The 288,358-nt window shown below is 45.0% G+C and overlaps 2 protein-coding genes across 7 annotated transcripts; one reads left to right on the top strand and one right to left on the bottom strand.

Moving 5' to 3' along the window:
- Positions 1-46,929: 46,929 nt before the first annotated feature.
- LOC146816614 (uncharacterized) lies at positions 46,930-112,803 on the top strand. Of its 6 annotated transcripts, none has more exons than XR_014962924.1 (6): positions 46,930-47,251; positions 55,914-56,050; positions 64,936-64,991; positions 71,669-71,732; positions 72,696-72,787; positions 112,628-112,803. XR_014962924.1 is itself a non-coding variant. In XM_085610493.1 (6 exons), exons 1-5 carry the CDS (start codon positions 47,187-47,189, stop codon positions 72,767-72,769), a joined length of 300 nt encoding a protein of 99 aa, XP_085466619.1. In that variant the 5' UTR covers positions 46,930-47,186; the 3' UTR covers positions 72,770-72,787; positions 112,628-112,803. The 6 variants fall into 6 exon arrangements, 4 of the variants coding, with proteins under 4 accessions (XP_085466619.1, XP_085466618.1, XP_085466617.1 ...); XR_014962923.1 differs by having other exon boundaries at positions 64,936-64,994; XM_085610493.1 differs by lacking the exon at positions 55,914-56,050 and adding an exon at positions 63,959-63,996 and having other exon boundaries at positions 64,936-64,994.
- Positions 70,448-287,235, bottom strand: LOC146816613 (cysteine-rich venom protein TEL1-like). The gene is made up of 10 exons (XM_085610488.1): positions 287,158-287,235; positions 274,514-274,575; positions 258,694-258,813; positions 251,837-251,956; positions 218,921-219,040; positions 183,771-183,861; positions 163,427-163,575; positions 105,854-105,948; positions 80,448-80,536; positions 70,448-71,203 (listed from the first exon to the last, which is right to left on the bottom strand). Exons 1-10 carry the CDS (start codon positions 287,162-287,164, stop codon positions 71,193-71,195), a joined length of 864 nt encoding a protein of 287 aa, XP_085466614.1. The 5' UTR covers positions 287,165-287,235; the 3' UTR covers positions 70,448-71,192.
- Positions 287,236-288,358: the final 1,123 nt, after the last annotated feature.

The raw sequence follows: 288,358 nt of genomic DNA, 5'->3' as shown, positions 1-288,358 counted from the left end.
GACACGCAGTCCCTCAGAAGGCCCAACAACAGCAGCAGACACTTCCAAAGAACTCTGGGGAGCTGGGGGTGAAGTCTGTTGTTCCGGAGACTTCAGCAGGAGGCAAGCTCTATTCCAAGCCCTTGAGATCTTTTTAAGCACAAGTTGAAATAAAGTCTTTGTAGTCTTTCTCCTCTCCTTCAGCAGCAAGGCAACCACTGCAGGCCAATCCCCCAGGTCAGGGACAGCACTCCTCCTTATAGCTTTCCCAGTTCCTTCTCCTCCGGCAGAGGTTCTTCTTGTCAAGCAGGATCTAATTTCTTGGGAGCAGGGTCCCAAAACCTGTACCCCTAATTCCTTTGTTCCTCTGGGGTAGAGGGGCCTTTGCCCAGTCCAAACCAGTTCCTGAGCACTTTGTTGACATGACTCTGACTTTCTATTCAGGGTTCAGGGCAGAGACATCAGCCGCTCCACAGGAGGTGGAGCCAGCATTGTGGTTGCAGAGCACAGCCCTATTCAGAGTCCAGGTGCACTCCTCCCACCCATCTGGATGTCAATCTCTCTATTCACCAACAGGCTACCTAACCCTGCCCCTCTGGGTTTCCCCATCCCTGTCACTCACACAAACCAGACAGGCAGATACACATCATAGCAGAGGCGGCCTGAAATGGTTAGGCAAGCAAATACCTACTTTCTAAAAGTGGTATTTGCAAACACAGAATATTAAAATAAACTTTACTGAAAGATGTATTTTATTATTCTGAGTTCAGGCATACTAAACTCGATTTTCTACCATGTTCCCTGAGTCTGTTAGGATCATAGGATGTAACAATTCTAACAGCCCATTCTGGCCTATGGGAACAGGTAGCCTTACAATAGTAAAAAACGAAAATGGCTGTAATTCACTATTAGGACATGCCACACACATCAGGGCTTGTCCTACCTTATGCTTACAATGCACCCTGCCCTTGGGCCCACCATAGGGGTGACTATTATGAAGTAAAGGGAAGGTTTAGGGACTGGGAAGTGGGTGCACTTGCCCAGTCAGCATGACAGTACCAGACTGCACGCAGGTTCTGCAATGGCGGACCTTAGACACATTTTACCAGGCCGCTTCTGTGGGTGGCACAACCAGTGCTGCAAGCCCACCAGCAGCATTTGTATTTACAAGCCCTGGGCACTCCTGGTGCACTTTACTGGGGTCTGACAGTAAACCAAATAAGCCAATCATGGAATCCAACCAACATATACATTTTAAATAGGGAGCAATTGCACTGTGGCACTGGTTGGCAGTGGCACAGTTCTCTGAGCAGCTAACACCAGCAAAACACATGAGGCACAGTGACAAAAAGTGGAAGGGAGACTCACGCCAAGGTGCCAGGTCTAACATTCTGACAGACATATTTTTGTCATATATGTGGGTATTGTACATGCAATCTGCAGTCCACATATTGCATTTAACGACCGTGTAGTTGTTGCAATTTCCCCATCATCTACTATGGTCTTACAGAAAATGTAAATAGACCAATTCAGTGAAACCAATTTTACCAATATCTTTTTAAGGGCAGAGCACATGAACTGTGACACTGAATAGCAGTCTGAATGCCAGCAAAAATAAGGTCCAGAAATGGAGAAAAATCGGTACCATGCTGAAAAAGCAAATTGCGGTTGACATTCCACAAAGTTGAGGCACTTTGGATCCTAATTATTAGGTTTATGGGAGAAAGCTCTAGTTTATCTCAGCAGCTTAGCACAATCAGCAAAGTCTTTATCAAAAGAAATGGTAAGTGTTACATAAACAGCATAAACTAAAAATCATTAAAAGCTTAATACAATAAAGTTCTCAAACCAATTGAGGTAGAAATAACTAACTGTTATGATTAAACGGATACAAAAATAAAGTAAATGTGATTTAAGATTCAGGTGGTATTAAAATGTGAATTTAGATGCTTTTTGAATCAATAGCAGATTTCGGAATTATTACAATTAATACAACTGTGCATTCTAATAAGCTGGCTGTGACTAAAGCATTTCACTCCGCATTGGCACTGAAACAAAGCAGTGCCCTACTCTCCCTTTGGAATGATAATAATTCTTTGAAGTCAAATTTCCACTCCTTGTAGCAAACAGTGTGCTTTTTGAAAAGCAGCTGTTTAATGCATTTTCAGATAAATAGGACTGCTCTATAGTTTGTTATTGTCACACCAAAAGTCCCCAAAGACTCCTCATGGATTCCATGGCACTGATTAAGGAGAAAAAAGCTGTTCACTACTTTTTCAGACCCACAGAAAAAAATTTGATTAATACTTGTTTTCTTCTGAGAAGATTCGTCTTTCATGGATTTGTCCACAAATTCATAGCTTGGCGGAGAGAGGCTCCGAATTGGAGGAGAGTTTCTCCTGATCAGGTCATAGACCTCCTTACAATTATGGGGTCATCACAATGTTAATGTCCTAAATCCACAGAGTATTCTTCCATTAGCCATAGAGTTCCATGCATTCAACGGACGTCAGGAGGCCCTGGACTCTAACTTATGAATGTAAAGTTACTTCTATTAACTTTTCACATTTAGGCACAAGTGTTTGCCACTGGGCAGAGATCTTCTACAGTAAAGTATACGGCAAGAATTGTAGTTTTTTTTACTAAACTTTAATGAAAATAGTACATATATTTTTATGACAATCATTATTGCAAATTAATTTGATATAGTTATGTAAATGCAAAAACAACAGTTGATGGTCAGAATGCAGAACAATGTCATACATTCACCCCAGTACAGAGATCTGGGCATAAATCCATCGTTTTTCTGCTCACCATGCCGTTCCAGTTTGAACCCAGCCACATGCAAATCAGTCTTGACCCTGTGCCTCATGGGAACAGTCCAGCCCGAACTGTAAAGCCAGGTCCTCCCTGGACTGGAAACAAGCATCCTAGGACCGGTTTTGGGGTTTCACCCCTCTTCAGCCAGGATAGCTTGATTCCAGTGGCATGGAGAGCACAAGACCCACGTCTGGGCATACCCTTCCCACTCGGGTGACAAATGCAAAAACAACAGTTGATGGCTAGAATGCAGAACAATGTCATACATTCACCCCAGTATAGAGATCTGGGCATAAATCTATAGTTTTTTTGCTCACCATGCTGTTTCAGTTTGAACCCAGCCATATGCAAATCAGTCTTGACCCTGTGCCTCATGGGAACAGTCCAGCCCGAACTGCCAAACCAGGTCCTCCCTGGACTGGAAACAAGCATCCTAGGACCGGTTTCGGGGTTTCACCCCTCTTCAGCAAGGATAGCTTGATTCTAATGGCATGGAGAGCACGGGACCCACGTCTGGGCATACCCTTCCCACTCAAGGTGACAAATGCAAAAACAACAGTTGATGGATAGAATGCAGAACAATGTCATACATTCACCCCAGTACAGAGATCTGGGCATAAATCCATCGTTTTTTTGCTCACAAGTTGGCAGGGTATGCCCAGACATGGGTCCCTTGCTCACTTTGCCACTGGATTCAAGCTAGCCTGGCTGATGACGGCTGATTAGCCAGAAACCGGTCCCAGGATGCTTGTTTCTGGTCCAGGTAAGACATGGCTTGGCAGTTCGGGCTGGACTGTTCCCATGAGGCACAGTGTGAGACTGATTTGCATATGGCCATGTCTGAACTGGGGTGGCGGAGTGAGCTAAAGAATGATGATGGATTCAACCCAGATCAGTTGACTGGGGGTGAGTGCTTGCAATGTTCAACACTCCGTCCATCATCCACTTTGGTTTTGCATAGTTATGTAAATATAGAACAAGATAAAACATGAATTAAATAAATCATTTCAGGATCTTATTCTTTAAATCCTATTCGAAAAAACTCTCAAGAAAAACGTTTATATTTATTTATTGTGTATAAAAAAACATTGAACGTATTTAAATGAATTACTTTTTTGTTTGAAAATATTAAAGTTACATTTATGTTTACATTTACAAAATGTTTTATAAAAAATATGTATTTGGTATTTATATATCTACATTGCTTAAAATGTAATTAACTTCAAATATTTTTAAAAGCTGAAATAAATTATTTAGTTTTGCATTACCCTTATTTCCAATGCAGTTGCTATTAGGCCACTGTAGAATTTATTTTCAGTGGGAGTGTGTTGCAGAATGAGCAGTTGGCCATGTGGGGTGCTGGACTTACTCTGGGTCTGAGCTGCAGTATATTTACCATAGTTTTGGTCTTTTTTGGCTGTAGTTAATATAAGAATGCAGTTTTTGATTAGCAATGGACTTACACTTTTGTGAGTGGGTGTTTGTCTCTCTCTAATTCCCTCCTTAACCCTCGCTTAACGTTTCCTTTTCGGCCCACAGCCCCTCCCATTGAATGGCCAGTATGACCTATTTTCCAGTTACTTCCTCTCTCACATTTACTACTAAAATGTAGTTGTACCTGTGGAGCTCTCAGCAGTTTGGATAGAAACCTGACATAAAACCACATGCAATCAGATACACTAATGGTTATGTTTCAGGGATACCTGTACAAGGGCAAACCTGGGGAATGTATATTGTGATACTGCATGCACGACTGGTATAGTTTATAAACCAATGTAAGCAAACCATGGCTTGACTTCAGCGGAGTCTAGGTTCACATTTAAAAACTCTTTGCGGTGCAGGTCGGTGAAACGAACAGCGCGGGCCAACCAGTAATTATCGTGTCCTGGGCAGGGCGGGACCCGCGGCCTACCGTCTGTGCTCCGAGCCCGGCCGCTGCAACCTCAGCGGCCTCCCCAGCGTTCCTCTGTGGGGCATAGACGGAGGCTAGCACACCGGGACACAAGAGCCGCCCCTCACTTATGAACTGTGAGGAAGAGTGAGTGTGACAAGTGGGGAGTGTGGTTCCCCTCGAGCTGAAGTCCTAGCAGTGATGGCCCTTTGTATGGGCGGTGCCAGACTGCATAATGACGGAGGAGGCCCAGTGAATTGCAAAGGCCCTGAGGATACTGACCTGGTCTGTGGTGAGTGAGCGGCCTCCCTGTTGCTTCCCTGCACCTGGGACAACCTCCCGCGACGGCACGTGGGCCACTGACACCCCCTGAACCTCCTGGAGGGAGTGACCAAACTTGAATGATGTAGCCAGCAATCAGAGGGTGTCACTTTCCAGTGCGTGGGTAGGCGGTGTGCACTGCCTAGCCCCCCCAGAGGACCTCCAGTCCCCCTCTGCTTCTGGATCCCTCCTGCCTTTGGGCCCCAGCTGGATTGCCCTGCGAGGAGCCCACCCGTGCTCCAGTGACGCAGCCTTAGGCCCTGGCAGGGTCTGGTTATACATTTCTGAGCCTTCTGGCATCACGTCAGCGAGCCAGTGGCCCACACAGGCTGCTTGCGAGACCGGCACGACCTTGCTTGCTTCACCAGTCATGACTCTCTGATCCGGCTCAGCCCAGCCTCCCTCAGCGGTACATCCACGCTGGTATTTGGAATCCCCCTCCAAAGGTCACCAACCAGGAGGCCTGCCCAACCTTCTGCTTACCGTCCTTCTCCCAATCCTTTGGAGACCTTGCCTCACTGCTTGCAGCCTGCCTTGGCCGGACTGACTCATCGCACAGGGTTTCGGAAGACCTCGGTGTTCTGATGGTTGCTGCACTCTCCCTCGGTGCCTCCCCACAGCCGTTTTATACCTCACTGTGGCAACATGAAACCACGGCAGTAGACAAGGCCAAGAAGGACCGATCATTCAAGGAAAGGACATGCTGCTGAAGGGCCCGACACATGCCCAACATGGGAAGGCCCCCATGAAGGACCCCAGGTAGTCGAGTGGACATGAGGGTGTGGACAGTGTGGTGACCCATGAGTTCCTTAAAGCACTTTCTGCCTCTCTCTGTGAAGGTCTTCAAACAGTTAAAAACGACCTCTCTTTGTAGCTCAGGGAGGTGCTCCGGGGCATTGACACGGTGGGGGAGAGAGTGGCTGTGTTGGAAAGAGGCTCACTATCTAGAGACGCAGAAATCGATTCCCTCCAACAAGAAATCATCCACTTCCAGGGCCAGCAGCTAGACCTACAGGCCCATGTCAAGGACCTTGAAAACAGGTCCTGGAGAAATAATATACACATCAGGCGGGCTCCTACAGGTGACAAGAGAACAGCTCTGGAAGGTTATGTGCAGAAGCTGTTTGGGATCCTCATGGGGGTAAACTCTCCTAAGAATATCAAGCTGGACAGATGTCACAGAGTCGGCCCCCCAGGGTGTTTCCCCGCTCGCCAGCAGATATCTTGGTCTGTGTCCACAACTTCACAGAAAAGGAGGCGATCCTTAGAGCAGCCTGAGCAGACCAGAAGCTCCAATTTAGTGGCCACTCCTTCCAATTTTTCCAAGACTTAGCAGGATCCACACTTTTTAAAAGAAAAGACTTCCGACCAATCACGAGCCACCTCCTCTCTCGCCGAATATCCTACTCCTGGGGCCATCGATTTCACCTTATTTACCAATTAAATGGTAAGACCCAGTATCTACGCTCCCTTTCTGAGGCTTACAGGATCCTTGAGATCACACCTCCTGATTCGCCCACCCAGGGGCCCACTTTGGCAGAGAGAGCAGTAAGCGGGAACGGCCGCAGACTGAGGTGCGGCCAAAGATCTAAGCCCTACAGACGATGGCAAAGGAGCACTCGGAGGTGCTGTGTTCCCTCACCGGGGGAGAGAAACAAGACAGGGACCCCCCCCTCTTGTGGTGTTGCACATTCCTATAAGGAGGGCTTATTAATGGGTAGGGGCGGAGGCTTGATCCCACCTTGAAAGGGGATGGCTGCCATCATTGTGGCTGCCCCACTGGACTCAGACTTACAAGTCTTGGAAAACTGTATGATCTGTTGGTTTGTTATAACTCTTTGTATTTGGTTTAGAGGTTAGGGTAATGTTTTGGGACTCTCCTCCTGACTGACTATGTTTGGGAATAGGGATGCGGGTGCGCTTACTGGTGACTTCACCCCTCCTCCTGAGCCCTGAGAAACCGTCCAGCTAGCCCTTTCGTTTGCTCTCCTACATCAGCGTAGCTCTCCTTTTCACCCATTCTATGCAGGTCACACTACTTAGTTTAAATGTAAAAGGCCTTAAAAACCCCACTAAAAGAGTAGCGATTCTCTCTCTCTTGGAGCACTCGCAGGGGGATATATGCCTGCTACAGCAAATGTACCTTTTAGCACAGGACACCCACAGAATGCACTCTCAGGAATATCCCACAGCAGTTTTGGTCGTCAGGGAGGGGTAAGAAGGGTGGGGTAGTGGTCCTTTTCTCTAGTCGTTTCCGAGAGGCAGTACTAGGTACCTGTTTTGAGATAAAGGGTTGCATACTGGCTATATGGGTGCCGCTAGGGACGCTCTACTTCACTTGCACCTCGCTTTATGCCCCCAATGAGCATCAAAAGGCCTTTTTAACTGAGGGGCTGGTGAGGGTGCTCCAGTCCCCAGATCGGGCTCTTTTAGTTGGGGGCGACCTCAACTTAGTTATGGATGGGGGAATGGAGCGCTCTGCACTGTGGACAGGACAGATAGGGGCATTTACCCTAGAGGGGCTGGCCTGGCTGGCCGACTGTGGGTTACATGATGTCTGGAGCTTGCAGCACCCAGCGGAACAGGACTACACACTCTTTTCCTCAGCCCATAGGACCTACACATGACTGGACCACTTATTAGCCTTCCCTGTGGCGTGGGAGCTTACCACAGACTCTTCCATTGAACCCCACTTCCTCTCCAACCATGCAGCTGTTACACTTACTTTCTCTGTTCCTACACGCATCCCCCAGCGACCTTCTTGGCGCTTACTGAAAACTTCCTGCACTCTCCTGATACAATGTCCTCAACCAGACAAGTGATTTCTGACTACCTAGCAGTGAATGACACCGCTGGGGTCCCGCTTTCATTAGTCTGGGAGGCCCTTAAATTAGTTGCCAGACGTGCCCTCATTGCGAAATCAGCGCATGATAACAAAATTTGAAAGGATAAAAGAGAGGAAATAGGGGAAAACAGTGTTAGAACTTTCGTTCATTCACAAACGTACAGGTGCTCCCCGAGTTTGGTGCAAATTAGAAAAGGCCCGGCTTCAACACAAATGCCTTGACCTCTATAGGGCAGGTTATGCCATGCTCCGTCTCATGCACAAATTCCATGTAGGTTTTAACAAGGGGGGTCGGATACTAGCTCACTGACTGAGCAGCACTCAGCATGCCAATACAGGCAAGGGTATTCAAACATGCTCATGCCTGATCACACATTACGCCACAGACATAGCGGCAGAGTTCCAGGCATTCAACACCAACCTATACACGAGAGATCAACTAGCGGCTCCTGACCCACTGCCCTACCTTCAGTCTGCTGCGATCACCCCACTGCCATTGCAGGAATCAGACGCACTCGATCAATCCATCAGGATCGAGGAGGTGATTGCAGCAATTGCTAGACTAAAGCCCATGAAAGCGCTGGGTCCAGATGGCTTCAGTGCGATCTTTTGTAAGACATTTTGCACTGAACTAGCTCCCTTCCTGACCCAACTTTTCAACTCTTTTGCCGAGACCGGATCACTGACCTAATATATGCTGCAAGCGTCCATCTCAGTGAGCACGAAATCTGGAAAAGACCTGGAACATTACAGTTCCTACAGCCCAATATCCCTGCTCAATGTCGACGGAAAACTGTTTGCTGGCATTCTGTCACACCGCCTCAACCCCTTGATGCCAGGTTTGATCAATCCAGATTAAGCATGGTTTAGCCCTTCTTGTCAATGCGGGGACAATACCAAGCATGGGTGTCACCTCATTGACAAAGTACATCGATCCCAGGAAGAGGCATTCTAGCTGGCAGTAGATGCGGAGAAGGCTTTTGACAGGGTGCACAGGCCCTATTTGTTTGCAACCCTTTGGGTTGGGAGGGCGGTTCTTGAACTGGATTCGTAGCATATACTGCGCACCTAGTGCAATGGTCCGGGTGAATGGGGTAAGTTCTGAAGTGTTCCGAGTGGAGCGGGGCACCAGGAAAGGCTGTCCACTTTCTTCACTTCTTTTCGCCATTTACATGGAACTCTACGCTCAGAGATGCGGGATAACTCAAAGGCTGTGGGCATTAAGTTAACATACGCACACATCCAGTCGGGCACTTCTGGAAGAAGAGAGGGAGTGGGTGGGTAAGGGGGGGTTTCTTGTTTAATTCTGAAAGGTATTTTATGTAAATTTGTTTTCATCCTCTTTAGCAAATGCTATGTCTCTACTGCATACAGCAAATCGATGGCATGAGAATTGGTATTCCCCACTGGGTACATTGAATATCCATAACGTGTTTCACCCCTAGGAGAGTCCCCTTATGAGGCCGCCCCAATATGGGTTGTAGGCGACATGCTGTGTACTTTCCCTTCACCCTGAGATCTCCTAGTTAACGCTCCAGGGACAGTTCAATACTATGCACCCGATTTCTGCAGCTCGCCCAGAAGGGGTTATAGGCATCTTGCTATGTGATATACTTGCTCTATTCTATAATAATAAAATGATTTAATCCTAAAATCTCTTTTCATGGAGACCTGTAACAGTAGATCTTTATTACACACCAGCCAGACAATTATAATCATCCAGCCAGTAAGTGATTCATCAACATGCCTAAAAAAGTCAGAGCCTCATTATAAGTAGCTCAATATCAGGTCTGATATTTTTCTTCTGGAATTACCTGGAACATCAGTAACTCTGCGAGGGGAGTCAACAGAATGGCAAGCAAGACCCTGAAGGTCCTCTAAGAAATTGAGCTTGCAGTTCCCCTTATTTCTGCACAGAGTTTCACCCAACCATTTTTCTGGATTGGAGTAGGTGAAATACCCTGGGGAAAGAGCCTTGATCTCCAGTAAATGTACTGATTTTATGAGTACAATTGTTGGACTTGCTTCTGTCTGCAGTGCCATCCCCAAATGTTTTGCCTTAATCCTCCTGTTTTCTGAACCCGGTTTGCAGGCTTTTATGGCTCTTTGAACCTTACCACTGCTAACCAGTGCTAAACTGTGTGTGCCATATCCTTTAAACATAGTGAAATTTGCTTACACCCAATTGCCACATTTAATTCACTTTTAAGTCCCTAGTCAAGTGTTAATACATGTATTCAGGGCCTGTAAATTAAATGCTACTAATGGGCTTCCTAAAGTATGCAAAAATAGATTGATTGAATGCTTGAATAAGTCTCACTCACTGGTAATTACTTTTGGCCGCATCCCAAGCCATTGTTATTTTGCACACCATGCCACCTCATTTTGGACCCAGCAATATGCAAATCGGTCTTGACCCTGCTCCAATGGGAACAGTCCAGTCCAAACTGCCATGCCTGGTCCTCCCTGAACTGGAACACAAGCAACCCAGGACCGGTCTCATAAGTGTGATGGGCTCATCTGCTAGGTATAGCTTGGTTACAGTGACACAGTGGAAATGGGACTCATGTCTCAGCATACTTGTCCCACTTAGAGTGACACACTAAGGTACACAAAAAGTGACAGATGGAATACTTGAGTTAATATAAGCGACTGGTAATTTCTTTGAGCCCTTAGGAACAAAAATAGGATGCACAGGACCACTGTGCCGTACACTCCTGGATTCTTGTATACTACAGAAGAAGGACTTGAAGGACTGCTTGAGGCCTCTCCAACGGCCTGAGAAGGAAGACTGTACCTGCACCTTTCATGCCAAGTTTCCTGAGTGACTCCAAGGGATAGTTGTCTGGCCTCCTTTTCTGAGCTACACGGGCACACTAAGCTCATGAAGCCTCTCTGCAACTGCCCAGCGGATGTGCTGCACTAGACCTGCTTGGACATGCAAGTTGACCTGCCTGAGCCCTGCTGGCCTCTGCTGGAGTGAGTTCCTGATCCCCAAGATGTGCCTCCCAGGTCCATGATCCTTGCTGTGACATCCGTTGAACTCCTCCTAGAAGAAAAAGAGAAGTCCTGAAGTTCTGGGATATTTGCAACCACAAATGGGCCTGTTTGTGTAAAAATCTTGCTTCCCGTTCTTCTGCTATGGCGAAGGAGCATCACATCCCTTGCCAGCAGCATTAAACATGAAAAATAAAACGGTAATAAACCATATTATTTTTTTTCTAGTGGCTGAGTTTTGGTGGCAGGGAGTAGTGGGGGTAGACAAGAGGGAAAGTTTTGCATTGGTATCAGTGCGCATGACGGTTTGGCTGGCTGTCTCAAGGTGGCCAAGGTGTAATGCGCACTGAAGCTGTCTCCAACCTGAGCCGCTTTACTGAGTTGCAGACAGCAGGCACAGGCTCACAATCTAACTGGGAGCGCAAATTCATGGTGTTCAGGCCAATCCTGATGCTACTTTGATGCCACCACCATCAGCATGAGAGAAGCATCAGGATTGGCCAGAGGAGCCTGTGGCTGAGGAGGAGAGGAGCTTAATTGACCGCAATGCTGCAATCGTGTAATGTGGCAGGTAAGTTGTTTTTTTTGTTTTTTTTGCATCGTCCGTCTGTCTCCCACCCTACCTCCTGCCACTATACCGAGATGCCGGCCACTACTGCGGTCTGCCAATACAACGTTCCAGTTAACACGACTCTTCATGGTACTTCGACCTCCAGTGATGTGAGATGTTCACTATACACTACAGCATTGATTACCCGTGGTGACCGCAACAACCATCCATTACACCTGACAGGATCTTCATGCTACAGCCATGGACGTTTATAACTCCCGGCCTGCTCTTCATGCTACAACAATGTACATCCACAACACTTTCCCTGATCCTCAAGGCCTCCTCCCCCGCAAACTTAAATCTTCGCACTGGACTTTAGAAGGTAACTTTATCAGTGGGACTAACCTGGTTCCTGTATTCAGCATGATCTCCAGCACAGTCTGCCTGAACTTGTGACTTCACACGGTCTCGCACGACTAGATAACCACTCGTGGCTCTTTGTCCTTGTAGGTGCTACACTTACTTTAAATGTTTAAAGCTGCATATCTCTGGTTCTACTGATTGGAGTTTTGTTGTTTTGGTGTCAAATGAATTACTAAATTCGACTCTATGGGGGTCATTACGATGGTGGTGAGACAGCCACCCACGATGGTGGTTAGACAGCCACCCACAGGCAGTAAGTCTCACCGCCATCTAGAGCACCTTCACCGCCCGCCACATTAGGATGGCAGACGCTGTGATGGTGATTGGAAACACCGAACGCCATACATCCGATGGGCTCCTTGACCCCGCAAGTGCAGAAGAGGGCCTCGCAATCCCTACAATGGTGGTGGTGCCTACCAGGCACCACTGTAGGGATTTCGATATCCCTCCCCACCAGCCTTTCCATGGCGGTTCACCCGCCATGGAAAAGCTGGCCAGAAGGGACATTGCGGGCCCATAGCGGGCCCCCTTCCCCCTGGCTCTAAGCTGTGGGCATGTTGCTGTACCATGTTGCAGTGACCCCTTTTTGTCTTGCGGCATGTGCTGCAGCCAGCAGCACATGTCTCAATACAAAAAATAGGCAATGCGTCCGCCTCTATGGCATTTGCAACTAAATTCCTACTGTGGAACTGCCGCCTTGTAGGCAGGCGGTCCCATATTGGAAACAATGGCGGATGGACTGAAGTCCATCTGCATCGTTATCAGGCCTTAAGTTTCTAAATTGGTGTGGGGAATTTTCTTGTGTTGTATTTTCAATTTATGACTGTTTAAGTGTGTAGTAATGAACTCCAGACTAGTTGAGGTATTTCATGAGGATTTATTGTGAGTTGTTAAGTAGCCTGGAATAAGCCCCACCAGGAGCAGCCAGCAGGCAGCTCAGCCCCATCATAACTGTGGCTTATCTTCAACCAGCACCCAACATTCCGTAGTGCATCACAGTGCAGAGGCATTCCACTAGAAGGGCCTGAAGTGTGTAAAGGCATACATAGGAATATACAATAGGCAGGATACAACATACCTCCTTTTCTTCCACAACAGAACAATGAACATAGAAGCATAAAAACTAAAAGAAGGAGAAAGCGTACCGATCATTACCTGCTGACACACACACTGGCCAGACAGATGTGACAGGAGGCACTGCACAGCATGAGGGGTAGAAAATACAGAAAAGAAATGAACGAAGAAAGATCAGGCACATTCCTTCTCTGTAAACACAAAGCAATGCAAATCCATAAAGTAAAACAATTAGACTTGAGGAGTAAAACTCAAACTGTAAACTTGCAAAAGATTTGAATCCATTTGAAAATAGATTTAGATAGATGTAGGAGAGTAGGGTCTGCTATCCTATGCTCACCCCAAATTTTTGCTTTTTGCTTCACTGGTTTTTGACATATTGAGGCTGTGGGCCTGCTAATCAGACCCCAGCCTGCTGTTCTCTCTACTAAATTGACACTATGCACTCTAGGTGCATAACCAATTTGAACTAGATCACCCTGTGAGCCCCCTGTACCAGTGTACACTAGGTACCCAGGGCATTGGTGTATCTAAGGCCTACCAGGGGCTGAAGCATGTATTGTGCCACCCCTGGCCTGGCCTAACAATTTGACACAACTGGCTGATCACTCAGCTGGGGTAAGTTGGTGTATCCACCTCTTACTTAGGTGTAGTATACCTATACCTAACCTTAAATGGGACACATGTTAACCTATAAGTCACTCCTATGGCAGGCCTTAACAATCCTGAAGGCAGAGTGCTGGGTTTCATGTGAGATGGTGCTCTGGCATGAGCTGAGACTGTCTGCAGTGGTCGGAACAACTTCCTTCTACCGTTTCCAGATATCGCCATACCATATACTCTTAAGTGCATTATGAACCTCGCGGTTAAATGCTATCTTTGGTTTGGCTTTATCAAAACATGTCGAGTAAGGTGTCATACGAATTGGAATACTAACCCCTCGCCAAGTCTGGCGATGGAGTTAGCATTCCACCCTTCTAGAGGGACACGACATGTACAGAACCTGAAACCCTGGTAAAATCAGACATAGCCTCAGCTCCACAAAATGGACGCTGCCACCACCGACACAAGTCTGCCCTCCTGCTGCTGGGAGTCCTTTCAGCTTGGGAGACATGGACAAAGGGTTTCCTGCCAGGGGAGGTGCGAGCACCACACCAGACAGGATTTTGTGTATTGGTCAGGTAGGGCTTGAATAGAATCAGACATGCCTGAGGCTCACAAGGAGCCTCGGTGCATATGCCAGTTCAAACCGGTCCTGGGGCACACCAGCCCCGGACCTGGGGGGAGCTGGACAAAGGATTGGGGGTGTAACCACCCCCCTTCCTGGTCCCACCCTTAGGGAGGAACCTAGCAGGTAGTCCGGCCCCTAGAATCCGCTTAAAGGTAGGAGCTGTGTCCTAAGACTTCAGACATCCTGGAATCAACTTGAAACTAAGAAGAAGACGGGAACTTCAACGTTCTGCTGCACAGCAGACTGAAGGAAATCTCCCCTATGGTCAGGGAGTGACCATCTTGCTAACGCAAGCACCAACCAGTGAATCAACGTCTGCTTTGCCGTCGCCTCCTGCCGGAGCCCGAGCCCAGAGCCTGACAAGACCTGGACCTCCAGACCTCTCACAGCCCGATCCACAGTCCCTGCAAAGAAGGAACCCGTGGAGGCACCGAGACACGTGGAGCCAGCCATCTTGAAAGACCCCCGACAAGCTGCAAGCGCAACAACAGAGGCCCCCTCCGAGTTGTGCTTTGGGTCCTGAGAAGCCCAACATCCGAGCAGCATCTGCACCAAAGGTGAGCCCTCCAGCATCTCCACGATCTGCGTGGGGCCCCTCTGCACTTTGCAACTCGACGCGCCTGCCCGGTCCCTGGCCCGTTGGCTAGTGGCCATCTTGGCAAACAATCTTGAAAACTACGATGCTGGTCTGGTTGCTCCAGACTGGCTCCTGCTCCTCTCCAAAGGAGCAGCCCCTCTGACCTTGCTGGTCAGAGCTAACAGCTTACTTCGATTCCTGCGACTCCTGCTTTTGCCAAGGCTTGTTTGCTTCCTTTGAGTCGTCGACACCGCCGACAGCGAGAGCCTGCGTGGGACAGCTCGTGAACCGACTCCTGGACGTCGTCGACCTTCAGGGACCACGTGGCTGCAGAGACAAGCTACACCTCTTCACCTGTTTGCACCCGACATCGCCTGGTACCTACCTGGTGCCACGCCGGTCACTGGCTAGTGACTTTGAACACTGTCCCCTCTGCTTACAGGTCTTCTACACTTCCGATCCACCCTTGGATCCACCGCATCTCTTCTGGACCGACCGCCTGCAGCATCTTTGTCGTCAGGCTCCATTGAACCGATAGACGAAACCCGACGCACTTTGAGCCCTATGCACCCGCTTCCTGTGGGTGAGGTAAAGCTGGCACTCCGGTGCACAAGTGTACAGTAACATCTCTAATGTCTAGGTTTTAAGTCTTGATTTCGTGGTCCAACCAGAAGACCCATTTAGCAGTAACTTTTGAACTTTTACGCACCCATTGAAAACCTTTGGGAGCCCGCGTGTAACTTTCCTCACTGCACACGCGACCCGTGGACCTCCTGGTCACTAACTGAAGTTAGCTCCTTGTAGGCCCAGCGATTCTAGAGGCCCTAGGCCTTTTCCCTTTCCTGTCCGTGGTACTTATACCACTATTTTAGTATTTGGTTCGAGCGGCCACCAGGGCCTATCCATATAAAGTGCAACTTCTGTATATTGTAATACTTTCTTGTTTAACGATTTGTGCTCCTGTGCTCATAAAGAGTCTAGGGGATACTTTGAGTAATAAATACATATATATTTTGAATATATATCTGTGTGGTGTCCTTTCATTGGTATAAAAGGGGGTTACATATGGTAAAACAGCTTGCTTCACATGCCTAAACGAGTTTAGCCTGAAAGACTGCTTAGCCTACGCTACCACTAGGGCAGCTGGTCCGAAAAGGTTGACTTACAACCACACCATAAGGGTTGCTTGGCATGGTACAAGGTGGTCACTTTAATTAGTGAACATCATATACCAGGCCAACTTCTCACATTGGTGAGCAGCGGTTGGGATTCGAGCTTGCTCTTGTTTTACCTCTGTAATCTCTTTGTTACCAATTGAAAGATCATACAGGTACCTGTAGGTACATATAAGACAAGATAAGTTATATACTTAAGTTCTACTGAACTTAGTTGTTATAGAGCAAAGGGAGTAGCACACCCTGACTACAACTACTAGATAGGTTTAGTAGGAAAACCCAAGTGTAGGTAGTTGCAACACATCCACCCACACTTAAGAGCAATGGCTGGGGCAAAAGGGGTCCAACGTACCCATCTCTGTCGAGAGTGACCCCCAGAGGGCACCATCCATCTTTGCTACCCTAAAACAAAATGAGCTCAGGCAGTTGGCTAATTCTAGGGGCCTTAAACAGCCCAAGAACCCTACCTCTGCTGAACTCAGAGAACTCTTACAAGCTGATGAAGATCAGAGAGCTCTCAAGAAAGCCTCCCAGTTAGGCCCCTCAGGGACTGGAACAGGAGGCCCTCCTTCTGAAGATGCTACTGAAGTACCCCTTTCCAATAGTCACCCCTTAGATGAGAATCAGACTACAGAGGATGAAAGTGATAAGGGTACTGATACTGATGGTAGTGAGGATGAAGGGAGAACTAGCCCAGTGCCAAGTGTTATACTTGGCCCAGCTAACTTAAGGCTATTTGGGAAAGACAATGGGGTCCCCCCATTGGATCTCCCCAGTGGACTTAACCAGGGGTCTGAGAGACAGAGGAATCACTCAGGTGACTCTAATGCCTCTCATGCCTCTAGAGGCTCTCAGGGTCATTCCAGAAGAAGGATGACCAGCCCTCAGAGGAGGGAGCATGAGGCCAGAATGCAGGAAGCTCAGCTGAGGATCAGGAAGCAGGAGCTAGAAGTAGCCCTGATGCAAGAGAAACTGAACAAGGCTAGGCAACCTAGAGAGAGTGGGTCTATACCCACTGGTGGCAGCATTGTCCCGAGGGACAAAGAGAGGGTCTTTGACAATAGGAACCTGTCCAAGGTTGTGCCCCCCTACAAAAGTGGGGATGATATCCACAAGTGGATGACTGCTCTTGAGAGAGCCTGCAAAGTGCAGCAGGTTCCTGAAGACCAGTGGGCAGCAATCTTATGGCTCTCCTTTGAAGGTAGAGGCAGAGATAGACTCCTCACTGTTAGGGAGGAGGATGTCAGAAACTACAGAGCCCTGAAGAGTGTCCTGGTTGATGGGTTAGGCTTAACCACTGAACAGTACAGGTTAATGTTCAGAGATACCCAGAAGACACAGACTCAGGACTGGTCTGAACATATTGAATGTGCCACTAAGGCTTTGGAGGGTTGGTTGCTGGGAAGTAAGGTTTCAGATTATACAGGATTGTACAATTTTTTGATGAGAGAACAGATTTTAAATAACTGTCAAAACCAGCAACTGCATCAACACTTGGTTGACTCGGATCTGACCTCTCCCCAAGAATTGGGAAAGAAGGCAGACAAGTGGGTCAGAACCAGGGATAAGCAAAATAACCAGAACCAGGGCCAAGGGGGTGATCAGAAGAAAACAGACCAAAAGGGTGATCAGAAATCCAAAGACCAGAAGTCTTCAACAGGGCCCCAAACTAGTACTAATGAGGGTGGGTCCCAACAACCTAAAGGGAAGTAGAAAGAAGGTCCAAAGAAACCCTGGTGCAAATCTTGCAAGAATACAACTCACTGGACTAGTGATTGTAAGAAGGGTGGAGCCCCCAACACTGTTGCCCCTAAGGCACCTGCTCCCAGTAGTACTGTTAGCAGTGTTGGTCCCCAGACAAAGGGTGTAGTGGGAATCACTATGGGAACTGAAGGAGATTCTGACTTAGACAGAACCCTTACACAGGCAGTCTTGATCTGTGATGGGGACATGGACTTGTCCCTGACTGTGAGCCCCAGTAACCTGGGCAAGTACAGACAGACTCCATTGATAAATACGAAAGTGGCTCAAGCCTACAGGGACACATGTGCCAGTGTCACTATGGTGACACCAGGCTTTGTGAACCCTGGACAGTACATACCAGGTGAGAATTACCTGGTGACCAATGCCAGCAATGCCACTACTTCACATAGTGTGGCTGTTGTTAACTTCTCATGGGGAGGGGTAACTGGCCTCAAAAGGGTTGTGGTTAGTGCAGGCCTCCCAGTAGAATGTTTGTTGGGCAATGACCTAGAGAGTTCTCTATGGTCAGAAGTGGAGTACAGGACACATGCAGAGATGTTAGGTATATCACCACATGTCCTTGCTGTGACCAGGTCACAGGCCAAAAAGTGCCTTACTGAACCTCAGGTCTTGGATCCTGGAACAATGGACCAAGCACCTTCCAAGAAGAAGAACAGGAGGGTTAAGGCTGTGCCTTCCCCCCTGCCTGCAAGTGATGATCAGGCTTGCCAGGAAGATGATCTCGAGACCCCTGAAGGAACTGTCCCTGAAGAGCTTGAACCTGATCAGGTTGAGTTTCTGGGGACAGGGGGACCTTCTAGGGCTGGCTTGGGGCAGGCTCAGTTATCCTGTCCATCTCTTGAACCCCTCAGACAGCTGGCTGCTGCTGAGGCTGCTGGGAGTGCTCCAGGTACCCATAAAGTGTATTGGGATGATGGGCTCCTTTATTCAGAGGCTAGAGACCCAAAACCTGGTGCAACCAGGAGGTTGGTTATACCTCTGCAATTTAGGGGCTTCCTTCTTACCTTGGCCCATGATATTCCTCTAGCAGGACACTTAGGCCAGAACAAGACTTGGGACAGGCTTGTCCCTCACTTTCACTGGCCTCACATGAATGAAGATACCAAGGAGTTTTGTCGCTCCTGTGTGACCTGCCAAGCCAGTGGCAAATCAGGTGGCACAACAAAGGCCCCCCCTAATACCACTACCGGTGGTGGGGGTTCCCTTTGAAAGAGTGGGAATAGATATAGTGGGTCCCCTGGATCCCCCCACTGCATCTGGGCACAGTGTGGAAATATGGATTTTCCTGGTCAGTTATGTCCCCTATCTTGGACCCCAACGGTTCCATGTGTATATCACAAGTACATATATGTCCCCCCCAGTTCCAGTTATGAAGACGCAAATACATGTATGCCCACCGTCAACATGTCCTCTGCCAGATCCGCCATGAATAGGCCGGATATTCCATTCTTAAATATGAAAGGCCACCGGCTTTATATGGTTCACTTATGCCATTTTTCAGTCCAGGCAAGTAGGCCCTGATTCTGTCATCAAACTCTTCTTGCCTTCTGCCTCTAAAAACTCCAGCCCGAGCCTGCATCTGTGACCATGAACTTTGTCTCATTCTCTGCGCGGCTCACGAAGCCTGACATCAGCTTACTCTCTGCCAAGAACTGTATTTCACCTTCGAATTATCTGCTTCCCCCTCAGCCGATGCATTCCTGCCTAGTAGTTTAAGTAAACATTCCTCCAGTTACCAAGCAAAAAGGCCCATCTTCTCTGTCCTCATGCAAGTAATTCATAGCCCTGTTACCATGGAATATTCCTACCCCCTCGCATTCAGTGTAGACACTTAGACGCTTGTACACGCACAGTCAGTATAGAATAGATTCTGTCCGAGAGTCCTTCTTTTATGGATAACATAGTTCTTTAAACATAGGATGTTAGATATGATTTGGGATTAGGTTGACTTGACCTCCCAGACTTCTTGTCTCCACATATAGAGCTAAATGTCAAGTCCCCGTCACCCCCTAGTTACACGTCAATTACACGTCATACTGCTGCGCGCGCATCCATGCCAAGTATTATCTTATAGATCCACCTATACATGACATCACAACCAATCATGTTCCTTTTTACTCATTATTACACCCATTTTCGGTTACGCAAACCAAACGTCAATGTCCTTATCAATTGTTACGCCTACTATATTCACTTCATTATAATGTATGGACTATAAAAGTCACTTCTTGTCAATAAAGTATGTACTTCACTTCCTGAACCCCCGTGGTGATGGAACTTGAAGCATCCGATTATAATCGACCACCGGAATAAAGTCCATTCCGAAACTCTAATATCACGGATTCTGCCTCTCATTTTACTGAGCTATTTTATAATGTTTCTGTATCAAATTCAGTCCCGGTAAAGGAGAAATATTTACCACATGATGGCGCCCGAATAGGGACACTTTCTCATCTCACGCGCCGGCGGTGCGTTGCAGGCCCGGTCTCCTGCCACAGCTGGACGGACAATAACGCGTACCAGCAGGATTTCCTGTATCTCCCTCCGGTCAAGCGGGGGCGACTGAGACTGCGATCAACACCCAGACGAGGCGGTGAGAAGTGCGAAGTATCCCGACCAGAGCCTAGCTGAGAGAGCAAGATCCGAGGTATATAGAGACCCACCAGTCCGAAGTCAAGCCCAGTGTCCGACGAGTCGAGTCGAGTCGAGTCCGGTCCGGTTCAAGTTCAAGTTACTGAGGCCTTCCGTTTCCGAAGCTACCCGGTGAGTACCATTGCTGGGGAGGCATTTCTGACGTGCACATAGGTTGTGCCGGTCAAGACGGGTTTGGGTACACAAATCCGGTCTGCACTGTTTTAGCAGTGTATCTGTACTGTTTAGCAGTATATCAAGTATTCCGAAGTATTCCGAAGTGTCTAGTTATTGTCTAGTTATTGTCGAGAATTAAGCTTGGTGATTAGTTATGCCGACGATCATCATTGTTGTTTCAGTTAATGGTTTAATGTTAAATGTTTAAAGTGTTTAAGTATGTTCTGAATATCGTGGTATGAATGACTGTTCATTATCGTGTTTATTGTATTAAGTCTGTTCAAAATCAAGTATCAGGTCAAAATCAAGTATAAGGTCAGTTCTCAATATGCCGCTCTTTTCGAAATTAAGACAGATCACTACCAGAAAAGGGGTTCTCGAAGAAGCAGTCCCTATTCCTCCTAGGGACACTCCAGGGCACTTTATGTATCACAAACATGGCTTAGACGCTATATTATTTCTTGATTTATGGGTAGACTATACCAAGGGATTACCAGAAAGTCAGAGGTGGCCCACAGCGGGGACCTGGGATGCAGAGTGCATCATGAAAGTCGAGGAAGAGTTATGGAAAAGAAAAGTCAGACAGTCACAGAAAGACGCCGTTGAATTATGGCGTAAAGAATCACATAGACGAACAGAAAAAGCACGTAGACAGGAGGAGAAGAGTAAAGAGAATTCCAATAAAGTTCGAGAGAATCTATTAATTGAGGAAGGTATCCGAGTAAAATCAGAACAAGTAGACAGACAAAGAAATGCCCTTATGAATGGTATGTATCCCCTCCTGGCCGAAGGATTACCTAAGGCTACTCCAGAGACACCAAAAGACTTGCCAACCCCATTGTTCCCAATAAAGGTACATCCTAAGGGGCATCCTAGAACCGCAGAAGATGTTTTTCTTTCCTCATATTTAGATGACGCAGCTCCCGAGTATGCTAATTCCGCCCCACATAGACCGCATACCAGGGAGGTTCAACGCCAAGATCCAGTACCCGTATCCCTGCAGCAACAAATCGAGTCACAAGTTCCGGCAAGCACATCTGTTTCTGTATCCGCTCCTACAGCTACTTCTATGGCTGTGTCCACACCTGCAGTTGCTGTGTCACGTTCGACGAATCCTTTTACACCCGACGCCCCAGATGGGGCCGCGGGAGGAGCTGCCAATGTTTTTTCTACACCACCCAGAATAAATAAACTTACTTTTCAAGAGTCAGCGCATTCACGTACACCCAAACTCCTTAGTGCTCGTGCGCTTAAGGAACTTCTTATAGATTGTAGATATGACCCGGTGCCTGGAAAGGAGGACGAAATGACCCTAGCATCATTGCGTATCAGACGAGCCGCAGTGTATTTAGCGAAGTTACCAGGAATGACTGCGCATCTAGATAATATATATCATTTTGTCCAAACGGGGCGAGATCCAGAATGTATTTACAGAGCTATGGAATACCAGAAAGTAGAGATACAGGGGGAACTGTTACGTTTCCTCATAAACTGTGTGATCAGAAATCAAGACCGACCGGGGGTAGACCCGGAAGCAATGAAAATTCTTACAAGATGGAGCCAGAATATATCGGAAGGGAGACATGATAAACAAAACTGTATAATAGCCATGTGCCGAAAGATCCGTAAAGAAATAGAACGCCTACACGAAGAGCGATTAGAGGTAGACGAGTTCGAACAAAACGAGGAAGAAGGGTCCGGACTGCCCACAGGACAGTCAGACACCATAGCCTATGTAGGTAGAGGAAGATCTTGTAATAGGAATCAGACTAGATGTCATACTGACCCAATACGTCCGATATGTCCAGATAATAACAGGAATTTTCAAATACCTATAATTAACATAAGGTCTAACGAGCATTCGTTCCAAACCGCCGATAAACTACTCCGAGAACGAAGGGGTTATCATTTCCTCGATTCTATGGATGAACAAGATTTAGCCAGGGCAGCTGTCCATTGGGTGGACAGTCCCGGAAAATATAGTGATGATACAGTAGTACGCACATTTTTGAATCTTACCCCAGATGAACAAAGGTTAGCTGGGATTTATATGATTCAACAACTCATTATACTATATCGGAGTCAGCATTCGGACCCTGGTCCCTTGCCTGACATACTGACTGAATTACTTATGAATAAATGGAGAGGTCCAGGTACTGAATTAATTAAAGAAATTCTAGAATCAAGAAAGCAGTATATTCTTTTTGTATGTTCAGAACATGTTCCATTGTCCGTCAAGGAAAGAACTACGTATCACATAGATAGACAGAATCCCTTACGAGAAGTGCACCCAATAAAGGGTGAGGACAATCAGTTTAAACGCGTATTTGTATATACGCCCATATCGAAAATAGAATTGTTAGAAATGAAGAAAGTGGTACCCAGTCATGACAAAGACCCAGCGGGTTTTCACCGAGAAATTAAAGACATGTTACTAGGCCTGGGCGAAGCACTACGCTACGCTCGCGTAGTTTGCGAAGTTCGCGCTACTTCGCGCTACGCGAACTGCACGTAGCACAGTGCGAACACGCGTAGCGTAGTGTTGCGTAGTGCTGCGGTCATTTTTTGCTTGCTCGCGGTCCTCAACGTCAAGTTGGCGACCGCGAGCAAGCAAAATGACATCCTGGCGAGACTTTTTCCTTGTTCGCGATCGCGAGCATGGAAAATAAACCTCCCGGCGAGATTCCCAACGCGAGAAGGTCAGGTTTCTCATTGCGAGGGGTCGCGTATGCTCGCGACCGCTCGCGATGAGAAACTACCAGTTCGCGTTGAGAAAGCTGCAGCTCGAGGAAAAATCTACTCGAGCAGCAGAAAACTACAGCTCGCACTGTGCAAGATGCCATTTTCAATGATTGCACAGTGCCGGTTGCTTGTCCGCACTGTGCAATCATTGAAAACAACATCTTGCACAGTGCGAACATGTTACTTCGCAGTTCGCGAAGTGCTACGCGTAGCTCGCGTAGTGCGAACTTCACTTTGCGTAGCTTCGCGAAGTGCTACTTCGCGAACTACGCCCACCCTTACATGTTACTCATGGGAGAGTATACCTACCCCGACATTATGACAATATTAAAGGTGTTGATGCCTGCTGGCATTTATGAGAAACTCAAGGAAAAAGAGTGGGAGATAGGTGATCAAAAGATAGAATGGTCAGCATTAGAAGCAGAGGAAAGGGCCCGAGGTCCAGGTTCGGGGCTTGGGGACAAAACTAAAGCACTACCAGGTCTACTAGTACAGGTACTGCCACGTTTATTAACTACGAAAAAGGAAGATTGGGGTACAATTTCAGCCTGTAAGCAGAAGCAAGATGAAGACACTAGTGATTACTATGCCCGATTTGAAAAATGTTTTGGTATAAATAGTGGCATAAAAGCAAGTAGCGAATCATACCCACATCTGTTTGTAACAAAATTAGTAGAAAATGCTCTGCCCCCAGTAAAGAATAGAGTATTAAAATTCGAGAGTACCTGGCAAGGTAACACTCCAACACAAATGTTACAAATGTTACAGTACCACCACAATAGAATTAAAGAGGAACAAGAACATGAACACAGACGCATGAAAGACACGAAAATGAAAATGCTAGTTTCCCAGACAGTTCCAGCTGAAGGACATAAAAAGGGTATGACACATTCCGATTCAGCAGGACCTGTAAAGGGGACATGCAATTATTGTAAAAAGCCAGGCCATTACGTACACGATTGTCCAGTTTTAAAACATAATATCGCCATAGGTAAAACACAAGAAAGATCACGGCCACTAAGACAAGATCAGAATGAACAAGGAGCTATGCAGCATGCCCAGGCCATGCCAGCCGCACAACAGCCAATACAGTTTGTGCCAGCTGCACCACCGTTGCCTGCTGCTGCCACACAGACAACAACACGACAAATGTATCAGACCGCACAGTATGAATATCCCGAGTATCAGCGTTACGCATGAACAAGCCTAGAGAGGGAAGTTGACTTACCCCTTATCGAGATTCCTGTAGATCAAGAAGGACCTTATGTACATAGTAAATTATTAGGTCAAGATAGAAAATTTTTACTCGATACAGGGGCAAGTCGAACAACTATAAAACGTAGTGAAGTTCCAGGGGCACCCCTCTCAGGCTCACAGAATATTTCCCTTGGTTTTTCAGGAAAACCTATTGTTAATGAAGTGTCACAACCTCTGCCACTTACGATAGGACCTTTGACCCGAACTACAGATTTATTGCTTACTAAATCATGTCCAGAAAATCTATTAGGAATAAAAACGTTAAAAGCTCTAGGAGCTATAATATGTTGTTCTCCGGAAGGAGTAAGATTGTTTTTACGTGATTTTAAAGGTCACTATGTATCTAGAGACATGGATCCCCGACTGCAGGCCTTACCTACACGTCTATGGGCACAAGGCCCTACTGATGTTGGTTGCATGAATATTACACCATATCGAGTCACACTAAAGGCAGGAGTGGTGCTACCACGAATGCGACAATACAAGTTACCACCAGATGCTGTAGTGGCTTTACTACAAATCATTGACGAACTCATTGCCCAAGGAGTAGTTGTGGAAACAGACTCCAATATATGTAATTCACCGATAATACCGATTCTTAAACGAACAGATCCTACAGCGCCGCCAGTATATCGATTGGTTATTGATCTGCGCGAGTTAAACAAATGCATTGTGCCACAATTCCCTGTGGTCCCAGATATCTCGTCATTATTGACAGCTATTGATTCCGAAGCAACATTCTTTACTGTAATTGATCTCAAAAACGCCTTTTTCAGCGTCCCAATTGATCCGGAAAGCCAATATTTGTTCGGATTTAGTTTAAATGGACGTAGCTTTAAATTCACACGCGCACCTCAAGGATTTACAGAAAGCCCCAGCATCTATAGCCAAGCACTGAAACGAGAACTCGACAGTATCCACATGCCAGTTAACACTGCCTTGCTTCAATATGTCGATGATCTGTTGATCACCGCAAGAAGCGAACCTGAATGTGAGAAAGCATCACTGACAGTTTTACAATTTCTAGCCGAAAAAGGGCACAAGGTGTCCCCTTCTAAGCTGCAATTCTGTGTCCAGCAAGTTGTTTATCTTGGACACTCGCTGGACAAGGAGGGAAGGCAGCTTACACCCGACCGCATTCAGTTAATAACTAACATGCCAATACCCAAGACACAAAAGGAGGTGCGGGCTTTCATAGGCCTCACTTCATACTGTAGACAGTGGATCCCGCAGTATGCATTTCTAGCAAAACCACTCATTCAATTGACAACACAGGAGGCAGCCACATCGACTGTTCTCCCTTGGACTCAGGAACACACACAAGCTTTTGAAAGCCTAAAGAAAGCTTTATGTCAAGCACCCGTTTTAGCAACGCCATGTTACAAAAAACAGTTTACACTCTTTGTTACAGAACGCGAAGGTACTGCTTTGTCAGTACTCACACAGGATCAAGCAGGATCATACAAACCATGTGCTTATTTTTCTAGTACATTGGATCCCGTAGCTCAGGCTCTTCCTGCGTGCCTGAAATCAGTAGCAGCGACAGCTTTAGCAATCGGACAAAGCGATGCCATAGTGTTAGGACATCCATTGACAGTTCAAGTACCCCACGCAGTAGAGGTTCTTGTAAATAGAACGCAAACACAACACTTGACTATAGCGCGACTTACAGGATATGAACTTACATTGTTTCAGCCACATATAGAAATAAGACGCTGTAACACATTGAATCCTGCCACACTTTTGCCAGTAACCGGAACAGACCCACTAGCCCATGACTGTATTGAAGTTATTACTGTAACGACAAAACCCAGACAAGACTTGACCGATGTTCCATTGTCAGATCCAGACTTGACATTTTATGTTGATGGTTCATGCATGAGAACAAGTACAGGAGAGTTAGTAGCCGCTTATGCAGTCACAACAGATACTGAAGTCATTGAAACTAATCGTATAAATACTTTGTCAGCTCAAGCCGCAGAGCTCATCGCTCTGACACAAGCCTGTATTCAAGCCACGAATAAAAAAGTCAACATATACACTGATTCACGTTATGCATTCGGAGTTGTACATGACTTCGGCGTGCTGTGGCGAGAGAGAGGTTATTTAACTTCCCACGGTGCCCACATTCAGCACGGACCCCTCATTCACGCATTATTAGATGCAATACATCTACCCACTGAAATATCAATTATGAAATGTAAGGCCCATACGAAGGTTACTGATATCATTTCCCAAGGCAATGATCTAGCCGACAGAACAGCTAAACTGACTGCTCAAACTCAGACCCCCGACATGACAAAGACAATAGTCCCGACACCGACACATTGTATGACCGTTAAAGATCCTACTCTTGACGTAATTGACATACAGACACATGCTACACCAGACGAAATAAAGAAATGGACCGAGTTAGGAGGGATCCAAACGGACCAAGGATGGATGATGAAGGAAAGGTCTGTATGGTTCCTTCCTGATTCAATGGTCCAAGTCGTAATTAACACTATACATAGTCCGGCACATCTAGGAGAAAAAGCTATGCTAGACAGCATTCAACACATTTGGTTCAATAAACATTTACGAGCAGCAGCAAAACAAAAGGTCCGTACCTGTATGATCTGTTGCCAGTTCAACCCAGGAAAAAGTGTTCCCGTAGAACAGGGTGGATTTCATCCTCCTGATCACCCTTTTGAAGTCCTACAGATGGATTATATCCAGATGGAACGATGTCGAGGATTCAAATATGTTCTCGTAGTTGTCCGCGCTCTGTCCCGTTGGACAGAGGCGTACCCGGTTTCAGATTACACTGCCCCGACTACTGCCAAACAGTTGGTTCGAGAATTCTTCCCACGATACGGTTTACCACGTGTTGTCTACTCAGATAACGGCCAGCCGTTCTCATCCGAATTAATGAAACACGTTTCACTTCTGCTAGGATATCAGTGGAAATTCCACTGTGTCCGACATCCCGAGGCAGCAGGTCTCGTAGAAAGACATAATCAGACACTGAAAATCAGACTGTCCAAAATATGCAGAGAGAAAGGGGTCGACTGGATAGTAGCATTACCAGTTGCACTTTTTTACATGAGAATGGTAGCACACTCTAGAACAGGGCTATCCCCGTATGAGGTGATCTTCGGTAGACCACCGAATATGTGGGGGACGCCTATACCACGCAAAATAACTGATATTGACTGTAATATGCTGGCAGATTACTTGGCTTCCTTGATGTCTGCACTACAATCTTCTCGTTCACAGGTAGCTGCAGCCTTTCCCGACAACACTGAGGTGAAACCCCATGACGTTGTTCCGGGTAATCTTGTCTTTGTGAGGAATTTCGACCGAAAGACTCAGCTGGAGCCCAGGTGGAAAGCACCCAAGTTGGTCCTGTTGACCACAAGAACAGCCGTGAGGTTCGAGGGCCGCAAGGGCTGGATTCATTCAAGCCACATCAAGAAATTTCATGGACTATCTTCGGATATAGACACTGTGCCCTGCACTCCCTCACAGACTGATACAAAACTCCCTTTTGTTGAACCTAACAAATCTGAAAATTATAAACTAAAGCTTAGGCCCAACCAGTCGAGCAATTTGATTGTTTAAGTCCTCTCCAAGGTGAAGCGGTTGAATTGTCTCTGACATGTATCACTTGGACCTGAGTAGAGAAAATACCCGAAAAATGTTGAAACGACAGGCGTATTGTAAATCACTGCGTAGCCACTGCATAGTGACATTATTAATTTTGTTTTTATTGAGTCTTTTAATAATTATTACAAGTATGTTGTTGCACATATATTACCCTATTTCTAGACATGTTTATAATGTTGCTGCTGAACATTCTTTTAGTGACTTACCTCCGCATGAATTGTCTTATAGACTTGCGCTGCGCAATAACACTTTCATTAGTATGTTACATCATTCCCATCAGACTAGTAATGCCACCAATTGTTGGGTGTGTGGCCGACTCCCTCCCTATCAGAATTATGAAGGAGTCCTGCCTTTCTTTCCACATTCATTCACACATAATGGCTCCTGTGGAGCATGGTTTAGTTTAATTAATTCCATAGACTCAGACACAGCAGTTTACCAAGACCATTGGATATGGGGAAACCTGAACCTAGTTTTACTCAAAGTCTGCTACCCTGGCAAGGAGGGTCGCCCCAAAAGAACAGGAACTGATCTAGAAAATGAAGTGTATGGATTAGGTAATTTTACACCTAATCTCATGATTCTAAATGTCGTATCCGAAGTTGAGCTAGTCTTACCCACCATGTCAGTATTCCCAGCAAAAGGTGAATTGTGTGTAAGAAAGGTTGGTTCCATACATATGGGCCATAGTAAATGCACTACTATGGTAGAATTCAGTGATCAAGGAAAATCTTCATTCAGAGCTTCTCGCCACTCCTACTTTATATGTGGTCAGACTGCATATATGCGTCTACCCCTAGATTGGGATGGTACCTGCTACATTGCATTCCTTTTGCCACCTGTTTTCCTAGCTCCTCCTGATTATTACAGAAATATTCATTTAGTACACAACAGAGAACGGAGAGATCTCCCCATTGTCGATTACACTGAGACGGCATGGGACAAGTATGTCGATTTTAATAAAGGCATCTTTCCCTATATAGGTACTGTTACTAATAGTAAGTTGATACGTAGATTAACTAGAACCCTTGAAGCAGTAGTGAATGAGACTATTTCCGCCTTAGGCAATTTAACGGAAGAGCAGTCTGCTATGCGGATTGTTGTGCTTCAAAATCGTCTTGTCCTTGACGTCATCCTGGCTGATAGGGGCGGAGCTTGTAGGGTCATCGGATCAAGCTGTTGCGTATTCATACCAGAAAATTCGCCATCTGTATATAAAGCCATCACTCGCCTTCATAAGATTGTAAGCCAGATACACCAGAACCCAGGCACTTGGACTTGGTCCAGTTGGTTTTGGAATGCGGTATCAGCCTGGGGATGGAGAGTTCTATCCTTCCTAGGTATTGGCCTTCTCATACTATTCAGTTGCTGTCTATGTCTACAATGTGGACCAGCGATTTGTGGTCTGTGTGCCACATCGTGTATCCCACATCAAGATTTTCATTCAAGATCCCGGAAGAAGAAAGAAGAACAAATGATGCTATATGAACAGATCAATGGATTGATGAAGATTGATATCTCTTGAAGGGCAAGTAGGGGACAAGGAGGGAATGTGGAAATATGGATTTTCCTGGTCAGTTATGTCCCCTATCTTGGACCCCAACGGTTCCATGTGTATATCACAAGTACATATATGTCCCCCCCAGTTCCAGTTATGAAGACGCAAATACATGTATGCCCACCGTCAACATGTCCTCTGCCAGATCCGCCATGAATAGGCCGGATATTCCATTCTTAAATATGAAAGGCCACCGGCTTTATATGGTTCACTTATGCCATTTTTCAGTCCAGGCAAGTAGGCCCTGATTCTGTCATCAAACTCTTCTTGCCTTCTGCCTCTAAAAACTCCAGCCCGAGCCTGCATCTGTGACCATGAACTTTGTCTCATTCTCTGCGCGGCTCACAAAGCCTGACATCAGCTTACTCTCTGCCAAGAACTGTATTTCACCTTCGAATTATCTGCTTCCCCCTCAGCCGATGCATTCCTGCCTAGTAGTTTAAGTAAACATTCCTCCAGTTACCAAGCAAAAAGGCCCATCTTCTCTGTCCTCATGCAAGTAATTCATAGCCCTGTTACCATGGAATATTCCTACCCCCTCGCATTCAGTGTAGACACTTAGACGCTTGTACACGCACAGTCAGTATAGAATAGATTCTGTCCGAGAGTCCTTCTTTTATGGATAACATAGTTCTTTAAACATAGGATGTTAGATATGATTTGGGATTAGGTTGACTTGACCTCCCAGACTTCTTGTCTCCACATATAGAGCTAAATGTCAAGTCCCCGTCACCCCCTAGTTACACGTCAATTACACGTCATACTGCTGCGCGCGCATCCATGCCAAGTATTATCTTATAGATCCACCTATACATGACATCACAACCAATCATGTTCCTTTTTACTCATTATTACACCCATTTTCGGTTACGCAAACCAAACGTCAATGTCCTTATCAATTGTTACGCCTACTATATTCACTTCATTATAATGTATGGACTATAAAAGTCACTTCTTGTCAATAAAGTATGTACTTCACTTCCTGAACCCCCGTGGTGATGGAACTTGAAGCATCCGATTATAATCGACCACCGGAATAAAGTCCATTCCGAAACTCTAATATCACGGATTCTGCCTCTCATTTTACTGAGCTATTTTATAATGTTTCTGTATCAAATTCAGTCCCGGTAAAGGAGAAATATTTACCACAACAGATTTATACTGGTGGTAGTGGATCATGCCACCAGGTATCCAGAGGCAATTCCCCTTAGGACCACAACAGCTCCTGTTGTGGCCAGGGCCCTACTGGGAGTATTCTCCAGAGTGGGGTTTCCTAAGGAGGTAGTTTCTGACAGAGGTACCAACTTCATGTCAGGATACTTGACAGCTATGTGGAAGGAATGTGGTGTCAACTACAAGTTTACCACTCCTTATCACCCACAATGCAATGGGCGTGTTGAGAGATTCAACAAGACCCTAAAGGGTATGATCAAAGGATTACCTGAAAAGCTCAGGCGAAGATGGGACATCCTTCTACCCTGCCTTCTGTTTGCTTACAGAGAGGTCCCACAAAAAGGAGTTGGCTACAGCCCCTTTGAATTGTTGTTTAGGCACCCTGTAAGAGGCCCCCTATGTCTGGTGAGGGAAGGATGGGAGTTACCTCTCAAAAAGCCTAAGCAAGACATAGTGGACTATGTACTTGGTCTCCGCTCCAGGATGGCTGAGTACATGGAGAAGGCATCCAAAAACCTTGAGGCAAGCCAGGCCTTACAGAAAGCTTGGCATGACCAAAAGGCTGTCTTGGTTGAGTTTCAGCCAGGACAGAAGGTATGGGTGTTGGAGCCAGTGGCCCCAGCAGCACTCCAAGACAAATGGTCTGGACCCCATACAATCCTGGAAAAGAAGGGAGAGGTTACCTACTTGGTGGACCTAGGCACTCCCAGGAGTCCCCACAGGGTACTCCATGTTAACAGGTTAAAAGCATATGTTGACAGGGCAGACATGGGCTTGCTCATGGCTACAGATGAGGGACAGGAGGAAGAGAGCGACCCTCTCCCAGACCTGTTGTCTCAGAACCCTGAAGATGGTTCAGTTGAAGGAGTGACCCTTGGAAGCAACCTCACTGAGCATCAGCAGATTGAATGTAGACAAGTTCTACAATCATTTCAGCATATGTTCTCACTGATACCTAGTCAAACTGATTGGTGTACCCATGTGGTGGACACTGGTGACAGTCTTCCTGTGAAGAACAAACTTTACAGGCAACCTGACCATGTCAGGTTCTGTATAAAGGCTGAGGTACACAAACGCTGGAACTGGGTGTCATTGGGCCCTCAGAGAGCCCCTGGGCTAGCCCAGTGGTTCTGGTCCCCAAACCTCACACCAAAGATGGCAAGAGAGAGATGAGGTTCTGTGTGGATTACAGAGGACTCAATGCTGTCACTAGGACAAACGCACATCCTATTCCAAGGGCAGATGAGCTCATAGATAAACTGGCTTCTGCTAAGTTTTTGAGCATATTTGATTTGACAGCTGGCTATTGGCAAATCAGGTTGGCTGAGGAGTCTAAGGCCAAAACAGCATTTTCAACCCCAGGAGGACACTACCAATTTTTGGTGATGCCCTTTGGTCTGAAGAATGCACCTGCCACCTTCCAAAGGTTGGTGAATCAAGTCCTTACTGGGTTGGATGACTTTTGCGCAGCATATCTTGATGACATTGCTGTCTTTAGCTCCACCTGGGAGGATCACCTGATCCACCTGAAGAAGGTACTTGAGGCTCTGCAAAAGGCAGGCCTCACTATCAAGGCTACTAAGTGCCAGATAGGGCAGAGTAAGGTTGTGTACTTGGGCCACCTTGTAGGTGGAGGCCAAGTTCAACCACTGGAGAGTAAGATACAATCCATCAAGGACTGGTCTCCTCCAACCACCCAGACTCAAGTTCGAGCTTTCTTGGGCTTGACTGGGTACTACAGGAAGTTTGTTAAGAACTATGGGTCCATTGTGACTCCTCTTAATGATCTGACATCCAAAAAGATGCCCAAAAAGGTTCAGTGGACAGTAAGCTGTCAAAAGGCATTTGATGACCTGAAGAAGGCCATGTGCTCTGCACCTATCCTGAAAAGTCCTGACTACTCCAAAGAGTTTATTGTCCAAACAGATGCTTCTGAGTTGGGTGTGGGAGCTGTGCTGTCACAACTTAATGTAGATGGTCAAGACCAACCCATTGCTTTTATTAGCAGACGGTTGACCCCCAGAGAGAAGAATTGGTCAGCTATTGAGAGGGAGGCCTTTGCTGTGGTGTGGGCCCTGATGAAGCTGAGGCCATACTTGTTTGGCACTCACTTCAAGATTCAGACCGACCATAAGCCCCTCTTGTGGCTAAATCAGATGAAGGGTGAAAACCCCAAACTGCTTAGGTGGTCCATTTCCCTACAGGGGATGGACTTTACAGTGGAGCACCGGCCAGGTACAGACCATGGGAATGCAGATGGTCTCTCCAGGTACTTCCACTTAGGACATGAAGACGAGACTGGTCAAGACTAGTTTAATGTCCCTGCGTTTGGGGGGGGCTGTGTAGGAGAGTAGGGTCTGCTATCCTATGGTCACCCCAAATTTTTGCTTTTTGCTTCACTGGTTTTTGACATATTGAGGCTGTGGGCCTGCTAATCAGACCCCAGCCTGCTGTCCTCTCTACTAAATTGACACTATGCACTCTAGGTGCATAACCAATTGGAACTAGATCACCCTGTGAGCCCCCTGTACCAGTGTACACTAGGTACCCAGGGCATTGGTGTATCTAAGGCCTACCAGGGGCTGAAGCATGTATTGTGCCACCCCTGGCCTGGCCTAACAATTTGACACAACTGGCTGATCACTCAGCTGGGGTAAGTTGGTGTATCCACCTCTTACTTAGGTGTAGTATACCTATACCTAACCTTAAATGGGACACATGTTAACCTATAGGTCACTCCTATGGCAGGCCTTAACAATCCTGAAGGCAGAGAGCTGGGTTTCATGTGAGATGGTGCTCTGGCATGAGCTGAGCCTGTCTGCAGTGGTTGGAACAACTTCCTTCTACCGTTTCCAGATATCGCCATACCATATACTCTTAAGTGCATTATGAACCTCGCGGTTAAATGCTATCTTTGGTTTGGCTTTATCAAAACATGTCGAGTAAGGTGTCATACGAATTGGAATATTAACCCCTCGCCAAGTCTGGCGACGGGGTTAGCATTCCACCCTTCTAGAGGGACACGACATGTACAGAACCTGAAACCCGGGTAAAATCAGACATAGCCTCAGCTCCACAAAATGGACGCTGCCACCACCGACACAAGTCTGCCCTCCTGCTGCTGGGAGTCCTTACAGCTTGGGAGACGTGGACAAAGGGTTTCCTGCCAGGGGAGGTGCGAGCACCACCCCAGACCGGATTTTGTGTATTGGTCACGTAGGGCTTGAATAGAATCAGACATGCCTGAGGCTCACAAGGAGCCTCGGTGCATATGCCAGTTCAAACCGGTCCTGGGGCACACCAGCCCCGGACCTGGGGCGAGCTGGACAAAGGATTGGGGGTGTAACCACCCCCCTTCCTGGTCCCACCCTTAGGGAGGGACCTAGCAGGTAGTCCGGCCACTAGAATCCGCTTAAAGGTAGGAGCTGTGTCCTAAGACTTCAGACATCCTGGAATCAACTTGAAACTAAGAAGAAGACGGGAACTTCAACGTTCTGCTGCACAGAAGACTGAAGGAAATCTCCCCTATGGTCAGGGAGTGACCATCTTGCTAACGCAAGCACCAACCAGCAAATCAACGTCTGCTTTGCCGCCGCCTCCTGCCGGAGCCCGAGCCCAGAGCCTGACAAGACCTGGACCTCCAGACCTCTCACAGCCCGATCCACAGTCCCTGCAAAGAAGGAACCTGTGGAGGCACCGAGACACGTGGAGCCAGCCATCTTGAAAGACCCCCGACAAGCTGCAAGCGCAACAACAGAGGCTCCCTCCGAGTTGTGCTTTGGGTCCTGAGAAGCCCAACATCCGAGCAGCATCTGCTCTAAAGGTGAGCCCTCCAGCATCTCCACGATCTGCGTGGGGCCCCTCTGCACTTTGCAACTCGACGCGCCTGCCCGGTCCCTGGCCCGTTGGCTAGTGGCCATCTTGGCAAACAATCTTGAAAACTACGATGCTGGTCTGGTTGCTCCAGACTGGCCCCTGCTCCTCTCCAAAGGAGCAGCCCCTCTGACCTTGCTGGTCAGAGCTAACAGCTTACTTTGATTCCTGCAACTCCTGCTTTTGCCAAGGCTTGTTTGCTTCCTTTGAGTCGTCGACACCGCCGACAGTGAGAGCTTGCGTGGGACAGCTCGTGAACCGACTCCTGGACGTCGTCGACCTTTAGGGACCACGTGGCTGCAGAGAAAAGCTCCACTTCTTCACCTGTTTGCACCCGACATCGCCTGGTACCTACCTGGTGCCACGCCGGTCACTGGCTAGTGACTTTGAACACTGTCCCCTCTGCTTACAGGTCTTCTACACTTCCGATCCACCCTTGGATCCACCGCATCTCTTCTGGACCGACCGCCTGCAGCATCTTTGTCGTCAGGCTCCATTGAACCGATATAGGAAACCCGACGCACTTTGAGCCCTATGCACCCGCTTCCTGTGGGTGAGGTAAAGCTGGCACTCCGGTGCACAAGTGTAGAGTAACATCTCTAATGTCTAGGTTTTAAGTCTTGATTTCGTGGTCCAACCAGAAGACCCTTTTAGCAGTAACTTTTGAACTTTTACGCACCCATCGAAAACCTTTGGGAGCCCGCGTGTAACTTTCCTCATTGCACACGCGACCCGTGGACCTCCTGGTCACTAACTGAAGTTAGCTCCTTGTAGGCCCAGCGATTCTAGAGGACCTAGGCCTTTTCCCTTTCCTGTTCGTGGTACTTATACCACTATTTTAGTATATGGTTCGAGCGGCCACCAGGGCCTATCCATATAAAGTGCAACTTCTGTATATTGTAATACTTTCTTGTTTAACGATTTGTGCTTCTGTGCTCATAAAGAGTCTAGGGGATACTTTGAGTAATAAATACATATATATTTTGAATATATATCTGTGTGGTGTCCTTTCATTGGTATAAAAGGGGGTTACATATGGTAAAACAGCTTGCTTCACATGCCTAAACGAGTTTAGCCTGAAAAAATGCTTAGCCTACGCTACCACTAGGGCAGCTGGTCCGAAAAGGTTGACTTACAACCACACCATAAGGGTTGCTTGGCATGGTACAAGGTGGTCACTTTAATTAGTGAACATCATATACCAGGCCAACTTCTCACATTGGTGAGCAGCGGTTGGGATTTGAGCTTGCTCTTGTTTTACCTCTGTAATCTCTTCGTTACCAATTGAAAGATCATACAGGTACCTGTAGGTATATATAAAACAAGATAAGTTATATACTTACGTTCTACTGAACTTAGTTGTTGTAGAGCAAAGGGAGTAGCACACCCTGACTACAACTACTAGATAGGTTTAGTAGGAAAACCCAAGTGTAGGTAGTTGCAACACATCCACCCACACTTAAGAGCAATGGCTGGGGCAGAGGGGTCCAACGTACCCATCTCTGTCGAGAGTGACCCCCAGAGGGCACCATCCATCTTTGCTACCCTAAACCAAAATGAGCTCAGGCAGTTGGCTAATTCTAGGGGCCTTAAACAGCCCAAGAACCCTACCTCTGCTGAACTCAGAGAACTCTTACAAGCTGATGAAGATCAGAGAGCTCTCAAGAAAGCCTCCCAGTTAGGCCCCTCAGGGACTGGAACAGGAGGCCCTCCTTCTGAAGATGCTACTGAAGTACCCCTTTCCAATAGTCACCCCTTAGATGAGAATCAGACTACAGAGGATGAAAGTGATAAGGGTACTGATACTGATGGTAGTGAGGATGAAGGGAGAACTAGCCCAGTGCCAAGTGTTATACTTGGCCCAGCTAACTTAAGGCTATTTGGGAAAGACAATGGGGTCCCCCTATTGGATCTCCCCAGTGGACTTAACCAGGGGTCTGGGAGACAGAGGAATCACTCAGGTGACTCTAATGCCTCTCATGCCTCTAGAGGCTCTCAGGGTCATTCCAGAAGAAGGATGACCAGCCCTCAGAGGAGGGAGCATGAGGCCAGAATGCAGGAAGCTCAGCTGAGGATCAGGAAGCAGGAGCTAGAAGTAGCCCTGATGCAAGAGAAACTGAACAAGGCTAGGCAACCTAGAGAGAGTGGGTCTATACCCACTGGTGGCAGCATTGTCCCGAGGGACAAAGATAGGGTCTGTGACAATAGGAACCTGTCCAAGGTTGTGCCCCCCTACAAAAGTGGGGATGATATCAACAAGTGGATGACTGCTCTTGAGAGAGCCTGCAAAGTGCAGCAGGTTCCTGAAGACCAGTGGGCAGCAATCTTATGGCTCTCTTTTGAAGGTTGAGGCAGAGATAGACTCCTCACTGTTAGGGAGGAGGATGTCAGAAACTACAGAGGCCTGAAGAGTGTCCTGGTTGATGGGTTAGGCTTAACCACTGAACAGTACAGGTTAATGTTCAGAGATACCCAGAAGACACAGACTCAGGACTGGTCTGAATATATTGAATGTGCCACTAAGGCTTTGGAGGGTTGGTTGCTGGGAAGTAAGGTTTCAGATTATACAGGATTGTACAATTTGATGATGAGAGAACAGATTTTAAATAACTGTCAAAACCAGCAACTGCATCAACACTTGGTTGACTCGGATCTGACCTCTCCCCAAGAATTGGGAAAGAAGGTAGACAAGTGGGTCAGAACCAGGGTTAAGCAAAAGAACCAGAACCAGGGCCAAGGGGGTGATCAGAAGAAAACAGACCAAAAGGGTGATCAGAATTCCAAAGACCAGAAGTCTTCAACAGGGCCCCAAACTAGTACTAATGAGGGTGGGTCCCAACAACCTAAAGGGAAGAAGAAAGAAGGTCCAAAGAAACCCTGGTGCAAATCTTGCAAGAATACAACTCACTGGACTAGTGATTGTAAGAAGGGTGGAGCCCCCAACACCGTTGCCCCTAAGGCACCTGCTCCCAGTAGTACTATTAGCAGTGTTGGTCCCCAGACAAAGGGTGTAGTTGGAATCACTATGGGAACTGAAGGAGATTCTGACTTAGACAGAACCCTTACACAGGCAGTCTTGATCTGTGATGGGGACATGGACTTGTCCCTGACTGTGAGCCCCAGTAACCTGGGCAAGTACAGACAGACTCCATTGATAAATACGAAAGTGGCTCAAGCCTACAGGGACACATGTGCCAGTGTCACTATGGTGACACCAGGCTTTGTGGACCCTAGACAGTACATACCAGGTGAGAATTACCTGGTGACCAATGCCAGCAATGCCACTACTTCACATAGTGTGGCTGTTGTTAACTTCTCATGGGGAGGGGTAACTGGCCTCAAAAGGGTTGTGGTTAGTGCAGACCTCCCAGTAGAATGTTTGTTGGGCAATGACCTAGAGAGTTCTCTATGGTCAGAAGTGGAGTACAGGACACATGCAGAGATGTTAGGTATATCACCACATGTCCTTGCTGTGACCAGGTCACAGGCCAAAAAGTGCCTTACTGAACCTCAGGTCTTGGATCCTGGAACAATGGACCAAGCACCTTCCAAGAAAAAGAACAGGAGGGTTAAGGCTGTGCCTTCCCCCTGCATGCAAGTGATGATCAGGCTTCCCAGGAAGATGATCTCGAGACCCCTGAAGGAACTGTCCCTGAAGAGCTTGAACCTGATCAGGTTGAGTTTCTGGGGACAGGGGGACCTTCTATGGCTGACTTGGGGCAGGCTCAGTTATCCTGTCCATCTCTTGAACCCCTCAGACAGCTGGCTGCTGCTGAGGCTGCTGGGAATTCTCAAGGTACCCATAAAGTGTATTGGGATGATGGGCTCCTTTATTCAGAGGCTAGAGACCCAAAACCTGGTGCAACCAGAAGATTGGTTATACCTCTGCAATTTAGGGGCGTCCTTCTTACCTTGGCCCATGATATTCCTCTAGCAGGACACTTAGGCCAGAACAAGACTTGGGACAGGCTTGTCCCTCACTTTCACTGGCCTCACATGAATGAAGATACCAAGGAGTTTTGTCGCTCCTGTGTGACCTGCCAAGCCAGTGGCAAATCAGGTGGCACAACAAGGGCCCCCCTAATACCACTACCGGTGGTGGGGGTTCCCTTTGAAAGAGTGGGAATAGATATAGTGGGTCCCATGGATCCCCCCACTGCATCTGGGCACAGATTTATACTGGTGGTAGTGGATCATGCCACCAGGGATCCAGTGGCAATTCCCCTTAGGACCACAACAGCTCCTGTTGTGGCCAGGGCCCTACTGGGAGTATTCTCCAGAGTGGGGTTTCCTAAGGAGGTAGTTTCTGACAGAGGTACCAACTTCATGTCAGGATACTTGACAGCTATGTGGAAGGAATGTGGTGTCAACTACAAGTTCACCACTCCTTATCACCCACAATGCAATGGGCTTGTTGAGAGATTCAACAAGACCCTAAAGGGTATGATCAAAGGATTACCTGAAAAGCTCAGGCGAAGATGGGACATCCTTTAACCCTGCCTTCTGTTTGCTTACAGAGAGGTCCCACAAAAAGGAGCTGGCTACAGCCCCTTTGAATTGTTGTTTGGGCACCCTGTAAGAGGCCCCCTATGTCTGGTGAGGGAAGGATGGGAGTTACCTCTCAAAAAGCCTAAGCAAGACATAGTGGACTATGTACTTGGTCTCCGCTCCAGGATGGCTGAGTACATGGAGAAGGCATCCAAAAACTGTGAGGCAAGCCAGACCTTACAGAAAGCTTGGCATGACCAAAAGGCTGTCTTGGTTGAGTTTCAGCCAGGACAGAAGGTATGGGCGTTGGAGCCAGTGGCCCCAGCAGCACTCCAAGACAAATGGTCTGGACCCCATACAATCCTGGAAAAGAAGGGAGAGGTTACCTACTTGGTGGACCTAGGCAGTCCCAGTTGTCCCCACAGGGTACTCCATGTTAACAGGTTAAAAGCATATGTTGACAGGGCAGACATGGGCTTGCTCATGGCTACAGATGAGGGACAGGAGGAAGAGAGTGACCCTCTCCCAGACCTGTTGTCTCAGAACCCTGAAGATGGTTCAGTTGAAGGAGTGACCCTTAGAGGCAACCTCACTGAGCATCAGCAGATTGAATGTAGACAAGTTCTACAATCATTTCAGCATATGTTCTCACTGATACCTAGTCAAACTGATTGGTGTACCCATGTGGTGGACACTGGTGACAGTCTTCCTGTGAAGAACAAACTTTAAGGCAACCTGACCATGTCAGGGACTGTATAAAGGCTGAGGTACACAAAATGCTGGAACTAGGTGTCATTGAGCCCTTAGAGAGCCCCTGGGCTAGCCCAGTGGTTCTGGTCCCCAAACCTCACACCAAAGATGGCAAGAGAGAGATGTGGTTCTGTGTGGATTACAGAGGACTCAATGCTGTCACTAGGACAGACGCACATCTATTCCAAGGGCAGATGAGCTCATAGATAAACTGGCTTCTGCTAAGTTTTTGAGCACATTTGATTTGACAGCTGGCTATTGGCAAATCAGGTTAGCTGAGGAGTCTAAGGCTAAAACAACATTTTCAACCCCAGGAGGACACTACCAATATTTGGTGATGCCCTTTGGTCTGAACAATGCACCTGCCACCTTCCAAAGGTTGGTGAATCAAGTCCTTACTGGGTTGGATGACTTTTGCGCAGCATATCTTGATGACATTGCTGTCTTTAGCTCCACCTGGGAGGATCACCTGATCCACCTGAAGAAGGTACTTGAGGCTCTGCAAAAGGCAGGCCTCACTATCAAGGCTACTAAGTGTCAGATAGGGCAGAGTAAGGTTGTGTACTTGGGCCACCTTCTAGGTGGAGGCCAAGTTCAACCACTGGAGAGTAAGATACAATCCATTAAGGACTGGTCTCCTTCAACCACCCAGACTCAAGTTCGAGCTTTTTTGGGCTTGACTGGGTACTACAGGAAGTTTGTTAAGAACTATGGGTCCATTGTGACTCCTCTTAATGATCTGACATACAAAAAGATGCCCAAAAAGGTTCAGTGGACAGTAAGCTGTCAAAAGGCATTTGAAGACCTGAAGAAGGCCATGTGCTCTGCACCTATCCTGAAAAGTCCTGACTACTCCAAAGAGTTTATTGTCCAAACAGATGCTTCTGAGTTGGGTGTGGGAGCTATGCTGTCACAACTTAATGTAGATGGTCAAGACCAACCCATTGCTTTTATTAGCAGAAGGTTGACCCCCAGAGAGAAGAATTGGTCAGCTATTGAGAGGGAGGCCTTTGCTGTGGTGTGGGCCCTGAAGAAGCTGAGGCCATACTTGTTTGGCACTCACTTCAAGATTCAGACCGACCATAAGCCCCTCTTGTGGCTAAATCAGATGAAGGGTGAAAACCCCAAACTGCTTAGGTGGTCTATTTCCCTACAGGGGATGGACTTTACAGTGTAGCACCGGCCAGGTACAGACCATGGGAATGCAGATGGTCTCTCCAGGTACTTCCACTTAGGACATGAAGACGAGACTGGTCAAGGCTAGTTTAATGTCCCTGCATTTGGGGGGGGTTGTATAGGAGAGTAGGTTCTGCTATCCTATGGTCACCCCAAATTTTTGCTTTTTGCTTCACTGGTTTTTGACATATTGAGGCTGTGGGCCTGCTAATCAGACCCCAGCCTGCTGTTCTCTCTACTAAATTGACACTATGCACTCTAGGTGCATAACCAATTGGAACTAGATCACCCTGTAGGCCCCCTGTACCAGTGTACACTAGGTACCCAGGGCATTGGTGTATCTAAGGCCTACCAGGGGCTGAAGCATGTATTGTGCCACCCCTGGCCTGGCCTAACAATTTGACGCAACTGGCTGATCACTCAGCTGGGGTAAGTTGGTGTATCCACCTCTTACTTAGGTGTAGTATACCTATACCTAACCTTAAATGGGACACATGTTAACCTATACGTCACTCCTATGGCAGGCCTTAACAATCCTGAAGGCAGAGTGCTGGGTTTCATGTGAGATGGTGCTCTGGCATGAGCTGAGCCTGTCTGCAGTGGTCGGAACAACTTCCTTCTACCGTTTCCAGATATCGCCATACCATATACTCTTAAGTGCATTATGAACCTCGCGGTTAAATGCTATCTTTGGTTTGGCTTTATCAAAATATGTTGAGTAAGGTGTCATACGAATTGGAATACTAACCCCTCGCCAAGTCTGGCGACGGGGTTAGCATTCCACCCTTCTAGAGGGACACGACATGTACAGAACCTGAAACCCGGGTAAAATCAGACATAGCCTCAGCTCCACAAAATGGACGCTGCCACCACCGACACAAGTCTGCCCTCCTGCTGCTGGGAGTCCTTCCAGCTTGGGAGACGTGGACAAAGGGTTTCCTGCCAGGGGAGGTGCGAGCACCACCCCAGACCGGATTTTGTGTATTGGTCAGGTAGGGCTTGAATAGAATCAGACATGCCTGAGGCTCACAAGGAGCCTCGGTGCATATGCCAGTTCAAACCGGTCCTGGGGCACACCAGCCCCGGACCTGGGGCGAGCTGGACAAAGGATTGGGGGTGTAACCACCCCCCTTCCTGGTCCCACCCTTAGGGAGGGACCTAACAGGTAGTCCGGCGCCTAGAATCCGCTTAAAGGTAGGAGCTGTGTCCTAAGACTTCAGACATCCTGGAATCAACTTGAAACTAAGAAGAAGACGAGAACTTCGACATTCTGCTGCACAGAAGACTGAAGGAAATCTCCCCTATGGTCAGGGAGTGACAATTTTTCTAACGCAAGCACCAACCAGCGAATCGACATCTGCTTTGCCGCCGCCTCCTGCCGGAGCCCGAGCCCAGAGCCCAACAAGACCTAGACCTCCAGACCTCTCACAGCCCGATCCACAGTCCCTGCAAAGAAGGAACCCGTGGAGGCACCGAGGCACGTGGAGCCAGCCATCTTGAAAGACCCCCGACAAGCTGCAAGCGCAACAACAGAGGCTTCCTCCGAGTTGTGCTTTGGGTCCTGAGAAGCCCAACATCCGAGCAGCATCTGCTCCAAAGGTGAGCCCTCCAGCATCTCCACGATCTGCGTGGGGCCCCTCTGCACTTTGCAACTCGACGCGCCTGCCCGGTCCCTGGCCCGTTGGCTAGTGGCCATCTTGGCAAACAATCTTGAAAACTACGATGCTGGTCTGGTTGCTCCAGACTGGCCCCTGCTCCCATCCAAAGGAGCAGCCCCTCTGACCTTGCTGGTCAGAGCTAACAGCTTACTTTGATTCCTGCGACTCATGCTTTTGCCAAGGCTTGTTTGCTTCCTTTGAGTCGCCGACACCACCGACAGCGAGAGCCTGCGTGGGACAGCTCGTGAACTGACTCCTGGACGTCGTCGACCCTCAGGGACCACGTGGCTGCAGAGACAAGCTACACCTCTTCACCTGTTTGCACCCAACATCGCCTGGTACCTACCTGGTGCCACGCCGGTCACTGGATAGTGACTTTGAACACTGTCCCCTCTGCTTACAGGTCTTCTACACTTCCGATCCACCCTTGGATCCACCGCATCTCTTCTGGACCGACCGCCTGCAGCATCTTTGTCGTCAGGCTCCATTGAACAGATAGACGAAACCCGACGCACTTTGAGCCCCATGCACCCGCTTCCTGTGGGTGAGGTAAAGCTGGCACTCCGGTGCACAAGTGTAGAGTAACATCTCTAATGTCTAGGTTTTAAGTCTTGATTTCGTGGTCCAACCAGAAGACCCTTTTAGCAGTAACTTTTGAACTTTTACGCACCCATTGAAAACCTATGGGAGCCCGCGTGTAACTTTCCTCACTGCACACGCGACCCGTGGACCTCCTGGTCACTAACGGAAGTTAGCTCCTTGTAGGCCCAGCGATTCTAGAGGCCCTAGGCCTTTTCCCTTTCCTGTTCGTTGTACTTATACCACTATTTTAGTATATGGTTCGAGCGGCCACCAGGGCCTATCCATATAAAGTGCAACTTCTGTATATTGCAATACTTTCTTGTTTAACGATATGTGCTCCTGTGCTCATAAAGAGTCTAGGGGATACTTTGAGTAATAAATACATATATATTTTGAATATATATCTGTGTGGTGTCCTTTCATTGGTATAAAAGGGGGTTACATATGGTAAAACAGCTTGCTTCACATGCCTAAACGAGTTTAGCCTGAAAGACTGCTTAGCCTACGCTACCACTAGGGCAGCTGGTCCGAAAAGGTTGACTTACAACCACACCGTAAGGGTTGCTTGGCATGGTACAAGGTGGTCACTTTAATTAGTGAACATCATATACCAGGCCAACTTCTCACAATAGAGATGCGCAATTCCAACAGGGAAAACTGCATGCACCCATGAACAAGAGATAATTGTGTAATGCATAAATTGAAATTGAGTAATTGTTAAGTAATTGAACTTTGCAATCCTTGGTAGGCAATGCTGCATAAATTGAAATTGAGTAATTAAACTTTACAATCCTTGCTAGGCAATACTGCATAAATTGAAATTGACTAATGTTGCACAAATAGAAAATGTCAAGAAAACAGAGTAATAGAACTGTGGAAAACATGCAACTTTGAAATTGTGCACCCTGGTCAATCTCGAGCAGAGGTCACTTGTAATGTGTAACTAATCTCTAACATGTACACCATTGAGATAGATTGAAATTGCACATACGCAAACCTGCAAAAGATAGCCATTGAGAAACTGTAACACCAAAATGTGTAACAGTACTAAGCAAAATGTATATAGAGAAACAGGCATAAATACAATTTGTAATAGAATTTGATTTGAAGAGATGACCACGTATGAAAATCACCATAAATCTGACACACACTTGAAGAGAGAATGGAAATAGTCCCCATCCCCAAGATTGTACAATACGTCCAAGTAGATTCTGGAGGGATTTAAAACCATCAACTAACTGGTTCTGTCAATGGAGATGTTGCAATGCGCAAAAAATAAAAAACACCCCTAAATAAGGTAAACAGAACACTGGATACCTCGATAGTTTCGAAGTCGATTTCGAGTCAAGGTGTCCCTTTACTGGGGAGCATCCAAATAAGCACCAAGAACTACGACCAGGGGCAGACACATGAACTTGAAATAGAGTTCACAGTTCTTGGCAGCTGGCCAATGAAAACCGGAAGACACCAGGGCTGGCAGAAAAAGTACTTGGTAGTAGAAACTCACCCAAGAATAGGAGTCAAGGTCCGATGTTCCAGCGAAGAACAACTCACTGCCCAAACGTCAAGACTGTAAAGGCAAACCCTGAGGGACAATATGATCATCTCGTAGAGACTGAAAATGAAAAACCTATGCCGGGAGAGGAGATCCACACATCGCAAAGCTGCTGAGGACTTCCATTTTGCAATAAACTTTATTTAAACAACAAAACGTGGTTGGCGAGAAACAGATAGAAAACGTACATCATTTATGATGAAAGCTGACCGGTATTGCCGGATCCGCCAACCCCAAGATGGCGGCACGCTTCCTGATGCTGCACCGGGAGGCTAGCAGTGAAAGCATGCGGCACACCATTGCACAGGCCGTGGCACAAAGAGGGATGACAGGCAGGAGGTATGTGTGAGATGTGTTGCGCGAGCAGAATTTGAATTTTAAAGCGCAGCGCAACTATTTTTCCTTGTATATTGACCTCAATGTAAAAAACCCATCATAAAACGCTTGTAAATTTCCACATTATGACCCAATATTGCAGCAGGCAGGAGAGACAGCGGTTGGCTTGACAAGGTGACAAAATAAACGTGCCTTCCCAAATCCAATTTTATAACAAAGAAAATTCCGCAGATGAAGAATAACACGAGCATGCTCTCATTAACATCCTGAAAAGACACATGCGTGCTTACACATCAATCAAACGTCGAGATAGAGGCAGCACTAAAAGCAAACTCCCACCTCTTGTCTTTAAGCAGGACGGAAGCACACACCCAAAGCAGGTTAGAAGGTCAGCACTATTTCTCTTGTGCACACAGAGTAGCACACGATGATCTTGAACCCAAATGCCAACAGCCAAACAAAATATCACTGGGGCAGAAACACAGGCAGCCACAGATTACCTTTCTTGTAGAGGCACTGTATACATTATATGTGGCTCCTTAGACGTTTGTTTAGGCTCTGTAGACACTTGTTGCACCTCTGAAAGGTTTTCTTTTGTTTTTGTTGGAGAAACTGTTGAAAGTATGAGTCTACCAGGTGACAGCAGGGTGACAGCTTGACTTGAAGAGAGAAAACTGATACAATAAACTTGAAAATAGATTTGAAAACTACAAAATGTACAAATAATGCACAGATCAAAAAGTCGAGAAAATAAAGTAATTGAACTTTGCATACTGCAAAAATTAGAAATAAAATTGAACTACGTAATCCCTAAAAGGGAATATTGCACAAATTGAGAAATAGAAAAAATCGAGTATTTGAACTTTTGGGAACGTGCAATCTGGACAACCTCGAAAAGAGGTCACTTGATGTCCACAGTAATGGAACTGTGTGGAGAAAAGGTATAATTTTGTATTGAACATGAACCAGACCTACCCTGAAAAGTGAGAGAGTATACCCAAGTTCAGATAACAAAGGAGGGTACAACCCATGAAATTTTCTAAAAAATACATTTGTTTACACTGAGTAATACAAATGAGCAAATGCATATAGAGAAAATAGGACTAACACTTGTTGATATCCCTGTGTAGGGAAAACCACATAAATACATGTAATGAGATAAATGAATAATCAAACTCTTCAGAGAGTGTACCAATGGTCCACCTATGAACCCTGTCGAGTTAAATAGAAATAAAACAACTTGCTAAAACTTGAGGAAATAGAAAGATATAGTTACAACTATTTCTTCATGTCACCAATATTTTAAAAAACGTACCTTTTGAAGAAATAGCCCTAAACAGACTATTACTATAGATTTTTGTATGCAAAGACAAGAAAACTCGATCAAAAAGAATAACCAAACCCCACTGTAATAACAATGTATGAGAAAATTATTTTGTCTACATCTTCATCCGTTAGCTTTTTTCCTAAATGTGTCATTACATGGCAGAGTTCTGCTGCACCGATTTCTTCTTTATTGTCTGTGTCTTCCATTTTCCTTCACATAAATCACCGCAATCTGCGAGACAGGCGTTCAGAAACCAAACAGCACTGTTGTAAAGGGTAGAATACACAAACCCAATATCACTTGGAATAGAAGGGTAGACTCATGGACCAATGCAGGAGGAGCAGAACGTTTACCAAAAGGAAAAACAAAGTACCTGCAGTGAAACACGAGGATCTTCTGCACCGATCCGATCCGATGTCCTCGAAAGAAACGATAACTTTATTGAAACACAAAGATACCAAGTTGGTTGGCAGAGAACTTTTAAAACTAATGAAACAGCGCATCTCCAGGGAATCGGTGTACCTCCAAAGCCAAGATGGCGCCACGTTCGTGATGCTGAGCCGGGCGGCTCACAGCACGACTAGGCATGTAGACGTCCGGAAGCAGCAATGGACATCGAAGAAGAAAAGAGGTGCAAGAAACCATGGAGACATCAGAGAACTCTACGAAGCAGGTAGGACTGTGCGCGCTCTGAATGTCAGCTCGAGATAAATTTGAAAAGGCAGGCAGCGGTTCAACTGTGATTTAGAAATTAGAGGCAGAGGCGCAAATGTAAAAACATGGGAAAGTACTGAAAGAATACATCCATAACACAAGCATTAGTCCTTCCCATATTGAATAAAAGTACCGGATCACCTGGTGGGTTGATTGTCATCCTGTCGAGGGGTAACCGGGGCTTAAATATGACTAATAAACTTACCCCAGAAGTCCACAAATGAACTTCTAGAAGGCATAATGATGTGATAGGACAATGTCTTTGATGCAGCTGGGACATTGATAACCGCAATTCAGTTCGCAGTTCACTTGCCTCTACACTGTGAAAACAGCAAAACAGCTTGTGTGCTCTTCAGGATGCCTGGGTTGAAGCAGACCAATAACGTTGTAGAGACAGCAGAAACTGACCTTTTAAGAGTTGAGAGGACACTGTTGCTCACTGCAAACGCCAACTGCTTAGCTTAGTCCGAAAATAAAAGTATGTCCACTCGCCTCTAGAACTGACAGTACTTAAAACAGCTTGTGTGGGAGCGCACTTCGAATTACACTGTGTAGTGTGAGGCTAAGGCAGCAGCTGATTACTTTGCTTGTAGAGGTGCAGCAGCTTGAATGAGGCATATTTACAGAAAGTGCACATGGGAATAGAGTGCCCTGTGCATGGCACGTGTCAAAGTATTGAAAAAGGCAGTTGCACTGGCAAACGTGGCGAGTATGGCTGGGCCACATTTTAAAAAAAAAAGAAAGACTTACCACAGAGGTGTTTTAGTTGGTTGAGAGACGCCCATCACACTCGACCACTGTAAAAACAGGCTGAAGACTGGATGAAGTCTGTTAGAGTGTGTCAATAATTGGTGAAACATCGCCCTGTTGTTGAAAACAAACTCTTGCCCACGCCGCTCCAGCACTGCACTTGACCCCTGACTACACATAGTCCTGACATCCAAAGTGTAACACTGGTCACACATTCAAATTGAATTGAAGGGCAGCAGGAAATAGTAGGCAGCAGAAACTTCCCTCTTGAGACCCTGTATGAGCAGTGGGCACTAGGAGGCAGCAGGAACTGGAAAGCAGCAAGGAGGCGCAGGCAGGAAGAACTGGCCAATTTTGAATCCCCAATTTTGAATCTGGTTGAGGTTGAATATGCGCAGAACTTAACACCATACTACGCAGGGAGACACAATCAGACAACCACCAGTTACCTTCCTTGTTGAAATGCTGCTGGGTCAAAGTAGATAATTTCACTTGAAGTTGAAGATGTTGAGAAAACACTGGAGTTGATGAAATATTGAAGAAGAATCTGGCATGTGCAGGTAGGGGGCGACAGGTTTGATGGTCACTGGTGGGGCTCAGATGCCAGAGTCTTTGCTTGGAGATTGATAAGAATTGAATATCTTGCCTTCTTGAAGATTGACTTCTTGAGTTGAGCACGTAGAGGGTAAGATCAAATCGTAGCCATAAAAATGTAGTAATGAACTCCAGACTAGTTGAGGTATTTCATGAGGATTTATTGTGAGTTGTTAAGTAGCCTGGAATAAGCCCCACCAGGAGCAGCCAGTAGGCAGCTCATCTCCATCATAACTGTGGCTTATCTTCAACCAGCACCCAACATTCCGTAGTGCATCACAGTGCAGAGGCATTCCACTAGAAGGGCATGAAGTGTGTAAAGGCATACATAGGAATATACAATAGGCAGGATACAACAAAGTGCTACATACAGCTGTGGCTTTGGGCGGTGCAACCAGTCCCACCGCAACAGGCACCAAGCTAGGGGGGCGCCAGTTGCATCGCCCAAAAGCCTGGGTGGTAAGCACCTTTTTCCCTCTATTATTTCCATGATGTTGGTCATTGTGGAAATAAAAGGGGGGCAAGAATATTCACTGGATCATGAGATCGCAGATGACAATTTCATTGCAGGCCCACACACTGCAGTGCATTTATAAAGACATATGCTTATAGGAAGCTGCCCGGGAGGCACAGAACAGCTTGTTCCCATGATTCATTCGAGTATTGGCAGCAGAGCCGAGATCCCACTCCTGAAAGAGCATAAAAGGTCAGACTGACTTGCATTAGCAGTAATTAATGATTAGATTTCAAGGAGCATTGGTTTACTTAGGGTTGGCACCTGGAGGTCGAATATTTCAATGATTCCAACCCACATAAAAGTAGGGAAATCACCTAATGCCAGCATTTTTCCCCTTACTAGTGTTCACTAAGAAGAGTAAATATAAGAAGAAAAGCGTTTTGAAATGTCTTTTCCAGCCTTCAAAAGCTTTAACTGACATATAAAGTAAGCAAAAAAAGAAACGTATATTAAACATTTTTACCCACTAGTACATATAAAATTCCATTGGGACCTTTGCAGAATGGCAAAACATGAACAAATTGCTAGTATTTTTCTCTGGGAAATGTGGTGACTCTAGTGGTCATACATTTGCATGCACTTTATATCCTGTTTTATTACTTGGCTGATAGGGGTTTGTGCTTCTATTGGTGCAGCGTGTGCAGCGGGTGCAGCGGCACCAGGGCCCACTGGGCCCTGATTAATTCTGTATTATATAAATCAAATGGCCAGTGCCAGTTTTAAGCAACATAAGAGCAGCCTACAGAGATCTTTTTGTGCCCAGCTTTTTTCAGGGTATAATAACTGCATGCTAACTTTAGTTGTTAACACATTTAATGGAGTGATTTGTGATTTGTTTAGGGACAGATTTGACTCATGAAAGTGTGAAGGGTTAATGTTCCCACTAGAAAGCACAACGTGTAAAATGAACAGAACACGTTTGAATGTTGTGTAGCTAGCTCTGTGAGTTACTGAGTTTGTCATAGAGATTCTGGGGTATATTCACAAGAACGTGTGATAACTACTGCAAGAGTAGCATAACACAACTTTCTATATCGCAGCCCATTACGGGAAAATAACCCTGTGACAACCTGGGATTCACAACAAGGCGGTAGCATGCGATAGTCTGCCAAAACCGCGGACAATGTCTGCGATAAAACCACCTCGATGGAGATAAAAACACAAACCACAACACCAAAAAACCTGCGATGGGCCAAAGCGCGATGAGGAAATCAGTGATAAGAAGTGCCAGGCCAGCAACACATACCTGGCAGGTGGGAGAAATCTCCATAAAAGCAGAAAAAACACCCACACACAAACTGACCTACACCCAAACACCATGGAGGCAGCCGGAGCGGGCGCAGAGGACGAGCACAACCCCACAAGCACCCTGGACGACCAGCCTGGGACCACGGGGACAGGGAAGGGCAAGGACAAGAAGATGAGGAAGACGAAGTTCAGTCCGCAGGTGAACAGGATCGTAGTCACGGAGGTGATGGAACACCATCAACAACTCTTCGTCATCTCCAACGTGTCACTGGGCACCAAAACTGCAATATGGCATGACATCGTCGACAAGGTGAATGCCGGCAGAGAGCACAAGCGGACAATGGATGAGGTCAAGGCGATGGAATGAGATCAAGCGGAAGTCCAAGGAGAAACTCTCTGCCAACCAGAAGGCAGCAATGCAGACTGGAGGTGGGGGCTCAGCACCACAGTTGGAGCCGGATGACATGGAGCTGGTGTCGACAGTCATTAGCGTGGAGACTGTGGCCGGAGTCGGGGGACCGGACACTGCTCGACAGGACACAACACAACTGAAACAGGGTGAGTGACCACCAGGTACTGAGAGGGCGGGTGGAGATAGCCACAATAGCACACATGCACAATCAAGCAGAGCACAGTGCACACCCAGAATGATTCAGGGTCATCGCCCAGATATACAGACTGTCACAATGTACAATGCCAAGCTGTCTTAATGTCAACCTGTACCATATGTCTACACACATGTGGACACATAGTAATACACAATCTCCCCTTCACATCGCAGGGGCACCATCAACACCTCCTGCAGAGCAGTCCCCAACACTCTTCATGGGTGACGAGGAGGACAACGCCAACATCGACACCCAAACCATCCAAGACATCATTGACCTCATCCGCCACTCACCTCCAGGCTCAGGGCAGCCCAGCTACATCGATGAGACGCCACCCACCACCCAGCAGGAAGCACCCACAGCCCCAGCACCCTCCCAAGACCTCCAGGAACAACACATGGCCTTCCAACGCCGTGTGCTGGAGGGCCAGATGGAGACGGCTGAGCAGGTGCAGGTGGGCTTCGGCATCATGGCTGCCAAACTGGACGCCACCCTTGGGTGTCTATGTCCACTCCATGGTCTCCAACGAGCCTTGACTGACATCGCTGGCGTTATGACGCGGAGAGTAGAACAGCTGTCCACTCAGAGTGGCTACATCGATACCAGCCGTGAGCTGGCACACATACGGAGGCTCATGGAGGACATGGTGTGGCTAAAGGCGGAAAGGATGGCAGCCACTGCTGCACATCATCGAAATGTAGCTGGAATCTATCATTCCCTACAGACCTCCACCATGGCATTGCCGCCACAAGGCATGGCGCCGATGAATGTTGCTACCCCACACCATCCACATCGCCACCCCTTGGTGTATTAGTGCCTCCCAGTGTGGCAGGCGTATCCACTCAGGCCCCTGATGTGTCAGTGGCACACAGTGTGGCAGCCGGTTCTGCAACACCCACAGGTGGGGCAGAGCACACACCAGGGGACGAGGACGTGGATGGGACTGTGGTCAGAAGGACCAGGCACTAGCATTCATTACCACCACCTGGCCTGTCTGCTTGGTCCCGCACATGGCCTCATAACCTTCCACTGACCCACGATACACTCCGCTGTACTCACCTTGGACAGCGACATGGACTGCCACTTCCAGATGACACAGCGACCAGGCTGCGGTCTGTACCCTTCCCTTCAGCAGGACTTGGCATCCCCGGATGGACTCTGGCTGGCCCTCCACAGGCCCATAGTGTGTAGTGTGCTGGGCATTGCCCTGAACAGCTCCGGCTGCATAACTGCACTGGATGTGCAATAAACATCCATTGACGCACTGCTGTGTCATGTTCATCATCAGTCATGTATGCATGTGTGGATGAATGTAGGGACAGTGATTTCCCTTGCGTCAATGATGGTCATCCTGTGGGATGCCAGTCAGAGGGTGCTACATTGCATTTTGTGTACCAGGTCCCGTGGACACTACAACTGAGACACACGCATCACTCGCTTCCTTGTCCGGACATGGAATGAACCAAGCCCAGACCCAACGTGTCATTGTGGCAAGCCCTGCGCTGGTCCGGCATACGGCAGGCCAGACCACTCCACTTACTCTCCGAGGGGGGGCCCTCATTGCTTCCCGTCGCAGGCGAACTCGCTTGTGGTGTGCAGGTCACTGGTCTAGTTGTCAGCATGTCACAGCCACTCCCTGAGGGCAGGTTTGCACGCACAACACACCCGTCTGGCACAGGCATTACAGGCCATGTGACTCTGCCATCATAGGGGGCCGACGACGTCACATTCTCCTCTGCCCATGGTGACTGGATGACGGACGCCACGGTTCCCAATCATGAAGGGCACATGAGTTTTGTTGCAAACAGGGTTAGTGGCAACCCAGCCCTGTGTACGGCACGGGCCGGCCACCACATGGCACTGACTGGGGTTGCAAACAGTGGTGGTGCGTCCATTGTGGGCGCTGGGGCGTTGCCACACGAGCCACATCGCCCTAAACTCGTGCAAGCAAATGAAGCAATTCTCAACTTGAGAATTGCTTCATTTGTTTGCACGAATAAAATCTCAACTCCTCCAGTCTCGCGCAGCCGCTGAAAAAATGTTTATGGAACACGTGTGCCGCGCGCGGCAATCGGCAGATGAAGGGGTGGGGTTGGAGCAGCACTCAACGTGGTTTGAGTGACAGTCAGACTGACAGCGGCGCATAGTGCGCATGTTCGGGTTTGGACTGGTCATTTTATGACCAGCCCGAACATGTGCACTGTCAGCCACTTACTGTACCTTCAGTAGGAGGAGAGCAAGAAAGGGGGGACCCTAGATGCCGTCGCAGCCCCCAGGTCTCGTAGTGGGCGGGCCGTATCCATGCCCTAGCCAATCCTGGTGCTGCTAATGCAGCGTCTGGATTGGCTGAGAGTGAGACACCGGCCGCGCGCAGTCTGAAGTTGTACCAGCCCAGGAACTGGACGTAGAGGCGGTGCGGGACCGGGATCAGGTAAGTTTTTTTTTTACCTCCCCCCTACCCCGCGAATTGCGAGTCACCCTGTGATCATGTATAAGTGTTCAATACCTTCCGGTCGAGTTCGTGCTATAAAAAACGGCAAAGAGCAAAACTACAGGCTGGGCTTGCCATGCAGAGCATAATCCCCGTCATGTTGTCAGCGTGCTTTCTTTGGCATCTAAACCTAGCACCCAACCACAGCAGCTTTTATGTTTAAGTACAGCGTCATCGCCTAGTGCGCCAATGGCTCGTGCAAACAGAGACAAAGACCCGGTAGGGTAACTGAAAAACACCCTGCGACATGTAATTAAGCGGGGTCTCTCTCACAGACAGTTGAGAATTTTAAAAGCCCTACCTTGTTAATGATTCTATACATGTCAGCAGAGGCGCAACTAGAGCCAAATTTCGGGGGGGGCTGAGCAAAAATTTCGGGGGGGGCTGAACTTTAAGCAATAGGCAGAGTGGAGCTGCAGGGGCTCTTAGAAGGGGTGAAACAACAGCAAGGCCTCATTAACATGCAAATGGTCTTTTAAAGACCTGTGAAGTGCTCGGGTGCGGCTGCTTTTTTGCCCGGGAAGGTGTCTCATCCCGGGCTGCCACACACGACGGGGGGGGGCTGAAGCCCTGTGAGTCCAATGGGTGTTGCGCGCCTGCATGTCAGCACATGAATGAGGATGAAAGTCGACATTTAAAAGTGTGATTCCACCCTCCAAAGCGATTGAAGGATGAAACATTTTAGGTGGGTGATGGAGGTTTGCGAAGGGCGCGACCCTATTGAAATCGATGGAATCACGTTGCTCTTGACTCGCGCCTCTTCCGTTTCTTGACCATCAGACTATACGTGTCTATGGGTTGCACAGGTTGATTTATAGATACATCAGCCCTCCATCTGTAGCCAGCTTAAAGAAATCGATTTGGTGGGGTTGTGCTCACTGAGAAAAGGCGGGTAGCAGCGTGAATAGTCACCTGGGGGCAGCAGAGTGAAATGTGGGCATTTCAACAGGAATCTGGTTGAATCTATAAAAGACCAAGGTTGTGGTGACCTAAAGATGGTTGCTTTACATGGTAATACATATGAGAAGTCTAGCCACTTTTGAATCACAAAGCCGCTGCATGTCCTACTCCATTTAAGGTTACCCTTATCCTTAAAATAATTTTCTATTGCGTGTAAAACAGCCGAGTGCGACTGCCTATGTTACGTACAATACTGATGTCGGCTTACAAAAGTGCTTTCATGATGCACTGCAATACCCTTTTAGCGTTTTGGGGATTCTTGTTCTTCTCGCCTTCAGTCAGCCTTCCAAAGCATAAACTGCGGTGTCAATCAAAGGGGCCCTGCTGTGAGTATTTGTGAGGTTTAACCTGCACTTTGAACCCAAAGGGGCATCTGGGGGCTCCCAATGAATATATTGTAGTACTGCACCTCTCCTTGGACTGGTCTACAGAGCTTTCCTCGAAGATCTGAAAGGCTCCAAGCACTTAGAGCTGCACACTCTCCAGAATGTGCTGTCTTTCACAGTGAGCGCATGCATAGCATGTTTCATAAATGGGGTGCACACAGCTACCTACATGTGAACATGCAAAGATTGGGGCTACGCATCCCGCTCGCAAGCATGGCCCGATGACCACATTTGATGCTTTTAGTGAAGATATGGTAGCCTTTGGTGCTGACACCCCAGGTGATGGCCTGGTATAGATTTGCTCTGGCACCGGCTAAGGTTACTTGTAGTTCAGAGCTGCAGCTGAAGAACACGCGTTTAATTCTAACCAAATAACAAATCCTTGTCTGTCCTGGCGTTGCAAGCAGGCTGTGACGAGGGTCAGCGACAGCTGTGAGCCTCTGTGTGCTTTTGCAGACTACAATACAATCAATAAGGTTGCAGAATGTAGGACACGGGTTGTCAATTTCACGGTCACCTTTCCTGCTTCCTAATTGAAACAATCAGTAGGGATTAGCACCAACAGATATCGAAAAATCCACCACAGCTGGGATTTTTGCCAATCACCCCGTTTTATGCCTTCTCTGCAATTCTACTCCTGTTTCTTTTAAAGCCTGGTAAGGCTTTAAAAGAAACAGATGATGCTGCGTGACTTTAGTCAACAATGGTTGCCAGTTCACCTCTGGGCCTGGAAAAGGCCGAGCGCTAATTAGCGCGCGCCGCCATTATGGCGGTCGGACCGGTCCCCGGGCGAAAGGAAGAGGTGGGAGCACTCCCATCTCCCCATTATGCGTCCAATAGGGGCGTCTCAGAGGGGCGTGAACCGGAAGCAGTGTAGTCCTTCCGGTTCACGCGGGCATCCAGCATGGGGTCCGGCTGGTTTAGACCGGCCTGGCCCGTGCACCCCCCTCCCCCCTTTAAAAGGGGGGTGTGGGGAGCAGAACAGTATCTTGTTCTGCTCTCCCCACGGGCTCAGCACCCGGGCCACCAGCAGCCCGTAATGTATTTTCTCTTTTGTTTTCCTGTAGGTCTGTGGCGGCGTGCAAGATCGCACCTTGATCCGCTGGAGAGGTGTGGTGCCGTCTGCGGAATGGTGGAGCGGGAGAACCAGCGGCAGCTGAATCTGCAGCACCGGAGTGCAAGGAGGGGTGCTTCACACAAAAACGTTGAGTACACTCATGCTGGCGTTATTTGTGGCCGCATGACTGTGTAATCCTGGCTATGCAGAGCTGCATTCGAGTGAGACAAGCAACACTAATAAGTGTCCAGGTGATACGGTTTGACTGTGACATTTGTTCAACTTTAATTAGATTTCTGTTTAATTCGCCTTTATTCGAAGAGGATGTCGCCGGGGGACAAAGCCTGCTCCCCTTCTCCTCGCAGTCAGTCGCCCGCCTTGAAAAAATAATTAAGCGCTAAAGCGAGGTGAGGTGACGGGGCGCGTGCGGCAGCAGCTTGGCAGACCTTTTGATCACACGCGGCTGGTACAAACCAACTCTTTCAAGGCGCGCTCCGGTTCAAAAGCGGCGAGGCCCAGACGCGGGAGGAAACGCGGGCTCGGCTGGCACCGCCCTCTCAGGCCTGGTTAGCAGAGTGAGGCTTCGAGTACGGTAGGCCCCGTCTGCCGTTGCCAAGGTTCTCATGCAGCAGTGCCCACCGATGAGACACGCCAGGGGGTGGCAGTTCACACAGCAAGGCCTGCCTAGGTGCAGAGGTGAGTGGGCGAGCCTGATGGTTGCCACTGGTGCACCTCGAGGCCGTCTTGGATAGCATAGTGTGCCGCCGACTTGTATTTTGCTGTTTCGGTCATTGCATCCAGATATGAGTTATACAACAAGTTACTTACAACAAGTCAGGACTATTGATTTTGTCCATGTTGTCTAACAGCCATATTGCGGAGAGGGACGATTATGATGCCCTGCTAGCAAACATTAACATTATAGCAAATTAGCTCAGTCGCTCTTAGTCCGCTCCACTATACACCAAACTGTGCAGGACACATGCAGTAAGAAGAGTGTTTTAATAATTTATCTAGGCCTAGGTTTTTGTTCTGAAAGGTCATGCTTCCAAGAATTCCCACACACGCGCTGGCTGTATTTTACTGCTGCATGATGGTATGGTTCCAGAGACGAGTGAGCGCCAAAGGCAGAATTATTTTAGGGTGAATCTCTGTCCAGCTGTATTGTTAGTCAATCCTAGGTACAGTGGCAGCAAGGTAGCCGCACAGGTTGGTGTCAAAGTATCACAAGGTTGGGCATGGGTTTAAAGTGGTGTCAAAAAGTGCGCTTGTGCTTGTTTATGCGCAGTGGGGTTTTTAAGGTGTATAAAGAAGTGGACCACTGGCGCTCAGCCACTAATTATGACGATTCCTTGCTGCTTGACAGAGCTGGGTTAGCGATGCCATCAGACATGGCACTATGAGAGGACCTTTATTCCACAGGGCATAGGTTACATCCTTTATTTCTTGGGGTTAAACAGTTAAGTGTTGCCCGTCTAGCATTAAAGTTGGGGACAGGTTGAGAGCGTACAGTGGGGTCATGTATGACCTTTGAGGATGCCATTTCGAGCTCAAGAGCATTGGGGCGTTTTTTGGGACCACACTGAGAGGGACGAGAGGTTGTTGTATGTAGCTCTTCACAACACAGTAGTGGCAATTTCCGAGCATGGTTAATAACCGTTATTACTTCATGTATGGTGCCCAGGGGGATTATGAAAAATCACGTGGGTGGTTACTGCTTTGTGGGTGGTTACCGGTTTGGGGGTGGTTTATCGCTCGTGGGTGGTTACCACGGGGGTGTGGTTACCGCGTGGATGGTTACCGCTTTTTTGAGGTTTGCCGCATTGGTGTTTTACTGTGAGGGTGTTACCGCGTGACTGTTACCGTGTGTTAGTCTGCGTAAGGGTTACCTCTGAGGTGTTAACAAGGGGTTGTTACTGCGTGAGTTTTACCATGTGTTATCAAAGTGGCTGTTACCACATGGGTGTTACAGCGTGTGTTACCGCTGAATTGTCAAGCGTCTTTATATCGCCCAGTTACACCTACGCATGTCGGCGTTTGGCACGCAATGTTGGTCGCTTACAAGGGACCCCACAGATTCGACCGGGTGTGGGAATCCAGGGGTGGAGCCAGTATAATTTTAAACCTTCTCACGTGGGTAGATTGAGCGCAGCGGGGTGATATGAGCACCCGTTATGTATAGTGGTTTTGAAACTCCAAGAAGGTTTGACACGCAATGTTGAGAAGTTATTTATTGTTTATAAGGTTTCGCAATAGATTGGAAAGATGTTTCAAAATGTGAATGGGTGTGAAGTTACTCTTCACATCGGACAGTAAGTGTAGCACGATGTAAGCCTGATGGAACCTTGATGCGCACACCGGTAACACTTGGCATTTGTAGGAGGCGCCATGCACAGTATATCAAGCGGTGTTATAGGGGTGGGATGTTCGAGAAGGGCAGCACGCTTTCACACACATACAAGTAGGGATGACTGTCGTGGCAGCAGTGTTCTACGCACGCACCTGAGGCTGCCTTTATAGTGCATAACATGAGTACACAACTATTCCCTTTAAGAAGAGCATAGCGGAGTCATCCCATTTACCATCACGTTAGCACGCTACCTTGTGGCGAGGCAGACTATACAGCGGTTTATGAAAACACGCAAGGCTGATTGTTTGGACACCCATGTCACGCCCAATGATACAGGCCAGAGTGGGTGGTCAGTGAATCTTTTGTGTAACACTCGATGGGAGGGCTTTTGAAATGAGAAATTTATCAACAAGCACTAAGGTCAGCCTATTAACAGTCTAAACAGTGGTTGGGCAGGGGACATTCAGTGATATTGTTGGCCACCACATACACCACCTCTTTTTTAGATACTGTTGAATCTAGGCAGAACACATATCATATAAGTCAGGCGGATGTGTTTCTAATGCAGACTAAGGTTGGGCCTGGGGGCTTAAGGGGCTAATTGTCCACTCTAGGGGCCTGGGTTTGACCTCATGGTCCCAGTTTCAAATCTCGGTGGGTTCATTCAGCCTTTATCCTTCTGAGTTGATAAACTGAATACCATTGAGTTGGGTAACAATAAACATCTGTGATTCAGCGCCAAGTTGCCCTCTGGTGAACGTGAGCTCTGCAAAAAACTGTAGGGGAAGCAACTGAATTTAACAGATAATACGGTGCATAGAAGGTACTTCTCTACACCACAGTGCTCAATAACTGTATTTTAAATGTAAAACAACATCATGGGCAGAAGCAAGAGGCCTTTAGATTCAGGGGCACTACTGAGCAGTGCCGGTAGGGCATATGCTCTCTATCTGATGACAGGGATTGGTTTACCATGGGTGGCATATGGGATCTACTTAGAAAAGTGCAGAGTGTGTGCCAGGCACTCTCAGGGGATGCAGTTGGCGGTATGTTAGGCGCTCTCATTGAAAATCACATGCACTATTCCGTATGTAAGCTATGCTAAGCAGTCAGAATTGAAAGTCCGATTTCAATATTCCTCAAGTAAAGGCAACTGGTGCTATAATAGGTGCGTTTAGTTGTAATATGATTTTCAAAGTGCCTCACGTAATGCAAATGGCACTATGCTAAGCGGTCAGAATTGAAAGTCTGATTGCAATGTTCCTCAAGTACATGCAACTGGTGCCATGCTAGGTGCTCTTAATTGTAATATGATTTTCAATCTTCCTTCCCTCAATGCAAATGGCGCGATGCTAGGCGCTCCTGTTGAAAGTCACATGCAATGTTCCTTATGTAATGCAACTGAGGTAATGCAAGGCGGTCAGAATTGAAAGTCCGATGCAAATGTAAAGTTGTGAAAGCCTTGCTTCAGGTCAGCCAGCAAGGTGTATATATACGGTATATTATCCGTTATTCTTGTAGTTCCGTAAGTAAAGCCTTGTGAATGCGAACATAGCCCTGCTTGTTAAAGCATGAAGACGGTTTGGTTAGCTCGCCCTGATAACGAAATGATAGAAGCATGACTGCTTACTAAGGGCATTACATAAAGGCGTTTCAAACTGGGGTGACGTCACGTCAATATTCTACAAGTCTTTTTGATGTCAGTCTCGAGAGGCGCCTGCCTCTGTGTGGTCATTTACATGCATTATTAGTACTTATGATGTCTCTACATCCCAGACCTCACGGTTACACCTTCGAGAGTCTCATAAGCAAGCGGGTGCTGTTAGAAATATGAATATGAATTAGAAGTCTGTTCTCAAATAACATCTATGCACCCGTCTCAGGTACACGTATGCATTGGAAGCTAGTATGTCACCCTATAGCTCTGCACCTGTGTGCTGGTACACATACGCAAGACAGGCCTGCGATTTGTCACACATTACCTATGCACCCTTTGTACGCATATACTTAGGATGAGTTATGTATGGCATCAAGAAAAATCTCGGCACCCAGTTGCCTGAACGCGGAAGCATTGGGATGGCTATGTCACACGGTACCTATGCACCCTTTGTGCTGGTGCAATCAAGATTTACATGCCTGGGGTTTCGTCAACCCCTTTTTGGGCTCGTACACTTATACTATTAATGTATTGTGTCACACCGTAACTCAGCACCCTAGTGCCTGAACACTTATGCAACGGATGTCCATGCTTGTATCACGGTACCTATGCTTGGGCACATTCCGGCATTAGATGCACAGGTCGTATCATACAATACCTACGCACCCTGGGCCCGATTCACAGAACTAACTTAAGACAAAATCCTAAACTTACTACCATTTTGGTATTCACAGAAGGCACTTACTCATTTTGGTATTCACAGAAGGCACTTACTCATTTCGGTATTCACAGAAGTTAGGAGTCCTAACTTTAGGACTCCTAAATGCCTTCTGTGAATACCGAAAGTCTTACATTTAGTAGTAGTATAGTTAGGACTCCTAACTTTAGGACTCCTAAATGCCTTCTGTGAATACCGAAAGTCTTAAAATTAGGATTTTTCTCAATTTAGTAGTCCTAAATCTAAACTTAGGACTACTAAATTGAGAAAAATCCTAATTTTAAGACTTTCGGTATTCACAGAAGGCATTTAGGAGTCCTAAAGTTAGGAGTCCTAACTATACTACTACTAAACTGAGAAAAATCCTAATTTTAAGGCTTTCGGTATTCACAGAAGGCATTTAGGAGTTCTAAAGTTAGGAGTCCTAAATTTAGGACTACTAAATTGAGAAAAATCCTAATTTTAAGACTTTCGGTATTCACAGAAGGCATTTAGGAGTCCTAAAGTTAGGAGTCCTAACTATACTACTACTAAACTGAGAAAAATCCTAATTTTAGGACTTTCGGTATTCACAGAAGGCATTTAGGAGTCCTAAAGTTAGGACTCCTAACTTCTGTGAATACCGAAATGAGTAAGTGCCTTCTGTGAATACCAAAATGGTAGTAAGTTTAGGATTTTGTCTTAAGTTAGTTCTGTGAATTGGGCCCCCTGTGTTTTCCACACTTTTCACAATAGATACTATGGGGTAGCCAATGGGCCCGGCATGCAAGCCGCATCTTTTACCCAAAGGCGAGGAGCACTAAGCATCAGTGTTTTTAGGTATGGTGGATCCATGGGGGTGACATCTGTGAGGTGCCCCACACCGCAATAACGGCGAGCTGTCAGGGCCACTTCTGCTATGTGGCGATGGGTCACGCCTCACCGTCTTCCAGTTCAAGAGTCATGAGTTTCGCCATCCGCGACGCCGGGTTGGTTTCGGCTGATTTGCTGTAGCCCATCGGTTCTGTTCATATGAATTGCAATTTATCCTGTGACGCAGGGAGAAGTTTGCATCAGTGCACTCGTGCATAGTGTCATGCACAGTAGTGTAAGTTTTAGCCTGGCATTAGGGCAATACACGGACGGATGTTCTATTTTCATGTTTGCATACAGTTTCACGAGGTCATGTGGTGTAAGTTGGGAACAGGAATAGAGTTAGCCCATTGGTTCTGTTTCACGTGAATGGCAAGCTTCTTTACCCTGTGACTCAGGGAGAAGTTTGCTTCAGTGCACTGGTACATAGTATCATGCACAGTAGTGTACATTTGTAGCCTGTCAGTAGGGCAGCACACGGACGGATGCGCTAATTTTATGTTTGCTTGCAGTTTCCCGAGGCCATGGTGCATAATGTGGGAACGAGAGTATAGTTACATGGGCATGCACCTAGGGGGTAACGACCCGGCTCGCCAGGGGAGAAGGGTTGTAGTTGAGTCTCAGGGCAGGCAAGTTACAGGGCATTACCTTCCTAGTGGGCTGAGGGGGAGGACAGATAGTCGGGCAACTATGCTGTCCTGTGGCGGTAAGGTCATGATTGGTAAGCATAGTCTTCGGTCCTTAGCGGTCAGAACCATGTAACTCCAGGGGCAGTGACAGCCGGTAGGTAGGCTGTCGGGGTGCGGGGGCCGGGGGAGTCATTCTTTCCAGTGGGCCTGTGGCCACCCCTGCACGCGCATGCGCATCAAGGCGCAAGTATGCAGAATTTTTTGCAGCCCCCGTTATGGAGTTTAAAGCACAGGGCGCAGTGGGGGGCCCGGGGGAAAGTATCCGTCCGATAAGCTGTACCCCCTGCGCAAGCCAACTCCGGCGAAGTAATTTCGCGTAGTTTGCTAGTTTGCTGGGATCTGGAGGCTTCCAGTCATTGACCGTGCCGTAGGCTCTAGAGGGGACACGCAGAAAGTGAATATATGCATTGTTAGATTTACGGTAGGAGTGTCGGGTTTATTAGAAGTTAAGGATAGCCATGTGACATCATCTGTCTAACAATGTATTTGGACTTTCTGCGTAATTGTGCATAATTTTAATAAATAATGTTTTTTAATTTTGCAATAAATACGGCCGGGGGGGTTACTCTCCCCTAATCCAAAGAAATCCAAAAATTGGTGTGGTCTCAATACTTGCCTTGTAGGAGGGAGGGAGACCTCATCGGGACAAGGGCGGTGGGTACCAAAGGTAAAGAGGGGACTTGGGGGAGTACCAGGCCATATGGAAAAGGCCAAGCGCTAATTAGCGCGCGCCGCCATTATGGCGGTCGGACCGGTCCCCGGGCGAAAGGAGGAGGTGGGAGCACTCCCACCTCCCCATTATGCGTCCAATAGGGGCGTCTCAGAGGGGCGTGAACCGGAAGCACTGTAGTGCTTCCGGTTCATGCGGGCATCCAGTATGGGGGTCCGGCCGGTTTAGACCGGCCTGGCCCGTGCACCCCCCCTCCCCCTTTAAAAGGGGGGTGTGGGGAGCAGAACAGTCTCTTGTTCTGCTCTCCCCACGGGCTCAGCACCCGGGCCACCAGCGGCCCGTAATGTATTTTCCCCACCCACCATCCCCTAAGGCAGGCAATTTAATTATGTTGGTCAGGAAGGTATTTTGGTTTTGTTCTATTAAAAAATTTTCTTGCAGGTATTTCCGGAGATAGGGTTAATGCATACTTGATTGGGTACATTAATGGTGTTTATCAGCAATGTATTTGTTGGGTTCTTTTGATTTTATTGCAGGTATCACAGGAAATGGGAGTAAAGAAAATTTGATAATTTGGTAAATCGTAAATGTGATTGTCAGTAATGTATTTGTTTTGCTCGTTTACTTTTGTTGCAGGTATCTCAGGAGATAGAATTAATGTAAATTGATGATTTGGTACACTATAAATGTGTTTGGCAGTAATACATTTGCTTGGCTCTTTTCCTTTTATTACAGGTATTACAGGAGAGAGTTAAGAAAAAATATGATGTTTTGGTGAATTTATAATAATAAATGTCATTATTAGTAAGCTTGTCAAGTACAGGATTGGTTAATACAGAGTTATGTGATTGAAATATAACGTTTAAATAGATGCCAGTACATGTTATTTGATTTCACGTAATAGTCGTATTTTGCTGTGTGTGTCTCCGGTCAGGCGGTAAGGTCATGATTGGTAAGCATAGTCTTCGGTCCTTAGCGGTCAGAACCATGTAACTCCAGGGGCAGTGACAGCCGGAAATAAACCGTAAATGGATATTACAAGTTGCATGCGCAGGGCATTTCTCACTGGCAGGCTTGATCAGCTACTATAGGAAAATGACAGACATTTATTTTTTTCAGAGAGAACACGAATGGTGCTTTCGAGACAGGGAGAGAGAGTGAGTCTCAGAGTCAGCCCAGTTGGTATCTGGTAACGACATGCCATCATTAGATCTGAGAAATGCGTGTTTAGCACCGTGTGAGCCCTTCATGCTCGACGGAATGTGTTTCTGGAACATGGTAGCTTAAAGATTCGTTTGTGTGCGTGTTGTTTTGATCGTAAAAGCGGCGTGAGCGCCTCCAGCCAGCTAGCCTCGCCATCCTACTTCGTGCATCCCCTGTCAGTGTGTTTCCTGCAACTGCACCCCCTCCTCGCACCCTGTGATCCTCTGCGATCGCATCCTCCGTCCGTGAATCCTGTCTTCACCCTCCTTCTGGGTATTCTCTAATCCTGCAGCCTCCATCTGTGCATCCTCTACCAATGAATTCTTCCTCCGTGTATCCTCTATCCCTGCACCCTCCATATGTGCTTTCTCTAATCCTGCATCCTCCATCTGTGCATCCTCTCTACCAATGAATTCTCCCTCACTGTATCCTCTCTCCCTGCAACCGCCTTCTGTGCATTCTCTAACCCTGCACCCCCTCTCCGTGTATCCTCTCTCCCTGCACCCTCCTTCGTGCATTTTCTAATCCTGCATCCCCCCCCCTATGTACGCTCTCTCCCTGCACGCTCCCTCTGGTCATCTTATTGCCATCGGAGTCGCTCGCTCGCTGTGCTCGCTCGCATACGTTCCTCCATTCTGCATACGCCTCATCAGTTTCAAATTTCACCAGCCGACACCTCTCTCTCTCTCTCTCTCTCTCTCTCTCTCTCTCTCTCCTCTCTTCTCTCTCTCTCTCTGTCTGTCTCTCCCTCTCTCTTCTTCTCACTCCCTCTCTTCTTCTCTCTCGCTCTTCTTCCTTCTTCTCTTTCTCTCTCTCTCTCTCTCTCTCCTTCGCTCTCTCTGCCCTTTGATGTGCGCAGGACACACCTTCTCATCATGTTTTTTCTCTTGCAGGCTGTGACTTACGGACTGTCCCGCGGGGAGCCGCCATGTGTCTTCATTTAATTTCGGTGGTAATTTTAATAAAGGTTTATTTGTTGCTTCGAAAGTGAATGTGTGATGCTCATTTCTGTGACGACACATGCATTTCAGCTGTTGTGATTGTGCGACATCATGCAGAATATTTTGTACATGTTTTTGTGTAGCTGATGTGTCATGTCTTTGTGGGGGGGAGGGGTGCCAGGGAGGGGTGGTCTAGGGGGTGGTGTCGGTGGGTGTTGTGGCCCTCTTGTGTGTCCGGGCAGCATGATGTGTGGCTCCATGGCATCTGTTGCCCTTCCGATGTGGCCCTGGGCTGGTCTCCCTTTTGTGGTGCTGGCTGCCGTCCGCCTTAACACCAGGTCAGAGCATGTGTAGATTTCCTAGTGCTAACGCACCTTATCGCCTGTTTTGTGTTTTTATCACAGATCTGTCTGGTCATTGAGAATGTTGAGGAGTGGTGTGGTCACGGCTTTTGCCACGGGAATGCCCACTCTGCATCTCATTAGCGATAGTTGCGGGGGGCCTCGGTGGAGATGTTTTTTGCGGCTGCTATCACGGGTAAATTGGTGCTGTGGGCTGTTAACACCAGCTTGTGAATGGGGAGGTAAATTTGTCACGACTTTGGCTGTGATAAAGTGCCATTAATCCGGCGATAGCTCCTTCTGAATATGGCCCTCTATTTTTATAAGGAGGTCCTAAGTTACCAGCCTTTTACTATAGCACATTGACCTATTAACTTGCATCAAAGCGCTGCATGCAAATTGCAAGGCATGGGTTTAGAACCTTAGAGTTTTCTCCTCAATCTTTCATTATTCTAAGATTGGTAAAAAAGGGTTCTTTTGTATGACACGCGCAATCATTGTTTACGTTTCAAATCCTGAGTGTATTGGTGGATTTATTAACACTTTGTGCATGGTTTGCATCACAGAAGTGACCTGGTAGAAAGTATTATTTTGGGTTACATATACACCGCAAATCCTGAATTATGTTGGAAAGTGGCCCTAAAGTAACACAAAGTAACACTATACAACTCCTTTGTATCAGAGAGGCATACCATGAGTGGTACATGGACATTCTCATGCACCCACCAATGGATTTTGATGCAAATTAAATTCTACTTACTTTGGTAGAAAGGCATTTGCATAATAAATGATGCCTCCTCAAGGCAGAATTAAAGTTGGAAAAAGGTTTCTTTTCTCTAAACCATTCCAACTTTGTATGTGTGTTGTACAGTGCAGCACACTTGCAAAGTGGTAAAGTGGTAAACTTTGTCAAAACATAGAATTTGTGCTGGAAGGATAAACTTCCAGTATAAAACCTATGCTTGACATCATGCACACACCCTTGCACTGTGGTGCAAGAATGTGTGCATTGGCACAAGGCAACCTAAGGTACATCAGCACTGGAGGAGAGAGCAACAGCACCATATTGTTGTGGATTTTGTACTGTTGTGCTCTCTGTTTTTCACGAAATGCAGCTTAGCAACTTTGGTTACTGCGCTTTGCGAAATTTTAGTAAATTTGCCCCCTTCGTTTTTGTCTACCATTAAGATTGATACGTGACTCCTACAGCTTAGAGTCCTCATTGTCTTACATTTGCTATACATTGATTTGCACACTTGTATGACTTATTATCTCAATATAGTGTTTAGGGATGAGTAGCGCTATACAGTAAATAAATGTGAGAATGGGGCTAAGGGAAGATGAGTGGCACCATTGAAGGGTGGTAGTAAGGGAATCCATGAAGAAGGAGGTCCTGGAGTGTGGGAGTCAACAAAGATTGTTGCACTGGGCGCCACCAATGCTAAAGCTGGCCTTGGTTCCATAAATACTTTACACATGCCGCTATGCTAAGCCTAATTGATTTTGTGTCATGCTACCATAGAGTCTAGCACAGGTTAATTCAATGACTTTTGTGGTCCCCCCTGACAAGTTTTGTGGCATTTGCTTAAGGAGAGCTTACAGGCATCTTAACCAACAACCGGATATCTCACACCCATGATGTTCGGAACTACGGCTGTTGGCCCCATCACAATCAACATAGACTCATAGGGGCTGATTTACAAAGGTAAACTTACAGTTCTGTGAAAGTGTCCTACTTTTAGGTATTCACAAACTATGTGTGGAGTTTTACAACTCTGTATTCCCTATACTTATGAGTATGGAGTTCTACGCACCCAGAGACTCCTCAGTCGGGGTGGAGAAGTTCACACACCTAAGTACAGGGAGTGTGGAGCCTTAAAAACCCACACATAGTTTGTGAATACCTAAAAGACGTAAACGTACACACAAATGCATGTTTACTTTTGTAAATCAGGCCTGTAATGAGATCAAAAGACACACATCTCTGGGCATTCAGTACCAGAGACTCAGGATGTTTTAAACCCTGCCTTGGTAGCAGAAACCAGCCTCCTCAACTCCTCTAGAAGGAAACTTCTAAAAACAAACACTTTAAGCTGCCTTTCTGTTGAAGACCTAAGAACAAAAGGGCAGTGAATGATGAATACAAAATGTTGGTAGATTTTCCAGCACTTGTCTCGCTTGCGAGACACTATCGTCTACAAAAATGGTTTGAAGCCCGCCCATTGCTTACCTTTTTGTACTTCAGTGTCACTTTTCTTTGCAGCATCGTTCATTGTCTAGTGTAGCAGAAAAGTCACTTTCGATGCTTGAATTGGAGAAGGGACCCGGCACAGATTGATTAAACTCAATCCGTACCCATCCGCTGCTCCTGTTGTGATTGAGGTAACTTTTTTCCCCTCACACTCCCCACACTCACGCCGCCTGCTGCTACAACAGTATCACTTTTTTTCTTGTTTTATTGCGCTTCACCTGCTAACCTTAGGCATATATCAATGAACCCTAGTTCAGCATTCTGTAGCACCCCATCCCCAGTTTCCCCCTCCCCCCACAGGAACGTCTGATCTGCCCTTGGGTATGGTGTTTGAAAGGTTGTCAGCTCCTGTGCGGATGAAAGGTGAGAGCCATGTTTCTTTAGGCAGGTTGTGGCGTAGATCGTCTACCCCTCCGCTCTTAAGCTCCCTCTGTAGACATACTTCTTTTGCAACCGGCAGTTTTTATTCCTGAGGAGTTTGACCTGGGTACCTAAGAATAGAAACTGAAGAAATATAGGGGCATATAATCAAGCACGGCGTTAAAATTATCGCCACTTAAGCAGCAGAAAACTGCTGCTAATGCGGCGATAATGGGCTTGATAATATGCCGCAGAGAATTCCCATAGAAGCCCTCTGATGTCAACCTGGGCTGCTATGGGAATTCTCTGCAGCATATTATCAAGCCCATTATCGCCGCTTCAGCGGCAGTTTTCTGCTGCTAAAGCGGCGATAATTTAAACGCCGGGCAGATTTATGAGGTTTTGCCATAGGGAAGCGCAGCAGGCCTTCCTGCTGTGCTTCCCTATGGCAAAAGAAAAGGGCAGGGATGCACCGTATCTATAAAATGCGGCGCATTCCTGTCCTTTTCCCCTTCGCCGGCGCACAATGGGCTGCCTGCGCCAACGCAGGCACCTCTGCACCATGGTGCAAGGGTGCCTGCGTTGCGGAGATGAATATTTTTGTACAGGAAGGGAAACCTTTCTGTACAAAAATAATCACAAGAGGTTTTTCCTCCTTGTATGGGTGCTGCAGAATGCAGCACACATAGAAAAAGGAAAAACGAGGAGAAATAAAGATATTTCTCCCTGTTGCGCCTCCCTTACGCCTCCCCTGGGGAGGCGTAAGCTTTTGGCGCTGCCTCAGATTTACGATTTCTCATCAATCTGGGGCAGTGTCAAAAGGCCATGGGTGTTGCTGGGAACGCCCCCAGCAACACCCATTGCACACCCCTTTAACGCAGAACACTGCGTTAAAGGGACTGATATTTATGAGGCAGCATTAAGCCAAAAAAAGTGGCTCAGTGCTGCCTGATAAATATCACGCAGGCTTCTGCGCCACGGAACATCACAAAAAGTGACGTTCCGATGGCGCAACGGGCCTCATAAATCTGCCCCGCCGTTTCTTGATAATGTGCCCCAAAATCTCTTAGGGGCGGCGCTCATGATCCGCTCCTGGCCCCTGAACCGCAGCCGAGGGAGGTTTTCTGCTGTCGTTCCACACTATAGCTCGCCTTGCACCTGAATCTGTTTGGGTAAAATCCAATCACGGCAATTTTGCAGTGGATTTTTTTTTTTTTTTAAATCCTAGCTCGACACTGACATTTACATTTGCCTTTTTATGTTAGCCTGCCTGTGCTTGCTGAGGCATGCATGCGTACTGATGTGTGCCATGCACATGCCTGCATGTATAATGATGTGTGGTGACCATTTTTAATATACCATTCTGACAAGTCCTTTGTACCTGTAATGGTCACAGCAATCATTAAATATTATTTTTACAGATGAATACGGCCTAAAAACAAATTCGTGTGTGAAGTTTTCTTCTCATGTACTTCTATTGAGCCCCCCACACACCGTGCCGCGCTCTCTCATCGTGTCTTTCTCCCTGCCCCTCCAACATGCACTCGTCATCATATGTTTCTTCGTCACTGTGCTTTCCCATCCATGTGTTTCGCTCCCATTTGCTCTGTGTTTCTCTCTCTCTCAGTGTGCTCCCTTCAGCGCTCCGTGTTGCTCTCTTTTTCCGATTGCATCTCCTCCACACCCCTGCCATCTGTGCTGCCCCCCCTCCCCCCCAGGTTGCTTACCTCCAACCCCCACCTCCCCAGGTTGCTTCCCCTTAACCGCCCTCCAAGTTGCTTCCCCCCCACCAATGCCCTTCTTCTCATTTCCTGTTGCTTCTGACCCCCACGTCACACCACTCTTCATTTTGTAGACGCATACATGCGTAGTGTACAACCTTACAAAATAATGACACGGCCTGTACAGCATGGCAAAGAATAATTTTTTTTTTTTTTTTTTTTTTTTTTTTTGAAACCGTTTATTGCACGATGAAAAAGTTACAGGCATGGGCCTACAACCATCCGGCCGGCCGCTAGAGTAACAAAAGGCATATAACATACATACAGTGAGAGTCTCTTGGCGGAGCAGATTGGCAAATCAGGTGATATCAATAGCGTAGGCCGCATAACTCCTAGCCCACAATACGGTTTCCTTTTGTCAAACAGAACAACACAAAAAAACCACACCCGCAAGGCAACCCGCGATCCAAGTGACAGTACATGCTCCGTAAATGGGGGATCCTAACCAGCAGCAAAACTCTGAAGAGGGGAATGGGAGTATAGCAGGGACTGGGGAGCCACGTGCCCGCGGCTGAGGGAGGGGGTCGGCTAAGGAGATGGGGCTGGCGAGGCTGCCGGTAGGAGTGATGGCAAAGAATAATTGATAAAGTGAATAGGCCTCAAAGGCGCAACCTGTGGGCTGTGGCAATGCTTGTTTAACCCTGTTTCCTAAAATCCTGCAGTGGACAATTGGCAACATAGGCAATTCTTAAAATAGACTAGACCCATAAATAAATCTACACAAAAGTAAATGAAATGTTAGCATTCTGTATTTTACTCCTGTGAAAATATAATTTGTGCTATTTTTTGCATTTTTAGCATCAGTGCATAGATTTTGTTAAACGTCCCAGGCAGTAATGTAGTAATGTTGGTCATACACATTTTCAGTCAATTTACATCCCACTCATCCCCATGCTTATTAATCGTGCTTTAGTAGGCAGTCTTGCTAGGCATTCAGCATTCCCCTATCGACCATGTCAACACTAACTGCTTGAACCGAAACCTTGGCTCTGAAGATCAGCACTTTGCATGCATCTTGAAACACACACGCCTGTCTTTCCACCAAACCTTTCTAGTACATGGAAAGACAGTGCTGGAGGTGGAAATGGATAAACGTTCATTACCACAAGAACGAAAACATTTAGAATAATGCCAGACATATGCCATAGTAAGCACTACATCAAAATCTGCACAAATACAGCAAGTGTTTTTATTTAAGTGCATCTATAGAGTAAAATAAGGTCTAACATACAAGTTCTAAGTACTGGAAAACAGGACAGGCAATACAATGTAAAGACATGAATGAACAAGTTGACATACTACACGAAAACTACAACATAATACATAAATAATAATCCTGTCAATCAACACAGGGCCTTGAAAGCACTGCCCACGGCACGTGCAGGTGGCAGGGCAGACACGCATCATGTCGTCTCCTGTACAACTTCCATCCCCATTTATGAATGTGTTGCAGTTGTCGTACTTATCTTGATAAGATCATGAATTTGCTGTAACATAATAAAAACAAGTATGTATTAATGCTGCCGACATACCTACTACAGAAATCCTTAAAGGAAGTGGTAGTCCATTAGCAGTGCTGGACAGCTTTCTCTTTGGAAAGTGTGTCAGACAGACTCGAGGATACTGTGGTCGATGGCGCCTATGCCTTCATGTCCCTATATATTTCCAAGAAAGAGATACTTTTTTAAGCAGGACTGGTTCCTTTGAGGAACATGAGCTGCTTTGAAGAAAATGTTTCCCATTTGCAGTGCTTAATTTGAGCTGGTGGATTCCGGGTGCTTGGCACCGGCACTTAATTGGTTTCGGTGCTCGGCACTGCACTTATTTTTCAACACTGTATTTACGACAGTCTTCCACATTGTGGCACTGCTTTACTAATTTAGAGATGAGCAGAACAACAGTTGTTTATGAATGAAATATACATTAAACATTACTTACACCTGCCTCCCCAGACATTCCTTCAGCCTTGGGGATCTGCAATAATCGGAACTGTCGCACTTGCAGGCGAGAGAGATGGTGAGTAGTTGTTTTGGTACCTTCATTGACAGCGATGAGGGGGGTGTGGGGGATGGGTGCAACTTGCAATGGCCTCCTGGTCCGTGCCCTGGCACTTATCTTACAAATTAAGCACTGCCCATTTGGGTATGCAGACACTGGCATGGTGGTCTGCTGTTCTTTGCAGGCCACCATCACTTTGTTTCTAGCTATCAAAGGGCAACACAACCTACTGATATTCCTTAGGCAGGTCATTCTGCATTCTTGTGCAACTATTGATTTTTACATCAGTACATAGACCGCATCATAGATTTAGAGAGAAGCACTAACATGTTGGTGAGTAAGTTGCCAATTGTGGCCAGTCGCTTTTTACACCAGGCCCCATTGTTTTCATTATAAAAGTACTAATATATATAAACCCATTTTAATCATGCATGTCCCATGCACATTAATAACCAAAAAACCACATACTCGCAGTTTATAAAAATCCCAATTTTGCTATAGCACAATTTACATAGCAATAATCAATTCATGTTTAAAACTCATAGCAAACTGTGATATGGCCTTGGAATTTGTCATCAGCTCACCTGTCAATAAAATACCTTAGGCATCCTCCTTGCTCATATCCTCTGTATCTTTTAAACAAAGGCTAATAAACCCTGACATGATTCGCAAAGACTGCCATATTATAAGACTCTCTGATGACAAACCGCTGTCTGTTCTTAATTTATAACTGTAGGTGGTATCTACCAACCTTCCCTTCCCAAACAGGCATATCCTAAAACTGTCTCAGGGAACAGGCAGAAATGTTTTCACTATAAAGAAACATCTATGACTGTGTACCTAAATGTTTGTGTTTTGTAATTATATGTTCCAAATTCCAATTAGTTTTTTTTAGTTAATTTGACCGTAACATTAAAAAACGATTTCTTTTCTTATTTTATGATATTTTTCTTTGCATTTCCTGTCTTTCTTTCCTTTCAGAAAATGTAGGTAATTGGAGCAACTCCCAACACTCTACTACAGTTACCTATATCGACCTTCAAGTTGTAAAATAAATGTGCAGACAAGTGTAGGTAATATTTGGAAATATTTACAACGATCCACCTGAGTGCGCGTGCACACACCTCATTTGTACTGTATTTCTCTACACACTCTCCTAACACACTCCTGATGTTTTTGACAAGTGAAACATAACAGAAAGCATGACAATGTTTAGGTTGCATCGCCATGCATATAATGTTTTCCCTTATATCACCGACTTACCTCCGTTGTTCAACATATGGAAACAGAGTTCAACTAGCTTAAGTATAAATTAGTCCCATTTACCGATGTAAATTAGGTTTGAGTGTGTAAATACTCTTTCTATATCAGGTGACTCACTCATAAGGACAACAATTCACCAGTGATCTTGTAATCACGATTTGAAAAAAACACATACCAAGACTTATTCTATTTGCTTTAAATATAACCTAGGTATATATGCAACTCCATAATAGAGACATTCATAATTGCTTCCCTAATCTCTTGTTAATTCTATATATGTTGCAGATTTGTTTGTGTCTTCTCCTTACTTTTGTGAATTGCAGTGTTCACTTTGTGAAAGTCATGAGAAAGAGAGGGCAAAGAAGTCTGACTGATTAAGTGGGGATGCCATAAGCTTCGTCATGTATGCCTATTTCTTTGTGGCATTATCATCCATTACACAGCAGTTACTTCTTAACCCCATTTCTGGAATATACTATGGTTAACAATAGATAAGGATAAGATATACACAAACCCTGCTGCCTGGGGAAGGGTATAGAGGATTGCGATGAAGCACAGACGTACAGGTATGAAGAGAGTTATAGTTTGAATAAAATCAAATCTGCAGAGCAAAAGTCAGAAGGGGCCTGCTCCCTGCCAAAGTGGCGGGCGGGCCGGAGGAGGGAGGGTTGGGGTCTTGGAGACAAAAAATAAAAATGAAATAGAATAACTGAACGCTGCCGCCGCTCGCAACATTGCACTCTTCCACTTTTCTTCTGGGCACAGGCTCCCAGACTGCACTGCGGCCAATCATGATGCTGCATGAAAGCAGCGTCAGGATTGGCCTGAGAGCTGTCAACTTGCACTCCCAGGCAGTCTGGGAGCCTGTGTCTGCTCTCCCTAGCCCCAGCCATGCAGCTGGGGCTGGTGAGTGCTTCAGTGCGCATGACGGTTTGGCCAGCCTGAGACGGCTGGCCAAACCGTCATGCGCAATGTAACAGTGTCCACCACTCCCCCACCAGCAGTGTCATCTCCCTGGGTCCTCCCCAAAGACTCATCAGAGTCCTGGGGGTAAGTCCTGGGGGATTAAAATAAAACAATAATAAAAGGAGTTTAAAACCTGTTTTATTATTGTTTTATTTGAGGGTGGTGGCAAGGTGGTGGCACTCCTCCGCCCTAATCGAGGGGCCGCCACCGGCAAAAGTTCATTGTTTAAAAGTTGTAAGCAAGGCAATGGTGAGGTGAGTGCACGAGTTATGAATTGAAAGTGGGGTTTAATCAAATATAAGGCCAGCTGCAGAATCAAGAGCAGCTTCAAGGGCAGCAGGTTGTTATTTAAACATGCTGTGAGAATAGTGTTCCCAGAGTTAACCCCCCTGAAGAGCACCAGTCTACGGTTACAATTAATAATACTCGTCTTTATGTTCGTGGATGAATGGTTTGAACCCCTTATAGCAGATTTAGCTGGAAGAGTGCATAACTGTAAATATTGTAGGTGTACATATAGTGCTTGAGCTTAGAGTTAATAAAGGAACCTAGGGGCCATATGTATGAACGCATTTTCCCATCGAGACAGAATGGGTAAAACCCTTTGATATACAGCGATTTGCTACACAGAATGGTGGTCAGAGTGCTATCCAGGACTTTGAAAGAGCTCAAACAAGACTGAACTGGGGTGTCACACTGAGTGATTCAGTTTTTAGTGGGCTAAGTTTAACGTGATGGAGAGACATCTCGGCATGGATGTTTCAAGGGTAGCGAGAAGAAGAGAGAAGTTATAATTCCTAGCGATAAGCGCACCATCAAATCATTAGAAAGTCCTAATGTATTGGTAAATTATTCAAAAGTTGAGGTCCAAATTGTGCTCAAGTTGATTCAAGTGTATTCATACCATATACATTCCAAATTCTTATCAAGTTACCTCAGATAGCCATTAAACTAATAAATCATGCTGCCAACATGTGTTTAGTTTCAGAAAATATATGGTCTATAGGAACTTCATATGGTCTTCGTTAAAATCAGTATCCAGCATTTAGTATTCTCCTTTTAGAGGCCATGGATTGAGATCAATTATATATAAAAAAGTATTGCTCCGAAATATCTGGAGTTGCCATGCCTTAATTGGGCATTGCCCCCATATGTCACACTCAACACATGCTTTGTGTTCAGAAGAAATATGTTGAACTGAGAATAACCCTTTAAACAAACTTGCTTGTCACAAGCATATTTGTGATGGGTTATGCCAGAATGGTGTAAGAGGGATTCAAGAGATGTGTGTTAAAGGTTAAATAAAGTGTAAAACTGAGAACAGTCATTATCTTGCTTTAAAGTAACATATACATGTGTTGTTGCCAGGCTGAGCATGCTTAGAAACATATTTACATTTTCAGCAACAAGTGTGGAACTTAATTTTTGATGCATTAAAATTGAATACAAAGGAGCTAGATTCACATAAACTGTTGACATTTACCCCCATATATTTTTATTTTAAACTTACAACAATTTCCACAATTTTCAAGATTTCCTTGATTTCAATGAGTGCACATCCGAAATCTAAGCAAGCTATGGATTTCCATGCATATTCCCAAACCTTTTCCCATTAGTTTTCCACAGCACTGAAAATTCATCTTGCTCATTTGTAGATTTTACTTTTTCTATATATAGAAATCATTTTTCCAGGTGTAAATAACCCTTTTCCTATCCCCCTTTAAGAAGGGAGGTGATTGTCAATTGTCGAGTCCCAAACTGTACACTCAATGCAGTATGTCTTAGGACTAAATATAAAACACACTGGAGTCCATGCTAGTATAACTGCTGAAATTGTGAAGATTAGATGTGTGGAAACTCTGACTATAATTTATAAAGGTGGAGATAGGTCAGTACTAGAAAACTATAGACTTATCTCCTTGCTTGATAACAAAGCTAAATACTTTGCCTCACTACTCCTGCAAAATTTGGCAACCTGGGCAAAAGATGACAAGATAATACCACTAAATCAAATAGATTTCAGCCAGAGGTTAGGCACCTCCAAGAACATCTTACCGCTCTCCCTTGTCATGGTTCACAGTTGTGGAATCATACAAATCTCTATCTTTGTTTTATGGACTTAGGAGCTGCTATTGATAGCATAATATGTGAAAATCCATAGGTAAAGTAAGCTAGCTGTGAAATACCACCACTGTAATCACCACTGTAATTTAAACAGATACAAATTGTGTATACCATCACATGGATAAGGTTAAATGTCTGCAGTGGGACATGTCTCTCAAGTACAAATTGACATGTACACAGACTTGAAACAGGGATGCGTGTTGGCACCAACATTTTTTAATCTCCACCTAGTGGACTTGACTTTACAATGGGATATGTTCAGCTCACATGCCCCAAGACTGGGAACATTCCAATTGTCAAGCTTCCTTTATGCTGACAATCTGATCTTAATAACTAAAACCAAAATTCGTTTCCAAAAACTGATTGACACCCTGACATTATACACTCATGAAAACAGACTAGAAATAAATCTGGCCAAGACCAAGGCAATGGCAGAGGGTAACAGGAAACAAAATACATCAAAATGGAACATATGAGGTATTCAGACTGACACAGTGAGGGAATGTAAGTATCTAGGGGTCCTATTTGATAATTAATGTTTGTTCCCCTAACATTTATATCAGCTTGGAACTAAAGGCTTGGCATTAACGGCAACTTTTCAAAAACTATACTTATCACTGGTGAGACCATCACTTCTCCCAATGTTAAATGCTTTGTCTGTAAAACTGTTACCAACATTGACATACAGTAATGAGGCACTCTGTGGGTTGGATGCCAAGGTTTTGGACCTAATAGTAAACAAAACATGCAGATATATCTCCCTTTTCAAAAATGCATCACTGGCACAGATAAAAATGAAGTTTGGCCTCACAAAACAAGCTGCAGCCAGGCAGTGCTCATTTGTGAAAGGATGCTACAAGTTTAAAAACTCAATGGAGAAATCATTACATCAGCATTTATGGCGTGAAATAAGTAAAGCGACACCAAACTCATGTGCGAGAAGATACCTGAAACAGTCACTGGCAAATTTAAACCTTGCAGCACTCTGGGAACTTCAGTGTACCGTCCCATTTTCGAAGAAGCTTCTGAAGAAGGTGATGGCATTGCAATCCTTGCTTGAAGATGAAACCACCTTCTCAAGGTGATGTCACACTTAGATGCTAATACAGAACTATAAGGAACTGGTAACGCAACCATTCTTTGAAAGCAGGGTTCCCTATTTACTTTATAGGAAAAGGGCCCTTTCTTAAGGGCCACCCAAATGTTTGGCCTTCCTCCTATTTTTCTGACCTCCTTCTTGTTGGCTTATAACTCTGAGCACTTTACCACTGCTAACCAGTGCGAAAGTGCTTGTGCTCTCTTTAAACATAGTAGCCTTGGCTCATACCCAATTGGCATTGAAATTTATTATAAGTTCAGAGTGGACCCAGGGCGTGTAAATTAAATGCTACTAGTGGGCCTAAAGCACTGCTTGTGCCACCCACTTAATTAGCCCCCTAACCATGTCTCAGGCCTAAACCTTCCCTTTCTATACATATATAAGTCGCCCCTAAGTTAGGCCCTGTAAGACCTGCAGGGCATGGTGCAATGTATTTAAAAGGCATAACATGTACTTTTAGGTTTTACATGTCTTGGTAGTGAAACACTCCCAGTTTCAGTTTTCACTAGTGTGAGGCCTATCTCTCGCATATGAGAACATTGGGATTACCTTATTTCCTCTTTTAAGTGTATTTTCCAACTGTGCAGAGATATACTTTTCAAGTTTGGTGTCACTGGACTCACAGTTTAAAACCAAAATATATGGTGAAGTTGGATTTTAAATTACAATTTAGCAAATGCCACCTTTAGAAAGTTGGCATTTACTCACTTTAGCCATTGGTGCCTGCTGCCTGCCTCTGTTTAGTCTGGGTTGGGTGACAGCTGGGCTTTGTGTATTCCCTGCGAGGCCAAATGGTACCACCTTAGTCCTGGACCCTTGGAAGTGAGTCCTAAAGTGTTTCTACATCCAGAACTCATGCATCCGTAACCGCCGCATCTTTGCCTTTGCATGAGTCGAAATCAGCATATTATCATTGCTGCATAGAGTGGCCTCGGCGCATCACCTTTGGATCTAGCACCTCGTCTTCGGAATCGACGCTTTACCTCTTGTGGAAGCAACAGCTTCTCATCGCATTCAGATTTAGCACCTCGTACTAAGGACTAATGCATAAATGCAGTTGTGTGGCGAAAATTGATGCATCCACTGCATGGCTCGACACCGGCACATATCTCCGGCTGCACCTCACATCTTTGGTGACGGCGATGCATCCTAGAAGAAGTAGCCTTAAGGCTAGAGCGATCGACCTTGAAGTGGGGAAACCGGGTTCGAGTCTCATCAACGGCGCTCAACATCCTGTTATTCTGGGTAAATCACTTAATCTCCCCGTGCCTAAAAAAAATGAATGTGTCCTTGTGTAACAAAACTGGTGCTATGTAAAGGGCTCTGATACCCGATATCTTCGGGTCAAGTTCGCACTATATAAAACTCTAAATAATTCTTTTTTTCAAAAAGGCACTTTGGTTCAGCGGGCCCAAGTGTGTCACAGTATCAAACTTAGATGAATTAATGGTACAATACATATATTTTTCTTTTATTTTTTTTTGTGTGATGCTAAATGTGGGTTTGAATCACCATTCTTATACTTTGCTATGCTGCTGAATATATTTCTCTTTTCTTTTTTTTTTTGAGTGATGCTAAATGTGGGTTTGAGTCACCAGTCTTATGCTTTGCTATGCTGCTGCTGTGAAAATGCAGTGTGTCTTCATATTTGAATAACATCATTTACACCTACGATTTTCGTAACATGACTCTTTTTGGGACTCACACTGCATGGTAGAGGATATTCATCATGGAAATGAAAGTAATATGTTTCCATGTGCACGCCTAACTTTTAATATCAGCAGTCCGAACTGTAGGGTTTGGGTAAAAGTAGAACTGTACCTTAACTTTCTTCTTGGCTTCCTTATAGAAAAATATGATTTTTTTTTTTAAATCTCTTTTCCTCTCCGGTTACTCAAATTAAGAATGCAAATTAGATGTGAACAGTCCTTTGGAATGTTTATTAATACTGACAAATGTAACAATTTGTGGGTCATAATCACCTTCCCAATGGACACACTATACCTCTCCCCACGGTCCTCTACGTAATGGTCACCCTTGTCCCCGTGGTCATCTTACTAGTGGACACACCCTTGCTTTACGCTAGGTTACCTTCCCAATGGACATACCCTACATCTCCCTAGGTCACCTTCGCAGTGGACGCACCCTAGCTCTCTGCCAGCGCACCTTCCCAAAGGGCACACCTTAGCCCTCCAATATGTCACCTTCCCACTGGACACACCATAGCCCTTCGCTGGTAAAGTCATGTTGCAAGCCTTAACCCTTCTTCTAAGAAAACATGATGATACGTTTCCCATGGCCATGTGTGGAATATAGGGCTTCAGGCACAAAACATCCTCCTAGCTTGATTCTCTGAATTTTTTTTGCACTCCTAACTGTAACTTACAAACACATTTTTCCTGTTAAGTGGGGCAGGTACGAGAAACTGACTGCAGATAAAATCCCTAAGAATTACTGTATAATTCTATGTAGGGGAACTGACTACAGACCACATTCCTGAACCTTATTACATAAGAACCAAGGGGCATACTTATCAAAGGCAACAAGCAAGAGGACGCAGAGCAATGCAAAACCTAGAATGAGATTTACCAAGCCATGCAAGGCTGTGCAAATCTGGTGTAATGCAAGGAAGCGCAAGACTCTGTTGTGCATTCTTTTGACTCAGGGAGGTGTTCTGTGAGTGGCGCATGGGTGCTCCAAAGCATCCACCCATGATTTTTGGTACATTCCCAGATTAACCATAGATGGTAGAGAGGCATAAGGAGGAGAAATGTCTTTATTCCCCTTGCTTTTTCCTCTTTCATTGTGTGCTGCATTCTGCAGCACACACAAAAAGAGGAAAATGCCTCAGAGGGTTTTTTTGCGTGCAGAAAGGTGTTCCTTCCTGTACAAAAACAATCCCGCCTGCGGCACAGGCGCCCTTGCACCCGGGTGCATGGGTGCCTGCGTTGGCAGACACTCGTGCACCACTCACAGAGGGAAAGAACAGGAATGCATCACCTCTTGATAGATATGGCACTTTCCTGCCCTCTCCCTTTCATGAATCATGGCACAGCAAGGTGTCTTACTGCACTGTGTTGCGTAAAAACAAAAGATGAATATGGCCCTAAATATTCTATGTAGAGGAACTGACTGCAGAACGAATCCCTGAGTACTATTTTACAAGAACCACATATTCTATGTAGAGAAAAGTGCTGGTTATATTATGAAAGGAACATGGCGCTTTAGCAAAAATAAGTACAATCTTCAATCACTAAAATAAAGCTTATTTTGATACTTACTACAAAGTTTGTTGTCACATGCTTGAGGACAGTCACCACATGATTTTCCTTTCTTATATGGTGTGCCAAGCATATTTTGGGTATTTCCCCTGATAATAGAAATATAGAAGAATAAGATGATGCAATATTATTTTAAATTGGTTTCAAATGTGAAGCAGTATGTACCACATAATCTACATTTACATTAGTTGTATTGTTCACAAAGTTTATCTTGCTATATTCCACTTACACAGAGGCTGTTATTCCTGTTCACACATCGAAATCCTATGGCCCTATACTATCTATTGTACAGCCAGCAGACATTTTCAGCTTCCATGGTAACATTGGTCGAACTAAGTTATTAAAGAACTAAAGTTGTTTTATAGAGCAGAACCTGTCCTACTGATTAGGATCATTTTGAATTGTAACTGTTAAGAAATTGGGTTTCTAGTTGGCAGAGGTATGCATCCAGTCCAAACAGGAACCACAATCTTAGACAGGGTAACTCACCACATACCCTAAATGATCCTGTGCTCACCCTCTGGTAGCTTGGCTCATTGCTGTCAGGCTTAATGTAAGAGGCAATGTGTAAAGTATTTGTGCTTCACTTCAAGCAGTAACAAAGTGAAAACACCACAAAAAGACTCCACACTAGTTTGGAAAAACAGAGTATATTTCTATGAACAAATCATGGGCACAATGACAAAAATCCAATAATTAAAACCGATATTATGAATTTTTGAAGATGAAATGTAGTACTTAGAAAGTTCAACGAGGGCTATCAGTTTGCATTTTACTGGGGTAAATCCGAACGTTCAGGCTGACCGCAATGGAGTGCAGGTTGGATATAGGGACCAGCCTTGGCCCACTGAAAAAGTATGTGAATGCATCACTGACACCGTGGGGAGCTAAGGAGGTGATGCGTTGTCGTCAATCCTAACTATGGAAGAAACACGTTGGTTCCGAGCTGCACAAAGTTGAGGATGTGTCTGGAATTGCGGTGATGTGTTGAGCAGTCAGTGAAGTGATGACTTCGATCATCGTAGTTGCAGTAATGCATCGGCGTCGATGGAGGCACGCCAGTTCCAAAAGGCGCAATGGCATTGAGCTGTAGTCAAAGCGATGTGCTCAATCTTTGTAGCCACCAAGATGCTTCGGCATTGATGGAGATGCATTTCGTTTGGTCTGTGCAATGACGTTGATGCATTGATTTTTGCTGTTGCAGAATTTTATACCCACTTCCAAAGGCACAGGACTGGATTGGTGCCACTTGGCAGGGTAAGACTTACAGCAAGCAAGGTACTTTTGCAGGTTGATGAAAAGTCTTCCATGTCCCTGGGACTTAGAACAGGGTGCAAGCCAGCAAGCCCTTGGAGTCACACTGGGTTCAAGTGAGATTGGTCCAGTCCTTCCTCAGCAGGGCAGGGACTAGCAGGGCAGCACAGCAAAAAAGCAGTTCTTCCAGAGCAGCAGTCTAGCAGAGTAGCAGTCATTGGAAGCAGCAAAGAGGTCCTTCCTCCTGACAGAGTTCTTCACAGCTTCAGTATTGTACTGATTTGTATATATACCCAGTTGTGCTTTTGAAGTGGGGTTGACTTCAAAGCGGGGCATTGATGTGCACAGAGGTCCTCCGTCCCCAGCTTTGGCTCCAGACTCACTCCAGGGGGTTATGCAGCCCTTTGTGGGTGACAGGACACAACTTATTTAGGTATGTCTGCTCCTCCTTCTCATCCATCTCGCTGTGAATGGCCATTTAGTCACACCTAAGCTTTGTGTGTGGCTGTCTAGAGGAAATGACAACGTCCAGCTGTCACCCACTCCAGATGTGTATTGGAGACAGGCTGCAGGCCCACAGGGCTAAGAGCATAAAAATGCCATCTTTCTAAAAGTGACATTTTTAGAAGGATAATGATAAATTAGACATTACCAGTAAACAGGATTTATCATTACCATTTCAGTAATATGGCATGTCTACTCCTTCTCAATCAGAAATGACACCTTCTAAATTGTAATAAGGAATTCCCAATTTCAACCTATAAAATGGGTGGGGCTCACAGTGGTGACAAATAATGTTGGAAGTTTTTCACTACCAGCACATGTAAAACTTAAGGGTACATGTTCTACATTTTGATTACATAGCACCCTGCCCTATGGGATACCTAGGACCTACTTACAAATGTAATAAAAAGGGAGTTTAAGGCTTGGCAAGGGTTTGAAATACACAAGTCGACAGGACAGTGTAAACTACACACACAGAATAATACTGAACAGGATTTGCTGCTACAGAGCAGTGCGTAGCAGGAGCTACTGTGAAGTCAGGCCGACACGTGATGCATCTTAAGGGGTCAACTGGCAGATAGGTCTCAGTCTTTTGCTGGTTCTTCTGGCACTTTTGGTGATTTTTTTTAAGTCCCAAGTTTTAAGGTTAGGCAGGAGCAGCACATATAACAGCACTTCCAGGGGTCCAGGAACTGGGAGGGAGGCAACATTTGGCGGTTATGACTCACACAAACAAAGGACAAGTGCAGAGTAGAGGGACTCTGGAACTTATGTCAAATGGCTCACAGAGGAGACCAGCCAAATAGTCCTTAGAGTCACTTCTGCTGGTCCTGAGTTTAAGGAGATGATTCAGCTCTCCTTCAATCAGCAAGGCAGGCTTTGGGGAGCAAGGCAGCCCTCAAGTTGCACAGCAGTTATTTGGTAGCAGCAGGGCTGTCCTCTGGGGTAAAAGGCAGGCCTCAAGCAGCAGGGTTGTTCTCTGGGGCACAAGGAAGTCCCTCTGTAGTCTTCCACATATCCAGGAACGTACAGAAGAGTGGCTCAGAAGGACCAATATGTGTACGTGGTTCCAGCCATTGTAGTGGGATAACTTCCTCTTCTACCCAAACAATTGGTCCTAGAAAGATCTTTCCCACCCATGCCAAGACTCAAATAAGTCTGGGGTAACAAAAGACTAGTGTGAGGTTTCTTTACATATGTGCTGGAGGCAGCTGTTTGAAGTGTATGTGGAACAGGGGACAGCAGGCAGGTTGTCCCATCCTACAAACATTTAGTCCCCTTTTCTCTCACTGTTTTTAAGGAATACACAAAGTCCAACAGCAGATTCATTCATAGTCATGTGACCCAGAAAACAGGCAGAAGAGACAAATTGTTAGGACAAGGAAATGATAACTTTCTAAAATTACCAGTGTCAGAATTGTGAATTGAACTACGACTTTACAAAAAAAGAGGATATTAAATTACAGTTCATTTGAGTTTAAACATGAGATCCCTATCTGCTCAAAAGTTAACACTTATTAAATGTAATAAGGTAAATCAATGTTATCCAATGGGAGAGCTAGCCATTGGAGTAGTAAAAAACAAGTTTGGGATTTTTTAACTACCAGGACATGTAAAACCTAAGAACAAGTCCTAATTGTTACACACAATGCACCTTTCCCTGTGGTCTTTTATGGCCAGACTTAGGGGTGACTCATATGTATTAAAAAGGATGGTTTATGCCTGGTGAAAGTTTTATTTTGCCAGCTCGCATTGGCAGTTTGAAGCAATACTACAAGCTGAAATGGCAGGCCTGAAACCTGTTATGAAGAGCTACTTTAGCGGGTGACAGAATTAGTGGTCAATTTACAGGTCCTGGGTACATGTAGTACCGTACAATAGGGACATACCAGTACATTATATGTGTCAATCAGCAGTAGGCCACTTTTATTATGTTTTAGGGAGAGTGCACAAGAACGCTAGCACGGGTTAGCAGTGGTAAAGTGTATAGAGCCCAAAAGCAATCAAAAACAAATTCATAAAAAGGAGGGTCGGCAAAACAAAATGGTGCTATAACTATTGGTTCTCTCTGAGCACTTTCTGCTTTTTGTTTCCCAAGGAGGAAAGGAGGGGCTATCTTTGAAGGAGTAGCATACAGGACTGCTCCAGTTCTGCTTCCGGGGTGAAACAATAGACTCATTTGCTGTTCGGGTCTGGATCCTGCTGCTTGTGGCCTCGGAAGCATCTCAGGTGGCAGGAATGGCTGGACTGACTAGACGAGGGCTTTGCTGGTAGTGGCTCCTCTGCGCCAGACTGAGTGTTGAGCGTGCTCCAGGTGCAGTGATGGCACCTTAAAATGCAACAGGTGTCTGTGATCTGGCTGAAACAGCTGCTTCAGGACCTCAAATTGCTGTGCAGTCCCATCTAAGGCAGGACCGCACCAGCAGTGGAACTGCAGCCAAGAAAGTTGAGCCTAAACCCAGTAAAGGAGCAGACGGACTGTCTGGCATGGTGTGGAGGAAGCATATTGGTCAGCACACTCTATCACGGGGGCTACAAGAGGCAGGGTCGCAGCTGCAAATATCAATCACTGAGCTCTTTTCCATGGTCCCCACATCAGGTAACTTGCATGCCCCGCCGCAGTCAAGAAAGCAGGCGGCACCACTAGGGGGGTGGAGCTTGAGGTCACTCAAAAGAATGATGTTGCAGCTGAACACCATGGTCTTGCACCCGCCGAAGGTACATCTGGAGATCCAACTTAGCATTTAATGACTGGTCCCCAGAATATGTGGGGGACCGCAGGACACAGTATCCAGGAGGTGATGGGAACGCTGCAGGTCAATGGCAAGCAAGGAGCAATTGGGTTTTGTGTGGTTGATCAGGAGGCCATGATTGAGCTGGGTTTGTTAGGGACCTCCATCGGCCTGTGGTCCTAAATGAGAGGCCTTCGGGGGCTCAACTACAGGAGAGTACAATTATCTTCAGCGCCCCCTCAAGGTTACAAATGCTGAAGAAATCTTAGGCAGCATTCAAAATAGTAATGCATTTGATCCGAGCAGCAATAATCTGGTCAAGCACTTGGTGTATGGCACAGGACGAGATAAAAGTTTGGACTACTACTATAATGGAGGAGATAATGTTTTCCCACTCACTGAAGGTTCAGAATCCCCATGTCTTAGCCCTAGCCCCAATGACTCTGATGATTACTTTTTTTTTATCTGCCTCAGGGGCCAGCGAGAGCAGTCCTTCTGAAGAATCAAATTCCAAATTCAAGCGACTACAACGGCATGAGAAATCAAAAGAAAGGATTCACACCTCTCTAATGGGAAATGGGTCTCCGTGGGCAAAAGCATTGAAATGGGACTACTCTGCCACACAGTAGTTATATGCTGAATCTCATGGTTCTGAGGTGGCTTTACCCACAGTGGAAAAGAGCTATCTGACACCCACAGAGAAAACAGAAGAGCCCTCATTGAGGATTATTTACAGTTCTATTAAAATAGCATCAGCCAGAGACTCGCCCTGACAGTTGTAGGGCTCGGCTTGCAACTAAGACATTGGAAGATGCACTAAAGAAAGTCACCTGTATTGAGATTAGAGAAAGGATTACATAGTCGAAGAGACTGCTCTTGGGGTACTCAAGGGCCAGGTGGAATCTAAGGAGTCTCAAATCTCTGATATAATGTAGAAAAATGAGGACTTCAAGAACCATGAAAAGGTGGAATAATGTCAGCTTTGTCAGTCTGGCAGGAGGGATAGAAGGCAATAACCCTTGGGCGGTCATGTTGGATCTTGTCAAAGGTGCATTCCCTGAGCTGTCTTCATGGAATTGGGAGTTGGAGGGAAACAGCCATTACAACTCATGCATTACAATGCATGCTTTTACCTTGCATGCCGTTACAATGCAAATGGCTTGTTGCAGGGGGTATTATTATTATTATTATTATTATTATTATTATTTATAAACTTATAATGCGCAACAGCTACCCGCAGTGGGTTTCCCGGCGCCAGGGATAGACTAGAGAAGAAAAAGAGAACACAGTAGCCATGTCAACACCAAATTAAATAACAGGAAGATAATTAAAAAAGGAGAGTCTTTAATTTTTTCGGAAGTCCAGTAAGTTGGCTTCCAACTTAAGGGCAGTGGGCAAAGTGTTCCAAAATTTGGGTCCTAAATAAGAAAAGGACCGTCCACCCATTCTGACAAGTTTAAATCTTGGAACAACAAAATCGCCGTTTGCCGAAGATCTTAACAAGCGGGTGGGTTTGTACGCTTGAACAAGGCATTTTAGGTATTTAGGGGCCACACCATTTTTAATCTTAAAGAGATAACACAGGGCTTTGAATTTTATGCGACTAGCGATTCTCAACCAATGCAGGTCGCGGAGGGCCTGTGTTGCCGAGGATCTCCGTGGCAGATTACATAAAAGTCGAGCGGCTGAGTTTTGTACCACCTGGAGTTTATTTAAGGTAGAAACATCAGCGCCAAGATAGAGAACATTGCCGTAATCAAGACGAGATGTGACTAACGCTTGTACGACAGTTCTCCGAGTAGCGTGGGGAAGCATCCACAGAATTTTCTGCAGCCACCTTAAGATGGCAAAGCAGGTGGAGGCAACCTTGGAAACTTGCTGTCTCATTGATAGCTTGTCATCAATAAGAAAACCAAGATTGCGAGCCACAGAAACCGCTTGTGGAAGGGGTCCCATATTACTTGGCCAGTGCTGAGGGCCCCATAACTCTTTGTTCTTACCTAAAATAACAACCTCCGTCTTGTCGCCGTTCAACTTTAAAAAATGTGTTTGCATCCATTCGGCGACACGGGAAAGTCCATCTTTTAGAACAGAGTCACAGTTGCCTTCACTACTGGAAAGGGAGAAGACAATCTGTGTATCATCGGCATATGAAAAGATTGTCAGCCCAGCGTCCTCAGCGATGGTAGCCAGGGGTCTAACATAGATGTTGAATAGTAGGGGGCTGAGTATAGACCCCTGAGGGACGCCATATGCCGATGAACAGATAGCTGAGGAGGCCTTCGTCGAAAAGACCTGAAAAGTGCGCTCACTCAAAAAGGAGGCAATCCAGGCGAGTGCGGGGCCATCCACTCCAAGGGACCGGAGGGAATTTAAGAGAATGGTGTGGGACACGGTATCAAAGGCCGCACTCAAATCCAATAGGATGAGTGCAGATGTTTCCCCTCGGTCAATACCGTGTCGCAACTTCTCCGTAACCCCTAGGAGAGCAGTCTCAGTAGAATAGTGTGCTCGGAAACCAGATTGAGAAGGGTGTAAAAATTCCGAGCTTTCCACTATTTGATTTAACTGAGAGTTAATATGTCTTTCCAGTACCTTTGAAAGAAAAGGCAACAGAGATATGGGTCTAAAGTTGGACAAGTTCACAGTATCCGCACCGGCTTTCTTTAGGAGGGGGACAACCATTGCGTGCTTCCATTCTGGTAGCACATAGGACTCCGACAAGGACGCATTGAGAAGACTCATTAGAACCCGACGGGGTTCGAAATCTAGTAACTTTAAAACTCTTGCTGGGATCAGATCGCGAGGGGATCCAGATCTGACACTGTTCAAACAGGAAGAAAAGGAGGTATCATCAAACAGCTGCCAGTTAGTGACCTTCAGCAAAGGGGAGGATAGTTCAGGCGCACTCGGTTGCGTCTGGTGAGAGTCCGTTGCGGTCAAGGGAGAACTCATAGAGTCATATATACGCTCGACCTTGGCCACGAAAAACTCAGCGATGGCTATACATTGATCTTCCTCCAAAGCGGGAGGGGTCGGGGCAGCATCAGCTCCTGCTAGTTTTTTTACTACGGAGAAAAGAGTACATGGGCAGTTCTGGGCTTGCATCACTGTACTCACAGTGTAAGAGGCCCTTGCTTTTTTACATTGGGAATGGTACCCTTTAAGGGCTTCTTTATATTCCGCCTTAGAAGACGCAGAATAGAAATGCCTCCATTTTCTTTCAAGCACCTTGCACTTGGCTTTTAGGATTTTTAATTCTTCCGAGAACCAAGGTGCAGGAGGGTGATGTAGTCTGGTGCGCTTAGATGTTAGAGGCAATAAAACAGTTATAGCACTTGTGAGCCAGTGAGATATTGCCTTATTTAGCTCTGAAGCCGAAACATCCGTGTCAGGACAAGTTTTGGAGAGATGCTCATTGAACTCTACAATGTCCAGCCTTCCCCACTGATGAATCAGTTCATTCCCACCACAGCTGCCCATGACTGGACTTCTGAGAAGAGACAGGGAAAAATGAACCGCTGAGTGGTCAGACCACTCTAACGGACGGGCACCTCGTGAACAATCAAGGTGCAAATTTGAAATAATCGGATCCAACAGATGTCCGGCAGAATGAGTGGGTCCAGAGTTCCGAAGTAGTAAATTCAAGGCTTCAAGATCATTTAAAAAATGTGTACTAAGAGTACAATGGGGATCCTCGAGATGCAGATTGAGATCACCTAAAATAGTAAAATTTGCTGCTTTAAGAAGCAACGGGGCTATGGATTCGGCAAAGGACGATATCCAAGTACTCGCGTTGCCAGGGGGGCGGTAAACCAAAAGACCTGAAAAGGTAAATTGGGAATTAATTGCCAGTTGAAATGAAGCGGCTTCGCAACCAGGTAAGGAAAAGGTATCAAATTTGCACAACTAACGAGATTTACAGATTATCGCGATGCCTCCTCCCATTCCGGAGGATCGATCTTGTCTTACTATAGTATAAGTATTCGGAATAGCAATGGCAACATCCGGACCAGAACTGTCCTGGAGCCATGTTTCCGTACAAAATATTGCATCTGGCCTCTCATCCATAATAAAGTCATACATATGATATTTGTGTTTGGACAGAGACCTACAGTTAATGCTCCAGAAATGGAGCGGAGGACCAGCGGCTAGAATTTTAGCAGCACGTCGGTTTCCGCGAGAGCGTGTGCGAGTCAGCGCTTTACAGCGAGTCATTTTACCTGTGTGAAAATTGCAGCCAGAACATTTAAAATTATGGGTCGGTAATATGTAGGGGGTACAATTAACACGGGAAGGAGGGCGCAAATTATATAGTGCCTCACCTGTGTATGGACCGCATCCTGCCTGAGTGTGGCCAGCAGTCATGTTTGGAGCAAAATAAGTGAGTGGCCCCTGGACCCGTACTGACGCAGACGGGCGCAGACGGGCTAAACTCTGGCGTAAACTCCGGCGGAAGTCCGGCGTCCCGCAGCGCGTATCCGCTGCGCGTAGCGTGGCTGCTGTTTTATAGTGGTCTCGTGTCCTTGTGACCCTGTGCCACACCTACCCCACAACAAGCACTGAGCGTGATTCCCCGATCCAAAATGGCCGCCAAACACGAGTCGGGGCAGAGGACCCGCAAAACGCGGTGGTCAAACAAATTATGATGCGGGTAAGCTGGAATGAGTGCGAGTCTGCGAGCAGCCCTAAAAACAAGGGAGAATAAAATAAAATGCAAATAAGATAGTTAACACGGAATTTTAAAAATATTATCTCGGATAATCCGAGCGCCTTAAAAATATCATGGGTAGTTAAGCATGAAAGCGTTCTCTTATGGTTCTCTTATGGCTATAAGGGGCTGGATTTAATTCCAACACCTTCCCTACTGTTGCACACACTGGAGTTGGAATAGTGAATTATACTATTCCAACATCCAGCGCACCCCCGACAGCAAGTGGGGGTAAAAATGTGCATTGTAACAGCATGAGGGGTAAAAGCATGTGTCATACCATCATACAACCGAGTTGGAGGTGCAAAGGGTACACTAATTTTCTTTGATGCTCAAATAATAGGGCCACTCGACAGGAGAGAGTGCTGATGGACCTAGAGATGTGCTTTTGAACTTTGGGGACTATTTAATAGGGCAAGCATTTTTTGAGAAATTCCTCCCCTGATGCCTGGCACAGTTTCAATAGACAGTCTGTTTTTGTACACCCAGATTCCTGCCATATTACAGTTGAGTGTAGATGAAGGCTAAGGCAGCTCATAAAACCATATTTGTTGACCGATCTGGATTTATGAAGGACTGGTCTTTCAAGAGAGGTTTGCTTGTTGTTGATGCAGATTATATTGCCCACATGAATCCCTGGATCCCTGCATTTTTTAAATCTGAAGAGAGGGAGAGCCCCAATTGGAGTAGCATGAAATGCTTTGAAAGCTGGTGTAAGCAGTGAAACCCACAGGTTCAGCTTAAATCGTCAGAAACGACAGCATTTGCTTATTAGGGAGTTATATTGGAAGCTCAGGGTGACTGAGGCTCACCTTACGACTATGGTTTCAACCGGGGATGATCCTGAAATGGCCCAGTATCAGTTAACCTTAGTTAAGGCCAAGATTAATGAAATGACTGCAAACAGAATAGCAGTAAAGAAATATCTGAAATGAAGACAGGAATGCTATGAATACAGCGATCGAGTAGGACATCTCCTCGCAGTGCCTACTAGGCAAAAAGTGACTGCTGGGCAGGAATTATCAGGACAACAGGGTAACAGATTCCGAAGGGATCCATGACGTGTTCCAGGGGTATTATCAAAGGCTTTATTGGGCTCGGGCTAATAGAGGAGGAAAGTCATTGGCAATATCTCGACTCTATACCTCTCGACAGAATCATCCTTCAAGATTGGGGTCCTCTACAATACATCTATTACCATGGATGAAATCCAGGTGGTGCTCAAGGATCTTCCATCTGGGATGGCCAAGGGGGCTGACAAGATCCTGCTCAAATCTTTTAAGGTATTTTTTTTAAGATAATGCTTAGAGCTGGGGGACTGATTTTTGCAAGTACAGGATGGACAATTATCCCCAGACTCATAGTCTTCTGCTAATGTAGTGGATTTTTTAAAAAAGGAACATTTTTGGCAAATTCTTTGGCTATTCCTTAAATTGAAACAAAGTTCAATTGGTCATGAACAGGCATCTGATGCACATGTTGTTGATCAAGCAATATATTTAAAGGTTGACATTGGTTCAGAAGTAGATCAGATAGTGTAGTCTAATCTTGCAGTGGTTATTAGGAAGGCTAAATGTGATTTGGAGAGGCTGAATAATTTACATTTGTCAATTGTCAGTTGGTACAATGTGATTAAAATGCTATTCCTGCTAAATGTCCTGTATCTCTTTAGGGTTATCCCTCTTGGGTTCGAGCACTATTGGTACAAGATGATGGATGATATGGTGTCTAGATTTATCTTGTCATATGCTGAAACCAGAAGGGCACATAAATATTTGACACTTCCTAGGAATAGAGCAGGGTGGGCCATCCATAGCTTTAAATTATACTATTGGGCCACTGCACTATGTGCTCTCTTTTAGGAATACACAGAAAGCTATGGTCTCAGAGAGAACATCCCACCCATTTAAGAACTGTTAATAGGGTAAGATGCTGGAATCTGCTTTTTAAGTTTTACTGAACCTAGCTACTATGACAAGGTTTTTTTCATGACCCTTGTGGCAGCAATAAAGATCTGGGCAATCTCCTGGAAAAAAATGGGCCTATGCAGATTTAATTTTTATACTCCTCTACAGAGGAAACCTCTAAGGAGGAATTCTCTCCTTCAAGTAATTTTTCAAGAATCCAGTATATTAAGTTGAGAAGGGTGTAGTAATGGACTCCAGACTAGTTGAAGTATTTCATGAAGATTTATTGTAAATTGTTAAGTAGCCTGGAACAAGCCCCACCAGGAGCAGCCAGCAGGCAGCTCAGCCCCATCATAACTGTGGCTTATCTTCAACCAGCACCCAACATTCCGTAGTGCATCATAGTGCAGATGCATTCCACTAGAAGTGCATGAAGTGGGTAAAGGTATACATAGGAATATACAATAGGCAGGATGCAACAAAGGGCAGGGGCTATTGAGATTAGGAGATTTTTTCAGGGAAAGAACATATTCTCATTTGAGGAATTATGGGCTGATTTTGCTATCAATCAGAAGGAACTTGATAAATACCTACAGGTTTTTTTTTTTTTTTGTTAACAAAAAATGTGTAAGCCCAAGTGCGTTTTCCAAAGTTCCAGTGATGGAATTGTTAGTGGTCAAATTTATGGTAGGCTGTGTTCTTCCCTGTTGGATGATCTCGAGAAGCATAACAACAAATGGTAGAAGAGACTTGATTCCTCAGATCTCAGTTTTTATAAGATTCTGGAGCTTGGCTGAACCCTGCTGTGTTCGGCTGGTGACAGGCGCAGCATGACAATACAGTCTTTTACCTATATCATACTCCATCTAAAATCACTAAATTGATGGGGTACCTGCTGCCCTCAATGTTTTGTCAAGATGCAGACTTGGCTTACATGTTATGAACGAGCCCGTCCTTAGACGCACTTAGACAGAAAGGGGCATATGCATCAAGCCTTTAGGCCCACGGAATGAATGTGAAAGTATTGCTTAATTGCCAATCGCAATTTGCGATTCACAATTAAGGAATATGTAGGAATCACAATTATTATTGTGAAACCTGCATTTTGAGAGTCCTTAATAGTGATTCGCTAAAACTGGCTATTACGGACTTGCAAAACGGTTTTTTGATGCAAATGCCCCAAAGTTCCTAAATTCATTGGGAATAGTATAAATTCTGATTTTACTTGGATTCCTCATTCAATGCTTCTTGCGGTGTATGATGAGGGTGTTGCTAAACTTGACTAGCATTTCATCTTTATTGTCATGACCATGGCCATGATTCACATTTGTATTGCTTTGGTGTGGCTGGATCCCCAATCGCACACATTTCATCAATGACTTGGGCATTTGTTGCCAATGTTCAATACTGAAAATGCAAGAAAGGCAGGAAAGCTAAGCGGAAGGGTAAAAAGATATTGGCAAACTTTTGGACTGGGTTCATACTAAGACATTTGATTACCTGGTGCAATGCCGGATCATCTGGTTGGACTTTGCCTTGAAAGGCCTCCCAGGAGATTTTCCAGAGGTCGTTGAGCTTCCACTGGCCTCCAGGTTAACCGACCAGACGGCAATGATTTGTGTTGGCACAGAGATGCACAATCTGTACTTTATCTCTGTTATTGGTTTTACAGTTTTTTCAGTGTAAGGATTGAATGATCATTGTTTGCTTACCTTGCACATCAGCCTTATTTGGCTTCTCGAAGGGACTACTATGTCAGGATATTTGCGCACCATGTTTATGGTAAATGTCTGCATACTGCATCATGCTATTCATATAAGTTCTATGCAATATTTAAATTTGAATTAATTAGCATTCATTTTATGCAATATCGAACTTAGTTTGTAGTGATCAACTGGGAATACTTATGCAGAACTATGTACATTTTATTATGTGCTTGGATCATTTTACCTTTCATTATGAATTTTGGCAGGCATGCTGTTGGTATTGGCAAGTTTGGGATATAACTTTCATGAAATGACATATATATAAAACTATGCAATAAAAATATATTTTTTTGTAAAGAAAGAAAGAACAAGCATTGGCATAGCCAATAGGTCTTGCTTTTGGGACTTTATAAGTGTTTAGCCATGCAACAGTTGATGTTGTTGCACCAAGGATATTGTGATGCATAACTAAATATTATAAGGTCCCAAAAGCGAGACCTATTGGCTATGCCAATGCTTGTAGGCAGGGAGAGGTGACGGCTTTACATGTTGCCCCTGTTCAGGTAGGCACTAGGTTGTCTCTCCTCAGGGTGAAGACACCTTATGAAGCAGGGAGTGGGACAAGGATGACACGGCACCGGATGAGCTACAGTAAAGCGCCATTTGGATGATCTTAAGAAATTTAAACACATCTTACCAGGTTTCTTTTTAGGCAGCAAGGAAAATATTTGTGGATTGCAGCTTCTAAATAAAAAATAAAAAAAACAACAACATGTTTTGCCATTTGCGGGCAGATATCGAGAGCGGGCATAAATGAATACAGCCAAACACCGCGTGTATTCTCCCACACAGCAGCTCCTGCGGCCTACATGCACGAGGTTGGCTCATTAAGAATTTGCTGAGACAGCACCTCACAAGTGCTTGAAGCAGCTTAAGGGTGACACTGGCTGTTCACGTTTTGCCGCCTGCTTCTGGAAGATACTGCAGGTGTAGCAGAGAATGAGTTCAAACGTGCTTCCTGCGACATGCAACACGCCTGTCACATGTCAGAGAGCCTGAAACGACACTCATGTGATCCCATGTCTGGTGTCAGATGTTCAGCTACTTCTGCTCACTCCGCTGTGAACTTTGTTTTTTGCATTTCCCATTAGATATGAAGGAGTACATCAGAACGATTACACATATCAGAATGCCAGCTGATGCAAATTAAAAATCCGGGAGTGTGGAACAAATGTGACGCGTTTTACAATGTGGACTTTGAGAGCTCGATCGGATCCAGGGTAGGATTAAATAATTGTTTCACAGAGAGACTGAAAAATTTTAAACATAGTTATGCTACCAATATTCCCTTATTTGGCGCAAGATATCTCCCACTGTAAATAGAGAAACAGTAGAAAGATGAAAAGTAAAGGATTCAAGCATGCGATATTCGAGTTGCACACAGATGTCAGCTGCAGCTGCTCAACCCACTCTGATCCATTCACGACAGTGTCTATCCACAGGAGTAAAGGGTCAGTGAAACCCAGAGGTGGGGATGTCCGCGTGTATTACCATGAGAAATGATGCATGTGGAAAGTGCATGTCATATAACACATTCTAATACGGAAATCTGCCTCCAGCTTTTTGGCCAATTCATTTTTTCAAGCATGCTGTTCTTAAAACAATAGTTTTCTTGTTAGTGCGGTCAAGGTTTTGAAGAAGCCACAGCAACATTATGAAGGAAACGGTTGAGAAAAACACATTGGGCTTGCTTGATGGAAATAGTTTCAGCAACTAGCAACCACCAGAAAATGGAACTGTTAAGTTGTAAACAAATGAAAGAAGGGACGAAGCAACGTCTGGGAAGCCGATAGACGAACTATGAAGGGGGCCCAGATTGGGGTTATCGGTAGGGATGATGGACCAATGGAACCCTACACGGACTCAGAGCATGGATGTGGCCACACCAAGGGTACATGGGATGTGTATGATGTGCAGAGAGAAAGACATGCCGGGTTCACGCTGCTGCAGCAGAGATTGTCGTAGCCCTGTAGCTGGTGGCAGCTCCAGGGCATGCAACCGATCTTCTGATGCACAAAAAAAGCTGTTCCCATTCTTACAAAGACAATCCCCCTCCCACCCCCCAAAAAGCACCACAGCTGCTCGCGCCTAAAAATGACACTGGAAATAAGCTACGAGGGACGGTACTTTTCAGGGGACATTGCTGCACGAGCATCCCTTGAGTGCTTAGCACGTCATCGCGATTGCAGTGAAAACGAAAGTGATCGCGATGATGTGCTAAGCACGCGAGGGATGCGCGTGCAGCAATGATTGGAGAGGCGGAGCGAGGCGTGCGTGCTTGTGCACGTAACCGCAAGCTGGTGGCCGGCGGGTAGCACTTTGAAAAGCCCCTTACTAAAGTCGAGCAAGGAGCGCATGCGCTGCTCTAGGCTCAACCTAAAAAGGAGGGGTCAATGCAAAAACGTTCCAGAAAATACCACACCAAGGATCTCAGGTCTAACAGTACTTTAAAATGTTTGTATTTTTTTAAGGAAGTTTGAAGTGTCAGGCTGGTAGAGGCATTATTCCCTCACCAGTTATGCCACCATTTTGGTGAGCTAGTGTTCAGAGCGGTTAAGCAGATCTTGTCAAGGAGTATTTATTGAGGGCTGCATCCCACCCATGCTACGTGCGTATGGTCTGCCAAAGACAAACCCATGTCAATCCGTCAGAGCTCTTACCATATCCAGGTGGCAATCATGCTGCCGGTTTCCACCTCCATCTGATAACCTATCCTCTAGTCAGACCAACTCTTTGTCAATTAATCTCTACTCCCCATTCCATTCTTTAGACAATGAGGTATCCAACATTCTAAAGGAGTGTGATCTTTATGGTTATCATCATGGGAGGAGCACAGAGCTTATTTACTTATTTATTTCTAATTTTTGTATAGCGCAAATATGACCCAAGGGGTATCAGAGCGCTTTACATACGAGATGAGGTCGACAGAGGTAAATAGCTGTGGGAGAAAAAGCATAAAAATATATATCAGGAACACAATAGTATATTGGCAAGCACACTGAGATCAAGCATGCCATGTAGTGTGTTAAGCAGCAAAACAAGATGGGAGACAAGAGGAGCAAAACTTCTAGTTCAGCACAGTATTCAACAGTAAGGCTTTCACTTCTCTTTTGAAGGCAAATGTTGAGGGAATCAGTCTTGTTTCCACAGGTAGGGAGTTCCATATTCTCGGAGCAATTCCAGAGAATGTACGATTGTTGGTATTCATTTTTTAAATTTCTTCGGCTTGAGCAGAAGTGTGCTGGTGCTCCTAGAGTTACAGGAGGCTCCTGATAATTCGAGCTTATTTGCAAGGTAAAGGGGAGTGTTGTAGTGTATCACTTTATGAGTCAAACATGCAATTTTTAACTGGATCCTTGAGTCAAACGGAAGCCAGTTGAGCGAATTAGGTCTGGAGAGATGTTGTTGGTTTTCCTAGAGCCAGTGATGAGTCTAGTCGCAGCATTTAGCGATGCTCTAATGGGGGCTGAACTGAGATTCGGAAGCCCGCATAGACTAGCACTGCTGTATTCTAGTCTGGAGATGACTAGTGCTTGCACCGCAGATTTGAAGTCATTTTGGGGAAGGTAGGGCTTGAGTTTTCTTAGGATGCTCAGTTGGTAGTTAGCTCCTTTGGTAGATGCTCTGATGTGATCCTGCATGTTTAGGTTATTATCAAGCACAATTTCTAGTGATTTTGTGGAATCAATGATGTGAGGTGTGCAGTTCAGATTTGAGACAATTTTAAGATATTTCTCAACAATCGTGGCTTGCTTAGCGGGAGAAATGAGGAGGAATTCTGTTTTAAGGGTGTTTAGCTTGAGGTGGTTGGATGTTAGACAATTAAGAGTTTTGAGCAGGGTTCCGTTGAGTGACTTGATATCTTCAGGGGAGGCGATTTTCATGTACAGTAGGGTGTCGTCCGAGTACATGTGATACTGGATGTTTGAGTCTTTGAGGATTACAGTGAGTGGTTCCATGAAGAGGTTGAAGAGCGTGGGGGAGAGCGAGGATCCCTGGGGCACACCCAGCGAGCAGGGACTGGAGTTGGATAGTGACAGGGACAGAGCTGGTAACCCACTCTCCTCTGGATGACCTCCGTCACTAAGCAGACTAATGTTTCAGCGGATAAAGACTTTCTGTCAGATAAAGTATTTCAGGTCTTGGCACTGGTTCAGAAATTACAAGTAATGTGCAGTGTGGCCGTTAGATTGTCTCTGAACCTCATTCTTAAAGATTATATTCATCTGGCCCTCTTTGTACTACAATGGCTTCCTGTTCAGGAGAGGATCTTTTTCCAATCAGTATGTGTGGTGCATAAATCTGTCTAATCCACTCAGTCATGAGATGTTTCAATGGTATTATCATGGCCAGGCATAAAAACAACATGTCTCTTAGCTGTTTCCTGATCTAGTTCCATGATTTAGATCTTCGTTACAACAAACAATTGATGGACGGAATGCTGAAAATGCAGACATTCTCCCCCAGTCAAGAGATCTGGGTTAAATCCATCGTTCTTTTGCCCACTACACCACCCCAGTTTAGACATGGCCATATGCAAATCAGTCTTGACCCTGTGCCTCATGGGAACAGTCCAGCCCGAACTGCCAAGCCATGTCTTCACTGGACCGGAATCAAGCATCCTAGGACCGGTTTCTGGCTATCAGCCGTCATCAGCCAGGATAGCTTGACTCCAGTGGCGTAGTGAGCACGGGTCCCATGTCTGGGAATACCCATCCCACTTAGGGCGAAAAGCGTTACAACAAACAAATGATGGACGGAATGCAGACATTCTCCCCCAGTCAAGAGATCTGGGTTAAATCCATCGTTCTTTTGCCCACTACACCACCCCAGTTTAGACATGGCCATATGCAAATCAGTCTTGACCCTGTGCCTCATGGGAACAGTCCAGCCCGAACTGCCAAGCCATGTCTTCACTGGACCGGAATCAAGCATCCTAGGACCGGTTTCTGGCTATCAGCCGTCATCAGCCAGGATAGCTTGACTCCAGTGGCGTAGTGAGCACGGGTCCCACGTCTGGGAATACCCATCCCACTTAGGGCGAAAAGCGTTACAACAAACAATTGATGGACGGAATGCTGACAATGCAGACATTCTCCCCCAGTCAAGAGATCTGGGTTAAATCCATCGTTCTTTTGCCCACTACACCACCCCAGTTTAGACATGGCCGTATGCAAATCAGTCTTGACCCTGTGCCTCATGGGAACAGTCCGGCCCGAACTGCCAAGCCATGTCTTCACTGGACCGGCATCAAGCATCCTAGGACCGGTTTCTGGCTATCAGCCGTCATCAGCCAGGATAGCTTGACTCCAGTGGCGTAGTGAGCACGGGTCCCACGTCTGGGAATACCCATCCCACTTAGGGCGAAAAGCGTTACAACAAACAATTGATGGACGGAATGCTGACAATGCAGACATTCTCCCCCAGTCAAGAGATCTGGGTTAAATCCATCGTTCTTTTGCCCACTACACCACCCCAGTTTAGACATGGCCGTATGCAAATCAGTCTTGACCCTGTGCCTCATGGGAACAGTCCGGCCCGAACTGCCAAGCCATGTCTTCACTGGACCGGCATCAAGCATCCTAGGACCGGTTTCTGGCTATCAGCCGTCATCAGCCAGGATAGCTTGACTCCAGTGGCGTAGTGAGCACGGGTCCCACGTCTGGGAATACCCATCCCACTTAGGGCGAAAAGCGTTACAACAAACATTTGATGGACGGAATGCTGACAATGCAGACATTCTCCCCCAGTCAAGAGATCTGGGTTAAATCCATCGTTCTTTTGCCCACTACACCACCCCAGTTTAGACATGGCTATATGCAAATCAGTCTTGACCCTGTGCCTCATGGGAACAGTCCAGCCCGAACTGCCAAGCCATGTCTTCACTGGACCGGAATCAAGCATCCTAGGACCAGTTTCTGGCTATCAGCCGTCATCAGCCAGGATAGCTTGACTCCAGTGGCGTAGTGAGCACGGGTCCCACGTCTGGGAATACCCATCCCACTTAGGGCAAAAAGCGTTACAACAAACAATTGATGGACGGAATGCTGACAATGCAGACATTCTCCCCCAGTCAAGAGATCTGGGTTAAATCCATCGTTCTTTTTCCCACTATACCACCCCAGTTTAGACATGGCCATATGCAAATCAGTCTTGACCCTGTGCCTCATGGGAACAGTCCAGCCCGAACTGCCAAGCCATGTCTTCACTGGACCGGAATCAAGCATCCTAGGACCGGTTTCTGGCTATCAGCCGTCATCAGCCAGGATAGCTTGACTCCAGTGGCGTAGTGAGCACGGGTCCCACGTCTGGGAATACCCATCCCACTTAGGGCGAAAAGCGTTACAACAAACAATTGATGGACGGAATGCTGACAATGCAGACATTCTCCCCCAGTCAAGAGATCTGGGTTAAATCCATCGTTCTTTTGCCCACTACACCACCCCAGTTTAGACATGGCCATATGCAAATCAGTCTTGACCCTGTGCCTCATGGGAACAGTCCAGCCCGAACTGCCAAGCCATGTCTTCACTGGACCGGAATCAAGCATCCTAAGGTTTCCTTCTAAGTTCCTGCTTGGACAAAAACAATTTTGAGTATACTTACAGGGGCTCTGACCTCATGATTTTAAACAATTCAAGAACTTGTAATCAGATGCTGCTCCCTCTACATAATGAACCAGAGGACTGTTGTGCTGCCAGGAGAAACCACCTTTCATGTGAACTGCTTTGCTGCATTGGCCTCCTGCTTGCTGTTTGCTGGGCGGAAGAAGGGACTGCCAATCTGCCACTACATTTGGATGTGCTGGCCTGCTGCCTGTCATCATTTCCTGTGCCAACTTTACAAGGGCGGGGATTTCTCTCCTTTCCCCTGTCCTGTGGGAATCCCAGGTAAGACTCTGCTTCACCCCGTTATCAAAAGTGGGTGTTGACTGCTTCACATGTCATTTGATCTCTGGGCAAAAATTGCAACTTGGAATGCTCTGTCACTCCAGCCTGAACTCGAGGCAGGTGCTTGCGGCAGTGGAGTACTACTCTACTGTGACATGCGTGGAGAGAGATCTCTATTCCTGAGGCACTTTAGAGTGACTGCATCTGAACTCCGCCATGAGGGAAAGCTTGGTCATTGTATACCACAGTCCCAGCTTGCAAAGGCCCGGCAGCTCTTCTAAAATGCCAGTGCTGAAATCTGTAGAATGCGTGGCTGAAGGAGGGGAAGACCATAGCAGCATCTCCTGCTTCTGAAAGCCGCAACATCAGAAGGTACCTGTGGAGCATGTGGGCCTCATAGGAAATTATGAGGCAGCCTCACACTCTCATGTGGGTCTACCCCTGCCCCTTTGCAAGGAGCAATCCCTAAGGCCTGTGAGTGCCCCTTGCCTCTCACAGCTGCACCGCATGGTCGCAGGCAGCTGCCTTGTTAGTCCTGCATGCGGGGGTCCCTGCGAGATCTACCGCTGGAACCTGCGGGTTGACGGTGACTTTGTGGCCCAGTGCAGGTATTGTTTCCTGCTTCCCATTGTATTTTGCCCTCTGGGGGCTGGCTGATTTCTTCATCAGCTGCACCGCATGCTCATGGGCCACTGCACTTGGGAATTCATCACGCAGGGGACAGGATGCCAACGTGGCATACATTGGTGCCTTAACCCCACCCCCTTTCTGGATAAAACATACCGGGAGGTGCCAGTCCCATGTGTTTGTACTTCATGGGTGAGTCTTCGATGGAGACACCCGATCTAGAACTGGATACCTCTGGACAACTATAAATTACTGCATTCCCCCAAATAGGCATGTTGGTACTGCTATGCCCTATGTTTGGTGCCTAAATTACTGCAAAAGGTTAACAGGAGTGCAGGTGCAATGCACCCTATGTGTTTAGGGCAATATTGGTGATTTATGTGTTTTGGTCATTATCTATTGCGTTACCAGCACTAATATATTGACTTATGTTGTTTTGCCTTAACTTGTTTGGATAACAAGTACTATATAATGTGACTGCATTGTATGCACAGTAATTTTGTTTCCTGATGTTTGCAACATATATGTCTTTCACTTATTGCACTCATTGTGATGCTTGGCAATTGTCTATTTGACACAGTATTTGTGATTCATGTCAAGATTCATGTAAATTTTGCTCTTGTTTTATGTACAATGCAGTCTATTTTCATACAATTCTGTGTTGAGTCTCTTTTGTGGTGTATTTATTGGGTTTCTGTGTGTTGTGCAAATGCTTTAAACATTGCCTGTGATGATAAGCCTGCCTGCTCTGCGCCAAGCTACCAGAGGGTGAATACAGGTTATCTTTGGCGTGTAACTTACTTGCCCTGACTGGAGTGATGGGTTCTGCCTGGCTTAGGTGCATACAGTAGCCAAGCAGAAACCCCAGTTCTAACACAAAGGTTGGCCACATTTTTAGCCATCAGGTTCCCTAATGGGGGGACACTTTGACTTTAGTGCCTGCCCCAGAGCAACCAACTGATTTGCAATATTGCCTTATGTGATCTTTAAAAGGTTCTTTGTGAACTCGAGCTTGATTTGTTTTCTGCAGACATTTCAAATTCTGACTCACGTGAAGAAACAGTGAGGGTTCTGAAAATTTTGAGAAAGAGGGTTTTTAGAAATGGGGTTTCTGGTTGGCTAAGTTATACACCCAGTCCAGGCAGAACCCACCACTGTAGTCAGGGTAATCTGGATACACAAATGAGATAACCTGTTCTCACCCTCTGATCGCTTAGTGCATAGCAGGCAGACTTATCTAAGGAGGCAATGTGTAAAGTATTTATGCAACACACACCCACAGTAACACGAGTACACCACAAAAAGACTCCATGCAGGCTTATGAAAAATAGCCTTTGTATTATCAGTAAATAAAGACCAAATAACAAAAATCTCATAAGTACTTTCCAAGTTATACTGGGTCAAAGTATCTCATGAAATGTAAGATTTCCAATCAGTCAGTTCAATACAGTGCTAGCAGCACTTACGATCAAGTTGTGATTGATGTGTACTATTTCCTCACCATGGCGGGAAAAGCAGTACTCAACACAGCACTTTGGATATGGTTTTGAATGGGTCCTTTGGATCTGGGAAGTCCAACAAAGATGGGCCATCAGTGAGGGCATGGATCAGTGTCTGGGACCTCAGGGGCCCAACTACAGTTTTTTTCCAGCCGTATTCACGTGGGACAGGCGAGGAGTGAGGACTGTCCTTGTTTGGTGGAGGCAGTCGCAGTGGTTTTCCTCCGGATTCACAGCAGCGGTGCCCAAAGGGTGAACATTCCTTGTGCTTCTAGGCACACCACTGGTCACCAGGGCAACGCATCACAATGAAGCCACGCTGGAAGTTGCAGCGCAAGTCGAACTAACTGGAGCAGTGATTCAGGGCAAAATAAAAGCGGCCTCTTCTGCACCCAAGCAGGGTGCATGTCGATAAATACAGTAAGCAAGTGATACAGAACACTCCATTTCTTCTTAGAGCTCGGCCACCAGATCTACAGCGAAGCTGAAGTCTTTGATGATCCTGAGACTTCGATGAACAGAGTCCAGCCAACAAGCCTTTGGAGAACACTGGAAGTTAGTCACAAGGCAAAGGTAGTAGGGAGCAGGCCAGCACAGCAAGGCAGGTTGCAAACTGACAGTCCCTCTTGGTAGCACAGCAGTCCTTCTGGCAACGTTCAGGGGTAGAACCAGTGATGTCTGGTTACAAGTCAAAAAGTGTCTGATTCGATGTGGCGGGATGCCCAATATTTATACCCAAAAGTGCCCTTGATGTAGGGGGTGACTTCAAAAAACCTAAAGTGCACAGGTGCCGTTTCAGCTCAGTCATGTCTGCCAGTCTAGCTATGGGTGGTAAATCAGCCCCTTGTGTGGAGACAGGACACTACCTAATCAAGTGAAGTCTTACCTCCTGCCCTCCCTCTTGCCCAGGATGACCCATCAGTATGCAGATGAATGCAGATGCAGTTGAGCTCCCTGTATTGTGACTGTCTAGAGGGAATGCATAAAGGTATCTGTCACCCAGACCAGATGTGTATTGGAGACAGGTTGACAGGAACACAGAGCAGTAAGTGCAGACAAATATCTAATTTCTAAAAGTGGAATTTCTAAAAGAGTAAAGTGAAATTAACCCTCACCAGTAAGTAGAATGTATCAATGCCATTCCAAACATATGAAACATCAAAAAGCTACTTCTCTCTGATCATGAATTACCACTTAAAAAGGTATAAGGGAATTCTCAATACTAACCTATGAGAGGGGTAGGCCTCACAGTAGTGAAAAATGAAATGGGCTGTTTGTCACTACCAGGCAATGCAAACCACAACAGTACATGTCCTACCTTTTGCTTACATAGCACCTGGCTATTAATGCTACCTAGGTCCTACCTTATAGATGGCTTATATGTAATAAAAAAGGAGTTTCAGGCTTGGAAACTAGTTTTAAATGCCAAGTTGAAGTGACAATAAACTGCACACATAAGAACTGCAGTGGAAGGCCTGAGACAAGTTTGAAAGGCTACTTCTGTAGGTGCAGTGTTGCAGCCCACTAGTAGCATTTAACTTAGAGGCCCCGGGTATATGGTATACCACTTAACAAGGGACTTACAAGTAAATTACATATGTCAATCAGGTATACACCATTAACATGCAAGTTTATTGAAGAAAAACACACACTTTAGCATTGATTAGCAGTGGTAAAATGCTCTGAGTCCTAAGGCCAACAAAAAGATACAGCAAAACGTGGAGGTAAAAAGCAAAAAGTATAGGGGAAGACCACCCTAAGGATGCCAGGTCTAACAGGAATTCAAGAAGACGATCTAGATTGGCATCAGTCAAGGACTATGGTATGGAAGATATGGTTAAAAACTTCATGGAAGGCTGTCTACTCATCCTTACTGTGGTAATTATGTTGACTTGAGGTTGGATTACAATAGGTTTCAGTTGTGAACTGTGTCATTCAGATTGGAGATTAATGTAATTGACCAATGATTTGTCCTAGAATTGGTTTTAATGGCTTTGTATTAGTTGTTGATGGCACAAGTGAAAATATCCAGTATATACCTTATGTAAGGAGCAGCAATCATTTGAATGAAGCATAGAGTGTCCAGGTTTCCAACCACTTGTGTATCCTATTTGTCACTCTGGATTATCATGAAAAGGGTGAAATTGTACACTCTTTTTGTTCAGTGGCAGCTATTGAATGGCAGCCATTCGGTCCCTTTTCTGAGTATCTACCATTATTTTCAACCTTTCTTGGTGCCACGTGATCTTACTGACTGAAAGAAAATGCTTCAATTCCATGTTGGAATCTCTAGATTGCACATTACAAGATAATGAAGTCCCAAAGTTCACCAGAGTGAGTGCAATTTTAGTTGTAAAACAGAGTGTTTTAGCAAAATAAATATTCCAGGGATTTGAGTTTCTAAATTTCATGAAAATCCTAACCTCCAAATCTGAATCCCCAAATTTTATAATGACTCCTAGTTTCACTGACCTGCATTTGCTCTAGTTATCCAATATCCACCCAGATCACCATTAATGTTTGTAATCCATAATCAAGGTCCTAAACTCTTTGGCTATGCCTAACATGACAAAGGATGTTACCAAATTGATAATTAGAAAGTGAAAGTTGAATAAGGTAAGTGTTCTCTGCCACAAAGTGCTTATTGATAGCCAGCTAGTTTTGTCTATCATTCACTTCCAGTATGAACTGAAAACCAACCTCATTATTCATTGCCTCATTATAGTGTAATTTGCTTGTACATTAGACACCCATTAAGGGGGTTGAGCCCATCTCAATCTCCACATCTCTTGTAGCTTCTGTATTCGTCTAAATCCCTTGTCAAATCTCCTGTCTGTTCCTACTCGCAATTCCACCTCTTTAAATCACACCCCCTATATCTGTCCTGTGAAACAACTCCTCACCATATCTCCTCATGAAATTAGAACTACTGGTAACCTGTAGTTGGGATCCTGCTATATACAAACCCTATAATCAAGCATATGTGGGTATGGCTGTAGCATTTGAATTGGTACACCTACAGTACAGTACAATGCCCTTTTGACTACTGGATAGGTTTGAGCTACACAAGAAGCACATTCATGCATGTGCGGGTGTGACTGTTGCATTTGACTCGGCACAGCTACAATACAGTGATATTCTGTCTTTCAGCTAGGTTTCAGAACTACAAAGCCCACATAAATACATACAATTAACTTCAAGTTGAGCCCGGTTCTTGAATACACCCATTATTAGAATGCATGTTCCCAACCATTAGTATTTACACCATTGACAGGAAACCTTTTTGAGGGTACCCATATACATTGGAGATTGAAAACTAGCATAATGTTGATTAACTTAATGCATTTCCATGGCTACAGATGGTTTAAATGCAGGGTTGCATGAGGTTAAACATCACATGTGTTCACTTGTACTGTCATTGCATCTTTTTGTATGCACAGCTTAAGACATATTAGTATTGAAAGAACAGTTAAAAACCAATCTGACGAATACATTGTCTTCTCAGGTCATACTTACGATGAGCAGTAGTGGCAGACATAAGAATAATTTAATGATTTTTGAGAACATTCGGCAACAGCACACCCCATCTGGTGAGAATGATCCGAAACAATCTGCAAGTACAAATAGAATATCAGCACATTATATACAGTAAAATGAAAGAACAGACACATAGTTACATACATTTCAACTTAACCCCCCCACACATATCACAGACAAATTATTAACTATTATTCTAGAATGGAATTATGTAAAAGCACAGAGTGTTAAAACATATTATACAAAAACATGGATCCGAAACATAGACTGCTATTACATTGATCTTTAATTTAAATTGTATTACACAAAATGGAAGAGCCCAGGAATTCACCAGTTAAGGAATAGAGACAAAGCACACCATAACTCATGCTCCCATTCTGCTTTGCTCTTTGTGGACAGCCTTATTTTAACATGCATTTGGGTACGGGTGTAGTGACTATGGCAGGGAATGTGAAATATGATGCATTGTAAATACCATTTCTAGTGAATGTAAAGGCTTTCTTGGATTTGTGTTTATTGAACCATAACTGACCATTACTGTGTTTTTAAGTGAAATAATGGGTTTTATGATGTATCACATTCATCTGCCATGTACCTATTATGTGCTGTACAAAGTGTTTATCCAGGCCCTGAGGCTAACCAGCTTCAGGTGTGCTCAGCAGAGGTTGGTAGGGGGCAAGCCTTGCACTGGGTTTAATTTGTTAGCTGCCAAACGTTATGCAGAATTTTCAAACATCACCATGAAACTGAGAATACAAAGAAGATGTCACCTTTGAAGGACAAATGGATAGTACTTGTGAGAGGTGCTGCTCTACTGTTTAGACTGGCACTGTGGACAGGAGAGAAGCCAGTGGTCAAACCGGTATTTCCAAGGATGTGTAATAATAATAATAATAATAATCCCCATTTGTAAAGTGCGAACAATCACCCGTAAGGGTCTCTAAGTGCTGGGGGCCGGGGATCGAACCGTGATCCCTAGATTCCGGAGTCAGTCGCCCTGGCCGCGGCGCCACCCTTAATAGCCACACCCTGGGGGTCTCAACACAGAGCGAGAGGTCTCATCTTCTTGAAAGTAGGCTGAATGATGCATTCTGGGGATAGCCACACTCCACAGGAAGTAGCAAACAGGTGGAGAGAATGTGGAAGTCCATTGGCTACCAACCGCATCATGTCCTAAGGGCATTTTCTGGGCATAAAGGGGCCATCCCTGGATCCCAGAGATCATATCACGACCAACTTGTAAGAAGGACAAAAGAAGGACTGACCTGCTGCACTGAGGGATCAGCAAGAAGAGGCTGTACCGAAAAAGATTGCACCTGCTGCACATGATGGCTAGCAAAGAGACAGACTGTGCCTGTGATGTTCTGCTCAAGGGGAAGCTGTCTCCATAGCCCAGTCAAGCCAAGAGAACTCCAAGGGCCAGCTGACTGGCCTCCTATTCTCAGCACAGGTACACAACAGCAGAAGAAGCCTGCTGGGGCTGAGCCAAGCTGTTAACCCAAAGTCTTCAAGTCGCACCCACCATCACCGTACAGCACCGAGGAACCAAGACCAAAAGCACAGATTTGCACCCAAGTTTGCTAGGCCCAGGAGTGCTGCTGTAGAGGAGAGTTGCTGGAACTCTCAAAAGTGAAGTTATCTCCCCAGGAAGGATTGGCCTGTGACTGCAACAATGGATGACTGGTAGATCAGTGGCAAATGGACTTTGGCAAGACCGCAGAAGACTTCTTGGGACATCGACCCTGCAACCAGCACCCCATTCCTATCTTCGTGGACTGAAGAAGCCCAGCAGGAAGACCCCCATTGACTGCATCACATCCACAGCAGCTTTGGAGCATCCTTCATCACTTGCATCAGGACCACTCCATAGAAATCCATTGCAACTCAGATAATGTGCCTGGAACTGCTCAAGACCTGCTTCTTCTGTAAAGGTATCTGTTATTGAGGCCCTTGATGGTTCCCCTGACAAGCTCCCTCCGGGAGTTGGTCTACCCACGTACTTCTTACCAAGTGCATTGATACCTACCTAAGTTTCCTTTAAATAAGTTTCTAGGTGTACAAATTGTTGATTTTGCCAAGGCTTGTTCACAATTGAGTAAAATTGCTTTGATTTATTATTGCTTGTAAAATCTATAGCTCCAAAACCCTCAAGTGGATCTTTTTGTTCAAGTGTCTAAGTTCTTATAAAAATACAGCCTACTTTTATGAATTGCTGTCAGACTTCTTAAGTGTCACGTTGATTTCTTCTTTAATTGACTTGGTGCTGTTTAAGTGCTTAACACTTGTTCCTCCGAGTAAGCATTGCTGCTCAGTGCCACAGCTACCCAGGGTTCAGCTGAGGATTGTACAGACAAAACCCACTGGACCTAAAGAAGTTGGGCAGTGTATTACACAATAAGGGTGCAGCACCACACCATATATTACACCCCATTTCCTCACATCCACTCACTTTTTAAAAGCTCACTGCCCCTTAGTGGATCCGACCAAACTTAAACGTACCAAGAAACGGCAAAACAATTTAAGTCCCTGCCAAATATCATGTAGATTCATCAAATGACTCCAGAGGTATTAGTAAATTTAAAATAATTTTAATCTCACTGGTTTAAAAGTGTCCCCACATGGGAAATTCAGAAAACCTAAAATAACTGCACTGGGTGTTACTTGCTAACTGCCTGCCACATTTGAAGCAGATTCATCAAACCACATTAAGTTGAGCCAAACCATCAGTGGGCAGTGAACTCCCACTCCACGCAGCCTTCAGGCTTTTGTGCTTGGGAGCAGACCTTAGTCTCCAGTCAAGCCCTTCACCCATACCTCTGTGGAAGTCCATCTCAAACTGCGCATAGCCTTCAGCCATACTCAGTGAGTGTATTGGGTGCAGGGCCTGGTCTCTTACCAGGCCATTTGTCCAAACCTCCGAGGACAACCAACCCAATCTGTGCATGGCCTTTAGATGTGTACGGCAGAGGGGTGGCCATAGGGCCTGGTCTCCAAGCCCTGCGCCCTGCCTTCTGTAGGTCGTCAACATACTCAGTATACTAGATTTGTGAATTCTGAGGCCCAGGAAGGTCTTCAGGCCCCAGGAAGGAACTAAGATCCACAAATCTAACATGGGATTTGCAAATTTCATAACAAACATTTTTTTTGATAATTATTTTATTATATTTTAGATATATACGCTATCTCTACAATATCTACTGTTTAAGTCACTATTTTAAAAGACAGACCATATCTGTTTTACTCCCTCAGTTTTAAAATATATGTGCAAAGCTGTGATGCACTGCTGTTAGAATGTGCTTTATTAGTGTGTGTAGGTAGGAACCTAACACTAGTAATAAGGCTACAAACACAATATGAGATTCAGTCAAAATATTAATTAATTAATCCCTTGCTCAACTCTTGCTAGCTGGTAACGAGCAGGCAGGCTTAACTTAGGAGACTTGTGTGCAAAGCATTTAAAAACAACAATCCATTAATTAAGTAATGAACAATACACACTTGAATTCCAACACCAATTTATATAAATAGAAAACATTGGAATGATTAAAATGACACCAATATGACAAAAATCCAATGTAGAGAACCAGAAATATGAATCTTTTTAAGAATAAATACTTTCCAGTGTCTAAAAACAAAAAAACCCAATTTGGGACATCTGGTTGTACATGACCTGGACAAAGTCAAAGTTTGAGGCCGACCGAGATGGAGCGCTGGTTGGATACACTGAGCAGAAGTCCTTAGTCAAACTTTACATTTGCACTTTTCTGCTGCTTTTTCTCTCCACGTTATGCGAGGTTCCTAGTCAGGTCGGGTTTCGATTCAGCGTGAGTTCTCAGTGAAATCCTGAGCTTTTAGTGGGACAAACCTGATATATATATAATGCCAAAATATATATTTTTTTTAAATGGAAATGTTTTTTCTAAGGTTTTTAATGGCAATTATATATATATCAGGTTTGTCCCACTAAAAGCTCAGTATTTCACTGAGGACTAATGATGAACCAAGTCGCTGTCATCAACTCGAAACCCGACCTGACTAGGAGACTTTATGTTTTGGGAAAGGGTCCCTAAAACAGATGAAGGGGTCAGAGTACAGGTTCCCTGACCCCATATTTCTGTAAAAGAGTAGCAAAAGTAGGTATGTTAGGTAAGAAGGTACCAAAAAACATATTTTTTCCCACGTGCGAGATCAGAGGAGCCCTTGTGGCATTCAGCGCGGACCCCCATGTAACTCCACAACGGATCTGTGGAGCTCACCATGACTTAAAGAATATATTCTCACTCACCCATTCAGAGAGCCACTCAGACACTCAGACACCCACTCACAGACCCTAACTCAACCACTTACAATCATACACTCACTGACGGATCCACTCAGATACTGTCACACCAACCTGCACACTCACTCAGACAGTCACAAACCCACTGACAGATCCAAACTGACACTCACACACCCACTCACAGCCCCTCACAGATACTCACACACCCACTCAAAGACACACTAATGCACCCACTCACAGACCCACTCACACATTCACACACCCACTCAAAGACCCACTCACATTCACAAACGCAGTCGTAAATCTCATGCAGACCCACACATCCTTGGTGAAATTACATGGGGCCGCACTGAGCATCGCGGAGAATTCGCGGGTTCATGGGAACAACTAGCCACATTGGGCTTCTTTGCAGGAAACATGGAAAGGGTTAAAGAAATACTAACCATTTAGAAGTGGTATAACAAAAAAGAAAGATGAAAGGCAGCTTGTGATCTGTTAACTTAAGCTGCATAAGTAAGAGTTGGTGAGGGGTATCCATTTTGGCTGCTTTTCTAATGAGAAAGGAGGTGGTTTGCAGGAGTGGTAACTGGAGATTTCAGAGGAAAACAGATGTTACCAGACATAGAATTAAAACTGTGAGAACTGGTAAAGTTACGGCCTGAAGCTAAACAATGCCTCCTAAACATTTGGGAGCTCACGGACCTATCGGTAAAAGGCAAATTGAGGGCAACACTGGGGCAGGTGATTGCAAAGCGTAACATAGCGCGCCTGTGGGGGGCGAAAGCGCCCCCATTGCTTGGTGCATGGAAGAAAGACATTGACTGGTGTATGCTGCAGGACACGATAGTGTATGTTTCGAGAGGGTGTCCTGGGAAATGGGTAGTGGTCTGGTCTCCCTGGAATACGTACCGCGGTAACATCTGTGAGCCCCCCAGCTTCTCCCCCCTTGAGGAAATGTTAACCCAATAAAATGATGATATTGTCTGTCCCTGCTCTGCTGTACCATATTAAGTTGCAAGAATGTCTATGGGTCCAAGGCTGAACTACTGTAACTCCAATGACCAAAAACTGTGACGTGACCAACATGTTTATATTTGTTAATAAAAAGAATAAAAAAAAAAAAACTGTGAGAACAGCAAAGAGCTTTTTCATTTATGTGAATTAGGTTGTAGTATAGAAATGTATATTAAGAAAATGAATAGTGAGTGTTTGTAACCTGAAAGAAAATGTGTAGCTTCTAGACATTATACTAGAAGGGAAAATAGAAGGGTGCTGAGATGAAAACATTAACTAAAAATACAGTGAGCAGGAAAGGAGAAAGATGAATTGGTACACTAAATGAATATAATTTTTACTGTACCATTATAAATGAATGTGTTTAATATTAGACGTGGGTGCTTTCTAATAGTTTGTAATTTAATAGTATGTAATTTGCACATGATCATACAGTCAGGGGGGCACTTACCCAGTTACACTCCCACAAAAGCACGTATGTACCCATCACTCATACAGCCAGACAATAACTGCCACACTCACTCATACCCCCATCAAACAATTTACGCACCCATTTACTCACCTGTATGTATATGTTTGAGTACTAGTTTTCCCTTTGGGAGCACATCTGCAGAATGCAATCTGCACTACACAAAGAGTTTTAACAGGAATACTTCAGCACTCTTGAGAAGGGAGAGCCCTGATTGTAGTTGACGTTAGAATCAGGGCCCCTAAAGGTACTGGCGCTGAGAAGGGGGGAAAGCAGAAGATGACTGGGTAAAAGTCTCAGAGGAGAGACGGGATCCACCACAGAGAGAGCTACCTACTGGATTAGATGTAGGAAGTAGTGTCTTCTCCAAACCCAGCCCCTTGAGGAGCTCAAGAACAGACAGGTTGAGAGGGACATGAGGCTGTAGCTGGCAAAGCTGGCTGCATACGAGAGAAAAGCGGAGGCTGAGAGAGCGCTGGAGGAGAAAGGGTCTTGTTGGCTCATGAAGTGACTGTCAAGGAGGTGGACAGAGTCTGTTAGAGTCTAGCAAAAATGGTGGGAGCAAAACTACTGTGTCCAGTACAGAAGAAAGAGTCAACATTCTCAGACACTTAGTGCCTGACAGTAAGGAGGGGGGTTGATATAGACAGGTTATTGTAGGCATATCAAGTAGCTCTGGAGGTACATAGGATCTCTGAGAAGGATTGAGGAGCTGGCCTTTTAGAGTCATATTCCTGGTGATGGAAGGGTTTGAGGGTCATTCCGAGAGAAGGGGAAGAGGTTGAGGTATCACATCATGAAGGAGCCTCTTGTCGGTATGTATGCATTTTCCCCAGACGAGTTCAGGTTGAACATGCAGGGCAACCAGAGAGTGTGTCACCAGTCCTAGGAGGATTTTGTAGGGTACTTTTGAAATATATATATTTTTTTAATGCTGATGTTTTTTAAGAAGGATTTTAAAACAGTTTTATACTTTTTCTTTTTTTTAAAGGGAACTGAGAAGAAGGATGTGGCCTCAGACTGTGAAAAACATGAAGAAATTGATAGGGAGCTAAGAAAATAATCAAATATTTCTGCTAATAGTACTGTGCACATCCATGTAAATGGACCTGCTGCTTTATGCTTTTTCTTCCCTCTGTGTCTTTTGTAATGCTACATGAAATATACTGTTCTAAGAAAGTACTGACTCTTCTGTGTCTGTTTCAAATGTAGGTGCATCTTTTACTCATAACAGCATATGAATATGAGGAGGGTTTCCTGCTTGGTACTCTATTTGTGAAAAGAAATCAGTAATTTCTCCAAAAAGTGGATTTTATAAGTTGCAGATGAAGGAGAGCATAGTTTTAAATCTGTGCTTAAATTGCCTGCAACCATCAGACGGATGCAAACAGCAAAATTCTCCTGGTGTCTTGAATTTGATATATTTAATGTTACAGTTTATTTGTGTGAAAACGTGATGTAAGTCATCTCATGGATATTCTACACAGCTCAGAGTTAGAATCCAAGATTAGGCTTTTATGTACAATCTTTATGATTATTGGTGATTCTTTCGACAGTACTGTCAGGTCCTTTAGGCTAGTTCTGTCATGTATACCCTTATTACATACTTTGTCCCATTCACACGACAATAACGATTCTAAACAAGTGACCTTTTAACTAGTAGCTTGCTCCTGTCTCTTTGATACCAGGCTCTTGGTATTGTATCAAAATCCCTGTACCTGATGTACATAAACATGTCCCCAGGCACAGCAGAATTATTCTGTATGAAGGTCACCACTTTTTTCATCCTTAGCCAACGGCCGGCTATGCATGATCACATTTGTTTAGAAAAGAAATGGTGATTGTTTTTAAAACATTTGTGATTGTTTTAAAAGCATCCATGATTGTTTTAAAAACATATTGATTCTAGAAAAAACTCTTGAGTGACCACTTTAGTATAAAAGACCCTCACACAAATTACATGAGAATTCCTTCCAAGCTGAAACAGGGTCCTGCATTCTGAATCTTTGACAAGCAGCGGTCTGAAATCCCTTGAGGGTTGTCATCCTTGAAGCAGAGATGGGGTCCTTCGTTCTCAACCATCAGGTGAGGGGTCTGGTTTTTCCCTAGGGGGTTCTTGGCTACATACCTACATATACAACTAATTTGCTGCGCACACATTTATAGACTAGGTTCATTTAGGCAAATTACTTAGGGCGTGCATTTTAGGAATATGTAGGTGCTACTGTTTTTATCTGAACTGCTTATGTTTACTTTATTAGGCACTATGTTAGAGATCTATCTACAATTTACAATATTGATACTAGTAATCTCTTTTGTATGCTTCTGTCTCCTGATTGTCGCAGCACACATGTTTTACAAAAGGCTGATGCAGGACCAATAAATACTTATTAGAACATCCTAATCGCCATCCTGTGTATTTTCTGATAGAAAGTAAGCACAAGGGTCTGAGTGAAATGCACTGTACTGTTTTCCACGATTCCTGAGGAATCAGGGTTGTCATGTTCAGTGGATGTCAGAAACTACCTACACCACTGTAGAATGCAGGGGGATGGTAGTGACACTGTAGAGCTAGCTGGTCTAATGGCTGACATAAACTTTGGGGGTGTCCAGAGTCAGTTTGGACACCAAACCCTCAGTTTAGGTAATCAAAAACGTGCAGAGGGGTTCCTAGGAATTACACAAGGGGTACATCAATTTGGTGTATGATTATAGAACCTGAGAACAGTAAAAAATGGGAAAATGCACCCACAGGGGATATTTGGACAGTGACAAGCATATGGCATTTTGTACAGTGAATAAGTGTGTCTGTTGTATCCTGATTTAGTGCTGAACGCAAGAGGTTCATCCTTAAACACAATCTGGGGTTTGAGGGTCAGGCTATATTAGAGCATTTACCATTACCCGTAGTAGCAGAGGGTGATGAACCGTTGAATGATTTTGATCAAGCAATATCAATGTTAGAAAAACAATTTGATGTTGAGAAGAGTCTGGTAGTAGCTAGATATAAGTTTTTTACGAGGGAACAACAAGCGTCGGAAAGCATTGTGTCATATGTAGCATCGTTACGCATATTGGCTTCTGAATGTGAGTTTGAAAATTTTACGTCTCAACTCATCAGGGACCAAATTGTTGTACGTTGCAGAGATAAAAAAGTCCAACAAAAGTTTTTAACTTTAAAAAATCCTTCTCTTGAAGAAACGGTTTCTATAGTCAAGAGCTTTGAGTTATCCTAGACTTCTTTAAATGAGCTTAGATCAGACAAATCTATTATTGGTGTTGTGAATGAAGAAAAAATGCGACAGAGAAGAATAGTGGGTCTGAGAAAAATAGTAATGAGACCAAAGGAAAATTGCCTACCGTTAGACATGATAAGAAACAATTTTATGTTCAAAGGAAAGATGTTTGTCCCAAATGTGGATTTTCTTCGCACTTCCCTAATTCATGTGTTTGTCCTGCCAGGAATGCCTCTTGTAGAAACTGTGGTAAACAATGTCATTTTGCTAAAGTGTGCACCACCAGGAGGAATATTAATGTCGTGTGGGAGGAGAATGACAAAGGGGAAAGTGACACAGAAGTCGTAAGTTCTATGAGTGATTTAATGTTAATGGTCAAAGATGATTGTGAAGAGTGTGCTGATCCCATTGTTGATATTACAGTTGATGGGAAAAATGTGATTACTTGCTGATTCAGGAGCACGTATGACCATGATTACGGAAGAGTTGTTTGGATCCGTGTGGGGTGATAAGCACCTTGAACCTCCTGATAGAAGTCCTGTATCATATGAAGGAAGGAAGATTCAATTAAAGGGTTTTTTCGAAAGTACATTAGTCTTCAAAGACAGATCTATAACTGGGAAGATTTATGTGGCCATAAAAGGGTTAAACATTTTAGGGTGGTATCACCAAGGTTTATTCGGAATGACCCTCAGACCCGGAACAAAGGAACCAGTCTCCATTGTTAATGAAGTTACAGGGGATGTTGAACCCTCTTATTGGGGAAGAAAATCTCCAAAGGTTTTTTGTGACACACTAGGTTTAATTAATGGTTTTAAACACCTCATCAAAGTAAAAGAGGGAGCTATTCCAGTCAAGCATAAATGCGAAACGTACCTTTGAGTGTTAGGGAGGACTTAACGAAAGAGTTAGAGAAGATGTGTGAATCAGGTGTGATTGAGCCCATTGAGTCATCTCTTTGGTTAAGTCCATTGGTGGTCACAAGAAAAAAAAATGGGAATCTCAGAGTCTGCATTGACTTGCGCTGTCTTAATAAAAATATATGGGTAGATTCACACCCTCTACCCCGCATTGATGATATAGTAGCTAAGTTCCAAGGTTTCAAATGGTTTTCGAAGATAGACTTATCTTCGGCTTATCACCAAGTTGAACTGGACGTAGCGCCTAAACATTTGACAGCTTTTGTTTCCCCATCTGGGACATTCCAGTTAAAAAGGATGCCTTTTGGGCTAGCTTCGGCGGCCTCCGTGTTCCAGCGTATTATGGAAAAAGTCCTGGGGGGAGTTAATAACACCAGTGTTTTCCAAGATGACATACTAGTGGCAGGAGTTTGCAGATCATCTCATGACAAAAGCTTGCAAGAGGTCTTAAATAGATTACAAGAAAAAGGCATAGTGGGTAATTTGAGCAAATGCGTTTTTTGTGTGGAGTCCATCGATTATCTAGGACACTGCATATCGGGAAAGGGAATTCTTCCTAGAGTAGGTCTGATAGAGTCCATCGTCAAAGTTCCTTCTCCCGATACAAAAGAGCAGGTTTCTTCTTTCTTAGGGATGTGTGAGTTTTATTCAAAATTCATATCCAATTTTTCAGCCAGAACAGCTCATTTACGTGAACTCTTGAAGAGAGGATCAGTTTTTGCATGGGATCAAAGATGTCAGACTGATTTTGAAAATATTAAGAGTGAACTTGGTTCTTGCAAAATTTTGACTCCATTTGACTCTTCTTTAGAATCTATCGTATCGGTGGATGCTAGTCTGGATGGTCTCGGTGGTATGTTGACTCAAATGGAAGGTGATGTTGAACATACGGTTGGTTTCATTTCTCGATCATTACGTCTCAGTGAGAAAAATTATTCTGTTATCGAGAGAGAACTTCTTGCTTGTTGTTGGGCAATTGAGAGGTTTAAAAGTTTGCTCTGGGGTAGATCTTTCAAGCTTTTGACGGATCATAAACCTCTTATTCCTATTCTTAATGGTGTTGTAGTGAAAGATCACACTCCCAGGATCACTAGATAAAGTTCCAAACTTCTTCAATATAATTTCGTGGTTGAAGAGATTCCAGGAGGAAAAAACATAAGACCTGATCTACTATCTAGACTACCACTACCAGAGGTGAGGAATGAAGGTACTGGAGATGAAGATGAGGAATGTTTAATTGCAAGCATTGATGTGTGTAAAGAGGGATGTTTCAAGGAGGAAGAGTGGTTCGATGCTATGCATTCTGATTCTGTTCTCAAAGAGGTGAGAAAATGTATTATTAAAGGCTGGCCTAAGAAAATCATTTGGATAGTGAACTGCAACCGTTTTCGAAAGTGGCTGATGAATTGTCTCTACAAGGGGGGGAGATGATTTTATGTGGGGATAGATTTGTACCTCCTGCAAGTTTGAGAGATCGTATAATTATGGCCGGACATGAAGGTCATCTGGGGCAAACATGCACCAAACGTAGAATTCGGTCAATTTACTGGTGGCCTTCAATGGATCGCCATATAGAGGACAGGGTTGAGAGGTGTTTTACTTGTTGTGCTAGTGACAAAGTAATCAAGACTGTTATTCCTCCCAAAGTCAAAGCTGATTTACCATCTGATCCTTGGATGAAATTGGCATTGGATTTTATTGGACCGTTCAATGCTTTGCCCAACAAATATAAGTTTGCTTTGGTCATTGCAGATTACTACAGCAAATGGTGGGAGGTTTGTTTTATGACTGATCCCAACACAAATGAAGTTTTAAGTTTTTAGAAAGCCTTTTTGCAAGAGAAGGTTTTCCAAAGGAGTTAGTGTCAGACAGTGGTGTACAGTTTGTCTCCAAAGAAATGTCCAGTTTTTTAAGTCAATTGGGTATCGACCATAGGCGAGTGGCTCTCTATCACCCACAAGGGAATGGTTTCATTGAGCGCATGAACCGCATATTGATGGATTGTGTGCAATGGGCTATTGCCGGAAATATTGATATTAAAGGAGCTGTACAGATTATGCTCTGGGCTCATTGCACTACACCGGGCACTGAGTTTGGGAAAAGTCCTTTTGAGCTATTGAGAGGGAGAGTTGCTACGTTTAGCATGTGTCCAGCTTGGATGAGGCAGTGGGGACTATTGTCAAGTTCGTGGTCGTCATCTTCTCAGGAAAGAGTTGAGAGAGAGATGTATCCTTGTAATAGTGTTGAAGAAGAGATGCATCCTCGTGCACATAAAAATATTGATGTAAAAGAAAACACTTCATATCATTCAGGACAAAGTGTTTACAAAGAAGGATGGTCTCACAAAATCAAGGCGGGTGATTGGGTCAAAATAAAGGTTCCCCATAATGTTCTCAAAGGTCTCTCAAGATACAGTCAACCGATGTGTGTTGATTCAGTTTCACGGTATGCCGTGAGAGTAAATGGGAAGAATTGGTGGAATGTTTCCAGGATTTATAGAATACCTGATAAAGTTGTACATCAAATGGGTTTGAAATTCAATCCCACTGGTATTTCTATGGGTATGAAATTCAATCCTGCTTGTTCTGCTAAAAACTCCTCACCTGATAGTGTAGAGATTGATTTGAGTAGGAAAAGCAATGGTATATCTCAAAATAGGTCAATTCCTGTAGTGAGGAAGAGTAGTCGTAGGAGAATAATTCCCAAACGTATGGATTTATGAAATGTATTTGTTGGTGTGAGATCAATGTAATGTTGTTACCAATAGTTATCTATTGTATTCATCTTTTCTATTTTCTTTATTTAGGCCCTCTCTATCATTGTATTTCTTTTATTCAGTTGTTTTTTTCTGTTTCATTTTCTTTTGCCCATTCAATTCTGATACAAACAAATCTAAGGGTGTGAAAGGCAATGTGGTGCTACCAACAATATTACACAGTATCAGACATGTAAGAACCAATTTCACAGCGGTGCCAACAACAGTGGGAACAACACCCAAGATCCCACAGAGCTCAATACAAGATTGATAGAAATGCAAAATAGGGTTGATGCACACGCTATAAGATTAATGAATATTTCAATAAATCAGATGCAGCGTAAAGCTTCAGTTCTTCTTAGTTTATTAGCGAAATTCTTCCACTCCCCAACGCGTTTGGTCGTTTGGAGGGGATTAACCCATACGACTTCCTCAGGGCTGGAAGTAACACAAATAACAAATGTATAGAAAGATGGCGGCAAAAGACACACAAAAAATATAACACACAGTTCCTTGAAACTCAGAGCAAAAAGATAAATGGTTCAATAACAGGCAAAAGTATGAGTCACAATGAATACATAATGTTGAAACATCAGTGTGAGACATAAATCCTAAACAAAATAGTAATTATGAGAAACACAAATCAGCGGTGGTGTCAGCGAAAAAATACCTCTAAAGAAACTACTCACCAACCCGTGTGAGTCTCGTGCTGCAAATAATTATAAAAGAAATATCTGTACCTTAATTATTCGAAGAACTGCAAACCTACAATAATGCAAATAACCCAATATTAGTCGTTGCGTCACACATGAGGCACGATCAATCATGGTACTCATAAGGTCAAGTAAATACCTGTTGAGATTGGATAATAATCACACGTTCCAATACCACAACCGAGATGCAGCAAAATCATAAGGTGGCCATCCAAGTAAAAGGCCTAAGTAAAGAGCACCTGAAACAATAATATATAGAATTTTGTAACACTAAGATAACGCAAACGCACCTAATCATAGGCTACAAAAAAGTTCTTTCCGACTTACCCTAATCAATATCCACAATATTAGTAACAAAATATCCGATTGCCAGCAAATCCTTAATAAAAGTCGTCCACTCAACGTAGTAGGTGACCTAAAGATAAAGAATCTTAGATTAGCACCATTCTAATCCATTGCTGTGCAAACCTAAGAGAAAACGCTCACGCCAAACGCCATCCCGCTTACCTAAAATGCGGCTTCTGCGATCCCGAGTACAGGAACCAGGTGCTGCTGCCGGCCACTTCCGTAATCATATAACAAAAATTAGTGATAGAAAAGGTGACTCGCAGCAAAATTGAAAAAGGCGCCATGTTTGAACATGTAGTGGAATCTGAGCAAATACTTAGGGCGCCATAGTTAAATGGTCGAAAAGTAAGTAACGCTAATGGTGTGTCCGCAAAGAACAAAATAAAATTCACTAACGCGACAATAGTGCCTTATTAATCGGCTCGTCAAAAGAAATCCGGGCAGAGACTTTATGCGCTGTAGTTAAATAGTCTCTAGACCATGCGATTGGCACTCTAGCCATGCAATATTCACATAAGTGTAAATGTAACTGTGTGCCTGTGGCTTCGATCAAAAAAATATCTTGATCCCTCTATAAAAAATTATTAATCCATTAAAGTAAGGAGAGTTGGTGATTAAACATCATGCACCTTGAAAGCTTAACTTGTGCAACCAACGTCTCATAATTGTCGGCTCGCTACGCTCCTGGCATATCGATCTATGTCATGTGCTAATATTCACGACAAAATCTCACTATCACATAAGTTATGATCGTATATTGATTATTAAACATGGAAAAAATTGAATAACTAACCCATGTGTGACTCAATAGGTGTAATAGTAAATACAGAAATTTCAGAGCCGAATTTGCCAATCATTACAACTACATTGCGACTAAACTAAAACTGTAGTTTTATATTCATGAAACTCCAATGCATACCCAATCTTAGACCAAATGCATATTAAAGAAAAATAATACCCGTATGTGGTATATACAGATGACCAAAGTATCGAGTTGAACAGGGGATGATACTATTATTAATCACCCAAAAAATACTGTAATCCCTGATCATAATTAAGACCAAATTCTACAGCCTTCATACGCATGATCCATCGTGCCTCTCATCTGCGCAATTTCAACTCCCTGTTGCCACCACGTGGGTCAAGCTTCACATGCTCAATGCCATAAAATCGAAAAGATTTGATAAGGCCCTGTGCCTTGCACTCATACACATGTTGAGCTATGGGATATCTCATGTCACAGTTTTTTATAGCTCTCATATGTTCGCTCACACGATCCTTTAAGGCTCTAATGGTGCTACCTATATAAATCTTATCACACTTACAGGCAACAACATAAACCACATATTTGGTGCTGCATGTAATATTTGACATAATTCTGTAAACATGACCATCCTTGTCCTGGAAATGTAAAGTTTTGTCTTGAGCATGTCTGCACATGCCGCAATGTCCACATTTGAAAAAGCCTTTATTCAGTTTATCTAACCACGTCTCTTGTTTTTTCTCTAAGGGGTAGCTAGGACTTAGAATAGAACCAAGAGTCCTACCCCTACGGAAAGTGATTAGTGGTCTATCAGATAAGAACCCTTGAAGGGTCCTATCAGCTTTCAGAACATGCCAGTGTTTGTTCAGACTTTTACGTAAACCTGAACTCAATAAAGTGTAGTCTGTCACCATACGTATTGGCATAGTTTGTGAGCCAGTCACCACGCTTGGCTTGAGTGTAGAATGGCGTTTAATATTGAAAACCCTACGTTTGGCTGATCCAATGTCTTTGTTTGAATAACCCCTTTGGGAAAATCTTTTGCCCATATCATCAATACATTTAAAAAACTCTGCATCTTCACTGCAATTGCGGAGAGCTCTTATCATTTCCCCAAATGGTATTGCCCTAATTTGATGCCGAGGGTGTGCACTGTCAGCATGCAAAATGGAGTTGCATGACGTTGGTTTGCGATACATTTGGCTATGAATTTGACTGCCTCTGATGTACAATTCAACATCAAGAAATACAATGTGTGACATACTTGAACATGAAGTAAACTTAATATTCAAATCATTACAGGTTAAATATTCAATAAATTCAGTCCAGATCATGAGGCAGTCGTCAATGTATCGCCCCAAAAATAAAATTTAATCTTGCCATTTACTGCCTGATGCACCCCAAATTACTTTTTCTTCGAACCAGCCCATATATAGATTAGCAAATGCTGGCGAAAATTTCGAACCCATGGCCACTCCTTGGGTTTGTTTATACCACTCCTGTTTAAAAAGAAAAAAGTTGTTATCAAGGATCATTTTGGTCATAGTAAGAAGCATCTGGGTATGCTCCCATGATCTGGACTGGTACCGAATTGATGTTACAGGAATTTATTGAATATTTAAACTGTAATGATTTGAATATTAAGTTTACTTCATGTTCAAGTATGTCACACATTGTATTTCTTGATGTTGAATTGTACATCAGAGGCAGTCAAATTCATAGCAAAATGTATCGCAAACCAACGTCATGCAACTCCATTTTGCATGCTGACAGTGCACACCCTCGGCATCAAATTAGGGCAATACCATTTGGGGAAATGATAAGAGCTCACCGCAATTGCAGTGAAGATGCAGAGTTTTTTAAATGTATTGATGATATGGGCAAAAGATTTTCCCAAAGGGAAATAATTACTATTTTGTTTAGGATTTATGTCTCACACTGATGTTTCAACAATATGTATTCATTGTGACTCATAATTTTGCCTGGTATTGAACCGTTTATCTTTTTGCTCTGAGTTTCAAGGAACTGTGTGTTATATTGTTTGTGTGTCTTTTGCCGCCATCTTTCTATACATTTGTTATTTGTGTTACTTCCAGCCCTGAGGAAGTCGTATGGGTTAATCCCCTCCAAACGACGAAACGCGTTGGGGAGTGGAAGAATTTCGCTAATAAACTAAGAAGAACTGAAGCTTTTCGCTGCAACTGATTTATATAAATATTCATTTATCTTATAGCGTGTGCATCAACCCTATTTTGCATTCAATTCTGATGTTTCTGTGAGAAAGGGAGATATTGTTGTATCCTTAAGTGCTATGTCATGACATACTGAAGGTTCTGATATTTCCTTGGGAATGGAATGTACATGTTTGAACTGGAGTGTGTTATTCTGATCCATTCCCTGGAAGCTGTTTTGATGAGCGGTAATAAACATCATCTCTCTACTCTCAGGCCGTGTTGGTGGTCACTTCAGTCTCACTTAACTTTTTAAAGAAGGTGGATTATAATGACTGCAGCTGGTGGTGGTGTTCCCCAGGGTGCTGTACAGGTGGACTGTTCTGCTGAACATACATTGTCCTACATGATTTAGTTGTACCCCTGTCCTGGAATTGTTTTTAAGTGCTTACACATAGAAGTTGTCCCAATTAAATACTTTTTTGTAGTGTTCCTGGATAACTGCTTGCTGCAGGTATTGCAGTACATATATTTATCTGCAACCTTTTTTTCCTTGAAAGTATTGTAAGATTCTTCAAAACATCACTTCGATTTTTGTTTCCTGAACTACAAGTGCACAAAAGTGTACTTGTATATAGGTAAATAAATTATGTTATATTTATTTTCTTAATTTTTTGGTTTATCTTGTTTTGCAATGTGTTAATAAAATGTATTTGTAAAGGTATAAAAAATTATTTTTACTTATGTGTCACAAACACACCCTTTCAGGTACTCATACATGAACTTGCACACCTGTAGAGTCATTTACACAGGAACTGATACACCCATACATACACTCAGACAGCCACTCAAAATCCCATACAGTCAGTCACACACCCATCTACACATGCAAACAGCTACTTAGGCTCATACAACCATACAGCCATTCACACACCCACTCGCATGCTCATACAATCACTCAATTTGATGCACCACTCCTGTGTTGAATGGGTTCACCCGACCGGCTCGTGATGCGCTCCCTTGCTCACAGTCACATCTAAATAGCCAATTACCCCGGGGCTCATTCTACAGCTGAGTCACACCTCTGCCCACCGCTTAATTAGTTCCCCACACCGTACCAGTTTCCCGCACTTAGCGCGTCCTCCGAAGCAGAAGGACACGCTCTGCTCTTTGCGTCCATGTTTCCATTTGCTACCCTGTGATCGGAATATTAAGTAAGTGGCATTCACTGCCTTTTCACCTTACAAACATTATTTTTGAGGCTCCCTACCCTCCAGGTATTTCCTGACTGTTAACTCTGCCTTAATTAGATAATTGGCTCAGCGTGCCGCCGAGGGAACAGACTCTGCTGTTCAGTCCTTCAGGTATCAGGCATCTCTATCCTGTATTTTCAGGAAGAGCTTTCGTAGACGACTCTCTGTGTTTTCAAGACGCTCCATGTAGGCTCAATTATTCAAATATACATTCCTTCCCTTAGTTCTTCTTACACCCGGCTCTGCGCGCCACTGGGAGAACACCCTCAGCTGTTCACCCTCTCGTTTCTCAGGCAATCCTGCTAAACTATTAAGTAACTTCCCCACCTGCACTACTATAGTCTGCACAATTGCCACCCGTGCTTTAACCCCGCTCATTGCTCCTTTCTATTTAGCAACCTCAGGTGGACTTAAAATGTATTAATCTCTCCACCGCTCCATAATTCGTGGTGTTATTTTATTCCCCAAAATACCCGCCGGCCCTGTCCGGTTCAAGTAAGTTGTGTACTCCCCACTTCATTTTACTCCTGTGCGCAATTTTCTGCATCTTGGCTCTAGCCACTCTAACTGCTATTTAGCATTTTCTTCTTTCACACCTGGTGCCCCTTGTTTTTAACTTTCACTCTGGTGCTTATTTTATTTTCCAATTGACTTTTAGAAACCACAGACTGAAGCTCTGTAAATCTGAAGGGTTACTTAAAATTGTGTTTGCATGCTGTAAATACGTGACTTTACTATGCATAATTGCCCACTGGGAGCACCATATTCACAAACATAAGGAATGACATTGTATATAATAATAACCAGGGACCAGACTATAATATAATTATTATTCCCTCCCACCTTTTTTAGACCCAGCTTGCTCACCAATTGTATGTCCTGAAGATGATCTCGAATAGCTGAGATGAAAAAGCTGTTGACCCCCTACAACAGGAACTTCTTACATTCTGTAAACTCTTGAGGAGTCCCCATTATTGTTGTCAATGCGATGTTTTTGTTTTAAAGTCACCCTCACTTTTCACACTTGGTGTCACTTACATGTGTGAGCACCTGAATACTATTATCATTTTTCTGAAAATAAATAAGTTATAAGTTAACCTACATGTCCCTCTGTATATTACTTACCGCTTGCTAAAAATATCAATTATTGTTCCCAATCCCACGGAGTCACTTTTTGATTGGACCTTTGGGTCACACCAGAACCATTGTTTTCCTAAAACATTATACCACCCCAGGTTCGCATGTTGGGGTACCCTTGTCTTTCCTTACTACCACACATGCAGTCACTCACACACCAAGCCACACACCACTACAGCTACTCACATACCGAGTCATACACTAGTACAACTACACACATACTGAAACATCCATGAGGACCCACTGAGACACCCAGGCACTCATCGATACAACCAATGAGAGACCCAGGATCACACTGATAAAACCTCTGACAAACCCAGGGATACACTGATACAGCCACAGACATATATCGACAGACACTGATACAACTACTGATACACCCAACCACACTCTGATACAGAAACTGACACACCCAGGCACAAACCTATACAGAAAATGACACACCCAGTCACATATCGATACAGCCACTTAGATATTGAGCTAGAGACTGATATAGCCTCTCAAACACCCACACACATTATGATACAGCCAGTGGCATTTCCTACCACAAACTAATACACACACAAACACACCCAGTGAAACATTGATACATCCAATAAGACACCCATGCCCACACTGATACACACACTGATACACTCAGGCATAACCCGATGCAAAGACAAACACATCAGCAAAAGCAAACAATGACATATCCAGCCAAACACTAATGCAGCCAATAAAACATACAGGCATACACTGACACATTCACTGAAACACCTGTGCATAAACCGATGTATACTTAGACACAGCCAGGCATACAGCAATGCACACACTGACACACCTAGATACACACTGACACACCCAGGCATACTTCACTTTCTTTTCTGAGAGGTGGTGTTTCTTCCTCTTTATCCTCAACAGGTTGTGGATGCTTATCCTGGACAGAAAATGTAGTTTCAGCCATTCTGTTAAGGCAGAGCACCACTGGTTCTCAATTCTAGTTCTAAGGACTTCACTTTAGAAGTAACTGGTTTTGGACATGGTTTTCCATATGCATGGCTGGGTCCTCATATATCCAATCAAAAAACAAGGACTGGGTGTGGTTTCGAGGAAATTTTCAAAACTTGCATAATGGGTAACTTTGATGATAAACGTATGTAAGTTGGTTTATATATGCTTGCAAATATGTTCATGCTGATTTCATTAATAGAAAATGGAGGGGTGTACATATTTGAAATCATTTAAAAACTTTTCTGTGAATCCGCAGATTCAGGCTCGCAGATTCATTCCGATCATGTGATCGGGATTAGAAACTATAGAGTAGTAGTCTGTCTATGTTTACGGACCAGCGGAGGTACTGCTTGCCCAAAAAAAGTCAACATAATTAAGTGTGTTTAATTACTATAAAAAACCTCCAAAAACTTTTCATAAAGTACATATGTGATGTTTACGTTTTTAAATGTATATAAAATATATTTATTAAAAAAAAAGAATGTCAACAGTTAAAAAAAACGAAATAAAAAATCAAAATACACTGTTATACACTGAGGTGCATATTTACTAGAAAATTTTGGAGTGTGGAGATGCGCCAAATCTGGCAGAGCCAAGCTCTGACATTTTCAAAACTTTAGGAAATACGGCGCTCCCCTGTGTTTTCCCGAGCACTGGCACTAACATTTGCTGCCTATTACCAACGCAGGCACCATTACTGTTTATGTGCAGGAAGGTGTCCCTTGATGCACATAAACAATCACTTATGGCTATATGATACTTTTATGTGTGCTGCACGCAGCACACATAGAAGTAGCAAATTGTCATTATTTACTGACTGTTTATGTGCAGGAAGGGACACCTTCCTGCACCTAAACCATCATTAGTGGCTTTTTGCACTTTCTATGTGTGCTGCAGATTGCAGGACACATAGAAAAAGCAAATATGAGGAGAAATAAAAGCATTTCACCTTGTGTGTCATTGTAACACCTGCTATTGCATAACGTTAGTTTTTGACGCTGCCACAGGTTTACACATCCTTGTAAATGTGAGGCAATGTCAAAAAGCAATATGTGTTGCGGTGGAGTGCCCTGAGCAACACATATTGAATGCCCCTTTGTGGCAGAGGACTGCAGCGGAAAGAGGCATATTTACAACGGGGCGTTAAAGAAACACTAAGGGCCTCATGTAGGTAGCCAAATACCGGTCGGTAACGGCCGATTTTCGGTAAATATGCCGTTACCGACCGGTATTCAGACAAGTGAGATGTAGGAGTCCAAAAACCACTTTTCGGTAAATATGAGGCGGTAAATACCGATTCATAGTTACCGAATTCTAAAATACCGATTCATATTTACCGAATACATTATTAACGAATCGGTAAATACGAAGTGGTAAATATGAAGTGGTAAAAATTTAAAATGACATGTAGGAGCAGTCGGTAATTAAGAAATCCAGGAAAATCGGTAAATAAGAGTCGGTAATTAACACGGATGGAAAGCAGGTGGTAACCATCAACAATGCACATAAGCAATCCCAAAATGCAACTGCGTGGACAACATGGCCGCCATGTACGTCATTGCAAGGCGCCTACGTCTACAGGCAGCAGGACTGAGGGTGTGGCGACGGGAGGAACAAATCTACAGACAGCGCATCACACTATTCCAGCTGACTGATGCAGAGATACATGAGAGGTACAGGCTACACCCCGAAACCATCATGGACTTAATCAGGGACCTTCACCCACTCCTGGACCAGCCAATAAGAAGGGCGCACGCCATACCCCCACATGTGCAGGTGCTCTGCAGCCTACATCTGTTGGCATCCGGCAGTTATCAGGTGGTGATAGCTGCGGTGGGTGGGGTATCCCAGAGTTGCCTGTCACGTTTCTTCAGGAAGTTCCTGGATGCCATGATGCAGAGAATGCACCACTACATAAGCTTCCCAAACACACAGGCTGCACTGCAGAAAACAAAAACAGACTTTTATCACATGGCACAGTTCCCCCATGTCATCGGCTGTATTGATGGTACACACATCCCAATCTGTCCACCAGCTGATACAGAGCACATCTACAGGAACAGGAAGTCCACCCACTCCATCAATGTGCAGGTGATCTGTGATGCAGGGAACATCATCACAGATATTGTTGCAAAGTTTCCTGGGAGCACCCACGACTCTTACATCTTCCAGAATAGTGGGATCTACACATGACTGAGAGCCGGAGAAGTCGGAGAGGGATACCTGCTGGGTAAGTAACAGTGACGCCCCTTGAAACCTGCAAATCAGAGTGTATAGAGGCATGTAACTGATGGTTCCCTTTTACTCATCCAGGCGACAGTGCATATGCATGCCGTTCATTCATCCTCACTCCCTACCTACACCCAGCAACCCAGAGTGAGAGACGATACAACGTGGCCCACAAATCTACACGCAATGTGGTGGAGCGCACGTTTGGACTGCTGAAGAGCAGGTTCCGCTGCCTCCACAAGAGCGGAGGCGCACGCCAGTACAAACCCATCACCTGCTGCAAGATAATTGCCACTTGTGCAATGCTGCACAACCTTGCCACGAAAAAAGGTACAGATGTGGAACTAACGGGGTGCCGCCCGTGGTGAAAGACTGACCTCCTGCACGGGGAAACAGCGCTCTGAGGACTGCGAGGCCCAGCAGCCCTCCGCTTCCTGCTGCTGCTGCCTGCCTCTTCCTCCGGACCCGCCCCTGGACACCTGGACATTGATTTAAACCTCGCGGCCCCCGCTTCGCGGGTGCCGCTCGTGGTAAAAGACTGACCTCCTGCACGGGGAAACAGCGCTCTGAGAACTGCGAGGCCCAGCAGCCCTCCGCTTCCTGCTGCTGCTGCCTGCCTCTTCCTCCGGACCCGCCCCTTGACGTCACAATATTTCCCAGCACACACTGATCCGCAGCGCGGATCGCAGCGCGGGCGAAGCCCGGGACAAGGGCGGGACCGTCTTAGGCCGTCAGTGGCCGAAGGAGGCCGGGCTGGGCCCTCTCTCTTGATTCCGTCCCACGCAATAACTAAGGAAATGCCCTCGCCTATACACCGGGAAACCCCCTCTAGGGAAGGAGCCTCCAGCTCTGGGACTTTGGATAACTACTTCAAACCCAATAAAGGTGAGGCGGACATGGAGGGTTCACTAGAGAAACGCAGGGCGGACCGCAGGCGCTCCATTGAATCCATAAAAAATAGGCCCTTGATCGACATCAGCCCCTCCCCCATCACTCAAGAGGGAGGTGTGCTATCCAGCAGTCTAAACATTTCGACACTAGAGGACTTCCCTGTCCTATTATGGGAAATCCCCCCCACCCCAGGGATAGCGCTTGCACAAAACATAGAGCCAGTCCCCCCTGAGACCTCTCATTCCCCCGTTAACCTGGTAACCCAAATTCCACCTATCCAAGTGGCCAATAAGAGTAAGCCCAAAATAAACGTAGTGGTGGAGTTACATAGGCCCCCACCCGGTAAACGTGCCCGGAAATCAACGGGGGGGGCGGGGGAAACCCAAAATATCCCATCTGGACTTTGGCATGAAACTGCCAAATATTGCTCTACCGGGGAAGCACACGGAGATAGTGCCTCCTTCTAAGCTCTCAAACATCGGAATTACTGCCACCGCCAAAGAACAAGAGGGCACTACGTCAAAGCCAAATAATCCACTCTCTGCTAAGGGGAACATTGAATTCTTACTCCGCTCCCTTCTACAGCCCATCTCCGACAGCTTAAAAAAGGTCGAGATTAGGCTTACTTTACTAGAAACTTCTCTTACCACCTTGAGCACTCTAGTAAGTAAGCAGACAAAACTAGTGGAAATCCCTCCCCCGGCTGAGGAACCTTCCAAAGAAGATGCCGCAATTAATGCCACTAGAGCCCCCCCAAGAAGTATGCCATCTGCTCCCCCTCTGCAACCCCTCATGGCCACTCAAATTCAGGCACGGCACAACAACCAAAGCCCCAGACCTACTTATCATGCGGCTTTAATTCCACATAGCCCACAAATAGAGTCCTCTAGAATGCATCAAGGCCAGGTCAATGTTCCCCCACTCACGCCCGTTTGTCCAACACCCAGACCTCGGAGGCCAGACCTTCCACCTGAGGCCAACAGATTAATGGTGGTTCTAGCGGGTGCCCCTCACTTAAGATCAGGGGAAAACGAGGATTACCAGTCACTTAAGAAAAAGGTAATCAAATGGCTCAATTGGAACCGACCTTTGCCTCCCCAGTATAATAATGAAATCATCATGGTGAGAAGGGTCCCATGGCTAGGGAAGACTAGGAAAACTATAGTGGGGGACTGTATCATGGTAACTTTTAAGGATCCAGGCACGGTCCGACATATTTGCAGAGGAATGAACCGTTCCCTGGATTCCACCATACAGACCCTCCCAGTATCTTTCTTCTTTCCCCCGATTCTTAAGCGTCAGGCCCCAATATACGATGACTGGACAAGGGTGGAACATAGACGCAAGCATAAAGGCTCTGTACAACCCCTGTATTTTCAACCACCAGATACACCTTTTTGCGATTTCAATCGCTTCAACTGTCTGGATGGTTTGGATGGGGTCGACTGACTTACCGCCTGTAAGACAGCGCCAGGGGTTTGGGGTTCTCGTGGGTCCTTGGAGCATTTCACTTTGTCCTCCGGCCCAAGTTTTGGCCTATTGAATGACCCACCTACCATAGATCATGGCAGAAACGAATTCTCTCACCAAGCCACTGATGGAGTAGTTGCTGCCGAGGGGATAACTTTGGATCCCCTCCCTGTTGGCGAGGGGGAGAGGGGAGCCATGGTGCCATATGAAACTTACGCTGCCCACGCTCCAGGCTTTGCAACACGAGAGGTGCCAGGACCTACCTCTTCCAACCCTTGTGTTTTGACACCTCCCACTCCTGAACATCTGAGGATAATCTCCTGGAACATCGCGGGACTACTAAACAAATTGGAAGAGCCGACTTGGGAAAAGTATATAGAATCTGGCGACATATGCATGTTCCAGGAAACCTGGGCTAGAGAGGACCATGGACACCAAGGCTTCATATCATTCTCTATTCCAGCTAGGTGGGAAGGCAAAGGCCGCCCTTCAGGGGGCCTTGTGATATGGGTTGCTGTCCATCTGGGCTGTGTGGCATCACGGCTTCCATGTAACTCTGATGACATTCTGGTGGTCTCATTAACATGGCCAAACAAAGTAAAACTCTTGTTGGTTAACATCTATTCCAGGCCGATGGGAAAGGCAAAAGAATCACCGACTTTTAACGAGCTCTCGAACTTCTTATCTGAACTGTCGACTGATTCATACTATGTGGTGGGTGGGGATTTTAATTCTCACTTTGAGCCACTCCCCGGCCTTCAGGGAGGGTTTTTATCAGATGAAGAAGCTAGGTGGGCAGTACCAGGGGTTGATGTTCCATCTCCGAAAGCTTGGACCCCATTAGCGTTGCAAATCACTGCCCTCACCTTAAGGTATGGTCTTAGAGCGTGTAATGGGAGAGTTAAATCGGACACACCAGGCAAAAATACTTACAACCGCCGGGGAAGAGAGTCACACTTGGACTACATTCTGGTCCAACTAGCGAGGTGGTCAACTATACAGGATTTTAGGGTAATAGATAGGTTGGATAGTGACCATAATGCCCTTGAGTTAGATCTTGTTCATCCAGCACCGCAGGGCTTAGTGACCCAGGAAGAAGGGAACCACCCCACGCTCCTTATAGACAACAGTAGGAGAAGAATTAGGTGGGAGCATTTGGTCACAAAAAAGGACAAACTCCCCCTGCTTTATGCAGAGATTACCCCTATCCTGGAAATTGTTGGGGACCTAGAGAGTGTAGCAAGAAAAATAGACATAAGGAGCAAATTGTCTGATGCCCACAAGGAACTTATAAAAGTTGCGGCACCCCACTTCACATGTAAGGTACGAAAGTCAAGAGAGAGGTGCCAAGGCAAAACCCAATGGTACAATGTGGCCTGTAGACGGGCCAAAACAGAACTCCTCGGCGTAATAAAGGAGGGTAAAGGAGGGGAACGCCTTAAGCAATATAGGCAAGCCTATAAGAAACTTCTCGCCCAGGCTAAAATAGAATGGGAGGAAAACCAGTGGGAAGAACTCACCAAGGCCCTAGCAGTGCAAGATCAACGCTTGTTCTGGAGAATGGTGAACGGGGGATCAGGGAGTTTACATTCGGCAGTGGAGCCTAACATAGCTCCTGGAGTGTGGCAGGCCCACTTCCAGTCCTTATATACCGCCGAGCGTGGAGAACTTCCTGTGTCAATTGAACCAGAAAGGCAGGGCTCTCAGGTGGACCAAATAACATTGAGCGAGGTCACTGCTGCTATTTCAGGCCTGGCTTCGGGGAAGGCCCCTGGGCTGGATGGGCTACCGGGAGACCTGTACAAGCAGGAGCCCACCGTCTGGGCGCCCTACCTCGCTGCTCTTTTTAATGGTATCCTCGGTGGGATGGAAATCCCTAGTACTTGGCTGGGGGCTGAGGTGGTCCCGATTTTCAAAAAGGGATCCCCCCTCCTCCCAGCCAACTACAGACCGATCAGCCTGATAGATGTAGCGCAGAAGTTGTTCGGCAGGGTTCTCCTGAATAGGCTTCAGGAATGGATCGAGGAGGCAGGTGCCCTCAGTCCATACCAGGCAGGCTTTAGGAAAGGGGTATCGACTGTGGACCAGGTCTTCAGATTGAACCTGGTGTACTGGAAGACAGTGAGGTTCGAGGGTGGCAGTTTGTACACGATTTTCGTGGACCTACGAGCCGCCTTCGACCTCGTGCCCAGGGGAAAACTCTGGGCCATTCTGGCAGGGATGGGCGTACCACCTGACATCTTATTGACCTTGCAGAGGCTGCACCATAACAACTATGCCCAGGTGAGGTGTGGGAGGTCGGGGGAGCTAACTGACAGATTCCCCGTGGGCAGAGGGGTAAGACAGGGCTGTGTGCTGGCGCCGACCCTGTTTTGCCTCTTTGTCAACGGGGTAATCGCTCATCTGAATGCCACCGACTACACAGATGCCCCCAAACTAAATGGCAACAGTGTGCCCGCAATAATGTTTGCGGATGACACACTGTTGGTATCCAAAACTCCTATGGGCATCCAAAGGATACTTGATGCCTTTGTGGCCTTCTGTCAGGACAGAGGATTGGAAATCAATGCCACAAAAACCAAATATATGGTATTGAATCCAAGCCCCAAACAGCGCCCGAATCCCCTGCTGGGAGCAGCACGGCTGGAAAGAGTAGCCACGTTTGAATATCTCGGCGTGACACTCAACGAAAATATGACCTGGGGGACCCATCAAACCAGGGCTAACCTTAAACTAGTACAAACTACCGGGGGTATTTCCCGGATGATGACCGGTTCGACCTATCGCCCATTGGGGGCCCTAATTCAGATATATAAAGCACAGGCCAGGGGGGCGATCCTCTATGGGGCTGAACTGTGGGGCTACACTCCATGTCGGAATCTGTCATCCACGGAAAACAGATTCTTAAGACAAATTACCGCACTTCCTTCTAGTACCCCACTTCTCCCTTTGAGGCTTGATCTAGGGCTACGGCCTCTCGCCGACGAGATAAGTCTAAGACCCATTGCCTTCTGGCGCAGGCTTTGGAGCAGCGACGATCTCGCCGACTATAGGGCGGAACTGGTCGAACTATTAAAACACCCCAAGGCGCTCAGTATCCCCTGGGTCCAAAATATCCAGTCAACCTGCACAGATCTGGGGCTCCCCGAATTGTGGACTAAACCAGCAGATACAGCACCTAGAATCTCCAAGAGATTTTTGGTGAATCTGTATCATGAACACAAAAGGGTAAGGGCTTTAGCTACCCAGACAGAGGGGTCCCTTTCTGCTAAATTCCTGCAAAATAAGGATGTTTATGCACTTGAAAAAGTTTTTGATCCCATATATCCCGTACTCACTAGAAAGTTATTTCTTCAGTGGAGATACGGTACATTGCCTTTGCGCTCCTTTTCTAGCACCTGGTCGCATGCCCCTTCCACTAAGTATTGCCCCCTTTGCGCTGACAAAGAGGAAAATGACTTACATGTGATCTTTTTCTGCCCAGCATATAAGGCAGCCAGAAAGTACTGGCTGCTGCCTCTGATTAAGAACTTGGGTGGCAGGGAATATATACCTATGTACAGGATTTTAAAATGTGATGTTTCCGGCCCAATTGTTTTTGCGCTTGCCAAATTTTTTACAAATGTATGGCATACGCGTAACCGTCTTTTAAAAAATGCTGGGTAGTCTGTAGATTGCTCTATTTTTAACACTGTTAATAATGTTTGAAGTGGATTTTTAAACTATGCACTGATGTTTTATCAAATGTGACTTTTATGCATGTGTATCTTTTATGACCATACGGTCGAAATAAAGATTGGAAAACGGAAACGGAACTAACATATTTTGAGGACAACGAGGATGAGTCAGGCCAGCCAGAGGGCAGCGCAGCTAGAGTGCCAACTGCAATCGATGGGAGAGAGAGACGGGCAGAGATCACATGCAACTATTTCTGAGTAAGTGAGGGGACACAGCGAGTCGTGAGAAGTCATGACGTAGTTTAATGTGGCACCACGCCATGAACACATGAACAGGCCAATCTGGCAATATGCCATCTATACAATGAGTATGTCCAGGGTTACGTCACCCAATGGCAAGTGGATAAGCAGGGCCACATCAATGTTTGCGCATACGCGCTGCAGTGGTGGATTGCACGGCCTGTGCATCCTCACTAGAGCCAACCCCAAGCCGCCTGCTGCTCCTGCGTGCTTCTGGGACGGGGGGTGTGATGCTGCTGCTGGTGTCGATGCTCTCCGCAGCATCCCCTGCAGCAGTTGTCGACGCCTGACTTGTCAATAGCACCCCTAGTGCACTTGTCACCTGCACCATCCCCCGTGACAGGTCGCTGCAGCACTGTGTTAGGCCCTCCTGCATCGTCACAGAGCGCCGGCAAAGTAGGGAAGTCGCAGTTGCCAGACGGTTGAGTGCCCTGCTGGTAGTGTCCCTTCTCTGGCGTTCCCGGCGCCGTGCTTCGATGTCAGCATCTAATTTGCTGCACAACTGCTGGATTGACTGGGACATGTCCCGAATGCCCGCAGCCATGCCGCCAATGTTTGTGTCCATGTTGACTAAGCTTGTCCTCATCACCCGCATGTGCCTCTGGACTGACATTACTGCCTTTGATTGCAGGCGCTGTTGCTTCAACATTTGGCCCTCGAGCCCCAAGAAGACACCATGGCCGTCAGTGGGTGCTGGTGGACTCTGGACACGCGACCTGCGGCGCCCTCTTGCTCCCGTCTGTGCTGCCTGTGAGGTGTGGGGCACAGTGGGATGGCTCCCTTCCTGGGGCCCGGTGCGGTCTTCTGGGCCCATGCTGTCGTCTGACGAGGTGTCTAAGGCTCGTAGCCTGGCTGCTGGACGCCTCCTCATTCTCACACCTGCAAGCGGAGATGTGGCCGGTGAATCGAACATGAGTGGCGATGCTGGCTCTGGTGGTGGTGATGCTGGCTCTCGGTGAGGTGATGGTGGCTCTGTGTGCGGCGCGGCTGGCTGCGTAGGTGGTGCGGCTGAAAGTGGGCCTGCTCCCTGGTCTGAACTCGTGGTGGCTAGAGGTGATTTTTGTGGCCGGTGTGCCGTCTCCCCTGCAGCATGCCCTGTACTGCATGATGTCACATCTGTGGACAGAAAAACAACATTGGCTCAGTGTCCCCGAAGGGCTGCATTGCAAGCGTCACAATAAATCATTTCACATTCCAATCTGTCCTCTGTCTCCTTGTGCCTCGAGTGCGTGACATGCCTTGTTGCCCTGTGACATTTACGTCATGGTTAGTGTTGCCCTGACTACATCTCCCGGAATGCATTGCCTGTCTGCACTGACACGTGTGGACTGCAGTGTGATTCTCGTTTCACAATGGGGGATGTGGTATAGGGGTAGGGGCGGCTACATTGCTGTGCTTTCGTCTTACCTTGGTGTGTTGCGGCTCTGGCAGAGCTGTCGGCGTCCCCAAGACCCACGACGCTCTCTTGCTCGAGTGTGGCCGCCACCAGCTCCTCCAGTTCGGTGAGGGCAGGTGCCCTGTTGGTTCCACCTCCGGTCTGGCTGGCCTCCTTCTGGATGTCGCCCATCTTCCTCTTGGTCACAATCCTCAGGTCATACCAGCGCTTTTTGAGGACCTCAATTTCCCTGTGGGTCACTCCCACAGCATTGACCTGCGCCTGGATGGCCAGCCATATGTTGCGCTTTTCGGCCTCAGGCACTTGCAGGGATTGCCTCCCAAACAGCTTCTGGTGCTGCTTCACCACCTCCTCCACCAGCACCTGGAGTTCCTTGGGGCTGAATTTGAGCTTCCTCCTCCTTTCCCCTCCGTCTTTCTGTGTGCTCTGGCTGGACATGCTGTTCGTTTCCCGCTCGCACATGCAACTGCTCCCTGCCTCTCCTCTGCACTCCAAGCCTCTCCAGGGTCGGCTAATTATGTACACCTGCCTGGGTGTGGCCACTTCGGCTAATTGTGTACACCTGCCTGGGTGTGGGCAGTTCCTGGTTGGGTGGGCTGTCGTTGCACAGGATTAGCTGTTTCGTCAAGTCATGTGATGTTATTTACCGAATCCGTACGTACCGATTCGGTATTTTCCGATTCGGTAGATACCACCTCGGTATTTTCCGATTCGGTAGATACCACCTCGGTATTTTCCGAATCGGTAATTATCACCTCGGTATTTACCGATTCGGTGAATTCCGATTCGTATTTACCGAATGTTACCGAATCGGTAACTGTTACCGAATTTTTACCTACATATAACTTACCGATTCTAATTTACCGATTCGGTACGGCTCGGTATTTAAGAACCGGTAAAATTTATTTACCTACATGAGGCCCTAAGTAGCTTAGCGCCACCTTGTAAATATTAAAAATCGCACTACACCACTGGAACATCAAAAAAGTGACATTCCAGTAATGAAATGAAATGAAATGAAAGAGGCATTTATAGAGCGCATGGCTACCCTAGGGCCTCCCAGCGCTGAGAACCCGACGGCGGGGGGCAGATAAATTAAGCCTTAGGAAAAGAATGCGTCTTCAAAAGCCGTCGAAAGGGCAGGTATTCCTCCTCCAAACGGATAGAGTCTGGGAGGGTGTTCCAAGTCTTAGAAGCGACATAGGAGAAACAACAACCTCCACATCTGGTCCTGACAACTCTCGGTACCGTAGCAAGGCGCTTGTTTTCAGAGCGAAGGTGCCTTTTAGGATGGTATAGAGAAACTATCTTTTGAAGAATAGGAGGACCATTCGCGGCCATGATCTTGTGAGTGACACAGAGGGCCTTGAATTTGATCCTTTCTGAAACAGGGAGCCAGTGCAATTGTCTGATAGCCTTTTTTGCTGAGTCTAGCCGCGAAACTTGCAAGAGAATTCTTGCCGCACAGTTCTGGACCTTCTGTAATATGCATATTGTAGACTGGGGGGCTCCTAAGTATAAGGCATTAGCGTAGTCCAGACGCGACAGTATTAGTGCCTGGAGGAGTAGTCTTCTTGCATAAAATGGGAGAAGAGGCAAGATCTTTCGTGCTGACTTCAGAATCCCGAAGCAGCACCCAGCTACCTTGCTAGCCTGTGTCTTCATGTCTAATCTTGCGTCAAGCCAGACTCCTAAACTCTTGATGTGTTTTTTAGGAGTGGGCGGGTTTCCCATACAACTAGGCCATGCTAACGGCGTGTCTGGAGGCAGGGGTTTTCCCAGCAGCATAAGGTCTGTCTTAGATCCATTGAGCTGGAGACAGGACTCTTTCATCCACACAGATATCTCCTCCAGGCATCTGGAAAGATTACTTCCTAGATGTCCTGGGTTTTTAAGAGAGACAATCAACTGAGTATCGTCGGCATACATAACAATTTGTATGCCGAATGCCTCCACTATTTTAGCCAAGGGGCACATATAAATATTAAAAAGAGTGGGGCTAAGTGATGAGCCCTGAGGCACTCCACTCTTCAGAGGCACATTCCTAGAAGTCACATTCTCCTCAAAGAGCTGGAATGTGCGACCTTCCAGAAAGGAGGCTATCCATCTCAGTGCGGTACCGTTTATCCCCATCTCGTGACATCTTGTAATGAGAATTTGATGGTTGACGGTATCAAAAGCCGCACTGAGATCAAGGAGGATTAATGCAGCTGATCCTCCTGAGTCCATAATTTTCCTTGCCTCCTCTACAACGGCAATGAGGGCGGTTTCCGTGCCCTGTCGAGATCTAAAGCCAGTCTGTGTTGAGTGCAAACAGTCATGTTCCTCCAAGTAAGTGGAAAGGGTAGTATTGACATACTTCTCTGCTATTTTAGCTATTCCCGGGAGCAGGGAGATAGGGCGATAGTTGGCCATTACCTCCGGATCTGATCCAGGTTTTTTTAGCAGGGCCTTTACCATCGCTTCCTTCCATAGTGAAGGAACTTTGCCTGTTGACAGTGAGGAGTTAATAAGGGTTGCAATAACAGGGGCTACTTCTGGGGCCACCTTGTGCAATACTGTGGGGGGCGCCTGGTCTTTAGGGGAGCCTGATTTAAGTTTGTTAAGTACAGACATCACTGTATCTGAATCCAGGGGCGGAAAGGATTCCAGACTATGGTCTCGGCGATCTCTAATTTCTTGCAACGAGGCATTAAGGTCAGAAGTGGTGACTGTCAAAAAGGCTGAGTAGATCGCCTGTACCTTATCGTGGAAATATTCTGCTAACTTGTTACAGCGACCTTGTACATCCGTAGAGGTCATCGTGGTGCATGGAGGGGTAGTCAAAGATTTAAAAATTTTAAAAATTTCTTTAGGAGAGTTAGGTGCTGATAAAATCTTTGCTTCATAAAACTTAGATTGTGCTTTCCTAATCTCGGTTTTATACAATTTTAGTGCATCACGATAGACTTTCTTTTTTTCATGTGAAAAGTCTTTCCTCCACTGCCTCTCGAGATGCTTACAATTCCGTTTAAGATCTCTCAGCTCCGTAGTGAACCACGCAACTTTTTTTGGGCCCTTTTTGATATCCCTGAGTTTTATGGGGGCTAATACGTCCAGTGAATTTTTAATCCAGAGATTGAATTGTAAATTTGCCTTCTCAGGGTCAGGGTCTAGACAGGGACGATTTTCTTTGAGAATGGCAGCCCATTCTTCCACAGAAATATTAGACCAATTCCTGTTCATAATTTTGGAATGGTTTACAACTTTCCTACTCGTGGAGGCTGACCAGGAAAATGAGATAAGATAATGGTCAGTCCAGGGGAGGGGCTGTGGGTCATCTACCTGAATGAGGGTGTTGGTAAAGATCGGGTCTAACAGGTGACCATTGACGTGAGTTGGACCCGTCACTTTCTGAGAAAGGAGTAGCACTTCTAAGGCGTCAGATACTTCTTCCACATACGTGGCCGTGCGGGATTCGAGGTGTAGGTTAAGGTCTCCCAGAACAGTGAAGTTTGGCAGGGAGCTAACCAGTAGAGAAGTATTATCCACCAAGTCCCCAAGAAAAGATCCAATCGCACCTGGGGGTCAGTATATTAACATACCTGAGAAGGTGCATGTGGGTGTAAATTTAATAGAAAAAGAGCAGCTTTCACAGTCTCGGATGAGCCCGTCAGAAATCCTGCAGCTAAAGGAATCCCTATGGATAATAGCAAGCCCTCCCCCCCCTGGTAAGGGAGCGATCTTGTCTTTGGATAGTGTAACCTTGGGGGAGTGCCTGAACAACCGCTGAATTAGACCAGTCCGTCAGCCAAGTTTCGGTAAGAAACATTATATCCGGGCTGGTATCTTCTAAGAGCATTCTTATTTCAAGCGAATGTTTTGGTAGTGAGCGGCAGTTTACCAGCTTCATTTTGAAGTCCGAGATTACAGGACATTTCTTCCCTGCCTGATCCTCTGAGTTCAGGAGGAAATTGCATTGAGTGCAGTGAGTCTGGTCAAAGGGGGGGCCCAAAGAGTGTTGACATTGTTGTGTGCCACAAAATTTCCTTAACTGATCGGACGTATAGGGGTGCAGTGTTACAGCCGCGGGAGCAGGGATCATGGCCTCTGGTCTCGGTCGGGCGCGGACGGGCACAGACGGGCTTGCCTTAGGCGCGCCTTCGGCGCGCCAGCGGCGCGCCCGCTGCGCGCGTCCGCTGCGCGCGTCCGCTGCGCGCTCGCCACATCCGCCCCTTTTCAGCCAGGACGCCCAAGCTCTCTGCGGCAGCTGCACCGCTGACCTCCACCTCCCAAGATGTCCGCCGCCCCCGGAGTATAACACACAACTCCGTCCCCGACTGCACGCCACAGATGCCCCACAAGTCAAGAAAGGTAAAGTGCAATTAGAACGATAAAAGATTTAAAAAGTAAAACTTAGCAGCAATTCAATTTTAAAATGTACCTAAGTACAAATAACGCACAGCTCGAGCACGCAGCTTCCTTCTGAGCCGCCTAGGTTCTAATGCGCGCTCGCCACATCCGCACCTTTTCAGCCAGGACGCCCAAGCTCTCTGCGGCAGCTGCACCGCTGACCTCCACCTCCCAAGATGTCTGCCGCCCCCGGAGTATAACACACAACTCCGTCCCCGACTGCACGCCACAGATGCCCCACAAGTCAAGAAAGGTAAAGTGCAATTAGAACGATAAAAGATTTAAAAAGTAAAACTTAGCAGCAATTCAATTTTAAAATGTACCTAAGTACAAATAACGCACAGCTCGAGCACGCAGCTTCCTTCTGAGCCGCCTAGGTTCAGTAGCCATAGGGGCTTGTAAATATGCCCCTTAGTATTAAACTAAAAAAACAAAACATTAGAAGGACATACCAATTTAGAAATGGAATTTGAAAAACGTTTGAAATTCACAAAAAAAACTAAGGTTACAGGGATGTTATGGTTAGTAAATAGAATTTTAAAAAACCTTAGAAATTCACTGGAAAAAAACCATAAGGTTACAGGCATGTCATAGTTAGGCTCAGATTTCACACGCACAAAGCCATAGAAATTCAGAATTATAGTTACCTGTGCTAACCATAACTTATGATGCACTGCTTATGACCTAATCACATATTACATCACTCACAGCATGGCAAGGTTAGCTCAGGTTACTATAACTGCTGAATTTCTATGGTTTCGAGTGTGTAAAATCTGAGCCAAACTTTAACGTCCCTGTAACCTTTGTTTTTTTCAGTGAATATATATAAATATGGTGTTTGGAGAGTATTTTCTTTTTCTTTTTGGTATTGAAGTATTCCATCAACTCTGTGGAACTGAGGTGGCCACCTGTTTCATTTCCAGCTATACCTATTTACATGTGGGCTGGTGGGAGGAACAGGTGCACGGCAGGAATCATAGATGGGCATGGAACCAACGTATAATTGTTTGGATGAGTTTTATAGAGGATCTCTTTGTAGTGTGCAGAGGGTCCATAGAAAGTAGTGAGTTTTTCTTAAAGGCGATAACTACGACGCCTAGGCAGTGAACTCTGCTCCGCTCGTGGACTTTGCAGAGTTGTTGGCACTCCGCGTTATGTGGAAATCCCGAAGTTTCGAAAAAATCTGCTCTGTGTAGTTTTTTTTCATCGCTCGTGCTTGTCAACATCAAATTGGCAATAGAGAGCGAGGAAAATCCACCTTCTGGCAAGATTTTTCCTCATTCGGGCTCGTCAACGTCAAGTTGGATGTGCAAACGAGGAAAATCAACCTCCGGCGAGATTTCTCAATGCAAGTGGACACCTTGCATTGAGAACCTGTTAATTTCTGTTGAGTAAGCTGCCGCTCAACTAGAAAATCCATTGTTTTTTTTGCTCACCATGCCATTCCAGTTTGAACCCAGCCATATGCAAATCAGTCTTGACCCTGTGCCTCATGGGAACAGTCCAGCCTAAACTGACAAGCCAGGTCCTCCCTGGACTGGAACAAAGCATCCTAGGACCGGTTTCGGGGTTTCACCCCTCTTCAGCCAGGATAGCTTGATTCCAGTGGCATGAAGAGCACGGGACCCACATTTGGGCATACCCGTCCCACTCGGGGTGACAAATGCAAAAACAACAGTTGATGGACAGAATGCAGAACAATGTCATACATTCACCCCAGTACAAAGATCTGGACCTAAATCCATTGTTTTTTTGCTCACCTTGCCATTCCAGTTTCAACCCAGCCATATGCAAATCAGTCTTGACCCTGTGCTTCATGGGAGCAGTCCAGTCCGAACTGCCAAGCCAGGTCCTCCCTGGACTGGAAACAAGCATCCTAGGACCTGTTTTGGGGTTTCACCACTCTTCAGCCAGGATAGCTTGATTCCAGTGGCATGGAGAGCACGGGACCCACGTTGAATCTGGTGTCTGCATTGACCCTTATTTATGGTAGTTGGGCAATTGTTTTGGTGGGAATATATAAATATATATATGTATAGGTATATATATTTTTATATATTTATCAATATCTATATGTCTAAATATGTCTATATATATATATCTATATCTGTGTATATATATATTACCTACTGGCGGTCGCCAGTAGGTAGATATAGTTAGGACCTATTTTCCATAGGAAATCCGCAACAGTCTAGGTGGAATAACTTTGGTGCCGATTGACGAATCTTCGCGAAATTTTCCAAACTTTTGGCCAGCTCTGGGCTGCTCCTATCCTGAAAGTTTCACGGTGATTCGGAAAGCGGAGGCCGAGAAAAAAGGGGGGTCCCAAAACACATTTTCCCCATGCATTTTCCTATAGGACCTTTAGCCGCAGCCACAGCCCGAACTGCTGAACGGAAATACACCAAATTTGGCAAAGAGGTAGTCCTCTGTTCAGACTCCTGCCTTTTGCTTAAATGGTGTAAATCCGTTCAGTAGTTCCTGAGAAAATTAGAGTTAAAAGTACATATATATCTATGGCCTCAGAGGATCCACGCACGCTCCCGATCACAAGCTGAATTTTAATTGGCCGCCAACACTCTGAATCAGGAAGTGTTGCCAGCCATCTTGTGCCTCGGTAGAACCGAAGCACAAGAAAGCCAAAAAAACCGACGCAAAACACAAAAAGGGGGTAGGGTAGAAACACCCTGACCCCCTAGGCCTGCTCAGGGGGTCCCACAAGGACCCCGAGGCCCAAAAGTGTTTTTTTTTTAAACGGGAGGATGCGCGCTGGATGCGTGCATCCCCGATAGAAAAAAAAAATCAGCGCGGCCTCCCACGCTGAATATGCTAATGTGCCCCTGGGGGGTCAAATCCCGGGGGCATAATAATAAAATAGGTGTGGGGGGGTCCCAATCCCTCCCACACTGCCCCGGGGACCGCCACCCCCCGGGCCTCTAACATAGTATATGCAGGGGGCTCACGGCTCCCCCGCAGCCCCGGTGACCGCCACCCCCGGGGCTTCTTGAAAATGGGGGGGGGGACTCTCAGCCCCCCCAGCCCCGGGGACCACCACATCCCGGGGCAACTTGAAAATGTGTGAGAGGGGCCATGCGGCCCCCCCTCCTGGAGCCTTGTATAGGCCCTGGAGACCATTACCCCCCAGGGCTGGCTCCTGCAGTGTCCCGGGGTGCCCACCCCCGGGACACTGTAGTTTGCAATGACAGGGCAGGAGCCTCCCGGCTCCCGCCCTGTCATTGCAAACTGCTTTGCTTCATTGAAGCGAGAGCAGGGAAACCTGCTCTCACTTCAATGAAGCAAAGCAGATTGCTTTTCCACATGGGGAGCAGCATGTTAGCTGCTCCCCATGTGTAAATGCAATGCCGGCTCCCGAAGGATGCAGGGAGCTGGGGGGACCGTGTGGGTCCAACTTAGAGGGCCAGCCCCGGGGGGTGGGGACCCTGGGGCTAGTAGTGGCCTAGGAGGGGGGCCACGTGGCCCCCCTCCTAAAAAAAAAGAGAAAAAAAAAGAAACGTCCCTGGGGGATGGGGTCCCCGGGGCCATAACTGGCCACAGGAGGGGGGCAAGGCAGCCCCCCTCCAAAATAAAAATTACAAAAAAAGGGCCATGCCCTGAGGGATATGGTTCCCGGGGCAAATTATGGCCTCGGGAGGGGGGCAACGCAGCCCCCTTCCCGATTTGTATTTTTTTTAAAAACACATTGGGGCAGGCCCTGGGGGATGGTTTCCCCAGGGCCAATAAATTAGAAAAAGAAGGGGGGCTACACAGCCCCCTTCTAAAAAACAAACAAAAAAAACGGGATCGGCTCGAGCCCACGCCCCCTCCTTGCACCACTCTGCAAACGCGCACCCTGGCACGTTTGCAGTGGGGGAACTAAATCCCCTTGAATACTGAGGGCCCATGGGGACCAACTAGCCCACCAGGAACCTCCAGTATGTGCCAGGGGGCTGCGTTGCAGAGAGGTGTAATGAGGCCACGCCCCTTTTTATACCTCTCTGCAACGCAGCTCCGTGGCGCTTACTGGAGGTACCTAGTGGGCTAGTTGGCTGCCAGGGGACCTCAGGATTCAAGGGGACTTAATCCCCAACTTAAAACGCGCCACAGGGCGTGTTTGCACAGTGGTGAAGGTAGGGGGCAGGGCCTGAGGTGATATGTGTGAAAACACGCCCTGTGGCGCGTTTTTAAGTTGGGGAATTCATTCCTCTTCAATCCAGAGGTCCCCTAGGGGCCAACTAGCCTACCAGGTAGCGTTGCAGAGTATTGTAGAAAGGGGCTTGGCCTTTATACACCTCTCTGCAATGCAGCTCCCTGGCGCATACTGGAGGTACCTGGTGGGCCAGTTGGCTGCCAGGGGACCTCAGGATTCAAGGGGACTTAATTCCCAAACTTAAAACGTGCCACAGGGCGTGTTTGCACACGTCACCTCAGGCCCCGCCCCCTTCCTTCACCATTGTACAAATATTCCTCTAAAATCAGCCGAACTACGAATTCCGATTTACCCACCTGTTATCAGGAGAGAACCCAGTGCTGCATCTTTTAGCCCAGCACTGACCCTGAAAAGTAATTCTAAGCGTACTTACCAGTAACTTGTATTTCCTTCCATAGGAATCCATTGTGTGGTTTTCAACAGAAAAGTTTCTAAGTGTCCATTTTTGAAACGTACAAATATTCCTCTAAAATCAGCCGAACTACGAATTCTGATTTACTTACCTGTTATCAGGAGAGAACCCAGTGCTGCATCTTTTATACCAGCACTGACCTTATAAAGTAATTCTAAGCGTACTTACCAGTAACTTGTATTTCCTTCCATAGGAATCCATTGTGTGGTTTTCAGCAGAAAAGTTTCTGTCTATTTTCACAAATTAAAAATTTTCCTAAAAAATCGTCTGTATGACTTAAACACATTCTTTCAACTGTTTACAGGAGATTCACCAGTGCTGGATCCAGAATCCACCACTGAGTAAGAAAAAGTAACAATAACACTACTTACCTGCTAAGGTAATTTTCTGCCATAAGATAACATTGGTGATTCTATGTGAAAATATTTCTGTGTCAACTTTTAAAATACAATAATATTCCTTAAAAATCACTACTGTTACCATTTCTGCATTTCATTTGCTTCTTTCTGTGCGTTTTTTCTTCTTTCTTCACATATCCTACCTCTGTAGGCAAAGTTAGAAACTAGCATTTTAAAAACCTTTGAAATTCACTTAAAAAACCATAGGTATCAGGCACATTATAGTTAGAAATGAGCATTTAAAAAACCTTTGAAATTCACTGAAAAAACCATAGGTTTCAGGCACGTTATAGTTAGAAATTAGCAATTAAAAAACCTTAGAAATTCACTGAAAAAACCATAGGTTTTAGGGAAAGTTATAGTTAGTTGGACATTTCACTCGTACAAAACCAGAGAAATTCCCCCGTTATAGTTAGCTCAGCTAACTATAACTCGCTCCCCCGCAATGCACTGCTGATGATGTCACATAATACATCACTCATGGCATGGTCAGTGACATCACTGATGACATCACTGATGACATCTCAAATGACATCACTGATGACATCATTCATGTGATAATTTGATGCATCTTCTCACACCCTAATATAACCTTTGATACACCCACTCTAAATTACAGACTGCCATTCTCAAAAATATAGACCCTCCAACACCAATAACTACATACCCACTTACTGATTCTTAGGTTTACACACACATCCATTCACTCGCCTGTACAGTCACTCATACTTATGGTCACTCAGTACAGGACTATCATATGCACTCATACACCTATATAGACACTCACACACCACCACTCATCCATAGAGGTACTCACACACCTAGTCAGTCATGCAAATAATCACACTGCCATTTACTCACCTATATAGTTATACACACATCAGCTCACTTGCTCATACAAATACAAGCACATTCTTACGCTCTTATATAATCACTGATACAAGCTCACACTCATCCATACAGCAACTCTCACAACCACACAATCTCATTTATAGCCATTTATATACTCCAACACACATATATACTGCCTTTCACATATGTAGTTCCTCACACATGTACCACTGTGATATACATTCACTCACTAACACACCCATACACACACACACCCCCATACAGTCCATCACAGATGCACTCTTGAAATCATGCACCCAGTGAATCACCCACTCACACATCTATGCAGAGTCACACACACCCCACCCACACAAACACTCAGGCACCCATATAGATACTCAGACAACCAATCAATAACCCATATAGACACTCATGTAGCTATTCACAAACCCATGCAGCCGCTTACACACCAACAGACAGATGGATACAGACATTCACACAGTTTCGTCAGTAACCCATGCATTCAGTAAGATATGTTTAACCACTCACTTATAGAGTCAGTCACGCACCTACTAAATCATCCATTCAGACACCCACTCATTCTTCAATACGCCTTTCCCTATATATATTAAACATATTTAAACTTTACAGAAACAAACAGTCACTGGATGATGTCATCAGTGATGTCATTTGAGATGTCATGAGTGATGTCACTGACCATGTCATGAGTGATGTAATATGTGACGTCATCAGCAGTGCATTGCGGGGGCGCGAGCTATAGTTAGCTGAACTAACTATAACGGGGGAATTTCTCTGGTTTTGTACGAGTGAAATGTCCAACTAACTATAACGTTCCCTAAAACCTATGGATTTTTCAGTGAATTTCTAAGATTTTTTAAATGCTAATTACTAACTATAACATGTCTGAAACCTATGTTTTTTTCAGTGAATATATATACATATATATATATATATATACACACACACATACATATATATATTAACTACTGGCAGTTGTCAGTAGGTAGTTATAGTTAGGACCAAAATTTCCATAGGAAACGTGGTTTTTTTTGGCAATTACTTTGATGCCGTTTGTCGAATCTTCACAAAATGTTCACTAAACTTCCCCTTTTTGGTTCCGCTGTGATGTTGAAAGTTTCACTATAATCTGTCAATTGGGGGCCAAGACAAAAAGGGGGTCCCTAAACAAGTTTTCCCCATGTTATGTTTATGGGGCTTTAAACATATTTGAACACTAATAATGCACGAACCGATGAATGGAATAACACCAAATTTGGCAAAAAGCAGTTGTTGGTCCAGAAAGTGTGATTTATGTTAATTGGCATAAATCCTTTCAGTAGTTTCAGAGATATTTATGTTTCAATAATATAGATATCTGGGAGAACAACAGCCTACTCAGACCCTACTGACATTTGATTGGCTGCCAACACTTCATCCAGGAAGTATTGGCGGCCATCTTGCGACTCGGTTGAACCGAGTCCCACAAAAAAAAAAGAAAAGGGGGCAAGACAGAAATAACCTGACTCCCTAGGCCTCTTGCGGGTTCCCACTCTGACCCCCACAGAGCAAAAAAAGCACTCTAAAAAGAAAGAATTCAGCGGGATACTAGGATCCGGTTGGGATTTTTTTTTTTAAATCAAGCATGGGCTTCTGTGCTTTGTTTATTATCAACACCCAGGTAGGCCAAGTCCCTGGGGCATTGTTTTAATAAAGGAGTCGGGCACATGGGTCCCATCCTGGGGTTTATTATGCCCCAGGGTCCGCCACCTCCCTGGGGGTTCTTAACATATTAATATGGGGTAGGTCGTTTGGACTCCCAGCCATCTCCCCAGGGCTTATTTCATCTTAAATGGCAGGGCCTCTCTGACCCCCCAGCCCTAGGGACCTCCACCTCCCCGGGGCTTTATTTTAATTTGATGCAGGGGGCTGCATGGAACCTCTCACAGCCCTGGGGGCTGCTACCTCCCAGGGGATTAATGTAAAAAAATGCAAGGGGGTCGCATGCCCCCCACAGTACCAGGACCACCACCTCCCCAGGGCAAATTAGAAGATGAGAAGGGAGCCCTAGATGGCCCTGGGGACCACCACCCCCCAGTGCTGGCTCCAGTAATGTCCCAGCCAGGGTGCTCACCCCTGGGACATTTCTGTTTGCCACGGCTTCTCCCGCTAAGCCATAGCAAATGTCTCTCGGCTTCTAGTAAGCAAGAGCAGAAAATGCTCTTGCTTAATAGAAGCGCAGCTGAATTGATTTTACACACAGGGAGCTGCATGTTAGATGGTACTAACGCTGATTATAGGTCATACGGCGTTTTCTGTTTTTGCTCATAAAGCATTTCTGGTCACCATTTTGTGCCGCATACTTTCTCTAAACTTTCAATGGTGTGCAAGTCTCACTCTCAAGAAGAGAATGTGTGGGATGTTTTGAATCCCTGTTAGATTGCTTTGAGGCATCCTCAGTATCAGAATAAACAGAATATATAAACAAATTTGCAATTTCAATGCAAAACGCTGCATTGGTTGTTCTGCACAGCTCTAAGTTAAGGAGTGTGCCTTCTCTGTGGTGGTCAGCACATATACAGCGTTTACACCTCGCTTTACAAAGGTCATATAGATGGCCGATGGGTTGTTATTGGCCCCTTCTATGGCATGGGCACTTTTTATTTCTTTGTTCTTGCTGTTTCGTGCATGCCGAAACTGCCTGCCACATACACCGCACATAATTTTTAACAATGGCGTTTTTTGAATGTTTATCCGATGATGGCAACAGCTATCTGGAGTTCAGTAGCGAGTGTGTATGTATCCTATGTGGGGCTCAAGGGCTCAGCTGAGGGGCTTCCTCTCTCTGGCTGCAAACCAACTTTGATGTTTTTGAGGGCTAGTGGTGGCATGAAACAACAAAACCCTTATTTTGCGCAAAGAATTTGGCCTCTATGCTCCCGTTTGTGCTGCGATTTCTCCAAGTGCTGGCAGAAGATATGCCAGATTCCTGGCTGGGGTGTTGCACATGAATTGTTTTTGTGTATTTTTAGCTCTGGCGAGAGTGACTGCATTTTGTTTTCCAAGTATTAGTTACAGAGGTGCCAGTTACAGCACTGTTTTTCCATCTGTTACTGGCACTTCTCAGCGCTGCGAGCTATGCTATGCATGGCTAAACACTTATAAGGTCCCCAAGGCTCTTAGGAGTTCTGCAGTGTAGTACTTACAGGAGGTATCAGTAGGGCTTCTTGGCCCCCAAGGTCCCTCAGGAGTAAAGTGAACTTTAGCCCCCAACAAGTAGTGCACCAGGATGTGCATTTGCAGAGTGGTGCAGAAAAGGGGTGGGACCTGGGATGACCTCTCAGCAATCCTGCTTACTGAAGTTAACAGGAGGGGTTGTTGGCCCCCAAGGACCTTCAGCAGCCATAGGGACTTAATTCCCAACCAGTAGTGCATGAGGAGGTGTATTTTCAGAGTAGTGGAGTAAGGGGGCGGGGCCTCCAACAAGCTCTCAGCAATCCCACTGTGGGAGACTTACAGGAGGTAACAGGAAGGTTGTAGGCCCCACAAGGGCCCTCAGAGTCTAAGGGAACTTAATCCACAAAACAGTAGTGCACCAGAAGGCGTATTTGCATAGTGGTGGAGAAAGGGGGTAGGCCTTGGATCAAATCTCAGCCATTCTGCCGTGTGAGACTAACTAGAGGTAACAGGAGGGGTTGTTAGCCCCCAAAGACACTCACGAGCTAAGGAGACTTCATCCCCCAACAAGTTGTGTGCCAGGAGGCCCCTTTTCAGAGTGGTTGAGAAAAAGGGCGGGGCCTTCGGTAACTTCCCCCGGGGGCCAACCTATTTTTTGGGCCCCTGGCACCCATTCCCCTGGGGTCCGGCCATGTCTCCTGGGTGCCCTCAGGGTGCCCATTGTTCTACTGGACAGCGGGGGAGCCTGAAGGCCTCAACTGTCCCTCCAAGCTCCCTGCCTCTTGCAGGATCCAGTATTACTTTGAGACACAGGAAGCTGCTAAACATGCAGCTCCCTGTGTCTGAAAGCAATTTGTCGGCTTACCTGCTTGCTTGGCAGGTACACAGATGAATGGTTCCCTACCAGCAAGCTAGAGCATTTCTCTGCTCTTGTTTGCTGGAAGTGGAGTGTTTGATGTGGCATGGCCGGAGCGGATAAAGCTCCCACCAAACCACAGCAAACAGATATGTTTTGGGTGTGGTCACCCTGGAACAAAGCAGGAGCCAGCCCTGGGGGGTTGCAGTCTCCATGGCCATTAATGATTCCAGAAGAGGGGCCGAGCGCCCCCCTCCTTTAATTCAATAGGGCCTACCTTTGGGAGGTGGCAGTTCAAGGAGCCGAGAACAGCCCAGAAGGACGGCTGCATGGCCCCCATCCTATTTTAAAACTACATCTGGCCCAGATGAGGTGGTGGTCCCTGGAACCCAGGGGGTTCCATAAGGCCCCCATAACAAATTAATTATCCCTGGGGAGGTGGTGGCCTGATGGCACCTGGGGATCTACGAGGACCCCATTTCTTTTCTATTATCCCTGGGAAGGTGGCGGTCCCCGGGGCATCAGGGACAACCCCCTGTATCTGTAATACATTTCCAGCTGCATGCCCCAATTACTTCTTGGTAGTGGTAGCACATTAAACACACATTTTCTTTAAACCCGCATTTCGGCTCATCATTGTAGGCCGCTCTAGCATGAGCTGAGCCTGTCTGCAGCTTTCGGAACCATGTCCCTATAGCTGTTCTATGATATAGCCTACCATATACTCTTAAAGTGCCTTATAATCTTAAACGGTTATGGTAACTATGGTTTGGCTTTATCAAAACATGTTGTGTAAGGTGTCTAACACTTTGGAATAATACCCCCATCCCATTTCTGGTGATGAGGATATTATCCCTCCCTTCTAGAGGGAGAAAACATGTTGAAACCTACTTACCCGGTTAAAGTTAACCAGAGCCCCAGCATCACAAAATGGATGCAGCTGCCACAACACAAGTCTGACCTCCTGCTGCTCGGAGTGATCCCGGCACGGGAGGCTTGGACAATAGGTTTCCTGCCTTGGGAGGTGCGAGCACCACCCCAGACAGGCCTTAGTGTATTGGGGCAGGGAGGGTTGAAAGAAACTAGACACTGCCTGGGGCACACAAGGTGTCCCATGCATAGTCCAGTTCAAACCGGTGCTGGGGCACTCCAGCCCCAGTCCTGGCGCGAAACTGGACAAAGGGTCCCACCCATAAGGCGTGACCTAGGCAACACAGCCCCCCAGATTAGTATAAGTGCGGTAGCTGGGCCCCAGGAGATTAGATTATCCTGAACCTGCAACTTGAACAGAAACGCTGGACCTTCGACATTCGACGAAAGAAGAAGACTGAAGAATCTCCCTTGTGGTCAAGGAGTGGTCACCCTGTGCGAATAGGCTCCATCAAGAGACTTGCCCTTTGCTTTGCTGAAGTTCTACGAGGGACCGACTGCAGAGCCTGACCAGAGCCTTGACTTCCAGACTTCTCTGACCCTGATCCACATCCACAGCCGAGCTGAGATCCGTGGAGGAGACGTGGGACCGGCTACCTGGGAAAAGCGGCGAGTATCTTCCAGCGCAGCTTCTGAGGTACCCTCGAGGTTGTGCACCGGGGATTGAGAAGCCCCAACCCCAAGCACCATCTGCACGGTAGATCAGCCCCCCACACTCCACGAGTCCTGCGTGGGGCCCATCTGCATTTTCCTGCTTGCCGCGTCTGTCCGGTTGCTTGCCCGTTGGCTAGTAACCTTTGCGACGACACACCTTCAATTTTCCACTGCTGGTTTGGCTCCTCCAGACTGGCTCCTGCTCCTTTGTAAAAGAGAAGCACCCCAGACCTTCCTGGTCTGCACCAGAAGCAAGTCCTCCATTCTTCGTGGGTTCCGCTTGCCAAGGCTTGGTGAGTCCTAGTTCGACTTCGACGCCGCCGACAGCACGAGCCTTCGTGGGACAGCTCGCCTCCTGGTCCTGTTCGTCCTCGACGTCTCCTGGTACCCGTGGCTGCTGCGACAAGCTTCACCTCTTCACCTGCAATCTCCCGACATCGCCTGGTTCCTTCCTGGTTCCACATGGTCACTGGCTAGTGACCCAGACTCTGTCCCTTCTGCTTGCAGGTATCCTTCCTTCTTGATCCCAACCTAGGGAGCCACCGGACACTCTTCACTGACTGCCTGTCAGCATCTTTCCTTCAGGCATCCATAGGAGTCGACGACGAAACCCGATGCAAGTTCACACCTATGCACCCGCAGCCCGTGAGCTAGGTAACTTGGGTACTCCGGTGCTCATCAGGGTATTGACTATCCTAGTGTCTAGTTCTCAAGTCTCGACTTCCTAGCTACTCCAGAAGTGTCCTAAATCTTATTAATTCTAAACTGTACTATTTCTATCGATTATACGCATTACGCGTGAGTGTTTCCACTCTGCACCTGAATCCCGTGGGCCTCCCACTTCCTAACTGTTGGTAGGGTAGTGGAGCCCCAGCGATTCCCTAGGCCTAGGCCTATCCTATTTCCGTAACAGTGGTCCTTATACCACTTACTTAGTATATGGTTTGCGTGGCCCCTAGGGCCTAACTGTATTACTTACCTGTGTGACTTAATGTATGCTTAAATAAGACTGTGTTGTACTTATCTCGAATCTCATAAAGAGTGCTGAGGGTTTGACTAGAATAAATACACTTTATTTTATATATATATCTGTTGTGGTGTCCTTTCATTTGGTTTTCAAGGGATTACATATGGTATAACAGCTGGCTTCACATGCCATTCAGAGTTTAGCCTAAGACTGCTCTTGTCCATGCTACCACTAGGATAGCTGGTCTATAAGGTTGATTTTACAACCAATCACCATAAGGGTTGTTTGGACTGATACTAGGTGTACACTAGAATAGTGACATCATATATCAGGCCAACTTCTCACATTGGTGAGCAGCGGTTGGGATCTGAGCTTGCTGTTGTAATACCATTGTAATCTTGAGATACTAAATTGAAAGATCACACAGATATTGTTTAGGTACATATAACATAGATTATAAATACTTAAGTCCTACTGGACTTAGTTGTTGTAGGTTGAAGGGCCTAGCACACCCTGACTACAACTACTAGAGAGGTTTAGTAGATACAACTAGTGTAGGTAGGTGCACACACCACACCCTCACTAGATCATGTCTCTGGGAGGAGATCAAGTAGATTCTCTCTCAGGAGGGGTAGGTCTTAGAAAGATCCCCTCTAGATATGATACCCTAACTTTTCAGGAGATGAGACAATTGTGTACCTCCAGAAAGTTAAAACAGGGTGCAAACCCTACCCTCATTCAGCTAGTAGAGATCCTAGAGGAGTATGATGCTCTTAGGGCCTCCCAGGCTGGTACCCTAGGTACAGGTGAGGGTCTACCCACTACAGATGAGTCAGATGGGACTTCAGATGAGGAGGTAGACAGCCAGGTCAAAGTAGGAAGACTTAGCTAGGCTAACTTAAGCTTACATGGGAGTCTGCATGGGGCCCCCCCATTCAGACACCCAAGTGGACTTAACCAAAGAAACAGGAGAGACAGATCCCCTTCAAGGGAATCCATCCACTCCCATGTCTCTAGCATCTCTAATGCCTCTTCTCACAGGGGAATGACTTCCCCCCAAAGAAAAGAGCATGAAGCCAGAATGAGGGAAGCTAATCTAAGGATTGAGAGGGAAGAACTTGCCCTTGCCAAGGAGAAGCTTGCTCTGGCTAGAGAGCAGAAGTTAAGTGTGTTAGAAGCCACTGGTGGCAGCAATATCCCTAAGGATAGAGATAGGACCTATGATAATAGAAACCTGAGCAAGATTGTCCCTCCCTACAAGTGTGGGGATGACATCCACAAATGGATAACTGCTTTGGAGAGAGCTTGCAAAGCACAGCAGGTACCCCAAAGTCAGTGGGCAGCTATCTTGTGGCTCTCCTTCTCTGAGAAAGGTAGAGACAAGCTCCTCACAGTTAGTGATGAGGATGCTGACAATTACACTGTCCTGAAGAGTGCTCTAATTGATGGGTTTGGCCTAACCACTGAACAATACAGGTTGTTGTTCAGGGATACCCAGAAGACACAGACTCAGGACTGGACTGACTTTGTAGATTGTGCCACTAAGGCTTTGGAAGGCTGGCTATTGGGAAGTAAGGTTAAGGACTATACAGGATTGTATAATTTGATCATGAGAGAACAAATCCTTAACAACTGTCAAAACCAGCTACTGCATCAACACCTGATTGATTCTGATCTGACTTCTCCCCAAGAATTGGGAAAGAAGGCAGATAGATGGGTCAGGACTAGAGTTAAGCAGAAAAACCAGAACCAGGGCGGTGATCAGAAAAAGGCAGACCAAAAGGGTAATGATCAGAAACAAAAAGACCAGAAGTCTTCATCAGGCCCCCAAAAGGCTCAGGGGGAGGGTGGTCCCAAAAAGGATAAGAAGAAAGATGGCCAAAAGAAACCATGGTGCAACTATTGTAAGTCAAACTCACATTGGTTTAGTGAGTGCACCAAAAAGGACAAGCCCCCAGCCACCATTGCCCCTAAGGCAACTGTACCCCCTAGTTCAGCTGTAAGTGGTGGTTCCCAGCAAAAGGGTGTAGTAGGGTTAACCCTGGGAACTGAGGAGGATTCTGTCCTAGTCAGGATACCTACTCAGGCTGTTCTGATCTGTGATGGGGACACAGCTTTGTCCTCTACTATAGGCCCCAGTAACCTGGGCAAGTACAGACAGACTCCTTTTATCAACCAGAGAATGGCTCACGCCTACAGGGACACTGGGGCTAGTGTCACAATGGTGACCCCTGCCTTTGTGGACCCTGGACAGATCTTGCTAGGTGAGAATTACCTAGTGACCAACGCTAGCAATGCCACTACTTCCCATAGTGTGGCAATTGTTAACTTCTCCTGGGGAGGGGTAACTGGCCTCAAGAAAGTTGTTGTTAGTTCAGACCTTCCAGTGGAGTGTTTACTGGGCAATGATCTTGAAACTTCAGTTTGGTCTGAAGTGGAGTATAGGACCCATGCAGAAATGCTGGGGATAGATGCACATGTCCTTGCTGTGACCAGGTCACAGGCCAAAAAGTGCAACACTGAACAAGTGCTGGATCCTGGAACCATGGACCAGTCACAACCCAAGAGAAAGAGCAGAAGGGTAAAGGCTGTGCCTTCCCCCCTGCCTCAGGTAATGGATCAGCCCTCACAGGAGGATGATTCTGAGAGCCCTGAAGGAACTGTCCTAGAAGAACTTGAACCTGATCAGGTTGAGTTTCTTGGGACAGGGGGACCTTCAAGGGCAGATCTAAGGCAGGCACAATTAGACTGCCCCTCTCTTGAACCCCTCAGACAGCAGGCTGCTGCTGAGGCTGCAGGGAATGCTCAAGGTACCCATAGAGTGTATTGGGATGAAGGGCTGCTGTATTCAGAGGCTAGAGACCCCAAGCCTGGTGCATCCAGGAGGTTGGTCATACCACTGAAGTTCAGAGGCTTCCTTCTTACCTTGGCCCATGATATTCCCCTTGCAGGACACTTAGGCCAGAACAAGACTTGGGACATGCTTGTCCCTCACTTTCACTGGCCTCATATGTCAGAAGATACCAAGGAGTTTTGTCGCTCCTGTGTCACCTGCCAAGCCAGTGGCAAATCAGGTGGCACCACAAAGTCCCCCCTCATACCACTACCTTTGGTGGGGGTTCCCTTTGAGAGAGTGGGCATAGATATTGTAGGACCAATGGACCCACAAACAGCATCTGGGCACAGATTCATACTGGTGATAGTGGACCATGCCACCAGGTATCCAGAAGCTATTCCCCTAAGGACCACAACAGCTCCTGTTGTGGCAAGGGCCCTACTTGGAGTATTCTCCAGAGTGGGCTTCCCAAAGGAGGTCATTTCTGACAGAGGTGCCAACTTCATGTCAGGATATTTGACTGCAATGTGGAAGGAGTGTGGTGTGAACTACAAGTTCACCACCCCCTATCACCCACAGTGCAATGGGCTTGTGGAGAGATTCAACAAGACCCTAAAAGGGGTGATAAAAGGTTTACCAGACAAGCTTAGGCGAAGATGGGACATCCTTTTACCCTGCCTTCTGTTTGCTTACAGAGAGGTCCCACAAAAGGGGGTTGGCTACAGCCCTTTTGAGCTTTTGTTTGGGCATCCTGTACGAGGACCCCTATGTTTAGTAAGGGAAGGATGGGAGAGACCTCTCAGACAACCCAAACTTGATATAGTGGATTATGTACTTGGTCTCCGCTCCAGGATGGCAGAGTATATGAAGAAGGCTTCTAAAAACCTTGAGGCAAGCCAAGAACTCCAAAAAGCTTGGCATGACCAAAAGGCTGTGCTGACTTTGTACCAGCCAGGGCAGAAAGTGTGGGTGTTGGAGCCAGTGGCCCCAGCAGCACTCCAAGACAAATGGTCTGGACCCCACACTATTGTTGAGAAAAAGGGAGAAGTCACCTACTTGGTGGACCTTGGGACCCCCAGAAGCCCCCACAGGGTGCTTCATGTCAACAGATTGAAGGCATATGTTGACAGGGCAGACATGGGTTTACTCATGGCTACAGATGAGGGGCAGGAGGAAGAGAGTGACCCTCTCCCAGACCTGTTGACTCAGAACCCTGATGATGGCTCAGTTGATGGTGTGGTCTTTTTCTGACAGCCTCACTGATCATCAGCAACAGGACTGCAGACAAGTTCTGCAATCCTACAGACATATGTTCTCTCTGACCCCAAGTCAGACAAACTGGTGCACCCATGAGGTGGACACTGGTGACAGTCTGCCTGTGAAGAGTAAAATCTACAGGCAACCTGACCATGTCAGGGACTGCATAAAAGTTGAGGTACAAAAGATGTTGGAGCTGGGAGTCATTGAACCTCCAGAGAGCCCTTGGCTAGTCCTGTAGTTCTTGTGCCAAAACCTCACACCCAAGATGGTAAGAGAGAGATGAGGTTTTGCGTGGACTACAGAGGTCTCAATGCTGTCACTAGGACAGATGCCCACCCAATACCTAGGGATGATGAGCTCATTGACAGACTGGCAGCTGCTAAGTTTTTGAGCACATTTGACCTGACAGCAGGCTACTGGCAAATCAGACTAGCTGAGAATGCAAAGGCCAAAACTGCTTTCTCGACCCCATGAGGACATTATCAATTTGTGGTAATGCCCTTTGGTTTGAAGAATGCACCTGCCACTTTCCAAAGGTTGGTGAATCAAGTCCTTACAGGCTTGGATGACTACTGTGCAGCTTATCTTGATGATATTGCTGTCTTTAGCTCCACCTGGGAGGATCACCTGGTCCACCTGAGGAATGTTTGAGAGGCCCTGCAAAAGGCAGGCCTCACTATCAAGGCCACTAAGTGCCAGATAGGGCAGAGCAAGGTTGTGTACCTGGGCCACCTAGTTGGTGGGGGTCAGGTTCAACCACTGGAGAGCAAGATCCAGACCATAAAGGACTGGACTCCTCCAACTACCCAGACTCAGGTCAGAGCTTTCTTGGGCCTGACTGCTCTTTCACAACTTAATATAGATGGTCAAGACCAGCCCATTGCTTTTATAAGTAGAAGGCTGTCCCCTAGAGAGAAACATAGGTCAGCTATTGAGAGGGAGGCCTTTGCTGTGGTTTGGGCCCTGAAGAAGCTGAGGCCATACTTGTTTGGCACTCACTTCAAGATTCAGACAGACCATAAGCCCCTCTTGTGGCTAAATCAGATGAAGGGTGAAAATCCCAAACTTCTTAGGTGGTCTATTTCCCTACAGGGGATGGACTTCACAGTGGAACATAGACCTGGGACTGACCATGCCAATGCAGATGGACTCTCCAGATATTTCCACTTAGAACATGAAGACTCAACTGGTCAAGGTTAGTTTAATGTCCTTAAGTTTGGGGGGGGGGGGGTTGTGTAGGAGAGTAGGGTCTGCTTTCTATGTTCACCCCCACTTTTTGCTTTTGCTTTACTGGTTTTCGACTTAGATGTGGCTGTGGGCCTGCTAATCAGACCCACAGCCCTGCTGTTCTCTCTCTAAATTAATACTATGTACTTTAGGTGCATAACCCAATTGGATAGAATCACCTTATTGGCCCCTGTACAGTGTACCTTAGGTACCCAGGGCATAGGTGTACCCTAGGCCTACCAGGGGCTGCAGCATGTATTATGCCACCCCTGGCCTGGCCTTCCATTATGACACAACTGGCTGATCACTCAGCTGGGGCAAGGTTGTGTAATCACCCCTTGCTTAGGTGTAGTATTCCTATACCTACCTTATATATAGACACATGTGTACCTATCAGCCACTCCTATGGAAGGCCTTAAAAATCCTGGAGGCAGAGTGCTTGGTAACATGTGAGATAGTGATCTAGCATGAGCTGAGCCTGTCTGCAGCTTTCGGAACCATGTCCTTATAGCTGTTCTATGATATAGCCTACCATATACTCTTAAAGTGCCTTATAATCTTAAACGGTTATGGTAACTATGGTTTGGCTTTATCAAAACATGTAGTGTAAGGTATCTAACACTTTGGAATAATACCCCCATCCCATTTCTGGTGATGAGGATATTATCCCTCCCTTCGAGAGGGAGAAGACATGTTGAAACCTACTTACCCAGTTAAAGTTAACCAGAGCCTCAGCATCACAAAATGGATGCTGCTTCCATGACACAAGTCTGACCTCCTTCTGCTGGGAGTGATCCCGGAACGGGAGGCTTGGACAATAGGTTTCCTGCCTTGGGAGGTGCGAGCACCACCCCAGACAGGCCTTAGTGTATTGGGGCAGGGAGGGATGAAAGAAACTAGACACTGCCTGGGGCACACAAGGTGTCCCATGCATAGTCCAGTTCAAACCGGTGCTGGGGCACTCCAGCCCCAGTCCTGGCGCGAAACTGGACAAAGGGAAGGGGGTGTAACCACCCCCCTCCCAGGTCCCACCCATAAGGAGTGACCTAGCAGGCAACCCAGCCCCCCAGATTAGTATAAGTGCGGTAGCTGGGCCCCAGGAGATTAGATTATCCTGAACCTGCAACTTGAACAGAAACTCTGGACCTTCGACATTCGACGAAAGAAGAAGACTGAAGAATCTCCCTTGTGGCCAAGGAGTGGTCACCCTGTGCGAACAGGCACCATCAAGAGACTTGCCCTTTGCTTTGCTGAAGTTCTACGAGGGACCGACTGCAGAGCCTGACCAGAGCCTTGACTTCCAGACTTCTCTGACCCTGATCCACATCCACAGCCGAGCTGAGATCCGTGGAGGCGATGAGAGACGTGGGACCGGCTACCTGGGAAAAGTGGCGAGTATCTTCCAGCGCAGCTTCTGAGGTACCCTCGAGGTTGTGCACCGGGGATTGAGAAGCCCCAACCCCAAGCACCACCTGCACCGAAGATCAGCCCCCCACACTCCACGAGTCCTGCGTGGGGCCCTTCTGCATTTTCCTGCTTGCCACGTCTGTCCGGTTGCTTGCCCGTTGGCTAGTAACCTTTGCGACGACACACCTTCAATTTTCCACTGCTGGTTTGGCTCCTCCAGACTGGCTCCTGCTCCTCTGTAAAAGAGAAGCCCCCCAGACCTTCCTGGTCTGCACCAGAAGCAATTCCTCCATTCTTCGTGGGTTCCACTTGCCAAGGCTTGGTGAGTCCTAGTTCGACTTCGACGCCGCCGACAGCACGAGCCTTCGTGGGACAGCTCGCCTCCTGGTCCTGGTTGTCCTCGACGTCTCCTGGTACCCGTGGCTGCTGCGACAAGCTTCACCTCTTCACCTGCAATCTCCCGACATCGCCTGGTTCCTTCCTGGTTCCACATGGTCACTGGCTAGTGACCCAGACTCTGTCCCTTCTGCTTGCAGGTATCCTTCCTTCTTGATCCCGACCTTGGGATCCACCGGACACTCTTCACTGACTGCCTGTCAGCATCTTTCCTTCAGGCATCCATAGGAGTCGACGACGAAACCCGACGCAAGTTCACACCTATGCACCCGCAGCCCGTGAGCTAGGTAACTTGGGTACTCCGGTGCTCATCAGGGTATTGACTATCCTAGTGTCTAGTTCTCAAGTCTCGACTTCCTAGCTACTCCAGAAGTGTCCTAAATCTTATTAATTCTAAACTGTACTATTTCTATCGATTATACGCATTACGCATGAGTGTTTCCACACTGCACCTGAATCCTGTGGGCCTCCCACTTCCTAACTGTTGGTAGGGTAGTGTAGCCCCAGTGATTCCCTAGGCCTAGGCCTATCCTATTTCCGTAACAGTGGTCCTTATACCACTTACTTAGTATATGGTTTGCGTGGCCCCTAGGGCCTAACTGTATTACTTACCTGTGTGACTTAATGTATGCTTGAATAAGACTGTGTTGTACTTACCTCGAATCTCATAAAGAGTGCTGAGGGTTTGACTAGAATAAATACACTTTATTTTATAGATATATATCTGTTGGTGTGTCCTTTCATTTGGTATTAAAGGGATTACATATGGTATAACAGCTGGCTTCACATGCCATTCAGAGTTTAGCCTAAGACTGCTCTTGTCCATGCTTCCACTAGGATAGCTGGTCTATAAGGTTGACTTTACAACCAATCACCATAAGGGTTGTTTGGACTGATACAAGGTGTACACTAGAATTAGTGACATCATATATCAGGCCAACTTCTCACAATCATAACAGTCGAGCCGACGTCAGCAGAGTTCTCACTCCAGAAAAGGAAGAGTATGAACCTTGGGTGACTGGGTATTCATTGAAAATAGCGTCCATAAATCTTTGGAATTCAGCAAAGAAAACAGTGACATTTTCAAGATAATAGCTCCAGTCAGCAAGCAGCGGTTTGCCAAACCTGTCATTCCTGCAGTCATCATTCATTCGGGGCCTTCAGATACAGAGCGATGACAGGGATGCACACACATAAAACCAGGAGGAATTGAGTTTAATCTTTTGAATATTGAGTGCATTGTGGTAGCATTGTAAAATAAACCCTTTGCCAGCCCCAAACCTTCCCTTTTTGTACATATAAGTCACCCCAACAGCAGGCCTTGGACAACCCAGAGGGCAGGGGGCAATGCATTTAAAGGGCAGGAGATGCACTTTTATGTTTTATGTGTTCTAATGGTGAAAAACTCTCAAATTCATTTTTCACTACTGCAAGGCCTATCCCCCAATAGGATAACATTGAGATTACCTTATTACATTTTATAATTGTAATTTCCAGTTGGTATGAGATAAACCCTTCAGTTCTGGTGTCTCTGAAATCACAATTTAAAATCCAAAATTATGGTAAAATCAGTTTTAAATCGCAGTTCTGATAATTCCACTTTTAGAAAGTGGCCCGTCTCTGATCACATGGATGGGTGTAGCTGGCAGTTGGGCTTTGTGTATCCCTTCTAGACAGCCACACACAATGGCAGCTTAGGTGTGTCTCAATGCACCATCTCTTACAGTAAAGGAGGGAGGAGCTGGGCCCAGCCTCACTTACACCTGTATAGGCTGTGTCCTGTCCACACACATAGAGCTGCATACCACCCTGTAGTGAGTCTTGAACCAGGGTAGAAAGCTAGGACCTCTGTGCACTTCAAAGGCATGTCTTTGTAGTCCCCCCACTCCAAACCCAACACTGGATATATGTATTGGTCCTCAGACACCACCAAAACAGTACAATTTGGGACATATGGATACTCTGCCAGGGAGAAGGACTGATGTGCTGCCGAAGGACTGCCACTTTGCTGGACTGCTGGTTTGCGGGACTCCTGCTTTGCTGTGCTGAATTGCTGGCTTGCTGACCCCTGCCTGAGTGAGAAGGACTGGACCTGCATCACTTGACCCAAGAACCCAGAGGGACTAGCTGGCTGACCTCCTGGTTGAAAGCCTGTTATGTCCCTGAGGCTTCAGATCAGGCCGCCAGCCAGCTAGTCCTTGGTGTCGCTCTGGGTTCTGGGGTCAAGTGATGCAGGTCAAGCCTTCTCCCCCAGGCAAGGGGGCAAAAAGTCAGTACAGTAAAGCAGGTGTCAGCAAATCAGAAGTCTGGCAGAGCAGCAGTCCTTCAGCAGCACAGCAGTCCTGGACCCTGCCATCTGCAAGTCTACCCTGTCAAGGGTTGGCACCCCAGTCCTGGACCCTTGTAAGTGAGTCTAAGGTGCATGCCAGTGGAACCAAGGCAACTTCTCTGCTGAATGACGCCACCGCTAAGCTGAATGATGCATCTCCTCGGCTGAGAGGCGCATCTCTGAGAAGTCTCGACGCATCACTGTGGCTGTATGGATTGGACCCGTTCCAAAACACTTGCATCACCGCCACCTCCCACATCTTAGGACCGATGCATCGCCTTCAAAACTGCCACAATGTGACACTTTCCCCAGCCCAAGCTCCTTGCATCAGTCATCATTGCATCCTCAACGACAATGCCAAATGGTGCATCAAACCTTCACCCCTCATCTGATTTGAGGTATCACCTCTGCTGCACCAGTATTATCGACACAGAACTTCACATTGCAAGCTCCGTTGACAGTATCCTTGACGATGATGCAACAGGACCTCACACAGCTGCCTTGCTGCATCATGGAACTGACACATAGCCTCTGCTGCATGACACATCTTCAACGATAATCATGCAATTCTCTGCAAGCAGGATGTAGGGTACTTTGTTCAGCAGACCTAACCGGCTCGCTGTAGCCGGTCCAAACTCAATCATGGTCAGTCTGAACTTGTGACTTTATCCTGGTCCGGCAGAACCAGATATCCCTCAATAGTGTTATGTGCACTTTGACACTATTTTTCACTGTAAACTTTAAAATTCAATAACTCTGGTTCTACTGATTGTATTTTTGTCATTTTGGAATTGTTTATTTATGAACAGCTGCTCTGCTTTTCTAAACCTGGTGTGGGATCTTTTTGTGTGGTGTTGCACAAATACTTTACACATTGCCTGAATGTTTAGCCTGACAGCTCTGTGCCAAGCTATCAGAGGGTGAGTACAGGTTCATTTAGGATTTGCCCACCTCATACCCTGACTAGGATTATGGTTGCTGCTTCACCAGGGCTCATACCCCAGTAAACCAACAGGCCAATTTTTAACAGTGATGTTTCATCTCATTTCACCTTATGCTGTATTAGGAAACATTCTAATTAATTCAGAAAGGAAGTATTGTTATTTAAAGTATCTTGCAACAGTCAACCACCTTAGTGCAACATAGACAAAACAAAGTGCTAAAATTGAGTTCAAAAGAAAGATAACTCATACAGTTCCTAAAAATGAAGATATTTGAATACTGTATTGAAATTGAAGACCTACCTGAGCATAATGCCTTATCTCGTTGCCGTTTATCGAAGGGTTTTCAGAGCCGAATGCAAAATCATCCTTCTCACTGTCAAAAGACGCAATCACGTCCCTCCAGTCCGCAAGAAATGGGGACATAAAAAGGTTTTCTCCACATTTGAAATCTCAAAAAAAAGGAAAAAATACATTAAAATGAGTGCACTTCAGAAAATCAATCAAGGATAGCAAAAAATATATAATAATAGTAAAATTAGTGTATGGCATTTCAGAGTCTTTTTTGTCCTATCATAATCTATACTTTCTTTTCTACAGCTAAAACATATAATAGCCATAGTTTGGACAATGAGGATGATTAAAAAACACAAAACACCGCAGGGCTGAGTGTTGTAAATAGTAACACCTATCATCACACAATTTAGGACTGCTTAAATTATCAACTTCAGGAGAATGAAAAGTTTATTTGACCCTGTCAGGCACATTAAATAGCTACAAATGCAAATTTCAGGGAGTCGTTTTGGCAGCAGCTAGTGCACCCTACTTTGGCTTGTATCAAATCACACTTTGGCCCAGATCCACTGAGGTTTTGTGCCATCGCAATGCAACACAAAACAACACATTAGTATTAAATGTTCATGGCAATAGGTATTAGGTCCTTTGTCCAGCTTTGGATCATGTTCTATCAAGGGAGTAGGAATTACTGGGGCATTACTCGAGAGGAATAGGGCAAATGAGCGGATTTTTGATGCAATGCCCTACCTACGGAGACAGCCAGATCTGGCTTTGCATAAAAACTAAAGCCTTCTTGAAGCAGGCATTAACAAGAAGTAGTCTTTTCATTTCTCAAAAACATCCACTCATTGCATGTGTGCTGCAGTTTACCAACACATCCAATGCATGGGATCCATCTAAAATGTTTCCAGGCCAGGCTTCCCCAACGAGTAGTTTGTGAGCTACAGGTTGCTCTCCTGCTACCTGTAAGTAGCTCTACTGCGTGCAGCCCAGTCTACTAAATTAGAAGTTTCTGTTTAATTGAGTTGATATATGTATACCTAAATTGAAAATGTTTCTTCAAGAGAAAAGTGTTTGTGTTTTCAGACTTCATAAGCTGATGTTTAGAGAAAATTGGGTGACTTTTCAATTGAATTTCCATGTCAACCTTCGAGTTGGGTACCTATGAACATATGTTATTTCAGCATCAAGATACCTTTTAGAATGAACGGGAACTTCACAAATACAAGTTATGTTACGTTATGCTATGTTACATATAAAGCTGCAATTTGAGTGATCAATATGCAGCTTTGGGGAGACTTATTATTTCCTTGTTATCGTGTAGCTATGGCTATTATGCATGAATCCTGTACAGAATTCCAAAGTGATAAAGCCTTTTTTACAGTACTACTGGCTATGTATTTGTTTATTTATTTATTTAGTGTTTTATAGAGCGTGAACTTGACCCGTGAGGGTATCAGAGCACTTTACAGGACATACAGAGGTGTACAAACAAAGTCTACAGTGCAGAAATATACAGAACTATACATCAGGATGGCGAGGGGCAGGGGTGTAGGGAACATAGGGGAAAATGGGGATACAAATGTATGATTGCAATCATAGTTAAAGTCGGTCAAAAACAAAGGCCCTACAAATTCTCTGCAGGGAGAGTTGGTGATCTGGGGAAGAAGGGATAGTTTTAGAATCATCAGGCTTGTGGTCAGGCATGGCAGGCATTAGACGAGGAATTAACCCATGAGGAAGGTTTTGGCCTCCTTCTTTAAATTTGCTAGAGAAGGGATTCTTCTGATGGCGGGTGGGAAAGAGTTCCAGATTCTTGGTGCTGCCCCAGTGAATGCCCTATTGTAGGTTCTTTTTTTCTGAAAAAAGGCGGGTTGGAGTAAGAGGTTTCTGGCGGACCGGGAGTTCCTGCTTCCTCCAGATACCACTAGTTTCTGTGCCAGCTAAGCAGGGGAGTTTGAGTATAGAGCCTTGTGTATAATGCATGCCAGTTTCAACTGAATCCTGGCCTCTAGAGGGAGCCAGTTCAGCACTTTCATATGTGGAGAGATGTGGTTGAATTTCCTGGTGCCGGTGAGTAGTCTGGCGGCCGCGTTGAGGCAAGCTTTTATGGGTGCTAGGGAGATCTTGGGTAGACCGGTGAGGGTGGAACAACCATATTCCAGTCTGGAGATGACTAGTGCTTGAACTGCCATTTTTAAGTCAGGCGCATCGGTGAAAGGTTTCAGCTTCCATATGTAGCTCAGGTGAAATCTAGCTGCTTTAGCCATCGAGTTGATGTGGTCTTGCATGTTCAATTTACAGTCCAGGATTATGCTCAGGGATTTGGCAGAGTCCACAATGGTCGGCTGGCAGTTTAGGGCTGTGATGGCCTTGATCCACGTTTGAATCTCAGGGTTGGCTTTAGAAGGGGAGATTAGGAGAAATGTGGTTTCCTTTGCATTGAGTTTGAGTTGGTTAACGGCTAGGCATTGGACAGTCAATTTCAGGGTCTCGTTCAGGGAGAGGATCTCCTCGATCGAAGAGATATTGAAGTATATTTGGGTGCCTTCTGCGTACATATGGAAGGAAATGTTGGCGGTACGAAGAACTTCGGTGAGTGGCTTAAGTAAAGATTAAAGAGAGTGGGGGACAGGTGAGCCTTCGGGGACTCCAACCATGACCGGGGTGGGAGCTAATAGCTTGCCGTTAATGAGGAATCTCTGTGATCAATTATGGAGGAAGGACCTGAACCATTCTACAACCACACCATTAAGATCCATCCTGAGATTGAGGCGTTCGAGAAGTTTATCATGGTTGACCGTGTCGAAGGCGGAGGATAGATCTAAGAGGATTAGAAGGTAGGTTTTGCCTTGGACTAGGGATTGGGAGGCAGCAGTCAGGCAGTTGACAGGTAGCGGGTCATTAAAGTGGTTGTTTGGGGCTTAGGGTAGAGAGGATTTTGGAGATGGAGTCTTCGTCATAATATTCGAAGTCAGTCCACCAGGCTTGGTTTTTAGGTGAGGCCAGAGGGGGTTGAGCGGAGAAAGGGGGCAGGTCTGGAAGGGGTTGAGAGTAGGTGGCGGTACTGAATTTGATTCCTAAAGCAGTGGTTCTATCAGCGAAGAAAGAGGAGAATTCCTCTTACGATATTAGAGATTTGGGGGGTTCTTTTGGTGTTTTAGCCAGTTTATTAGATTGGTGTTTGACCAGTTCAAAGAGTTTACAGGGTCTATTCTTGGCGTTCCCCAATTCCGATCTGAAATATTCCTTTTTTGAATTGAGGATGTGCTTGTTGTAGGAGTTTCTCGCCTGGTGGAGAAGATTTAGATACGTAGCAGAGAGGTGTTGTCTCCAGTTTCTTTCATATTGCCGTAGGGATCTCCTCTCCATGTTAAGGGAACCAGTGAACCAGGGGTTCCTGTCTTTGACTTGTGCTCTTTTTAGCTTTACAGGGGCAAGGTTGTCCAGAATGATTGATATAGTTGACGAGTAATGCTCATTTAGGTCGTTGACCGTGGTTATGTGCGAAGGGGGGGGGGGGAGAGGTCAGATTTGCAGCAGGCCTCCAATTCCATAAGGTCATGGTTCTTAGTGTCTCTGGTCCAGCGTTTGGGAATCACCGGTTGTGGTGTCTTAGTCTTGCGGGTTCCAGGTAAAATGAAGGAGATGGAGTGATGGTCTGGCCAGTCACATGGGTCTATGGAGATGAGCTTGACTGAGGATTCCTTAGAAATGATCCAGTCAAGGATGGCCCCTTTTGAGTGAGTTGACAGAGAGCAGGCTTGAGTCAGAGCTTGGTCAGTTAGGAGGTCTTTGATAGCGTTGACGTAGTGATCTTTAGTGTCATTCCAGTGCAGGTTGAAATCACCCAGGAAAATCTCTTTGGCATTGGAGGAAATCTTAGTTGTGATGATTTCCAAAAGGAGATCGGTAAAAGAGTCATTGGAGCCTGGGGGGTGGTAAAAAATGTGCAAGTTGCAGAGATGTAGTGAGTTGCTGCAAATGGAGAGTGCGAGGTATTTGCAGGAGTCAATGGTGTCAGCCAAGAGTTCAGTGACAAGGAGGGAGGATCGGTAGATGCAGGCAATGTCTCTTCCTTTCTTGTTGGAATGTCTGTCCAGTCTGGTGATTGTAGTTGGGAGGGACAAATACGTCCAGGCAAGGGGAGGAGTATTCACTGAGCCAAGATTCTGTTAGTATAGCTAGGTCTAACTTTTTGTTCAGGATGAGGTCAGCAATATCAGCGGTATACTTGACTGCTGAATGGCAATTGATTAAGAGACCAGATAATGGGGGGCAGGGGGGTGTCAGGGGTCTGGACGGTCAGGACTACAGGCACAAGGTTGCTTTTCATCACACTTCTGTTATGAAGGGTAGGTGGCCTGTTGGGGTTGATGGTGACTGTACTGATGGGGTGACCAGTACTCGCATCTAGTGGACAAGGGATGGCTTGGGCAAAGTTGTGGTCTCAGAGGATGGCTAGGATTTTGTTTCCCGTAAGGTCTAGAGGATTAGAAGTGGTGGTGGCAGAGGTGTATGAGAGTGCGAGAGCTCGGGATTCCTCCTCTGAGAGGTGGCAAGATTGTTTGCACGGGCGAAGATGTCTCAGAGGTAGCGGGAGTGGATGCTTGGGAGGCTCGGTGATCGGTCGGGGGAGGTAAGAGGTAGCTTGGTGTACTGAGGTACATGATACAGATAATCTTGCATGGAGTGCATACTTATGTAACTTCTCTGTTGTGGTCAATATTACAACACTAATAATATTAGCAGCTCTGTATGATTTTCATTTAATATGAGTAGCTCTTATTACAGAAAAGGTTGAAGATCCCTCTTGTAGGTGTAGTAAGTTGTACTGGAATGCTATGCTACCAGTACACATAATATACAAAACAGTGCACTCCCCTCTGCACAATTGTGTGAGGCTATGGATCACACAAAATTACTCTGACATAGTTGTCTATAAGAGTGCGTTCAGGAGGGTGGGGATATGGGGCACAACGCAAGCTGTGTTTATGTAGGCTCAACCATGGTGGTTGGGGCTGGTTACCTCTGTTGTCCTGGCGTCATTGCTGACTCTCAAGCAAGTGAAGGTGAGCAGTCCAAGGTGCCTCAGAGAGGTAGTGTGTGGGATTGAGACTCAGGATCAGATTTGTCAACACTTTGTATCAGTGCAAAATCAGGCAATGTGATACAAACTGGTTGAAAGTGTTAATAAAGTATTTCCAATGCAAAACATTATTTTTACCTGGAAAGTATCTAAAAAAGAATGCAAAATATTGCAAATAGACCTTTGTGCTGCTGTGTGTTACTTTGCATCAAGGTAGCGTTGCACAAGTGGTACATGGGTGTTTTTTTTTAATCAAAGCTACATCTACTAACAATGGTAGACATGGCTTTGTACGAAAAAATTATCCCCTCATGGCAGGCGCTATCAAGGAGAAACATTTTTATTTCTCCTAACCTTTCCCACTTTGCATATATATGCTGCACTATGCAACACCATACAGTGTAGAAAAAGGGTTCCCTTCCAGTGCAAAACCTTTGCTAGACATCATGCACACACACTTTTGTAAATATGTGTGCATGGCTTTAGGCAGCCGGAAAGAACACCAACACTGGGGAAGAGAGCAGCAGCAACATATTTTAGTAGAACTTGTACTGCCCTCCTGTTAGACCTCTTGCCTCAGGATAATCTTCCCCCAAAGCTTTTGCCTTTTTTCCTCCATTTTTGCTGAAATTCATTTCTGTTGGCCATAGGACTTTACTATTGCTAACCAGTGCTAACGTCCTTTTGCTCACTCCCTAAACATGATCTTACACCGAATTGGAATATTTAATTTACTTATAAGTCCCTTGTCGTTTCAAGTACCGTATACCCAGGGCCTGTAAATTAAATGCTACTAGTGGGCCTGCAGCACTTATTATGCCCCCAACTTAAGTGGCCCCTTAAAACATGTTCCAGGCCTCCTCCCATTGCAGCCTGAATATAGTTTTAAACTGCCAAATCGACTTCTGAAAAGAACCCCCTTGCCAAGCCTTAAACTCCCCTTTTTTTGCATATATCACCCCTAAAGTAGGCACGAGGAAGCCCTTGGGCAGGGTACACTGTTATTAAAAGTTTGGACATCTACTTTTTAGTTTTACATGTCCTGGTAGTGAAAAACTGCTAAATTCATGTTTCACTCCTGTGAAGCCTATTTCTCCCGTAGGATAAGGTTAGATTGCCTTATTACATTTAATAAGTTCTAACTTTTGATTGAAGGCAAATCAGAATTTTGTGTTTGGTATCTATAAAATTGTAATTAAAAATCCTCTTTAATGGTAAAGTTGGAGATTAGATCAACATTTTGAAAATGCCACTTTTAAAAAGTTGGCATTTTCCTGCCCTTTGCGATTTGGTGCCTGCAGCCTGACCTAGTTCACACGGCTGGGTGTAGGTGGCAGATGGGCTGTTTTAATTCCTCCCAGGCAGTCACACGATAGATGCATTAGGTATGCCTGAATGGGCCATCTGCTGGCAGCATGGGGGACAGTTCTGGGCACAGCCTCACTTGCAATTGAATAGGCAGTGCTCTGCATCCACACAAAGAGCTTGGCACCACTGCATTTTCCCTGCAGACAGCTTGGAGGTAGGGCAGGGGAATCAGGAAATTCCAAGCACTCCAAAGGAAAACATCTAGGCATTTATCCTACTTCAAAAAAGGCACCAGATATAAAAATTCGACCCTCAGGCCCACTAATCCCTTCACTGCAGAATGTCTCTCAGAGGACGGACTGCTGTGTACTCCACAAAACTGTTTTGTTGTAGCTTGAAGAACTGCTTTGCTGCCTGGAGCGTGCCTTGAACTGAGGAACTTTGATTTTTGATCACGATCGAATCGAACCGCCATTCTGTGGCCCGCCACCATTTTGTGTTGCCATCACTCAGGCAGCACGGCAAACAAAGTCTATTCTGCTTTTTCTGTAGCCTGGTGTTGAAATACGTCCTCGGCCTCTATTTGCAAAGCTGGTGTTAGAACTCGCCGAGTACCCTAATCCCTCTCTGGCTTTTCTAATTCCTGTCTCAACTATCTGTTGGCTCACACTATTCTTTCCTGACCTTATCTTATCGACTGGCCTTCACTGTCTCCTGCTAGCATTCTCTCGTTTCACGACTGTCCTCCAATACACACAAACGTATCTCGCCACCTGCAAGTTAGTTATGAGTCTGTTAATGTATTAGCTTGAGGGTGGGGTGACAAACACAGTTGGAGGAGAGGTCTCTTTGAGTCATCTGATATTTCTGTTTTCAAACCTTTCCTATTGGTTCCGCCTTGTTTTCCAACTTTCCTTATTGGCTCTTTCTTATATGCTCTGGGAGTGTATTTCGTTAATAATTCTATCATTGTATAGTATTTAACCTGATGCATCACAACGTGAAGTGGCAGTCTCCTGAGAACCTACTCTGTGTACTTCTAGGATAACTGTACTAGCTGCAGCTAAATAAATCTGATCTTCAAACGCCGACAGAGTGTCCCGTGTCTCTGTGTAGCGAAGCAGGTGAACTCCGGAGACTTTGGGCGTACCCTGCGCCGCCAGGCCCAAAAGGTTCTGGTTCTTCAACTGGCGCCCAACGTAGGGCGGCTTAAGTGGTACCGGTTCTGCTCGAAGGTCGTGAGGAACCCCGCAAGAAAATTCCGGAGGGTTCGCGAGCCACACTAAGCGACCCCTGTATGTCAAAAGTGGTCCGAAGGTCTTTTGCAGCACGGTTACTCCTTCCTGACGGCTACTGACGACCGCTGCCCTGACTGCCGCCCTGCTTTGGCCCTTCCATTGATGATGTATGGTAAGGCGAGACGATAGACGGGCCTCTGTTGGTGGAAGAAGACGTCCTTAGTTAAGTATTTTTGTGGGTCGCGCCCACAATTTTGTTTGATTTCCTTAGGTTTCTTAGATTTATCCTTTGCAAAAGATAAAGCTGAGGGTAAGTGCATTTGTTCTGCGTAAACTGAGTTTTACTCCCTTGAAGTTTGTGAACAGTCAGGAGACATCTCGAGATGCCTGGTCTGACTAAGTTTGGAAGAATTTGTTGTCTTGGTTGTAATAGGGACTCCCGACTTGAGGACTCTTGTCCGATTCCTTCGGTTGGAACTCCCACATATGAGCTCTATTCAAAACATGGTATCGGCCCCATTGCCTTTAACGAGACATGGACTCAATACACGAAGAAAGATGGTGTTCTCAAATGGCCAGAAAACGGTAGCTTCGATCCTGATGTGCTAGATAATTTAGAAGCAGTTTTGTTCAAAAGAAAAGCCTGGCCGGCAATGTTTGACTCTTTCCGCCTTTGGCGTAAGGAAGCCAAACAGAAAGAAATTAAACAAGCAAAACGAGATAGGAAAGCACAGGGTATGACAATTATACAGGCTGCCCAACAGTTCAAAAATGATGAAATTGATAATGCGACTGAAATTTCAGAAAGACAACATCGTATGGCGATAGATAAATGCTATCCGGTGTTGCCTGTTTCTCCTTCTGATAATAAGAAAGATATAGAAGAAGATCCCCTAATGTCCCATTTATTAAGGTTGCCTCCGCCCTATGCGCAAAATGCCAATGTACCTCAGCTGTTACAGCCTGCTCAGCTGCCAGTGGTACCTCCGCCGGTTCCGGCTCTTCAGCATTTGCCTCCTCCAGTATTAGCGCCCTTGCCGGTTTTACCATTAGTCTCAACTTCTTTGCCTTCATCTCCTGATCTCAGATCTTCTTTGCCTTCTGCTCCTCCTGCAATTACCAGTTCTTCTCCTGTCAGTTCCCCTAATACTCTGTCTCCAATTCTAATGTCTAATTCACCGTCTGTGCGTAAGCGTCTCACAGACTCTGTCACTAGTATTCTATCTCCTTTCTTTGGAGCTTTTAATGTGTCTTCGGCTTTTGCTCGAAGACAATCTCGTAGTCAGTTCCCAGATTTTGAGGAACGAGAGAAGCTAGACTCTCTTGCACGAAGATGGATCAAGAAGGGTCCACAATATAGTGTGCTTGATATTATGCCTACCTTTTTACAATGGAATGCGCCTACGCAAAGATATGCTTTCAATGTAATGTGCGACATTCTCATTAAAGAATGGGAAGATGTGAGTTCGAGTCCGGTCTCACAAGATCTGTTAAATGTTCAGGCTGAATTTGAAAAAGGACTTATTGTCGGTTCTAAGGTTGAGGAAGCTGTAAGGACACTTATCTCTTATAGATCCTTATTGTTTTCTCAGATTTTCCTTGATTCCGATCCGTCGGTTAAACTGACGTCGATAAATTACCCTATGAGAGAGGTTCCTCCAGTATGGAAGGAGGCAGTTGCGGCTGTAGGCGCTAATGCACCTATTCCTGCTCATTTCCAACGTATATGGGTACATGTCCCTTGGAAGAGATCTGAAGTTTTGGCTCTTAAGCAGACTCTACCAGATCCTCGTAAGAACCCTGCAGGTTATTACAAAGAATTATCGCAGACAATTGATGCTTGTATTATGAATCTAGCAGATATTGATATGCTAATGGATAATGTAGTCCCACAGACAATATGGGCTAAAATTCGTAGAGAGGATCACGCACAGGAACTAGGAGCTACTTGGGATGTTATAACTAATACAGATAGAGACCAAGTGGGTGGCGCAAAGCCTGACGCTCTGATCTCGGAACTCCCTGGTAGAATCATCATGTTAATGAAAACTATGATGCCTGCACTGAGAGTTAATTGGGATAAACTAGCAGCATGCAAACAAAAGAAAGATGAAAGTGTCTCTGACTTCTTTACTCGTTTCGAGGAGACATTTATCGACCACAGTGGTCAGGACATGGCTACCGAGGGTGGACAGCGATTATTCGTGGACAAATTTGTATTCAATTTGCTTCCCGAGCTGTCACACAAATTAAAGGATTCAGAAAATTCATGGGCTGTTTCTTCTTCTGCCCAGATATTGGCTACTGCACAATATTATGAAAATAGGGACAAGGAAGAAAAAGAAAAGCAAGAGAAAAAGACGAAAGAATTAAAAACGAAGGTTCTCTTGCAACAAGCCTATCTGCCACGTTATGCTCAGCCTCAAACTCAGCAGCCTCCGCAGTTTCAGAGGTTGTATCAAAAACCTGAGCCATACAATCCGCGACCTTTGTTAGGTCCTAATCAATGTGCCTATTGTAGAGAGGAAGGTCATTTTAAGAATAGTTGTCCAGTTTTATTGCAGCGCAATGGAGCGTTACCTGCTCCACGAGGTCGTGCTGGCATCCAGTCAGCAAACAGAGGTAGAGGACGGGGTATGTTGACTCAAGAACAGCGTGCCCTTCCTTCTCCCAATTCCGCGAACTACTTTGATCAGCAAAATGTGAGATCTACACAGTATTACAATAAAGACCATTTTGTTGAAGGTGAGAATGAGAGTCTTCATGCTAACTAGGACAGCCATGGACAAAGTAAGGGAGTTGTGCCAATCCCAGTAGATCAAAATGGACCTTATGTTAACGTCACTACACTGGGTGTTTCAGAGCCATTTCTTCTGGATACTGGAGCAATGAGAAGTTCTATCATTCATTCTAAACTCCCTGGGGCACCTTTGTCTGGCTTAACAAATGTTTCTGTAGGATTCTCTGGCGCCCCTGTTCGCAATTCAGTTTCTTGCCCTTTGCCTATTTCAGTTGGTCCTTATGATTTAGAAGCTCCACTTCTGTTAACGAATGGTTGCGGTGAGAATCTGTTGGGTTTGGACCTATTGAAAAGAATGCATGCTACAATAAATTGTTCTCCTTCTGGTGTACATCTTACTCTAGGACAGAAATTGATCTCCCCAATGTATTTGTCCAAAGATCAGTTTCCTCCTGAATTAATTTCTCTTCCAGCAGCACTTTGGGCCACGGGTCCGAACGATGTGGGTTGTCTTGAGATTCCGCCTTATGTTGTCACTCTCAAGCCCAATGTTGAATTACCACGCATCCCACAGTATAGAATTTCTGCTGAAGGTGAGAAAGCGCTTTTGGAAATCCTTCATGACTTAATTCGGAAGGGTGTGGTTGAAGAAACAAGAGGTAACACATGCAATAGTCCTATTCTTCCTGTTCTTAAACGCACTGATCCTTCTCAGCCTCCTGTGTACCGTTTTGTAATTGATTTGCGAGAAGTAAACAAAATTGTGATTCCACAATTTCCTGTTGTTCCAGATATCACTGCTTTGTTGACAATGATACCTTCCACAGCAACTTGGTTTTCTGTTATCGATCTAAAGAATGCCTTCTTCAGTATTCCCATTGCAGAAGAGAGTAGGTACATTTTTGGTTTCTCTCTTGGAGGCCGAAGCTTCCGGTTTAAGCGTGCACCCCAAGGCTATTATGAAAGTCCTTCCATTAACAGCCAAGCTTTAAAATGTCATCTTGATACTTTTCATTTGCCGTCTGGTGCTGCTCTTATTCAATATATGGACGACTTGTTAGTCGCCGCTGATTCAGAAGATATCTGCAAAGATGTCACTGTTGCATTGTTATGTCACTTGTTTAAACTGAATCACAAGGTTTCACCTTCCAAACTACAATATGTTTGTCAAGAGGTTACCTACTTGGGTCATCTCCTCTCAAAGGAGGGACGGCGATTGACACCAGAACGAATACAGGCGATTGCGCGAATGTCTGTACCATCCACACAAAGGGAAGTACGTGCCTTTCTGGGTATCACTTCTTATTGTAGACAGTGGATCCCTAACTTCTCTCTGATCGCCAAACCTTTGTTGGCACTCACTTTAAAAGATACGCCTCAGCTCCTTCCATGGACTGATGAGTGCCAAAAGAGTTTCACTGACTTACGTACCGCTTTGTGTTCTGCTCCTGTACTAGGCACTCCAGATTACACTAAGCCTTTTACGCTCTATGTGCATGAGAGAGAAGGTTGTGCATTGTCAGTTTTAGCACAGCAATTTGGAGACAAACAGCGGCCATGTGCCTATTTTTCGGCTACGTTGGATCCCGTAGCTAAAGCATTGCCCAGTTGTCTCAAAGCGACAGCAGCAGCAGCAATTTCTATCCGACAGTCTGCTGGAATGGTGTTGGATAACACTCTCATTGTCATGGTGCCACATGCAGTGGATACTTTGCTAAACAGAACGAAAACACAGCATCTTACGAGTGCACGTTTAACTGGTTACGAGCTAACGCTTTTGGCTAGTCACATACACATCAAACGATGTAATACCTTAAATCCAGCTACTTTGTTGCCCCTTCCAAATGAGGATAGTGTTGAGAATCAGCATGATTGTTTCTTCCGTACTGAGGAAGAGACAAAAGGAAGAATTGACCTGAGAGACACACCGCTAGAGAATCCGGATGGGACTCTATGGGTAGATGGTTCTTGTTTTAAGATGCCTAATGGAGATACAATTTCAGCCTATGCTGTAACTACCTTACAAATGATTGTGGAAACTGCACGCATTAGACACAATTCAGCGCAAGCAGCAGAATTGATAGCATTAACAAGAGCTTGTGTATTATCGAAAAGAAAGAGAGTGAACGTATACACTGACAGCCAATACGCTTTTGGTGTAGCGTTCAATTTTGGGCGTCTCTGGAAGGAGAGGGGTTTCCTCACTTCACATGGCACCAAAATACAGCATGGTCAATTAGTGACTGATCTCCTTGAGTCACTTGCTTTACCCACCCAAATAGCGATAGTGAAGTGCAGTGCACACAAGAAGATTACGGATGATGTTGGTCGAGGAAATGCATTTGCAGACGAAATAGCGAAGAAAACAGCGAGAGATTCAACGAGTCGAATGTATGTGGCAGGTCCTGTGAATTGGGTCAGAGAGAGAGAAATGTATGAGAATACAGTGGAAAGTGTAAAAGCAATTCAGAAAGAGGCTTCAGAAAGAGAGATGAGCAAGTGGAATGAAAGTACTGGAATGTTAGATGAGATGGGTTGTTGGGTGGAATTATCAGAACATCAGCGTTGGCTGTTACCAGATGCCTATGTACTCCCAGTGGTTACTATGGCACATGGTCCAGCCCACTTAAGTGCAAAAGGCATTTGCAAACTTCTGGCTCCAGTGTGGCAGAATGAGAATATCCCAAAATGTGCAGACAATGTAGTAAAGCACTGTATTGTTTGTTTAATGTACAACCCGGGAAAGGGAACCCCAACTCCAGCAGGTCACTTTGCTCCTCCAACATATCCATTTGAGGTGTTGCAAATCGATTACATTCATATGGAGCGATGCAACAACCTCAAATATGTTCTGGTGGTAGTATGCGTCTTTTTGAGATGGATAGAAGCATACCCTCTAAAGGATAACACAGCCTTATCCACAGCTAAAATCCTTCTAAAAGAGTTCTTCCCCAGGTTTGGTTTGCCGCGCATTGTCTGGAGTGACAATGGGAACGAATTTGTTGGCCAAGTCATGCAGAAAGTTTGTGCAGGTCTTGATATTAAGCAAAAGTTCCATGCGGCAAATCATCCACAATCAGCGGGTTTAGTAGAGTGTTACAATGGAACCTTGAATTGAAGTTAGCAAAGGTTCAAGCAAGTACAGGACTCAATTGGCCTGATGCTTTGCCGTTAGCTATGCTATCCACCAGAACTGCAGTACACTCTCGTTTGGGACTAAGCCCTTACGAAGTGGTATTTGGCTGTCCGGCCAACGTATGGGGAATACCTTGCCCTAAGAAATTCTCAGACTTGCCATATCCAATGTTGATTATCTGCATGACCTTATGACTAAATTGCGTGTTCTTCATCAACAGGTTCAGAGTGCTCTGCCGGAGGCCTCCACAGACCCAGGTCACTCCATCCGACCAGGTGACTGGGTGTGTGTGAAGAATTTTCAGAGGTCCAGCAATTTGCAACCCAGGTGGCGGGAGCCTCGAATGGTCTTGTTGACTACAAGGACAGCAGTTAAAGTCGAAGGAAAGAAACATTGGATTCACGGTGTGCATTGCAAGAAAGTACCTTTGCCTTTGCCTTTGCCTTTTGATCAGTGGGTTCGTAGAGGTGTTGATGACTGTGAAAGCGAAAAGACTCCACGATTCGTGCCTTTTAGCGATGCACACCTGAATGGGACACTGTCTGAGAAAAAGGACGACAACATTTTACAGGAAGCAATTCCATCGCATCGTCGCTTGGATACGACTGAACCACGAACATTGTTCCAAAATCAGAGTGTTCCGGGGAAAGAACACTATAATTTGAGACCCAGACCAAAGAACATTTAAGACTTTTCTTCTCCCTTGTGTAGTATTTTGTCCCGGTTGCAGGGTCACGGTAGGAGTCTAGGTCACGACCTGAGTAGTGACAATAGGTCTGCAGGATCTTCAGTGTCATAGGACGGTAGAGCATCGTGACTTCAGTGATTGAGGAAGATTGCCGTGAGCATCCATTAGTAAGATGGAAACTACACTAAGTAATAAAGAAAGAAGAGGTGAAATGAAGAAAGCATCCTGTAAAATAATGTACAGTCGTTTTAGTATAACTTTATGTTTTTTTATATCATTATGTATTGTTTTGGCGATTATTGGTTGGATAATTTATGCTTTGCAGCCAAGAAATACCTCCCCTTCTTCCTCTTTGCCTTCCTCTACTATTTCTCCACACCTCTTTCATACTCTTCCTCCACATGAACTCGTCAGAAGAACTGAGTATTATAACAATTCCTTTATCCAGCTATTACATCAGCACCAATTAGTGGTTAATACAACTGATTGTTGGGTGTGTGGTCTTATGCCACATACCACAGAGAAAGGAATGCCATATCTAGTTCTCCCTTTTTCTTATGAAGGTTCTGCATGGGCTTACTTCGTCATCTTCTCTAATGCTTATCAGAGCAAATTCAGACGACCTATTAATTCACATATTAATTATCCGGATTTTAGTCACAGTTCTTTGATTAAGGGTATGGTAGTTATGGCTAAAATCATGGAAAACAGCAAAATCTCCGTTGACGAAAGAAAAGCATACACTAATTGGAACGTCACCCAATATATGTCTAGTCTCAGTAGTAAGGTTGGAAAACTAAAGTCCTCGCCGATCTGGACTATAGCACATCAGGGTAACTTCTGCTTACAGATAAATAATCGCCCTTCTGACACTACACAAAGGAATAACTGCTCCTACACGCACGTTTATTCCTCTCAGAACTCGCCTCCTCTAGTGCCTTCTCAAGGCACCTATTTCATCTGCTATGATAGAGCTTATACTTGGTTACCAACGGGTTTCTCTGGTACTTGTTATATAGCTTTTCTTCTTCCCCCTACTTACACTGCTTCCGCAAATCATCACCAAACCCGATATGGCAGAGGGATTATTGATTCAAAGGACACAGCAGGACAAGAACGAGGAGATTTCCTTAAAGGTTTTCTTCCCTTCTGGGGTCCCATGACTAACAGCAGAAATATAAGGCAATTGGTCCGTGTCGTAGAGACGACAATAGACATCACTTTAGGGGCCTTAAGTAACATCATGGCAGAACTACAGGAGGATCGTCTTATGACCTTACAAAATCGAGTTGCCTTAGACTTTGTTCTTGCCGATCGTGGTGGAGTGTGCAAATTGATCGGGTCAAGTTGCTGTATTTTCATTCCTAATGACGCTCCAACAGTATACCAAGCTATCTCCAAGTTGCACATAATCTCTGAGTCTATTCATCAGGACGAAGGAGATTGGTCTTTAACGGAATGGTTTTGGGGACTACTGTCCAAATGGGGTTGGAAAGTATTGACGTTCCTTGGTTTAATCCTGACCATTATATTTTCCTGTTGCCTTTGTATGCACTGTGGTCCCGCTATCTGAGATCTTTGTGCTACTATGTGCATTCCAAAACCCAAGCCACAAGTACCAGAAAACATAAGAATGATGTTACAGCAACAGGTCGATGACCTCATGGCCCTTGATGTGGACTCAGATTAACATGAGTCTATCTTGCCTGAGTTCTGGCAAAAGGAGGGTCTGAGGAACTTCGATTTTCGATCACGATCGAATCGACCCGCCATTCTGTGGCCCGCCGCCATTTTGTGTTGCCATCACTCAGGCAGCACGGCGAACAAAGTCTATTCTGCTTTTTCTGTAGCCTGGTGTTGAAATACGTCCTCGGCCTCTATTTGCAAAGCTGGTGTTAGAACTAGCCGAGTACACTAATCCCTCTCTGGCTTTTCTAATTCCTGTCTCAACTATATGTTGGCTCACACTATTCTTTCCTGACCTTATCTTATCGACTGGCCTTCACTGTCTCCTGCTAGCATTCTCTTGTTTCACGACTGACCTCCAATACACACAAACGTATCTCGCCACCTGCAAGTTAGTTATGAGTCTGTTAATGTATTAGCTTGAGGGTGGGGTGACAAACACAGTTGGAGGAGAGGTCTCTTCGAGTCATCTGATATTTCTGTTTTAAAACCTTTCCTATTGGTTCCGCCTTGTTTTCCAACTTTCCTTATTGTCTCTTTCTTATTTGCTCTGGGAGTGTATTTCATTAATAATTGTATCATTGTATAGTATTTAACCTGATGCGTCACAAAGTGAAGTGGCAGTCTCCTGAGAACCTACTCTGTGTACTTCTAGGATAACTGTACTAGCTGCAGCTAAATAAATCTGATCTTCTAACGCCGACAGAGTGTCCCATGTCTCTGTGTAGCGAAGCAGGTGAACTCCGGAGACTTTGGGCGTACCCTGCGCCGCCAGGCCCAAAAGGTTCTGGTTCTTCAGAACCCTCAGAGGCCAGCCCTGCTGCTCAAACCCTGTATCATCAGTTGAACCCAGTTGAACCCAGGACTCCCAGGGGCAGTTCAGGGGCATGTTTGCTGGTCTTCTATTCAGAGCCACAGGGACATTACAGGCTCCCACCATCTCTAACATGCACCTGGACCCAGCCTGGGTGAGTCCTGAACCCCCAAGTGGTACCCCTCCAGTCCTGGACCCTTGGTTGTGGTGTTAAATATGACCAGATAAAATCCAAAACATGTGAATTATTAGCTAAAAACTGCTCTGAGAACAGAGGAAAGATCGTGACCAATCCGCTCCTTGATCTGCTCGAGAGACATCTCTGTGCAGCCTGACATCGGTGTAGCTCCCACTACGTTCTTCTATGTAGCAGAAAATCCTGTTAAGCAGTCACTTGGCAAAGGGGCATCCACCCTGCTGAACTGTTGTTGGCCACATCCTCCAGCTTCATCCCACTGAAGATTTTTGACTTCCAAAAGAGTGACCAAATCAGAACGTTGAAATCTTCACTACGGATTTGTCCAGTGGCTCTCCGACAATACCTCTCCCTCCTCAGACCCCGCTGTAGCATTGCCCTCCTGAACTCTACCTTCTCAGAACATTTTCTTCAAAACCTCATATAAGTCTGATGGAAAACCCCGACTGGGCTCAATCCACTTTTTCCGTATTTTTTAATATTTGACCAGGTCTCGGGCAACCAGATATCTGTGGTTGGAACTTTGAACTTTTAAGTATTGTTTTTTTGCAAAAATAAGTTTATGACTTTGGTTCTTTCAATTGGATTTTTATATCTCTGGTGTCAAATAATCTATTAAAATTTACTCAATTTTTCTGAATTGGTGCAGGGTTTTTCTTGTGGTGTATTTTCACTTTTTACTGTTTGTGTGTCACAATCAACACTTTACACATAGTCTCTAAATTAAGCCTGATTGCTTTTTGTGTCAAGGGTTAAGCACTGCTTAATTTAGTGACTTTTGCAGTTCTTTACTGGGATTGTAGCTGCTTCTTGAGCAGGGGTCGCCTCCCATTCAACCAAGAACTCAATTTCTCAAAACTCTTCTTTCCTCCTAGTGCGACAGAGCACCTTTGGGGCCTTATTACGAGTACAATGGTCCATAGTCTGACAATTTGAATTTTCTGAAATATTTTAGGGAAGTGGCATTGCTAAACTTCAACTTGAATTTTTCGATTTCTGATTCATATTACTATAGTTGACTTGTAATAAATAGCACCCATTGTATCCTTAGAAGAGAATTGTCTTAATAGTCTTCATAAATGGAGAGGATAAAAAGCAATGGCATTGCAAAGGTACCATGGATCCTAATAAAAAGGTGGAAACTGGGCCCCACTGCCTCTTGGCACTGTAGTAAAATACACCATAAGTCGAATGCAGTGAGTCTCTCACATCTGCGGACCATGGTGCCACTCTCAATCTCCTGAAAAAATTATAGCTAATCATGCGTCTACAGAAAATACTTCCTAAGGCTGAGTCAAAAAATTAAGTTTTGCCAGGGCTTCCAGTTGTGTTTCACAAGCAAACTAATATGGTCTTTCTGGCGTGCACAATTTCTCATTGAGGTTTGCTATGCAAAATTGCATAATTCTTTTCGAAATATTGTGCAAAATGATGGGAAAATTGCAAGCAATAATGATTAGATTTTTGTACAGATTTCCACATTTAATAATACATTTCTCTAATATGACCTTCTCTATCCTTTCTAACATGTTTTTATGTCTATAAATTTTAATTCACTGATATTACTGTCCTCGAATTTCAAAATCAATACAGTTTACAGGTAGCACACAGTTATCCATCAATTTAATACTGGATCAATTATAAATCAATTCAGGGTTCTATAAGGACTAAACGTATACTGATGAGCATTGATAAGCCTGCTGCACAAGAGGAGCCATGACTCATGGAGATACTTGAGTTGGGTTCAGTCGATTATGCCACGTCATGGCGACACAACCCAATGGTCAGGGTACAGGGCAGGGTACGTTTTCTTTTTTACCATAGTATGCACCATACGTGGTACCAATTCAGTAAGCGGTCACTGGTGCACAGCAAGATGAAATTTCAGATGTGTTTATTGTATGGTCTTAAGAGATAAACTGCTTAATGTTACATTGTTTAATAAAAAGCCTAGAGTTTGCTTCAAAAGACTGAAAAGTTTTAATGACTCCACATGTATATTTTATATGTTTACCTAACTCCCTAAGAAGAGCAGCTATGTCTCAAAGTTATGTAAAAGAAACAATTGATGGACGGAATGCTGGACAATGCAAACATTCACCCCCAATCACAAAGATCTGGGTTTAATCCATCATTCTTTTGCTCACCACACCACCCCAGTTTGGACCCAGCCATATGCAAATCAGTCTTGACCCTGTTCCTTGTGGAAACAGTCCAGCCCGAACTGCCAAGCCAGGTCCTCCCTGGACCGGAAACAAGCATCCTGGGACCGGTTTCAGGGCATCACCCTTTATCAGCCAGGCTAGCTTAAATCCAATGGTTTAGTGAGCACTGGACCCACATCTGGGCATACCCTTCTCACTTAGGGCGACATATGCAAAAGAAACAATTGATGGATGGAATGCTGGACAATGCAAACATTCACCCCCAGTCAGAAAGATCTGGGTTTAATCCATCATTCTTTTGCTCACCACACCACCCCAGTTTGGACCTAGCCATATGCAAATCAGTCTTGACGCTGATCCTTGTGGGAACAGTCCAGTCTGAACTGCCAAGCCAGGTCCTCCCTGGACTGGAAACAAGCATCCTGGGACCGGTTTCAAGGCATCACCCTTCATCAGCCAGGCTAGCTTGAATCCAGTGGTGTAGTGAGCACGGGACCCACGTCTGGGCATACCCGTCCAGGAAGGACCTCGCTTGGCAGTTCGGACTGGACTGTTCCCACAAGGAACAAGGTCAAGACTGATTTCCATGTGGCTAGATCCAAAATGGGGTGGTGTGGTGAGCAAAAGAATGATGGATTTAACCCAGATCCTTGTGACTGGGGGTGAATATTTGCATTGTCCAGCATTCCGTCCATCAATTGTTTCTTTCCCAAATTTTTGTAAGACACCTGTCAAGTATTTCTTTGTGGGACCACTAGTAATAGAAGCACTTGATGCTGGGATCAAAATAATAATTTTTCAAGGAAAGAGGAAACACAGCAGCTCCATGTTAGAGGACAGGCTTGTTCCAGATCAATAGATACATTTTGCTGCACTAGCAGGGGGCCGTGAAAAGATTGAGACCCTGGGAATAATGTCTTCTATGCCCCACTTCTAATGGCCATCAAGAATAGTTGCCTTCCGGGCACAAGCTGAATGAGCAACATTATGCAACCTCTGTCGCATAATGTTGAGAGGTGTGGCGCAGCGGCCAGAGCAGCTGACTCTGGAGCCTGGGACTCATGGTTCATTCCCTGGCGGTAGGTCAGCACAGCATCATGTGACTCTGGGCAATAGCTCACTTAATGTCCCCAATGGCCCCCAGGCACCTTGAAACCTTAAGGGGTGATATGTTTGCACTTAACAAATATGGATTACTGTATTGAAAAGCAAATTATGGCATGGTTCACATTGTCGGTGTCAAAAAAGAGCCAGATTAGACGCTTGTAATCGAAAAGTTGCTTAATTTACCTTTAATCACTCTCTCATCACTCTCGCTGTGTTCCTGTTTGCAGCCACTCGCCGAACGTGCAGCTGTTTTTGCTGCTTCAGGATTCCATTTCTAAAGTAACAAGATATATAACAAATATAACTTTTAAGCTAAATACAAAACTGATAAGGTACAAGTTTTGGATCCAAATTTATGAGAGCTGCTTAATTTTAACAGTGCCAATTTCCTCAGTAGTGGTAGAACATTTCTGTGGATTGCAGTTGTCAAACATGGCCGGATAACAAAACATTTTTCCCTGCCATTAGTAAGGAAGCGTTTTCTCCAAACACCTATTTCCACCATATTATAGAAGTTGATAATGTGTGACAAGAATGTTTCTGCACATTTAGGATATGCAGACTTCCTAACATTTTGTGCTGGGATTATGTCAACTAATGCAACATGTTTATTTGGGATTTACTTTCCAGCGTAAGATTTTCTTTTTGTTGTTTGTTGTTTTTATTTGTGGGGAAAGTTGTAATGTTTGTGCTAGCATAGTATCTATTACCAGAATGATACCCTTCCAGTACAAAAACTATGCTAGATGTTGCAATGTGGTGCAAAGGTGCGCAAATGGCAATGGGCAGTCTGGTTGGGTGCCAGAGCTAGTGAGGAGAGAAGACCTTCTTTCTCCCTGTCCATCAATGCAGCACTGCATGACTAATGTGCAAATCTGCCCCTTGCTGCATTCCATGTGGTTGTGCTGGTAATGTGGTCTGTCTTTTGTTCTGCTGTTTTTTTGGGTTGCATTATTGCAATGTGATTTTGTTTTGTCGTAATGCAGTTTTTTGTTGCTATCTTTTTTGACTGTTTTATGTGACGTGCTATGTTATTTTAATTGTGGTACTTTTGGTATGTCAATTAAGTATGTTATATCTCCAGCTAAAAGCTGCACATTGAAAGTTCCTGTGACTAACAACGATGTATCCCTCTCTAAGGGGCATATTATCAAGGGCCTTATCTCCGCTTTTTTGGCTTAAAAAGCCAAAGAAGCGGAGATAATGTATTCGCCCTATTTATAAGGCAGTGCTAAAATGCATTCGCGCATGTTAGCAGCCTTTTTACCTACGCCTCGCTTTGCATCTCTAATGAGATGCAAAGTGGGCGTTTCCTACTAACACAACACGGGAATCAAGGAGTTACAGCACTACTCCCTATCAACAAGCTGGCAATACCTATGTTAGAATCAGCGCTAACCGCGGATAACGCTGATAGCTAACGTCAGCTAAAAAGCAGACTTAGCTATACATATTATGGGAGGTGGATTCTATGGCTGAATCCACATCTCCCTATTAGCAAGGCTTGCCTTATCGCTTCCGTTGTATCGCTGGATTTCCAGCGATGTGCGCGGATTTCACCGCTATCGCCGGATTTGATATCACCGTGGAGATATGCGTCGTAAATAACGCGATATCTCGGCGATTAAATCCGGCGATAGCCGGCGTTATGCTAAACCCGCTCAGCGATGTTTATCACTATTCTTTGTTGATATGCTCCAAAATTAGTAAAATAACACTGCCCCAGCTCTTTAGCACTTAAGACACCAATGAGCCCAAAACTGTGGCCACCACCACCAGAGCTCACATTTGGTGCTACGGCCCTGTGAATCAAATATGCAGCATTTCACACTCAGCAGGTTCATTATAAAGCTCAAAAGTGAGCTGCAGGCTCGTTTTTATACAATATGCAGAAACATATCTCTGTATTTCGTACATCACACATCCATGAAACAATGTTATATTGTCAACGGCACCCAATTAGGTCAGGTGTTTAACCAACGTGACCGCCTGACACTATGAGGTGACTTTTAAACGCATGAAATGGTATAAGTGAATTAGCATACAAAGGCATCAAATAGTTAAAGAGGCAATTTGTTCAATTTCATTCATTGATTAAAATAGATGAAATTCTTGGACAGCAAAAAAAAGGCTGATAAAGGTGCTGTAACCAACACTTTTCTTTCTACTCTCATTTTCACCTTTTCTTTAAAGGAAGTGTGAGGCCTGCTTCAGGGCACAGCAAAGGACAATGGTGGTGGTTGAGGTCTGCCCTAATATGAGTCACTAAACTAGGTCAAGTATCACCTTTCTGATCTTGACCTTCAGGGTAGCAAGGTCTATCAGCCAAACACTTCTCAGGTAGGTAGTGTGGCGGTGGGGGAGCACAAAAGACTCAGAACACAACAATCCACCAAACAGTGCTTATTTTAGGTAAAGAAAATGCCCCTTTTTGTCTGATCACCCCACGCCCATTTTTGGTAGAATTTATTGCTGTGTTTTTTTTTCACTCTGTAAACCCGGAATATACTAACCAGGCCCAAGTGAATGTGCTCTGATCCCTAACACATGACAAAACTGGCTATACTCCTTATTGATTGTCATATTTAACTTACCTGTAACTCTCTAAAATAGGGTAAAAAGTGTTCCCAGGCCTTGTAAGCTAAATGTCACCAGTGGGCTGCAGCACACTTTGTGCACCAGTAGAGCCACAGTGCAAAAAATGCTTGAAGGCTGGCCACGAGTAAACTGACTGTGCAGGTATAAATTACAAATTTGACTTGTCAAAATAACCCCGTCTGACAGGCCAAACCCTCCTTATGTATTTTAACAAGTCACCCCTAAATAGCCTTAAGTGCCCATAAGGGAGGGTGAATATTATTTAAGAGTAGTGAGGAAATTTAAATACGGCCCCATCTTTCCTAGTAACACCATTACGCTGTTGCCCTCACTCAGGCACCTCCAACCTTCGTAGCGTTTCTTTGACATTCTATACTTCTGCGCATATTACACGACCTTTCCTGTTTCCCTGAGCTAAGTCCATTCTGAGACCCGGCTCGAAGGAACTAATCCCCGAGATAACCATCTATTGACCCTTGGTGACCGTTCTCGGCCTCTGCAGTTGTTTTACAAATCACCATCTTCAACACGCAAACACGTCCTGTCGTAAATTAATTTAACCAAGGAATGGCTATGTCACCTGACCTATAGGGTCGGGTAGAGAAAACGACCTTAGGGAAGGAATTTCTATTACCCATTATCCTGTATCTTGTACAAATAATGTTTTCTTGTGGATGGTTTGTATTTTTATTGCACATTGAGGGGGTTGTTGCTTTAGGGGATTCAAGCGCTACAAAAAACTGTGAGCCACGGATTGAAGTGGCAGTCTCCTGAGAACCTACCACTGATGTACTTCTAGGACAACTGTACCTAGCTGCAGCTAATAAATTGAAGTTCCTATGCCAGACAGAGTGTTCCGTGTCTCTGTAATTTGGAAGGCGAACTCAGAAGATTTCAGGCGTACCCTGCGCCGCTGGGCTTATTCAGCCCGGTTCTTCAATTTGGTGCCCTCTGTGAGGCCGCTTCAGAGGTCGTGGGTCCAGCCCGAGGATTTTGAGGAGCCCCGCAAGGAGATTCCGGAGGACACGCACCACGTGATCGACCCCTGCATGTCGTAAGTGGAACGAAGGTTTTTTACCGTGTGGCTTCTCCCTTCCAACGGCTGCAAAGACCTGCTGCCCTGACTGCGGCCACACTTTGGCTCCCTTGGTAATTGGTATCGCGAGACATCAGACGGACCTCTGTTGGCGTACGGAAACATCTGGTTAAGTTAAGTATAGTGGCCACTCCTTTGTCTTTGTTTTGTCTTTGTTCGACTTTTGCAAAAGCCGAAACCGAGGGGTGAGTGCAGTTTTTTGTACTATAAAGTGACTAATTAACCCCTTGAAGTTTGTAAAGAAACTATTGTGGTAGCGATGCCTGGTTTCAGTAAGTTTGGAAGATGGTTTTGTTGTAATCGCGATAGGGCTTCCCGACTGGAGGACTCTTGTCCAATTCCTCCGGCCGGAACTCCCACTTATGAAGTATACTCTAAACATGGTATTGGCCCCATAGCTTTTAATGAGGCATGGGTTTGCTATACTAGGAAAGATGGCGTTTTACGATGGCTGCAGAATGGCAGTTTTGAGCTCAATATTTTAGATAATTTGGAGAACACTTTGTTTAAGCGAAAAGCCCGGCCGGCTATGTTTGACTCTTTCCGCTTATGGCGAAAGGAGGCTAAACAGAAAGAAATAAAGCAAGCTAAAAGAGATAGAAGGGATATGTCTATTTTACAAGCTGCGCAACAGTTTAAAAATAATGAAACCGATCATGCGATTGAGGTCTCAGATAGGCAACATCGTATGGCGGTAGATAAATGTTATCCAGTGTGGCCAACTTCCCCTATGGAGAAAAATGTGGACCCTGAGAAGGATCCTTTAATGTCCCATCTGTTGAGATTACCCCCGCCCTATGCGCAGGGAGCTAATGCACCTTTTGGATTACCGCCTGCCCCCGGAGCGAATGCACCTTTATTATTAGCACCTGCCCCGCCTGTTCCGCCTGTTGTCCCACCTGTCGCTCCTCAATTGGTTCCTGCACCCCCACCACAGTCTTCGCTGGTATTAGCGAGCTCTCCCTTACCTTCGGCTCCCTTCGTAAATGTTACTCCCGCTTCTGCCCCGCCTAATATTCTGTCTCCTGTCCTAATGACGAATTCTCCCTCCGCCCGGAGGCGAATGATCGATACCGTTTCTGGCCTTTTGTCCCCTCTCTTTGGGACATTTCAAATGACCCCTGTTCCTCCTCATAGACAAACTCGTAGTCAGCTCCCAGGTCCGGAGGAACGGGAAGTGCTAGATCTTCAAGCCCGGAGGTGGATCACGAATGGCCCCCAGTATAGTGTGCAAGACATTATGGTCACCTTTCGGCAGTGGGAGGCACCAACGCAGAGATATGTTTTTGATACTATGTGTAACATTTTAAGTCAAGAGAGGGAGGATATGGGATTGGGACGAGCCCCTCAGGGCCTCCTCGATGTACAGGCCGAGTTTGATAAAGGACTGATTGTGGGCGCAGAGGTTGAGGACGCGGTAGGAATGCTTGTCACTTTTAGAATGATGCTTGCCTGCCGGTCCTTGCCAAAACGTGATTCCTCCGTCAGGCGGAAATTAAAACACTATCCCATGAGAGAGGTTCCCCCAGTGTGGAGAGAGGAGGTTGCAGCTCAGGGTGCTAATCCTCTTATACCTGCTCACTTTCAACATGTGTGGGTACACGTTCCTTGGAAACGATCTGAGGTATTGGCCCTTAAGCAGTCCTTACCGGACCCCCGTAAGAATCCTGCTGGGTACTACAAAGAGTTGTCCCAAACTGTCGATGCATGTATTATGAATTTGGCCTATATAGACATGCTAATGGGTAATGTGGTTTCACAACCGTTATGGGCTAGGATTCGGAAGGAGGACCATGTCGGGGAACTGGGGGGTGATTGGGCTCCCATACTCGCCGCGGACAGACTCCAAGTGGGTGGTGCCAAACCTGAGGCTCTAATTACAGAACTCCCAGCTAGGATCATTGCCTTACTGAAAAGTATGATGCCCCCTCTGCGAGTTAATTGGGATAAGTTAGCAGCTTGTAAGCAGAAAGCGGATGAAAGCGTCTCTGATTTCTTCACTCGTTTCGAGGAGACGTTCATCGATGATAGTGGTCAGGTTGTGAGCACTGAAGGTGGCCAACGACTGTTTGTAGACAAATTTGTGTCAAATTTGGTTCCGGAAATATCTAATAAATTAAAGAATTCCGAAAGTGCGTGGGCGGTCTCCTCTTCTGCCCAGATATTGGCTACTGCTCAGTATTATGAAAATAGGGATAAAGAGGAAAGAGAGAAACTTGATAAAAAGACCAAACAGCTGAAAACAAAAGTTCTTTTGCAACAAGCTTATCCTCCTCGCCCTGCCCAACATGAATATCAGCCGTCTCCACCATTCCAGAGACAGTTGCAGAGGTCTGGGCCTTTCGTTCCCTGACCTCCACTGGGCCAAAATCAATGCGCTTACGGTAAAGAAGAAGGCCATTTAAAGTATAATTGCCTGGTTTAGTTGCAGCGCACGAGCGGTATTCCCGCATCACGAGGCCAGGGTGGTTATCAGTCAGCACCAAGAGGCAGAGGACGAGGTACGCCGCCTAATAATCAACGTTCCATTCCCCCTGGAAACTCCACGAATTATTTCGATCAGCAAAATGTTCAGTCTACCAACTATTACAACAGTGATTACTATACTGAGGATGAGAGTCAGAATTCCCAACCTAGCTAGGACAGCCATGGACAAAGTAAGAGAGTAGTATCAGTTCCAGTGGACCAAAGCGGGCCTTATGTTGATGTGGAAGCACAAGGTGTTACAGAGCCATTCCTATTAGACACTGGTGCAACCAAGAGCTCTATGATTCACTCTAAACTCCCTGGGGCACCTTTGTCTGGCTGTACAAATGTTTCTGTAGGTTTTTCTGGCGCCCCAGTTCATAACCCAGTTTCATGCCCTTTGCCCATTTCAATAGGTCCTTACAAATTGGAGGCCCCGCTCCTTTTAACAACTGGTTGTGGTGAAAATGTGTTGGGCTTGGATTTATTGAAGAGGTTGTATGCGACATTACACTGTTCCCCTTCTGGTGTACGTCTTACCTTAGGTAAGAAATTGACCTCACCGATGTACTTGTCTAAAGATCAGCTTCCCCCTGAATTACAATCTCTTCCAGCCACCCTCTGGGCCACCGGCCCCAATGATGTGGGCCTCCTACGGATTCCTCCCTACATTGTAACACTTAAGCCTAATACTAAATTCCCTCGCATTACACAGTATAACATTTTCAGTGACGGCGAAAAAGCTCTTTTGACTATAGTTCATGATTTGGTACAAAACGATGTGGTCAAAGAGACTAGCGGAAATGTATGCAATAGCCCTGTTCTGCCTGTTTTTAAACGAACCAACCCTTCCCAGCCACCTGTCTATCATTTTGTGATTGATCTCAGAGAGGTCAACAAGATAGTGGTACCTCAATTCCCTGTTGTCCCGGATATTAATGCCCTGCGGACAATGATACCAGCCTCAGCTTCCTGGTTTTCCATCATTGACCTCAAAAATGCTTTCTTCAGCATTCCCATTGCTGAGGAAAGTAGGGATATTTTTGGCTTCTCCTTAGCAGGCCGAAGCTTCCGGTTCAAGCGAGCTCCTCAAGGCTATTGCAAGAGCACCTCCATTTATAGTCAAGCATTGAAATCACAGCTCGATACTTTGCGTTTACCACCAGGTGCCACTCTCATTCAATATGTGGATGACCTGTTGGTTGCAGCAGATTCTGAAGACACTTGTAAAAAGGCTACCATTTCACTGTTACGCCACTTATCTGACCATAACCACAAGGTTTCACCATCAAAATTGCAATATTTCTGCCAAGAGGTTACCTACCTAGGTCATCTCTTGTCAAAGGAGGGACGGCGATTGACCCCAGAACGTATCCAAGCAATTGCCCAAATGCCTATTCCATGTACGCAAAAAGAGGTGCGTGCCTTCTTAGGTATTACCTCTTATTGCAGACAATGGATCCCCAATTTTTCCCTTCTGGCAAAACCCTTGTTGGCACTTACTCTTAAAGATACACCGCACCCACTTCCATGGACTGCGGAATGTCACAAAAGTTTCACTGATTTACGTACTGCCTTGTGCTCTGCTCCTGTGTTAGGTACTCCTGATTAAAGTAAGCCTTTCACACTCTATGTTCATGAGAAAGAAGGTTGCGCGTTATCAGTTTTAACGCAACGATTTGGGGACAAGCAACGTCCCTGCGCCTATTTTTCGGCCACATTAGATCCAGTGGCCAAGGCATTACCTAGCTGTTTGAGGGCTACAGCAGCAGCGGCAGTTTCCATTCGCCAGTCTGCTGGATTGGTATTAGATAATACCGTTATTGTCATGGTACCGCATGCAGTAGACACCCTCCTAAATAGAACAAAGACCCAACACCTCACGAGTGCACGCCTTTCGGGGTACGAATTGACGCTTGGCTAGCCACATACACATTAAGCGATGTAATACCTTGAACCCGGCAACATTGCTGCCAATTTCAGTAGAAAATGACACTCAGGAGCAACACGACTGCTTCCTCGCACGGAGGAAGAGACAAGAGGCAGAATTGTTTTAACGGATACTCCACTCCCGGACCCGGATGGGACCTTATGGGTGGACGGTTCTTGTTTTAAGCTTCCCAATGGAGAAACGACCTCAGCCTATGCAGTCACTACCTTATACACTGTTGTAGAAACAGCACGTAGTATACATAACTCAGCCCAGGCAGCTGAATTGATAGCACTGACTGGAGCTTGTGTGTTGGCTGAAGGAAAAAGGGTGAATGTGTATACTGATAGTCAGTATGCGTTTGGAGTGGCCCATAGTTTTGGCCGCCTGTGGAAGGAAAGAGGGTTTCTCACATCCCTGTGAGCCACGGATTGAAGTGGCAGTCTCCTGAGAACCTACCACTGATGTACTTCTAGGACAACTGTACCTAGCTGCAGCTAATAAATTGAAGTTCCTATGCCAGACAGAGTGTTCCGTGTCTCTGTAATTTGGAAGGCGAACTCAGAAGATTTCAGGCGTACCCTGCGCCGCTGGGCTTAATCAGCCCGGTTCTTCAGTAGGACATGTAAAAGTTTATTGCTAAACATGTCCTGACAGTGACAATGCCCTAAACAGATCCTCCAGCAATTCACAATTTTGTGATTTGTTAAATAGTCGTGAAATCAGCTAAGGAGCCCGATGAGCGCAATATTGACCATTTTGTCTGCGAACAAAAGGTCTCCCGGCAGAAAGTAAAAAGGTTCCTGGCTAACGGGGATTTGTTTACATGATTTGCTTCCTTGTTGAATAAAAATGGTGACTTATTGGCTGAATGCAATAATGCTGCAAACTTTCTAATTTTCTTGCTGCAAAATTTCCATATAGGTGCTTAAAAGCTTTTTCTTTTTTTACTGTCGCAGGGTTAGCTGTCCTGTAGTAACTCATTGGGAGCTCATATTAAAAATACCATTTTTATCTTAACCTAGGAACTAGGTAAAAAAATTAATTCTAGGACTTTATCAAATATTTTTTACAAATCCAATTAATTGATAAAGTCAGATTTGTACTAAATATTTTACTAAATGCACTCTGAAAAAGTCACCTTTTACCCGTCTAAAGCCTCTAAAAGCTAATTTTCATGAGTCTCCAACTGTCACCCTGGAGCTGAATAATTCCTTGATGAGGTATGGTCTTGCTTTCAGAACTTAGACAAAGGTTTAGGTGTAGGGATGTATTCTGACCCTCTGAAAGAATAATCATACAGGCTTGCCCAGGAACTTAATTATCTTCAAAGTGTCCTACCCTGTAACAAGCAGATAACACTGGCCCTTTCCCTTGTTCCCCGAGGCAGTCAGGCACCAGGATCAGAGTGAGGGGAATTGCTACCAGAACTGTTTTTGAGTGACTACAAAGGAAAGCTTGCACATTTCCTTGGCCCCACCTCAAGGGAGGGCACAGGAGCTCTACCATCTTGGGTTTTAGGTAGAGATGTGCACTGTGGTATTGTTTGTAGTAAGGCACAAAGGGACTGCTGCAAAAGTAGGATATTTCTTTACCTATTTGTTAGGGAAGGCCATGCTTCAACCCCACCCATGTGCTAGTGCAAGGTATAAACATAGCACCCCTAGGCATCCTCTTCAGACCACTACTGGACCTGTGGAAGACAGAAGAAGCACTTCACCTACTGTAGAGGCCTGTGAGGAGAACCCTACATGCTGGTCTTGAACCTGCTTTTACCCAAGATAAAGAAGTGGACTCCAAGTGTCCATTGGCCGAGCTCCTGTTAAGCTAGAGGGACACAACATGTGCAAGAAACCCTTTTCATGAAGCCCAGCTGACCAGTTCCAACTGGACCTGCCCCTGACCCTGCTGGTGACTTTTGGTGGAGTGAGTCTTGACCCACAAGTGCTGTTCCTGAGGTCCTGGCTTTGTCAAAGTGTACTCCTCACCTCCTGAGAAACCTGGGACTTAGAAATCCTCCATTGCCTCCTTCCTTAGTCCTATGTGTTCCCCGGATCTGGATTATCTTAAGGGGATATCAGTGTTGGGCATCATTAGCACGCTTGTGAGTTCACTAAGTAATCACTAGGCAATGTCAACCCTTAGGATAATTTGTGTAATCCTGAGCTAAAAGAATTCATGTTGGTATTGTTAGGCTTCAACACAAATGGGTTGTTATATTTCAAGAAACAGTCTGAGTCTATTTCTTTCAGACCTTCATTATTTGTCAGGGATATGAATGTAGCAGCTCTCGCATGTGTGCTTGTCTGTTTTATGCCTGAGGCACCGTGGGTCATCCTCATTCTTCACTGGAGGCACCTGAGTGCACACAGTGGCTGGCCTGGTTGGGGGGTACTGTCTTCCTGGGCAGTGGAAGTCTTTAGGTGAAGTTCTGAACTCCACAGTACAGCAATAATGGAAATCCTTTTAGCATGTTCCTTGATGAACAGTGGCAGCCCTCTTCCCCATCAGATAAACTTCAGATATGCTAGACAGCATGGTAGTCTTGAGTTGCAAGTTTCTTCATGCAATGCACTACATGAATCACGGAGGGAGACCAGCTGATCTCTCTTATCTTGTTTGGTAACATTTAAGCTCCCTAAAGTAGTCAGTCTCTTCTGTGTACTCCACAAGTGAGAAACATAACTGGAATTCTCCTAATAAACCAACTCTCCGCCAACAGGGCCTTGCATACAAGCTTCTAGGTGCTAGACTGACCCTCCCCTACTCCAGCAAGTTATGTAGACTTCAGATGATGTTCTATCTCCGGGAAATTGATTGCCATGCAGGCACCAGCCCTGGTCTCACCACCATGCTTATAGTATTCTGTAGGATATTACATTTTTTGATCAGTGAAGGAGCTTTAAAAAGTAGGGTGGTTTGTTCCTGTTTTAATACGTTTATTCCAAACTGACGATGTTGATCCACTGCCTAATGTTCTGAAACCAGTTTAAGATGATCCCCTTTCCAAAATCATTTTCTTGCTGTACTACAAACACAGCTTTTGTACAAGGAGATTGCTCTCACAGCAGGTAGTAAAGGTGCTGGCTCAAACCGGTGTATCCAAAACATGTTCCTGGACAATCATCAACAGACACCTCACCAATTACCTCAACAACCACAACCTACTCGACATCACTCCGTCAGGTTTAAGACCCAACCATAGTACAGAAACTGCCCTCATCACTGCCAAAAATGTAATCTGCATTACTCTGGACAGAGGAGACATGGTGGCCCTCTTCCTCCTTGACCTCTCCGATGCATTTGACACAGTCTCCCAAGCCATCTTCTTCCAATGCCGACACCACATCTAAGGACACACACTCTGATGGATCTGCTACTTCAGACCCAGTCAGTCTGCCTGGCACTGAACCCCTCAGGTGACGGTGACCTGCAGAGTTCTGCAAGGATTCTCCCTGAGACCAACCCTTTTCAACGCATACATGATCCATCTATCCAGCATCATCCACTCTCACAATATCAACATCCTCTCCTACGACGATGACACATAACTCACTGGAAAGATTCCCAGTACCTGGGTCAAGTTCACTGTGTGAAGACCAACTGTCTAAAGCTTACCACTGACAAGACAAAAAGCGTGATCTTCAGGAAGAGCACATTACTGCTCTCTAGCACAGGCATTGGATAGGAATCTGTCCCAAAGGCTGCTGGGACCAGGAAGAGGACACACAATAAAGATTATATATGCCACGGTGCAAGGGGTGCCTTCATTGCAGGCAGGATTGTTTTTGTGAAGTAAGGGGTTCCTACCACCACAAAAACAATCCTGCGAGTCATTTGCCTCTTTCCATGTTTTCTGCAGAATGCAGCACACATGGAAAGAGGAATAAACGAGGAGAAATTTAAATTTTTCTCCTCATTACGCCTGCTCTGGGGAGGCATAAGGTTTTGTTGCTGCCCCAGGTTTACTTTTTTTTTTTTTAAATATCTTTATTAAGATTTTAATCCCCCATTAACCATGAGAGATCAGTGCAGGTACATAATATCATACAGCAAACAAGTATCCACAAAATAATATGTCTGATAAGGCAGATAGCAGATCCTAAGAAAAAGGAGAAAAATAAGTGTACAAATAACAAAAAGAGAAAGAGAAGGAGCGGGAAGCAAAAGAAAATAATAAAATACAAATAAAACATTCCTATAAAGCATTTAAGAGAAAACCTGTTTCACCCTTCTTCCTAACCATCATTATCTTGCTAAACAAAATTATGTTAATTCCTTCCATTTTATTAAAGGTGCCCAAATGTTTTTACCCAGTAATTTCGCTTTTTTCCCCTTCCTTTCATAAATTGCACTTTCTATTGTATATAAGGAGAGTAAACGGGCTAGCCATTGTTGAAATGTAGGGGGAAGGGGATCTAGCCAGGCAGAGGCAATGTTTATCCTTAAAACCGCCATAGCAACAAAAATAAATTGATAAGCAGTCTTATTTTGATTTGAAGAACTTAATCCTAACAAAATATTTCATGGGTTAATATTGTTTTTACGGCAAGTATATGATCTAAGTATTCCATAATTGAATCCAACAGTGCCTGCAGCCGCGGACAGGAAGCAAACGTATGCACCAAATCTGCTTCCAATCCCCCACACCGTGGGCATACAATCCCTGTAGAGGCGCCCCATTGTGCTATTTTGGCCGGGGTATAATATAAAGAGAAAACAGTTTTAAAATGTTGTGCCTGAAGCCCAGCCAAGAATAGAGCTGACTGACCCAGCTTTAAAGATTTCACAACTGTTCCGGGGGCAGCCCCAACACGCTCAGCCCACTTACCCTCATGTTTAAGTAAATCATCTTGTTTCAGATTTATCAAATCTGCATAAATTAGCTTGATCATCCCCTTAGCGCCACTTTTCATAATATCAATTATGCTATTACTAGCGAACCCCCATGCCCCACCAATTTTCTTACAGAAAAAACTACGAAGTTGTAAGTACTTAAAGAAATTACAACTTTCCAACCCAAAGTCCTTCTGTATATCTTTGAATTGTCAAAAACCTTGCTTTCCTATTATATCCCCAGGCCTGACGGATACCCTTGCTAGCCCAACCAGCCATAACTTCATCCGAAAGTACCTCGGGAAGCATTGGATTTTTAAACAAAACTGTGTAAAAATTAAGCCTCCCTAATCCAATCTTTTTCTTTAGCCCCCCCCAAATCTTAAAAGCAGCCATCAGCGTCTTAAATTTTGTATGTTTGTAATAACTGGGTTCTGTAAATTTGAAAAGACAATATTCAGCATTTTGACCCAGTAATAGTCTATAAACATCCGGGAGATCATTTTCCCTTTCCATTTCCCTGGAGCACGGCCCAACCAATATCCTCATATATTGCAGAGCTGCTGCCTAATAATAGCTACGAAAATCCAGCACCGAGAATCCTCCTTTCTCCCGTGATAAACACATGAACCGAAGAGCCCGCCTAGTTTTCCCATGTGCCCAAATAAACCTATCAACTAAACCTTCTAAAATAACAAACCAGGATTTTTGAAATTCTAAAGGAATTGACCTAAATAGATACAATACTTTAGGTAAAAACAGCATCTTAATGAGATTACACCGACCCACAAGAGAGAGATGGAGATTATTTAATCTAACAAAATCCACCCTCGCTTTGCTGATTACTGGCTCCATATTAACGGCCACCAATTTCCCAAGATCTGAAGTAACACGTATCCCCAAATAAACTGCCGAATCAACAACCCGAGCATCTTCAAAATTAATGAAGCGATTCTTAATAACTTGAGTCTTAGTTTTATTTAACGCGTATTCTGTAAACATACCAAACTCACTAGAAATTGACTCAACCCTTTCCAAAGCCAATTGCGGATCCGCTGTAACAATAGCCACGTCATCAGCATATGCAAGCACTTTAGTTTCTATCCCCTGACATACAACTGATCGGATTCCACTATTGGCCTCAAATAATCGTAACAGGGGATCAATATAGATGGCAAACAACAGTGGAGACGAGGGACAGCCCTGCCTAGTCCCCCTCTGTATATAAAATGGAGATGTATAGTTGCCATTAATCTTCAAACGAGCTGTTGGGGCCAAATATAATACTTGAACAGATTTAATAAATCCTTCTCCCAATCTAAACCAGCTCATAGCCTCCCAAAGAAAATCCCAGGAGACCCTATCAAATGCCTTTTCAGCATCTAGTAATAACACAGACATAGGGTCCCCTGAGATCTCCGTTACATCAAAAAGAGTGATCAATCGCCTTATATGTTGCATGGTTCCCCGGCCCATAATGAACCCATGTTGACACGGATGGATAGTTTTTCCCAAGATACCATTTAATCTCATGGCCAAGATTTTTGAAAATATTTTAACATCACAGTTCATTAGGGTGATGGTGCGATAGGAGCCAGGATCCTTATCTGGTTTATCCTTTTTCAAAAATATGACGACATCTGCCCCCGCCCAGGACTCGGGGGTAGAGTCCCCCTTTTGTGCCGATATCATAACCTCAACCAGATCCTGTCCTAATGAATCAATAAAAATTTTATAAAATTCCAATGGAATCTGATCTGGACCGACAGCCTTACCGGACGGTAATTCTTGTAGAGCACCCCTTATTTCTTCCTCGGAGAAAACCATCTCGAGTTCCTCCCTATCTATAGGGTCAACCTTCTGGTTGGGTATATTATCTAAATATTCACGAATGCCACCAGGTATAGCGGCCGGTCCACCGGAGTATAATTGCTGATAGAATAACCTAAAAACTTCCCGAATACCTACTGAATCAGTAATAACCTTTCTGCTGGTATCATAGATTTCAGAAATCGTCCCGGCCGAGGTTTTCTGCCTAGCTCTAACTGCCAACATGTGGCCTATTCTCTCATTAAATTCATGGCAATGCTGTTTTTTAGCCAGAAACATTTCTGCTGCCTTTTTAGCCAAATGTTCACCTATCTCGGCCTTTTTAATAGCCAGCTGTGAGAGTATCCTATCTATTCCTACACCGGTGCTGATGACTGTAGCTAAAATTCCCTCAAGATGATTTAATTCCTCCCTTATCTCTCTCTCTCTTAATCTTTCCATCTTTTGTCGCCGTAAGCTTAAACTTAAAGTTTACCCTCTAACCCTTGCCTTAAAGGCATCCCAAACAACTCCAACCCATGTGCTTCCTCGATTAAACTCCCAAAATTCTTTAACCCACCCCTTCATTTTGACAATATAGTCTGGATCATATAATAACCTCCTTTCAAAGGTCCAGCCAATATTCTTTTTTTCCAACAGACTAATATTAATTGTCAAAACTAAGGGATTGTGATCTGATAAGATGCGTGGGTGCTTCTCGATACCCAAATTAATAAGAGGTTGATTGGATACAAAAAAATAGTCCAAACGGGAAATAACTTTGTGTGGAGCTGAAAAAAAGGTGCCACCTAAATCAGTAGGTTTTAAATGAGCCCAAGCATCTATCAAACCATTATTGTGAACTAGATTATATAGGGCAGTACTAGATTTCTTTTTCTTTCCTAGATAGTTATTCCCTTGACTATCCCATTGTACCCCTAAGCCATTGATGTTAAAATCTCCACATAAAACAACAGGGACAGACCATAATGTCAATCTTCCGTCTAAATACTCTAACAATTCCGGATCGTCACCGGTTGAGCCATACAGTGAGCAAAGTGTAAATTTGAAGTTATTAACCAAACATTCAATTATTACCCAACCACCCCATTGATCAGCTGATTTGCGAAGAACTCTTATATCACTTCTTCGAGTGAGGATTGCCACCCCACGAGTTCGAGCACCTTGTGTGGTATATGCAATCAATCTAAAACCAAGGTGCTCCATCAAATAAGCTCTATTACCCTCTATATGGGTTTCTTGAATACATACTAAGTCTATTTGTAAAGACTTCAACCAAATCGCTACCTTATTCCTCTTTCTCTGATCGTTTAGCCCACAGATATTAATTGTCAAAATCCGGAGATTCATGTTTTAGGATTGAAGTTTTCTCGCTTTACATTCGCACAGTAGACCCATCTGGCTACTAATCTGACAGACCTTGCCTTGCCATCAGTCCTCATTTTCATTTTCCAAACCTTACCAATTATCCTAACCAACACATATTTAACACCACTCTTCTGCCTCTTTGATTGCCTCTTTATTTGCCTAACAATATGAAACACCTTGACCTGCCATGATCCCCCCCACCCCCTAAAACCGTACCCCTAACCCCGCCCCCTCTTAACCCCCCCTTACCTCCCTTACAGGCAATTAGGTCACCCAGACCTAAATATGGCCGAGACGTCTTGCGTTAAGGCAGCGCCCGACCCCCTCCTCCCATCAAGAAAAACAAGTGTAAACCCCAACAATAGTATGTATCACCACAAAATAGACCCCACCATATAGAAAAAATCTCAGCATATAATCAACATTTAAAAATCACATCACACTTTTCTTTGATCGTCCTTATTGCCCTTATTGCTTTCCCCCGTGCCAGACAATGCCCTTAGCCCACGTGTCTCAGTCAAATCAGTGAGAAACTCTTGGGCTTTAATCTCTGAAAAAAAGATTCTCGCCCGACCTCTATGAATAACCTTAAGTCTTGCGGGAAACAGCAGAAAGGCATCACATCCTGCCCCTTTAAATGCAGATATCAGCTGGCGCATCCTCCACCTCCGCTCGACCGTGGTGTGGCAAAAATCCGGCCGAGCAAAGAAGGTATGCCCCTCTGCTGTTATCTTAGAATCAGGTCTAGCGCGGTCCAAAATTGCCTGTCTCAGCAAAAAATTTCCAATAAAAATAAGGATCGCTCTAGGATGTTCTCTTTGATTATTAGGCTGATGTTTCCTAAACATTGGGAAACGGTGTGCCCTCTGCACTTCCATCTCCCAGTTCCAATAAACCAAATCTGGGAAAGCTGCCTTCATTAACTTCACCACAAAACTCAAAGTGTTCTCCCCCTCCACTTTTTCCTCCAAACCAAGAAGTCGGATATTATTCTGGCGCTGCCGATTTTCAAAATCCTCAAGTTTCCAATCCACATCCTGTGAACGCTTTTCCTGAGCACCTTTACCCACAAGTAGTTTCTCTACATCTTCCTCTATGGCAACAGTCCTTGCTTCAACCTGGGTTATCCGCTCAGACATATCAGAACATAATTTATTTGTTTTGCGAATTGCCCCTTGTAATTTTTTAGTAGCAAGCTGAGATCTCTTACTCTCCTGCAGGGCCTCGCTCTGCATTTGCTTTAGTGTTGCATACAGCAACTCCAACGTTGGTGGTGAGGGCGCGCTGCCTGGCTTGTTGACACCTTCTGTTCCACTGCCACCCCCAGGCCTGCTACCTGAGCAAGCTATGAGGGTTGAGGCAGAGTAATCCCACTCAAATCGTCTGCTGGTTGAATCCGAAGATTGACCTTTTCCCCTGCAACGACGCTTGATAGTCTTGGATTTCAGCTTGGACTGAGTAGTATCCTGCTGAGCCACCAGGGACTCCTCTCCAGAGACACTCTCCTGTGTCGACTCAAAATCACTCTCCAGAGATGACTCTGAGTCATCATTCAGTGAAAAAAACTGATCACCATCTGGAGAAAGCAATGGGACACATGCATGAAGAATATTAGACTCCTGGTTATCTATCTTACTGAATGTGCCATTAAGATCACCAGATTTGAGAGCAGGGGACCCCACATTACCATAAGACTGTGCAGATATCATAAGGTTATTTTGACCTGTTTCAGGGGGCGGCTCAGTAACCTCAGCCGTGTCTTCTATGCAACAGTCATCTGTTACCGCCTTCTGACAGCCACTTCGAACCTCATTTAGCTCCTCTCCATCGCTACTGTCGAGGCTACTATTGTCACTGCATATGTCATGGGGTTTTAACACAGGATTTTCTCCCTCTATCACCCCTGCTGTGAGAATTCCAACAGAGCCGTCCGATATTGTATCCACATGCTGCTGTATAATACTAGTGTCCAGATCCATAGACTCAACCTGTAGATGCAGAGATATAAGTGGACTGCATTTCCCAGAATCCACTGGTAGAGTAATTGATGCAACCGGATTGTCGCTTAGTAAGGCTGCGTCAAGCTTATGGGAAATTGCTTCTGATAGCGGGGATATATCTGAGGAACATATAGGTGTTTTTACATTCCCCCCAGAGAGTGCCTTTGTCACATTCACCACACTAAATGCCTCGATGACTAACGGCTGCCTGAGAGCGCCCTCATTGGCTTTTCCAGCCCGCAGTCTTGTCACGCCTGCTACTCCAGTAGTCCCGCCATCAACCGCTCTGCTCCCCTCACCTTTCCTCTTGGAACCGCCATGCCGTGTCCGTCCCTGTGTGGAAAATAAAAATCTATGAGGCCTATATGTCCCCATGTGCCCCCCAACGCCTATGTGCGCATGCATGTAACCTATGCATTTCCCCTCCATGGCCTTTCCTATCATGTTACCTATGCTATAACGTGGCCTGTCATCATTCAGTTCCCCATGAGAGAAACGACAAATCTGTATTAAGGCCTACACGTTTTGCATCATGTTTTCCTGCACCACATGCAAACCCGTGTTTGTGGCTCAGATAGACCCGTACAGAGGTTTCAGGCCTCAGACGTTCAGAAAGCTGCAGCTGCGTATCCTTGGCCTTACACACTTGGGCCTCAGCCAAAGGGGCCCTGTCACAAGGTACCGAGACAGTATTGAGCACGGTTATCTGCTTACTCCTACAGAGCCGCATTCCTGCCTGGTGAAGGAGGAATGAACGCGACCCATCTGCAAGGAGGGAGCCCAGCCTTACTGTCTCTCTTTTTGAGATTGCAAAGCTCACGTCAGTAAAAAGCCCATAGCCCCCATGTAAGGCCTCTGCAGTAAATGAAGTAAATGAAGAAATAGATGCCACATCGGCTCTTGGTGATGAGCAACCTATGTCACAAATCAGTCCCTGCTCCAGACATCGGATATCAGATAATACAAGATGTGCTGGTCGTCCTGACACTGAAGGCCTCACTTCCAGACTTGTCCGGTTGCATAGCAACCCTCCCCACGTCAGTTACACGTCATGCTCGAGTTGAGCACAAGTAAGGCAAAGTTCCAGTAAAGTTCCAGCAGATCACGCAACCCCCTCCAGGTATCCACCCACACATGACAAATTACCCATTATCATCAAGTGGACGCCCACATGGATGCCCACCTTCACACCCTCTTACACGCCCACATGCTCTTATCTCACTCTCTTTTGCTCTTTTCGTTTCAGATGTATATATACTGTACTCTGTGAATAATGTTTTGAGAATATTGAGAATACTTTTGAGTCCCTTCCAGATCCTTTGTGGTGATGGTAATATTCTCCCTTTGACTCGAGTTATTGGAATAAAGCCCTTTATGAACCTGATACCACAGACTCAGCCTCTTGCTTTATGCATGATCTTATTGATATTATGAAATTATGAGAGCGTAATATTTTATTCACGACATAATGGCGCCCGAACAGTTCAATCTCTTTCCCCACACGCCGGAGATGACGGTCCAGTTTTGCCCCCTTCCATAGCCGTGACGGACTTCAAGCACGCACGTCGCGGGTCTTCCCGCCAACTCCCTCAGGCCAACGAAGGGGACGGACTGCGACCAGGCATCCAGACGAGGCGGTGAGGAACGCAGATTGTCCTACCCAGAGCCCACCTGCGAGAGAGCTGTGTCCGAGGTATACAGAGGCCCACCAGATTCCGAAGTTCCGAAGTATCTAAGTCACGAGTCGAGTCCAGTCCAGTTTGGTCTAGTCCAGTCCAGACTTCCGAGGCCTTCCGTTCCGTGCTTCCCGGTGAGTACCGTTGCTGGGGACGCATCTAGACGTGCACATTAGTTTGTGCCGGTCAAGACGGGTTTGGGTACACAGACCTGGTCTGCACTGTTTCAGCAGTGTATCTGTACTGTTTAGCAGTACATCCAATATATTTAGTATCATGCAGTTAACTAGTTTTATTCTAATTATTATTGTTCGTTTCTAAAAAGTTTTTGATATGTTTTAAATGTCGTGGTATGAGCGATTGTTCGATCTTCATTATTGTGTTTATTGTAATTATTGTGTTCAAGACCGAGTAAGAATTAAGTAGCAAGGTTCAAAATGCCGTTATTTTCAAAATTAAGACAGATAAAAACTAGAAAAGGGATACTCGAGGAAGCTGTTCCTATTCCACCTAGGGACACTCCAGGGTACTTTATGTACCATAAATATGGCCTAGATGCCGTATCATATCTTGATCTATGGGTGGACTACACCAAGGATTTAGCAGAGAGTCAGAGATGGCCCGCTGCTGGGACATGGGATGCAGATTGCATCATGAGAGTAGAAGAAGCATTATGGAAAAAGAAAGCCAGACAGTCACAGAAAAATGCCATTGAATTATGGCGTAAAGAATAGCATAGACGCATAGAGAAAGCGCTCAGAAAAGAGGATAAAAGTAGGGAGGATTCAGACAAAGCCCGAGAAAACGTATTAGTTGAGGAAGGTATCCGAGTAAAAGCAGAACAAGTAGACAGACAACGAAACACTCTTATGAAAGAGAAAATGTAGACCAGCTCGGAAGGATGCCATTGAGTTTTGGCGCAAGGAGTCACATAGGAGGACAGAGTAAGTGTTTCACGAAGCAGAGAGAAGTAGACTGGAGTCTGGAAAAGCCAAGGAAAAGATGTTACAGGAGGAAGTGGAGCAGGTAAAATGAGCGCAGGCTGACAGAGAAAGAAATACTGACGTTGCTGGTATTTATCCCGTCCTTTCAGAGGACCTAGCAAGAGTGGCCCCAGTAGAAAGACCAGTTAGAGTGCCACCGCAAGTACCACGATACATACAATAATGATATAGTAGCCCAAAGGTTCTTGAGCCTCCCACCAAACGAACAGCGCATAGCTGGTGTTTACATGGTCCAACATTTGACTACGTTGTCAATAGGAAATTGAGAGGGGTGTAGCTAGAGAAGGAGCAACACCTGTGATTTGATGACACCCCTAATGTACAAAGTGTTAACGAAAAAATAATTAGTGAAAAGTTTAGCTTGAAAAAAGAATTGTGGGTATTTCGAATTTGCAAATTGTTCAAGAATACAGGTTTGTGTTCTTGGTGGTCCAGTGAGCCAATGTGCTGGGTCAAGTCGGTAAGATTATGACCCCCTGAGTGCAAATTGTATGTAAAAATAATTTTTCAATTGGGCGAATTATTGCAGTTTTTATGGAATTGAGTAGTCTTTTTGTCTTTGACAGCTTCAGAGTGAGGAGAAGGTGGGGGCTGTGTAGAGCAGAATGTGATACAGAAATCGGAGACAGATTCTGACCTTGTAGCCAGTGTAGGTGGGGGCCGGTGAGAGGAGCAGAACAGAGGCACTGCTTAGAAAGCTTCTCTGACATCGCATCTGTGTAATGCCTGCAGCCGGAGAGCCTTGGGGGCCAGGAGTAGGAAAAACAAAAAAGTTGGCTGGCAGCCCAGGCTCAGGCCGCGCTGAGGGGCTATTTTTAGCTTCTCTGATAAGACAGGGCAGCTGAGAAATGTAAGTCGAGAAAGATTCCCTTGTTCTATTCTGTGCAAAACCAGTGCCCCGAGGAAATGTCTATGGAGAAGATTTGTTTTATTTTTTAGCAAATGTTATATTGCTTCTGGCCAGAAAGTAAAATGTTGCTCTTGCTTGGAATTTTAAGGGCTATATGCCTATATAAAAACGATTTTCAAATTCAGACATTTTGAATTGTGGCCACAAGCTGCCACCAGTTGCATTGGATAAATGATCCAGTGGTTACGGGTCTGTGAGGAAAGATGGGAGATGCATCTTCGACTAGGACATGAGGGTACATTGTGTACGAAGATTCATAGCTCATTTTTATAAAAAAAAGACAGGTTCGTGTGTTCTTCATTTTTGATTATTGTTGCTGATCCTGTGTGTCAGACTTGACACGGTCATCATTGGGATGACCCACTGTCAGATGGGGGTGTATAGGGCAGGTAAATCAGTTATTGATTATAAGCCTGACAAATTAAGCAGGCCAGAATGTTCGCCTCTGAGCTGTAGGTACTGTAATTGCGCATCACTGCTCATTTATATATGTTAGTGTAATTGTCTATGCTTTCTGTGCTTGGTATACTGATGGCTTGGCATATGTATTTTATATATGTTTTGTTTTTGTGTTGTATTGACCAGTATGTTTAGCATTAATACAAGTTCTCCTGGGCGTTACAGAGATGGTCGTGACGACATAAATCTTTGCGCTGCGCTTGGCTGGAACTTGTTCACAATTACTAAATTTCACAGACATGATATTACCTTTATCATGCTGTCAAAATAGCAGACAACACATTATCAGTGTATGTCTAATTGGTATTGGAGATGAATAAAAGAAGAAAAAAGTTATGCAAGACTAAAATATGTATCACATGACTGCCTTTCTCTTATAGACAGGCAGCCTCGGTCATATGTTTCCAGATTGGACATTAAGGAACCATTATGATCTGTGCACTCGCATCTTAACTCTTGAAAGGCCTGTTTTAAATAAGGACTGCCACCCCAGAGTGACAAATGAGGCTCGGTATTTAGGGTAATGAGAAAATATCTGACAGGGTTTCCTTTTTAAAGTTTGCTTTAGTAAGCTCATTCTTGTAAGTGGTGGCCCCAAAAGTTGACTTGTTTTTGAATTAGGCTATTTATTGTATAGGTGGAAATTATTGCAAAATGACTGATTTCTTTAGCAGATAAATTATTAATTATCAACATTAACAACTGTTCTTAAACTTGGTTTTCCGAATATTTAGGTAATTTAGCATTCCTATTAGGGCCTCCTAGCATTAATATTGACTTCAGGTTGGTGTAGGTTCATGTAATAGGGACATTTGCATATGAGATGTCATTTGGCCAGCTTATGAGCTAACACAATGAGGTTTGTACATTAATTTGAAGGATTTCTCGCCGTTTCAAATACGCTGTGTATCTCCTATAATTTTGCTTACGCCCAGTAGCTACACACAGGGATTAATAGTGTTGACAAGACACAGGGTTTGATAGTGTTTGACAGCAGTGAAATCTGTTTCAGATTTCCTCCTGTCAAAAAGGGGGGAAGGAGGAGAATATTGGCTTTCTGCTGGCCCCTGAGGAGGTTCGCTTCCCGCTAGCCCCTTAAGAAATTAAGCCCCTTAGAAATTAGCCCCCTTAGAAATTAAGCCGAGGAAATAGGTATGGTGCTTTCCCCTTTTTCTCATGTTTTATTGTGATCTTTCAGGGGAATTAGTTGTGGGCACCGGAACGTATTCAATTGATTTCTAGTTTTTCACAGCCCAAGACACAAAAGGAGGTACGTGCATTCATTGGCCTCACTTCATATTGCAGGCAGTGGATTCCCCAGTATGCTTACATAGCCAAGCCCCTAATACAGTTGACGACACAGGAGGCAGTTTCTTCTAAAGTCCTCTCTTGGACACAAGAACACACTGTGGCATTTGAAGAATTAAAGAGAGCTTTATGTCAAGCACCAGTTTTAGCAAACCCTGATTACAACAAATCGTTTATGCTTTTTGTGACAGAGCGGGATGGAACAGCACTATCTGTCCTAACACAAGATCATGCAGGAAAACACAAGCCCTGTGCTTATTTTTCTAGTACATTAGACCCAGTAGCACAGGCTTTGCCTGCGTGCCTAAAATCAGTTGCAGCAACGGCCTTAGCCATAAGACAAAGTGACTCGATAGTGCTGGGCCACCCTCTGACAGTACAAGTACCACACGCAGTAGAGGTTCTCTTGAACCGGACACAAACACAACACCTGACTGTAGCTAGACTGACAGGCTATGAGCTAACGTTATTTCAACCACACATAGAGATCAGACGATGCAACATACTGAATCCCGCTACCCTTTTGCCCTCCAGTACAGAAAGCGTTTCACCACACGACTGTGTTGAAGTAATACATACCGTGACTAAACCAAGACAAGACTTGACAGACGTTGCACTCGCAGACCCCGACCTAACACTATAAGTTGACGGCTCATGCATGAGGACAGGGGCGGGAGAATTAGTGGCAGCATATGCAGTGACTACTGATACTGTAATAATAGAGACTAAAAGAATAGACATATTGTCAGCACAAGCAGCAGAGCTCATCGCCCTGACACAAGCGTGCATAAGAGCTAAGCACCTGAGAGTAAACATTTACACCGATTCTGTGGAGAGAAAGAGGTTTCTTGACCTCTCATGGGGCCAAGATACAGCATGGCCCCCTTATTCAAGCCCTACTGGAAGCAATACATTTACCAACAGCCATAGCTATCCTAAAATGTAAAGCACATACTAGAGCAACAGATACCATTTCCCAAGGCAATGATCTGGCAGACCGAACTGCTAAACAGACAGCTCAGACCCCACTAGACATGACAAAGTTACAGGTTCAATCAGTGTCCAACGCCATGACAGTTAGGGATCCTTCCAAGGATGTACAAGACATACAGACACATGCTACTATGGACGAATTAAAGAAATGGTCGGAACAAGGAGGGGTACTGACTGATCAGGGTTGGATGAATAAGGGCAAATCCACATGGTTTCTTCCTGATTCGATGGTACAAGTGATTATAAATACCGCACATAGTCCTGCACGCTTAGGAGAGAAAGCAATGATAGATAGCTTACAGAATATATGGTTCAACAAGCACCTGCGTGCAGCAGCGAAACAAAAGGTCAGAACATGTATGATCTGTTGCCAATTCAATCCAGGTAAAGTCATTCCGATGGAACAAGGTGGATTCCATCCACCTGACCACCCTTTTGAAGTGCTCCAAATGGATTATATCCAAATAAACAGATGTAGAGGTTACAAATATGTCCTGGTACTAATGAAGCAGGTGTCCCTTCTGTTAGGGTATACCTGGAAATTCCATTGTGTGCGACATCCTGAAGCAGCAGGCCTTGTAGAAAGACATAATCAGACATTGAAAATTAGACTAGCAAAGATTTGCGCAGACAAAGGTGTAGATTGGATGGTAGCCCTACCGGTTGCCCTCTTTTACATGCGAATGGTAGCTCATTCTAGAACAGGCTTATCTCCCTATGAAGTGGTCTTTGGTAGACCACCAAATATGTGGGGCACTCCAATGCCTAAAAGATTACTGATGTTGATAGTAACATGCTGACAGATTACCTGGCTTCCTTGATGTCTGCACTACTCTCTTGTTGTTCGCAGGTTGCTGCCGCCTTCCCTGACAACACCCAGGTCAAGGGACACTCCATCGCTGATCCGGAACTTGGATAGATCAAGCCCTCTTAAGCCGAGGTGGAAGACGCCGAAATTGGTGTTGCTAACAACAAGGACCGCCGTTAAAGTCGAGGGACGGAAAGGATGGATACATCATTGCAAACGTTACTTTGGGAATAACTGTACTTTCCAAAAGAACACTGACTGCTTGGACTTTGAGCCCCCTTTTCTAGAGGAGACTCCCCAGCAGGAGTTAAACTTAGATCTAAAAAGTCAGAACCCGTTTGATCAATTAAGTCCACTAGGTGGTGAAGCGGTTGAACATGTATTCTGGCTTGCATAAGATCTTGGACAATAACATAAAAAAAAAAAAGAGCAAGATAAGAAGCAAATACTGTAAAATATTACGTGGTAGATGTATAGTGACTGTGATTTTTCTATCTCTTCTGTGCATCACGATAATATGTATCAGCTTAATACTACATGCTATTTTTCCTTCTATTGCCTCACTCTTATACTTCTCCACTAATGATACCATAAAGCACACATTTAGTGATCTGCCATCCCATGAGCTATCATATCGACTTGCCTTACGCAACAATACCTTTATTCAGATGCTGCACCATTCACATCAGACTAGCAATGCTACAGACTGCTGGGTCAGTGGCCGACTTCCCCCGTATCAGAAGGTGAAGGGAGTGTTGCCTCTTTTCCCTTTTCCGTTCTCCCATAATGGTTCTTGCGGAGCATGGTTTGCCTTAATGACATCCATCAACGGTGATGCCAAAGAATGTCAAGACAAGGAGTGTAGGGGCGAGTGGGTATGGGGTAACTTGAATAAAGTCATGAACAAAGCATGTTTCCCAGATGAAGAGGGTCTTCCCCAAATGAAAGGTACAGATCTAGAAAATGAAGAGTATCTGCAAGGAAATGTGACCCTCGACTTTATAGTGTTGAATGTCAAGCCCATACACGATTTAGGTCCATCCTCAATTACAGTCCTGCCAGTAAAAGGGAACTTGTGTGTCAGAAAAGAAGGCTCAGTACATTTGGGGCACAGTGAGTGTAATACTATAATAGTATTCAAAGACAAAGGAAAGTCCTATTTCAGAGCATCACGACACACCTACTTTATTTGTGGCCAGACAGCCTATGTGCAACTGCCCTTAGACTGGGGTGGGACGTGCTACATATCATTTCTTTCATTCCTAATAACGCACCGTCTGTATACAAAACAATAACAAGGCTCCACAAGATTGCCCAAAGCATACATCAAGACCCAGGCACGTGGACATGGTCCGGTTGGCTCTGGGGATTAATATCGGCTTGGGGATGGAAAGTGTTGACCGTCTGTGGGTTGATACTATTAATGATATTCAGTTGTTGCCTATGTCTGCAGTGTGGCCCGGCCATTTGTGGCCTGTGTGCTACTGCATGTGTTCCACATCCCCATTTACAAAGCATTGAAAATGGAAAAATAATGCTGCAAGAACAGATCGACTGTCTCATGAAAATAGACGTTACATAGGGGGTTCACTAGGGTACAAGGAGGGAATGTGGAAAATAAAAATCTATGAGGCCTATATGTCCCCATGTGCCCCCCAACGCCTATGTGCGCATGCATGTAACCTATGCATTTCCCCTCCATGGCCTTTCCTATCATGTTACTTATGCTATAACGTGGCCTGTCATCATTCAGTTCCCCATGAGAGAAACGACAAATCTGTATTAAGGCCTACACGTTTTGCATCATGTTTTCCTGCACCACATGCAAACCCGTGTTTGTGGCTCAGATAGACCCGTACAGAGGTTTCAGGCCTCAGACGTTCAGAAAGCTGCAGCTGCGTATCCTTGGCCTTACACACTTGGGCCTCAGCCAAAGGGGCCCTGTCACAAGGTACCGAGACAGTATTGAGCACGGTTATCTGCTTACTCCTACAGAGCCGCATTCCTGCCTGGTGAAGGAGGAATGAACGCGACCCATCTGCAAGGAGGGAGCCCAGCCTTACTGTCTCTCTTTGTGGGATTGCAAAGCTCACGTCAGTAAAAAGCCCATAGCCCCCATGTAAGGCCTCTGCAGTAAATGAAGTAAATGAAGAAATAGATGCCACATCGGCTCTTGGTGATGAGCAACCTATGTCACAAATCAGTCCCTGCTCCAGACATCGGATATCAGATAATACAAGATGTGCTGGTCGTCCTGACACTGAAGGCCTCACTTCCAGACTTGTCCGGTTGCATAGCAACCCTCCCCACGTCAGTTACACGTCATGCTCGAGTTGAGCACAAGTAAGGCAAAGTTCCAGTAAAGTTCCAGCAGATCACGCAACCCCCTCCAGGTATCCACCCACACATGACAAATTACCCATTATCATCAAGTGGACGCCCACATGGACGCCCACCTTCACACCCTCTTACACGCCCACATGCTCTTATCTCACTCTCTTTTGCTCTTTTCGTTTCAGATGTATATATACTGTACTCTGTGAATAATGTTTTGAGAATATTGAGAATACTTTTGAGTCCCTTCCAGATCCTTTGTGGTGATGGTAATATTCTCCCTTTGACTCGAGTTATTGGAATAAAGCCCTTTATGAACCTGATACCACAGACTCAGCCTCTTGCTTTATGCATGATCTTATTGATATCATGAAATTATGAGAGTGTAATATTTTATTCACGACACCTGACTTGAACCTGTTTCTGTAGCCGAGCACGGCAGCCGTTCCTTCCTCAGCTCTTTCTGATCTCTGGCAGCCTCCCGCATCTTAGTTATCTTCGGAGCCATCCCCCAACGTTGGGAACGTGAAGTAATGTTCCGCACCAACCGAAAAAGAGATGAGGCGGAGAGGTATCTGGACCCACGAGTTCCCCCGCATCGAGCATGGTGACCGCGGAGATAGGCAGGCAGAGACTTCAGAAAATCTTGGCAGTTCAAACTGCAGATTTTCTTTAAGGTGAGAGCCGGTGGGGGAACTACTCGCTGAGAAGAGTGTAGAAAACGAAGAAATAAGGGCTTGTAGCATAGCTCTTGGGGTTATTTTTTACCGAAGTAAATCATTAAGAAGGGAGAGAGGTCAGCGCTGCCTTCAGAGGCGGTCAGTCAGTGGCCATCTGCCCCAGGTTTACATGATTAAGTAAATCTGGCGCAGCTTCAAAATCCATGGGTGCTGCATGGGAAAACCCATTTCAACACCTATGGAATGCTTCCTTGACACAGTAAAGCAATGCAGTGACTTGCACAGCTTTGACTAACTCATTATCTGAGGCCATGCAAAGCCATGCAGAGTATATTTGCGTCGCATCATAAATATGATTGAAAGGCTTGGCGACGGAAGTGTCTCATCAATAAGCCCCTCTGTTACTGAGCAGAGGCGGGTTGCCCACTGCTGTCTGTGTCAATGAGCTGTAGCTTGAATGTCTTGCCTTTTTTGCCACTCTGTTTTAAACCTGACCATTTTTCCAATTGAAGAAGCTAGTAAAACTAAAAAATATTTATATGTATATATATATTTATATTTATAATTTTATATATATATATATATATATATATATATATACACACTTAAAAAAACATAGGTTTCACACACGTTATAGTTAGGAATTAGCATTTAAAAAACCTTGCAAATTCACTTAAAAAACCATAGGTTTCACAAATGTTATAGGTAGGTGGACATTTCACTCGTAAAAAACCAATGAAATTCCACCGTTATAGTTAGTTCAGATAACTATAACTCGCGCGCCCGCAATCCACTGCTCATGACATCACATATTACATCACTCATGACATGGTCAGTGGCATCACTCATGACATCACTTATGACATCATCCTTGTGATAGAGTTGCGGTCGCGCGAGTTATAGTTATCTGAACTAACTATAACGGTGGAATTTCATTGTTTTTTTTACGAGTGAAATGTCCACCTAACTATAACATGTGTGAAACCTATGGTTTTTTAAGTGAATTTGCAAGGTTTTTTAAATGCTAATTCCTTACTATAACGTGTGTGAAACCTATGGTTTTTTAAGTGAATTTGTACGGTTATTTAAATGCTAAGTTATGTACGTATTATTATTTTTTTTGTTTATTCACCGTGCGCGCACCGTGCGCGCACCTCGCGATATTTTTTTTTAAAAATTAAAATGTTTTTTCACCCTTCGGGGTACTTTGGGAACCCCATTACAAAGGTCAGGAACTCTCTACCCTGCCCCCTTTTCACGTTCGCCACCTCTCTTTTTCACTCTCGCACCCAAAACAAACAAAATAGCAGCCGACACTTCCTGATTTCGACCGATTCGAACGTTGACTGACATGTAACAACCAATCAGAATTACGCTCGCGCGCGGTGCGCGCACGGTGCGCGGCTATAGATATTTATATGCTTTTAAATGCTATTTTCTCAGGAAATACTAAACAGATTGACTCCATATATGCAAAAGGCACTTCCTTGACCTGAGGACTACCACTTTGCCAAATTTCAAGTAATTCTGTTCAGCCGTTCAGGCTGTACCATCGACTAAAGGTCCTATGGGAAAATGCATGGGGAAAATGCGTTTTGGGACCACCCTTTTTTCTCGGCCCCCGCTTGACGAATCGCCCCGAGACTTTCAGGGTAGGAGCTGAGCGGAGCGCTCCATTAGATTTGAAACTTTCGCGAGGATTCGTCAACCGGCGCCAAAGTTATTCAAAATCGAATTTTAAGATTTCCTACAGAAACACGATCCTAACTATAACTATCTACTGGCGACCGCCAGTAGATAATATATATATATATATATATATATATATATATATATATATATATATATATATATATATATATATATATATATACATATATTAAGTGCCACGCAAATGAACCATGACCTTAACAGGGCGGCCAGTGCAACTGGTGCGAGGCTTCCAGGAAAACATACCATCCAAGCCTCCTTTCTTTTCAAAGAGGCACACCAGCACTGGCTGTGATGCAATAAATCATTTATTGGTAGAACAACACGAAGGCAATAGGCTTCCTTATCCCAACGTTTCTGCTCATAAGAGCCTTGATCACGGGAGGCAGTCTCTGATTTTGAATTCACCCACGTGATTTACTTTTAAACAGCGTGGGCCGTATTCTCTCACAGAGTGCGCAAAGGAAATCTTTTCAGGCTTAAATGTAAAGGGCACCTTAATCCAATGCCTTTGAATGTTTGTAATACACCCCAAATTATTCTTTTTTCTTTTTCCATGCCTTTTCCGTCACGCAAAATTGAAGTCAGATTCATTGCACAGTTCGTAATAATAATGTTCCACTCACTTGATTTTAAAGCAGCACCAGCCCGCAATATTGGATAAACATCCTTCTGCCCCCAAACTCGCCACAAAATATATATATATTACCTACTGGCGGTCGCCAGTAGGTAGTTATAGTTAGGATCTCGTTTCTATTCAAATCGCGTTATTTCTTTTTTCTTTTCCTAATATCTTTGGCGCCGGTTGACGAATCTTTGAGAAATTTTCAAAACTAATGGCCCGCTCTGGTCAGCTCCTATCTTGGAAGTTTCGGGGTGATTTGTCAGGCTGGGGCCGAGAAAAAAGGGGGTCCCATAACGCAGTTTCCCCATGTTAATTTCCATAGGAAAAATTGGAACAGGCTACAGCTCGAACTGCTGAACGGAATTACACCAAATTTGGCAAAAAGGTAGCCCTTGGTTCAGAAAGAGCCCTTTTTTAAATGATGTAAATCCATTTAGTAGTTCCTGAGAAATTACAATAACAAAGAATATCGATATCTGAGCACAGGGAGGGTTCGCAAACCCTCCCGAAACAAGCTTCACTCTGATTGGCTGCCAACACTCGGTTACCGAGTCACAAGGAAAGAGTTAAAAAAAGGTGAAAAACAAGAAAAGGGGGCAGGGTAGAAAAACCCTGACCCCCTAGGCCTGCTCAGGGGGTCCCTTAAAAAAAGCATTTGTTTTAAAACAAATCGGCTGAATTCACGCTTGGGTCGTGAATCTGGCCGAGAAAATAAAACAAAACGAAGAGTGGGCTCCTACGCTTTGTTGTATTTAAGCCGCCAGGTGGGCCAGGTCCTGGTGCACTGAAAAAAATGCATGGGGAGGGTCCCAATCCCCCCACGCTGCCCTGGGGACCGCCACCTCCCCAGGGCTCAGTTTAAAAACAATAAACAAATGTGTGGGGAGGGCACCAGTGCCCCCACATGCCCCTGGGACCACCACCTCCCTGGGGCACTGTATATTTAAATTTGGGGGTTCATTACAGACCCCCAAGCCCCGGGGACCACCACCTCCCTGGGGCTTCAAACACGTTGGGAGGGGGGCCACGTGGCCCCCCTTCAGAGCCATCGATGGCCCTGGGGACTGCCACCCCCCCCAGGGCCAGCTCCCAGGGTGCCCACCCCCAGGACACTGCTGTCTGCTATGGCAGGACGAGAGCCATGCGCATCCCGCCCTGCCATAGCAAACACTGGTTTGAATTTTGGAAGCAAGAGTAGGTTTCCTGCTCTCGCTTCCAAAATCCAAACCAGATTGCTTTTCCACAAGGGGAGCTGCATGTTAGCAGCTCCCCTTGTGGAAGAGCAAAGCCGGCTTCCGTAGGAGGCGGGGAGCTGATGGGACCATGGGGGAATTTGGGCTCCCCCCACGGTCCCCAACAGAGAGGCCAGCCCCAGGGGATGGGGTCCCCAGGCTAGAAGTGGCCTGGAAGGGGGCCACACGGCCTCCCTCCCTAAGGTAAAAATAAATAAATAATTTAAAAACCGGCAGGCCAGCCCCAGGTGATGGGGTCCCCGGGGCCATAATTGGCATAAGGAGGGGGGCCAGGCGTTGAACCATTGAAATTCACTGAAAGAAACATAGGTTTCAGGGACGTTATAGTTAGAAATTAGCATTTAAAAAAACATTGAAATTCACTGAAAAAACCATAGGTTTCAGGCATGTTACAGTTAGAAATTAGTATTTAAAAAACCTTAGAAATTCACTGAAATAACTATAGGTTTCAGGGACGTTATTGTTAGTTGGACATTTCACTCTTACAAAACCATACAAATTCCGCCATTATAGTTAGTTCAGCTAACTATAACTCGGACCCCCGCAATGCACTGCTGATGACTTCACATATTACATCATTCATGACATGGTCAGTGACATCACTGATGACATCACTGATGACATCTCAAATGACATCCGCATAGGGGGATTGAAAATTAAGGGGACCCAGGAAGCCTAAGGACATTATTTCCAACACAGGACCATCCGCCTTTACAATTGTCACCTTTACCCTGGTGACATGGACACGAACTTTGTCTTCCCCATGCACAGCCTATCCCGACCAAGTGAATTCTGGCACCTGTGGTTAAGATTCGAAAACTACAGAGGGCGTGCATTCAGGCGATCGTGGGGCTGAGCTCTTAAACCAATGGGAGCACGTCGGGACAATCAAAGGTGTGGGTGGAGCAGCGCCGTGAATGTAGAGGCATCTGAAGAAGGCGGTCAACGCTAAAATGCATATTGCCTTACAGTCCTATTAAAAGGCTTCGAAACTGAATTCCCCGAGTGGCCTCTTACCTTTCGTGATTGAAGGGGTGTGTTTGTATATATATATATATATATATACATATATATATATATATATATGTATGTATATATATATATATATATATATATATATATATATATATATATATATATATATATATATATATGTATATATTACCTACTGGCGGTCGCCAGTAGGTAGTTATAGTTAGGACCCTCTTTCCATAGGAAAACCGTAACATTCTATTTGGAATAACTTTGGCGCCGGTCGACAAATCCTCGCGAAATTTTCAAAACTAATGGGGCGCTACGCTCCGCTCCTACCCTGAAAGTCTCGGGGGGATTCGTCAAGCGGGGGCTGAGATAAAAGGGGGGTCCCAAAACGCGTTTTTCCCATGCATTTTTCCATAGGACCTTTAGTCCGAGCTACAGCCCGAACGGCTGAACTGAATTACTTGAAATTTGGCAGAGAGGTAGTCCTCAGGTCAAGGAAGTGCCTTTTGTAGGTTTGGTGTAAATCTGTTCAGTAGATTCTGAGAAAATAGCCTTTAAATCAATATATATATCTGAGCCAGCGTACGGTGCGCTTACGGTGCGCTTACCGTACGCGTACGGTGGCGTGCGCGAGCGCGATTCTGATTGGCCCTTAGATCTTAGTAAACATTCGAATCGGTCGAAACCAGGAAGCGGCGGCCGCCATTTTCTCTCTCGCACTCTGACAGGGGGTTGAAAAACAAAGTGCAAATCATGTAAAGGGGCTGTTTACACAGCTCCCAAGCACCTAGCCATGTCGAGGGAGTCCCCAACGATCCCCCAAGTGAAAAAAGGCAATTTTAATTTTTTTGAAAATTTCGCCGATTACGCTTACCGTACGCGTACGGTAAGAAATAATAAAAAAATAAAAAAATATCCACATTCTCCCCACCCCGTGTGCAAAAGGAGCCCGAAGGGCACCTTTTGTGCATGGCTCATCAGAGATAAACAAAACATATATTTTACCTGTCACAACGATGCTCATCATATGACCTCCATGTGCGCACGGTGCGCGAAGCGCATCGTGCGTCCATGGCCCATCTAGCGTAACGTGGACACGCGCACGGAGCGCACCGTGCGCGCACGGAACGAACTGCGTTAAGTGGGCGCGCACGCCACAAATGGCGTAAAGTAACTTAGCATTTAAAAAAACGTACAAATTCACTGAAAAAACCATAGGTTTCACACACGTTATAGTTAGGAATTAGCATTTAAAAAACCTTGCAAATTCACTGAAAAAACCATAGGTTTCACACATGTTATAGTTAGCTGTACATTTCACTCGTAAAAAACCAATGAAATTCCCCCGTTATAGTTAGTGCAGGCAACTATAACTCACGCGACCGCAATCCTCTGCTGATGCTAATACTGTATTTAGACACTTATTTGCCCATGTCTTCTTCCATTAAATTTTAGCTATACATATATTACAAATATTTTTTTTTCATAAAGACACATATGTCATCAGCAGAGGATTGCGGTCGCGTGAGTTATAGTTGCCTGCACTAACTATAACGGGGGAATTTCATTGGTTTTTTTACGAGTGAAATGTACAGCTAACTATAACATGTGTGAAACCTATGGTTTTTTCAGTGAATTTGCAAGGTTTTTTAAATGCTAATTCCTAACTATAACGTGTGCGAAACCTATGGTTTTTTCAGTGAATATATATATACATATATATATATATATATACAAAGTTGTGAGACACACATTTTTGCTACCCTACACATCTCTTGATTAACATTTGTGACATTCGGATAGTATCTAGATGTCATGAAAGGCCATAGCTCTCCCATGCTGCTTCGCTGCCATGCCACTTCCCTATTTTCTGAGTGCTTTCTCCTGATTTTGCCTAATTTTTCTTTCTTTCTCCTTCCTCCCCACCCCCCATTTTTCTGAGAGCTTTTCCCTCATTCTTTATTGCTTTCTCAGTCCTTCCACCCATTTTTCTGAACGCTTTTCCTGCTTTTGCCTTTTACTGCTTTCTCCTTCCTTTCCCCCTGTTTTTCTGAGTGCTTTTCCTGCTTTTGCCTAGTTTTTTACTGCTTTCTCCTTCCTTTACCCCATTTTTCTGGGTGGTTTTCCTGCTTTTGCCTTGTCTTTGACTCCTTTCTCTCCTCTTTTTTTTTAGTATTTTCTCCTGCTTTTGTCTTGTTTTTTGCTTCTTTCGCCTTCCTCCCGCCCATTTTTCTTAGTGCTTTCTCCTGCGTTTGCCTCATTTTTCACTGCTTTTTCCAAGAAACAGCTATCAACTTCAGCGTCTTGAGACCCTCACAGGTGCTTTGCCGCACTTTATAAAATCCGATTTATTGATTTGTGATAAGAAAATATGTGAAATACAAATGAAACAATGAATTTGTTCACATAATACTTCCATTTCCAGTTAGGTATCTTATACTATATACAATGAGAGATTGTTTTCGTACCATTTTTAGCATGTTACTGGCCGGTGGATCCACAGCTCTTCTAAAGGCATTATGCACTTCAACAATTAACTCCTGGACCGTTGTATTTTCAGTTGAAACCACAGAAAATGGTTTGCCATCCTGGAACAACAACAATGGTATTCAAATGTCTGACATTCTTGAACAGTTCAGCATGAATTCTTCTGCTTGGCTCAGTTTCAGAAGATTTAGGCATTCATTAAAATTATCTGCTGTAACCGGACTACAAGGTATCTTTATGTGTGTGGCAACATATTCTTTCTGAATATAAAATCATATCAACTTGTTTAGAGCAGAACAATTAATCAAATTCCTTAGGTTACAACCCATAAATACTAGTTTTGGTCTTTTCTGGAATCTTTCTCAGAACACATAATTCATGCAGACACTGATGAGGAACAGAAATGTTACTGCTGGAGAAAAGTGCAAAGATGGGGTGTAGGAGAGTAGGGTCTGCTATCCTATGGTCACCCCAAATTTTTGCTTTTTGCTTCACTGGTTTTTGACATATTGAGGCTGTGGGCCTGCCAATCAGACCCCCAGCCTGCTGTTCTCTCTACTAAATTAAAACTATGCACCCTAGGTGCATAACCAATTGGAAGTGGATCACCCTGTCAGCCCCTGTACCAGTGTACACTAGGTACCCAGGGCATTGGTGTACCCAAGGCCTGCCAGGGGCTGCAGCATGTATTATGCCACCCCAGGTTTGGCCTAACAATTTGACACAACTGGCTGATCACTCAGCTGGGGTAAGTTGGTGTAATCACCTCTTACTTAGGTGTAGTATACCTATACCTAACCTTAAATGGGACACCTGGTAACCTATAAGTCACTCCTATGGCAGGCCTTAACAATCCTGAAGGCAGAGTGCTTGGTTCCATGTGAGATGGTGCTCTGGCATGAGCTGAGCCTGTCTGCAGTGGTCGGAACAACTTCCTTCTACTGTTTCCAGATATCGTCATACCATATACTCTTAAGTGCATTATGAACTCGCGGTTAAATGCTATCTTTGGTTTGGCTTTATCAAAACATGTCGAGTAAGGTGTCATACGAATTGGAATACTAACCCCTCGCCAATTCTGGCGACGGGGTTAGCATTCCACCCTTCTAGAGGGACACGACATGTACAGTACCTGAAACCCGGGTAAAATCAGACATAGCCTCAGCTCCACAAAATGGATGCTGCCACCACAGACACAAGTCTGCCCTCCTGCTGCTGGGAGTCCTTCCAGCTTGGGAGGTGTGGGCAAAGGGTTTCCTGCCAGGGGAGGTGCGTGCACCACCCCAGACAGGATTTTGTGTATTGGTCAGGTAGGGCTTGAAAGAAACCAGACATGCCTGTGGCTCACAAGGAGCCTCGGTGCATATGCCAGTTCAAACCGGTCCTGGGGCACACCAGTCCCGGGCCTGGGGCGAGCTGGACAAAGGATTGGGGGTGTAACCACCCCCCTTCCTGGTCCCACCCATAGGGAGGGACCTAGCAGGTAGTCCGGCCCCTAGAATCCGCTTAAAGGTAGGAGCTGTGTCCTAAGACTTCAGACATCCTGGAATCAACTTAACACTAAGAAGAAGACGGGAACTTCGACGCTCTGCTGCACAGAGGACTGAAGCCAATCTCCCCTGTGGTCAGGGAGTGACCACCTTGCTAACGCAAGCACCATCCAGCGAATCAACGTCTGCTTTGCCGCCGCCTCCCGCCGGAGCCCGAGCCCAGAGACTGACAAGACCTGGACCTCCAGACCTCTCACCGCCCGATCCACAGTCCCTGAAAAGAGGAGACCCGTGGAGGCACCGAGACACGTGGAGCCAGCCATCTTGAAACGACCACGACAAGCTGACAAGTGCAACAACCGAGGCTCCCTCCAAGTTGTGCTTTGGGATCTGAGAAGCCCAACACCCGAGCAGCATCTGCACCAAAGGTGAGCCCTCCAACATCTCCACGATCTGCGTGGGGCCCTTCTGCATTTTGCCACTCGATGCGCCTAACCGGTTGCTGGCCCGCTGGCTAGTAGCCATCTTGGCGACGAACTTCATAAAATACACCGCTGGTCTGGTTGCTCCAGACTGGCCCTTGCTCCCCTCCAAAGGAGCAGTCTTTCTGACCTTGCTGGTCAGAACCATCAGCTTATTTCATCTCCTACAACAATTGCTTTTGCCAAGGCTTGTTTGCTTCGATCAAGTCCCCGACACCGCCGACAGCGAGAGCCTGCGTGGGATAGCTCGTGAACCGACTCCTGGACGTCGTCGACCTCCAGGGACCATGTGGCTGCAGAGACAAGCTACACCTTTCTTCCTGTTTGCACCCGACATTGCCTGGTACCCACCTGGTGCCACGCTGGTCACTGGCTAGTGACTGTGAACACTGTCCCCTCTGCTTACAGGTCTTCAACATCTCCGATCCACTCTTGGATCCACTGCATCTCTCCCGGACCGACCGCCTGCAGCATCTTTGTCTTCAGGCTCCACGGAACAGATAGAAGAAACCCGACGCACTTCGAGGCCTATGCACCCGCTTCCGTGGGTGAGGTAAAGCTGGCACACCTGTGCCCAAGTGTAGTATTACATCTCTAGTGCCTGTGTTCCAAATCTTGAGTTCCTAGTCCATCCGGAAGATCCTTTTTGCAGTAACTTTGTACTTTTTACGCACCCATTGAAACCTATGGGAGCACGCGTGTGACTATTTGCTCTGCACACGCCACCCGTGGACCTCCTGGTCACTAACTGAAGTTAGCTCCTTGTAGGCCCAGCGATTCTAGAGGCCCTAGGCCTTTTCCCTTTTCTGTTCGTGGTACTTATACCACTATTTTAGTATATGGTTTGAGCGGCCACCAGGGCCTATCCATATAAAGTGCAACTTCTGTGTATTCTACTGTAATCTTGTTTGACGATTTGTGCTCCTGTGCTCATAAAGAGACTAGGGGTTACTTTGAGAAATAAATACATATATATTTTGAATATATATCTGTGTGGTGTCCTTTCATTGGTATAAAAGGGGGTTGCATTTGGTAAAACAGCTGGCTTAACACGCTTCACGAGTTTAGCCTCAAAGACTGCTTAGCCTACGCTACCACTAGGGCAGCTAGTCCGAAAAGGTTGACTTACAACCACACCATAAGGGTTGCTTGGCATGGTACAAGGTGATCACTTTAACTAGTGAGCATCATATACCAGGCCAACTTCTCACATGGGGGAAATCAAACACGGGCATTAATGTGCTAACTGTTGACTACTGAGCAGGTCAAAAAGGTAATTTTCACTGACTTGCCTCTTTGTTCTTTAATTGTGACAGAGGCCTATTAGAAGAGCAAGATCTAATAACTAGCATTTCCCAAAACTAAGCACTAGGTCTCATTCTGCACCCATTGAAACTACGTTTTATTATTTTTTCAGGGCTATGCATTAATACAAACCACACATCAATATGTCATTTCAGTTTGAAGATATACTGAAAAAATTTGGAAATATCAGATTCGCTCTTTATTTTCTTGCATTTATAAAAAGGACAAACATAATTTCCAGCACACTGAGAAAATGCTGCCCTGAAGGCCTGGATTCCTGCAAAATCAAACATGAGTGGGTTTTTCTAGCAAATATAGTGTGTAGACATAATAATGTAATATCAGTGCAGATCACGAAAGTTGGGACTATATAAGACGTATAAAGCTATGGTAATCTATTGGTGTAAGCTGGATCCCTTTTGCTCTCACTGGCTGGTTGGTAGCAAGCACTGAACATGACATTTGTCAGAATATTAGCAATATTTTCCAAAATACAGTAATTTCCTCCAGTTCCATCACATAGAAAATGACCCAACCAATGCATGAGCCCCTAGGCAGTCCTCTGTCTCTGATGAGAGTGGGGCACCAGATTTCTTTAGGTTTTCTTTCAGATTACCTACAAGAGATTACCTGATTTAAGCTACCTTGCTTTTGCTTTCTGGTATCACAAACGGGCTTCATTGAAACATACCACAATCATATACTTTTGACAGCCACACATCCAAAGTTTTCTTTCATTGTGTGCCAGGCTACCCTAACTCAGATTTGTGACCTGAAGATTGGACTGAATGTGACCTTTGTCATATTTTTTTTTGTTTTCCAAATCATGGTAATTACCCCCAGTCTCCTTCATGTAGGGACATATCTCTGCAAAGATTTCACTGCAGTTTTGTTCCTCAGGGTATCCTAAGCATGAGGATACCAGACACAAATGAGTTTACTGTGGGTCCAGGATGTGCACATTGCATTTTGAAAATATGGAAAACTATTGACAGCAAAAAGATGTTTTAGGCTACTTGTTTTTTAGTTGCAGGAATCACCACTGGTCATGGTGCCCTTTGCCAAGTTAATATATACATACGCACACCTGTGGGCACACACTTGTGAGAGGAGCATCTTGGTTACATATCATCAGTTATGTGACAATTGACATTTGGCTATAAACTGCAAATCAACTTTCACAATTCCCTCACCCCTCCCATTCTCCATTTTCCTGAGTTGTGCCCTAGTTTAGCTTGGTTATCCAGCTTCTGAGTGGCGGTCGGGTCCATAGAATATCGCTAGATAAGATCTCGTATCTGTAAGGGGTGATCTCCTATCTAGTAATTTCCACCACAATGGGGGGGGGGCAGTGTATGATGGTGAGTGGGCCATTACTCATAACCTCCCAGCTCGCTAGCAACTTGAGGCAGTGTGAGGGGGACCTCATGGCGTGAGATCCTCTGCCTGTGACTCTCAATGTTTTAAGCTGTCAACCAGTGCTTACTAAGCTCGGGCTCTATCTATAGATCCGATGCCTCTCATTGCGTTCCAAAATAGCATCTCTCCTTTGTATCCTGTTCATTTCTCAAATTCTTTCTTCCATGTTATGACAGAGGGCCCTCCTGGTGCTTTCTAGTTCAAAGTGATTTCCTGTTTAGCCAATATGTATGCCACAATCTGGAAGCTACCTGTTGCCCATGTTTTAGAAGTATGAGGGAACCAGCTAAGCAGGCAGTGACCTGGTGTGCAAGCAATTTCCTCCTCTACTGCCCTCTCAACTGTCACCATTACCTCTTCCCAATAGTGTCATAGCTGGGGAGAGTGCCAATTTGTATGTATTAAGTCTGCCCCTACGGTCCGGCACCTTGGTCAAGTGGCTTCTGTCTTGTTAAAGTACCCGTTAATATGGTCTGGCATGAGGTATCCTCTACTGAGTATGAAAACACTGATGAGATTGATTCGAGCATTTCTTGATATCTTGGGTATTCTTCCCAGAATGCGACCCAGCTCTCCCTACCATGTACCTCTGAGTGTGTCTAGTGGCAGCAGCAAGTTGGCTCTTATCACTAGATAAAAAGCTGATACTACTCTACAGAATCCTGAGGCTGACACCACATTTTGGCATGTTTTGTGTGGTTGAAGTTCTTTCAAGCTCATTTTCCAGTGTCTGCGGAATGCTATTATCATTGCCCCATGTAGGAGGAAGTGGCCCTGCGGTAGGTCAAATTCTGTTCTGAATTCCTCCAAAGAGATCAGCTCTCCATCTCTGAACAGATGCCCCACTTTTGTCGTCCATGCTGCAACCCACTCCGTCAATCCTCCCAAGTTTCCCCCATGTGGTAGAGAGCTGATCATTGAAATGGGCAGGTCAGGCAAATGAAAATTTTTACCTCTCGTGTTTTGGAGGCAGAGGGTCCAGCACTTACCAATGGCTTGAAATTCCCTTGTATCACAGTCTTCATAATGCCTTATTTGCAGTAGCACCTCGCACAGCTGGTCCGATGTGGGAACAAATGGCCCTAACATTTTCTCTATGTTCTATCTCCCTGCTAACCATTGTGTAAACCACTGCAATTGCACAGCCAGATAATATGATTCAAATTATGGAGTCGCTAGACCGTCATCTGTGACCGGTCACTACAGTGTGTGATTAGAGCTATTCATCTACACCCAGCCCCCCATATAACACACATTACCAGGGACTCCAGTTCTATAAACATTGCTCTTGGTATCTACAGTGGAGCACAGTAAAGTAGTATACCAGCCATGGGAGTGCCACCATCTTTAACAGAGCCACTCTGCCGGCCTCAGAAATCGGGAGTCCTTTCCAGAAGTCCAGTTTGTGTCTTAGTGCAGTAGGTTTATGTTGCCTTCTAAGAGGTCATCCTGGTCTTGGAAAATTCGAACCCCTAGATACTGTTAACAGCAAGGCTCCCACCTCAAGCGATCTAACCCCAACACAGTTCCTCGGATAGCTACTTTTGGAAAAGGGATGGATTTCTGCCGGTTGACCCAAAGTCCAGACAGGGCCCCAAAGTCATCTAGAATATTCTCCCCAGCGTCGCTTAGGAAGAGTATAAGTAATCCCCATAGGGGTCTATGTGATGATGGTAGTCGCTCAATCAAATCCCCTGGTACCAATGTCCTTTTCTGGCTGCACAGGCCATGGGTTCCATTGATAGAATTAATAGAAACAGGGACATCGGATACCCCTGGCTTGTCCCTCAGTCAATATGGTATTTGTCAGAGATGGATTGCCCCGTGCATACTCTTGCTATAGGGTTTTTGTAGAGCAGACTAGTCCATTTCAGGAATCCTCGTCCCAATTGCATTTGTTCCATCACTCCGTCGAGGTATGACTAGTCAAAACAATCAAATGCCTTTTCAATGTCAACACTAAATATCACCACTTGGTCACTGTTGTATGTATCGGACACCAGTATTGCCAGTAGTCGTCATATGTTGAGAGCAGTATTATGGCCAGGGATAAATCTCGCTTGGTCTTGGTGCACCAATTTGGGAATTTACAGTAGGAGCCTGGTTGCTAATATTTTACTCAAGAGATTGCAGTCTATGTTAAGCATAGATAGCAGTCTATAGACCGTGCAGTCATTTGCCGGGTTTGCCCTGTTTCAGTATTGGGATCATAATTCCATCTGTAGTGGACATGGGGAGGTTCCCAGTCTCCCTCACTGCCTTGTACAGCTCCTCCAGCTTCAGTGCTAATAGTATATAGAACTTGGTATAGAATTTCACTGGCAGTCCATCAGACCCCGGTGTCTTTCCTACAGCTAAACCCTTAATTGCCCCTCTGATTTCCTGAATCGAGATATCTGCCACCAGTTCCTGAACCTTCTCTTCAGTAAGAGTAACAAGAGGTAGAGGTTCCAGGTATTACCTTATCAGCCTGCCGCTGGGTTCTCTGGAGCTTGTGTATAGTTGCATGAAACATTTAAGGAAGTGTTCATCTCATCAGTCTGAATCTATACTAACATTAATCCTCTCTTCGCTGGATCGGCCAGCCACACTGGACCTGTGCCAGTCCGGTATTGCTCTGCATGAGCCTTAACCATTTGTATAATCGAAACATCAGAGGCGTTCTACTTGACTCGCTGCTCATTACTTACATTCCAAAGCTGCTAGTGAAGCTCCAGTCGTGCTGGCCTACTTTTCTGTACCTCTCTAAGGGCTTCTGCAGCAGTTTGGGTTTCTTGTAGCAGTTTTTTCCTAACACCCAAGGACTTGACTAGACATTTATCCCTTATGATCACTTTAAATGCGTCCCATTCTGGTAATGTGAGGATGCTGTTCCTCTGTTTTCGGCAAATTAATTATTTTTATTATCCCAGATAGTTTACTCTTGGCGGGATCATCTCAGGATTCGGGCCTAGGTTTCCAGGTAGGAATGCAGGGTGTCAAGAGTTCCCGAGTCAAGAGGAGAAGTGCAGGATTGTGATCAGAGATGGTACGGGACAGGTATTCAACCTCATGGGAGGTTGCATGGACGTCTGGGGTGCATAAGAATGTGTCTAATCCTATGTATAGTTCATGGAGGTTTGAGAAAAAGGAGTAATCTCTCATCTGAGGATTTAATCGGCGCCTTGTATCTATCAGCCCCATCTAAACTGGCAGTCTCGAAAAACACAAGTGGTGCAGTCCATCGGAGCCTACAGCTATGGAGTATAAGAGCAGTCCAGCTCGGGGTCCGTCACGCAGTTGAAATCTCCTCCCATTAAAGTTGAATGAAAAAGGAACACAGCTGTTATTTTTTGTGATGTTTCACTCTTCCAATCGGACAGTCATTACCACATGCCTTTCCTCTGGGTCAATCACGTGCCCCATGTGTTTGAAGGGTACCCCAGCTCTGACCCAGATTAGTGTGCTGTGCACATATGCAGAGTAGGTGGAGAAATAAGCCTGACCCCTCCAATGCCTCTTCAGTGCCATAACTCCTTTAGATGTTAAGTGTGTTTCCTGAAGGAGTGCCATGTGAATGCCTCTTCTGTTAAGAAATTAAAAACACCTTATATTGTTTCACCATCGTGTTCATGCCCCTAATATTCCAGGAAAGTAATCTATGCATCATTGGAGACCCCAATGTTGCAAACTCCAATTGCCAATATCTCTCCACCTCTCTAGGGGAACCCCTAATCTATTTTCAGATTATTTCACGGCCTAGCCACCAGCCAAGCATTCTTTCTGGCACTACTCAGCATCTCGCTCACTTTTAACTCCCAACTAATACTCCAACGGTGGCAGTTCCTCTATGCTTATGTCAGCCGTGGTGACCCGCTCCACTCAGCGATGATGGTCATCTTTCAGGATCCCCTTGTCTGCTACCAGATTATTAATCCTGGCCTCCCATGCTTCATGATAGGCCGTTGTAGCTTGCATAAAGTCCTGCAAGATGGGGAACCAGGGGGTGCTCCTGCTGAGCGCTGCTTTCTCCTTCATCTCACTTACTGTTAGAAGCGCCATCTTCCTCATGGGCGTCAGCAGCATTTCTTTCTTCTGAACCGATATACTCATTTTATGCTCTGTGTGGTGCTTGGAGGAAAGGGCTGGGGCAGTCAGTCCACTTAAAGTGCTGCGGCATGGCTGTCAAGGTCTTCAGAGTGACACTGCCTCTCTTAGTCTGCTTGGATAGGCCACCGGGGATCCCGGGTTCAACACCATGGGTAGGCGATCAAGGTGGGTTCACCAGAACCAGCTGTCTCTTGGTCTTTTCAGGGGTGGTCCTCTGTCCCACTCTTGCTCAGTCTGAGGCATGTAGGTGCGGGGGAGGGGATTCTGCTATCTCCTTGACAATCCCCCAGAATCCCGGGCCCCAATTAATTAGTAATGGTGCTCCGCAGGGAGCTCCCTGCCTGCTGCGTGGCCACTAGGAGGCCAGTGGGTTCAGTGGCAGAGGACCACTCCGCTCCCTTCCTGGTCAATCTCCATGCTTGTGTGATTCGCAGTGGCAGCTGAGCCACCTCTGGTCATCTTCTCCCCCGCAGTCCCCAGGACAGCGATCTGGCAGTCAGCTGGTGAGGCCCTCAAATAGTTAACAGTTTCTTCTTGGCTCCAGCATTTTGATATGCACTAATGCTACTCCAGGGTCTATAGCCCTCGAGGCATTGGCCAGTCCTCACTGATGGACTGCACCAGGGTCACTCCTCTTTGGGACTGGTTGGGCCTCCTGCTTCTAGCTCTGTGAATGGTCAGTGGGTGGGAGGGCAGGCAAGGAGAGTGGAGTGCATGAGGATGAGAGTCTCTTCACGAGGGGATGGCAGCCTATCAGGCACGTGAACTACTGTGCCCCCCTCAGCTTCGGCGCTTCCCTTCAACCTACCTCTGGTCCTCAAGGGCACTGTCTGCCGCAGTGTCCTTCCTCCACCCGGGGCAGCTCCTGGGTCATGTCTCTCAGGGTCTGGAGAATGGGTCTCTTCCCTCGTGGGTATTTCCGCCCTTGTCTCTTCTGCTTTTATTGCATGGCCTCTACCACTGCAACTGCTGTTCAAAGGCTGTGGCATGAATCTCCTTCCTCACCAGCCCCGGGCCCCCTTTCACCCAGATGGCAGGCCACAGGAAATGAGGTCGAGCACGGCTGACTGCAGTCTAATCACTCGCAGTTATTGCCCCAGTGGGTCAGGGCCTCTTCTGGGGTGTCCTTTGCTGCACTGCTATTCCGTCTCCATGGTCTTCAATATAACTCAAGTGGGTGACATTTTTGCAAGGCCGGTCGCCGCTCGCCCTATGTCTAGGCTTGCGGCGGCTGATCCAGGGCCCCCGGCATCAGGAAATATCCATCCCCGTCGAGCCTGCACCACCAACAGTTGGCTCCTTGCAAGTCTGTGCCCCGTGCACTGGCCAGAATCATGAGGATGCGGTCTGATGGGGATCTGTTGGCGGGAGCTCTGAGTTTTGTTTTCTATGCCATTGGCTTCAAGCCACACACCCCCCGGCCACCCTACCATGATGTTTATATATTCAATAAGGCAGCAAAAGGGTTAATGATAAACTCCTCTGCCTTCCAGGCATTTTTTTGTGTGGTTCTGTGGAAGACTTTGTAGGTTTACTTGATGGTTTTGGAAAGAGGCATAACTGTCAAAACTTATAGTAGGTCAACAACCATAACAGAAACATCTGGTATGATGCCATCTTTGGAGGTGGCACCCAATGAGCATCTTATAGCCTTAATGTGGCTTCACTGACAAAATATTGACCATCAAAATTTTGTGGATAGTGGAGGAGTAAAATTTACTATTCCTACTGCACTCAGTACAACAGGAGAGAAAGTGTTGAATTGCGGTGGGTAAAACTTTCTATTCCCACTCCAGTCAATAAAACAGTAGGGAAAGTGTTGGATTGCGGAAAGGTAAAATGTACTATTCCCACTGCAATAAATGCAACAGTAGGGAAAGTGTTGGATAGCGGAAGGGTAAAATGTATTATTCCCACTCCAATAATTGCAACAGTAGGGAAGTGTTGGATAGCAGAGGGATAACATTTACTATTTCCTTTCCAGTCAGGGAAACTATTGGATATACCAGAGGGGTAAAATGTACTATCCCCAACCCAATCAGTGCAATAGTAGGGAAAGTGTTGGATGGTGGAGGGGTAAAATTTACTATTCCAACTCCATTCAGTCAACAGTACGGATAGTGTTGGATGGCGGCGAAGTATAATTTACTATTCCGAGTCCAATCAGTGCAACAATAAAATGAAGCAAAATATCTGAACAAAATAAAATTACTTCAAGAACAAATCAAATTAAAAAAATATAAATATGTAAAGAAATACAAATATATTTGTTATTAAAAATGTAAAAAATAAAAACATAGTACAATGTTAAATACATAACACAAATTCCTACAAATATTATTAGAAGTAAAATACAAAAATAATTTTCATACAAATATTAGTTTTTATTTTAAAATCATTTTTCAACCAAACATTTATTATTACATTCATTTAACTTGGTTACTTCCCACTGTATATCCCCACAAAAATCTCAAAATTCACCAAAAATTACCTTTAAAACAAACAAATGTTTACATACTTTATATAAATATTTCTCAACAAACCAATTATCATTAATTTAATATTAATTATTAATTAATTATAATGAATAGCCTTCCCAAAATATACCCCAACAAAACACACAACACACTCATAAAATGTAATAAAACTTATTTACACAAATAACTTCATTATTTATCAAATTAGTAAATAATAATTTAAAATATAATTTATAATTACTTAAAATGTATTTACTTCTTACCCTAAAACCCTGCAAAACCCATAAACCACATATAAAAGTTAGGAAAAAAATCAATTAAAACAATTAACAAAATTATTATAATTTAAAAACGTTATTACATTTTTTATCTGAATTCACATTTCCTCGTTGAGTGGCCTCTTTTTGAATGGGTGTTAATATAACACTAACTACAAAATTTAAAAAAGGGAAAATAATCTGGAGCAAAAAAGCCATTCCGCTGGGCAACCAAGACTGGGCAATTATTGTTCCCTATAGATGCATTATAACAGGCAATCCATCAAAAATATATCACTTTAAACTAGTTTTGAAAAGGATGAAACCCAATACTAGCTCTTGCACCATTTGTGGCTCTGAGAAAATGTAAGTGTCAATCTCCAACTGGTAATGGACTAGAGAGGTACAGCTAGCTATTGCAAATACAGATGTGAGTAAACAGGCATTTTTAGGTCTCGCTGAGACAGCAAAAGCTGTCTCTTTGAGACATTTTGTAAGTGGGCTTTCAAAAGTGCTACCCACATGGTTTTGCTGGCCTAGGGCTTGAGTGCACGATGGCGTGCACGTGCACAGCTGCTCCTCTGCTCCTTGCATTCCCCCCTCCCTTCTCACCCAGCCCTTTGATGCTCTGCTCGATTACTTTCACTTTAGCCGCTTTGACCCTTGCATTCCCCCCCCTCCCTTCTCACCCAGCCCTTTGATGCTCTGCTCGATTACTTTCACTTTCGCCGCTTTGATGTTTCATCTCAAACGCGATCACTTCCGCTTGGCATAGCCTGTACTTGTTCTCTTTGTCCTCACATATGCTCTTCCCTCTATGTTTTTCTCTCTGGTCTCACATGTGCTAATCCCTCTGTATTTTCACTCTGCCCTCACATGTGCTTTTCCCTCTCTATTTTTCTCTCTTTCCTCACACATGCTATTCCCTCTGTATTTGTCTCTCTTCCCTCACATGTACTCTACCCTCTGCATTTTTTCTCTATGCTCTCACATGTGCTCTTCGCTCTGTATTTTTTTCTCTGCCCTCGCATGTGTTCTTCTCTCTATATTTTTCTCTCTGCTCTCACATGCTCTCTTCCCTCTATGTTTTTATCTCCGGTCTAACATGCGCCCTACCCTCTGTATTTTTCGCTTTGCTCTCACATGAGCTCTTCCCTCTCTATTTTTCTCTCCTCCCTCACATGGACTCTTCCCTCTGTATTTTTTTCTCTGCCCTCACGTGCTTTTCCCTCTGTATTTTTCTCTCTGCCCTCACATACTCTTCCCTGTATGTTTTCCACTTTGCCCTCAAGTGCACTCTTCCCTCTGATCACATGCATACACAACTATGCACACATACAAACACACACATGCATTTACACACACATATGAACATATACAAACACACACAGACATGCATAAACATATGCATATACATGCACACCAACACACCAACCCCACATACACATATAAACAAGCACGCACACCAACATACTCAAACACATATACATACACACAAACATGCATACACAGACACAGGTATACACACAAACATATGTGTACACATCCATGAAAACAAATGAACACAATGACACACCCATACTTGCACACCAACACACACCTGCATACACAAACATATACACATACAAACACACACACATGCATACACACACAGATATATACATATAGACACACACACTATGCACACACAAGCATCTCCCGTACTGTCTCAGGGAAAGAGTCGGTGTCAGCTGTCTCCTAGAGGGAGATCTCGCATGAGACAGTAAGACTCAGAGACATGTGGCGGTGGGGAGAGACAGACATGCCTCCCTTTAATTGTGTTGTTGCAAAATGGTGACTATCTTCTGCCACTGGTGCATTCAGATAAGCGGCAGGAAGTTCGTCGGACACATGCACTGGTTTCAATTTCGAGAAAGTGGGGTGAACGTTTCACAGATCGGGAGTGTGTCTCAACACGTGTTTCTCCTTCACGGCAAGGCCAATCAGTACGTTTTGTTTAACCGTGTGGTCATGAATCCTTTAATTGCATAAGTGAGCGGGTATGGATGTAAACAAAAATGTAACACTAATACCACATTTTCTGTCACTCTTGTGAACAGGTTTGCTGTGAATGTATGAATGAGAATAGCGTTTTAGAATACGTTGCATGGAAAAGGGTCAACATGGTGTATACGTGTTTTTTTATTTTTTTTAAATTTATTTTTTATTGCAGGGTTAACGTCATGATATACCGGATTCGGATGCTTCATTGCAGATCAGTTGTTTGGCCCGTGGTTATTTACGAGTTTGGAAAATACTTTTGTATTGTTTCGATTCTTTTTGTCTCTGCCCTATCTCTTGGCTGCGTCCTTACTCTCTCCCATCTTCTCTCTCCACCTCTTTGCTACATGTTCTCTCGTAATGTTTTCATTTTCCCCAACTCTCCTCTTTACTCTAATTCTTTTTTTGCTCCTTTTCTGTCTCTGTCCCTTCTCTCCTCTTTCTCTCCCCACCTGTCCCTTCTCTAACCCCACTCCTCTTCCTCTGCCCACCCCCCATCCCTCTCTCTCGCAGTACTGCAGCATAGGCAGCACCAGGTCTCTGATGCCTTCTCAGTGTTGGCCCTGGGGGTGGAGGAGGTAAGTCAGCCCCCCAAGTGAATCCCATTATCAACAGATAGTGAACCTATATTTACCAACAAGCACGGAGCGGTCTCGGGTGACGGCTGATGCGAACAGTGATCTGCTCTCGGCCCCGGCAGGGCCTGTGGGGTGGGGGCATTACCTTACACTAGGAGAGGAAGTAAAAGTGATATCCTCCCCCCCCACTCCACCACTGTCTCTCCTCACCCTCCACCTCTCTCTCCTGTGGAAATATGGATTTTTCTGATCAGTTATGTCCCCTATCTTGGACCCCAACGGTTCTATGTGCATGTCACAAGTACATGTATGTTCCCTCCAGTTCCAGTTATGAAGACGCAAATACATGTGCGTCCACCGTCAACATGTCCTCTGTCAGATCCGCCATGAATAGGCCGGATATTCCATTCCTAAGTATGAAAGGCCACCGGCTTTGTATGGTTCACTTATGCCATTTTACAGTCCAGGCAAGTAGGCCCTGATTCTGTCATCAAACTCCTCTTGCCTTCTGCCTCTGAAAACTCGAGTCTGAGCCTGCATCTGTGACCATGAACTTTGTCTCATTCTCTGCGCGGCTCACGAAGCCTGACATCAGCCTATTCTCTGCCAAGAACTGTATTTCACCTTCGAATTATCTGCTTCACTCCTTAGCCGATGCATTCCTGTCTAGCAATTTAAGTAAACATTCTTCCAGCTACCGAGCAAAGGCTCGGCTTCTCTGTCCTCATGCAAGTAATTCATAGCCCCGTTACCATGGAATATTCCTACCCCCTCGCATTCAGTGTAGACACTTAGACGCTTGTACACGCACGCACAGTCAGTATAGAATAGATTCTGTCCGAGAGTCCTTCTTTTGTGGATAACATAGTTCTTTAAACATAGGATGTTAGATATGATTTGGGATTAGGTTGACTTGACCCCCCAGACTTTTTGTCTCCACATGTAGAGCTAAATGTCAAGTCCCCTTCACCCCCTAGTTGCACGTCAATTACACGTCATGCTGCTGCGCGCGCATCTATGCCAAGTATTATCTTATAGATCCACCTATATGTGACATCATAACCAATTATGTTCCTTTTTACTCCTTATTACACCCATTTTCGGTTACGCATATGAATCGTCATTTACCTTATCAATTGTTACGCCTACTGCATTCGCTTCATTGTAATGTATGTTCTATAAAAATCATTTCTTGTCAATAAAGTATGTACTTCACTTCCTGAACCCCCGTGGTGATGGAACTTGGAGCAACCGATTATAATCGATCATTGGAATAAAGCCCATTCCGAACCTCTAATACCACGGATTCTGCCTCTTATTTTACTGAGCTATTTTATTATGTTTCTGTATCAAATTAAGTCCCGGTAATGAATTTTATTTACCACATGAATGGCGCCCGAACAGGGACACTTTCTCATCTCACGCGCCGGCGGTGAGTTGCAGGCCCGGTCTCCTGCCACAGCTGGACGGACAATAACGCGTACCAGCAGGATTTCCTGTATCTCCCTCCGGTCAAGCGGGGGCGACTGAGGCTGCGATCAACACCCAGACGAGGCGGTGAGAAGTGCGAAGTATCCCGACCAGAGCCTAGCTGAGAGAGCAAGATCCGAGGTATACAGAGGCCCACCAGTTCGAAGTCGAGTCCAGTTTCCGACGAGTCGAGTCGAGTCCAGTCCGTTCCAAGTTCAGTTGCCGAGGCCTTCCGTTTCCGAAGCTACCCGGTGAGTACCATTACTGGGGAGGCATTTCCGACGTGCACATAGGTTGTGCCGGTCAAGACGGGTTTGGGTACACAAATCCGGTCTGCACTGTTTTAGCAGTGTATATGTACTGTTTAGCAGTATATCAAGTATTCCGAAGTATCTAGTTATTGTCAAGAATTATGCTTGGTGATTAGTTATGCAGACGATCATCATTGTTGTTTATTTTAAAGGTTAAAAAAAAAAAATGTTTAATGTTTAATGTTTGATGTGTTAAACGTCCTGCATATTGTGGTATGAATGGTTGTTCATTATTGTGCTTTTGTATTAAGTGTGTTCAAGATTAAGTATCGGATCAGTTGTCAATATGCCGCTCTTTTCGAAATTAAGACAGATCACTACTAGAAAAGGGGTACTCGAAGAAGCCGTCCCTATTCCTCCTAGGGACACTCCAGGGCACTTCATGTATCACAAACATGGCTTAGACGCTATATTATTCCTTGATTTATGGGTAGACTATACCAAGGAATTACCAGAAAGTCAGAGGTGGCCCGCAGCGGGGACCTGGGATGCAGAGTGCATCATGAAAGTCGAGGAAGAGTTATGGAAAAGGAAAGTCAGACAGTCACAGAAAGACGCCGTTGAGTTATGGCGTAAAGAATCTCATAGACGCACAGAAAAAGCACTCCGACAGGAAGAAAAGAATAAAGAGAGTTCAAATAAAGTTCGAGAAAATCTATTAATTGAGGAAGGTATCCGAGTGAAATCAGAACAAGTAGATAGACAAAGAAATGCCCTTCTGAATGGTATGTATCCCCTTCTAGCCGAAGGATTACCTAAGGCTACTCCAGAGATACCGAAAGACTTGCCACCCCCATTATTCCCAATAAAGGTACATCCTAAGGGGCATCCTAGAACCGCAGAAGATGTTTTTCTTTCCTCATATTTAGATGACGCAGCTCCCGAGTATGCTAATTCCGCCCCACATAGACCGCATACCAGGGAGGTCCAACACCAAGATCCAGTACCCGTATCCCTACAGCAACAGATCGAGTCACAAGTTCCGGCAAGCACATCTGTTTCTGCATCTGTTCCTACAGCTACTTCTATAGCTGTGTCCACACCTATAGTTGCTGTGTCACGTTCAACGAATCCTTTCACACCCGACACCCCAGATGGGGCTACGGGAGGTGCTACCAATATTTTTTCTACGCCACCCAGAATAAATAAACTTACTTTTCAAGAGTCAGCACATTCACGTACACCCAAACTCATAAATGCCCGTACGCTTAAGGAACTTCTTGTAGATTGTAGATATGACCCTGTGCCCGGTAAAGAGGACGAAATGACCCTGGCATCATTACGTATCAGACGAGCCGCAGTGTATTTAGGGAAGTTACCAGGAATGACTGCGCATCTAGATAAAATATATCATTTTGTCCAAACAGGGCGAGATCCAGAATGTATTACCAGAGCTATGGAATACCAGAAAGTGGAGATACAGGGGGAACTGTTACGTTTCCTCATAAATTGTGTGATCAGAAATCAAGACCGACCGGGGGTAGACCCGGAAGCAATGCAAATTCTTACCAGATGGAGCCAGAATATATCAGAAGGTAGACATGATAAGAAAAATTGTATAATAGCCATGTGCCGAAAGATCCGTAAAGAAATAGAACGCCTACACGAAGAAAGATTAGAGGTAGACGAGTTCGAACAAAGCGAGGAGGAAGGGTCAGGACTGCCCGCGGGACAGTCAGACACCATAGCCTATGTAGGTAGGGGAAGATCTTGTAATAGTAATAGATGTCTTACTGACCCGATACGTCCGATATGTCCAGATAATAACAGGAATTTCCAAATACCTATAATTAATATAAGGTCTAACGAGCATTCGTTCCAAGCCGCCGACAAACTACTCCGAGAACGAAGGGGTTATCATTTTCTCGATTCTATGGATGAACAAGATTTAGCCAGGGCAGCTGTCCATTGGGTGGACAGTCCCGGAAAATATAGTGATGATACAGTAGCACGCACATTTTTGAATCTCACCCCAGATGAACAGAGGTTAGCTGGGATTTATATGATTCAACAACTCATTATACTATATCGGAGTCAGCATTCGGACCCTGGTCCCTTACCTGACATATTGACTGAATTGCTTATGAATAAATGGAGAGGTTCAGGTACTAAATTAATTAAAGAAATTCTAGAATCAAGAAAGCAGTATATTCTTTTTGTATGCTCAGAGCATGTCTCATTGCCCGTCAAGGAAAGAACCACGTATTACATGGATAGACAGAATCCCTTACGAGAAGTGCACCCAATAAAAGGCGAGGACAACGAGTTTAAGCGCGTATTTGTATATACGCCCATATCGAAAATAGAATTGTTAGAAATGAAGAAAGTGGTACCCAGTCATGACAAAGATCCAGCGGGTTTTCACCGAGAAATTAAAGACATGTTACTCATGGGAGAGTATACCTATCCCGACATTATGACAATATTAAAGGTATTGATGCCTGCTGGTATTTATGAGAAACTCAAGGAAAAAGAGTGGGAGGTAGGAGACCAAAAGATAGAATGGTCAGTATTAGAAGCGGAAGAGAAGGCCCGAACTGCAGGAGCAGGACTTGGGGATAAAACTAAAGCGCTACCAGGTTTACTAGTACAGGTACTGCCACGTTTATTAACTACGAAAAAGGAAGATTGGGGTACAATTTCAGCCTGTAAGCAGAAGCAAGATGAAGACACTAGTGATTACTATGCCCGATTTGAAAAATGTTTTGGTATAAATAGTGGCCTAAAAGCAAGTAGCGAATCATACCCGCATCTGTTTGTAACAAAATTAGTAGAAAATGCCCTGCCCCAAGTAAAGAATAGAGTATTAAAATTCGAGAGTACCTGGCAAGGTAACACTCCATCACAAATGTTACAAATGTTACAGTACCATCACAATAGAATTAGAGAGGAACAAGAACATGAACACAGACGCATGAAAGACACGAAAATGAAAATGCTAGTTTCCCAGACAGTTCCAGCTGAAGGACATAAAAAGGGTATGACACATTCCGATTCAGCAGGACCTGTAAAAGGGACATGCAATTATTGTAAAAAGCCAGGTCATTACGTACACGATTGTCCAGTTTTAAAACATAATATCGCCATAGGTAAAACACAAGAAAGACCACGGCCACTCAGACAAGATCAGAATGAACAAGGAGCTCCGCAGCATGCACAGGCCATGCCAGCCGCACAACAGCCAATACAGTTTGTGCCAGCTGCACCACCGTTGCCTGTTGCTGCCACACAGACAACAACACGACAAATGTATCAGACCGCACAGTATGAATATCCTGAGTATCAGCGTTACGCATGAAAAAGCCTAGAGAGGGAAGTTGACTTACCCCTTATTGAAATCCCAGTAGATCAAGAAGGACCTTATGTACATAGTGAATTATTAGGCCAAGATAGAAAATTTTTACTTGATACAGGGGCAAGTCGAACAACTATAAAACGTAGTGAAGTTCCAGGGGCACCCCTCTCAGGCTCTCAGAATATTTCCCTTGGTTTTTCAGGAAAACCTATTGTTAATGAAGTATCACAGCCTCTTTCACTTACGATAGGACCTTTGACCCGAACTACAGATTTATTGCTTACTAAATCATGTCCAGAAAACTTGTTAGGAATAAAAACACTGAAAGCTCTAGGAGCCATAATATGTTGTTCTCCGGAAGGAGTAAGGTTGTTTTTACGTGATTTTAAAGGGCACTATGTGTCTAGAGACATGGATCCCCGACTGCAGACTTTACCTACACATCTATGGGCACAAGGCCCTACTGATGTTGGTTGCATGAATATTACACCATATCGAGTCACATTAAAGGCAGGAGTGGTGCTACCACGAATGCGACAATACAAGTTACCACCAGATGCTGTAGTGGCTTTACTACAAATCATTGACGAGCTCATTGCCCAAGGAGTAGTTGTGGAAACAGACTCCAATGTATGTAATTCACCGATAATTCCGATTCTTAAACGAACAGATCCTAAGGCCCCGCCAGTCTATCGATTGGTTATTGATCTGCGCGAATTAAACAAATGCATTGTGCCACAATTTGCTGTGGTCCCAGATATCTCGTCATTACTGACAGCTATTGATTCCGAAGCAACATTCTTTACTGTAATTGATCTCAAGAATGCCTTTTTCAGCGTCCCAATAGATCCGGAAAGCCAATATTTGTTCGGATTTAGTTTAAATGGACGTAGCTTTAAATTCTCACGCGCACCTCAAGGATTTACAGAAAGCCCCAGCATCTATAGCCAAGCACTGAAACGAGAACTAGACAGTATCCACATGCCAGTTAACACTGCTCTGCTTTAATATGTCGATGATCTGCTGATCACCGCGAGAAGCGAACCGGAATGTGAAAAAGCATCACTGACAGTTTTACAATTTCTAGCCGAAAAGGGGCACAAGGTGTCCCCTTCTAAGCTGCAATTCTGTGTCCAGCGAGTTATTTATCTTGGACACTCGCTGTCCAAGGAGGGAAGGCAGCTTACACCCGACCGCATTCAGTTAATAGCTAACATGCCAATACCCAAGACACAAAAGGAGGTGCGGGCTTTCATAGGCCTCACTTCATATTGCAGGCAGTGGATCCCTCAGTATGCATTTCTAGCAAAACCACTCATTCAGTTGACAACACAGGAGGCAGCCACATCGACTGTTCTCCCTTGGACTCAGGAACATACACAAGCTTTTGAAAGCCTAAAGAAAGCTTTATGTCAAGCACCTGTTTTAGCAACGCCATGTTACAGAAAACAGTTTACACTCTTTGTTACAGAACGCGAAGGTACTGCCTTGTCAGTACTCACACAGGAACAAGCAGGAGCACACAAACCATGTGCTTATTTTTCTAGTACATTAGATCCCGTAGCCCAGGCTTTGCCTGCATGCCTAAAATCAGTGGCAGCGACAGCTTTAGCAATCAGACAAAGCGATGCCATAGTGTTAGGACATCCATTGACAGTTCAAGTACCACACGCAGTAGAGGTTCTTGTAAATAGAACGCAAACACAACACTTGACTATAGCGCGACTTACAGGGTACGAACTTACATTGTTTCAGCCACATATAGAAATCAGACGCTGTAACACATTGAATCCTGCCACACTGTTGCCAGTAACCGGAACAGACCCACTAGCCCATGACTGTATTGAAGTTATTACTATAACGACGAAACCTAGACAAGACTTAACCGATGTCCCATTGTCAGATCCAGACCTGACATTGTATGTAGATGGTTCATGCATGAGAACAAATACAGGAGAGTTAGTGGCTGCTTACGCAGTCACAACAGATACTGAAGTCATTGAAACTAATCGTATAAATACCTTGTCAGCTCAAGCCGCAGAGCTTATCGCTCTGACACAAGCCTGTATTCAAGCCACGAATAAAAAAGTCAACATATACACTGATTCACGTTATGCATTCGGAGTTGTACATGACTTCGGCGTGCTGTGGCGAGAGAGAGGTTATTTAACTTCCCACGGTGCCCACATTCAGCACGGACCCCTCATTCATGCCTTATTAGATGCAATACATCTACCCACTGCAATATCAATTATGAAATGTAAGGCTCATACGAAGGTTACTGATATCATTTCCCAAGGCAATGATCTAGCCGACAGAACAGCTAAACAGACTGCTCAAACTCAAACCCCCGACATGACAAAGACAATAGTCCCGATGCCGACACATTGTATGACAGTTAAAGATCCTACTCTTGACGTAATTGACATACAGACACATGCTACACCAGACGAAATAAAGAAATGGACTGAATTAGTAGGGATCCAAACGGACCAAGGATGGATGATGAAGGAAAAGTCTGTGTGGTTCCTTCCTGATTCGATGGTCCAAGTTATAGTTAACACTATACATAGTCCAGCACATCTCGGAGAAAAAGCTATGCTAGACAGCATTCAACACATTTGGTTCAATAAACATTTACGAGCAGCAGCCAAACAAAAGGTCCGTACCTGTATGATTTGTTGTCAGTTTAACCCAGGAAAAAGCGTTCCCGTAGAACAGGGTGGATTTCATCCTCCTAATCACCCTTTTGAAGTACTCCAGATGGATTATATCCAGATGGAACGATGTCGAGGATTCAAATATGTTCTCGTAGTTGTCTGCGCTCTGTCTCGTTGGACGGAGGCATACCCGGTTTCAGATTACACTGCCCCGACTACTGCCAAACAGCTAGTTCGAGAATTCTTCCCACGATACGGTTTACCACCTGTTGTTCACTCAGATAACGGCCAGCCGTTCTCATCCGAACTAATGAAACATGTTTCACTTCTGTTAGGATATCAGTGGAAATTCCACTGTGTCCGACACCCCGAGGCAGCAGGTCTCGTAGAAAGACATAACCAGATACTGAAAATCAGATTGTCCAAAATATGCAGAGAGAAAGGTGTCGACTGGGTAGTAGCGTTACCCGTTGCACTCTTTTACATGAGAATGGTAGCACACTCTCGAACAGGGCTATCCCCGTATGAGGTGATCTTCGGCAGACCACCAAATATGTGGGGGACGCCTATACCACGCAAAATAACTGATATTGACTGTAATATGCTGACAGATTACTTGGCTTCCTTGATGTCTGCACTACAATCTTGTCGTTCACAGGTAGCTGCAGCCTTTCCCGACAACACTGAGGTGAAACCCCATGACGTAGTTCCGGGGGACCTCGTCCTTGTGAGGAATTTCGACCGAAAGACTCAGCTGGAGCCCAGGTGGAAGTCACCCAAGTTGGTCCTGCTGACCACAAGAACAGCCGTGAAGATTGAAGGCAGAAAAGGCTGGATTCATTCAAGTCATATCAAGAAATTTCATGGACTACCAGCCGATGTGAATACCCCACCTCGTGTGACTTCACCCATTGACTCAAAACTTCCTTTTGTTGAACAGAGTAACTCTGAACACTATAAACTAAAGCTTAGGCCCAACCAGTCGAGCAATTTGATTGTTTAAGTCCTCTCCAAGGTGAAGCGGTTGAATTGTCTCTGACATGTATCCCTTGGACCTGAGTAGAGAAAACACCCGGAAAATGTTGAAACGACAGGCGTATTGTAAATCACTGCGTAGCCACTGCATAGTGACATTATTAATCTTGTTTTTCTTAAATCTTTTGATAATTACTGCAAGTATATTGTTGCACATATATTACCCTATTGCCAGAAACGTTTACAATGTTACTACTGAACATTCTTTTAGTGACTTACCTCCGCATGAATTGTCTTATAGACTTGCGCTGCGCAATAACACTTTCATTAGTATGTTACATCATTCCCATCAGACTAGTAATGCCACTAATTGTTGGGTGTGTGGCCGGCTCCCTCCCTATCAGAATTATGAAGGAGTCCTGCCTTTCTTTCCACATCCGTTTACACATAATGGCTCCTGTGGAGCATGGTTTAGTTTAATCAATTCCATAGACTCAGACACAGCAGTTTACCAAGATCATTGGGTATGGGGAAACCTGAACCTAGTTTTATTCAAAATCTGTTACCCTGACAAGGAGGGTCGCCCCAAAGGAACAGGAACTGATCTAGAAAATGAAGTATATGGATTAGGTAACTTTACACCTAATCTCATGATTCTAAATGTCGAATCCGAAGTTGAACTAGTTTTGCCCACCATGTCAGTATTCCCAGCGAAGGGTGAATTGTGTGTAAGAAAGGTTGGTTCCATACATATGGGCCATAGTAAATGCACTACTATAGTAGAATTCAGTGATCAAGGCAAATCTTCATTTAGAGCTTATCGCCACTCCTACTTTATATGTGGTCAGACTGCATATATGCGTCTACCTCTAGATTGGGATGTTACCTGCTACATTGCATTCCTTTTGCCACCTGTTTTCCTAGCTCCTCCTGATTATTACAGAAATATTCATTTAGTACACAATAGAGAGCGGAGAGATCTCCCCATTGTCGATTACACTGAGACGGCATGGGACAAGTATGTAGATTTTAATAAAGGCATCTTTCCCTATATAGGTACTGTTACTAATAGTAAGCTGATACGTAGATTAACTAGAACCCTTGAAGCAGTTGTGAATGAGACTATTTCCGCCTTAGGCAATTTAACAGAAGAGCAGTCTGCTATGCGGATTGTTGTGCTTCAAAATCGTCTTGTCCTTGACGTCATCCTAGCTGATAGGGGCGGAGCTTGTAGGGTCATCGGATCAAGCTGCTGCGTATTCATACCAGAAAATTCGCCATCTGTATATAAAGCCATCACTCGCCTTCATAAGATTGTAAACCAGATACACCAGAACCCAGGCACTTGGACTTGGTCCAGTTGGTTTTGGAGTGTGATATCAGCCTGGGGATGGAGAGTTTTATCCTTCCTAGGTATTGGCCTTCTCATACTATTCAGTTGCTGTCTATGTCTACAATGTGGACCAGCGATTTGTGGTCTGTGTGCCACATCGTGTATTCCACCACCAAGATTTCATTCGTCACGGAAGAAGAAAGAAGAACAAATGATGTTATATGAACAGATCAATGGATTGATGAAGATTGATATCTCTTAACGGGCAAGTAGGGGACAAGGAGGGAATGTGGAAATATGGATTTTTCTGATCAGTTATGTCCCCTATCTTGGACCCCAACGGTTCTATGTGCATGTCACAAGTACATGTATGTTCCCTCCAGTTCCAGTTATGAAGACGCAAATACATGTGCGTCCACCGTCAACATGTCCTCTGTCAGATCCGCCATGAATAGGCCGGATATTCCATTCCTAAGTATGAAAGGCCACCGGCTTTGTATGGTTCACTTATGCCATTTTACAGTCCAGGCAAGTAGGCCCTGATTCTGTCATCAAACTCCTCTTGCCTTCTGCCTCTGAAAACTCGAGTCTGAGCCTGCATCTGTGACCATGAACTTTGTCTCATTCTCTGCGCGGCTCACGAAGCCTGACATCAGCCTATTCTCTGCCAAGAACTGTATTTCACCTTCGAATTATCTGCTTCACTCCTTAGCCGATGCATTCCTGTCTAGCAATTTAAGTAAACATTCTTCCAGCTACCGAGCAAAGGCTCGGCTTCTCTGTCCTCATGCAAGTAATTCATAGCCCCGTTACCATGGAATATTCCTACCCCCTCGCATTCAGTGTAGACACTTAGACGCTTGTACACGCACGCACAGTCAGTATAGAATAGATTCTGTCCGAGAGTCCTTCTTTTGTGGATAACATAGTTCTTTAAACATAGGATGTTAGATATGATTTGGGATTAGGTTGACTTGACCCCCCAGACTTTTTGTCTCCACATGTAGAGCTAAATGTCAAGTCCCCTTCACCCCCTAGTTGCACGTCAATTACACGTCATGCTGCTGCGCGCGCATCTATGCCAAGTATTATCTTATAGATCCACCTATATGTGACATCATAACCAATTATGTTCCTTTTTACTCCTTATTACACCCATTTTCGGTTACGCATATGAATCGTCATTTACCTTATCAATTGTTACGCCTACTGCATTCGCTTCATTGTAATGTATGTTCTATAAAAATCATTTCTTGTCAATAAAGTATGTACTTCACTTCCTGAACCCCCGTGGTGATGGAACTTGGAGCAACCGATTATAATCGATCATTGGAATAAAGCCCATTCCGAACCTCTAATACCACGGATTCTGCCTCTTATTTTACTGAGCTATTTTATTATGTTTCTGTATCAAATTAAGTCCCGGTAATGAATTTTATTTACCACACTCCCCTCCACTTCTGATTCCCTTCCAACTCGTTCTCTCCTTACCCTCCACCTCGGTCTCTCCTTACCCTCCACCTCGGTCTCTCCTCACCCTCCACCTTGGTCTCTCCTCACCCTCCACCTCGGTCTCTCCTCACTCTCCACCTCGGTCTCTCCTCACCCTCCACCTCCGTCTCTCCTCACCCTCCACCTCTGTCTCTCCTCACCCTCCACCTCGGTCTCTCCTCACCCTCCACCTCCGTCTCTCCTCACCCTCCACCTCCGTCTCTCCTCACCCTCCAACTCTGTTTCTCCTCACCCTCCACCTCACCCTCCACGTGTCTCTCCTCACCCTCCACCTCACCCTCCTCACCCTCCATGTGTCTCTCCTCACCCTCCACGTGTCTCTCCTCACCCTCCACGTGTCTCCTCACCCTCAACATGTCTCTCCTCACCCTCCACGTGCCTCTCCTCACCCTCCACATGTGTCTCTCCTCACCCTCCACACGTGTCTCTCCTCACCCTCCACGTGTCTCTCCTCACACTCCACACGTCTATCCTCACCCTCCACACGTGTCTCTCCTCACCCTCCAGACGTGTCTCTCCGCACCCTCCACATGTGTCTCTCCTCACCCTCCACACGTGTCTCTGCTCACCCTCCACACGTGTCTCTGCTCACCCTCCACATGTGTCTCTGCTCACCCTTCACGTGTCTCTCCTCACCCTCCACACATCTCTCCTCACCCTCCACACGTCTCTCCTCACCCTCCATACGTCTCTCCTCACCCTCCACACGTCTCTCTCCTCACCCTCCACCTCACCCTCCACACGTGTCTCTCCTCACCCTCCGTGTCTCTCCTCACCCTCCGTGTCTCTCCTCACCCTCCATGTGTCTCTCCTCACCCTCCACGTGTCTCTCCTCACCCTCCACGTGTCTCTCCTCACCCTCCATGTCTCTCCTCACCCTCCACACGTCTCTCATCACCCTCCACATGTCTCTCACCCTCCACACGTCTCTCCTCACCCTCCACACATGTCTCTCTTCACCCTCCACACGTGTCTCTCCTCACCCTCCACACGTGTCTCTCCTCACCCTCCACACGTGTCTCTCCTCACCCTCCACACGTGTCTCTCCTCACCCTCCACACGTGTCTCTCCTCACCCTTCACACGTGTCTCTCCACACCCTCCACACGTGTCTCCTCACCCTCCGCCTCACCCTCCACATGTGTCTCCTCCTCACCCTCCACATGTGTCTCCTCCTCACCCTCCACAGGTGTCTCCTCCTCACCCTCCACAGGTGTCTCCTCCTCACACTCCACATGTGTCTCTCCTCACCCTCCACACCTGTCTCTCCTCACCCTCCACACGTGTCTCTCCTCACCCTCCACTTGTCTCTCCTCACCCTCCACGTGTCTCTGCTGCACGCCTCACACTGCTGCACGCCTCACACTGCTGCACGCCACACACTGCCTCACACTGCTGCACGCCACACACTGCCACACACTGCTGCATGCCGCACACTGCTGCACGCCGCACACTGCTGCACGCCACATACTGCTACATGAAACATTGCTGCACGCCACACACTGCTGCACAGCACACACTGATGCAACCGGCACACTGCTGCACGCCACACACTGCTGCACACTGCTGCATTACTCACTGCTGCATGCTGCACGATACTGCTGCACGCAGCACACTGCTGCACGCCGCACACTGCTGCACGCCGCTGCACACCACAGTGCTGCATGCCTCACACTGCTACACAAAACACTGCTGCACGCCACACACTGCTGCACACAGCACACTGCTGCATGCTGCACACTGCTGCACGCCGCTGCACGTCACAGTGCTGCATGCCTCACACTGCTACACGAAACACTGCTGCACGCCGCACACTGCTGCATGCCGCACACTGCTGCACGCCGCACACTGCTGCATGCCGCACACTGCTGCACACCTCACACTGCTGCACGCCTCACACTGCTGCACGCCGCACACTGCTGCACTCCACACACTGCTTTTATGCGAGTTTATGCTACTGACATTGTAAATGACAATGCCTTTTATTTGTTTTAAAACCAAAACATAAATAAAAGGCATTGTAATTTTACAATGCCAATAGCTCAAACTCTTATAAATGCGAGACCTATTGCATTGCAAATGCTTGTTATATTTACCTTTGTGAAGGAGAAACACATTTTCTTTTTGTTTGGCAAATATAGTGATTTATTCCATTCTTTTTAACTTGTCATATAAAACTACAATTGCACCTATTTATAAAATACACTAATTAAAAGAACGAGTTGTGGCTGTCTTTTTAAATATAATGAGATTATGATGTAGAAACCAAAGCAAATCAGTGTTATTTGTAACAGAAAAAAGCAGGTGATAATGACTCAAGGTCTCATAATGATATCCCAGTTCTCACCACCAAATTTGAGAGGCCCACTTTGAATATTCCTATTGTAGTCTTCTGAGAACAAGACCATTGCAACCTGCACACAGGTGCATTGAATTCTTGCCCCCCCCACCGTTCAACAGGAAGCTCAGGTTCACCAAGAGTGCGCTAAGCTCCACGGTCAGTTCTTCTCACGCTAAAAAGCTATATTTCACAGACCGTAAATCTCTTGCAGGATGTGTCAGAAGTTCACTTGGAAAACCTGCATTCATCAGATGCGATAGAGCTCTCTAGCGCGGATAACATCTGTTCTGCATCGCCAGCCCCCTATCTCCTGACATCAGGAGCGAGACATTTCCCTTCACTCTCATACAGACAGAGTAACAATGCCGATTCTTGACATTCACACACATGCGCAGAACGTACTTTAACCCCTTGCATGCTTCTGACGGAACCACTCCGTCACGAGCCACGGGCGCCGTGTGCTCATGACGGAGTGGTTCCGTCATGCTGCGGCCGTTGGCGGCCGCTCCGCCCACGCGGCGCTGTTTCCCCACCTGTGCGGGCGATCAGCGCAAGTGGGTGGAGTCATGAGGGAACCACGCCGTCATGAGCACAGCTCGCCCGTGACTCATGACGGCGTGGTTCCGTCATGAGCATGGCGGCGCCGCAAACCGGCCAAACCGCCCCAGCGCTGCGGCGGAATTTGCGCCGCAGCGAAGGGGTTAAACACCCGGCATTGACATGTCGCGCAGTGACGCCTAGTTTAGAGCAGCGGCACAATGTCACCTGTCACCCCCTGTAGGTCAGCTTAAAACTCAGTCAGAAATGTGTCAAAACATATTTCTTTAACTTTTACTGACCGAAAATTGAGTGTTCTTTGGTTTTGGAGTAAGGCTGCTTGCTGATACACATCCATGAGCGTTGCCATGACGACTGGAGGAGCTGGAGATGTAGGTGAAGACAGGGAAGAGTTGACCGATACCCCACTACCATACAAGAAACCCTCGGGTACTGTGGGTTCTGCTCCTGTGGTGAGTGGGTAGCACAAGTCAATTGGTAGGGTTCCCCAACTGCACCTGCTGCTAAAATGAATGTGGCTTCAGTGCTTACTTTGTAAAAAAAAAGTGCCAGCACCCTTGTCAGAAAGTCACTGAAGCTCGCACCACACATTGTCCCAGTCAGCACTGCCAATGACAGTAGCGACACAACTGCTAACCATCACACTTCTACAAGTGTGACAGTTCAGACGATTCTAGGCCCTCAAAGCTATAAAAATGGCGTGGGTGGTAGGTATTTGTCATTTCTAATGTATATTGTATTGATAAACAACTGTTGTCGTGCTTATCTCTAAATTAGACAAATAGTGCCACCATGTGGCAGACTCTCATAAGTGTCAGTGTTGAAATTTAAGTGCAGGTGCCGAGCACTGGAAGTCACTGGCTCAAATTAACCACTGTATGCTCTGTAAAAACTCTGCCATTAGGTTTGTAATGTGTGATATTGGTATCACAGTTTTTAACTACTGTCACCGCATCAGTTTTCCCTACCCCTCCATCCACCATGTCCTGCTCCATGAAGTCCATGTGAGTGACGTCTTTATTTATCAAATGACGCAGGGAATTACGCAATCCTTGTCCTTAACTGTAAATGTACGAGTGAAGGTTTGCGCAGTGCTACTTTTTGTTCAGGGCAGTAAAACGTTTAGGCAATGAAGTCTCGCCTTCCAAGTCGCTTCAGAAGCGATCACTACACAAAAGAAGCACTGGAAAATCAAATAGCCCTGGCGTTGGCTGCAGCCTATTGATGCTGACAATACTTTTTAATGAAAACATTATTGCAAAAATATTTTTTAAATTGGCTGCTCATACACGCACGTGTGTGCATGCACAGGAGGTGCACACTTGGACAACTTTAGTGAATTGCATTTAGTCATGCGAAAATATCTGTACAAATATTTTCAAATGAGAGCTCTGATAACACAACTGCAAACTGGTTTTTTTTCCGCATGGAATCATTTTTGCCATTAGAGAAGTGGTTGAAGGAGGCTGACCCACTTCCACATAGTGTATATTGTAAAGCCCCTATAACTACAGTACACATATAATTTTAGTAAAATTAAAAGGTCTTGGCAAACGCCAGACCTAAACAATCTTACTCGGAAGCCACCTATGCTGTCCATCTCTCTGACATGGTAGACCAGCTCTCAACCTTGCAGTTCCATCCTTGGTGGTTTTATCTCCAGCATGGACAGGCATCTCCTGACTATACTTGCTCTATTCCCAGCTTACTTCCGGCAGTGTCCAGGAGGAGGGTCCAGCCTGAATCTGTCATGCATAATGTTTTCGCTCATATGATTGATATCCCACCCAGGTACATCATGATCTAGTTCATTTCGTTTATAACTGTAGTTTACATTGGGTCACCTATGCTACCACTTTCCAAACATAAATTCAATTACTTTGATGTCTGAAAATAACTGCACAATATGTACTATTATATATTTATAATTGTATGCATTTTATGCACACACTCAAGAACTGGGGTGCTTTATAGAATACTAAATCGAAACATAGCATTAATAAAAAGCGACAGAAGAAAATAAATAAGAAACTAACTATGGAAAAAAATGCAATACAAAGGAAAATAAGAAAACAGGTTTTTCAATTCTTAATAAGCAATTAGGTAGTCATAAAAGAGCTCAATTGATCATAGGAAGAGCTTTTCCAAAAAGAAAAAAAAATACATCGTTTTTATCCAATGGTGGAGAGACAAATCTCAGAAGGCATGTATTTTCATTGCTGTAGATCAGTCACAAAAACACATAGGTCCCGATGTACTAAAAAACTGGTTACAAAAAAGGGGTCATAGATTGCACACCAAATTTTCCGACCAGTCTTTAATTATGCGATATGGCCTGTGTGCTGGTTGCTTTGCAAAATCTCCAGATATAGTCGGTCTCAGAAACACTTACCTAATGAATATTAATTAGGCAGGTAGCTGGGCGCGACCCCTATTGATTGGTTGCAAACACAGGGAGGGTGGCCTACAGGAAAAAGCAGACTATCATCCCTGCGTTTGGATTACCAGATTGGATGTTTTTAAGGAGCTTTTGTTCATTATAGGAGCTGGTAATGCTTTAAAAAAAATTCCAGTGAAACAAAACAATTCACAAATGGGGAGTGGACCGACGTTTTGCAATCGCAATTTAAATGCGATATACTTTTATTAGAGAAAGAAAAATATTTAAAAAAAAACAAAATGAAAAAAATGAAATAAAATAAAAAAATGAGTTTACAAAATAAACCAAACTCATAACATTGTCCCCATTGGCTATGACATTAGTACTCCAATTTAAGATACTGGAAGAGTAAGGGCAGCCTCTTTTGACGCTTCAGTCACTAGATCACTTTCACTAGCCCAATGACCCAGTAGCCTGTCTACGAATCTCAAATTGCCTCAGTCTTAGGGAGTGCTGTGTAGCTGGCGCAACACATGCTGCGGTGTATTTGGCAATTTCCTATAGTGGATAGTGAAATAGTTTCAAGGACCACAGTGCCCATTTATTATTTAAATACCGTAGCTAAATGACATTTTAGCATTAAATATATAATCCTGCTCTGCACGAATGGGCATAAAAGTAATGTTATGTTAAAAGATTTGTAAAGCGCATGGCTGTCCTGGCAAAAGGATGTCCCAGCGCTAGTTGCGGAAAGGAGAGTGTGGATGCATGAAAGGGATGCGAGAATAAAAAGTTGGTGGGCCCATTTGGTTTTCCACAGCTTCGACCTTTTAACTCTGCTGGAAGAGAGTGGCCATGTTATATCCTCCAGGGACCCTCCCACATGCAAGTAAGAGGGTGAACCTTTAGTAATCCCTGTAAAGACAAACTGGGATTCAACCAGCGAAAAGATGGTTTATTTGATAGGATGTCTGACCTGTCACCAGCAGCTATGTAATGCTAATTCATGAAAGGAAACTGCTCATGACAGCTACCCTCATGCAAATGACGCCTACTCAACAGGTGTTGAGTAGCGCTGAAGAGAGGCACAGGCCGACAGCAGAAATGTATTGGGAAGTCTACACAAGCTGATCCTAACCTGGGGCCTGCATAGACTTGGCAGTCTGCGATACCTACTTAGGGATACTGCGACTGTTTAGAAAACTGAATAATATTAGTGGATGACTTAAGTATATATAAATAAAAAAAACACATTTGGGAATTGTAAAAAGACCTGTGAATACGTAGGAATTTGAAATTGGAGTCTACAATTCAACTTGGTATCCTTATCTTTATTTGTGGGAGCAGTGCAAGTACAGCAAACAGAATCTAGCATGGACGGTTTCTAGCCTCAATTGAGGCGCTGGTATCTGCCTACAAATATAGAGCATTCATTAGGAGCAAAATGGCAAAATGATATTCTAGATTCTACAATTTCACTTCATCTTTTAGAAATAAAACTCAATTTGGAAAGTCCATTTTTTTGGTTGTGAATTAAGTCACATAATTCACAATTTGTGTATGTATTTGATATATGCTTTTTTCTACATTTTTGTGTATTGTTTTGTGGTTTAAATTGTAAAAATTGCTAATGCAGGCCCCCCATCCTGCAATAGTGATTAACCGAGAGTCCACATCAGTTAAAAGGTTAAGAACCATTGGTCTAGACTACCAAATGCTAGCTACAGATATCAGACAACCCATTTTGTGCAGTGAATTCCTTCACATGACATAATTTGCCTATCAATAAAAAAAGCTTACTTTACTAGATATGCTGGAGCAAACATTATTAATGCATTGCATTGAAATGATTCCTTAAATCTTACAAATATAAATTAGGTGACACTTTCGAACTTGCAAACATAATTTCAGAACCGATATATTTACCATTTTAAAAATGTTTTCCACAGGTATCGTCGCTCGTCTTCCATTCGAGCTTACTACATGAACTTCTGATCTTTCAATGATTTTATTGTGTGAAATTGATGAACGTGAGGCCACATCATTCTGTCAAAATAAAGATATGCTTATAGCTTTTTTGTATAGTTACAAAACATTGATGCCTATCTGCTTTAACACACCAATATTAACATTAATAATAACTTTCTTTTTTTCATAGTGCTTCATGGGACATTTTCGGAGCTTTTTCTAAGGCCCTTGACAAAACAGATGCCATCATCACCCAATGTATTGGTGGAATTTATCCACCTCCAAGCGAGTAAAGACTATGGTGACCTTCCCGGGGTTTGACCTCTATAGATTACCACATATGTCAGAGAAAGGCATTCCACTCCTTGCTTGCCTAAGCTATTCTAAGACTTCAAAATTACACTTCCAGAGGACAGGGTCGCTGATCCCCTCCACCCCCCCCCCCCCCAAGTTTTATTTTAATGTATTGGGTTAATTCTTTGCAGAGGGGCAAGGAAGACCATAGTTGAGCTTCTGGTTTACTAATTCTGAGTGACACACAGTAAAAGGTACATTTTTATTCCACTCTCAAATCTGTTACTATAGTAAAGGCTGCTAAAGGTCTGGGTGAAAGTGTCATAAAGTGTTGTAGAACTTTGTACCAAAAGCAGCCCTGGTAAAAACGCTCAAAGCAGCCCCTCTCTTCGTCTCCTCACACAATCTCACTCTTCCATCCACTCATTCTCTCTCTTTCGTTTTCTTTCTCTCTGATCGCTTTCTCTACCTTCTCCCTCCCCCTCTTTCTCTCTCTCTGTTGTAGCCTCCTCGTGCCGGCTACAGTTCACTTCCTGGAACTTGGTGGAAAGTGACAAAGGCCCCAGGAGTGGGCCTGCACTTTCAAAACCGACCACCAGGGGCTCCAGCTCCTCGTGGAAATGCCAGGTGAAATAAAAGGCCTGTCTGAGTGCGGTTGTGAAAGAGCGCTCTATCCGTCTTTCACTCTCATGAGTGAGTTTGTTTTTCGAATGTACACACGTCAAAAATGATCAATTTGCCATTTATTCATTTTGCGTACAAGTAATATATCTAAGCAAGTTCTTTGTATGAGATCTATGAAATAAATATATAGTGACATGCAAGAGGGATCTGAGAGATTCCTTGAGCTTGCTGCCTCTGAAATGGGAGAGTCATTCACCAAGGTCCTTGCAGTAATTGTGATCCTGAGTACCAGCTGTGAGGGCGTGAGCCAGGACAGGTCTGGAAAAATACATACTTAACCCCTTCAGTGCCCCGCCCTTTCCCCCTCCTGTGCCGGGCCTTTCATTAGCGGGCGGGTTCCATGACGAGACTATCTCGTCATGGGCATAGAAGAGGTTAAATCATCACACACCCATTATATAACCAGGGAAGGAATGGGTGTAAATCAGTGGAATGGAGAAGCAATGCTTACAGCCCAAACCTTGATGCAATGATTGGATGGAATCTACTAACAAGCATTGATAAATGCATAGGTTTTGGCTATCTGCCTATTTCAAATAAATATTGCAGGATGTATCGATGCTTTTGTATACATTCAGAAACAGAGATGTGTAATGGAATAGTCTGAATTGTCGCACTTGAAGGAGTGTGATGGTTAGTAGTTGTGTTGTTACTATCATTGGCAGCATAGCATCATTGCACCTGTGTCCCATGCAGGATTGTTTTTGTGCAGGAAGAGACACCTCCCTACACAAAAAGGCAGTTTTCAGCTCACATAGAAAGAGGAAGAAACAAGGAGAAATAGAGATATTTCTCCTCGTTATGCCTCCCCTGGGAAGGCTTAACTTTTTGGCTCATTCCCAGGTTTACCAGTTCTGGTAAATCTGTGAATGCATACAAAACCATGAGAGTTGCGTGAGAACACCCATGCAATACCCATTGAAAGCCTGCCCCGGGCAGAGTACAACAACGCAACGATTTGCGCTGCGCCGCGTTACTCCACATTTATGAAGCCATGCAGGGCCATGCAAGACGGCCTTGCGTGGCCTCATAAATCTTACCTAAGGTTTGTGTTGTGCATATACCACGTTGTGTGTTGCAAACCTTTGCGTAAATATGCTCCTAGCCATATTGGAGTTATACGAATTTAATCATGTTGAAAGGAGAAGCACAGACTCTTTACCACTGCATAGTGGGGGTAAATTGCCCAGAGTTCAACAGTCAGAAAAATCAACTAAGGCAAAAATCTGCGGGCACTCCATGCAAATGAAGTAGCTTGCTACAGTTACTGTCTACGGCTACATGTAAGGAGCATGCAAAGTTGTTACCTGAGTATCCCCTAGCCCTAGCCTATGTTATTGCACCAATCTACTTAACCAAATTCAGATGTGCAATGCCCATTGTCTGAATGGGCTACAGCCTCCCCTGTACTGTGTCTTAGCTGGGGCTCCTGAAGCTTTAGGAATACCCATAATTCTTTGGGTGATGCCTGCTGCACTGTGCCAGAGAGGGGGCCTCAATGACAGCCTCTTAGAAAGTATTTTGTAGTTCATCCAAAAGTTGAAGTGCATCAAACATATATGGGAACTGAGATCATGAGTGCGATAAGGGAAAAGTAATTGGCTATAGGGGTGAAACCAGATTTGTCAGTGAAAAGAACAAAATATTCTGCAACTATGTTGTTGTCCTTTGATCTTCAGGTAAACACATATACACACCTTAAATGAAAAATAAATGCATGTTAAAGTAATCGAAGGGAACTACATGTTTTTATGTTATGACAGTTTGTATGTTTGAATTATCACTGCAGATGTCTGTGGTTGTAGCCAGTAAATCACAGAACTGTATATTGGTTGGTGCGTAGGCATATAGTGACCTGTATTTATAGAGGTATATGGTCCCAGCCTGCGAATATGCAAGCCATTAGTTTAGAATTGTATTACACACTGTTTAAGATAGGCTGCAGCAAAACGTGCATAGAGACTAAGGGCCTTATTTATAGTTCAGTGGATGTTATACTGTGTCAAAAACATGCTGGATAACCTGTTCACCCTATACAAGTACCACATGCTATAATGAACCTGCAATATGGCCGACCAACATCTGCCAAATTTGTGACTGAGTGTTATGTCTGCCAAGCTCTAAATAAGGTTTTTAGAAAACAACGGTTACTAAATGGCCAACGTGGTCCAAGGTAGACGCAAGAACTGCGCGCGAATTAGAACAGTATGTCTCAATCAGAATGGACATTTAGTGCCAAAAGGAGACGCAAGGAATTTTGTTACCAGGGACACATTCCAGTCAAATAATACATGCTATTTATTTCCAACAATATGCAAAAATAGTTCAGGTGCGCACATAAAAAGTGACAGCAAGCGTGATGTGGTGAGTGAGGGTTACTTTAAAATATATACATTGCATTGACAACACAAAAGGAGACTACTAATTAACAAGTTATAAACAATGCACGGAGTTTTTGTTGTAGGGGGTCGATGCCGTTTAGATCTCAATGACTTTAGATCATCTTCAGGACAGAGCGTATGTGAGCAAGAGAAATTAGGAAAACTGGGCGAGACCAGTGTTATCAGAAAAATCATTAAAGGTAGACATAATGAAGGCGTCGGGCGGTAAGGAGATATTACTCTATAACAGGTGGACGCTTAGGTGGGCGTCTGAAAAAGGGTGAAGCACTGGCCCAGGTGAATGGAAAATATTCTGGGGGTGTGTTCGGAGAAGTGCTTAATTGCTAATTAATCCTGCATGGGAGCTCTCAATACGGCTCCAAACAGTTGTATTAGTGGATATATTATCTGGTTGGCCGATCAATTAGGTGCAAAAACATGACGGTATTAATTCCATCAGAGGAGAATTAGTCAACTCCTTTCAGTAGCATTACTTGGTGCAAGGCAGCATGAGTCAGTCTGTGCTCGCTGGACAGGCTGCAGCTCCGTCTTGGAATCCTGGTGCGCTGGATAAACAGCTCTAAAAAAGGCCCTAAGTGTTTAAGATAAAACAAGTGCGTTATAATTAGGGCTCCCGGTTTTATGGTATTTATATTTTTGTCATTTCCAACTGTATTTATCCATATTTATTTTTTGCTCATTTTACCGGTATTTATCCATATTTATTTTAGGTTTTGTGAAAAAATGACGCTGAAATGTGTATATTTCTGCATTTATTTAACCAGTTAATGTGCACTCATGCCTGAACGCCTGACAGGTTTCAATGATATATACACACTCAGATGGTAAAATATGCACTTGCAAAAGTATGTGTCAAATCCCATTTAAAGGGAATATCACCTGGGAAATATCAGCCTGCAGTTCCTGATTCCATGGGGACTAACTCATAATTGCATGGTACTGGTTGCTTGTTATGGCAGGTACTAGTAATTACTAAGGCAGAGTTTGCACTCAGTCCGTACCATGCAATCTGTAACGGGGCCAGGGATACATCAACAGGTGCTGGAAGTCCGGGTTATCAAATCCCATCGCATCTTCAAATGCACAGCAGGGGCACTTTACGAAAATGTAACCTCAACAAAAGACAGCGAATGCAAGAGTCCATCAGAATGTACTAGAGAGAGGTTACTGAATGGTCATTCATTTAGCACTTTACCAACCCTTGAAAGAGCGTGGCAGAAACTTTGCTTTGTTTTATTTTGTTAATCCTATGAAACTTATTGCTAAGATCAGGCACTATTTAAACAGAATTAAACAATGAAACGCCAGGGCAGTATCACATGATGGGCCAAGGTAAACACTTGCGAACATCATATTTCGAGGGGCAGATTTGCAAGCCCCTTGGCCTTCTTGTGCCGTTATTGCATCACTTTTTTTAAGCAACGGGGACGCAAACAATGCGACCTATTTACAACATGACACATCTAGGAAGATGTGTCCCGTTGTAAAGCCGTGCTTCACATTATACCTGCGTCAGGTATAATGTATGCATGGTGGGCGTTCCCACACAGGAAGGCATCGTAAAAATGACGCAGTGAAATCTACAAGATTTCACCGTGCCACTTTTAGGATGCCACTGCGTCAAAACATTACGCCTGCTTGAAGCAGGTGTAAGAAGTGACTCAGTACAGTAAGTATAGGCCTCAAAATACATAGCTGGAGTTGCGTTGTGCTTGCGACACAACTCCGTCAATGCGAGACTTTTGGGCCAACAGATGCGTAAGAATTTCTGATTAATCTGTTAATCTCTCTGTCATGGTCCGCGGTATTGTAAATAGAGCACGCCCATTGTGGCGCAAGGACATTTGACGCTGGCGCAAGGAAACTGACGCATCTATGCAGATGCGTCAGTTCCATGTAAATCTGCCCCCTAATCTTTAGTAAATAGTGCAATTACTATTGTTGTACTTTTGCTGACAGATTTGGTGGCAGGTGTATTAAAACTTTGCAGCGCTGCAAAGCCACAAAAAGTGACGCAAATCGGAGCAAAGGCTTGATAAACTGTTTATTTTCCATCGCAAAACGCCTTCTGTGCTGGGAAGTTGTCAAAAAGTAAAAACAATACAGCTTCATGCGGCTTTGTCCCACTTTGCATCAATGTGGTATTCTTTCGATGTGCGTAAGCATTTTCATGCAACCATGTATGGGTTTTGACACCATTCTCATACCTTTTCCAACAGTGCATGTGTAGCATTGCGCAGAATGCATCATATGTGGAAAAGTTTTAAAGTTAGTCTAAGCACAGGATTTTGTGCTGGAATGCCCTTGAAGTACAAAACATACACTAGACATAACAGACACACCCTGGCACTATGATGCACATGGCGCAAGACAGGGTTAAAGAGTTCCAGGGCATTGAGAGAGAAAAACAGCTTTATATCTTTGTAGCTATGGCGCGGCCCTATTATATTCCTACCACGCATGCAACACAGCGCAGAAAACTTGATTTCTGTGCTACTTTGCCAGACAAATTTGTTAATCTGCCCTTTTCTTGCTTCTCTCTCTCTGCCTTTTGCTACAGAAAAAGTCAATATCTGCATAGCTATTGACACATTAATTCTGTTTCATTAAACATAAATAATCAGTATTTCTTTGTTTTCAATGTATGTATTACTCTGCTTAGGAACATCATGTTAATACAAATGTAACTGAAGCCCTGACAAACCTTACATCAGCAGTCAACGTCTCCATTATTTTAGCATGCCTGCTAAAGTTGAGGAATAACTGGTGGTGACGTAACCATCAGTTATTTCTGCAAGTAAATGCTACTGAGCAGAACAAATATCAAGTAACCTGGTGAAGATAATGGAGCCTTACTCAAAAGCATTAATGAATATGATGTAGCAAAATAGCAGTATTATTTTACATACTTCCGCATACCTTCGTGAATCTGCACTAAAACTGTTTTCTACTTTTACTAACTTTATATAAATAATCCATAAATATTCCCATTCTAGTTGTTTTGGTTCATTTCTCCCTGGCATGTAGGAGTACATTAAAGAGTGATACAGGTGTCCTACTTTACACACTCAAAATGACTTTGTGAATAGGCCCCTTTGCATTCTCTGCAGGAAATCCACCCACTTCTGAGTATACTGTTATACTTGCTGTTATATGTCTTTTACACGCAATTCACACGGAAATTATATGTGCACTCTAAAACAAACACACAGGCGCTCAGTCCCTCTCTCTGTTTGTCTCTGCTTTGGCCCAACAAAGCAACCTTTGTTTTTAATACATTTACAAATGGCTCAACCTTTCGACATTTATTCATCATTTTGATTCCATTATTTGTAAATTGCGTTATTGAGTCTTGATCCAGAATACAGGAAAGCATAATGGTGCAGAATAAGTACAGAATTCTAGGTCTTAAAACATCAAATTAGTGCATCTTACCAGTCTTCGACTTTTGATTCTGGGTTTTAGCACTTGGCTATCATTGTGTTTTGTGGTGGAAGCTGCTGCTCTCTCTGTGGCAGCACTCTCTGACGTTGATGATCCCGGGATGGCATTTGACTATGAAAAATAGTTGTTCAATAGGACTGTTACCATGTGTTCAATAAGAAATATATAAACTGCTTTGTCTTTCAAAAACAGTAGGGCCCAAAATTAACCATCATTAACAGATATCTTAAAGAACAATTAGTCCCAAGTGTTAGTGAATGTTTGTTTAACTTTCTTGACTCCATAACAAAGAAAAGACCATTTGCGATAACTCTGTGTATCCCTAGCCTGTAATAAATTATGCTCATGTTGTAATGCCTACAGTCTAGGCAAGGACGCAATCTAACTATATATAAATCTTAGTAACTATATGCAAAATGCTAGTTCAAACGCTCTCTATTAAGATAAATAAAAAGGGGTGAAGGGGTGGATGTAGGATAAGAGCTTTCCAGTTGTACTCTCTGTGTCATTTTTAGGCCTGGGTGGTAAACTTTGCTCTGTTTGCAGAGTTTTCCACCCTTGGCAGAGCACGCAAAGTTCCAAAAAACTCTGCTCAATGTACCTTAGCAAAGTCTTTTCCTCGCTCGCCAATGTTAAGTTGTGTTTTTTGTTCACTTCATGGAGTTCTCGGCAAACTCTACCCAGGCCTAGCCATTTGTAGTCTAGTTCATGTACCCCGATGGTCTGTAGAACTCTCTGGAACCTATCCGGTGTGGTTCCCCATGTATGATAAAACTGATAAATGAATAAATGAGGACAAGAGAACTGCAATGAATATTGAGCCTGGAAAGACTACATTTAAAGATAAGCTATGCAAAGAGACGTTTTAAGACTTTGCAAAGTGGACTGTGGCCCAGGTCCCCAACCTTTCAGGGGGGCCCCTGAGAGAGAACCAGCTCTGTTCTGCAGAGTCTTGCCCCGATGATCTTGAATAATTCTGAAACAGATTGATTTAAATACTGTTTTCTTTTAGTTAATCTTTAATGTGAGCTACGTGTGAGAGTCTATGTTAATCATTTTGCAGAGAAATGTGTTTAGGTTTCATGCAACATCTGTAAAAAAATGTTTCTTTTAGATCAAAACAGGACCTCACATGTGAGAAATGGGAGGGTGTCACAGAGTTTATTTGCAGTAATGTTAGTGAGCTGCTGCTGTGTTATATAATTGAAAACACACCTCTGAGGTAATTCAGTTTTAACTCCATTCTGTATTCTGTCGCCATTTTGTTGCCCTCACTCAGGCAGCACAATGAACAAAGTTTTTCTGCTGATCTTACTACGACGTGTCAAAATAACCTCCTGCCTCTGTTTACGAAACTAATGTCAGGGACTGGTTGAGTCCACTAATCCTCGTCTGGTTTGACTAAACCCTGTCTCGACAGTCTGTTGGTTCGCACCATTCTTACTGACTTTATCTTATCTTCTGGCCTTCGCTATTCTCTACTTGTATTGTCTCATTTCACAACTGTCCTCCAAAGCATACAAATGTGTCCTGCCACCTGCAAGTTGAGTTGTAGACACTACCACTGATTAACTTGTGGGGAGGGGTGACAAAAACAGTTGGAAGAGAGGTTTATTTGGGTTACTTGATATCTTGTTTTCAAACTTTTCTCATTGGTTATATCTTGTTTTCAAACTCTTCTCATTGGCTAACCATGTATGCATTGGGAGTGTTCTTGGTGAATCTATGTGCTATAAAAGATTGTGCGCCATGGAGTAAAGTGGCAGTCTCCTAAGAACATACCGAGTGTACTTCTGGAACAACTGTACTTAGCTGCTGCTAATAAACCTGATCTTCTACGCTCAACAGAGTGTCCTGTGTCTCTGTTCAACAAAGCAGGTGAACTCAGGAGATTAGGCGTGCCCTGCGCCGCCAGGCCTGTAAGGCCCTGGTTCTTCAATTGGTGCCCTCTGTGAGGCGGCTTCAGAGGTAGCGGTTTTACCTGAAGGTCGCGAGGAACCCCGCAAGAAAATTCTGGAGGAATCGCGAACCACGTCAAGCGACCCCTGTATGTCGAAGTGGTCCGAAGGTCTTTTTCAGCGCGGTTTCTCCTTCCTGACGGCTGCTGACGACTGCTGCCCTGACTGCCGCCTTGCTTTGGCCCCCTTTTGGTGATGTATGGTATCGCGAGACGTTAGACGGGCCTCTGTTGGCGTAAGAAGACACTTAGTTAAGTATTGGTGGGTAGCTCCCACTATTTTGTTTTGATTTGGGTCTTTGATTCGGCTATTGCAAAAGCCGAAGCCGAGGGGTGAGTACATTTGTGCTGTATTATTTGATTTAACCCCTTGATGTTTGTGAACAGTCCAGTGAATTAACGATGCCTGGTCTGAGTAAGTTTAGAAAGTTTTGTTGTTTTGGTTGTGATAGGGATTCCCGGCTGGAGGACTCTTGTCCAATTCCTCCGGTTGAAACTCCCACTTATGAGCTTTATTCTAAATATGGTGTTGGCCCCATTGCCTTTAATGAGGCATGGATCCGATACACGAAGAACGATGGGGTTCTGCAGTGGCCACAGAATGGTAGCTTTGAACCTAAAATATTAAATAATTTGGAAGCAATTTTGTTTAAAAGAAAAGCCCGGCTGGCAATGTTTGACTCTTTCCGCCTTTGGCGCAAGGAAGCCAAACAGAAATAAATAAGACAAGCAAAAAGAGATAGGAAGGAAAAGGGCATGACTGTTATACAGGCTGCCCAGCAGTTTAAAGATAATGAGAATGATTATACAATTGAGGTTTTAGATAGACAACATCGTATGGCAGGACATATAGCAGTCTGTTGGGCTGTTTTTTTTTGCAGTCTATTGGAACACTATTAAGAAGCGTTTCTTGCAAATATGACTTGCAACTAGTAGTTACAAATGGTTTGGTTTAAGTACAGTCTGTGGGCTGTCCTTTGTTTCTGGCCTAAGTGTTGATCTGTAGGTTAAAATGTGTGTTTCTGTGGGTTAAATGTATGTGTCCTGAGTGTTTGACCCCTTTCTGTTTATGTCTGAAATGAGCTCAATGTGTGTTTGTGTTTTTTCTTGATGTTTTCAGTCTGTTAAGCAAAATGTCAGTTAATTAATATTAAGTAGAAATTAAATACAAATCCAGAAATGAACCATGTGATATGCTAAACAGCTATATGTTGCTATATAATTTATAGAGTAAGCAATTATGCACATGTACAAACTGTTAAATGCTTAAAAAATAAAATTAAAATTCACATTCACTAGGAATACAATGGCCTCAAAAAGGAAATTATGTGTGTTGTAGAAAAATAAACTTATAGTATTTTTTTACTTACATACATTGTATTAGATATTAACAGGCAAACACTTCAGCTGAAGTACATTTTTGCTGAACTCAAACGCAACACGCATTGATATGTCTTAGTGTGAAAAAGACTGCCACCGTGCTCATGTTACAACACTGAGAGACATGCTTTTATTGTCGCTAAGCAAGCAGCTCTAATAGACAGGAATGTTTACTTAGCCAGGACTTCGCCCTCAGTTGAACACGGGTGAAACTTTGCATTTCAAAATGTTGTTTTAAAAAGGTTCCAAAACTAAGGTTCATTATTTTGTATTACAGGAAGACATTTCAGTTAAGGGTTTCCTCTCTTTAAGCATTTTTATAAGAATATTCTTGGTTCCAATGTTAAAATAATTGTTCTGTTAAAAAAAAAAAAAAAAGTGGCAGGCAAGGGATGCAGCTTGCTTTTATATGTGAAATTATCAAAAATGATTGGGTTTATCAAAAATAATTATTAATTATGAAAAATAATTATTAAAAATAAGTGCTTCTAAATTAATTTTTTTACTATTTATAAAGCTTAATACTCATACTGTAACCTCCTAGCATTATAATTTAATTTAAGTTGTGTTGTACTGCATAATGAGGACATTTGTATATGGAATTTCACTTGGCGCAGGCTTAAAAAACTCATTTTTTCTAAAGGATTTGCAAGAGATATGTCTAATATCCAATATCTGCAATCTGTAAAGAACATTCTGAGGATGATTAAGATGTAGCACAATTATAGGATATTTATTTTTTAGTGCCCCAAATATCAAAGTAGAAATTGGGTAAAATAGACTATTTAAACAGCATTCTTGCCCTTTACAATAGCTTTAAAGTGCCTTAGGCTTCAGTAAATGCATATATTTAGGTATAATACAAATTTGCAGGTTGTTCCCAGTTGGGGTTGCTTTTAATGTCTGAGTGAGCCAATGTGCCCAGTGCAGAGGTTTGGGTTTAATATCAAGATTGAAGGTTCTAACTCTAGCTAGACCTACTGAGACGTTAATCCTTTTAAGGTTGATGAACTAAGTACCGTTGCATAGGGTAGTAACAAACATTTGTTCTAAAGTTAGTATGTTATGTTATTATGTTATGTGAGTTATTCACAGTAAAAGTTTGAATAATTTAAAAATAGAAATAAATTGTAGCCCCTAAAAGAAGTAATATATATAACATGTGTTTTTAAATAGGGTTAATTATTGCAGGTTAGGAAGAGTTAGGAAGTTTTTTTTGTTTGTGACAAGCTTCAGGGTGAGGAGAGAGACAGGGCTGAGGAGCGCAGAGCGCGAGGCAGATTTTGACCTTGAGGTCAGTAAGGTGGGAGTTAGGAGTGAGTGTAAACAGATGAAGAAACCATTGCTTGTAAAAGCTTCTCTGACAAGAAGACATTAATGCTTGCACACTATAGGAACCTTGAAAAGTGGCGGGGACCAGGAATGCTGGCAGAGGCTGGATAGCAGCCCAGAAAGTTCTGCTGAGGTGTTATTCTTAGCTCTTGGAGGACTGTGCAAGGTCGAGAAGTGCATTCCTGCACGGCCTTGCTCAAAGCAGGGCCTCAAAAGGGGCAATACATTCATATTTTTGCTTTTGAAAAATACTGTCCATGTAGTTGCCTTAATTTAAGATGGTTGGTTACAATTGATATTTTGTGTGTTATGTGAAGTATCAACAATAAACAACAGGAGAGAGAGGGTATGTCCACACTCTTGGTCCCCCAAAAACAATGTAACAACAACAAAAGAGCGTGACACAATCAAAAGATCGGATGTACCATAGTACACCATGTGCTTGGAAAAAGGTGTGAAGGAAACAGAATCAATCTGATGAAAAAATAAAACCCTCACTCACCAACATAGTTGGTGACATGCTTCATCATGGGGTTTTAGCCAGAGTAGCCTTATGCAACTCTGGTGTGCTTCGACGCTTCAAATTAAGGCGGAGCAACAATTTCAGACTAAAGTGAAGTGAAGTGATAAGTGTGAAAAAAGTGGAAAGGATTTATTAAAAAAACCATGTGTCGTACACCAAAACACTTTAATAGTGACGAGACAGGAATATGTTAAAAACTGTGAAGGATAATTACTACTGACATTAATTTGGTCAGATGTATCCTATGAGTGGTCAAGCGGTCGACATCTTTCAGCTTATAAGGTGTTTGTTCACTAAGCTTTCATCAGGACCTAATTATACAACAGAAAAAAGCACCTTGGCGGTATAGGCTCGCTAAGGCCTACCCTAACCTCAGGTGCAGAGAACCGATAGACTCACGGTTCCAGTGGAGGTCTCCCACAGTTCTGGAAACAGACCTCGTATTTCTGAAAAAAATGGATTTCATTAAGGAGACACATAATAGTTGCCTTATATTCATCAGATATACACGAAGCCAAGCCTAGGAGACCGGATCAGTCCCCACGTTATTAACATAGTCTGTATAAACTTGTAGCCATATTCTGTGTTACAAGAAGATCAATAGAATTACCAAACTTTGTAAACATGCCAAAATCCATATAATCAAACAGTATATGGATAGAGTATTTCCACACTTTGGTCGATACTCTGGCCAAACGAGATTCTTAGTATTGATAGAGATCACATATATCGTAGACACTGTTAAAAATGCTTAACAACTTCAAAGAAGGAAAGCAAAATTTGAAATGATAAAAACGCTGGCAGCTTACGTATAAAAGAGTGGGTGTGCGCTCCTTGGGCAAGAGGCGGATTGCGGGACTACAGAACAGCTGTGGCAACAGAAGGAGAAATGCGGGGTAAGCGTTAAATATAGCATCACACCGTCCCTTGCACAGATTGTTTGCCACAATATTCTGTATAGTATAATTGTGAGGGATCGCATTTAGTGGGAGGATAGTACTTACATCATCCAAGTCCACAGCCAGCAGTCTGCACCTAAAAGGTCCGCCGAGCCCGGAGGTAAAGGCATAATGACGGGCTCGTGTTTAAATGCAGATAGTGAGCCGCTGACGACCCGGAAGTGAATGTATCAGTCCTTCCCAACACGTCTCTGAGTTTGAGACAGAAAAGAAGGACTATATGAATGCAATCTACTGAAAACGCTAGAGCGCTAAAGGCTCCTTTCAACCTAAAACTTTATTCAACTCAAAAACGCCGTGCAGCGGCAACTCGATATTTTAAATCCGACTGCCGACTACCATCTATTTCCCAAAGCGATTACGGAGATTCAGTTATTTAGTAAATTCATTGCCCCAGGGACTCTGCAAAATCTTGGGTTTCGTGACAAATCAAAACCATATTTAGCCTGATCTATATAGTGGGGATGATCAGACTCATCCACAGAATTTACAATGTGCAAAATACCACAGATGATCAAAGACCCAAAGTGGCCATAATACAGAGTAGGTCCATAGGTCAAAAAAGGGGGGTTACACCATTGTAATGAACCTGGATATTTAATTTGAAGGCTCTTGTTTTAGCGTCTTAACACTGTGCCCCAGGGAATATTGTCGTTAAGTCCTGACAGATGTGTAGACAACCTATAGACCCAGCGTTGTTCTTTTTCGAACAGTGAAGTTGATTTCACCTGTTCGATAATGGTCCAGTGTAGATCGTCTGCAGTGTGATTCTGACGCAGGAAGTGCTCAGTCAATTTGGTTGCACTTCTTTTGCATCGGACATTACTCCGGTGTTCACCGATCCGTAGTTTAATCTTTCTTGTAGTCATGCCCACATATTTTAGGTTACATGGGCATGTAATAAGATAGATCACATCTGCAGTATTGCAGTTCGTGTGGCTGCGTTGAATCCAAGTTTTCCCGATTTCCAAAGATAAGGTCTTTGTGGGAGACGTGAGATGACAGATGCTGTAGGACCCACAGGGGTAATGCCCAAGAACAGGTGGCAAACCCCAGGTGTCTAAAACTGAAACAGTAGTCGGTATGTTACAAGTTCTCGTCTCGTGTGAACTAGTGAGTCCTTAATACTCCTAGCCTTCCTGTAAGAGAATAGAGGTTTGTCCCACTTGATACTGTTACTTTCCAAAATACGCCAATGTTTCTTAATCGATTTAGAGATTGCATTGGACGCAGTATTAAAAGTAGTAACACACGTTAGTGGAATCTCAGTGAGCTGTCTAGGAGAATCTTGTAAAAGAATCTCTCTAGGTTGGTTTCTTGCTCGTTTACAGCTCTTATTCAAGATGGTGTCAGGATAGCCTCTCTGTTTCAATTTACACGTAAGGTCTTTTGATTGTCTACGAAAATCATCCACATGGCTGCAGTTGCGTCTGATTCGCAAATACTGGCCATAAGGGAGGTTTTCGCGTAGTGGCCGAGGATGAAAACTGGAAAAGGCCAAGAGGATATTTTTGGCTGTCGGTTTGTAATGAGTTTTAGTCACAAGAGTTCCCTCAATTTTGGTCACAGTTACGTCCAGAAAAATCATTTCATAGTTATGGTAGGTATGAGTGAACAAAAGGTGGGGATCACACGTGTTGATCCATGTCAAAAATTCAAGTAAAACAATCTCCGGACCCTCCCAGATGATAAAAATATCATCAATATACCTCTTCCAATAGGAGAGGTAAAGGAAAAAGTGGTTATCCTGACTCAGAATGAATTTGTGTTCAAAATTTGAAACATAAAGCCCTGCCACACTGGGCGCAAAAGTGCTGCCCATCGAAGTACCGGTGGACTGTAGGTACAGGGCACCTTGATATTCAAAAAAGTTTTTATTAAGTGCCAAGGTGGCACAATCAATGATGAAACCCTTCGGGGTCTGAAAGGACCAAGTGATGGAATCCAGAGCTTCCCCAATGACCTTGATGGTATCATCCTGGGGAATGCTCGTGTAAAGACTCTCAATATCAAGAGAGACAAGGATGGTATTGTTATGATCCACTCTCAGATCTTGTAAGGAAGCCAAAAAACTTTTGGTGTCTCTGAGATATGTGGGGGTATCCTGGATTATAGGTTTCAAAAAGAAGTCACAAAAAATCGAGAGAGGTTCCAAAAGGGAGCCTATGCCCGATACAATTGGGCGGCCCGGAGGTGGAGATTTATTTTTGTGGATCTTCGGCAGTGTGTAAAAGTATGGGATCACACCTTTTCCTTTCGTCATGAAATCTGCTTCATGCTTACTAATGAATCCACTGCTTTCAGCATGTTCAACAAGATTACATATTGTGATTTTTTGTTCTGAAGAGGGGTCGGTAGCGAGAGGAGTGTAGTTCTTCCGATTGTCCAGAAGACGTCTGCATTCTGAATCATAATCTCCAACATTCTGAATGACAACACCTCCCCCCTTGTCAGCTGGTTTTATCACAATAGATGGATTGGTTTGTAAGGATTGGAGAGCTTGAAATTCAAGGGCACTCATGTTTTTATAGGCTCCTTGGTCTTGAAACGCTTCTACATCATTGAAAACAGCTTGTTCAAATGCAATGATCCCCGCTGGAACCAAGTGTGGGGGAGGTGTAAATGTAGATTTTAGACGTAAAGTTGTGTCACTAAGATGCTCTGCAGGGACATCTGATTTGTTGTTCTCAAAGAAAAATTTCAATTTCAATTTTCTGAAAAAATCAGATAATTCACAGTGTAATCGGAAGCGATCCAGCCGTGCAGTGGGCACAAAGCCTAGTCCTTTCTCGAGTACTTCACTTTCTGCCTGTGTCAAATTGTGTGAAGAAAGATTCAGGACTAAACTCTCTGGTTGCTGGTTCCTGCTTTGCTGCGTGTGTTGTGCCCTGCCCCCTCCTCCTGTTCCCAATGTACTTGGTTGTTTCCCCTTCTTCGCCCACGTCCTCGCCTGCCTCTGCCTAAAAAAGGAGGGCGGAACGTATTAGATTGAAAGGGAGGCATCGGAGCAAAACCCGGGTTCCAACCCATCATTGGGAATTGCGGTTGTTGGAACTGATTAGGGTAGCCTGAGTTCATTGGGTTAGGAAAGGATTGCCAATTAGATTGGTATTGGTAGGGTCTATTCTTCCCTCTACCTCGCTGTCTGGATCTTGTGCTCTCATTACTGGAACCACTAGAGAAGGAATCATTGTCATCTGTGGTATCTGCCTGATCATTCTTATCAGTTGGAGGGACATAGTCAGGATCAGAGTAGGGATATACTTTGGTGAACGAGAAACGTTTCAGATCTTTTTGAAATTTTTGAGCCTTAGATTGTGTTAAAGAATCTTTATATTCGTTCATTTCTTTATTAAGCTCATCCAGGTTCTTTTTGTAACCGGTCAGTGTTGTGCGAAAATGCGTTTCTGTTAGTTGTATTTCAACCATAAGTGCTTCTGAGAGTCTAAGGGCTGTTTTAATGATTAGGACAAGCCAGTCGCGGGTGCAGTGCCACGCGATCTGGGCCCAATCCCTACGAAAAACTGGATCTTCAAGAAAGATACGTGGAGCATTGGTGACCAGAAGGCCCTTTGGTGCCACATTATTTCTTAGATACTCAGTTAATATGGTACCATGTAGAATGGTACGAATCCGACATCATTTTTGTTCAGTTAGTTTGTCCCACTCACTAGTCTGGGAAATTGTTTGTGCTATTGAGGAGTCCGCGAAAAGAGAAGAATCAGCCAGGAGGGCATCCACCTCTGCATCTGTATACGTAAGCCCCGGGTTTTCCATTTCAGTGCCAGTTAGATAATGAATATGTGATCACACTAAACTAAAATCAGGTAGTCTCTCGCAGCTGTGCGCTGCCTGAATACAACAATAAACAACAGGAGAGAGAGGGTATGTCCACACTCTTGGTCCCCCAAAAACAATGTAACAACAACAAAAGAGCGTGACGCAATCAAAAGATCGGATGTACCATAGTACACCATGTGCTTGGAAAAAGGTGTGAAGGAAACAGAATCAATCTGATGAAAAAATAAAACCCTCACTCACCAACATAGTTGGTGACATGCTTCATCATGGGGTTTTAGCCAGAGTAGCCTTATGCAACTCTGGTGTGCTTCGACGCTTCAAATTAAGGCGGAGCAACAATTTCAGACTAAAGTGAAGTGAAGTGATAAGTGTGAAAAAAGTGGAAAGGATTTATTTAAAAAACCATGTGTCGTACACCAAAACACTTTAATAGTGACGAGACAGGAATATGTTAAAAACTGTGAAGGATAATTACTACTGACATTAATTTGGTCAGATGTATCCTATGAGTAGTCAAGCGGTCGACATGTTTCAGCTTATAAGGTGTTTGTTCACTAAGCTTTCATCAGGACCTAATTATACAACAGAAAAAAGCACCTTGGCGGTATAGGCTCGCGAAGGCCTACCCTAACCTCAGGTGCAGAGAACCGATAGACTCACGGTTCCAGTGGAGGTCTCCCACAGTTCTGGAAACAGACCTCGTATTTCTGAAAAAAATGGATTTCATTAAGGAGACACATAATAGTTGCCTTATATTCATCAGATATACACGAAGCCAAGCCTAGGAGACCGGATCAGTCCCCACGTTATTAACATAGTCTGTATAAACTTGTAGCCATATTCTGTGTTACAATCAGAACAAGAAGATCAATAGAATTACCAAACTTTGTAAACATGCCAAAATCCATATAATCAAACAGTATATGGATAGAGTATTTCCACACTTTGGTCGATACTCTGGCCAAACGAGATTCTTAGTATTGATAGAGATCACATATATCGTAGACACTGTTAAAAATGCTTAACAACTTCAAAGAAGGAAAGCAAAATTTGAAATGATAAAAACGCTGGCAGCTTACGTATAAAAGAGTGGGTGTGCGCTCCTTGGGCAAGAGGCGGATTGCGGGACTACAGAACAGCTGTGGCAACAGAAGGAGAAATGCGGGGTAAGCGTTAAATATAGCATCACACCGTCCCTTGCACAGATTGTTTGCCACAATATTCTGTATAGTATAATTGTGAGGGATCGCATTTAGTGGGAGGATAGTACTTACATCATCCAAGTCCACAGCCAGCAGTCTGCACCTAAAAGGTCCGCCGAGCCCGGAGGTAAAGGCATAATGACGGGCTCGTGTTTAAATGCAGATAGTGAGCCGCTGACGACCCGGAAGTGAATGTATCAGTCCTTCCCAACACGTCTCTGAGTTTGAGACAGAAAAGAAGGACTATATGAATGCAATCTACTGAAAACGCTAGAGCGCTAAAGGCTCCTTTCAACCTAAAACTTTATTCAACTCAAAAACGCCGTGCAGCGGCAACTCGATATTTTAAATCCGACTGCCGACTACCATCTATTTCCCAAAGCGATTACGGAGATTCAGTTATTTAGTAAATTCATTGCCCCAGGGACTCTGCAAAATCTTGGGTTTCGTGACAAATCAAAACCATATTTAGCCTGATCTATATAGTGGGGATGATCAGACTCATCCACAGAATTTACAATGTGCAAAATACCACAGATGATCAAAGACCCAAAGTGGCCATAATACAGAGTAGGTCCATAGGTCAAAAAAGGGGGGTTACACCATTGTAATGAACCTGGATATTTAATTTGAAGGCTCTTGTTTTAGCGTCTTAACACTGCCCCAGGGAATATTGTCGTTAAGTCCTGACAGATGTGTAGACAACCTATAGACCCAGCGTTGTTCTTTTTCGAACAGTGAAGTTGATTTCACCTGTTCGATAATGGTCCAGTGTAGATCGTCTGCAGTGTGATTCTGACGCAGGAAGTGCTCAGTCAATTTGGTTGCACTTCTTTTGCATCGGACATTACTCCGGTGTTCACCGATCCGTAGTTTAATCTTTCTTGTAGTCATGCCCACATATTTATGTGAAGTATCAGCAGTAGGTTGAATCAAGATGATTTTTTTTTTGTATGACTCCTTTGAAAACAAAACAAAATGTTTGTGTGTTTTCCATGTTTTTGCATTTTGTCCTTCTATGGATTGTTCCTTCTGGTCCTGTGTGTCTGAAGCGACACAGTAAGTTATATTTGACAGCCGGTCACCACTAACTGGTGACCAGCTGTCAAATGGAGGGTTAGGAAAGTAAAAAAAGTGTAATTTTCACTTTAAGCCTGACAAATTAAGCAGGCCCGAATATTGGGTTTTGGGCTGCAGGTTCATAGTGCATAAAGTACATGACATGGTGTTGTGAGGAACTGGAACATTAGCTGAGATTACCAGATATGGTGTAGGGGCCAGCGGTAGAGTTAACATTTGTGTACTATTTTGACTTTTGTGTATCACCCATACTCTTGGTATTGTGTCACAAACTTGACTATCACCCGAGTAATTTCTCGTTCTTCCTATAGATTTTTCTTTTGCCGCTTCTCCCCTGATTGATGTTGCATTGTGCCTAGTTTTTGGGGATTTTAGCTATGTCCTAGTCCCATTTCTCTTTTTTCGTATTCCTTTAACCAGTCAGCCCTTTTATTATTATTGGTGTATTGTTCAGGTTCACACTTCCAGACTGTAGTAATGTACCAGGGACCCCCATATTATGTATAATTACCGTTTTGTATGACCAGACTGGTTTTTAAGAATTTTCTTTAGGCCTACTTCGATGTTTTCCAGTCTGACTGTCAGGGTAGTGATGGACTGGTTAACTGACTCTATACTATAGTAAGACAAGTTTTCCACCTCAATAGGAGATAACTTACAGTTTTTTTTTTTTGAACATGACAAATTTTCAATGACTATTTTAATTTGTTTTTTTTTACCCTTTGGTTCCTTCTTCTTTAATCTTCGGTGGGATCAGATGTGTTCTAAATCATGGAAATACCAGGACTCTCTAGTTCTTGTCTTTTGTTTCCACATTTGATTATTAGCCTGTGTATTGCATAGTGTACCTGATGCACAGTTATTAAAGGGAGGTATCTACATGTCCCTGATAATCTGTATCATGTGATTTCTCTTTTGAGGTGTTCTAGATAAGGAATTTAGGAACACCTAGACGTAATCATTAAAAAAAATATATATATAAAAAAAAATGTTTACCCCATTAGGCAATGCCACCATGTGATAGAATTCCCATGTAATTATCTACCCTCAGATGGCAGAGGATAATGAAGGGTACCCAAATTGAAGAGACTAGAAGTACTGCCTTTGAGAATGACAGTGTATTCTAGACCAGAGTTGTCCTATGGCGCATAGTCACTCCCTTGCAGATTGTAGGCCACCTGCTTGCATTCCCATTGTTAAATACAATGAACTGTTTTTATACTAAACTGAAGGAAACTAACAACTGTGTCACATTTCCTACGTCACTAGATTCTGCGGGAATTAAGTCATAATAACCTACAGAACACTGATTTAAGCCTAATTCCCATCAGTGACAGCTACAGATGAAAGGCGGACGTCTTGGCCCTACAGTCCCAGCACCCAGAAAGTAGCAGGGCTGGACAGCGATCGCCAGCGCGCCATCAATGGTATCTCCAAAGCATCGTACTTGCTCCATCAGACGGCGTTGGACATCACAAAACCAGAGTTTCAGTGTAAAAGAGCGAAAGAGAAGGATCCCTGTTGTTGATGGCAGGGCTGGTTTGAGGCTTCAGTTTTCTACCTGTCATGTGCTGGTAACCTCTGACAGTGTGCAGTCCCTTGAGCCCCTTGGCCTGAGTTTTGGTCACCCCCCCCCTCTTTCTTTGCTCCAACGGAAGGGCAGTGCACCGGAGGATCTAAGGCACTACATGATGAAAGGAAAATTAAATGAAAGAGCAGCCCGAACATCCTCTGACACTGAATAGCGAATGTTGGAGCCTGAAAGTGTTGCTGAGCGTGAAAGTCTGTTGCTCTTTCCGATTAATAGTACTTCGGTCTGCACGAGATGATCTGTGCCCATGACCAACGAAGAGCACAATATCTGTAGTGCCTGCCGCAGGGGAAATATATTAGTGCACTGCCTTGAGACATTGAGACTTTCGAGTGAGCTGTGAGTGTTTGCCAGGAGGGCACTCCAACGGATACTGAGAAGCACTATTTTCATGGAAGGCCTGAATGAAGAGGCCCAATGCGGAAGAAGACAACAGAAGCAGATTTGATGGACGATAGAATCCTACCAGAGAGGCTTAGAACGGACTTTGGGCATAGTTATGGTTGCACAAGCGGTTCCCGTGAAATTGCATAGAATGGGTGTCAGGAGACTGATTGTTATTGTTTTGCTGGCATTGTTTTAGAGTAGTATTCTGTTTAGTAAAAGCAGAATGAAGTCTATCCTCTGTTGAAGAGTATCTCCATTTCACCTGAGAGCATTGATAAGGATCGCCACGGTTTCACCTGAGTATACAATAGTCACTGAAATGCATAGGAGCCCTGAAAAGGTTCGCTAAATAATTTTAGGATTTGCTTTTGCCTAGGGTTGTGAAAAAATGATAATCCTGTTTATAATAGTGGTCATTACTTTCTTCTGCTATCTGAATGTTAATTATGACCCGATGCTTTGTTCTCTTTGTATCCCTGTTGATAGCTTACATATAATGCTTAAATGAAATGTGTAGAATGGAAAATGCTCACCTAGCAATGAATTAGGATTTGCCTGAGTATTGGCAAAAGGAGGGTCTGAGGTAATTCAGTTTTAACTCCATTCTGTATTCTTTCGCCATTTTGTTGCCCTCACTCAGGCAGCACAATGAACAAAGTTTTTCTGCTGATCTTACTGCGACGTGTCAAAATAACCTCCTGTCTCTGTTTACGAAACTAATGTCAGGGACTGGCTGAGTCCACTAATCCTCGTCTGGTTTGACTAAACCCTGTCTCGATAGTCTGTTGGTTCGCACCATTCTTTCCTGACTTTATCTTATCTTCTGGCCTTCGCTATTCTCTACTTGTATTCTCTCATTTCACAACGGTCCTCCAAAGCATACAAATGTGTCCTGCCACCTGCAAGTTGAGTTGTAGACACTACCACTGATTAACTTGTGGGGAGGGGTGACAAAAACAGTTGGAAGAGAGGTTTATTTGGGTTACTTGATATCTTGTTTTCAAACTTTTCTCATTGGTTATATCTTGTTTTCAAACTCTTCTCATTGGCTAACCATGAATGCATTGGGAGTGTTCTTGGTGAATCTATGTGCTATAAAAGATTGTGCGCCATGGATTAAAGTGGCAGTCTCCTAAGAACATACGGAGTGTACTTCTGGGACAACTGTACTTAGCTGCAGCTATTAAACCTGATCTTCTACGCTCAACAGACTGTCCTGTGTCTCTGTTCGACAAAGCAGGTGAACTCAGTAGATTAAGGCGTGCCCTGCGCCGCCAGGCCCATAAGGCCCTGGTTCTTCACCTCTCCATCCCAGAATAGTAGGCACAAAAACATTTAGAATTTGGAGGCGTGCACCTGTGCACTGTCAGTGTCCTGGCCAAAGAGGGAATGAAAGTGCTGAAACTGGATCATAAATTCAAAGCTGTTCTAAACAGGGTCCCCCAAAATACGTTCACCCTAGACCCCCAAAATCCTTAAGATGTCCCTGGCTAGACATCTTTGGCCATTCAATCCTTCATAGTATTGCTGTACTTTATTTCTAGAGCTGTTATCACCTGTGTCCAAACCTCCTGTGTTTGAGGAAAATGTGTCACGTACCTTTACCATGGATAGGTGCAGAACCAAGGCCAAACAGATGGCAACCGGCAGCAGGCCTGCATCTGAGAAATACAACAAACTCGCTTTAGCGCCTAGAGCCAAAAAGACATGAGCATGCGCAGAGATATCGTCAGTGGTTTGGCCAAACAAAATAAACATTAGAAAAGTGTGTCATTCCCCAATAAATTAGCCATTGTAGGTAATATCTCTGCTGCCTCACCCAGGCAGAGATATGAAAACACTGTGAACTCTTTTCTTTGTCTGACTAATGGAGATCAGCTCCGGCAGCATGTAGTGGCAAGCGCATACTGGAATGAAATCAAACAGTGTCATTTATATAGAAGGGAGAAGCGTGGAGAAGAGAAGCACGTTCCTAGGTGTGTCCGTGCATGGGCGATGCCAAAATAGAAGCTGTAAATTAAAGTTAGTGGCTTTACAAGGCGTTTGTTATCATAACATATCAACACATCTGCACTCGAGGAGTCTAATGAACAGTTGCACCTCCGCAGAGCTGAGCTGCTGTGCTTTGCGCAGTATAAAGCGCCCACATTTACCTCAGAGTTTCTCTGAGTTAGTGCCTGCTTTTCAGGCAGCGCATCAGTGGTTGCTTCTTACTGTTTCCGAACTGTGCTGTTTAAAATATCAGGCACTAACTAGGAGAAATTCACCGTGAAATATCTGCCTCTCAAACACTGGAAACACATAAAAGAGGCGTTGTTTGCGCACTGACTGAGCCAGCGCATTGTTCATGACGTCACCCAGTATTCTAGAAAACCTTAGCCAGTGGCGGCCCATCGCAATGGCGGAGGAGCGTCTCCCCACTGCCTGGCTCAGAGCCGGCAAATGTAAATGAAAACGGTGTTCTTCCATCATTTTATTTTACATTTGCCACCTCTTAGCCAGCGGTGTTGGGAGTGGCGCGGACGAGGCATAGGCAGGGGGAGGAGGAGTGCTCGTGCACTCCACTCCCTCAGTGCGCATGTGTGTTTTGGTCGGCCTGAGATGGCTAGCCATCTCAGGCCGACCAAAACACACATGCACACTTAGGTTTTCTCCATCCCAGCTGCATTGAGTAGCCGGGCTAGACAAACCCCACAGGCCCCTGGTCTGAGTAGGGCGTCTTTTCTGCCTGCTGAGAACAATCCCCACACTGCTCTACAGCGCGGGAATTGGACATGGAGTCTGTCCCAGGGGCTGCTGGGACCTGGCAGGAAGAGGAGAGGCGCTGGCGAGGAGACACGATGCTGGAGGTGGCTGGTGGCAAAAGATTTGTTTATTTATTTATTTATATTGTATTTTTTACCCCCGGCGCGACCCCACCTGCCTCACCACCCTTTGTTTATGGCGACCGCAGCTGTTAGAGACAGGAAAAGTGAATGCGTCACCTGCACTATTCAAACCTTATAATGAAAGCGATAGATTTCATATCTCCTTACATATCTCCCTCTACCCCAGCACTCTTGGATAATGTCAGGATATTATATTTAGAGAGCGTTGTCTTTAGGAAATGTCAGGCTCTCAGGATGACTCCCCAGTTACTCACCTGCAACCCTGTCATGAAAGCAGTGCTGGCTCACAGCAGAGCTGAAAGTCAGTTTCAAGCACTTGTACATAGTCATTTAGGACCCGATTTGGTCAACTTTGGCCCAATGCAAAGCAGGATGGGAAGTCGCAGCACCGTGTTGCATTGAAGGGAAAGAGCAGAAATGCGCCATATCTGCTATGTTATGGCACCGTTGTGTTCTGTCGTAGCACTGGCGACTTCTGGTCGCCTAGCGCCAACACAGGCACTCTTGTGCAATGAGGCAAAGGTGCCCGTGTTGTGGACAGAACAGTTTTTGTGCAGGAAGGGATACCTCAGTGCACAAAAGCTATCCTTGGAGGCGTATTCCTCTGTTTACGCCTGCTGCGTCAGGGCCCGTGGTTGGTAATTCAGCCGCCCCTGTTGCTGACATTTTTGAGTCTCCAAGAAGCTGTCCATTTGAATCCTGAATAAGCCAACTTGGCCCTTAACTCTTCGTAACTCAACGCACAGAGTTCTACTGAATTGCATAATACCAAACACCTCTCATTATTTACGGAGCCTACCACTAGGCGTAGTTGCCATTCTAAGCACTATGCAAGAACTTATAATTAATGTTTTAAATTACAGTACAGGCATTTGTGCAATAGGCAAACAATGGGGCAGATTTACAAGCCTCTTGCGAGACATTTACGCCGCCGTTGCGTCACTTCTGTGACTCAGCGACGGCGTAAACCATGCGCCATGTTGCGCCTTATTTACAACGTGACGCATCTACGGAGATGCGTCACGTTGTAAAGCCCTGCGCTACATTAAACCTGCGTCAGGTTTAATGTATGCAGGGTGGGCGTTCCGTCGGCAAAAGCCTCGGAAAAGTGACGCAGTGAAATCTACAAGATTTCACTGAGTTCACTGATCCGACGCTGCTGCGTCAAAACCCTGCGCCTACTTGAAGCAGGCGTACGGCATGACACAGCATGTTAGGTATAGGCAGCCCCTGAGCATTGCTGGAGTTGCGTCATGCTTGCGACACGACTCCAGCAATGCGCCGCCCTTATGCTGTCAGATGCGTCACGCATCTGTTTATCCTTGCGCCACGATACACTGCATTGTAAATGCAGCGCATCTGTGGTGGCGCAAGGGTAAACTTGCGTGACGCATCTTTCCTGGCGCATCCCTGCTGATTTGCAGGGATGTGCCAGGAAACATAAATCTGCCCCAATGTTTCCTGAGGGCTCGCATCAGGCAGTGTGAGGGTGAATCACAGTGTGTCAATGTCACAATCACGTTCCATGAGAAATGACTCTGGAACCTACATTCGTTCTGGAATGGCTGGCACGTTGTGCAAGGGTTGACTTGGAGTCTGAACTTTGGAAAAAACACAGCGACGCCTCTAAGGCAGGGGGTAATGCAGGAGGCCCCCACGGTGCAGGGGAGCCCCCTTCCTGGGGTGGGGTGGATGGGTGCCTTCAGAATGGACTATGAATATCTCAGGGCACGAGTCAGTGGTACACGCAGGCACAAGGAGTCCACCCACTATTTTCACAGGGTGAACGCCGCCCCCAATGCCAAGAAGTTGGGCCCCACAGAAATATGCTGAACTTCTCCTGGTGTAAGACACCGGGACACGTTCAGAAGCGCCTGCACATTGTCTGCTTTCCATTTCCAGCAGCAACGTGCAGACAACTAGGGAGCTTTTTCTTTACCTCCATCAGGGCCGACGTTAAGGGTCCATCAGGCCTCCTTTTGTTTGAATATCTGGACTGGAGGCAGCCTGGAACCTCACACTTAAATGTAAATGCCTCGGAGGGATAACAAAGTCAAACAGCTTGCTATCTCTTCACAGGTACTTAAGAGAGGCATGCTTTTGCCTTTGTTCAGTCCCTGCATATAAGAGATGCATGCATGCACTGTAAGAATGACAGATGTGTTGGCCTGTCCCATTACTTACACAAATAATTTAAATAACACTATTTTATTTCTTTTATAGCGCTACGTCGTGACATCATGTGCTGTGATGGCACACGTCATGATGTCACTTGAATAGTGTCTAACTTGGTCAGTCCCCCACTTCTTTTTATACGACTTGTGCCCTGGAATATCTGTGAGTTACTGAAATCTCCGGGGTTTCTCGCCCCCTTCTGTTGGTAGGGGGCATACTTTTGAATCAAGCCACTGGTCCAGGATTGTCAACATCCTCAACTTGTATGTGAAGCTGAAGAGAAAAATGTGCCTTTAATGTGGACACGTGCAACTGGCAAACCATTGCTTCAGTCATCAAACTGCTTTGAGAGACAAGCACCAGGGGGAATGCAGTATGCTACATGTCACGTCCCCTCTCAAGTCTGACTCTCAACAGCACAGACAGGGCACCAAGCCATTCAAGCTAAGGGGCAGATTTACAAGGCCCTTGCGCCACTTTTGCGACACTTTTAACATGGGAAAAGTGAAGCAAAACTGGCGCAAGGGGTTTGTAAATCTGCCCCTAAGTATTTTAGACAAAATTGCAATGTGGAAATAAAAATGATGTAAAAAATGTGTTTAGTGACTTACCATTTCAAAATATTTTAATACTAACAATGGTGCGATTTATTTACCATACCGTATAAAGTCTTCCATGAACGCAATGAAGTAACAGTTGGTGCTATTAAATAAGACAATAACAAATGTGGTACATTAAATAGTAACTCTAGCATCGTGCTACAAAGAACCACAGACACTTTTAGTGGTTTATCAGGAGCTTTATTTCTTTGCCTCTTGTCTCTACCTTGTCCCTACACTAACTGCCTCTTCCTATCCTGACTCTTCCTCTTCCCCTCACCCTACTCGCTCCGCCCTCCAACTACTAGACTGCTAACCTCATTACATCTCCCCTCTTCTTGATAAAACAAACACACGAACAGTGCTTCAGTCCATCTCTTCAATGAGTCTCTTTGGTGGCTGGATATCGCGACGTGTCTGCAACGATGTGTTCCCAGTGGACACGCTCGGCACGGACTCACTCTGCTGAACTCTGCCCCCCGTATCACTAGGATCAGGTTCTTCAACTGCTGAAGTGTCAGTCAGACTCACCTCAGGTCCTTTTGTGTCTCGCAGATACCTCTTGACGTGGGATGTGTTCCTGGGGATTCTGCATCGTTCGGATTCCGCCGTCAGCATCGTGTCTTTCTGCTGAATAGTTGCTAATGGCTCGTCACGGACTTGGGGATTAGTTTTTTCCTGCTGCTCCTGGCTCGCACAGACATGATCACATTCATGCAAGGATAGAGACCTCGCCCTCCTCTTGGCCTCGGCATACGATTTCAGTCTATCCTTGTCATGCTTGTCAGTCCCAGCTATTTCCTGGTGCATGTGATTTGGTGATACCGCTTGCAGAGCACCTTCCCTTCTCAGGAACCGATTTCCCACTGGCCGCCCTAGCATGAGGGTCGCAGGACATTGTCCGGTGGTTGAGTGGGGAGTTGTCCTGTAGGCTCTGAGAGCTTCGTTCAGAGCTGCTTGTAGTTCTCCCCTCCCTGCAGTGACTTGCTGAAATGTCGTTTTGAGCGTAGTCATAAACCTTTCCATGGGGCCATTCGCTTGTGGCCAGAGTGGTGAAACTGTTCGGTGCTCAAAGTCCATGTATTTCGCGAAAGCACTGAATTCGTGACCATTGAATGGCGACCCATTATCAGTTTTGACTTCCTTGGGAACACCCCATGTTGCAAATATCTCATATAGCACCTTGAGAGTGCAGGAAGCACTTGTAGACGATGTTATTTGTGCAATGGAAAATTGTGAATATTCGTCAATGATGGCGACCACATATGTTCCAGACTGCAGAGGTCCATGGAAGTCTAGGGCAACTTCTTGCCAGGCTCCACTGGGTAGGGTGGTCATTTGTAGTGGTGCCGGTGGATCGCTTTTGCTAGTCGACTGACAGGGGTGGCAATCTTTCAAGATGGTGTCTTTGGCGGTGACTTCCCGAATGGCGTCCATGTACTTCCCATCAATCAATTGTTTGGATCCTGACTACGGCAGAGGGTGGCGGGACATGTAGTCAGCCGTGTTCTTCGCCTTCCCCGGTTTGGGAAGTAATTTGGGAGACTTGCTGGCACAGTTCTTACTGTCATTGACTGTGAATAAGACTTCCACCAGATGAAGACGCTCCGCAGTGGGGAGGCTAAGTAGGCAGTCGGCTTCCGGCCCTTTGATGACGTGTATGACTGCCGGTATGGTGATGTCATCACAGGTGAGAGTTGTGTGGAATTTACCCAGACAGGGGAGTGGTGTTTTGGACATCCACGTGAAAACACGGACCGGTGCAAAAGTTAGTGAGGGCTTCGGGACCATTTTCTCATATTCCGTAATTGGAATATAGTTCAGCGAGGCTCCGCTATCCCATATGAATTTGGTGTCGTGATTCCCCACTCTAATATCTAGGCATGGATACTTCTTCAATTGATCAGGGTCCGCAATCAGGTTCAAGTGTTCCACCGTGTAGGTGGAGTCTTTGGAGGAAGATGATTTCGAGTCCCAAGATGGGGATCGGCGTCCCCAACGTGACCTGCATGATTCCCGGCTGGAATATGATGAGCCTGGGGACCGCACAAGTTCTCCTTGAACGGCTCGTACGTGATGTTTCCGAGTGTCTGAGCGGGACGACCTCGTCGGTTCACTCTGCCTGTTTCGGTGGTAGTCCCCACACATTGCCTCGAAGTGATTGGACCGCCCACATTTCCTGCACCGTTGGCCCATGGCCGGACAGGTGTCCACATGGGGGTAGTCACGTCCACACCGGTAACATCGCTTCGTCCTTTCTGTCTTCCAATCTCTTCGCCTGAGCTCCCGTCTCCCATACTCCGGACGCTGTTGGTGAGACGACGAGCTATTATCTTGCTTATTTCTCGGCCTGCGAGGTTGCGGAGGGCAATTAACTTCTCTTTGTCTTCCGTCACCTTGGATCCCTCAACATAGTCTTCGAATTCTTCTAACCATTCCTGCCACTTGGGGACCATGCTCCCTCCTGTGGTCACGGTCAGACATTCCGGCGCTCGCAGGTGTGATCCTCCCGCAACCAGGGGCTTCCGTTGTGGTGAGGTCGCCATTGCGTCGTTGTCTTCTTTCCCCTCCCTCGATTGGTCTGGTTTCTTGGTGGGTTCTCGCCAATGCTTGTTTACTCGCTCTCGTCACTGCGTGTTTATTTATTCTTGCCAATGCTTGTTTATTTCTTCTTAGCAGTGCTTGTTCGTTTGTACTTGCCAATGCTTGCTTGTTCTCGTCAATGCTTGTTTATTTTCTTCTTGCCAATGCTTGTTTATTTATTCTTGCCAATGCTTGTTCGTTTGCACTTGCCAATGCTTGCTTACTTGCTCTCGCCAATGCTTGTTTATTGTCCTCTTGCCAATTATTGTTTATTTATTCTTGCCAATGCTTGTTTGTCTGTTCAATGCTTGTTTATTTATTCTTGCCAATGCTTATTTGTCTGTTCTTGCCAGTGCTTGTTTCGGTTACTGTGTGTCTGACTTCAAAATGGCCGCTCCCCGAAAATCAAGGGGTCTGTCTCGAAGGCCTGCCTGACTCCAAGATGGCCGCCGCCACTGCACACACACACGAGGCTTTTCTTCGGGCTCATTCAGTCTTTTCCATGCTGGACTCACCGGCGGGCCTCTTCAAGGGTGGCACCCTCCAGGCTCTGCTCATTCACGACGGCGACAGCTATCAGGTGAGGTCGGGGTGGGCTCCCGCCTTATTCTGCAGCTTCCCGCTTTTTCTTCGCACCGAGCATGCCAAAGCTCACGCATCGGGCGTGAGATTAGCCGGCAACAATGAGCTTCCAGCTCACCTTTCACCGCGCTCAACAGCGCTTGTTAGCAGGCTTTCGGAGACAGCGTCTCCAACGTCGAGGCACCTCTTTCTTCACTCGGGGGCACAAGGCAGGGTCGGGGTGGGCTCCCGACTTCTGTACTCACTGGTGGTATCCGGATTACACGCATCCAGCGTGAATCAAGCTGCGAGGTGATCAGTCACTTCAGGCAGGTCCGGTTCTTCACCAACTCCGGGGCTCCGTGAATGGTGTGGGCTTGTTCATCCCACCCTCGTCGCCAGTTGTAGCATCGTGCTACAAAGAACCACAGACACTTTTAGTGGTTTATCAGGAACTTTATTTCTTTGCCTCTTGTCTCTACCTTGTCCCTACACTAACTGCCTCTTCCTATCTTGACTCCTCCTCTTCCCCTCACCCTACTCGCTCCGCCCTCCAACTACTAGACTGCTAACCTCATTACAGTAACGTGTATGTTATACGGAGAGTTACACTCAGTTGCATGAGAACTGCAGTTCCTTTGACAGAGGACTGGTAATTGGGAGGGCGGGGAGTACCTGGGCCCAAATTACCGATTTTAAGATTCCCAGTAGCACCAGTTTAAATCGGGAGATAGTGACAGAAATGCATGCGGGTTTCTAATGCACGCGGTAAAGTCATCCCCGGCATTCTTACACCTTTTGAATTTCAGAGAGGGAGCACCGCGTCACTCTGAATCGTCTGGGCGGTCGGTGACGCTCTGACTCACTTGTAATGTGGAACTAAATGTGACGTCATCTGCAATCTGCCGTTACAATTTATCGTAACTTCATCTGTGGCGCTCAAAAAATCATTTGAGATGTTAAAGTCACTAACTGGTTTAGAATCCGAAAAAGTGTATGTTTTCCTTCACAAATAAATGTGAAAATACAGCACTTTGGTCAGGTTGTTTTGCTTTATGTATTCGTAAATCTAGGAAAAAATGTTGGGGCACTTTACATACCTGTGCATAAAACTAGGCGTGTACGTAATACTACAGCCCCGAAACAATGTCAAATAAAGTAGAATGCACAAAATTCCCCCAATTTCACAGGTTCTTGTTACTTTTAGTTTGAGAAGAACATGTCTCACATGAGACAAATTTATGTAGAAAATGTGCTGGGAAGACATTTCTGACACAAGCCAGTTCCCTTATATATCTTGCATGACTTTTGAGTTGGAGGCATGCACCATATTACATTTTCACGAGAATCCCACAAAATTAATTTCGTGATTTTTTTACATTCTTGCATATAGCTCATGTTCTCCAATATTACATGTGATGTACACAAGCATTATCAAATTTAATATTGCAGCCCAGTGTTTCCTATGAAACAATCAGCTTTACTACAGTGAAAAGAGCTATTAGGACATAGTCACAGTGTTGTGTTTTGATTTAGATGCCCGTACATAGATTTCCCTGAATCATGTCCTTATATAGGCACGATTCGCATTGCCCTGATTTAGGCATAGAATCCCAGTCCTTATTTAGGCATTCGCCATGCTATCCAAATACAGGCATGGTCACCTACATCCGTCCATCCCATGTCACAACGAGTTCTTAGAAACCAGACCCTTAAGCCATCGGGACTTTCCCTAGCTAGGATTATTGATTTCTCCAAGAACTCATCTATTATGCATGAACTACTATTCCTTAGGGGTTCATTCATGACGTCTTCCTCTGCCCGACTTTACGTCAATGCAATCATTCCTAAGCACATTCCAGGTATAAATATACCTTCCCTTACCATGGCAAGCACGGCTCGGTTCGACTCGCCTACACAGCTCAATATAGCTCGCCACGGCAAGTTCGTTAAAAATTCGAGTTCCCGCCTGACGCACTGACCAGACGCTGTCATCCCTGCTCGCAGAGAATCAAGCTTTCAGTGTTCTGACTCCCTTCGCGGGGTGTTGGAGTTTGAGATTCGGAAAAAGATTCCCACCTCTCTCATTCTAAGGTATGGTGCTGATTTGAACCTAGAGGGACTCTCGGCATATAAACTTAGTATATACCATACTATAGAAAACAGCACCTACTTCTTACCCTGTACTACACTTAGGTTAGGTACACTGGGGTAGAACTATTTAGAAGGATCAGACGAGTATTCACTTTTTAGCCTATGTTATTTATTTATGTATATATGAATATATGTCATAGCTAAATGACAATGCAAATGCAGTATTATTTCTTCTTACTGCTTACGGTGTGCGTATTATATCTTGCTTACTGTCTGATGATTGTAACAGCTCATATCTCTTACACAAGAAACAAGACTGTTCAATAAATCCTTTTATTGAAACGCCCGTCTATCTATTTCTGTGTAACTCTGAAGAAACTAAGCATGCACGATTGACTGAGTGAAACTGTTATTTATTGTTTCCACGATTCTGAGACACGCTCCGATTCTAAGGAAAACAAAGTTGTCATGTTTATGCGGTTGTCAGAAACTACTCCCTTCTTGTTTATTCGAGAAGTTTCTAGTGACTATAGTGTATATTATTCCAATGCGCAGAGCCTATAAGGGAAATAGGAACTACACCACAACAGTAAGGGCGTGTAACCATCAGTGGTGACTCCTCTGCTATGGCGGAGAAGCATTGTCCCACTGCTTTTAGGCAGTACCAAGTACAAAAATAAAATGATAATAACTTAGAGTTATTATCATGTTATGCTTTGTGCCCTGCTGCTTTGCGGGAGGGCGGGTTGTCAGGGCTGCTTTGCTCTTGGAGTAGGGGAGGAGTTGTTTGCCCACTCCTAGGTGTGCAATCAATGTTTGGTCGGCTCTCCCGGGCTGCCCAAACCAGTCATGCCCATTTTCCCCGTACTCAATGCAGGCTGTATTACAGCCTGCATGTAGAACATGCCCACCCCTCCAGAACATGGCTGAGCGCCATCTCATGGTGCTCAGACCAATAATAATGCTGCATTGCAGCGTTGTGATTGGCTTTGAGGAGGGAGCCGGGCTGCCTGCTTTCTGTTACTGGAGTCAGATGAAGGAGAGCAGGAGCAGAGATGCGGGACCCGGCCTCAAACTAAGTTTCTTTTTTTAATCCAACCCTGCACGCCCGCCCCACCGCAAACCTCCCTCCCCTCACCTCCCCGCGCCCACCCCGACACTCACGAGTCATGCCAGCCGCCACTGCATGTAACAAAGTTTCTACATCTCCTACTTTTAAATACTATGCACTTGCCTTATGGGCAGTACAGCCTACTTACGAGTAACTTAATTATATTCTAAGGGAATGTTTAGACCTACCAAAATGGTTTATTTTGAAAAGTTAAATTGCAGTTTAAAAACGTCAATGGTTGAGTAGAAAATGTTTACATGAGTACGGTTTAAGCAGGAAATATTTCCACCTGAGCAAGTTGCTCTGTACATATCTTGCGTGCCTTTTTAACACAAGGCATACACTCACTTTTTAATAAGAAATACTAGAACATTAAATTCATGATTTCACACACCCATACACATAACTCTTGGTCCCCAACATCAGCTATGCTGCACAATGAACTTCAATGGCTGTTCTGAGATTCTTAGTGTGTGGATGGAATATGATCCATATGAGCACTCGCTGCCTTAACCACAAACTGCATGTCCCAATGCTGTGATAACTCTTTTATTTCATTACTCTAATATCAGTACTCCAGATGCAAAGGTGAACCCACACACCATCTGCATGTGACTAAGGCCAGATCCCTTTACTTATTGGGCTCTAAAAATCTTCTGAGACTAGAAATCAACTTTCTGAAGAACTCACAACACATTTCAATTAGCTTGCCTACTGACATGCAAGGTTGCAAATAACCTGTGACTATGCAGAGCCAAATCCCAAGGCTATGGCCCCATTCACTGCCAGCAGTCATCATGTCAGTTTCCAAAGATAGTATCTGCTGGCTACATACAAGTACCAGGATGCTGTCTCTCCCCAACAACAAGTGTTATTTATCATCACAAAGAGGATGAGACAATCCATTAGAACCTAGGCATCGCCCACGCCTGCCTTCTGCTGCAACAATTCCAGTGGTTATCCTCGTTGTGTGAAGCAACACCTTAAAGCACCCCCACATGGCACAAATGTGGTTTGTAGAACTTTGCCAAAAGTAAATTCAATAGATTAAACAACACCCTTGCCCTTGGCTGAGTCATAGAATGAATTACTCTCACAGTTCATACTTTGGCAGTCTCTGAAAATGTCATTCTTACATACAGTTTTCCTCTAATTAAATAAATAGCCTACCTTCGCAGATAAACGTTCACCCCAATTAATGTTCAGCCCTCAGTTTCTTTAGTCATAATCTTTGATTATCCCCTTTCTGAGTCCATGCATCAACTTCACAAGGGATTGAATTTAACAACATTCTAAAACATTTGTTGAATGGAAAGTAAAATGTGTAGCCTATGATTCCAATAATCTGTAGACGCCCTTTTGCAATTTAGCTTATTTCTTCTGGGTTTTGACAGTGCAGCTGTCAATCAGACATGATGCTAGAAATATACATAGAGTGGACTAGGGTGCACCGCTCTCAACCATTGGCTTCCTCTGACCAGCCACTTTCAACAATTATCTTACGATGTTGTCTCTCACTTCTTACTTCAGTCCAGGACTGTTTTCATCTCTCACCCAACGCTATTGGGTGTTGCTGTGCATCCTTCCACCTCCACTCAAGTGCTCGCATTGAACTTCATGACGGTCTACCTTACAACATAAGTAATGTCTATGTCCTTCTGCTGACTCCCTCCTGTATTTCTTGTCCTAATATGCTAATGCTGCATACGCCCAGACCTACTAGCTTTGCCAATGCATGCTTTATATTTGCTGGTGCCGCCCCACAATAGTAATGGCATTTTTTGAAAGAGTATGAGTTTTTAGTGTTCAAAGTATTTTATTAAGTGCATAAACATATCGTTATAAGACATACAATACCAGAATATGACATATTGAAATACAATCATTACAAGTAGATGGCAAAATAATTCGTATAAGGTTTACAAAAAATTCTCACAAAACCATAATGATAAATCGATATACATAAGTATAGGAGAACTAAGAATGAAATCTGCCATCATATGTAGTAAGGTGGGAGCAGAAGAAAAAGAGGTTTTGTATACCAAAGGCTTCCCACACCATAGGAAGTGGGTTATGGAATATGATATTTGCTTGTTTAGTAATAATTCCAATGTTTCTACCTTAGGCAATAAACGTTAAATAAAATATACATTTCAATAACACTTCTAAAGCCTACAACCAAACCAAAAATGCATTGAATTAGTAAAAGTTGACAACAAAAATGTCTCCTACCTTTCATTGTTAACCACGTTTGAAGAAGATGCCTGGTGAGATCGAGGGAGACAAAGGTTCCTGTGCTCTGTGACAGAGGCAAGCTCAGATGCAAGTATATATATACACACACACACACACACCTGCCGTCCATGCACGACTTCCTGTTCACTTAATTAGCATTGAATAGAAATGATCCATAGAAAGATAACAGTAAACTCGTGATACATACTTGGCAAGCTGTTCACCTTTCTATAATGAGATCCCCTCCAGCTATTGGTGAAACGTGCATTGTAACAGTGAATCCTGAGTGTCGTTGTACTATGAGTAATTGCTGGAGCGGGTTATGCTAAATTTTGTATACCCACCCCATTTTGCATGTTATTTTATTAAGAAGATTAATTAATTAATTATAATTGAATTAATGGATTGGAGTGATGTGGAAAATATTTACCAATCTTACTAATGTATGAATTACATGTGGGATTTGCATCTGCATGGCTTAATTAAATACGTGAACTAAATTTCGTACGCATATTAATGATAAACAATTAGAATATTGCATGATATATGTCGCTTTTGTGATGTATTTGTGATTCGGGCTTTATTTTAGTAAGTATAAACCGCACTGAGTGTTGTTTTTGCTAGATAAATACACACACATATGGGTGTTAGCAAGGGAATAACATTTGATTAGTCATTTCTATGTATTAATTACGTTTTTGTTTTTCTTTGCTTAAGTTGACCATTATGGCCTATCGAAAGATGGTTGCCTTTGGTGCCTAACCCGACTGCCAACGCTGAACAAGGCTTGGGTGAAGTGCGCCTGCGCTGACAACAGATACACAGTGGCCTGGACCTGACCCCAGATGAACATGTACCTTCCAGGGACAGCCTGGGACATCGTCCAAATATTCCGAGCAAAGACTGTTGTGTGAACCGGAACTGACAAGGGTCATAACCCAAAAAACACTTTCGTGAGAACTTAAAAGGATGATCCCTGATTGTCCAATCAGCGAACTCGGATGCCCAAAACTTTGATACATTTGATATTGATTTTACTATAAATTATGGTAGAATAGAGAGGTGGTAGGCGGGTTCGTTTCTGGCCTTTCTCAATTTCCTGACGTTATGCTGACGGAGAGGACGGTGACACTGCAGGACAGCTGTTAGCCTGAATCTTTGACGGACTGAATTAATGCCCAAACTCCTGATGAACTGA

The sequence above is a fragment of the Triturus cristatus genome, chromosome 6 (assembly GCF_964204655.1).
Source record: "Triturus cristatus chromosome 6, aTriCri1.1, whole genome shotgun sequence".
Classification (NCBI taxonomy): domain Eukaryota; kingdom Metazoa; phylum Chordata; class Amphibia; order Caudata; family Salamandridae; genus Triturus; species Triturus cristatus.
This window is presented reverse-complemented; position numbering and strand designations above follow the sequence as displayed.

Coding starts and splice junctions, on each gene's coding strand:
- LOC146816614 (XM_085610491.1), top strand. CDS start 46,993: ATGTCCTCGAAAGAAACGATAACTTTATTGAAACACAAAGATACCAAG. Junction 64,995..71,668: donor GTCTTCATTTAATTTCGGTG/GTAATTTTAATA, acceptor CTGCCTCCCCAG/ACATTCCTTCAGCCTTGGGG. Junction 71,733..72,695: donor ACTTGCAGGCGAGAGAGATG/GTGAGTAGTTGT, acceptor CTTTCCTTTCAG/AAAATGTAGGTAATTGGAGC.
- LOC146816613 (XM_085610488.1), bottom strand. Junction 163,576..183,770: donor TGATGAGAGAGTGATTAAAG/GTAAATTAAGCA, acceptor CTTTTTTTTGAG/ATTTCAAATGTGGAGAAAAC. Junction 105,949..163,426: donor AGATAAGGCATTATGCTCAG/GTAGGTCTTCAA, acceptor TTGTACTTGCAG/ATTGTTTCGGATCATTCTCA.